This window comes from Theropithecus gelada, chromosome 4 (assembly GCF_003255815.1).
Source record: "Theropithecus gelada isolate Dixy chromosome 4, Tgel_1.0, whole genome shotgun sequence".
Taxonomy (NCBI): Eukaryota; Metazoa; Chordata; class Mammalia; order Primates; family Cercopithecidae; genus Theropithecus; species Theropithecus gelada.
In genome coordinates this window covers 103,805,276-104,093,633 of record NC_037671.1, presented here as the reverse complement: position 1 = coordinate 104,093,633, position 288,358 = coordinate 103,805,276, and the positions used below count along the sequence as shown (strand labels likewise).

The 288,358-nt window shown below is 38.7% G+C and overlaps 1 protein-coding gene and 1 pseudogene across 11 annotated transcripts; one reads left to right on the top strand and one right to left on the bottom strand.

The window, feature by feature from the left end:
* Nucleotides 1–47,070: 47,070 nt before the first annotated feature.
* HACE1 (HECT domain and ankyrin repeat containing E3 ubiquitin protein ligase 1) lies at nucleotides 47,071–175,917 on the top strand. Of its 11 annotated transcripts, none has more exons than XM_025383896.1 (24): nucleotides 47,071–47,413; nucleotides 54,910–54,964; nucleotides 56,321–56,410; nucleotides 58,048–58,152; nucleotides 63,810–63,885; nucleotides 75,089–75,220; nucleotides 96,962–97,044; nucleotides 105,086–105,182; nucleotides 105,356–105,457; nucleotides 106,408–106,514; nucleotides 112,830–112,980; nucleotides 119,280–119,614; nucleotides 120,121–120,189; nucleotides 120,427–120,514; nucleotides 127,324–127,435; nucleotides 127,531–127,628; nucleotides 127,810–127,897; nucleotides 132,211–132,360; nucleotides 132,889–133,085; nucleotides 159,101–159,232; nucleotides 165,036–165,134; nucleotides 165,415–165,485; nucleotides 173,619–173,732; nucleotides 174,270–175,917. In XM_025383896.1, exons 1-24 carry the CDS (start codon nucleotides 47,338–47,340, stop codon nucleotides 174,370–174,372), a joined length of 2,730 nt encoding a protein of 909 aa, XP_025239681.1. In that variant the 5' UTR covers nucleotides 47,071–47,337; the 3' UTR covers nucleotides 174,373–175,917. The 11 variants fall into 11 exon arrangements, with proteins under 11 accessions (XP_025239681.1, XP_025239684.1, XP_025239683.1 ...); XM_025383899.1 differs by lacking the exon at nucleotides 75,089–75,220 and adding an exon at nucleotides 47,548–47,605 and having other exon boundaries at nucleotides 174,270–175,565; XM_025383897.1 differs by lacking the exon at nucleotides 47,071–47,413 and adding an exon at nucleotides 47,421–47,605.
* Nucleotides 137,407–137,477, bottom strand: LOC112623935 (annotated as a pseudogene).
* Nucleotides 175,918–288,358: the final 112,441 nt, after the last annotated feature.

Below are 288,358 nucleotides of genomic sequence, written 5' to 3'. Positions count from 1 at the left end.
TGGGCTCTAAGGCCTAGATGGGGGCCTCAGGATTCTACCTGGTGTCCCTATCCTACCAGTGTCCCTATCCTACTGTGGCTGAGCTGGTATTCAAGTTGCAAAACAAAGTCCTCTTTACTCTTCCCTCTTTTTCCTCAAGTAGAAGAAGGAGTCTCCCAGTGCTGTGAGCTGTGCTGCCTGAGGTTTTGGGAGGTATGGCTCAAGCACTTGCTTGGCTGCCCTGACTAGTATCTCACTGAGCCATGTACCCCACAAGTTCAATGGCTCCCAGCCCACAACAGCACCAGAACATGCTTAGAAATTGCAGTCCTTGTAGCCTAGACTGCCTTTCAAGTTTATTTAGGATCGTAGAGCACTTTAGCCCACATTGGTGAGGCTTGCCAGAACTCAGGTTCTGATTGCTGGGATGGGCAGTTCCCCTCTAGTTAAAATTGGTCTAAATGCTCCCTCCATGGGCACTGCTTGAGTTCTGCCCAGTGTTGCTTTCTGCTGTGCCAGGGCAGCTCTAAGTTCCAATGCAAAATCCCACAATCACTGTGCTTTCCTTCTCCCAAATGCACAGATTCTCTCTTCATGCCATGCAACTGCTACTGGAGAATGGGGGAGAGGTGGCATCAGCAGTTTAAGACTGTCTTTCCTACCCTCTTCAATGCCTCCTTCAGTGATATAAAGTTAAACCAGGTACTGTGAATGCTCATCTAATTTTTGGTTCTTATGAATATGGTTTTTTTGTGTGTGTGGATAGTTGTTTAATTTGGTGTTCCTGCAGGGAGGATAATCAGTGGAGGCTTCTATTCAGTCATCTTGCTCTGCCTCTCCATGTTTCTATTACTAAAAGCTTCATGTTCTTTTTTTTCTCCCCCAGCTCAATTATAAATATATTATCTACCTGTTAAAAATAATAATAATTTAAAAATAAGGTTGATAGTAAAGTATCTATGGTGATAGGCAGTGAAAGCAGTGCTTACAGAAAAATTTATAGCATATATATTAAAAAGAAGATTAAAATTAACCATCGAACTTTCTATCTTAGGACACTAGAAAAATAAGAGCAAATGATATCCAAAGTAAGCAGGGAAAAAATTTAGAGCAGAAATCACAGAAATTGAAAATAGGAAACAGAGAAAATCAGCAAAACCAAAATATGTTTCTTGTATTTATTTATTTATTTTTAATTTTTATTTTACTTTTTTTGAGATGGAGTCTCACTCTGTCGCCAGGCTGGAGTGCAGTGCCAAGATCTCTGCTCTCTACAACCTCTGACTCCCCGGTTCAAGTAATCCACCTGCCTTGGCCTCTCAAAGTGCTGGGATTACAGGTGTGAGCCACCGTGCCTGGCCAGGATTTTTCTTTTAAAAGATCAATAAAAAAAACAAAAAATAAAAAAAAAAAAAAAAAAAAAGTGAGAAAGAGGAAAAAAGAAAGAGAACACAAATTAGTAATGTCAGAAATGAAAAAAGGGCATCACCACAGATCCCATGGATGTTAAAAGATAATAAAGGATTATTATAAACAACTCTATGCCACTAATTTAGATGAAACAGACCAATTCCTTGAAAGATACAATCTGCCAAAACTCACACAAGAAAAAAATGGACAATTTGAATAAGTCTATATCTGTTAAACAAATTGAATCAATGGCCAGGCACGGTGGCTCACGCCTGTAATCCCAGCACTTTAGGAGGCCGAGGCAGGCGGATCATGAGGTCAGGAGATCGAGACCATCCTGGCTAACATGGTGAAATCCCATATCTACTGAAAATACAAAAAATTAGCCAGGTATGGTGGCGGGCGCCTGTAGTCCCAGCTACTCGGGAGGCTGAGTCAGGAGAATGGCATGAACCCAGGAGGCGGAGCTTGCAGTGAGCTGAGATCATGCCACTGCACTCCAGCCTGGGTGACAGAGCGAGACTCTGTCTCAAGAAAAAGAAATTGAATCAATAATAGCCTTTCAAAACAGAAAGCACTAGGCCCAGATGGGTTCACCTATGAATTTTACCAAACATTTAAGGAAGATATTATGCCAATTATCTTCAGTCTCTTTCAGAGGACAGAAACAGAGGGAATACTGTCTGACTCATTCTGTGAATCCAGGATTACACAAGGATTTTCTTGTAATACCATACAAAGGTATTACAAGAAAACTACAGACCAATATCCTCTCATAAGTATAAATGCAAAAACCCTTAACAAAATATTAGCAAATGGAATCCAGCAATGTATAAGAGTTATACACATGACCAACTGTGATTTATTCCAGGTGTTAAGGCTGATTCAACATTTTCAGAATGCATTAATGTAATACATCACATCAAAAGACTTTTAAAAAGAAAAATTATACCAGGTACGGAGGTTCACACCTGTAATCCCAGCACTTTGGGAGGCCAAGGTGGGTGGATCACCTGAGGTCAGGAGTTCCAGACCAGCCTGGCTAACCTGGTGAAACCCCATCTCTACTAAGAATACAAAAGTCAGCTGGGCATGGTGGCGGGCACCTGTAATCCCAGCTATTCGGGAGGCTGAGGCAGGAGAATCACTTGAACCCGGGAGGGGTAGGTTGCAGTGAGCTGAGATTGCACCATTGCACTCCAGCCTGGGCGACAGAGCGAGTCTCCACCTCAAAAAAAAAAAAGGAAAAAAAAAGAGAAACATTATATGATTATATAAATAAATGTAGAAAGCATTTGACAAATTCAGCAACCACTGATAATAAAAACTCTTGGCCGGGCACAGTGGCTCACACCTGTAATCCCAGCACTTTGGGAGACCAAGGCGGGTGGATCAACTGAGGTCAGGAGTTCGAGACCAGCCTGGCCAACATAATGAAACCCTGTCTCTACTAAAAATACAAAAATTAGCAGGGCATGGTGGTGGGCGCCTGTAATCCCAGCTACTCAGGAGGCTGAGGCAGGAGAATGACTTGAACCCAGGAGGCGGAGGTTGCAGTGAGCCGAGGTGGTGTCATTGCACATTCCAGCCTGGGCAACAAGAACGAAACTCTGTCTCAAAAAAAAAAAAACACGTCTCAGTAAATAGGAATACAAGTGAGTGTCCTTAACTTGATAAAGAATAGCTATAAAATCTACAGCTAACATCATACCTAATAGTGAGAAACTCAAAGCTTTCCCATTAAGATCATAAACAAGATGAGGATGTCCTCTCTCACCACTCCTTTTCAATATTTTGCAGTATTTTACTGGAAGTACTAGTTAATTCAATACAACAAGAAAATTAAGTAAAAGGTATGCAGATTGGGAAGAAATAACTAAAACTGTCTTTGTTTGCAGTTGATATGATCATCTATGTAGAAAATTCAAAAGAATAGACCAAAAAAGCTCCTTGAACTAACAAGCAATCACAGCAAGTTTGCAGGATTCAAAGTTAATATCAAAAGTCAACCACTTTTCTACATGCCAACAATGAACAAGTGGAATTCAAAATTAAACACAAATACCATTTATATTAGCATTAATGTACATTATTAGCATGGTGAAATTAAATACTTAGGTATAAATCTAACAAAATATGTAAAAGATCTTTATGAGGAAAACTACAAAATTCTGAAGAATGAAATCAAAGAACTAAATAAATGGAGAAATATCTGATGTCCATGGTTAGGAAGACACAATATTTTCAATATCCCAGTTTCCCCCAACTAAATTTATAGATTCAATACAATCCCAATCAAAATAATAGCAAGTTATTTTGTGTATATTGACAAAGTTATTTTAAATTTTATTTATTAATTTGTTTGCTTGCTTATTTGAGATAGGGTCTCACTAGGCTGGAGTGAAGTGGTGCAATCATGGCTCACTGCAGCCTTGACCCCCCAGGTTCAAGCGATCCCTCCACCCACCCTCCCACATAGCTGGGTCTACAGGCTCGTGCAACCATGCCTGGCTAAGTTTTTTATTTTTTGTAGAGATAGGGATTAGCTGTGTTGCACAGACTGGGTTCGAACTCCTAGACTCAAGCAATCTGCCTATCTTGGCCTCCCAAAGTGCTGGGATTACAGGCATTAGCCACCACACCCAGTTGATTTTAAATTTTACACAGAAAGGCAAAAAAGCCAGAATAACCAACACAATATTAAAGAAGAACAAAGTTGGAGGATTGAAACTACCTGACTTCAAGACTTTCCATAAAGCTACTGTTATCAAGATAGTGTGGTACTGGTGAAAAAAATAAAGAAATAGATGATCCATGAGGAAAAACATGAATCCAGACACAGATCTTCCACCCTTTACAAAATTTAACTAAAAATGGATCATAGAGGCTGGACACAGTGGCTCATGCCTGTAATCCCAGCACTTTGGGAGGCTGAGGTGGGCGGATCACCTGAGGTCAGGAGTTTGAGACCAGCCTGACCAATATGGTGAAATCCTGTCTCTACTAAAAGTATAAAAACTAGCCGGGCATGGGGGCGGGCACCTGTAATTCCAGCTACTTGGGGGGCTGAGGCAGGAGAACTGCTTGAACCTGGGAGGTGGAGGCTGCAGTGAGCTGTGATCACGCCACTGCACTCCAGCCAGGGTGACAAGAGAGAAACTCCATCTAAAAAGAAAAAGGATCATAATGGATCATAGACCTAAATATAAAAGGCAATTTTTTAAAACTCCTATAAGATAGCATAAGAGAAAATCTAGATGAACTAGGATACGGCAATGACTTTTTAGGGACAACGCTGAAGACATGATCCATGAAAGAACTAATTGATTAGCTGGACTTAGTTAACAATCAAAACTTCTGCCCCAAAAATACAATGTCAAGAGATTGAGAAGATAAGCCATAGATGGGGAGAAAATATTTGCATAGACACATCTGACAAAGCGTTGCTATCCAAAATATACAAACACTTCTTAAAACTCAACAGTAAGAGAAAAAATAACCCAATTTAAAAAATTGGGTGGCCAGGGGTGGTGGCTCTTGCCTATAATCCCAGCATGTTGGGAGGCTGAGGCAGACAGATCACTTGAGGTCAGGAGTTCAAGATCAGCTTGGCCAAGATAGTGAAACCCTGTCTCTACTAAAAACAGAAAAATTATCTAGCGCATGCCTGTAATCCCAGCTACTTGGGAGGCTGAGGCAGGAGAATCGCTTGAACCCAGGAGGCAGAGGTTGCAGTGAGCCGAGGTTACGCCACTGCACTCTAGCCTGGGTAACAGAGTAAGACTCTGTCTTTAAAAAATAAAAAGTGGGCTGGGCGCGGTGGCTCATGCCTGTAATCCCATCACTTTGGGAGGCCGAGGCAGGAGGCCCAGCTACAGGTGCCCACCACCTGAGGTAGGAGAATGGCATAAACCCAGGAGGCAGAGCTTGCCGTGAGCCAAGATTGCACCACTGCACTCCAGCCTGGGTGACAGAGGGAGACTCCGTCTCAAAAAAAAAAAAAAAGCCAAAGACCTGAAGAGAGACTTCACCAAAACATACATATAGATGGCAAATAAGCATATGAAAAGATGCTCCACATCACATGTCATCTGAGAAATGAAAAATAAAACAACAATAAGAGATACTACCATGTTCCTATTATAATGACCAAAATCTGGAACACTGACACCACCAAATGCTAGTGAGAATGTGGAGCAACAGGAATTCTCATTCATTGCTGGTGGGAATGCGAAATGGTACAGTCACTTTAGAAGACTATTTGGCTGTTTCTTACAAAACTAAACATATTCTTACCATATTGTCCAGAAATCATGCTTCTTGGCATTTACCTAAAGGAGTTGAAAACTTATATGCACCCACATTTACTGCATTTTTTATTCATAATTACCAAAACTTGGAAGCAACCAACATATTCTTTAGTAGGTGAATGGATAAATAAACTGTAGTTTTGTAGACAATGGAATATTACTAAACACTAAGATTAAATGAGTTACCAAGCCATGAAAAGACATGGAGGGTCTTTAAATGCATATTACTAAGTGAAAGAAGCCAATCTGAAAATGTTGATATATAATTCCAACTATACATCATAGAATGTATGATGTATGTATGTCTATATGGATGAATGAATGGATGGATGATTCCAACTATAGGGCATTCTAGAAAAGGCAAAACTCGAGACACTAAAAAGATCAGTGGTTGGCAGGGGTTAATGAGGGAGGAAAGGTTGAATAGGTGGAGCACAGAAAATTTTAGGACCGTGAAAATACTGTGTTTGATACAAATGATGGATACATGACATTAAGCATTTTTCCAAGGCATAGAATGTAAAATACAAGAGCTAAGCCTGATGTAAACTATGGACTTTGGGTGATTATCATGTGTCAACACAGTTTCATCAGTTGTGACAAATATGTCATTCTGTGGTGGATATTGATAATGGAGGAGTCTATGCATTTGTAGGGTGAGGGGACATATGGGAAATCTCTATACCTTCATCTTTTTTATTTTTCTCGTGTTTTTTTTTTTTTTTTTTTGAGATGGAGTTTCCCTCAGTTACCCAGGCTGGAGTGCAATGACGCAGCCTCGGCTTACTGCAACCTCTGCCTCTCGGATTCAAGTGATTGTCCTGCCTCAGCCTCCCAAGTAGCTGGGATTACAGGCACCTGCCATCATGCCCATATCAAAACATTGTATTTTTGATAGAGACAAGGTTTTACCATGTTGGTCAGGCTGGTCTTGAACTCCTGACCTCATATGATCCACCCACCTCAGCCTCCCAAAGTGCTGGGATTACAGGTGTGAGCCATCGCACTGGGCCTATACCTTCATCTTAATTTTGTTGTGAAACCAAAAGTGCTCTAAAAATAGTCTTTTTTAAAAAGATGGCAAGAAATTTAAAAATATATTATCTATGATATTGGTTCATAGAACAGTGGGGTTTTTTTTTTTCTTTTTTCTTTTTTTTAGAGACAGGATCTCTGTTGCCCAGACTGGAGTGCAGTGGTGCAATCATGGCTCAGTGAAGCTTCTACCTCCTTGACTCAAGTGATTTGCCTGCCTCAGCCTCCCAAGTAGCTGGGACCACAGGCATGAGCCACTGCACCCAGCAGAACAGTATTTTTTTTTAAACAATTCACTCTGCTATAGTGATAGTCTGTCTTCAAAGTAAACCTGTGGGGCACTTAGCCATACGATAAATAGTTTATTCAGAGTGGTGTGGAGATACTCAAGTTTCCTACTCTCAGATTTCTGCAGGTTTCCCTAAGGGCTTGAAACACAGCCACACTTAGTTGAATTGTGACATGGAAGGGGTTTAGATAATAATTAGTGCATTATGAGGAAACTGCCTGGTTCAAATTACAGTATCCGTGTGTGTGAGTGTCAATAATGTAACCATCATTTCATTGAAATACCTGTCAGTTTGTTTCAAGTGCTTATGATGGATGCCTGTGATCTACTGGGCTGAAATAGTTTTCATTGATAATTGGGAAAATCAGAGCATACTCATAAAGCAAAAATACCTCCAGCATCCTCAAATGTTTGAAAATTTCTAAAGTAAATCAATTAACTCAATAATAACCTCTAGCCTCCCTTTCCTTCAGTATTTTTCAATTTTATATTGATATTGAATCCAATTTTCAGTACATTTCAATACAATTAGTGCCTGTCCTCTGTCTATGTACTTGCTCTAATGTATTTATCTTCATTTGGGATAATGTTCATTACTGCTACTTCTTCAATTGTAATTCTATCCAATTTTATTTGCAAAGTATTGCCATAGCTATTCTACATTTAAATTTCCAGTGTACTAAATTTTTATTTGCAGTAATATTAAAGTTGATTTTTTTAAAACTTGAATCTTAAGCCAGGTACGGTGATGTGTGCATGTAGCCCCAACTACTGAAGAGGCTGAGGTGGGTGGATCCCTTGAATCCAGGATTTCAAAGCCAGCCTGGGCAATATAGCAAGAGCTCATTTCTTAAAAAAAAATTTTTTTAACCTTTGATCTTAAAACTATTGAAATGAAATAAGTTTACTGAAAAACATTAGAACATGATGGAGTATATAAAGTAATAAGTAGAATTCACAGGGTTAAGGGTTTGTTTTGGTATGTGCTTTTTCCAAAGCATTACCCTACCAGAAGTCATTTTGTAGTGTTGTAGGACTACAAGGTAATAAGGCACCCACTGTGATCCCCTGTTTTGAAGATGAAAGGCTGAAAGCCTGGAGAGGCAACAAGAAAGGCAAAGACAAGCCACTTGGAGCCCATTCCCCCCAGTGCAGCTGGTCAGTTGTAATAGACTTTGTGATGACTAGCTACCATATTAAACATTCTCTAATCTGACTCCTTAATCACAATGAGAGCTCTAGAGGGGAAAAGACAAGGGATTCTATATTAGGATCCACATTTGCTGCAAAGGAGCAAAAATGATTAGATGGAGAAAAGATAAGTTGGCCCACTCAATGAAAAAGAAAGAAAAAAAAGGGAAAGCTAAAGGTTTAGAAAAAGAAAGTGGCTAACAAATCATGGGATGTCACACTAACCTGATTTTTCACAAAACTGTATAACTCATTCTGAAGCTAAAGAATAAACCAACACCTAAGGACATCCCACTGAATAGGAAAGATACAAATGATACTTTTCATAATTTGGCATAACTGGGCAGTGGTAGATGTTTTTAACATAAAGTCCTAATACCATGATTACCTATAACCCCAGACATGTTACCTAATCCTCTTAGGTAATGAGGGGACTAAATAATAAAAAGCATTAAAATGAAACCTCTAGCTCATATTATAAGGTAAGAATTAAAATGGTCCCCCCCCCCAAAAAAAAAAAAAAACCGTTAAGATGATTCTATGGAAAAATAGCGAGATATGGCTGAGTGCGGTGGTTCACGCCTGTAATCCCAGCACTTTGGGAGGCCGAGGTGGGTGGATCACGAGGTCAGGAGTTCAAGACTAGCCTGGCCAAGATAGTGAAACCCCATCTCTACTAAAACTACAAAAATTAGCCAGGCGTGGTGGTGGGAGCCTGTAATCCCAGCTACTTAGGAGGCTGAGGCAGGAGAATTGCTTGAACCTGGGAGGTGGAGGTTGCAGTGAGCCGAGATTATGCCACTGCACTCCAGCCTGGGCAACAGAGTGAGACTCCATCTCAAAAAAATAAAAAATAAAAATAGAAAGATAATTATATCTTGATATTTTTTGACAAAAACCAAGAAACACCCACATAGGACTTATACAGAAGTGCTGAAACAAAACCAGAATGGAATAAAGGATGCAATTTGCAGGTGAAGCGCACTCTTGGGAAGAAGAAGATTTTACATAATTGCTTTGATTCTCAAGTAGATTAAAGAACACATGGGCTCTACAAAAACAGGAAAAAATGTCCAATAACCCTAACTCTATCTCTAATTATCCACATAACCTTTACTAAAACAAATGAACAAAAAATGCACTTTAATAATTTTTTTCATTATCTTTCAGGGATAAATAAAAATAAATGTTCATCCTATGTAGGAAAGGACTAGTGATATATATTGAATCTTTTTAAACACAGAATTAAACTTACATAACTGGCAAATGGTAAGAGAGAAGAATGTAAATCCTGTAACTATTAAAGAAGAATCTTAGTGTATAATGACAATCATTTAACTGTAATAATCTAGGATAAAATTCTCAGAGCATGCAAACAAAAATTGCAAGTTGGAAAGCTGGGAGCCATATTCCCTGTCATAAAACACACAATAGAATAGAATAGAAATACTAATTCAGTGATGTGATTTTACTATAATTTTATTTTTAAATATGAGTAAAATATGAACAAAACCACTTTCATTTTCTAAAACTAAGTTCAGGTGGTACTAGAAAGTGGGGCTTCTTAGCTTCAGGGTGTTACAGAACCTCAGCTATGGAAGAAATCTCTGAGGCTATCTATGAAAATATTTAATGGATTAACACATTCTATTGTTTCATTTCAGACTGATCAAAATAATGCCAGTCAGCTGAGCCAAGTGTATACATTCCTCACTCAGCCCCAGACAGCTTCATAATGGTTCATTAAGCAGCTGATTAGACTTGTATTACTCTCAGTCACAGGCTCACAGATCCTACCCAATGGACACACCTTTGGCATGATCCTTGCTCATGGTGTATCTCACTTCATTTTGCTATTCAGAGGCAGCTCAAGAGAGATTTTTGTGTCCTAGAAAAAAAAAAAAGTATTTTAAGCAGCCTTGTCCATGCACTGATTTTGATTTGTTTTGTTGAATATGTTCAAGAGAGTAGTGCCAGGGAATTTAGCGATTCCATAGCTTAAACTTAAAAGGAGAAAGTCAAGTCAATTGTTGGGTAGGTGGCAAGGAGGTACCTAGAGAGCATACTTCGGAACTATAACATGTGGCTCTTTTGTTTTTTTTTTTGTTTTGTTTTTTGTTTTTTTTTTTTTTGAGACGGAGTCTCGCGCTGTGTCACCCAGGCTGGAGTGCAGTGGGGCGATCTCGGCTCACTGCAAGCTCCGCCTCCCAGGTTCACGCCATTCTCCTGCCTCAGCCTCCGAGTAGCTGGGACTACAGGCGCCCGCCACCGCGCCCGGCTAGTTTTTTGTATTTTTTGTAGAGACGGGGTTTCACCATGTTAGCCAGGATGGTCTCGATCTCCTGACCTCGTGATCCACCCGCCTCGGCCTCCCAAAGTGCTGGGATTACAGGCTTGAGCCACCGCGCCCGGCCTATGTGGCTCTTTTGTGAAGAGGAGTATCTTGCTCTCATGACCTGAAGAAAATCCTGAATACATAGATTCAAGTCCACTTATTCAGCTCTTGAGATGATAGGGTATTACCTATGGAAAATCCTTGTATGTAGAATTTTGCTTTGGTCCTGTGTTGTCAAAGTACCAATTTGTGGAGCTCCAGGGCTTGCAAAATGGTCATTTTAAATGAGATTTTAACTGAGTTTATTATTTTTTAAATATATTATATATTTCAAGCAAACATTTTGTATTATTTATTTCTTTATTTATCATTATTATTATTTTGAGACCGAGTCTTGCTCTGTCACCAGGCTGGACTGCAGTGGCGCGATCTTGGCTTACTGCAACCTCTGCTTCCTGGGTTCATGCCATTCTCCTGCCTCAGCCTCCCAAGTAGCTGGGTCTACAGGCACCCACCACCACGCCTGGCTAATTTTTTGTATTTTTAGTAGAGACGGGGTTTCACCATGTTGGTCAGGATGGTCTCAATCTCTTGACCTAGTGATCTGCCCGCCTTGGCCTCCCAAAGTGCTGGGATTACAGACATGAGCCACTGCGCCTGGCCTTGCACTTATTTTCTAATGATCTTTTATTATAAATCATAATCTTAAGAATAAGGAAAAAATTAAACCATCGGAGTATTTGGCTGGATTGCAATTCATAAGTGCTGACATCTACTGGTTGTTACTATTCTTTGATAAAGTACTATTCAGGTAGTACATATTATGATGCTGGCTACATCATAATACTTGATTTAAAAGTATTTACTTCAAAATTTAGGTCATACTATTTCTCTTTATAAAACTGATGCATTTGAAATACTTTGGTTAAGAAGAATCATTCTGAAACTCTGGAATTAAACACAGTTTTCAAACTTTTTTCCCCTGCAAGTATGCAATTCACAAGTACAGTACTTTTCCATGATCACATCCTGCTGCATGCAATGGTTTTCAACAAGGGCCTGGAAGAGAGATGAGAATTCCTAAGAGATGAGTAAGAAGTTTTCCAAACCCCTTGAAACTTACTATTTTTAAGTTTTTCTTTTGTGTCTGCTTAGGAAGGCAGATAGAATCACTGGATAGTCATGATGCTTAAATTCATTGGGATTTCCTGGAAGCTTAGCTTTGGTACAATTTGATAATCACAAAGAGCATTTAGAATGAAAAGATACAGGCCGGGCATAGTGGCTTACACCTGTAACCCCAATACCTTGGGATGCTGAGGGAGGATTGCTTGAGCCCTGAAGTTTGAGACCAGCCTGGGCAACAAAGTGAAGTGAAGCCCTGTCTCTGAGAGAAAAGAAAAGAGAAAAGAATTAGCCAAGTGTGGTGGTGTGTGTGCCTGTGATCCCAGCTACATGGGAGGCTGTCAGGAGGATCACTTGATCTGAAGAGGTTGAGGCTGCAGTGAACCATGAGCCAAGGTTGTGTCATTGCATTCTAGCCTGAGTGACAGAGCAAGAACCCAAAAAAGAATGAAAACATACTTATAGGCATATGCCATTCCTAGCCTTGCCCTAGGGACATAAGATGAATTCGTGTAAACCTTATTGTTGACCAATTTTAAGGTAAGAAAAACAAATGTCATGAAATAATTGCAATTTATTATGACAGGCAGAATGGTGAACTATGGTAAGGAAATGTAAAACATACAGGAAGAAATTGGATGGATGAAGAAAAAAACTTCACATAGGAGCGATCTCTAAACCAGGTCTTGAAGATGATGAATTACCAAGGTGACAAAAGATAGGCATTCTGGACAGTCACTTATTCATTAGCCACTCAATAAGTATTTATTGAGCACCTACCATATGCTTAATGGGGTACAGAATGTGCAAAGGCTGGAGATATAAATGATATTTTAGAGCATGTTATCGCTAGAGCGGCAAATAGAAGAAATTGGGGAAGCAGTAGGAAGTGAAGCTATGCAGTGGAGAAAGACAAATTTGATATCAAATCTAGTATCTACCACACTTACTTGCTATATAACTTAAGAAAGTAACATAGGCTGACAAAATATTGTTTACCCCATCTGTACAATGCAAGACTGTTTCACAAGTTATTGTGAAAGTTAAATGAGCTAATATATGTTAAAGTTCCTTGTGTGGATTGAAGACTAAAATGTTAGTCGTATCCATCAGCTTTTGCTACTTGATAAACAACCACAAAAATATTTGTGGTATGATTTTCTTGCTCATTGATTTGCAGGCCAACTGCAGAGCTAGGCTAGGGTTGGCTAGGCTGGAGGATTCTGCTTTAGGTTGTGGGTCTAGCCCACTTATCTCATTCTGGGCTCAGACTGTAGGGACAGAGACTACCAGGGTATGTTTTCTCATGGTAATGGCAGAAGCAAAAGGTCTAATCATGCAAGTTCCTTTCAAGTCTTCGCTCATGTCACATCCCTAACATCCCATTGGTCAAAGCAACCACATGATCGATTGAGTTCAAAGTCAAAGGGCCAGGAGGCGCTCTGTGCCTCCCTAGAGCCATCACATGGTGTAGACTTATACAGTGCTACCAAGGGGAATGAGATTTTGGAATGATTTATTTTGTAATGTGTCTTTTATCACAACAGCTTTATGTATCATCCTAAGGAGCTTGGACTTCATTCCATAGGCAATGGGGAAAGACCTGACCAAATCTGTGATTTTAGAAAGCTGGTTCTCCTGATACCATGAAAGGCAGAATTGACAGGGAAAGAGACTAGAAGCAAAAAGATCAGTTGCAGTAATTTATTAGTCTATAGATGACAAAAGTCTGAACTGGAAATGTCCCCTGCCCACCATATATGCATAGATGCAGGAGACTCTATTAAAAAAAGAGGAGATAGCCTGGGCGTGGTGGCTTATGCCTGTACTCCTAGCATTTTGGGAGGCTGAGGTGGGTGGATCACCTGAGGTCAGGAATTCCAGACCAGCCTGGTCAACATGATGGAACCCCATCTCTACTAAAAATACAAAAATTAGCTGAGCATGGTGGTGAGTGTCCATAATCCCAGCTACTCAGGAGGCTGAGGCAGGAGAATCACTTGAACCCACAAGGCAGGGGTTGCAGTGAGCCGAGATCATGCCACTTCACTCCAGCCTGTGTGAAAGAGCGAAACTCCATCTCAAAAAATAAAAAGTAAAAATAAATAAATGAAAATAAAAATAAAAAAGAAGAGATAGCAATACAATAAAGTTTTGGGTCTGAATCCTTAAGGATTTATTAGTTTTATTTTATTTGCTTTGTGTTTTAAAATTATTGAATGTATCTGATCAGAACAGTTCTTCCTAAGACTTGATAAACTAAACATAAACCTAAATCACATAAACCAATTTCTTTGTCTTACAAATGTAAAAACTGAAGCTCTAGCAGAGGCCTGCTAGAGGTGGCTCATATTGGCTTGTGAGTGCCAATTGTTAAATTTCAGGAGTCTTATGAGCCAGTTGATTTGCACAGCCATCATTAAAAATTCAGTTACATAAATTTATGATGAAATAAGTTCTACTAAAACTAAAAGTAATTGCTTCTGCTTCCAATAACAGAAACTGGATTTACTTGCCCACCTCCAAAAAATCAGAAACTCAGATAAAACATAAGAAAGAACAGTTTTCTAGACCCTGAATATCTGATAACAAAAGACAGTGATCCCTAAGAGATGAGAAATAAATGAGACAAGCCTGGTAACTGCCCAAGCTTAATGCCTTGAGAAGGGTTTCAGGCCATGGAGCAAAGAGGGAGAACCCAGACAGAGTCCAGAACTCTGAGAATTGAGGAGATAAAGCTGAGAGCCCATGAAGACCAACACAAGAGTTCTCAGGACAAAGCACCACAGAGGAAAGATTTGCGCTGAGAAAGAACCTCCAAGCTCTGCAAAAAGCTGCCCTGGAGTATTTAGCAGGGCACTGATCAGCATATACATATAAAGAAATTACTTGAGGCTGGCAAAATAACTATCTGAAAGGATTAGAGGGAATAGTATTCTATACCCACAGGGACTGAAATAGTGCCAGTCATCACCAGCCAGACAGGAAAAAATTCATAATTTGGGTAGAATTTTCAGAAGGGTCTTGCCTCAGTAGTGGAGAATAATTAACCCTAAACTAAATGCTGCTTTGGCCCCACCGTTAAAAAATCTTAAAATGGAGACCCAAAAGAACAAACTGTTTTCAAGTAAACTATGTCTCAGAAAAAGCTCAAGAAAGTTTATAGGAATGAAAACAAACGCAACATTCAACAAGGTAAAATATATAGTATTCAGTCTAAGACTATGAGGAATATAAAGCAGACAAATAAGAAAAATCAGTCAATTAAAACTAACTCAGAACACATATAGAGTTTACAACTAGCAGAAAAAGATAGGAAAACAGTTATTTTAGGCCAGGCGTGGTGGCTCACGCCTGTAATCCCAGCACTTTGGGAGGCCGAGGCGGGCGCATCACCTGAGGTTGGGAGTTCAAGACCAGCCTGACCAACATGGAGAAACCCCATCTCTACTAAAAATACAAAATTAGTTGGGCATGGTGGTGCATGCCTGAAACCCCAGCTACTCAGGAGGTTGAGGCAGGCTGATATCGCGCCTGCCTCGTGCTTGAACCCATGAGACGGAGGTTGTGGTGGGCTGATACCGCACCATTGCACTCCAGCCTGGGCAATAAGAGCAAAGCTCTGTCTCAAAAACAAACAAACAAAAACAGTTATTTTAACTATGTTAAGCACCAACATAGAAGGTATAAAAATACCCAAATAGAATTTCTAGATATGAGAAATGCAGTGTCTGAGATGAAAAAAATACACTAGATTGGATTAATAATTAATTAGACATTGAAGAAGAAAAGACTGATGAACTTGACAACGTAGCAATAGAAACTATCGACAATGAAACCCAAAGAGTAAAATAAGTTTTTTTTTTCTTTTTTGTGACAGATTCTCACTTTGTCACACAGGCTGGAGTATGGCAGCGTGAGCACAGCTCCCTACATCTTCAAACTCCTGGACTCAAGTGATCCTCCTGCCTCAGCCTCCCAGATGGCTGGGATTGCAGGTGCACACCACCACATCAGGATAATTTTTAAAATTTTTGTAGAGACAGGGGTCTGGCTATGTTGCCCAGGCTAGTTTCAAATTCCTGGCCTTAAGCGATCCTCCCACCTCGGCCTCCCAAAGAGCTGCGATTATAGGGTATGAGCCACTGTGCCTGGCCTGGATTTTGTTTTTTTATGGAAAGAACATTGGTGAATTTTGGGATTGTAACAGCCCAAATATCTATCAATAGATGGATGGGTAAACAAATTATCAAATTATTTCCATGGGTGTAGATGGGTATATATCTTATTTGCTTGACCAATGATAAAATATAAAATTAATTATATATAAGTTTTAAATTCCATTAAACTATTAAATAGTATACCAATGTGTTTAGTTCATATTCTTTCTGATAATGGAACTGAATCTAGTATTTCTATTTTTGTGGGTCTCAGGTAAAGATTGATATGGGTAGGCCCTGTGCAGTGGCTCAGTCCTGTAATCCCAGCACTTTGGGAGGCCAAGGCAGGAGGATCACGAGGTCGGAGAATCACGAGGTCAGGAGATCGAGACTATCCTGGCTAACACGGTGAAACTCCATCTCTACTAAAAAAAATACAAAAAATTAGCTGGGCGTGGTGGCAGGCGCCTGTAGTCCCAGCTACTGGGGAGGCTGAGGCAGGAGAGTGGCATGATCCCGGGAGGCAGAGCTTGCAGTGAGCCAAGATGGCACCACTACACTTCAGCCTGGGCAACAGAGTGAGACTCCATCTCAAAAAAAAAAAAAAAAAAGGATTGAGATGGTACATTTGAAAGGCAGGGAGAAGGCCAGGCGTGGTGGCTCATGCCTGTAATCCCAGCACTTTGGGAGGCAGAAGGGGGCGGAGCATATGGAGTCAGGAGTTCAAGACCAGCCTGACCAACATGGTGAAACCCCATCTCTACTAAAAAGACAAAAAAATTAGCTGGGCCTGGTGGCGCATGCCTGTTAATCCCTCTACTCCAGAGGCTGAGAACGGAGAATTGCTTGAACCCGGGAGGTGGAGGTTGCAGTGGGCTGAGATGGCGCCATTGCATTCCAGTTTGGGGAACAAGAGTAGAAAGAGAGAAAGGGAGGATGGGAGAGAGGAAGAGAGAGAGGAAGGAAGGAAGGGAGGGAGTGAGGGAGGGAGGGAAAGAAAGAAAGGAAGGGAGAATGCAACATGAAGAACCCTCTTTTCCTTGTTTTAGATAACTTTAGTGTTAACTAAGATACAGATACTAGCATCTGAAATCAATTTTATAAAAGGAGAAAAATGAGGTGCTGAGGGGTTAAATGTCTTCACACAGCCCCTTAAGACAAAAATGAACTGAGTCTGTGTCCTTCGATTCCTGGATCAACAAACCCTCTATCTTGACTGCTTAACTTATGACCTTGCATTATCCATTCGAATCACAAAATCCAATCTCTTGATAAATGTTATGGATGAACTTTTTTTTCTTTTTTCTTTTTTTTTTTTTTTTTTTGAGACAGGGTCTCATTCTGTTGCCTAGGCTGGAGTGCAGTGACACAATCTCAGCTTACTGCAGTCTAGACCTCCAGGGCTCAAGCGATCCTCCGACCTTAGCCTCCCAAAGTGCTGGGATTACAGGCGTCAGCACTGAGCCCAGCTGGAATAACATATTTATGTTACTTTTGGCATTTATTCATGACTGCAGTCCGTGCAGTTGATGGAGATTTTCATGTTCGGAGCCTTTTTACAAAAGGTATTATTGGGGAAATTATGAAAGCCTTACAAGATGATAGAGAATCTTTTGACAAATCATAAACTTCTAGAAATGTAGTTTTGTGAAAGAGTATGTTTTTGCATCTCTTGTAGTTCTCTAGAGACAGAAGACTGGCAAAAATATGAAAATTTAAAACGCTGAAGATTTAAAACATACTTGAATTTCTAAAGCTACAGAAGCAACTGAATAATTTAGTCCAGTCAGGGGTTTTATAGGGCTCACTTCTAATATTAGACAAATCAGTTCACTCATCTCTAGCTGACCTATTTGTTCATCCATCCAAGTCATTACCCTAATCTCTCTATAGCTTCTGTGTTCTGTAAGGTAATTAGCACATATGGGATCCATTCATAGCAGGCAGTGTTACTTCCTTGACAATAAGTTTAATCCAAATATATACATTCATAAAAAAAAACTTTCTTCCCCAAAAGGAATAGCTGATTGATTACAGGCAACGGGTAAGGTATACCTTGGTGATGATGGTCAGACAAATGCAGAGCCCCTTTCACTCCAGACATGAGTACTGCTCTATAAGTGACCTTTTGGTTACATCACCGGGTATGTCCAGTACCTTATGGAGGTGTACCCAGATGGCTGTTCCCACTTATCCATTATACTATATTAGCACCCTTATATATCTTTTGAAATTATATATGAGACCAGGCATGGTGGCTCATGCGCCTGTAATCCCAGCACTTTGAGGGGCCGAGGTGTGTGGATAACTTGAGCCTGGGAGTTTGAGACCAGCTTGGACAACATGGTGAAACCCTGTTTCTACAAAAAAAAAAAAAAAAAAAAAGCCAGGCATAGTGACACAGGCCTGTAGCTGTAGGAACTATAATCTACAGGAAATATATGTGTTTATATATGATTTTATATATATACATATTTTCTATATCTTTAACATACACAAACACATATATTTTACATATTTCACATATATAAAAACAGATGTGTATTTTACAACATAATATAGAAGGAAAGTTTTCTTCTCTTGGATTGTTGCTTACATAGCTCTCATGTCAGGAAATAAGATCAAGAAGGATGGTGAATACTCCACTTGACTTTGTCAGCAGTCTATTAGTTTACTCCTACAAACATCATTGCCTATATGGAAAGGACAAATCATACTCTTCTAAGGGACAAAATAATTTTAGTTGTCAAATAAACCAATATATAGATGGTGTGGCCATACCATTCCTTCGAGAAAAGGAGTATCATATCTTCTTTAGAAGGTTATTTCTATTTCCCTGAATTCAGTGATGTATCCTCACCCCAGTACTTCCTTTGGGCCAAGCTACTTTAATCTTCCCCTAATCTTTTTCCTTGCAAGGGTTGGCAAACTATGCCCTGTGGATCAAATCTGGTTTGTGGTCTGTTTTTCGACAGACCATAAACTGAGAATGCTTTTTTACATTTTAAAATAGTAGTTTAAAAGAATTTTTAAAAGGATAATATGTGACAGAGAAGAATATGTAGCCCACAAAGCCTGTTTAGTATCTGGCCCTTTACAGGAAAAGTTTGCTGATCTCTATTCTAGGAGTTGACTCAAAGCCCCTAATCATAGCATCTACAGAAGAAAAATGGTCTAGGCTTGCCTCCTATTATTCCTAGAAATTAGGCAAGACCTGAATATGATTTTAGAAGAAGTATATTTTTCAGTATATCACTAACCAGCAAATGATACTCTTATCCAGGAAGATATTCTATAACCAACAAAACACAAATTTGAGGAACACATGGAGCATCAAAGAAGTTTGAGGACATCCACATAGTTATGTCATACCAATTCCATCATAGAGGTAGATAAAGAGACTTTTGCTAGTACCAGAAGATATTTGCATCCATGATAATTGTGCCAGTTATGCAGCAAAATGAAGTGGGTATATGGTCCTTGGCTACTTCTGCTTGCTAATTTGCCAGACTCTTGTACTTCTGTTTACCATCTCTTCCCACTAGATTGGCAGCATTGTTAATCTCTGAGAAAGGATTCTCTGATGTTAAGAATCTTATCTACAGTACTCTTGGTTTGTTTCTACTAAGGAGACTGTCCTTTCTGTAAAATATTTAGAAAGAAGGTGCAAAGATTCTCTTCTTACCCTAAGTAATTTTATTCTTGAATAGAAAAACTTTTCTCTATACACCATGCTTACTTGTTCTTTCTTCCAACTGTGTTGGCACCCCTTTATCCATTTTGGATAAAATCAAGACAAAAGTTTCTCTCAACATATATGCACATGTATACACACACACACACACACACACATTTGTAGTTTTCTCCCTAAACTAGGTTCATATAAAGCCATTTTTTGGTCTTGAGAGATTTTTTTAAATGTTAAAGGGAAAGAACTAAGATGAGGGTGAGAATAATCATGTCAGCACTCATCAATTTTCCCTTTCCCAACCACCTCACTCTTACTCTCATTCAGTTTTCTTTATCATCTCTGGGTTAGTGCAAAAGAATTGGTAGTGAATTAAGATATCTGCTTCCAAATGTCAATATCATGAGGGCTCCAGAGGACATAGGCCACAAGTATAATCAATAGCATCTATTCAATCCTGTTATGCCTGTGAGCACTGCAAATCTGTTAGCTCTTATCTGTCCACACCAGGATTACTGCTTAACATCATGATCTCCCTATTATTGACATGCATTGAGTGCTTGTGGATTTGAATCACTTTAAATGGAATTAAATTCAGATCAAAGGGCAGGAAGACCTTACTCTGGTTGCACTGTTGTGTGGACCTGCTTGCCTGCTGCTGCACTTGAAAGTGCTGTTTCTAGTCTTTAAGTCTGAATGCCTTCCTTTTTGTTTTATTCAGCCTTAGCTTCTATCCCAGTCCTTCCTTTTGTTCTCAGATTTGATTTTTCTTTTCCTCGAGTGTGACCCTGGATATCAATTTTTGGATTTTATGAGCTTTATCATGCCTCTGCCTGAGTTTTGTGGATGCAACACTGGCCTCTACAATTGGCCTCTGAACCTTGCCTGTGTCTTGCTCAAGTTGTTACCAGAATGCTAGGGGTTCGGCCTGGGTCCTGCTGCTTATCACACAAAGAACCAATGACTGAGACAATAAGTATTGCCAGGGAAGAAGGCTTTAATCAGGTGCTGCAGCCAGTGATATTGGAGATCAGTCTCAAATCCATCTCCCTGACCAACTAAAATTAGGGGTTTATGTAGCAGGGAAGAAATGTAACAATGTGTTGGAAAACAGGAACTAGGGAGGGGTAAGGAAACAAAATGAGCAGTCTGGCATCTCATTGTCTAGTTGCTGTGATCTGGTCAGTTTCAGTTCTCCAGTACTTTTTGAGAGGTCTGGGGGTCCTTTCTGAGGAAGCAACTCAGATAAACAAATGTAAGTTTCAAGCTTTAATATCAGAAGGGTCAATTTCTATGTTTCTTTAAAATAATTTTTAGGCCCGTGAGGTGGTGCATGCCTGTAATTCCAGTACTTTGGGAGGCCAAGTCCGGCGGATCACCAGGTCCAGAGTTCATCTTGCCAACATGGTGAAACCCCGTCTCTACTAAAAATACAAAAGTTAGCTGGGTGTGGTGGCACATGCCTGTAGCCCCAGCCACTCGGGAGGCTGAGGCAGGAGAATCACTTGAACCCGGGAGAGACAGGTTGCAGTGAGCCGAGATCGTGCAGCACGAGACTCTGTCTCAAAAAAAAAAAAAGAAAGAAAGAAATAATTTTCAATGTGTCTATTGAATGAGTTTCACAGACACTACAGATACACAGTAACAGACTGAGCAAATTATGCACAGGGGAGTGATAAGAGAGGTGAGGGCCCTGCATTACTGTCCATGGTCCTGAATTTGCTATAACACTGCAGTGGTGTTGGCTTTTCTGATCTGCCTACACTCCAATCATCTTGTTTTCCAGGCTGGTTCATGTTCCTGGCCTCTGAGTTCTACTGTGCCACACATTGAGCAAGAACACTATTTTAAGTTGTAAAGCACTTCAGGAAGATACTATGTGAAGACACTGTAATAGTGAACTGGGCCTGCATCTGCCACTTGAGTTATTTTCATTTGACCAAAAGACGCTTAGAATGCAAAGAAAAATTTTAAGTGTGGACACAACTTTTAAGTCTTTTTTCCAAATTTTATTTTCTGATCCTATCTATTTTATTCAATTCTTTAACTATCTGTCAATGCACCCTGACAGCTTTATATATATGACTATCATTGTAATTCTTTGCCCAGGAATTTTATATTTTTGAATTGTTACAGGGACAGAGAAAATCTTAGGAGACTTGGATTTTAAATAAGTTTGCCACAGATGATTGAAAACGCCTGGTAAATAACCCCATTATTAATGGAAGGAGAATTTTCTTCTTTTCCCTCTTTTTCTTTCTTTCTTTTTTTTTTTTTCTTTTTTCTTTTTTTTTTTTTTTGAGACAGAGTTTCATTCTTGTGGCCCAGACTGGAATGCAATGGCACGATCTCAGCTTACTGCAACCTCCACCTCCCAGGTTCAAGCGATTCCCCTGCTTCAGCCTCCCGAGTGGCTGGGATTACAGGCACCTGCCACCACATCCAGCTAAATTTTTTGCATTTTAAGTAGAGATGGGGTATCCTCAGGTTGGCCAGGGTGGTCTCAAACTCCTGACTTCAGGTGATCCACCTGCCTCAGCCTCCCAAAGTGCTGGGACTACAGGCACGAGCCACTGCTCCCAGCCTGTGTGTATCAATTTTAGAGAACCTGGACAATTTTTCCTGAGGAGCTGAGTCGACTTCTACCAGTAAGAGCCTCAGTGGAGAGAAGACCTGAGGTGGATAGCTCCTACCTGCAGGAAGGTTGTCCCAACGAGTGCACAGCTCTCAGAGGATAGGAGACCTAGAGTGGGGTAGCTCTTCTCCTCAGGCAGGTCATTCCATCGTCTGCCTGAGTCTGGCTGAGTTCGGGGGTTTTTATGGTCTTCAGACGAGAGGAAGTGCATGCTGATTGGTCCCTGGGCGGCCATGGGCAGGCCTGGTAAAAGCATCATAAGTTCCCACTCTGGTCTGCAGAACTAGCAGCCTGGCCCCCAGGCCACAGGCCATCCCTGGCTTGAAGGTGGGGTTTCACCGGGACTCGCGCCTGCCTCCTGCTGCCGTTTATGGTGCCCAGGCTGTTTGTGCTGACGGGCACCTGCAGACCTGTGTTGAGCTGCCCTCAGCCCCACCTTGGCCTCCCTCTTCTGCGTGTCAGTGCCCAAAATCTGAAGGGCTCTGAGGCAGCAGGTGGCTGGTGTGTCACTGCCACTCGGAAGGCAGCTCACCCAGCCGGGTCGTGACAGCACCGGGGCTCAGCCACAACCTTGCTCCAAAATCGGAGCAGGCACCGGGAGTGGGGCGAGGCCAGGCAGCGGGAGCAGGCACTGTGGAACCTGCGGGGGCAGCAGGGATACTTGGGTCCACAGCTGCAGCTGGTTGGTTGCAACTGTGCCCAGGAGCATGGGGCTCCTGCCCCACCAACTCGGAATGGGTAGGGTCTCCCATCTGTTCCCGGCTCCTGCCGGCTCCATAAAGCGTGCAGCTCCATAAAGTGTGCAGCCCGGGGCACGCCTTCCCCGCTGTAGCCGGCGTCTTTGCAGCAGCAACTCCAAATGGGCCGCTGCTGCCATCAGAATAGGCTACACCCCCTAAATCCTCCGGGAGTAGCATGAGTTGAGTCTTGAAAAAAGAGTAGGAGTTGTGCACATATGTGAGGGTGCAGGGACATTCCAGGGAGAGGCAATAACAGCACATGCATAGATGTGACGTGTGAGAGAGGATTATAAATTTAGAGAACAAGTATTTGTTTCACTATGAGAATGATGGGCTCATATAGTAGAATATCGGAAGAAGATGAAGCTGAAAGAAGAGTGGATCAAAATCATGTTGTGTGCCATTCCAATCATCTGAATTCTGTTCTTAATGTGATGAAGACCATTACTCACAAAGTAGGAGAACAACATGATCTGAAGACAATTACTAACAAAGTAGGAAAACAATAAGATCAAATATTAGAAAGACATCTGTGTGAGAGCAGTGTGGAAGATTGATTGCAGGGGATGAGGGCTGGCTCAGGGGAACAAAGTAGGATACAATAGCAATTATCCAAGGAGAAAATGATAAAGGCCAATTGTGGTCATAGTAATGGGGACAGAGATAAAAAATAGATAAAATAAATGCTTAGGGGGGCCAATGGAAGCAAGAGAACTGTGAGACCTATTGTATGTAGGGGTGAACAATGCAATGCTGATGCCATGATTTCTGGCTTATGCATTTGGATGGATGTAGATAAAGACTGAGATAAGGAATACAGATAGAGTAGCAAAAATAACAAAAGGAACATTTGTTATTTTTGTGGCTACTCGGCATCTTAAATCCCTCCTTTTTTTTTTTTTTTTTTTTCTTTTTGTTTTTGGCCTGCTCTCCATAGTATATATAAGTCTTAGCTATAGTCAGAGTTCATTTCCCACTGTAGAAACTAAAAAGACCGTCCTACTCTCCTGGCCTCCTATGCAGGTAGGGCACAAGCATGTGTCCTAAGCCTAACCAATCAAATGCTCTAGTCTCAGAGTTTACACTGAAAAGCAATGATATAAAGGATGGGTTATCTAATCCCTTCTTATGATGGCAGTAGCAGTAGTAGAAGTTCGGCTATAGCACCCAGGATTGCTGCCAGCAGGTAATAGCTAATAGCTGCCTTGTGGCTCTGGTAGCTGGCATTCGTTGTCAGTCCCATCAGACACTTGCTGTGGAGTAATCCTCATTGTAACCCTAGCTGCTGTCCAAGTTTCCTGGGACATGACTGGTTCTCCTGCCTGGCTGTCTAGGCTTCCCTGTAACTCTTCTTCAGCTTAAGTCAAAGTAAGTTTCCATTGCATGCAATGAAGTCGTTAACAGATACTAGAAAACTTGGAGAGTAAATGATATGGGGCTACAGAGAAAATATTTTTGTTTTTGCACAATGAGGGCACAGCAAATATCACTGAAGCTTGATTCTAACAAACTTGAAAAGTAATTTATGGCTAATTAAATAGAGAATTCTGTGGGATGACACAGTAAGAATGACACCAGATGCTAGTATCTTGATGTTGGACTTTCCAGCCTTCAGAACTGTGAGAAATACATTTCTTTTCTCTTTTTTTTTTTTTAGCAAAAGTCCAGAATTTTATTAATTCTCCCTGGGCCCGCCCCCACCCCCATGAGATGCTTGCAAGGTCACCAGGCCTCAGGGCCAGGGTCTGAAGTGCCACAGGAGCTGCTCCTGGTCCTCCAGGTCCTTCTGCACCTTCTTGCACATGTAGAAGATGGGGCAGTCCCGGCTGGTGCGGATGACATCCTCGTGCAGGCCGTACATTTCTTTTCTTTGTAAATCACCCAGTCTGTAGTATTCTGTTATAGCAACACAAAATGGACTGAAACTGAGATTAAGAATTTGGGGTGGTAATAAACTAGAAGAAATAAGATCAAAGTTGTGCTAAGAAAAAAGTTGTACTGGTTGAGGACTGATAGTTGGGGAGAAACGGGAGCAAAGAACTGAGAGTTCAACAGCTGGGGAATACGTATCCTTAAGGACAGGTTCTAATCCAGTAACCACGAAATTAGACAATGAACACTTTTCCTCTTGAACCTCATTCACACCAACAAATACTTGTGTTCCTGCAGTTGCCAGGTACTATGTTACATTTTGAAGACATAGCCGTGAACAAAAATAAACAAATGTCCTGCTCTCAAAGATCATACATTTCAGTGGGAGGTGACAGATATACAACTATATGTGTCAAGTAGAGATAAATATAATTGGAAAAAATAAAACAGGATGAAAGGTCCAGAAAATGACAGGAGGAGTCAGATGGAAGAAAGAGTACTATTAATTTATATAGGATAGTGGTCCAGAAACATCTATCATTGAGACAGAAAGTAGGCCAGGTGCGGTAGCTCACGCTTGTAATCCCAGCACTTTGGAAGGCTGAGGCAGGAGGATCACTTGAGGTCAGGAGTTCAAGGTCAGCCTGGCCAACGTGGTGAAACCCTGTCTCTACTAAAAATATGAAAAAAACGTAGCCAGGCATCATGGCGGGCGCCTGTAATCCCAGCTTGGGAGACCAAGGGAGGAGAATCGCTTGAACCCAGGAGAGGGAGGTTGCCGTGAACCGAGATTATGCCACAGCACTCCAGCCTGGGCAACAGAGGGAGTCTCCATCTCAAAAAAATAATAATAATAATAAAAGGCTGGGTGCAGTGGCTCACGCCTGTAATCACAGCACTTTGGGAGGCCAAGGTGGGTGGATCACGAGGTCAGGAGATCGAGACCATCCTGGCTAACATGGTGAAACTCTGTCTCTACTAAAAACACAAAAAAATAGCTGGGTATGGTGGTGGATGCCTGTCGTCCCAGCTACTCTGGAGGCTGAGGCAGGAGAATGGCATGAACCTAGGAGGCGGAGCTTGCAGTGAGCTGAGATTACACCTCTGCACTCCAGCCTGGGCAACAGAGTGAGACTCCATCTCAAAAAAAAAGGTAAAATGGAAGTTGCCAGGGGCTAGAGGTAGGGGGAAGTGAAGGAGTTGGTATGTAATAGGTAAATTTCAATTTTGCAGGATGAAAGAAACTCTGGAGATGAATGGTGGTGATGGTTGTATAACAAGTGTGTATGTGCTTAATACCACTTATCTGCACACTTAAAATGGTTAAATTAAGGTGGTCAGTTTTATGTTATGTAAATTTTGACACAATTTTTTAAAAAGAGAGAAAGAAAGATCTCTCTGATAAGGAGATATCTGAGCAGAAGCCTGAGGGAAGTGAGAAAATAAGCTGTATGAACATCTGGCGCAAAGCAAGAAGAGATTGACAGGATAATAGTAGCTCTCAGCACCGTTTGGGAGCATAGAATGAACCCCAACTGAAAGCTTCAGAAAAATGAAAAAAAAAAAAAAAAAAAAACCACTTGTTCACAACTTTTTTGATACCTCTGTTCCAATTAAACATCAGGGGTGTGATTTGAGTTCCTCCAATGTCATTATTCTCTTGTCTGTGCTGGGAGACATCCTCTCTGCGTGCAGGACAGAAAAGAAACTTATCTGCCATTTAAAGTCTGATAAGAGAAGAGAATGAGTCTGTTTTCTGGGATCTGTGCTCATCACCCAGGCTGGCTGCTGATGGGATTCTCTCTCTTATTCAGCACACATATGTGTTCTTGTAGCCTGGGCTACTAAGGCAAACAGTAAACTCAGGTATATGAGAGCTGAGAGGACACCTTGAAGAATGCAAAGTTAATGTATCTTTGACCTTAATCTTATTTTGTTTCCTAGTCAGAAGTCTCAGGGCTGTTTGTGCTGGGGACAATGAACACATTTAACATATGTTGGCTGCTTTTTTTGTAGTACACGAGCCACAATACTTACATTCAATGTTGTATGTGTAAATATGGGGGAGATGGTGGAGAAAAAAGGAAGAGGATTACACCATTAACAGAAAGGAATACCCAAGTTAACCAGTAGACACGTGTATTTTGTTTTGTTTTCTTGAGACAAAGCCTTGCTCTGTCACCCAAGCTGGAGTGCAGTGGGGCAATCCCGGCTCACTGCAACCTCTGCCTCCTGGGTTCAAGTGATTCTCCTGCCTCAGCCTCCCGAGTAGCTGGGACTACAGGTGTGCGCCACCATGCCTGGCTAATTTTTGTATTTTTAGTAGAGACAGGGTTTCACTATGTTGGCCAGGCTGGTTTCGAACTCCTGACCTCATGATCCGCCCACCTCGGCCTCCTAAAGTGCTGGGATTACAGGTGTGAGCCATTGTGCCTGGCTGACACGTGAATTTTGTGATTCCGTTTGGGTCAATATGACTACTAAAAATTGCACCAAGTCCTGTTTCTCACCGAGTATGCTTTCCACTGAAGACAGTCCAAACATTCAGCAACCAAACAACTTCAGAAGGAGCCTCATGCTTCCAAAGAATGTGGAGCAACACAAGTAACCAGTTCAGTTCAGCTCCTTTAACCTTAGCCTTGCTTGGGTTCTGACCCTTGTATGTGGCTCATGGACCAACCAGAGATATGAGCAGAATTTAAACACAAATTGGGGCTCTCCTGCACTGGCTCATCCTTTCCAGAGTATCCCTACTAACTTTCTAGCAGCTGAGCTTGACTGTAATCTGTTTTCTGATTCTTCAAGCTGGTAAGGCAGTGATTTTCTACTTTAGTTTTAGCTCTCATTGCCGATTGGAACCTGCTTCAGTTCCTTCAAGAGCAGGAAACTCACTTTTTGATATCTTCTTCCAAATGTTGACTCCCTTTCAATTTCTTCCTGGTTTATTCCCTTTCTAGTGCCTTTGGGTAGCTCTTTTTTTATATATATTTTCCAGCATTTTCTGTAGGAGTGTTGGTTTGGTGGGAGCTAGATAGCCAAACTCCTTACTTGGTTTTGACTCTTTGATTCATCACTGTAGATACTCCCTTGCACCTATTTTTGAACTTCTTTGCCCCTCTCCTCCCTCACCATTCTCACCAGCAATACCTGAGGCTTGATTAAATACAACTTTCCACCCACTCTGAAATTATACCCAAGCAGCTGAATTTGATAAAAATACAACCCTATGCTGACTAGTCTCACATTAAATGTATGTCCTAACAGAACTAGTACACTTCCTTAGCTTATTCCTGCTCTTATTCTCCTAAGCAACTATCTCCATACTGTCTTCTCTTTCTACTAACCCCAACATCTGTTTACTGCGCTCCAATTTCAGCTTGCTATTTATTTAATGATATAATAGAAGTAATAAGAGAATATCTGGATGTTCCCATTATCACATCTACTAGCTCCTGTTTACTGTGCTCTACTTTCAGCTTGCTATTTATTCAATGATATAATAGAAGTAATAAGAAGAAAATAGTTGCCTGTTCCCAACATCACATCTACTAACTGTCTGCTCCTATACTGATGAATTTTGCACCCCCTCCCTCCTGTTACATATGGTATATGTTCATGTTCCTAACTGAGGCCTCTCTTAAGCACTGGGTTCCATCCTCACTTCCCTATTCACAAAGGGTAACTGTCCTTTCTCTGGTATTATCCCCTTTTTTCCCTCTAAATTTATTATTTCTATCAGTATACAAGCATGTTATAATATTGTCCAACTTAAAAAAAACTACCTGCCACTGCCTCCTCCCCACATTGAGCCTACCTGCTATCCCCATTTCTCTAGTACCTTTTAAAATAAAACTAATTGGATTGGGCACGGTTGCTCATGCCTGTAATCCAGCACTTTGGGAGGCCACAGCAGGCAGATTATTTGGGCCCAGGAGTTCGACATCAGCCTGCAACATAGTGAAACCCTGTGTCTACAAAAAATACAAAAATTACCCAGGCATGGTGGTGCATCCCTGTAGTCTCAGGTACTTGGGAGGGACAGGTAGGACCACCTAAACACGGGGAGATTGAGGTTGCTGTGAGCCAAGATCATGACACTGCACTCCAGTCTGGGCAACAGAGGAGACCCTGTCTCAAGTAAAATAAAATAAAACTAATTGTGAAAGAATTATTTATTCTGGGCCGGGCACAGTGGCTCATGCCTATAATCCCAGAACTTTGGGAGGCCAAGGCAGGCAGAACACCAGGTCAAGAGATCGAGACCATCTTGGCCAACATGGTGAAACCTTGTCTGTACTAAAATACAAAAAATTAGCCAAGCGTGGTGGTGTGCGCATGTAGTCCCAGCTACTTGGGAGGCTGAGGCAGGAGAATCACTTGAACCCAGGAGGCAGAGGTTGCAGTGAGCTGAGATTGCTCCACTGCACTCCAGCCTGGTGACAGAGCAAGACTCCGTCTCAAAAAAAAAAAAAGAATTATTTATTCTCTCTGTCACTACTTCACCTCTCACCCTGTCTTTCTATTTTAAAAGTCATTAGGCAATACTTTTTAAAAAATTAATTAATTATTATTATTTATTTTTCAGACGAAGTTTTGCTCTTTTGCCCAGGCTGGAGGGCAATGGTGCAATCTCGGCTCATTGCAACTTCCGCCTCCTGGGTTCAAGCGATTCTCCTGCCTCAGCCTCCCAAGTAACTGAAATTATAGGCCACCACACCTGGCTAATTTTTCTATTTTTAGTAGAGACGGGGTTTCACCATGTTGACCAGGCTGGTCTTGAACTCCTGACCTCAGGTGATCCACCTGCCTCGGCCTCCCAAAGTGCTGGGATTACAGGCGTGAGCCACTGCACCCGACCCCGGCAATACATTTATGTAAGTTCACAATTCAGAAGCTAAAAGAGTGCACACAGTGTTTCTGTCTCTCAAGCAATTCATCTTTCAATCTAGAGACAACTAATGTCAGTCAGCAGTTGTACAGGCATATACAAGCAAATATGTAGTCTTATCCTTATTTTCTTTTCTCTCTCTCTCTTTTTTTTTTTTTGAGACAGAGTCTTGCTCTGTTGCCCAGGCTGGAGTGCAGTGGCCCAATCTCAGCTCACTGCAACCTCCACCTCCCAGGTTCAAGTGATTCTCCTGCCTCAGCCTCCCGAGTAGCTGGGATTACAGGCGCATGCCACCATGCCTGGCTAATTTTTTGTATTTTAGTAGAGACGGGGTTTCACCGTGTTGCCCATGCTGGTCTTGAACTCCTGACCTCATGATTCACCTGCCTCGGCCTCCCAAAGTGTTAGGATTATAGGCGTGAGCCACCGTGCCTGGCCCTTATTTTCTTGTAATGTTAACATATTCTAAATTATCTTCTGCACCTTGATTTTTTTCTCACTTAATCCATCTTGGAAATTATTTTGGATCGGTGAAGAGTTCTATGTCATATAAAGAAATAGCTTCCTCATTGTTTTTATGACACATGGAAGCATATTATATAGCACTATTTAACTAGTTACAGTACATTTGAGTAGCTAAAATTATTTATTTTTATTTGTCTGTTTTCTCTACTACAATGTAAACCCAGGAGGAAAGGGATATTGTCTTTTTTTTTTTGTGAAACAAGGTCTCACTCTGTCACCCAGGCTGGAGTGCAGTGGTACTATCATGGCTCACTGCAGCTTTGACCTCTTAGGCTCAAGTGACTCTTTTGCTTCAGCCTCCCGAGTAGCTGGGACAAGAAGTGCCACCTTGCCTGGCTAGTTTTTTAATATTTTTTTTGTATACATGGGTTTTTGCCATGTTCCCCGGGTTGGTCTCGAACTCCTGGGCTCAAGCAATTTGCACGCCTCAGTCTCTCAAAGTGCTGGGATTACAAGCATGAGCCACCATGCCCAGCCATCTGTCTTATTTAATACTATATTCTCAATAACTAGAACAGTGTCTGGAATGAAATACACAATAAATATGCGTTCAGTGAATAAAAATGTACACGTCTTAACTGTTATTGTGGTATCTTTTCACCTCTTTCCCATCTGTACCACCAGCTCTGATTTGTTATTTTCTTGTGGACAAGGACAGTACCTTATATGCATCAGAATCTCCTTTGGCCTGAAACATAGGCTTTGCACCTGTTTCATTCGTTGACTACGTGGTAATAAAGCGGCATCAACAGGATGAAACCCCGTTTCTTTTAGTCTCGCAGTCCGATTATATCTTCCAAAAATATTTAAAGTTATAATCGATATGAATATAAAAAGCTGTTCAGAAATAGAATAACAATGCAGTAGCCCTAAGCCCATGCGCTAGCCTAGTAGCACTTCTCTGAGAATCAGGGTATATGCAGTACATGGCCTTATGGTTCCTGAGTGAGAATCAGACCTCTTCCCACCCTCAATGCTCCTGGGTACATTTCCTTCCAGAAACAGGGCAGTCAGCATCATAGAATCCTCTAACAGAAAGCTCTTCCAAGCAGCACTAGATCTGAGCACAGGAGTGCAGCTGATTATTACTCCTGCTGTTGCACAGGCATTTGATCTAGAGCATCCACTTCTCCATTCATCTGTCCTCCTATCCCCATCCTCACCTAAACTCTCCCCACAGTGACTCAGGAAGTATAATTGGATCTATTGTGTTGAAATTCAGGGAGAGAGAATCTAAAGATTCTGTATAGATTATTTAGGAAGATGAGAGAAAAATCACTTATCTTTAGTTCTCAACCAGGAAAGTACCATGAAGCATCAAAGCTTTGCTAAATTCTACTTATAAATCTGTGTAATTGCAGTACCAGGCATACATGTTACAAGTAGTTATAGAGAAAAGAGATCCAGCTATCTCTGTTGTCTTTCTACATGGATTTGCATAGGAAGTTGAGCCCCCGCCTTTGTAAATGCTGTAGGCATAGTAAGTCCTAGGTGAAATTTTAAAGAGCAAGTGTCCTAAATGTTGAAATGTCGGGGTTAAACTCAAAGTGTAGGATTAGGCAGGGAGCAGGTTAAGGAACAGAAGTTAATGATTAATTATGGTAGAGCTGAGATTAGGATAAGGATTTTGGAATAGTGAGATATATCTAGCTGAAACAAAGCTGTTAAGGAAATTTCTCCATTTTTGATCACCTGAAATTTACCACCTCCAAGGCTCAGAGTGGGGAGGCTGATCAAGTAGTCTTGACCTTGTCTGAAATGGCCAATTTGGATCAAGACAGTTGTGGGGAAGCACAGCCTTCTATAGTGGCTGTTGCAGAGGAAGAGGAGACAGCAACTTCTGTTATATCAGCTTATTTTTTCCTAAAAGCAACAAGTGCTAAGATATTCAATTAATTGAGACTTTTTGGGAGCTAAAAATGAAGGATTCAGGGAATAAATGCAAGGCTAGAAGGATATATAAAAGAAGCAAAAAATATTAGCAGATGATTTCAAAATGATAGATATCATGGATGTGCCAAATATGTCAAGGCTGGGTGAGATGGCTCATGCCTGTGATCCCAGAACTTTGGGAGGCCAAGGTGGGAGGATCACTTGAGGCCAGGAGTTTGAGACCAGCCTTCACAGCACAGTGAGACCCTCACCTCTACAAAAATAAATAAATAAATTAATTAATTAATTAAAAATTAAAAATTAGCTGGGTTTGAGAGCCCATGTCAGTAATCCTAGTTGTTCGAGAGAATGAGGCAGGAGGATCGCTCGAGCCCAGCAGTTCAAGGTTACAGTGAGCTATGATTGTGCCACTGCACTCCAGCCTGGGTGACAGAGTGAGACCCTGTCTTAAAAAAAGGAAAAAGAAGAAGAATGTGCCAAATATGGATGTTATTTTCTAGACACAGACTTTTAGAATTGAATAAATAAGTGCATATCCTCTGCATTAGCCAAATTATTTTACAAGTCTAGGCTCCCACCCTTTGAGGAATTGCATCTCTCATGCATACGTTTCCTAAGAGAGGAGCTTATTTAAATAGTTTGATCTTGCACTCTGGTTCAAGAATGGGTAATGATGAAAAGATATGCACACACCTGTAATCCCAGCACTTTGGGAGGCCAAAGCAGGCAGATTACGAGGTCAAGAGATCGAGATCATCCTGGCTAACATGGTGAAACCCTGTCTCTGTCAAAAATACAAAAACTAGTTGGATGTGGTGGTGCGTGCCTGTAATCCCAGCCACTTGGGAGGCTGAGGCAGGAGAATCGCTTGAACCCAAGAGTCAGAGGTTGCAGTGAGCTGAGATCGTGCCACTGCACTCCACCCTGGGCAACAGAGCAAGACTCTATCAAGAAAGAAAGAGAGAAAGAGAGAGAGGAAGGAAGGAAGGAAGGAAGGAAGGAAGGAAGGAAGGAAGGAAGGAAGGAAGGAAGGAAGGAAGGAAAGAAGGAAAGAAGGAAAGAAAAAGAAGGAAAGAAGGAAAGAAAGAAAGAAAGAGAAAGAAAGAGAGCAGGGAGGGAGGGAGGGAAGGAAGGAAGGAAGGAAGGAAAAGAAAAGATCTACAATGAGAGACTGTGTTTGTCACCATGAAATAAAAAATGAAATAAGGGAAATAAGACAGATTATGTTATTCTCATTTAGCAAATGACAAAAATGGAAGCTTCCAGGGATTAAGGAAGTTTTTCCATAGTACAAGGTTAGTAGGGGCAGAACCAGGAATTCTAACCCAGGTTGTTTTCCTCTGAAACCAGAAGGGTTCAATTAATTGGCAATTATAAGACTGAAAAGGTTTGTTGAAAATAGACAATGCCAGACTTTGAATAGCATTCTCAGGAGTTTAGATTTTTAAATGTTGGAGAAAAGGGGACAGCTGCAGAGATTCTGAGGTGGGAAATGAAATGTTTCAAGTTGTTCTATAGGAAGATAACTCTGACACAGACCAGAGAGTTGTGAAGGTTACCCCTGCCCTTGGCATTTGTGAGCCATCTTACTATATTAATAAATTCCTTATTTAACATAAGCTAGCTGAAATTGCATTCCTGTCAGTTAAAGCTGAAAAAAATCCTGTTTAATAAATCTCAGTTTGCAGAGGAGGAAACTTAAAACCAGAGAGTATAAATGAAACAGTTTTTTGGTGTCAAGGTCAGCACTAGACTGTCCATGTCCCCACTCCTCTAAACCGCTGTACCCTGGGCAGTTAGACCTTTCACTTTTTCACTGCACTATTTGTCTTGAAGAAAAAGTGAACAAATCAATTCTTCATGGGCAATTGAAAGTGATGATTTTATGTAAATTAATTCCATACTAATAGATGTGGAAAACCAGTACTCAGATGACAGATGCATTTATTAAATGAATCTAGTATAGAACCATCCCATGCTTCAGATCAGACTTGACAAGGCTCGTCAGAATTCTGCTACCTAATGATTTGGAGTTAGAAACCTAGCATGTTGGCCAGGTGCGGTGGCTCACACCTGTAATCCCAAGACTTTGGGAGGCTGAGACGGGCAGATCACGAGGTCAGGAGATCGAGACCATCCTGGCTAACATGGTGAAACCCCGTCTCTACTGAAAATACAAAAAATTAGCCGGAAGTGGTGGTGGGCGCCTGTAGTCCCAGCTACTCAGGAGGCTGAGGCAGGAGAATGGTGTGAACTCGGGAGGCGGAGCTTGCAGTGAGCCGAGATCGCACCACTGCACTCCAGCCTGGGCGACAGAGCAAGACTCCATCTCAAAAAAAAGAAACATAACATGTTCACATAAATAGTGAAATACACAGTAACACACATTCATGAATAAGTCTACTGCACCAAAGTAGAGGAAAGACAGAATCAAACATATATAATACTAATTTCAATGCCTATAACCTAGCTTATGAGAAATGGATGACTTCAAGTTAAAATAATTGTCTTTCTCCATAAAAATCTGTTAAAAAGTGTCTTAACAACTTTTGAACTAACCTTTCTCCCTCAAAAGAACCACTCTACTCCTGTTACTGACTTTGGAGTCATCCCAAATCACTCTAACCCATTTATCCCATTGATCATCTGGATTCCAGATTCTGCATCCTGCCAATCTACAGTATCCTCATATACGTCTTTCTTTTTCACCCTCACCTTAATACAGTGTCTTGTATCCACTCGCTTGTATAATTGCAATAGCCTCTTAACTCATCCAGCTGTTGCCACTCTCTCCCACTGCCACCTAATTATGTTGCTCCTCACTGCTTATAGAACTGGCTTCAAGCTGCTAAGCATGTCATTCAAGGCTAACTGAAATCTGACTAATATGTTAGCCTTAATTCCCCAATTACCCATAAGCCTCAGCTAAATCAGCTATTAATGCTCAACAAGTATCAGCTGTTATTATTTGTTGTTAATCAGATTGTCCTGCTTGTTTCTATTCCCCATGTATAAATGTGACCTCTTTCAGGCATGAAATCTCCCTGATTCTACTCCCTCACTACACTGAAGTGATGATTCTCTTTCTCACCTCCTCAGGGATTTTGGTACAACTTGAAGGACTCTGCACAGTTTGCTGTGTATTATTGTCATATTTGTCTATGTCTTAACTCTCTTTTTAGAAGTTGAACTTCTTGAGCATAAGAAAAAAAAGTCTTTATTCTGGGGGTGCATGTGAAGGTTTTTATTCTTTAGTGTACTTCTACCTTGCATTTTGCACATAAATGTATGTATTGAATTTGAAACTAAGTTACTGATGATGGAATGAACTCACTAACACCTTTTATCTAATTTAAACGGAATGTTTAAAGAAGGCAGCATTTCACTGAAATAAAAAAAAAAAACTCGATACAAATTAAAATATTTTTAAATACACAAGCTAAAATGATCCTTCCTTCCTTCCTTCCTTCCTTCCTTCCTTCCTTCCTTCCTTCCTTCTTTCCTTCCTTCCTTCCTGCCTTCCTTCCTTCCTTCCTTCCTTCCTTATTTTTCTCTTTCTTTCAACTGAGTCTGTCTTTGTCCCCCACGCCGGAGTGCAGTGGCCCAATCTCAGCTCACTGCAATCTCTGCCTCCTGGGTTCAAGTGATTATCCTGCCTCAGCCCTTGAGGAGCTGGGATCACAGGCGCATGCTACATGCTTGGCTAATTTTTGTATTTTTAGTAGAGACAGGGTTTCACCATGTTGGCCAGGCTGGTCTCAAACTCCTGACCTCACGTGATCCACCCGCTATGGCCTCCCAAAGTGCTAGGATTACAGGCATGAGCCACTGAGCCCTGCCCATACTGTTTTTCTTGACACTATTACTTTTTTTGTAGGAAACATGATCTTTCATGCTGCTCTCTGAAATGATTACTAAGGTCATTGAACTTACTACAAAATTCAGAAAACACTTTCATAGGACTAATTACTGATTTCGTTTCATTTATTATGAAGTCACAGACTTCTACAAATGTTTTAATGGTTTAAAATGTTTAACGTCTCAGTATGAGTTGCATTTTGGATGTTGTCTGTCTATTGATACCCTAATGCCTCACTTTGGGAAACATAGGGCTACTTTTAATATTAGCATAAAACATGAAACTTTTGCAATAGGTATATGAAAATTTGAAAGATCAAACTTATTTAGGCATAGCCAAAAGCTTCTACTTTATGCAATCACAATTTATGACTTGATTCATGGAAATCTCAAAATTTACATTTCTCCTGAGAACTAATACACTTTAAATCCTAACATAAGATGCATGTAGGCTTGCAATAATCTACTCCTGAGGAAGTTCTGGTGGCTTGCAATTTATAGCCATGAGGACCAGCTGCTGTTAGTTATCATGTACTTCTTCCCATTGTTTTTGTTTGTTTGTTTGTTTGTTTTTTGAGATGGAGTCTCGCTCCATTGCCCAGGCTGGAGTGCAGTGGCATAGTCTCAGCTCACTGCAAGCTCCGCCTCCCCGGTTCACGCCATTCTCCTGCCTCAGCCTCTCGAGTAGCTGGGACTACAGGCGCCTGCCACCATGCCTGGCTTTTTATATTTTTTAGCAGAGATGGAGTTTCACTGTGTTATCCAGGATGGTCTCGATTTCCTGATGTCGTGATCCTCCCGCCTCCGCCTCCCAAAGTGCTGGGATTACAGGCGTGAGCCACCACGCCCGGCTCCTATTGTTGATATACAGGGAAGAAGATTGACATCTATCATGCTCTAAATACATAGAGTTAGATATGGATTTTTAATTTATTTGTCCTCAGTATTTGTAGCATGTTTTCTCAGGACTCGAGAAAACAGAACATTTTAGTGCAGTGAGATTTCTCCAGTATGAAATCTCTCCTACATATTAAGCAATATATGAATTCTGCAAGGGTGAACATCTTCCATTCTATCCCTGTATATTATTTCATCATGGTCTCAGAGAAGAAACTTTTGCATTGATAAAATATGCACTTATTAACTTTGCGTGTCATGAGAGGTATTCAGATGTCTTTCTGTTCAGAGACTACATTTACTGAGTACTGTAGCATGAACATCTCCCATTTACTAAGTTGTTTTTGAGTGACAGGAATCCTTTTTTTGCAAATTCTTTATGAGATACGTGTTTTCTGAATATTTTCTCCCCTAGAGAATTTACCTATTAATTTTCATAATGGTATATTTTGCTAAGAAGAAGTTTTTAAGATGAATATAAAGTTTTTGCTTTTATGCTTTTTTACTTTCTGTGTCCTATAAGAAGTCTTTGACTTCTCCCAGATCATGAAAATAGCATCCTATGCTTTATTCTAGAAGCTTTATAGTTAGGTCTTATGTTCTGATTTATGATCCTTTTTGAATTAATTTGTGTGTGATGTGATGTAGGAATTGAGGTGTTTTCTTCTCCCAAATGAATATACGACTACTCCAGAATCATTTTCTCTCGGTAGGTCTTCCAGTACAATGTTGTATAGAAGTAATGAAAACAGATATTGTTGCCTTATTCCTGGTTTTAGAAGGAAAGCAATCGATATTTTACCACAAATACAATGCACAGAGAGACAGGGGATTGAGAGAGAGAGAGAGAGAGAGAGAGAAAGAGAGAGGGAGATTGAGGTTCTGGTCCTCGGAAGAGTAAGAAAGCTTTTTTTTTTTTTTGAGACGGAGTCTCGCGCTGTGTCACCCAGGCTGGAGTGCAGTGGCGCGATCTCGGCTCACTGCAAGCTCCGCCTCCCAGGTTCAGGCCATTCTCCTGCCTCAGCCTCCAAGTAGCTGGGACTACAGGCGCCCGCCACCACGCCCGGCTAGTTTTTTGTATTTTTAGTAGAGACGAGGTTTCACCATGTTAGCCAGGATGGTCTCGATCTCCTGACCTCGTGATCCACCCGCCTCGGTCTCCCAAAGTGCTGGGATTACAGGCTTGAGCCACCGCGCCCGGCCTATTGTTTTTTTTTTTTTTTTTTTTGAGACGGAGTCTTGCTCTGTCGCCCAGGCTGGAGTGCTGTGGCCGGATCTCAGCTCACTGCAAGCTCCGCCTCCCGGGTTCCCGCCATTCTCCTGCCTCAGCCTCCGAGTAGCTGGGACTACAGGCGCCCGCCACCTCGCCCGGCTAGTTTTTTGTGTTTTTTAGTAGAGACGGGGTTTCACCGTGTTAGCCAGGATGGTCTCGATCTCCTGACCTCGTGATCCGCCCGTCTCGGCCTCCCAAAGTGCTGGGATTACAGGCTTGAGCCACCGCGCCCGGCCAAGAAAGCTTTTTTCCAGAAGGTTCTCAGCAACTTCTCCCCATTTCTCATTGATCTGAATTCTGAACTATAGTGGCCTGGGATGAGATTACACCTTAGCCACATGCCCCTACAGTCAGGGTTAGAGTCAGCATATGGGCAGTGCAGAAGTGTAGACACCTGAATGAAACTAGGACTTATAAACATATGTAAAGAGGGTTAGGGAAGAGGAGAGTTATTTTATAGAATAAAAGAGGCTTTGCAATCATAACAACAAAATGTGATATGTGAGTGTTATTTGGATTCTGATTCAAATAAACCAGTTGTTAAAAATGTCTAAGACAATTGGGAAAATTTGAACATTCTCTGGATATCTGACAATATCATTATGTCTTTTTAAGTATTTTATGTGTAATGATAGTATTATTATAGTTATTTTTTGGACTCATCTTACAGAGATACATAAGAAATGGTAATAAATGAAATGCTATGATGTTTGGGAATTACATTAAAGTAAGCCAGTGTGAGAGTATTGGGATATGGGCAAAATAAGATTGGTTGGGTGATGAATATATCAGATTTCATTTTTGCTATTTTGTTTACTTTTTTTTTTTTTTGAGACGGAGTCTTGCTCTGTTGCCCAGGCTGGAGTGCAGTGGCACGTTCTCGGCTAACTGCAAGCTCCGCCTCCCGGGTTCATGCCATTCTCCTGCCTCAGCCTCCAGAGTAGCTGGGACTATAGGTGCCCACCATCACGTCCAGCTAATTTTTTGTATTTTTAGTAGAGACAGGGTTTCACCATGTTAGCCAGGATGGTCTTGATCTCCTGACCTCGTGGTTCGCCCACCTCGGCCTCCCAAAGTGCTGGGATTACAGGTATGAGCCACCGCGCCGGACCTTGTTTACTTTTACTTAGAAAATTCCTTAATACAATTTAAAAGCCCCTACTTAAAAAAATGAAAAATAGGGATTGTCACCAAAAATAGGGAGACGATGTTTTGGAGGCAACAGCAATTCCCACTCTATTAATCCTTTTATATCACTGTTTCTGATTATTTAAAATTATTTTATTTATTTTTACATATTCGAATAAGCAATGAATTTACAGAGGTAAAAATTAGAAAGATCTCAAAAGATACACAGGAAGAAGTCTCCCTCTCATGCTGGGCCCTTGTTACTTCGTTTTCCGTCCCCATAGCTGCCCTCTCCATTTCCCTTGTAATCAGTGCTATCCTTTTATCATATACACCATTTTTAGCTGCTGCAAAATATTGCATATATAAACATACCACAACTTATTGAGCAATTTTCTTATTGTTAAACTTTTATGTTGTTCTTATATAGAGAGCTTTCTGTATTTTAGATCTTACACTATCAATAATTTCTCCTTCTCGGAAATATTCAATTGATTAAAATATCCTTGGCTGGGCGAGGTGACTCACGCCTGTAATCCTAGCACTTTGGGAGTCCAAGGTGGGCAGATCACCTGAGGTCAGGAGTTGGAGATGACCCTGGGCCAACATGGTGAAACCTTGTCTCTACTCAACATACCAAAATTAGCTGAGTGTAGTGGCACATGCTTGTACTCCCAGCTGCTCAGGAGGCTGCGGCAGGAGAATGGCGTGAACCTGGGAGGCAGAGCTTGCAGTGAGCCAAGATTGCACCACTGCACTCCAGCCTGGGTGACAGGGCGAGACTCCATCTCAAAAAAAAAAAAATCCTCAATTACTTGGTAACTTGAAAAAAAAAAAACCCAAAACTTTCAACCCCAGTCCCACTCCAGCTACCTTTCTATTGCTCTTTTTACTCCACAGCCTGGTCCAACATATCAATATTTTAGCAGGACAGACTGCCTGAATCATTGAGTCGTTCAGGAAGCGAACTCCCTTTGGGAGGTCAACCTGCAGGGATTAGTCTTGAACAAGTTGATGCTTCTTTTCTACTTTATATTTTCTCTTTAGTTTCCAATCACTATCTGTAGAGTTATATCTCTAAATGTATATTGTAAGCCCAGAATAGCCATGTATGTCAAGTCATCTACTTGATAGCTCCACTTCAGTACCTCAAAGGCACCTCAAACTCTCCATGACACAATCTCCTTTTCCAAACCTGGTTCTATTCAGTGTTCTCTTTTCCCAGGAATGGTGCTGTCCTACATACAATTGCATAAGCCATTTTCTGTTTCCCATTTCCTATATGCAATCCATCATTAGGTGTTATTGATTTTATTACAAAAACATTTCTCAATGTTATTACGAAAACATTTCTCTCTACTGACATAACCACTATGCTATCCAAAAGACAATCATCTTTTGGACTAAATAGTAAGTAGCCCACAAACTATTTTTTCCTTATCTATTCAACTGTCAATCTAATTCATTCTTCATCCTTCAGGTGGAGTAAACGTTTTCCTTCCCAACACAAATCTGATCATATTATTTCCACTTGCTTAAGATCCTTTAATACCTTTCCACTGTTCTTATGCCAAAGGCCCTATTATGGCCAGCAAAGCCCCCCATGGACTGCTTCCTCTCTCACCATTTCATAGTGTACTCCCTTTTACTCCTTGACTTTCAATGACATAACCAAAATACAACTTTCTTTACGTTTCTTGAACATTTCATGCACCATAGGATCTTTGCAAATTCCCTTCTCTCCATTGACCTTTTTTATTTTTTTTTGAGACAGAGTCTTGCTCTGTCACCCAGGCTGTAGTGCAGTGGTGCAATCTTGGCTCACTCCAACCTCTGCCTACTAGGTTCAAGCGATTCTCCTGCCCCAGTCTCCTGAGTAGCTGGAGTTATAGGCACGTGCAACCACGTCCGGCGAATTTTTGTATTTTTAGTAGAAACAGGATTTCACTATGTTAGCTAGGCTGGTCTTGAACTGTTGATCTGAAGTGATCCACCTGCCTCAGGCTCCCAACGTGCTGGGATTATAGGCACGAGCCACTGCACCTGGCCTCTTTTTTTTTTTTTTAAGACAGGGTCTCACTCTGTCACCCATGCTGGAGTGCAGTGGCACAAACATGGCTCACTGCAATCTCATTCTCCTAGGCTTGAGTGATCCTCCTGCCTCAGCCTCTGGAGTAGCTGGGACTACAGGGGCATGCTACTATGCCTGGCTAATTTTTAAATTTTTTTGTGGAGACAGGGTCTCGCTCTGTTGCTCAGGCTGGTATTAAACTCCCAGACTCAAGCGATCCTCTTGCCTCAGCCTCCCAAAGTGCTGGGGTTACAGATGTGAGCTACTGCGCCCCACCAAGAATATTCTTTATCACCCTATCTCCTTTGCCTGGATACCTTCTATTCATCTTTTGATTCTTAGGTGAAGTGTCTGTTTTTTTGAAATCCTTTCTAGATGTTCTTAGTCTTTCACAGCATGGTTTTTCCAGCCTTTCAGAACACTTATCTCTATTTATAATTATATATCCATGAGCATAATTATATGAAAAACATTATTTAAAAAATATGTCTATTCCCCTCCTACAGACAGTATGTTTTTTTGTGTACTAGGAATTTAATAATAGTTCTGTATAAATAAATACTATATTTATCTATACATCTTTGTTTTTATTTCAGGTTGTTTCTTTGGACTATATGCCCAGAGGTGAAATGAATGAATCAAAAGGTACACAACAATAATTATTTTTTTTTTTGAGACAGAGTGTCTGGGTCTGTCGCCCAGACTGGAGTGCAGTGGCGCGATCTCAGCTCACTGCAACCTCTACCTCCCAGGTTCAAGCAATTCTCCTGCCTCAGGCTCCTGAGTAGCTGGGATTGCAGGCATGTGCCAGCCAATTTTTGGTAGAGATGGGGTTTCACCATGTTGGTCAGGCCGGTCTCCAACTCCTGACCTCGTGATCCACCCGCCTTGGCCTCCCAAAGTGTTGGGATTACAGGTATGAGCCACCGTAATCAGCCTGCACACATTTCTAATGGCTTTTAGTACATAGACAGTTAGATGTGTTGATAGTCAATGATGTGTTCTCCCCTAAAGAACCCATTAATGAATCAAAGATAATCTGGGAAAGTTTTAGGTTGTAATTTCAGTGAGTTTTTTTTTTCGCCTTCTTTTGTTTCAGCATTTTGATCTGTGACTTGAATCTCTATATAGAGAAGGAGCTTGTCAAGTCTGCACATGATATACAGCACAGAAGATACCAGACAAGTGATTAATAGATGCAGGACCCAACAATATCTTTTCAGGTTATACTAGTGACCTCAGGCCGGGTGTGGTGGCTCACGCCTGTAATCCCAGCACTTTGGGAGGCTGAGGTGGGTGGATCACCAGAGGCCAGGAGTTTGAGACCAGCCTGGCCAACACCGTGAAACCCCGTCTCTACTAAAAATACAAAAAATAGCCGGGCATGGTGGTGCTCACCTGTAGTCCCAGCTACTTGGAGGCTGAGACACAAGAATTGCTTGAACCTGGGAGGTGGAGGTCGCAGCGGGGGTTTTAGTGAGTGGAGATCACACCACTGTGCTCCAGCCTGGGCAACAGAGCAAGACTCAATCTCAAAACAACAACAACAACAACAACAACAACAACAACAAAACCTAATTAAGATGAAATCCAGCAGGACAAATGTAGGATCCTTCACTTTGATTAAGAAATTCTGTAGCATGAGTACTGGACAAGAGTGTAGTTTAGTGAGACCTGTGGCTGCCTCTCATTGTTAACTCCAGAGTCCCTTCTACTGGCTTATGTGTCCCCTGCATTTCCTGCCTCTACTTCCAGACCTACAGTCTGCTTTGTTTTTCTTTGATAGCTTCGTTTGTCCACTCCATTTCTTGGGATTTTCATCCTACCCTACCCTGGCTTTGGCCATAGTCTTCCTAGTTGCCACCTCATTGACACTACTCTGAAGAAGGGCACTCGGATGCACTGTATTTTTGTAACTGTAAAATATGTGCTTTAAAAGGATGTGTATTCCCCCTTCATTAGTAGTGAAATGAATGTTCACCCATGCCCTTTAATGAGACTTGTAGTCGAAGTTTTTGAATCTTCTGTATCTTTACCTTTTCCTGCTAGCTTTATTCATTTCAGAGCGAAGGGTGTGAAAAATCTAGCACCATGATGTGGAACTTAGGCTTGTAATTCTGTCAAGTGTAGCTTTTTTTTAGTCTGTGTTTTTAGGTATAGGTTCAGGACTAGTATAAACTTTCTGGTGAATCTCTTTGACTCTAATGTTTTTACCTTTAAAATTTATTTTGCTGATATTAATATTTTCATGATAGTTAACTTTCTGCATCAACTTGGAGGGTGTTTTTGGAAGAGATGTACATTTAAATTGGTAAACTTTGGTTAAAGCAGATTGCTCTCCATAATATGGGTGGGCTTCATCCAATCAGCTGAAGGCCTGAATAGAAGAAACAGCAAGAGGGAATTTTTTAGCAGATTGCCTCCAGACTTCATCTGCCTTACTAGCTGCCCTGGCCTTTGACTGGAACTGCATCATCAGGTCTCCTGGGTATTGAGCCCGCTGGTCCAAACTGTAGATTTTGGATTTGCTAGCTTCCATAATCATGTGAGTCAATTCCTGATAATAGATCTCTCTCTCTCTCTCTCTCTCTCTCTATATATATATATATATATACACACACACATTCTACTGGTTCTGTTTCTCTAGAGAACCCTGATATATTGTTATATCACATTTATTTGGCTAATATTTTCTATGGTATCCTTTTTTCCATTTCCTTTTGGAAATGATGGTCCCTTAGAAACAGCAAATAGCTGTTTTGTTTGATCTTTTCAGATGTAAGAAATAAATCAGATCAAGTACAAATTGTGATCCAGGAGATTTTGAATCAGTGGTGAGAAGCTTGCCTTACTGCAGTTCCAGTACAGCTTATAAAGCATAAAGATGAAGTACTTTGATCTTTTTTCATGATTGGCTGTTATACGTTAATTTTTTGGGGGCACTATTTAAGCTGATTTGTCTATAGCTGATTGGCTTAGTTTCACTGACTCATGCTCACAAGGATGTAAACCTTGTGTTTTGTGTTTATTATTACAGATGGTATTTTGGGGAAATGAGGATGATGAGTTTTGGTTTGTGGTTATACACAGTTGGACTTGGGTATATCTAAACTGTGGCCTCCATTTTTATTTTTCTTTAATACACTATCTAAGACCTCTGTGTTTTAGAGTAAACATTGAGCTTACTCTGTTTATATTTTCTGTGACCATGGGTATATTTAGATTTATTTCTACCGTTACTTCATGTTTTGTTTTTATGACTATTTTTCTTTGCTTCCCACCCATTTCCTGCCTTTTGTTGAACAGATTGTTTTTCTCTTCTCCTTTCCTTAAAGCTTGGGAATCTTCAATAAAACCAATTACCAGGAAGAAAAAAATACCAGATGTACAAAAAAGAAAGTTAAAACTGTCTGAACCCAGAATAACCTGTATTATGATTAGTGAAAAACTCTACGTTTTTGTTAATGGAACTTATGATACAAAGCATCCTTTTGAAATCTCTGCTTGATGTTTTTGGTGTTGGTGACAGGCGACAAAATCTTCTACTCTTTAGCTAATAATCATCTATAAGAAGTTGTTTAGCTGTTTTGATGTTCTCCTGGGCAGCTTTCTTCTTGATGTGATAAGTTGCCCTGTCTAACACGGTAACCACAAGGCACATACAGCTATTTAACTTAATTAATTTCATTAATTGTACTTTAATACAAATTTAAAATTCAGTTGCACCAGCCACATTTCAAGCACCCTATAACCCCATTTGGTTAGTGGATGCTATTTTGGACATTGTAGATTACAGAGTATTTCTATCATTGTAGAAAGTTCTATTGGACAGGAGGTGATAAGCTGATAGTAGTGCTGCAGCTTTATATATTTTGAAGCAGAGCTATTTGGGAGACTGCATCATATTACAGAATTTGGAACTGACAATTTACATCAGCATTCTGTGATGTTCTTCCATTATCTTCTGCTCCTGTGGTGAAGAGTGACCAGCATGAGGTGCAATGCCCACCATGGAGGCTGCTGGGGGCTCCTGCCCCTGCCCACAAACTCCAGGCTTGGTCCTCACAGGACAGTGGAGCTTTATATAGAGCAACAGCCTAGACAGCAATGGTGATAACAGCAGCTGAGGGGCTGACTTCTGTACAGCAGTGGGAATCCTGACTTTCTGAATAGTGTAAGAGGCCAAGCAAGACTGGAACATTTTTAGTTGAAGCCAGATTGCAAACGGTTGAGCCTGGGCTAGACTGGTATTTCTTTCTTCCTTTCCTTTTTTTTTTGAAACAGGGTCTTGCTCTGTCAGCCAGGCTGGAGTACAATGGCAAGATCTCAGCTCACTGCAGCCTCCACCTCTCGGGTTCAAGCGATTCTCCTGCCTAAGCCTCCCGAGTAGCTGGGATTACAGAGGTGCTCCACCACACCTGGCTAAATTTTATATATATGTATTTTTTAGTAGAGACGAGGTTTCACCATGAAGACCAGGCTGGTCTCAAATTCCTGACCTCAAGTGTTCCGCCTGCCTTGGCCTCACAAAGTGCTGGGATTATAGGCATGAGCCACCGTGTCCAGCCTCTGGTATTCTTTTGAAACTTTGAGCTCTACCACCTTGTTGCCAGACTGATTTAGGTGTCATCTGATTAGGTGAAGACTACAGAGGTCTTTCCCGAGCCTGTGGCACCACTGGCACAAATGGTCACTAGCTGGAACTGATTTAGGACGGCACTGGCAGGGAAAACACAAGCCAACCACCACCTGCCCCTTCATATCCTGAATGGGCAGGTGAGACTCTCTCTCTCTTGGCCAGCCAACATACATCATCAACGTACATGTGCCCATTCATTACAGGAACAGCTTTGCCTCTTTGAGGAAAGAGGAGCTGAAAAAGACAAGCCTTTTGCTTCTCCCTCACTCCAGCATCATCTTGGCACTGGTAATATATCCAAGATATTCATAGTCAGTGGCGTTAGCCAGGCTCATATTTACCGCTTTGATTGGGTTAATTTTTTTTCAAGTTCCAACTTCTGTTGTTTCAATTATCAAGTGTTCAACTTCTGTGCACAGCTTATGAATATGATTTTTCGCCACTGAGTTCATTTCTTACACAATGTAGGTATCCAAGTTTTTTGTAACTTACAAAGTCACATCCTTTGGATTTCCCACTAGGCTCTGTCATCACATTGACATTTTAGCATTGTACCAAATAAATGAAAAAATTTTTTCAGGTTGTCATCATCCACATCTTCCCCAGAGCTTTAACTTTGTGCCAGGTGCCTTGTTAAGTACAGGGATCAACACAGTTCCAAATTAAATGTCCCTGCCCTCGTAAAGTCGCCAGGCAGGAAAAACAACTAATTAAGCTATTGTCAAGTTATTTACAATGACGACAAAAGCATATTGTGCTTTTGAATTTGTTTGATTTTATTACTCTTTAAATTTGACATACGAAAATACCATACTTAAACAGTTCATGTACCTGGAACAAAGGCACTAATACAGTACTAGAGAGGTGGTGACGGATTTAAGAACAATTATGCCAATTTCCAATCTGTTTTACAGTAAAGTTACAGAATTGGAGGAAGCTGCTCCTGTACAACTTTGGAGGGTAGGAGGAGCAGGGCGTGACAATGCCTTTCCAGGGACTTAGGAATACGCTCAGTCGCTGCGTGGCTTCCCGCACACTCAGCCGCGCGCCCGCGTGGGCGTGGCCGGGGCGCCCCCAGCGTGACTCCGCCCAGGGCGCTCGGTTCCGCGAGCTGGAAACTACAGTTCCCAGAAAGCCGCGCGAGCCCAGGAGGGACGCGGCGGCGGTGGCAGCAGGAAAGGCGCGAGCCGAGGCGGCGGCGGGTGTCCCCTGGGTGGTCGGCCCCGCAGCAGCCGGGCCCCCGGACGCAGGACGTGGCCCCAGGTAGCCCTTGCACCTCAGTGCTGTAGCCAGGGCAAGCCCGCGCCTCCGCCTGCTGGACTGGCCCGGGCGAGATGTAGGGCGCTGGGCGCGGAGGCCGCCGGTGCGGCGGAGGATCGCGGAGGGCGCGCCGAGGATGGAGAGAGCGATGGAGCAACTCAACCGCCTTACGCGCTCTCTGCGCCGCGCGCGCACCGTGGAGTTGCCCGAGGGTGAGCGGGGTAGTGGGGCCGGGCTGTCCGCGGGGCGGGGGGCGGCCGGGGGAGGGGGCAGGAGCTCCGGACGCGTCAAGGTCGGGTGGAAAAACTAACCGAAAGCTGAGAAAACGCCCACTTTTACTTTCCAGAGCTGAGAGGCGGCCCCGGGCCCTGGACTCCCCTGGCCCGCCGCTCCCACCCCGGCAGGTGGGAGTTTGCGGGAGGAAACTGGGTTGGTGGGGGTTCCGCTGCCGGGAGGAGCGAGACAAAGGTCTCTCAACGTCTGTCGATTAGGGGTCTTGGCAAAGAGGCAGGAATACCAGCCAAAGACCCGAGACCCGGAGTCAGAAAATATCATAATTGCGGGTCATTTCACTGTCGCCGGGGATGGAGATGATGCAAAGATAATGTTTAAGCTGCATTGGGGGGCCAGGCGGGCTTTTATTTTTGTTATTTTTAAAAATGTGGGGCACAGCCTTGTTTTGATAACAGTAAGACAAAGGGTTGTCAACCATCAAACAGGTACTCTTAAAAGTACTGTGTGTGTAAACACAATACATTTTTCTTTAATATGCATGCCTGACTTCATTTATTCATCAGACTGGTATTGAGTGGGCTAGCTGGGAACTAGGACGCATCTGCAAATAGGGATAAGGCATGGTCCCTGAAGTTCAGGACTTTTAGTTCAGCGTTCCAGGGTTCCTTCAGAACAGGTAAAACTCTACTAATAACGAGAGAAAATAAACAGTTTTGTTTACAGCGTCAGGAATTCAGACGTTTAAATGGTGATGGGAGATAGCGGTGCTGCTTCTAAGAAGCTTTTGGCTCTTTATGCCCAAGTGAGAGAAGGGTTGGGAGGAGGTTATAGCTGGTGAATAGCTTTTTTCTTAATTGTAGTAGTTTATCTTATTTTTTCAAAACTCTCTTTGAATTGCTGCTGGGTGATTTGTAGGATAGGGAAGGGGACCTTGGCAACGGTCATGAAAGAAATGTGGGATTGGGGACTTCGGCGATAAGTTTCTTTCTTTTATAGAGATGAAGCCTCACTATGTTCCCCAGGCTGGTCTTGAACTCCTGGGCTCGAGCGATCCGCACCCTGCTCCGCCCCCCCACAAAGTGTTGGGATTACAGATGTGAGCCACCGCGCCTGGCCTGGGGATAATCTTCTTGAGAAAATGGTCTCTAGTTTCTATTTAGAATTCAGATTTTGATAACTAGATTCAAGCTTCAATTTTTTCTTTATTTCCTTTCCAAATTCCACATTTGAATCCATTTCTTCAGTGCTACTCTTACTTATTTTTCGTAGTCAAATTATTGGTATAGGTTGATGAAGACTACATGTATAATTTATATTGTATAGTTTGAATCTCGATATTTTTTACATAAATGTGATTTAGAAGACTCTGATAATGTTACTTGGTTTTAAAAGTAACGTAGTTTCATTGTAGAAAATTTGGAAAATAAAAATAGAAAAATGTCATTCCACCACCCAATTATAAGCAGTGTTACCATTGTTACTTCTTTCTCTTTCTCTCCGTAACAAGTTAACGTCATATTGCATATAGCCTTTTATTTTGTGTTTAGAAAACATCCCAAATGTTTTCTTTTTTTTTTTTTGAGACAGAGTCTCGCTCTGTTGCCCAGGCTGGAGTGCAGTGGCCCAATCTCGACTCACTGCAACAAGCTCCGCCTTCGGGGTTCACGCTATTCTTCCGCCTCAGCCTTCCGAGTAGCTGGGACTACAGGCGCCCATCACCACGCCCGGCTAATTTTTTGTATTTTTAGTAGAGGCGGGGGTTTCACCGTGTTGGCTAGGATGGTCTCGATCTCCTGACCTCGTGATCAGCCCGCCTCAGCCTCCCAAAGTGCTGGGATTACAGGCGTGAGCCTCCGTGACTGGCCCCCAATTTTTTTTTATATTCTTCAATATGCTTAATGACTTCGGAATTTCCTAAGACGCACGTAACAAATGTTGAATCTAAATACTGTTTTTAAACTGATTTTATGAGAAACAGCTTTATATTTAAGACGTAGTCTGTCTCTAAATACTTCCTTAGGGTTAATTCTCTCAAGAAGAATGTCTACAATACATTTCTAAAGCTCAACGTATCATTTTCTCAACTTACTTCTTGGAAAGTTCCACCAGCAGTCTAAGAGTGCCCAGAAACTAGAGTTTGATAAGTAAAAGTAAAACTTTCCCACATATAGGCAAAAATGGCATCTTGTTTGCATTTGCTTTTCTTTGATTATAATGAATTTGTTCATTTTGTTACTTGAATTTAATTTATCTTTGTCTCTAATTTCTGATGAGTATTTGAATTCTCTGAGCTTGGCTCTTTCAAGTATATCATACATATAGGAATATATATGTATGATATACATATCATTTCTACTGATACAAATCCACATTTGTGCTTACATTTTTGTGCTTACATTTTAAGGACTGAATGGAAAAGAAACTCTGAGATGTCTCTAAATTTAAAAAATAATCAGTTTTTGTTTTGTTAGAATTCAATAATCAATAAGCATCTAATTATAACAAACTATTAAGCTTGTAAACTTTTTAGTCAGCTTGTACTCTAAAGTTAACTTTGTTGCAAAGGTTGAAACTATAGATGTTTGATAAACTGAGTTGGATGCTATGTTTCCTTGATAAAAACCTGAGTATTACCCTAAGTAATGGAGTACAGGTAGTTGAGTCACTCTAGGCAGGCCTAACACAGAAATATTCTTGAGAGAAAAAGAGGTGAAGAGTAAGAAATTACTTTAGGGATATGGATTCTTAGTAGTGTTTAAAAGGTGGAGGCCGGGTGCAGTGGCTCACGCCTGTAATCCCAGCACTTTGGGAGGCCGAGGTGGGTGGATCACCTGAGGTCAGGAGTGTGAGACCAGCTGGCTAACATGGTGAAACCTCGGCTCTGCTAAAAATATAAAAAATTAGCTGGACGTGGTGGCGGGTGACTATAATCCCAGCTACTCGGGAGGCTGAGGCAGAATTGCTTGAACCTGGGAGGTGGAGGTTGCAGTGAGCTGAGATCGCACCACTGCACTCCAGCCTAGACATCAGGAGTAAAACTGAGCCTCAAAAAAAAATAAAAATAAATAAATAAATAAAAATAAATAAATAAAAGGAAGGTGTATGTTGTTAGTGTATGTAAAGTTTAAACTACTATATAGTGAATGCAGTTTGTTTAATAAAATAATACAATTTGAGCCCATTTTAGCATATGTGGTTAGGATAATTGTGTTTAAAAAAATTACTCCCATGTGATGGTTTGAAGAGAAATTGTATATAATTAATTGCTCTGAGCACTTTTTTTGGTAACAGTTGGGTTTTGAAACTGTAGTGATAAAAATGGCAAACATGTCTAATAAAGTGAGAGATTAAAGTTTTCTTGTCACCCTGAAGACTTTAATTATATACCTAATCCTGAAGGTGCCTTCAAGAATAGAGAAGGAAGTATCTGGCAACAAATTTTATTCTGTCCTTTCTTAGTATAGTATTTCTTGGATAGTCTCCTTCTAGCACCACAGTTGTGGTTAGATTTATTTCTTCATACTTACCTGTTAATGTATGTGACCTATTTTTTCTTTGGGTTAGATGTGACTTAAATAAGATGTAAGTCTAATTTTTATCTAAAAAATAAAAACCTTACAAATACAACCATTGTGAACCTTATTATGCTCACTAATGCTCACTTAAAATTATGCACTATCTTGATTTAAAATTTATCTTGATTTAAGTTTAAACCCACAAATAACAGTGTTTTTTGTGACTTTATTATGGAGTGACTTAATGGAAATTCTCATGGTTTAGAAATTCAGATTTTTATTGGGACATGTATTATTATATGAACGATAAAGAATGTTGTCATGCCAAGGGAGGCTTAGTGTAGTATTTTCAACTCCTGGTGGTGACTCATTGGTAGTTTCTGAGAGCAATTAGTGGGTTGTAATCAGCATTTAAAAAAAGAAATATAAGATGATAAAACAGAGTCTATTTTACATATTAAGAATAGTATTCTGGCCAGGCGCAGTGGCTCACGCCTGTAATCCCAGCACTTTGGGAGGCCTAGATGGGTAGATCATGAGGTCAAGAGATCAAGACAATCCTGGCCAACATGGTGAAACGCTGTCTCTACTAAAAATACAAAAATAAAAAATAAAAATAAAAATTAGCTGGGCGTAGTGGCATGAGCCTGTAATTCCAGCTACTTGGGAGGCTGAGGCAGGAGAATCCCTTGAACCTGGGAGGTGGAGGTTGCAGTGAGCTGAGATTGCGTCACTGCACTCCAGCCTGGAGACAGAGCAAGACTCCATCTCCAAAAAAAAAAAGAATAGTATTCTATTGTGGACCTTCTGGTTATGTGGTGTATACTGGGTGCATTGTAGGATATATTATCTTTTTATTTTTTATTTTTATTTTTTATTTTTTTTCCAAGACGGAATCTTGCTCTGTTGCTCAGGCTGGAGTGCAGTGGCACGATCTTGGCTCATTGCAAGCTCTGCCGCCTGGGTTCACGCCATTTTCCTGGCTCAGCCTCTTGAGAGCTGGGACTACAGGTGCCCACCACCATACCTGGCTAATTTTTGTAGTTTTAGTAGAGATGGGGTTTCACTGTGTTAGCCAGGATGGTCTCGATCTCCTGACCTCATGATCTGCCCACCTCGGCCTCCCAAAGTGCTGGGATTAGAGGCATGAGCCACTGCGCCTGGCCAGGACATATTATTTGTAGAGGCTCTGGAGTCAGCCATTTAATGCCACTGTTACACAACTTGTTACTTAACTAGTACTTCAGTTTTCTCGTTTGTAAAATGAGGATAATAGTACCTACTTCATAGGGTGGTTGTGAGGAGAAAAGCAATGATATATGCAAAGTGTTTAGAAAAGTGCCTTTAAGATAATGGTTCTTAAATGTTAGTTATTAATAAGATTTAGTATTTTACTTTTATAGTGAAAAAGTTGTTGCATCTGCATACTGAACTTGTGAATGTTGACAAGGACTAAATTGCTTTTCATGTGTACACTCACAGTAAAATAATGAACAAATATGTGAAGGAATATTGATAACTTTTTTCCATTGCCCCTATAAACAGCTCAGTTTATATTTCTAAACATATGAATGATGTTTTTCAAACACAATTATAATACCATTACTAGAGCCAATACAATTAACAGTAATTTTGTATTATCTTGAAATAAAATACCAAGTCCATATACAGTTTGTCCTCGTCTCAAAAATTGTCTCAAAAATGTCCTTTTACAGTTGTTTTTTTTTAAATCACTATCCAGATAAGGGCCACATATTACATATGGTTGATGTGTCTCTTAAGGCTCTTAATCTATGACAGTTCCTCCTTTTTAAAAAAGTGTTTTTTAAAGTAATTTTAAACTTACAGAAAACTTGCATGAATAGCACAGAGTTCCTCCCATGTAACTTTCACTCACCTTTCCCTAAGGTTAACATCTTGTACAACCATAGTACAGTTGTCAAAAATAAGAAATTAACATTTGTATATACTATTAACTATACTACAGAGTTTATTAAAATTTCTCCAGCTTTCCCACTAATGTCGTTTAAGGATCCAATTCAGGATACCACATTGCCTTTAGTTATGTTTCTTTAGTGTCCTCCAAACTGTGATAGTACTTTAGTTTTTCTTTGTGTTTAATGGTCCTGAGACTTTTAAAGAGGACCGATCAGGTGTTTTGTGGAGTTCCCTTTAATTTGGGCTTATCTGACATTTTCTCATGATTAGATTGAAGTTATGCATTTTTGGCAAGAACAGTAGTCCACCCTTATCTGCAAGCGTTGCTTTCCGAGGTTTCAGTTGCGAGAGGCACAGCACAATATTTTGAGAGAGAGGGAGAGAGACCACATTCACATAACTTTCATTACAGTATAGTGTTATAATTGTCCTATTTTATTATTTATTGTTGTTAATCTCTTACTGTGCCCACTTTATAAATTAAACTTTATCATGTACGGAAAAAAATCATATACATAGGGTTTGTTACTATCCACGGTTTTAGGCATTGACTCCGGGTCTTGGAATATAGCCGCTGTGGATAAGGGAGGACTGCTGTACTACACAAGTGATGTGTCCTCAGTGGCTCCTCTCCGGAACTATATGATATTGAATACATATTATTTTTGGTGATGTTACCCTTTGTCAGTTGATTAAGATAGTATCTGCTGGGTTCTTCACTATAAATTTTCTTTTTCCTTTGTAATTAGTCAATATTTTTGAGAGGTACTCGATACTATGTACATATCCTGTTTCTCCTTAAACTTTAACCTATTAACTGAGCATCAGCATTAACTTTTAAATGACTGAGTGGGGGTTATCAGGGTTTCGTCTTTGTAAATTTATTAAAAAACATAAACCTCCAAAATACATTGAATTGAGAAATGACCCTTAGTACTATATAAAAATCAATTCAAAACACTAGCTAAAATGTACGTAGGTATAATATGGCATCATAGATCTTGATTTTTAACCTTTTCTTTTGGGTCATGTTTTTGTGAACTTATTGTGTAAAGGGTCTCTCTTAGTCTGTTTTCTGCTGATATAACAATACCACAGACTGGATAATTTGTAAAGAAAACAAATATATTTCTCACAGTTCTGGAAGCTGGGAAGTCCAACAGCGTGGCACCAGCATCAAGTAAGAGTCATCCCATGGTGGAAGGCAGAAGGGTGAGAGAGGAAGGGCTAGAGGGAAGGGGACTGAACTTCACTATAACTAACCCACTCCTGGATTAAACAGAATTAATCCATTCATGAAAGAGGAGCCCTCATGGCTCAATTGCCTCACCAAAACCTCACCTCTTCACACTGCCGTAATAGCAACCACATTTCCAACACATGAACTTTTGGCAGATGCATTCAAACCATAGCACGTACGAGTAAAAATGTTGTAAGTAAAGTGATAAGTACAATGAAGACTTCAGTGCTCTTTCATAAAAGCTTCTAAACTAATTTCTTTTGTAATAATATTGACAAGAAGCCAGTATTGTGTATATTTAAGGTTTTATAATTATTTTAGCATATATATTTAATATTCATATATATTTAAATTTCCCCCAAAGTACATGTAAGTATGATAAAACATGATGCCTGTAAATACCTCTTTGGAAGTAAAATAAATTTCAATTGTTAAAGCTACAGAAAGGTTTTTGGATGATGATGCACGGGCTACCATACTACACTTAGAGAATTGTTTTTTGGTGGATAATGGGACAAAACCTTCTGAAGAATCAGTCTTTAATTTTCCTTAGAAGCTAAGCTCTTCTGTGATGATGTAAAAGGGATAAGCAGTGGAGGGGGATGAAAGATTCTGCACTATCATAAATTCTGAAATACCTGTAGTATTCTGCATTATTCTTTCCTCCTTCTTCCTCTCCTTTTTGCTTTTTGTATAGAGTTAGAAAAATTCTAAACTAATCTTAAGTATCACCTTGGACAAAGTAGGGGATAAATGAACTCTTTCTGGTTTTTTTACTCAGATAATGAAACTGCTGTTTATACATTAATGCCAATGGTTATGGCTGATCAACACAGGTGAGTGCTTGTTTCAAAAATTTTTGCTTTTTAAGAAGCATACATTGTTCTAAATGTGTACTGCATTCCCACGCGCGTGGCGCGCGCGCGCGCACACACACACACACACACACACACACACACACACACACACACACACACACACACACACACACACACACAGAGTTTGGGCATAGATGTTATCCTGGGGCAAGTTATTTAACTTTTCTGTTATAATTTTGTGTGTGGAAATAAGGAATATGATTTTCCAAGATCTATATGAGCTGTAAAATTTTATGGTGAGAGATTTTCTTAATGAATATTGAGATATTAAGTATTTGGTTGATCACTGACATAGAAAAATACATTGTGATGATTTCTTTTGGAGGTCACTACTGATCTTTATAGCAAAAGATTACGGCTGAGGGACAACTTAGTTCCCTTATGTGCTACTTACTTTTATGTTCCTTTTATTGATGTAGTGTTGACACGCTCTTACAGGGCTATATATGAAATACAATTTTTTGGGTTTGTGAGGGGGTCTTTAGACTTACACCAGTCAGCTCTGCCATGGCTAGCCACTGGATTTTTTGATATAGTAAGAATGTAAAGATAAACTATTTTGAAACAAGTTAAAAATTTTTTAAAAAATTTCCTACCTGGTATAGTTAAAAAATGTTTTTTGTCTGATTTTCTTTATTTGGTCAAAATTAATATAGCTAGGCTCAACTTTTGGCAAGGGGAGGAGCCAGGCCTACACCGTTTGTTTCTCAAGAATCTAAGGAAAGCTAAAGCCAACTTACTCTGTTGTGTATCCTAAGAGCAGGTAACATAGGACTATCCAAGTGGCAGATGAGGAAACCTTCAGCACCAGCTTATTGGCCAAGGCATTTGGTTTTTGGATGATACTGTGCTGGCTAACATACTAAGAGAATAGTGCAGTATTTTGTGGTAGGTGTGAGACAAAACCTGAAGAATCAGTAAGAGTAGCTAGGCTGGGCGGGGTGGCTCACGCCTGTAATCCCAGCACTTTGGGAGGCTGAGGCGGGCGGATCACGAGTTCAAGAGATAGAGACCATCCTGGCCAACTTGATGAAACCCCCTCTCTACTAAAAATACAAAAATTAGCCAGGCGTAGTGGCACGCGCCGGTAGTCCCGGCTACTCGGGAGGCTGGGGCAGGAGAATTGGTTGAACCAGGGAGGTAGAGGTTGCAGTGAGCCAAGATCTCGCCACTGTACTCCAGCCTGGTGACAGAGCAAGACTCTGTCTCAAAAAACACACAGGCAAACAGAGTAGCTAAAGAGCTGTTAACTTGATTTATTATGTTTTTAAAAACTTTTTTTACACATTGATTCCTCTTTTTATTTTTGCACAGGTCTGTTTCTGAACTACTATCAAATTCAAAATTTGATGTCAATTATGCATTCGGACGTGTGAAAAGAAGCTTGCTTCACATTGCAGCAAAGTAAGACTAAAGATATTTTGAGTTAAACTCTGATCTAGAGCAAGGATCAGTAAGCTTTGAACAGTGTTGTCACATAATATTTGTGGGGAGAGATGAGAACAGACAGCTGAGTGTTGTTTATCCTATTTGAGGGCGTGGTGTGCTATCTGTTCTCTCTCTAAACTGTTAACTTTGGGATTGTGTGTAAATCTCATGTCCTTCTTGCCTTAGCTTGTTTTATACCAGATCACAGTAGGTTAGACATGGAGATTGTCTTTCCTGGATATACTTAATGGTGCAGTTCACCAAAATTGTCTTTTTATCCCAGCAATATGATATTTTATATGCGTCTGCAGATGAAGTAATTGGCTTTATATTTTTTACATAGGTGGGAGAATGATTTTTATCTACAGTCTCCTAGTATGTAATCAATCAGTTAACTAACTGGTACCTATCCTCTTTTCAGGATTTAGGTAGGTATGTTGAAATTAATTGTTCATGAATAATTTGGCTTATGAAAGGCCAGAAAGTTGAAAGTACCATATGGTTTCTTTGAAGTATTTGAATTTCTCAAATACTTTATAATTTTCATAGTAGAATGGACCATCTTGAAAATAGAGAATGTTTACTATTCGTGTCAGAAGTTAAATCAAATTACAAATTACAGGTAAAAATAATGTGTTTAAAAGGCCATGCACAGGGGCTCACACCTGTAATCCCACACTTTTGGGAGGCCGAGGTGGGTAGATCACTTTAGGTCAGGAGTTCGAGACCAGCCTGGCCAACGTGGTGAAACCCCATCTCTACTAAAAATACAAAACATAGCCAGGTGTGCTGGCATGCACCTGTCATCCCAGCTAGTTGGGAGGCTGAGGCAAGAGAATTGCTTGAACCCTGGAGGCTAGGGTTGCAGTGAGCCGAGATCGTGCCACTGCTCTCCAGCCTGGGTGACACAGCAAGACTCTGTCGCAAAAAAAAAAAAAAAGAAAAGAAAAAAAATGGCCGGGCGTGGTGGCTCACGCCTGTCGATCTTGAGGTCAGGGGATCGAGACCATCCTGGCTAACATGGTGAAACCCCGTCTCTACTAAAAATACAAAAAAAATTAGCTAGGAGCCTGTAGTCCCAGTTACTCGGGAGGCTGAGGCAGGAAAATGGTGTGAACCTGGGAGGTGGAGCTTGCAGTGAGCCGAGATCGAGCCACTGCACTCCAGCCTGGGTGACAGAGCGAGACTCTGTATCAAGAAAGAAAAAAAAATGTGTTTAAGGCTGGGCATGGTGGCTCACACCGGTGAACCCAGCACTTTGGGAGGCCGAGGTAGGAGGATTGCTTGAGTTCAGGAGTTTGAAATTAGCTTGGGCAACATAATGAGGCCTCTTCTCTAAGGGAAAAAAAAAAAAATTACCAAATTGTGGTGGCTCATGCTTGTAAGTCCCAGTTACTTGGGAGGCTGAGGTGGGAGGATTGCTTGAGCCGAGGAGGTCAAGGCTGCAGTGAACTGTGATGGCGCCACTGCACTTCAGCATGGGCGACAGAGTGAGACTGTCTGAAAAACAAAAAGAAAATTGTGTGTAATAGAATATTTTGTTTTTTAATTAAAGTATATTAAGTATGGCTGTATGTTGAATGTATCTGAATTGTCTTTTAATATTGTTTTAGTTGTGGATCGGTGGAATGCTTGGTTTTGCTGTTAAAGAAAGGAGCAAATCCTAACTATCAAGATATTTCAGGCTGTACACCCCTTCATCTGGCAGCAAGAAATGGGTAACTATTTAGTTTTCTTAAGTGGTTTAAGTTGTATTATCAGTTATTCAAGTCACTTTGCCTTGGTTTGATGATTCATCCCGCACCCCCAATATTTACCTTGGGAAAAACTGCAATAATGATGTGTATATTTTATTTTCTATAATTTTTTTTGTCTCTCGAAGATATTATTGATGATACTGTTCTTCTTGATAGTGGATCTTGGGTCATTATATTCAGTTTTAAAATAGCTATCATATTTAGTAATTCATTAGATTGCTCCCTGATTTTCTTCTTGGAAATATATGTGGAAGTTCATTATTACTTGTATTATAGTGACATTGTATTTTCTGAAAAGCATAATTTTCGTCTCTATTTTAGTGTGCTTTTTTTCTGCTAATCTTTTGCCACTCCTAACTCTGTGGCTCATTTTGCAAATTGCTTGTTTAGTTAATTTTATTAATGGAATTGTACACAGACTTAATATATTGTACACAGTTTATTTGTAATTGTTCCTGGATAAGCTGTACCAGAGTAATCTTCCTAGATACTAGGGTAGTTTACTCCTTTTAGTGCTAACATTAGTTTTTATTTAGTCTGAGAAATCAGACAAAAATGATTGGAATTATGTTTAAAACGAAAATAAGTAGTTTTTGATTCAGGACTTGAAGAACTTATATTTTATAAACTTTCTTTTTTTTTTTTTTTTTTTTTGAGATGGAGTCTCACTCTGTCGCCAGGCTGGAGTGCAGTGGTGCAATCTCGGCTCACTGCAACCTCTATCTCCTAGGTTCAAGCGATTCTCCTGCCTCAGTCTCCTGAGTAGCTGGGATTACAGGCACCCGCCACCACGCCCAGCTAATTTTTGTATTTTTAGTAGAGATGGGGTTTCACCATGTTGGCCAGGATGGTCTCGATCTCCTGACCTCAGGTGATCCGCCCACTTCGGCCTCCCAAAGTGCTGGGATTACAGGCATGAGCCACTGCATCCAGCTGAAACCCTTTCAAACACTGTAAAACTTCTTTATGGAGTCCAGGCCTGTATAATCCCAGCCTTTTGGGAGGCCAGGGCGGGCAGATCATCTGAGGTCAGGAGTTTGAGACCAGTCTGACCAACTTTTGAGTTGAGACAGTGGTGAAACCCTGTCTCTACTAAAAAATACAAAATTAGCCAGACTTGGTGGCGCATGCCTGTAATCTTAGCTACTTAGGAGGCCGAGGCATGAAAATTGCTTGAGCCTGGAGGCTGAGGCATGAGAATCGCTTAAGTGCCCGGGAGAGCTAGGTTGCAGTGAGTGGAGATTGTGCCATTGCATTCCAGCCTGGACAACAGAGGGAAACTCTGTCTCAAAACAACAACAACAAAAAACCCAAAAAAACTTCTCTGTGGACACGGTGTACAAATACATGGTGTCTTTTTTTTCTTTTTTAAATTACTCTTGGAGATATTTTTGTTTCGTATTCTTAACTGTGCTTCTAGATATTTGAGTTGACTGCCTAATAAGATGGATATGGGAGCTAAAATTGTCCATTACATCAATCTGAGGCCAAATTTTTGCATATAAAGATTAAAATAGAACAAAAAAGGCAGCTATAGTGATGCCTAGGTTGGACAGGGGAAAGGCGTAGTCTGTTGACCCTTTCTGATCTGCCGTATTTCCTGATTTAGCATGTGAGCCAGTTTAATTGTCCACTGTTCTCATAGGTAACAATGTGCTGATTAAACAGTTGTTTTTATTTTTTATTTTTTTTTTTTTTGAGGCGGAGTCTTCACTCTGTCCCCCAGGCTGGAGTGCAGTGGCACCATCTCGGCTCACTGCAAGCTCCGCCTCCCGGGTTCGCGCCATTCTCCTGCCTCAGCCTCCCGAGTAGCTGGGACTACAGGCGCCCGCCACCGCGCCCGGCTAATTTTTTTTGTATTTTAGTAGAGACGGGGTTTCACCTTGTTAGCCAGGATGGTCTCGATCTCCTGACCTCGTGATCCGCCCGCCTCGGCCTCCCAAAGTGCAGGGATTACAGGCGTGAGCCACCGCGCCCGGCTAAACAGTTGTTTTTATAATTAGCCATGTTAGGTATCTTGTAGTGTGTCACACCCAAGGTCATAGAGTAAATCATTCATTCCCTTGCTGAATTGATCTCAGGTCTAGGTACATTATCCCAAGTGTTGATAGGTATTGATAAAGGTCTTGAAAAGGTTACATGTAGAAAAATATCTTAGTACTGTGTTTCAACAACTGTGTTAATGAAAGGAGAGATTAGTGCAGAGCAGGGATAAAAACTCTGCTGTCATTTCAGTGAGTCTTAAGACTTCAGTGTGAGGAGCAAGAAATAGGTCTTAGACTTGAAAGACAGGATGTTCTTGGTCTGCTGAAAAGAATTTTCATGTACCGTTTTTCAGAAACAAAGTGGCATAGAGAAAATATAGTTTTGATCACTCTGTCAACAGTGATTGAAGACCATTACATTTTAAAAGTGAAGGAATATGGCAGATATTAAATGATTCACATAGCCATTCAGCAAGAAGAAAAGGAATAAAAAGAATTGATGACCCTCTCTTTAATTTGGATGCCTTTCTGTTTCTATAAAGATGACTCTTGACATTCGATACTTAAATATTTTGGTTTTTATTATTTATTGAGTGGAAGCCTTGTACAACTTAGAGGTGCTCAATGTTTGCTAAGTGACTTGAGTACTTCCTGTAGTAGCTGATGTTTTCAGAAATAGCTTTTTACTATAATTTCTTTATGAGTTCACATTTATCCATACTGAAGTAGAAGTCGTAGTAGAGTTCTTCCCATTTTGTTGGTCCATCTGCGTTTTGGGGCCAGCTTTTTGTTTTGTTCCCTCAGCTGTCATCAGATGGCTGCTGTATTTCTCTTGACCTGCTTTAGCATTTTTCTCTTTGCCATTAGTGCTGTATTGGATTGTCCTCCTTTCCAAAAGAAGCCCCATTAAGCTTCCACAGAGCACTTGGGTGACTGGTCCCTGTGTAATTTTGGTTGCCATAAGCTCCCTATAATTGGTGCAATATCTGAGCAGGAATATAGTTGCTTCTTTGTACAGGGGGATTCAGCATTGTTCATGCTTATGTGAGAATGTTAAAAGGAGAGGCTTTGAAATTATTATGTATTCTTAGGTTGTGTTTTAGTCAGATTTGAAAGAAGACTTTATTTTTTAGGTGATTATGAGCTCATAAAGGGTAGGGCCCATTTGTTACATAATATTTTAGTTCTGTTAGCAAAATAGCCACTTATTTATTGGATTGATTTGACTTATTCAGATCCTGGAAAATAGTAATAATGATTGTTCAATAAGAAAGATAGGATATATTTCTCTCCTATATTCCCTGTACCTTTTGCAATTCATTTTTGGGAGGAAAAGCGTTATAGATTACTGCTTTTCTTCAACAACCCCTACAATAAACCCTTTTTTGGGCCTATTTCCCTGGCCCATTCCTACCTATTGATTTATTTTGGCATTATTGGCTTAGGCCAGTGGTCCATAATAGGCTTCTGAAAGGTTTTAGAAATCTACCCATATGGGTATAGACACACGAACACACATTTAAACAATGCATTTATTTTAATGGGACTATCTGGTCTGTGGTCTCATGAGTATTGAATATTTATTTCTTAAGGTTTTCCTAACAGTGTGTTAGATAAAGGAACTTTGTAAATGTTTGATCTTAAAAGTTTACCCAGAGCTCTATTTTCTTCAGTTTCTTTGATTATAATGCTAATTTTAAGTGACATTTAACTTCATTACAAGTACAAAAATCAAAGCAAGTAACTTGTCAGTTCTTTTTTAAAAGTTTTATTCAGTCAATGAGAATTTTAACTATTGATTTACAAGATTGAATATTAATAATCAAAGTTTTATTGAGAGCTACTATGAGGCTGGCTATCCTTAGTACTGAGTTGATTAAAGAAATATGATACAATCCATGGTATGAAGATGTTTATGATCTAGTTGAATAAATGGTAATATATTCATATATACTATATACTCTGCCATTCAAAGTAATGGCAAAAACCACCATTACTTTTGCACCAACCTCATATTATGTTACTACTATATTTATTATATAATATGTATACAATACATATGTATTATATATACACACTATAGTGTATATATTACTGTTTACTCACTGGACTATTTACCAGTGAACTGTACATTTAAAAATGGTTTTGATAGGGGCCAGGCGTGGTGGCTCACGCCTGTAATCCCAGCACTTTGGGAGGCCGAGGTAGGCGGATTGTCTGAGGTCAGGAGTTCAAGACCAGCCTGGCCAGCATGGTGAAACCCAGTCTCTACTAAAAATATGAAAAATTAGCTGGGCGTGGTGGCGGGTGCCTGTAATCCCAGCTACTCAGGAGGCTAAGGCAGGAGAATTGCTTGAATCCAGGAGGCGGAGGTTGCAGTGAGCTGAAATTGTGCCATTGCACTCTAGCTTGGGCAACAAAAGCGAAACTCTGTCTCAAAAAAAAAAAAAAGGTTGTGATGAAGGCTGGGTGCAGTGGCTCATGCCTGTAATTCGCACTTTGGGAGGCTGAGGGGGTGGATCACCTGATGTCAGGAGTTCAAGACCAGCTTGGCCAACATGGTGAAACCCCGGCTTTACTAAAAGATACAAAAATTAGTCAGGCTTGGTGGCAGGCACCTGTAATCCCAGCTACTCAGGAAGCTGGGACAGGAGAATTGCTTGAACTCGGGAGGCGGAGGTTGCAGTGAGCCGAGATGGCGTCACTGCACTCCAGCCTGGGCAACACAGAGCGAAACTCTGTCTCAAAAAAAAAAAAAAAAAAAGTTTATGATGGGCCGGTCACAGTGGCTCATGTCTGTAATCCCCGCACTTTGGGAGGCCAAGAGGGATGGATCACGAGGTCAAGAGATCAAGACCATCCGGGCCAACATGGTGAAACCCTGTTTCTACTAAAAATACAAAATTAGCTGGGCATGGTGGCACGTGCCTGAAATCCCAGCTGCTCGGAAGGCTGAGGCAGGAGAATCACTTGAAGCCGGGAGGCGGAGGTTGCCGTGAGCCAAGATCCGCCGCTGCACTTCAGCCTGGTGACAGAGCAAGACACTGTCTCAAAAAAAACAAGTTATAATGGCAAATTTTATATGTATTTTACCACAGTACAAATAACTGAAAAAAAAATAAAGAGTCTCTGCATCCCCCTCCTCATCCCCCGGTGAGTAGAGGGATACATAGACGTGCATTTCATCGATATTCTGAGTATGATTTTATAAGATCTTAGTGTTATCTTTTAAATATTTTGCTGACAAGAATGTAGGATACAATGTTGAGACATCATTTTTCTCTATTCATTCCCCTTCCATTAGACTTGTATTTTGTTTCTGATGAATATTACTGTTTTATGGACTTAGTCAATACTAGAAATTTCTCTACAGTTTGAATGTTGATTTGTCCCAATGATATGAAAACCTGACTGTGTCATTGTTTTCTCCTGTAATCTTTGAATCATAGAAGCAGTTTTGTATTTTGCCTCAAGTAGTGTTTGTTTAAATATTGCAGATATCACTTGATATTACAGATAAAGGTGTTATGATGTTCTCAGCTGTTATTGATTATAGTTAATATTTCAGTAAATTAATTATCATTTGCATGTGTTTTTTAGTACCAGTTATCCATGACTCTTTTTCCTTTTCAGGCAGAAGAAATGTATGAGTAAATTATTAGAATATAGTGCTGATGTCAACATTTGTAATAATGAAGGCCTTACAGCAGTAAGTGCTATCAATTTCATCTGATGCTTTAAAAGTACGTTTTAGAAAATGATATTGAATGTGAGAGTTTGGCAAAGTGTAGCACAAGTGTTTCTGCAAGTTACTTTTTTTTGAGACAGAGTCTTGCTCTGTCACTCAGGCTGGAGTGCGGTGGTGTAATCTCTGCTCACTGCAATCTCCGCCTCCTGGTTCAAGCGATTCTTGTGCCTCAGCCACCCAAGTATCTGGGATTACAGGTGTGCGCCACCATGCCCAGCTAATTTTTTTAGTAGAGATGGGGTTTCGCCATGTTGGCCAGGCTAGTTTCTTACTTCTGGCCTCAAGTGATTCACCTGTCTTGGCCTCCCAAAGTGCTGGGATTATAGGTGTGAGCCACCACACCTGGACTGTGTTACTTCTTTATAGGGATTAAGAAGGTGTAGAATGATTTGAGATAAAGTTTTTAGCAATATTAAGATAAGTTATGGCTCACTGTATTTCTCTCTTCTCCTTTTTAAGTTTATAACTTTCATTTATTTTGAAGTTTATTCCCCTAGCCTTTGTTACTGACTTTTAAGGGACTTCTTAGGAGCATCTCTGCTGAGGTGTGTTATGTGTTCATTATTGGAGAGCTGTTTTTCATTATGTTCTTTTAAGTACTTTTAATATGTTCATTGTAGAATTAGATAGCTAGTCAGAAAGGAAGAAAAAAGGTAACAGAGGGAATGAGCACTTCCTATATTCCTTACGTTCTGAGATAATCACGGTTAAAAAAAAAAAAAAAAACTTTTGTATTTTTAGTAGAGACGGGGTTTCACCGTGTTGGCCAGGCTGGTCTTGAACTCCTGACCTCAGGTGATCCACCCGCCGGCCTCCCAAAGTGCTGGGATTACAGGCGTAAGCCACTGTGCCCAGCCAGTAAAACCTTTTTTTAGAGAGAGGGTCTCACTGTCACCCAGGCTGCACTGTAGCAGCATGATCATAGCTCACTGCAACCTCAAACTCTTGGGCTCAAGAAATCATCCAGCATTATCCTTCCAAGTAGCTGGGACTATAAGTGTGTGTCACTGCCCTTGGCTAGTATATTTTGTATTTTTTTGTAGAGGTGGGGTCCTGCTTTGATGCCCAGGCTGGTCTTGAACTCTTGGCCTCAAGCAATCCTTTCACTTCTGCATCCCAATGATAAAGTCACTGTTAACATTTTGTTCTATTATTAGACTTATATTTTATATAAAGTAGTATTGGCCATTTTGCCATACCACTTTCTTTGGAAAAATAAGTTTATATATTTTTGAATCACATGGAGGTGGTATGGGATATTGCTGAAGAGATTGTTGAAGTCCCAAAGTTTTAACCAAATTGTCATTATTTAATGGAGCATTATTAATTTTAGAAGTAGAGATAACAGGCTGGGCGCGGTGGCTCGTGCCTGTAATCCCAGCACTTTGGGAGGCCAAGGCAGGCGGATCACGAGGTCAGAAGATCCAGACCATCCTGGCTAACACGGCGAAACTCTGTCTCTACTAAAAATACAAAAAATTAGCCAGGTGTGGTGGCACATGCCTGTAGTCCCAGCTACTCAGGAAGCTGAGGCAGGAGAATGACGAGAACCTGGGAGGCGGAGCTTGCAGTGAGCCGAGATCGTGCCACTGCACTCCAGCCTGAGCGACAGAGCGAGACTCTGTCTCAAAAAAATAAATAAATAAGAAAGAAGTAGAGATAACATAGAATTATGTTGCTGTTGAGCAGTTGTTTTGAAATTATGGCAGAAAATGTTAAGTTTTATTTATTATACATTCCTTTGATAGTATTTATATTTTGAATCTTTTAATTTGTGAATAGAGAATAATATTGAATGTTTACTTGCCTTGCTGATTTTCAAGGCCTTTATGATTAAAAATTGGGGGATGAGGTATAGAAAAACAACTTTCCTAAGATTTTGAATGGCTTATTATAGAATAAACTCAATCACGATTATTATATGGAGTCTACAATTCCTATAAAAATTCAGATTTTGTTATATATTAATAATATAATACAACCTATTCTGTAAGGAAAGACTGTATTCTGAATATCTGTAGGATGCTTAGTGACATGGTAGGTACAACAGAGCGTTATGAAACCCTAGAAATAACATGTATCTTTCCTTAGGACACTAACCAGTTTAGGCATGATGGTTCAGTGTTAATATAATCTGTTTTAATTGCGTAAGATTTTATCTGTTAATTTCTTCCCTTCTTTCCTGTACTTTAAGGGAGGTGGAATAGAAAATTTGTAAAAATAAAATTTTTATTTAACAAAATTATTCATGTACGTATTTAAAGAATCAAATATTCTACATGGCTTGCAGAAAACAGTCTCTTGGCCTTCCTCCCCAACCTCCAAACTTCCCACTCCCTAAACAACTTCTCTCAGCTATTTTTTTTTTTTTTTTTGAAACACAGTCTCGCTGTCTCCCAGGCTGGAGTGCAATGGCAAAATCCCGGCTCACTGCAGCTTCCACCTCACGGGTTCAAGTGATTCTCCTGCCTCAGCCTCCCGAGTAGCTGGGATTATAGGCACCACTACCATGCCCAGCTAATTTTTTTTTTTTTTTTAAACGGAGTTTCACTCTTGTTGCCCAGGCTGAAGTGCAATGGTGCTATCTTGGCTCTCTACAACCTCCGCCTACCAGGTTCAAGAGATTCTCCTGCCTCAGCCTCCCGAGTAGCTGGGATTACAGGCATGTGCCACCATGCCTGGCTAATTTTGTATTTTTAGTAGAGATGGGGTTTCTCCATGTTGGTCAGACTGGTCTTGAACTCCTGACCTCAGGTGATCGCCTGCTTCAGCCTCCCAAAATGCTGGGATTACAGGTGTGAGCCACCACGCCAAGCTAATTTTGTATTTTTAGTAGAGACAGGTTTTCTCCATGTTGGTCAGGCTAGTGTTGAACTCCCGACGACAGGTGATCCATCCCCTTTTGGCCACCTGAAGTGCTGGGATTACAGGTGTGAGCCCCTGCGCCCAGCCTCTCTCAGCTATTTTAGTGGATTTTAAAATGTTGTCTCTGTATATTTAAATAGCATGCTAAATGCTACTTCTTGGTTTTTTGGTTTTAGGCATCACCTGTTGATTTTCTGGAAGATGAGGCGATTGTTCTCTTTTTCAGCCCCTCCTCCCACCCTGTCATGTATAAGCACTTTACCTTTGTATCCCTCCAATAAAATTATTGTAATTTTAGTTAGATCATTTTTGTGTGTTTTTATATTTTTGACTACACAAAAACTATTAATAGTTAAGCCAAATAGTTGGTTATAGTTGCTTTCCTTTCTTGCATGACATTTTATTTTCCTGTAGTTAATGATTGTCTTTTTTAAAAAATTAAGATAATAGTAGATTCACATGCAGTGCTAAGAAATAATAGAGAGAGAGAGAGATGCCCTGCACTTTTTGCCTAGTTTCCTCCAGTGGTAACATTTTGCAAAATTATAGTATAATATTACAATAAGGACATGGACATTGATACAATCCATCTTATTGAGATTTCCTCAGTTTTATTTTATTTTATTTTTTTGAGACAGAATCTCACTCTGTTGCCCAGGCTGGAGTGCAGTGGTGCAATCTCGGCTCACTGCAACCTCCGCCTCCTGCGTTCAAACAATTCTCCTGCCTCGGTCTCCCAAGTAGCTGGGACCACAGGCGTGTGTCACCATGCCCGGCTAATTTTTGCACTTTTACTAGAGATGGGGTTTCACCATGTTGGTCAAGTTGGTCTTGAGCTCCTGACCTCAGGTGATCTACCTGCCTTGGTCTTCCAAAATGCTGGGATTACAGGTGTGAGCCTCCGTGCTTGGCCTTCTTCAGTTTTAATTGTATGTGTGTGTATGTTTATGTATTTTAAGTTCTATTCATTTTTATTACCTGTGTAGGCTACCTGTGTAGTTTTATTACCTGTACATGGTATATTTTCACCACCATAGTCAATATTCTAAACATTTCTAACACCACAGAGATATGTCATGTTGCCCTTTTGTAACCATACCTTTCCCTTTGTCCTTCATATCCCATGGCTAACCTATAGCAACCATTACTTTGTTTTCCATTAGTCATTTCAGGAATGTTACAGAGATGGAATTATATTGTGTGGAACCTTTGAGGATTGGGTTTTTTTTTGTCATGTTCCCTGGAGACTTACCTAGGTTATACTTATCAATAGTTTGTTCCTTTATAATGCTGAATAGTATTCCATCTAGTAGTGGATATACCACCATTTGTTTGACTATTTACTTGTTAAAAGACATTTGGGTCACTTCTGGTTTGGGGCTATTATGAGTAAAGCTGTTAAAAACATTAGGGTACACATTTTTGTGTGGACATAAGTTTTCGTTTTTCTGGGATAAATGTCCAGGAATGCAGTTGTTTTCCATAGTGGCTATACAAATTCACATTCACACCAACAGTGTATGACAGTTCCTGTTTCTTGACATCGTCACCAACATTTCTTATTGCCTGTCTTTTGGATATAAACCATTTTAACAGGAGTGAGATGATACCTCATTGTAGTTTCTTTGATGATCAGTGATGTTGAGCACCTTTTTATATACCTGTTTTCCATTTGTATGTCTTCTTTTGAGAAGTGTCTACTCAGATCTTTCATTCTTTTTTTAATTGAATTTTTTTTTATTACTATAGAGTTGTTTGAATTCGTTATATATTCTGGTTATTAATCCCTTGTCAGATGGATAGTTTGCAGTTATTTTCTCCCATTTTGTGGATTGTTTCTTTACTTTGTTGGTTGTTTCCTTTCCTGTGCAGAAGCATTTTAACTTGAAGTGATCCTGTTTGTCCATTTTTGCTTTGGTTACTTTTGCTTTTACTCAAAACCAGATTTACTCCAGAAATTTGCTCAAGGGGTATTACTCAAGAAAGCTTTGCCCAAACCAATGTCCTGGAGAGTTTCCCCAGTGTTTTATTTTAGTAGTTTCATGTCTTAGATTTAAGTTTTTAGTTCATTTTTATTTGATTTTTGTATATGGCAAGAGATACAGGGGCTAGTTTCATTTTTTGTTTATGGATATCCAGTTTTCCCAGCACCATTTATTGAAGGGATGGTCCCTACTCCCAGTGTGTGTTCTTGGCACCTTGTAGAAAATGAGTTCACTGTAGATGCATGGATTTGTTTCTGGGTTATCTCTTCTGTTCCGTTGGTCTGTGTGTCTGTTTTTGTACCAGTACCATGCTGTTTTGGTTACTATAGCTCTGTAGTATAATTTGAAGTCAGGTAATGATATTCCTCCAGTCTTTATCTTTTTACTCACAATGGCTTTTGTTCTAGATCTTTTGTGATTCCATATAAATTTTGGAATTATCTTTTCTGTTTCTGTGAAGAATGTCATTGGTATTTTGATAGAGAATACATTGAATCCATAGATTGCTTTGAGTAGTATGGACATTTTGACAGTATTGATTCTTCCAACCCTTAGGAATATTTTTTCATTTTTTGTGTGTGCCTTCTTCAGTTTCTTGCATCTTTTTTTAATAGTTTTCTTTTAGATGTCTTTCACTTCTTTGGTTAAGCTGATTCCTAGGTATTTTATTTTATTTGTAGCTGTCATAAATGGGATTACTTTCTTTACTTCTTTTTCAGGTTGTTTGCTGCTGACATCGGAATGCTACTGATTTTTGTATGTTGGTTTCATATTTTGCAGCTTACCTGTTTACCAGTGCTAACAGTTTTTTGGTGGAGTCTAAGTTTTTCCAATACAAGATCATATCATCTGCAGACAAAAATTATTTGACATCTTTCTTTCTAATTTGAATGTCTTTTGTTTCTTTCTTTTCCCTGATTGCTCTAGCTAGGTCTTCTAGTACTGTTTTTAGTAATGGTGTTAAGAGCAAAAGTTAAATCTTCTGAAGAGCAAAAGTTTTAAATTTTGAAGTCAAATTGATCAATTTTTCACATTATGGGTCATGCTTTTGGTATCAAGAACTCTTTGCCTAGCCCTCGATCCTAAAGATTTTCTCCTATCTTTTTTTCTAAAAGTTTTATGTTTCTGTGTTTCACATTTAAGTCTATTATCTCTTTCGAGTTACTGTTTGCATAAGATATGAGGCTTAGGTCAAGGCTTCCTTTTTTTTTTTCCGCCTGTGAATGTCCAGTACTAGCACTGTTTGTTGAAAAGGCTGTCCTTTCTGCATGAATGTGGTTTTGCATCTATCTCAAAAATCAGTTGGGCATATTTGTGTGGATCCACTTGTGGACTTTCTATTCGTTCCACTGATCTGTGTGTCTCTACTAATCTCTCTGCTAATACCACACTGTCTTGATTACTGTAGCTGTAAGTCTTTTTTTTTTTTTGAGATGGAGTCTCGCTCTTTCGCCCAGGCTAGAGTGCAGTGGCACGATATCGGCTCACTGCAAGCTCTGCCTCCAGGGTTCACGCCATTCTCCTGCCTCAGGCTCCTGAGTAGCTGGCACTACAGGCGCCCGCCACCTTGCCCAGCTACTTTTTGTATTTTTAGTAGAGACGGGGTTTCACCGTGTTAGCCAGGATGGTCTCGATCTCCTGACTTCGTGATCCACCTGCCTCGGCCTCCCAAAGTGCTGGGATTACAGGCTTGAGCCACTGCTCCCAGCCTGTAGCTGTAAGTCTTAATAACAGGTAGAATAATTCCTCTCACTTTATTTTTCTTTATCAGGATTGTGTTAGCCATTCTGATTCCTTTGCCTTTCCATATAAATTTTACAATAAACTCGTCTACGTCAACAAAAAAACCTTGCTGGAATTTTGATTGGAGTTGCTTTAAACTGATAGATCAATTTGGGGAGAATTGTTATCTTTACTATGTTGATTGAGTCTTTTAATCCATAAACACAGTATGTCTCCACACTTACTTAGGTCTTTGATTTTTTCCATTAGAATTTTGTACAGCACAGTCTGGGGATTTTGTGCATGTTTTCGTAAGCATATAACTATTTCATTTTCTTTGGCATAATTGTAAATGGCATTGTGTTTTTAATTTGAGTTTATGCATGTTCAGATGGAAATGCAATTGGTTTTTATGTGTTAATTATGTGTCTTGCAATCTTGCTGAACTCGCTTATTAGTTCTAGGCGATTTTGGGCAAATTGCTTGGGATTTTCTACATAGACAGTCATGTTGTCGGCATGTAGAGACAGTTTTTTGTTTGTTTATTCATTTAGACAGAGTCTCATTCTGTCACGCAGGCTACAGTCCAGTGGCACGATCTTGGCTCACTGCAACCTCCGCCTCCTGGATTCAAGCAATTCTCCTGCCTTAGCCACCCGAGTGGCTAGGATTACAGGTGTGCGCCACCACGCCCAGCTGATTTTTGTATTTTTATTTTTTTAATTTTTTAATTTTTTTTTTTTTTTGAGATGGAGTCTCGCTCTGTCGCCCAGGCTGGAGTGCAGTGGCCGGATCTCAGCTCACTGCAAGCTCCACCTCCTGGGTTTACGCCATTCTCCTGCCTCAGCCTCCGAGTAGCTGGGATTACAGGTGCCCGCCACCTCGCCCGGCTAGTTTTGTGTATTTTTTAGTAGAGACGGGGTTTCGCCAGGTTAGCCAGGATGGTCTCGATCTCCTGACCTTGTGATCCACCCGTCTCGGCCTCCCAAAGTGCTGGGATTACAGGCTTGAGCCACCGCGCCCGGCTGATTTTTGTATTTTTAATAGAGACGGGGTTACACCATGTTGGCCAGGCTGGTCTTGATCTCCAGACCTCAGGTGATTCACCTGCCTCGGCCTCCCAAAGTGCTGAGATTACAAGCATGAGCCACCGCGCCAGGCCTTTATTTCTTTCTTTTCCAGTTTGTATGTCTTTGATACCTGTTTTGTGCCCTACTGCTTTATTAAAGTTTTCTTATAACTTATTACTAATTCATTACCAAAGTCTCTCTCAGCTTTATAAATATCCTCTTAATAGTATGCAGTACCTTTCATGTCCTTGATTATGTCTTGAAGGAGTCTCTTAAGGAGACTTCTGTGCTCTCTTGGCTGGGTTGGTTGGTACCTAGGTCTGCTGCACAGTTGTTTGGAATGTCTCATCATCATCCTGGGGATTCCTTTTGCTTTTTTCTTGCTTTGGGTTCTCTGTTATATGGGTCTCATATCCATCTTTTCTGGTAACTATTCTGTCATTCTGATAGAGCACAACCCTGACAGTTTCCTGAGAAAAAGTATGCATGGGAGATGTGTTGCCATCTTGCATGTTTGATATGACTCAAGTCTTTGAGTCTGATTATGTGATTGACAGTTTAGCTGACAATCTAGACGAGACATCATTTTTCCTTAGAATTTTGAAAGCATTGCTTTGTTGTCTTCTTACTTTGTTTTGAAGTTTAGTACTATTTTGATTCTTGATTGTTTATATGAAATCTGTTTTGATTTTTCTCTCTAGAAACTTACAGAATCTACTTTGTCCATGGTGTTCTAAAATCCTGTGATTATTATATCTTGGATTGGCTTTATTTTATCCATTTAGCTGGATAATATTGAGACCCTGTCAGCCTGGAAACTCATGTAATGGGAACTTATGAGAAATATTCGTAAATTGTTACTTTTATGATTTCTTTTTCTGTCTTTTCTCAGTTTTATTTTTTCCCCAACTCCTGTTATTTAAACGTTAGACCTATTCACAGTAGCCCTTTAATATTCCTACTTTTTCTCATTTCTTCATTTCTTTTATCTTTTTACTTTTAGGGAGACTTCCTCAATATTTTTTTCTTTTTTTTTTTTTAATTTATTTATTATTATTATACTTTAAGTTGTAGGGTACATGTGCATAACGTGCAGGTTTGTTACATATGTATACTTGTGCCATGTTGGTGTGCTGCACCCATCAACTCGTCATTTACATCAGGTATAACTAAAGTTTCTTTTGAGTTTGCACGTCTCTATCATAGTATTAATTTCCAAGAGTTTTTTTTTTTTCCTTGTTTCTTTGAAAAAATAGTATCCTTTACTCATTTCAAGGACGCAATCAGTATGTTCTCTCTCTGACAGTATTAAATATAGTTTTTTCTTGAATATTCATGGTTCCTTTTTCCCCCTACTTTTTGCTTTAAAAAATTTTTGTATTTTGTCTTTCAAATTAGATGCATTTATCAAATGTTTGGTGGAAATGGAAAAAGCTATTTGAAGACTGTCAGCATGAGTGAGGTTTGTTCACTAGGGCCTTCAGTGTAGGATGTTCTCCTTGGACATTTGCCTCTTGGACCTTTCCAGTGTCGATCTCTTTAGGCATTTACTCTTGAGCTGGTCATACTCCTCAGAGAAGACTCTTCCAACTGCCCTGAAGATGTTAACAGTCTGTGTGCTGGATAGAGAAGAATGCTTTGTAAAATCAATATTCAGTATTTAAACTTGCACTTAATCTCCCCTTCTTAATGTGGTATTCCTGGTTCAATGTGCCTGGTGTCTCTTACCTAGAGACTGTTTTCAAGCCTCTTGCATTCTATCTGATTGAGGAGGGGCCATTACTGGCCTTGCACAGTTGGGGAGGGTTAGAGATATGAGGCTCTAAATCTTGTTAGATGAACTTTCAACCTCTTTTCAAAAGGTGCATGGTGCTTACTATTGATTCTTGAGCCTTTTGGGAGTCCTGTAATGTGAATCACATTTTTTTGGGGAGGTTTCTCTAATACTGGTGTAACATTCCGACAAGTCAGCAAGTATAATCTGACAAGATAAAAAGCATCATCTATTTTCTTTGCTTCCAAAACTTGCTGTTCTCTCCTCTGTATCTTTATGGATCTAGTCTTTAAGGAAATACTCTTTACTGTCATTTCTGTGGGGTTTAGGGAAGAAGTAGAGACTGATGCATGGATTAAACCTACCATTTTAAAACAGGGATTTCATGATTTTCTTCTTAATGAAAAAAAAAATCATGTGAAAAATTAATGGATAGCATAGTCCAAAGTTTTAACATTGATTATCTTTGAGTGGTAGACTTATAGGTGTTTTATATATATTTTTATCCTCCTTTTTTTATTTATGCAAGATACATGTGTTACTTGTAAAATATAGGAAGTAAGGGAGATAGCATTGCAATGTTAATTACTTTTTAACTTAACGTTTGCTTCTGGGAAAGGAACAATATCTAATACCTTTTCTCCAGAGACAAGCTATGCATAGAGTCCAGGATTATCTGAGAAGCAGAGTATTTGATGATTGGAAGCTTAGTATACTTACTATTTTGAACCATTGTGAGTTATTTTAAAACAATTTTTTTTTTTTTTTGAGACAGGTTCTCACTCTGTCACCTAGGTAGGAGTGCAGTGGCACAATCATAGCTCATTGTAGCCTCAAACTCCTGGGCTCAAGGGGTCCTCCCACCTTAGCATCCTGAGAAACTAGGACCATAGGTGTATGCCACATGCCCAGCTAATTTTTTTTTTTTTTTTTTTGAGACGGAGTCTTGCTCTGTTGCCAGGCTGGAGTGCAGTGGCACGATCTCAGCTCACCACAACTGCCGCCTCCTGGGTTCAAGCGATTCCCCTGCCTCAACCTCCCAAATAGCTGGGATTACAGGCATACGCCAACATGCCCAGCTAATTTTTTATATTTTAGTAGAGACAAGGTTTCACCATGTTGGCCAAGATGGTCTTGATTTCCTGACCTCGTGATCCGCCTGCCTCGGCCTCCCAAAGTGCCGGGATTACAGGTGTGAGCTACCGTGCCCGGCTGCCCAGCTAATTTTTAAATTTTTTATAGAAGCAGGTTCTTGCTACATTGCCCAGGCTGATCTTGAACTCATTTTATTCAAGCAATCCTCCTGCCTCAACTTCCCAAAATGCTGAGATTACAAACATGAGTCACCACTTCCAGCCGCATTGGGTTCTTGATTTTGAAATCTGTGGTAATGTAATCTGCATCTTGATACAGAAATTTTCCTCATATAAAACCTAGTTTTCAGCTATTTAGGAGGCTGAGGCAGGAGGATCACTTGAGCTTAGGAGTTTGAGTCCAACCTGAACAACATAGCAAGACCCCAACTCTAAAAAGAACCCCAAACCCATAAATAAAACTTAAACAAATTAAAAAAAGGAAAAAAATTACATGGACTTAAAATACCTTTAGTTTTAAACCATTACATGGACTTAAAATGCCTTTAGATTTGCATGAGCAAGTCACGTTCAGCTAAGAAATAACATTATTTATCTGCTGTTTTTATATAAAACACTACTACACAAACGTTAAGTAACTAAATGGCTTCACAGATACACTGGCTGGCTGTGAATGGGCGGACAGAACTACTCCATGACCTTGTGCAGCATGTCAGTGATGTTGATGTTGAGGATGCCATGGGGCAGACAGCACTGCATGTTGCCTGCCAGAACGGTCACAAGACGGTAAGTTCAGCCATGAGGACTTTAAGCTGCATGTGTTTGTTTTTTAAAATTGAACTCATGAAAAGTTTTTCACTGTGCATGTTTGGGAACATGAAGCATAATAGCAAAATCTTATTTTCTGCATCTTATGGACTTTTTCTTTTTTGAGACAGGGTCTCACTTTGTTGCCCAGGCTGGAGTGCAGTGGTGGTATCCTAGGTCACTGCGGCCTTAAACTCCTGTGCTCAAGTGATCCTCCCACCTCAGCCTCCCGAGTAGCTGGGATTACATGTGTGAACCACTGCACCTGGACCATATGGACTTCTGATAAATATATTGTGTATGGTTAGAAGAAATAGAAAATAGTGCTTTTGGGCTGGGAGCCGTGGCTCACAGCTGTAATCCCAGCACTTTGGAAGGCTGAGATGGGTGGATCGCTTGAGCTCAGGAGTTCAGCCTGGGCAACATGGCGAAACCCCATCTCTACTAAAAATACAAAAAAATTTAGCTGGGTATGGTGGCATGCACCAGTAGTCTCAGCTATTCCAGAGGCTGAAGTGGGAGAATTGCTTGAGCGCAGGAGTCAGCGGTTGCAATGAGCCAAGACTGTGCCACTATGCTCCAGCCTGGGTGACAGAGTGAGAGCCTGTCTCAAACAACAACAACAACAAAAACAGGAAAATAGTGCTTTTATATGTGCTCAAAATATTTGTAATTTGCATTTTGATTTTATTTCCAATTCATAGGCTTTAATAACCGAATATACTAAATTTTTTAATGTCATGTATTGACACTTAATTTCAACATTTATAATGTTCATTCTATTCTCAGTTTTAGCAAATAAAACTTCATATTTTATTTTATCTTTTGCCATTAAGCCTCAATTTTGAGGATTAGATAGTGAGGAAAGTGAGCAATGACACTGGTTAAATAGTATGAGTCAGGTTATCCTATTTTTCTACTTGCATTGTGTGTGGTCCAAGTAACAGTTGTTTTCTTTCTTTCTTTTACTTTTTAAAATTATTTATTTATTTATTTATTTATTTTTTGAGATGGTGTCTCGCTCTGTCACCCAGGCTGGAGTGCAGTGGTGCGATCTCGGCTCACTGCAAGCTCCACCTCCCGGGTTCACAGCATTCTCTTGCTTCAGACTCCCGAGTGGCTGGGACTACAGGCATGTGCCACCACGCCCCGCTAATTTTTTGTATTTTTAGCAGAGATGGGGTTTCATCATGTTAGCCAGGATGGTCTCAATCTCCTGACCTCATGATTCACCTGCCTCGGCCTCCCAAAGTGCTGGGATTACAGGCGTCAGCCACTGTGCCTGGCCTCTTTCTTTCTTTTTCTTTTTTTTTGAGACAGAGTCTCACTCTGTCACCCAGGCTGGAGTGCAGTGGCACGATCTCAGCTTAGTGCAACCTCTACCTCCCAGGTTTAAATGATTCTTGTGCCTCCCAAGTAGCTGGGATTATAGGTGTGCGCCACCACACCCAGCAACTTTTTGTATTTTTAGTAGAGATGGGGTTTTGCTGTGGTGGCCAGGCTGGTCTTGAATTCCTGGTCTCAAGTGATCTGCCTGCCTCAGCCTCCCAAAATGCTGGGATTACAGGTGTGAGCCACCGTGCCTGGCTATTTTCCTTCTTACTCTAGGTTTCTAAAATCATGCATTTGTTTTAGGACAGTGCTCGCCTGTTATTCCTGTGTCCTGACATTTGGCTTTTGAAATTGCTATTTCTCTCTCATTAAGAGACTTTACTGCCTTATATAAAGATTGAAAGTTAAGATTTTAGATTGAGTTTCTGCTTTGCTATAATTTTCTACCCTGTTTATGTTTTTAATTTTTTTTTTTTTTTAACATTTAACATTATTGGTAATAGAATGTACAGGTGTGTGCCAGTAGTCTCAGCTACTTGGGAGGCTGAGGTGGAGAGGTCACGATTAGGTAGAGAGATCCCTTTAGCCCAGGAGTTGTGGGTCATAGTGCGCTATGCTGGTTGGATGTCCACACTAAGTTTGGTATGAATATGGTGACCTCTCAGGATGCCAGATTGCCAGAGAGGTGAACCAGACCAGGTCAGAAACAGCAAGTCAAAACCCCCATGCTGGTCAGTTTGTGGGATCATGTCAGTGAATTGCCACTGCACCTCATCTCTTCAAAAAAAAAAAAAAGCATGTAATTTATTTTCTTGCTGACCATAATAACAACGAAACCAACTCAAAGCAAAGTCTGTACCAGTAGCTACAAGGATACAAAGTTTGTTTATTTATTTTTGTTGCAAACTTTCCGAGTCTTATCTCTTGTTGGGAGAAGGGAGAATTCCTAGTGGAATCTGGACTTTCATCTCTTCAAACACTTTTTCCTTAACCTGATTTCAGGATGTATGATCACAATTCACAGAATATTGGACTTCTTCAAGATAGTAGACAAAGGTTGACATTGTCTTATGTTTAATATGGTGTTGAAAAAGTGGAGGGATATAGGATCCTTTTTCTGTTTCCTGGAATTTTTTCTGAACAGTATTGTTCATTTGTATTTTTTGTCTTTTATCATCTGAAAACCAATGCAGTGTTTTCAGGTATATTCTTCTCATTAGTTTTTACTACTTAGAGTCAACATTATTAAATTTAAAAAGTATTCTATATGGAAAAAAAAGATGTGAAATGTCCTAATCTTGAATGACTCCGGTTTTTAAGGCATTATTGCGTATTAGAGAATGAGTCTAGCCAATAGCTCTCAGAGGACAGAAGAGCACCTACTTTAATATAAACACCCTTTGCTATAACGGATGAGCAGAGTGTCATTTACTAAGACTTGCATACCCTACCTGTTGCCCAGGAACTTGGATAGGAAAATACTGGGATTCAGATTAGAAAAAGATCTGTAAAAGCTAATTTTAGCTGCTTTGAACCAGTACAGAAGCAAGAATTACTAAGAAAACCTTGTTCAAGACCTGTGCATTACAGGCTGCATTAAAAATTTAGAATTGCCTTCTGAAGTTACTGAAAATTAGGTGGTATAAGTATAATATACTCCATATGGTTTACAACCTAAAGCAAATGTGGTAAAGTAATGGAGAATTCCTCATAGTCAGATGCCTTTGAACAATTATATTCTGAGAAGATTTATAGGGAGTCTGACTTCATTGTGGTGATGAGTTTCACAGAATGAGATTTTGCAGACAGAGTAGAGGAGGAAGGGTAGAAAAAGTCATGTTGACTTGTGGTTGGTTGTAATGGCCAACGGGATTAATAATAGTTGGTCAATTATAGTTACCTGCAATGATCATATACAGGTAAAGGGAATGCTTAGGACTGATTATTTTCGGAATCGTTATCTACGATGATCATATAAATGTAAAGGGAATGCTTAGCACTGATTATTTTCTCAATCATTGTATGTATCTTTATTCCTTTTTCAATTAGGACAAAAGGGAATCTTGAAAAATTAGTCTATTTCTTTGCCTCCTGGCTGAACTATAGTTCTACAAATCTGTGTTCATAGTTGTGCTAATACTGCCTATTTCAGAATTACTCATATATTTCTGGGACACATTCACATCTCAGTGTATAAGCATTAATTGTTTTATCTTGAGTTTGATGTGATTTACTGGGCTATGAAATATGATGTTATTATAGGATAAGGGTTACTGATTTATTAAAAACTATTTGTATATCTTTCCATAAGTTGAACACTGAGTGTATAATTCTTTGTCAGGTATCCTAGTGACTCAGTGGCAAGTCAGTATGGCCTTTTTGTTGTCTCAGTAGCCACTTCTTCCATAAATTCTTTAAAAAGTCTTCAGAACTGATGTTCATGTAGACCTATACCAGTGCTTGTAAGTTTCAATATTTTATTTTTAAGCTTAGGAGCTTACATAATTCTGATTATATATATTTTATAGAATAAAATAGAAAACTTTAAATGGGGAAGAAACTCCATTAAGAAATAAAGTACATCAGCTGTTTTCACAGAGGCATGGGTGATAAATCCTCTGAAATTCGCCTTCTCATCTCATTTTAGAGTAAATCTGAGGAGTGCATGAAAACATTTTGAGCAACTAGCTAAGCACCCTTAAACTTTGTAGATTATATAGCTAAATGCTATATTCTTGCTTCGGTGACAAGAAGTGCTTTTTAAAATTTATATTACATTTTTTAAGAATAAAAGATTTGGAAGAAAGATTCATTTTTGTCATAACTAAGAAATTGAGTAATCTTAATTATGATTTCATATAGATGCAGCTTTGCATTAGCGGTAAACATGATAAAGGTCTCATTTTCCTCTTGTTGGAAGGAAGTGGTTTGGGCGGTTGAAGAGTGCACTCTGTTTTTTGTCATTGTAGCATAATAGCACCGTGATTTTAAACTACTTCTATCCCTATTTAATAATGATCAGATGAAAGGAATCATAACAACTTCTTAATAATTTTATTTTTATGTAACTTTTCTTAGATCAACTGTTAAACTCCATTCTTAGCTGTATAATATCAGAATTCTGGTATGTCTTTGGATACTAATTTCAAAAAATCATTTCAAAGTTTGGTTATTCAACTGGAGATGATGTAATTTTACTGGTGATATAATTAAGGAAACTGTTGTGAACACTTTGGAAGGCATTTAACAGCAGTAATAACTACTGCTCTTATGATTGTTATTAATATGCATGGTGTGATTCTGTAAAAGTACACAGATCAGTATCTAGACCCTTTATTCATTTATGCTTATACAAGAAGCTGGGCCTTGTTGATTTTTAATTTCAGTTTTAGAAAGTTGAGTAAAACCTAACACTGTTCTCTGTAGGTATAATTTATTAATACTCTTTGGACCATAAATTAAACCTAGTTTTTGGTAACTTTTTCTTTAAGATTTATAAATGTGTTGAATTACCAAAAATGATTAACTACAGTCTTCTCAGAATAACGTGGATTTAGAAACCGTAGAGAACTGTCAAATAGTTCAGTCTAAAATTCTGTAAGTTAGATTACATGGCAGGATTAGTTAGGGACTAATTTGTAATTTATTTAAAAATAAATTTCATTTTTATCAGAATAAACCTTATTAAGTTTTTGTAACTAAATACAAAGCTTCACAAACAATAGGAAATGATAGTTGAACCCTTAGTATAATAGACTATATTAGATAGAACTGACTGCATTTTTTAACTAAAATCATAGATTTGTTAAGAAACAGTGCTCAACCCTACATTCAGTCAGCTCTCTTGGTGTCTTTAGCCAGCTTCCAAGTTTTTCATCCATTACTGGACAGCCGTGCAAACTTAATTGAAAACATTTTCCAGACATTAATTGGATTCAGCCTTGAGGCATAAAGGTAGGTAGCCTAACATTTCAGAGTATATTTCTAGAGTCAGAGTAATTGTATTTATTCTAATGCTAGAATTCTCCTTTAATCATTTCTAAGAAGTTGAAGCAAATAGTAGAAAGTTCTCTTACCACTGTTACTTTTATAACACAAGTGGATGATAATGATTTTTACTGGATACATCGTAAGAGTTCAAAGTTCTTAATAGGTGAAAGTGGACAGGTTTCTAGAAAAGATGTGTGTAAACCAGTCACTGATTAGTGAGTTGGGAGTCTTACTTAGTGTATAAGCTATTTGTGCATTGCCATAACTCATGTCATCAGAATTATTTTTAATTAAAAAATTAAGTAAGGACACTTTGTTGTTTGGTCTCCTTTTAGCTAGTGATAATACCACAACTTTGATTTTTACTTAGAGTTTTATTATTGAATATCTATTCCTTTTTACTTTGATCAGTGTTTTGAGAGTTGACATTGATAAAATAGGGCTGCCCTGGATTTCTTGCTTTGTAATTTATCAGTGTATTGGGCACAGGTGGTCTTGGTTAGTCACTGCCTTCAATTAAATGACTTGAGATTGACCTACACATTAGGTTTGTACGTTCGTTTTACTCAGGATATTGTTTTATCACTTGAAAGGTTATGAAGTCTGTTGAAATATGTCATTTCTTCTTAAGGCTCTCTTGAAGGCCATATGAAAATCCCCTATGCTTTTCTTTTTCGGTTCCTCCACAATAGTTTCTTATTCTGTAAGGAGGAGGGAATCCCATTCTAGATAATCAATGACTAGAATAGTTTTTTTGGTGGGTAGAGAAGGGGCAGAATTGGGCCGGGAATTTGCAATTCTAAATTTTTTAAAAAGTGTGCTTTGTCGATCCAATTTTGGGCATATAGTTCTTAAAATTATGTATATTAATGTAGTGTAGCTCTTAAAATTATATTAATTTGAAAAATACATAGGTAATCAGCTATCAGTCACAAATTTATGTTGGCATGCTTTTACATGTTTATGTTTAGTAAATTGTAAGCTACTGCACTTAATTTTAGCAAGTAAATGAGAAGCCATATAATTTTAAAAATAGAAGCTGTGACCATCATTGTAAATCACAATTGTTAGGTTTTTTGGACTTCATGGCTTATAGATTAGTGCAGTTTTCACAAAAGTATTTGTGGGATTTTAGGGGCAAGAAATTTGCTAAAATGAATTGAATCCAAATCATAGAAAATCCTGATTTATTTTTCTGGATAGCACTGACATTACAAATTTTGTTTATTTATATCTTGTCACTTTATCTTCCCTTTCCACTATGTACTTCATGAAGGCAGGTTTTTTTGTCTGTTTTGTTCATTGTTTGAACTCGAGTATCTAGAGTAGGGCATAGCACATAATTTAGAGCAGTGGTCCCTAACCTTTTTGGCACTAGGGACCAGTTTCGTGGAAGACAAGTTTTCCACAGTTAGAAGTCGGGGGGATGGTTTCGGGATGAAACTGTTCTACTTCAGATGGAACTTACGCCTAAATCTTTCATGGGCAGCTCACAATAGAGTTCATGCACCTATGAGAATCAAATGTTACTGCTGATCAGACAGGAGGCAGAGCTCAGACAGTGATGTTCACGTGCCTGCCACTCACCTCCTGCTGTGTGGCCTGGTTCCTAACAGCCTGGGGATTGGGGACCCCTGATTTAGAGTAGTGTGTAACACACTATCTAGAGGAGGGCATAGTACATAATGGGTATAGATTTTTGTTGAAAGATGGTAGAAACTGGTGGACAGTGTCCAGGTTCTTGGCATTTTGAACAAAGAATTGGACAAAGTGCACAAACAAGTAAAGAATGAAGCATCAAAAGCAGGTATTTATTGAAAACAAGTACACTCCACAGGGTGGGAATTGGCCCGAGCAGCTGCTCAAGGGTTTGGATACAGAATCTTCTGGGGTCTAAATACCCTATATACATTTCCCATTGGCCACTTGGCATTCACCTCATGTAAATGAAATGGTGGCCTGCAATCAATCAGAGGTCACACCCCTATGCAAACATCTGATTGGTTGTGGGAAGCAACTCATCAGAGGCTAAAGTGAAGTTAGGAAGTTGCACTTCTGTGCAATTGAAGACTTGGCCCTCAGTCTGATTGGTTGCACATAGCTACCTTCAGTTAGTCTGACTGGTTGCTATGTGCAGCCAATCAGAGGTTGGTTGCTATGTGCAACCAATCAGAGGCTGAAGTGAAGTTACAGAGTTACACTCCTATGCAAACATCTGATTGGTTGCTTTTTGCAACCTATTAGTGGTACTTTCAATTTCCCATCTGCCTCGCAAAAGAGGTGGGGGTTTGAAAAAGGGAGTAGTCTCTGGTCCTTTTGTTACTTAAGCGTGGAAAGTTAGGGTTTTCCTTTCAATTTATTTCTGGAAAGTCAAGGTGAAATGGCCTTAGGTTCCCTGCCTCCAGACCCTATTCTTCTGCCTCAAAACCACTCAGATGCAGTATCATTTTGATCAATATATTCTGCCATTTTCTTTGCATTTCTAAATGTCACTTTTTTCCTTTTATATCTTTAAGTGGAGTATATATTGATAGTGCTGATTCTTACAAGAGGTTGTATCCATTTGTATCTATTGCTGAAAATATCTCCTTTTGAGAATCCTTAGGGATTTTAAAAGTTTAATCTAGAATTTATTCTCTTGAATTATGTTGTGCCTTATGCTTTGATACAATTTAAAACTCTCAGGTAGTGTTGTTTCTTCAAGAACTTTTATGTATTTATTTTAACTTAATAAATGCTCAGAGTACATTTTCTTCTACCTAAGTTTTAACCTTTGGGCACACATGAACAGTTTTCACATAGTTGAAAACATTGATTATCTTGTAGCACTTTGAAAGAGTGTATGTGGAGTCTTGAAACTCCGTTGTTAAATTCCAGTTGTTAAGACCAGGCAATAAATACCTCATTACAGTTCTATATACCTATTTGTCATTCATGATATCTCAATATCGTATGTGTGTGTTGTCAACAAGAAAATAATTTGTTATTGTGGTTAGACCTTTTGCTTTACCACTGAAATATTGTTTCTCTGGATTATTTGAGAATGAGAATCCATTTTGCACACTAGTGTATGTCCAATTAAGGAGTAGTAAGAGACTCAGGAGGGCTCACCCTCCGAACAAGTCTCAGTAGAAACAGCCAGAATAGTAATAGGATGGGTTAGATAAGTGTTAACAGCCTCTGTCCCCTCGCCTGACACTAATTAGACCTTCCTTATTCTCCTTACTACTCATCACTGTGCAGTCTGCTAATTGTTGAGGTGAGTACATTTTAAGTTCCTTCTGTACTTGAATTATCTTTACTTGCTGTCCTCAGAGAAATGACTGGAGAGTTTTTTAAAACTGTGATTCAGATTGTCTGTGACTTTCTAGCAGCTTTTCTTATTATGCCATTTAATCAATAATTGACTGAATTTTGCATTTTCCTTTCCCTTCCTGTTTAGAGCTTTTTCAAAAAGAAAACAGCAAGCAAACATCTTTTTTTTGTTAAGTCACAAAGATAGATGACTTTGCACTCATTTCAGTGCTGCAAGGCATTTTTTTTTTTTTTTTTTTTTTTTTTTTGAGACGGAGTCTCGCTCTGTCGCCCAGGCTGGAGTGCAGTGGCCGGATCTCAGCTCACTGCAAGCTCCGCCTCACGGGTTCACGCCTTCTCCTGCCTCAGCCTCCTGAGTAGCTGGGATTACAGGCGCCCGCCACCTCGCCCGGCTAGTTTTTTTGTATTTTGTAGTAGAGACAGGGTTTCACCGTGTTGGCCAGGATGGTCTCGATCTCCTGACCTCGTGATCCGCCCGTCTCGGCCTCCCAAAGTGCTGGGATTACAGGCTTGAGCCACCGCGCCCGGCAAGGCAATTTTTTATTCTTTCAAATTCCTTTATACATTTTTATCCTTATTCTAAGGGAAGTAGGTTTTTCTGTTTTTTGATTTTTATTTTTTATTGGGGGATTGGAGGAACATTTTATCTGCAAGTGCAGCTATTGAAAACTTTACTAAAAATATGTTTCTTTTAATAGTTGCATATTTTGAGGATCTTAATTGGGCTTTTTTTTAAAAAAATAGAAAAGTAGAAAGATTTATGAATGGAAAATAAAATACTGGAACAAGTAACTTCCAATTTGTTTTATTTTTTTTTTTTTTGAGACAGAGTCTCTCTCTGTTGCCTAGGCTGGAGCAATGGCATGATCTTGGCTCACTGCAACCTCTGCCTCCCGGGTTCAAGCGATTCTCCTGCGTCAGCCTCTGAAGTAGCTGGGATCACAGGCACCCGCCACCATGCCCAGCTAATTTTTGTATTTTTGATAGCAACGGTGTTTCACTATGTTGGCCAGGCTGGTCTTGAACTCCTGACCTCAGGTGATCCACCTGGCCTCCCAAAGTGCTAGGATTGTAGGTGTGAATCATCGCGCCCAGCCTCCAATATTTTAATCAAGTGTTTCTCTCTCTCAAAAAAAATTAATGTCTTTGTAGGATATATTAAAAGTCATGGCAAGAACCACAATTACTTTTTTCACCAACCACATACAAGGTTTATATTGTAAATCACGCTTTTTTTCTAAGACTTGCTTCGAATTTATCTCACCAGTTTGTTGAGAACAGTAGAGGAATATGTTAGTCTAATGGCTAAATTGTTTTTATACTGTAAGCTCTACAGTATAAATAGAAATACAGAAGCACTATAAAAAATATATGGTTAAAAATACCATTACTTTTTTTTTTTGGAGACAGAGTACAGGCTGGAGTGCAGTGATGCGATCTCCGCTCATTGCAACCTCTGCCTCCTGGGTTCAAGCAATTCTTCTGCCTCAGCCTCCTAAGTAGCTGGGATTACAGATATGCACCATCACGCCAGGCTAATTTTTGTGTTTTTAGTAGAGACAAGGTTTCACCATGTTGGCCAGGCTGGTCTTGAACTTCCGACCTCAAGTGATCCGACTGCCTCAGCTTCCCAAAGTGCTAGGATTACAGGTGTGAGCCACCACGCTCGGCCTACTTTTTTATTTTGTATTTATTTAGAGATAGGGTTTCACTCTGTTGAACTGGATGGAGTGTAGTGGTGCGATCATAGCTCACTGTAACCTTGAGCTCCTGGGCTCAAGTGATTCTTCTGCCTCAGCCTCCCAGATAGCTAGGGCTACAAGCACACACCACCACACCTGGCTAATTTTTTTTTTTTTTTTGAGACAGGCTGGAGTGCAGTGGTGCGGTCTCAGCTCACTTCAAGCTCTGCCTCCTGTGTTCACGCCATTCTCCTGGCTCAGCCTCCCGAGTAGCTGGGACTAGAGGCGCCTGCCACCACACCTGGATAAATTTTGTATTTTTTTTTAGTAGAGACGGGGTTTCACCGTGTTAGCCAGGATGGTATTGATCTCCTGACCTTGTGATCCGCCCGCCTCAGCCTCCCAAACTGCTGGGATTACAGGCGTGAGCCACCATGCGTGGCCCACGCCTGGATAATTTTTTTAAAAATTTATAACTTTCTTTTTTAGAGATGGTGGTCTCACTATGTTGCCCAGATTGGTCTTGAACTCCTGGCCTCAAGCAGTCCTCCCACTTTGGCCTCCCAAAGCCTTGTGATTACAGGCATAAAAATAGCATTACTTTAAAACCATACACAAGTAGCTGTCTAGGTACTTAAGCTTTATTCTGTAATAGTTATTTGGTAGGGAGTTACTAGATTATCTGTGATTAATGTAGTTTATGAAGATATGTCAGATTAGGCATAATACTATTTAGTAATCTGAATTCAGAAGAATTATAATGCCTATGTTTTGATCAGTGGAGTAGTGATTATGAACATGGACTTGGGTTTGAATCCCTGCTTCACTGTTTGTGTGTTGGAGTACAGATTACATGACCTCTTTGACACTCAGTTTTGTGCTTATAAAAGTGAAGAGAATATCACCTTTCTCACAAGATGCATTAAATGAAATGATAAATGCTTATTAGCACACTGTCTGGGTACATATTAGTGTTATTTACATTATATCATTACATAGTTTTTAACATTATAATTTATATAAATGTATATTTTGTTAAAATTCCTTTATTACAGTTTCTGGATTGCTAGGTTTTAATTGCGTATTGATATATATTTTCAGTGTATTGGCTTTCATCTCTTCTGAGCCAGATGAGAGTTGAAGACTTATTTTCTATAATTTCTTTTTTTTTTTTTTTTTAACTTTTAAGTTCAGGGGTACAAGTACAGGTTTGATACATAGGCAAAGTTGTGTCATGGGGCTTTGTTGTAGAGATTATTTCATCACGTAGGTATTAAGCCTAGTATACATTAGTTATTTTGCCTCATCCTTTCCCTCCTCCCACCCTCTACCCCTTTGAAAGGCCTCAGTGTATATTGTTCCCCTCTATATCCATGTGTTCTCATCATTGAGCTCCCACTTATTAGAGAGAACATACGGTATTTGGTTTTCTGTTCCTGTGTTAGTTTGCGAAAGATAATGACCTGCAGCTCCATTCATGTCCCTGAAAAGGACATTGTCACATTCTTTTTTTATGGCTGCATAGTATTCTATGGTATATGTGTACCTCATTTTCTTGATCCAGTCTACCATCAGTGGGCATTTAGGTTGATTCCATGTCTTTGCTATTGTGAATAGTGCAGCAGTGAACAAATGTGTGCATATGTCTTTATAAAAGAATGATTTATATTTCTTTTGGGTTTATACCTAGTAATGGGATTGCTGGGTCAAACGGTATTTCTGTCCTTAGGTCTTTGAGGAATCACCACACTGTCCTCTACAATGGCTGAAGTAATTTACTCCCACCAACAGTGTATAAGCCTTCCTTTTTCTCTACAACCTTGCCAGCATCTGTTGTTTTTTGACTTTTTTTTTTTTTTTTTGAGATGGAGTCTCGCTCTGTCCCCCAGGCTGGAGTGCAGTGGTGCCATCTTGGCTCACTGCAAGCTCCGCCTCCCGGGTTCACGCCATTTTCCTGTCTCAGCCTCCCAATTAGCTGGGACTACAGGCGCCCACCACCATGCCCGGCTAATTTTTTTTGTATGTTTTGGTAGAGATGGGGTTTCACCGTGTTAGCTGGGATGGTCTCGATCTCCTGACCTCGTGATCCGCCGGCCTCGGCCTCCCAAAGTGCTGGGATTACAGGCGTGAGCCACCACGCTCAGCCGTTTTTTGACTTTTTAATAATACCCATTCTTACTGGTGTGAGATGGTATCTCATTGTGGTTTTGATTTGCATTTCTCTAATCCGTGACGTTGAGCTTTTCTTTCATGTGATTTTTGGCCACATATATGTCTTCTTTTGAGAAGTGTTTGTTCATGTCCTTTGCCCACTTTTTAATGGGGTTGTTGTTTTTTGTAAATTTAAATTCCTTGTGGATGCTGGATATTAGACTTTTGTCAGATGCATAGTTTGCAGAAATTTTCTCTTGTTCTATAGGTTTTCTGTTTATTCTGATGATAGTTTTCTTCGCTATGCAGAAACTCTTTAGTTTAATTAGATCCCAACTTTTCAGTTTTTGCTTTTGTTCCAATTGCTTTTGGCATCTTTGTCAGGAAATCTTTGCCCATGCCTAAGTCCTGAATGGTATTGCCTACATTGTTTTCCAGGGTTTTATGGTTTTGAGTTTTGCTTTTTTTTTTTTTTTTTTGAGACAGAGTCTCGCTCTGTTGCCTAGACTGGAGTGCAGTGGCATGATCTTGGCTCACTGCAACCTCCACCTCCCGGATTCAAGTGATTCTTCTGCCCCAGCCTCCTGAGTAGCTGGGATTACAGGTGCGTGCCACCACGCCTGGCTAATTTTTGTACTGTTAGTAGAGACGGGGTTTCACCATGTTGATCAGGCTGGTCTCGAACTTTTGACTTCATGATCTACCTGCCTCTGCTTTCCAAAGTGCTGGGATTATAGGCGTGAGCCACTGTACCTGGCCTGGGTTTTACATTTAAGTCTTTAATCCATCTTGAGTTAATTTTTGTGTATGATGTAAGGAAGGGGTTCAGTTTCAGTTGTTTAACTATAGCTAACCAGTTATTCCAACACCATTTATTGAATAGGGAATTCCTTTCCCCATTGCTTGTTTTTGTCAGGTTTAGTGGAAGATCAGATAGTTGTCAGGGTGCGGTCTTATTTGTGGGTTTTCTGTTCTGTTTCATTGGTTTATGTGTCTGTTTTTGTACCAGTACCATGCTGTTTTGCTTACTATATATCCTTGTAGTATAGTTTAAAGTTGGGTAGTGTGATGCCTCCAACTTTTCTTTCTGCTTAGGATTGCCTTGTCTATTTGGGCTCTTTTTTGGTTTCATATGAATTTTAAAATAGTTTTCTCTAGTTCTGTGAAGTACATCAATTGTGGTTTAATAGGAATAGCATTGAATCTATATAAATTGCTTTGGGCAGTACAGCTATTTTACTGATAATGATTCTTCCTGTCTGGGAGCCTGGGATGTTTTTCCATTTGTTTGTATCATCTCTGATCAGTGGTTTGTAGTTCTCCTTGTAGAGATCTTTCACCTCCCTAGTCAGTTGTATTCCTAGTTATTTTATTCTTTTTGTGGCAGTTGTGAATGGGAGTTCATTCCTGACTTGCCCTCAGCTTGACTCTTAGTGTATAGGAATGCTAGTGATTTTTCCACATTGATTTTGTGTTCTGAGGCTTTGTTGAGGTTGTTAATTGGCCTAAGTAGCTTTTGGGCTGAGACTGTGGGGTTTTTTAAATCTAGTGTTATGTCATCTGCAAACAGGGATAGTTTGACTTCTTTTCTTCCTATTTGTTTGGCCTTTTGTTTTTTTCTCTTGCTGATTGCCCTGGCCAGAACTTCCAATACTACATTGAATAGGAGTGGTGAGAGACAGCATCCTTGTCTTATGTTGGTTTTCAAGGTAATGCTTCCAGCTTTTGCCCATTAATTATGACACTGGCTGTGAGTTTGTCATAGATGGTTCGTGTTATTTTGAGCTATGTTCCTTAAATACCTAGTTTATTGAAAGTTTAAAAAAAAAAAAAAAACACAAATGGATGTTAAATTTTATCAAAAGCCTTTTCTGCATCCGTTGAGATACGTGGTTTTTGTCTTTATTTCTGCTTATGTGCTGAATCACATTTATTGATTTGTGTATGTTGAACCAACCTTGCATCCTTGGGTTGAAGCCTACTTGATTATGGTGTTTAAGCTTTTTGATGTGCTGCTGGATTCTGCTTGCCAGTGTTTTTGTTAGGGATTTTTGCATCAGTTTCATCAAGGCTATTGGTCTGACATTTTCTTTTTTTTGTTGTATCTCTGCCAGGTTTTGGTATCAGGATAATGCTGACTTCATAGAATGAGTTAGGGAGTAGTCCCTTCTCAATTTTTTGGACTAGTTTGAATGGGAATGGTAGCAGCTTTTCTTTGTATATCTGGTGGAATTCAGCTGTGAATTCTTCTGGTCCTGGGGTTTTTTTTAGTTGGCAGGCTTATTTTCTATAATTTCTATAACAGTAGGGAACACTGTTGCTACTCTCCATCTTACTTCTATTTTGGGACCTTACAGACACCGCTTCTAGGTCAATGATCAGAGGAAAGCCATGATTAGAAGGCCCACATAGTCCTCTTATAAAATAGTGACCGAAATACTTGTTTTTCTTATATTTATAAGCTATACTTGACTACTCGTTTTCAGTTTAGAGGAATTACATAGATAATAATGTAGTTTTATATAACTTTTTATTACATAGATTATAGAATTAATGTTGAGATAGAAGTAAATTTAAATAGACATGTGAATACTATGTCTTAAAAATATTTTATTAGTATTAAAGTCTTCTAATAAGGATGCTAGTCCTTTGAACCACCCTTCCTCTTTGTGAAGTCATGATCACCAGAGGCAACAATTTTCAACTTTTTAAACTTTTCCTTTAGTACATATTTCCAAATGATAAGCTTCCGTGACTCTTTCTTAGTTTATGACTTTTAGATATTATTTAATCATTTCTTGTTATGGTAAATGATTTATAAGTTTTGATTAGACAATATTGGTTATATATAGTTAAAGTATTATTTACTGCTCAGTCAGTAATACTGTAATAACGTTCTTTTTTGAGGATGACTATTTTTCTTGAATAATTGGCTTTGCTCAATTTTCTTTGTATGGATCAGCATTTCTTCATCTATATGCTCCTATAAAATATCTCTTCATACTCTCTTCTACAAAGACAGATTCATTAGATAGTTTGTCAGTAACATCTTTTTTTCTCCTCCATATATTAGTTCATTTTCACCTGATATAAAGAAGTACCTGAGTCTGGGTAATTGAAGAAGAAAAGAGTTTTAATTGACTCACAGTTCTGCAGGCTTAACAGGAAGCATGACTGGAAGGCCTCAGGAAACTTACAATCATGGTGGAAGATGAAGGGGAATCAGGCAGCTTCTTCACATGGCAGCAGGAGAGAGAGAGTGTGAGGGGGGCGTGCCACACACTTTTAAACCTACAGATCTTGTGAGAACTCATTCACTATCACAAGAGCAGCAAGGGAGAAATCCGCCCCCATGATCCAGTCACCTCCCACCAGGCCCCTCTTCCAGTTTGACATGAGATTTAGCGGGGACACAAATCCAAACCATATCATTCCACCCCTAACCCCTCCCAAATCTCATGTTCTTCTCACGTTGGAAAATACAATTTCCCTTCTCAGCAGTCCTCCAGTCTTAACTCGTTTCAGCATTAAGTCAGAAGTCCACAGTTCAAAGTCTCATCTGAGACAGATAAGTCCCTTCTGCCTATAAGCCTGTAAAATCAAAAACAAATTAGTTACTTCCAAGATACAGTGAGGGTACAGGCATTGAGTGAATGCTCCAAGTGGGAGAAATTGGCCAAAACACCGAGGCTATAGGCCCCATGCAAGTGTGAAACCTAGCAGGGCTGTTGTTAAAGCTCCAAAATAATTTCCTTTGATTCCGTGTCTCATATCTGGGGCACACTGATGCATGGGTTGGGATCCTGAGGCCTTGGGTAGCTCCGCCCCTGTGACTCAGCAGGGTACAGCCCCCTAGATTTCTTTCACAGGCTGACGTTGAGTACCTGAGGCTTTTTCAGGTGCACAGTGCAAGCTGTCAGTGGGTCTCCTATTCTTGGGTCTAGAGGGTGGTGGCCCTCTTCTCACAGCTCTACTAGGCAGTGCTCCGGTGGGGACTCAGTGTGAGGGGTTCTAACTCCACATTTCCCGTCTGCACTGCCCTAGTAGAGGTTCTCCATGAGGGCTCTACTCCTGTAGCAGACTTTTGCCTGGACAGCCTGGCATTTCCATACATCCTGTGAAATCTAGGCAGAGGTTCCAAAACATCGTCTCTTGCCTTCTGTGCACACCTGCAGGCCCAACACCACATGGAAGCTTTAAGGCTTGGGCTTGCACCCTCTAAAGCAGTGACCTGAACTGTACCTTGGCCCCCTTTAGCCATGGCTGGAGCTGGCACTGGAGCATTTAGGATGCAGAGCACTAAGTCCCGAGGCTGCACAGAGCAGTGGGGCCCTGGGTCTGGCCTGTGAAGCCATTTTTCCCTCCTAGGCCTCCAGGCCTCTGATGTGTGGGGCTGCAGTGAAGGTCTGTGACATGCCCTGGAGATGTTTTTCCTGTTGTCTTGGTTATTAACTTTCAACTCCTTGTTACTTATGTACACTTCTGCACCTGGCTTGAATTTCTCCCCAGAAAATGGGTTTTTCTTTTCTACTGCCTGGTCAGGCTGCTCATTTTCCAAACCTTTATGCTCTTTTTTTTTTTTTTTTGAGTTGTGTTTTGCTCTTGTTGCCCAGGCTGGAGTGCAATGTGGTGATCTTGGCTCACTGCAATCTCTGCCTCCTGGGTTCAAGCAATTCTCCTGCTTCAGCCTCCTGAGTAGCTGGGATTACAGGAACCTGCCACCATGTCTGGCTGATTTTTGTATTTAGAGTAGAGATGGGGTTTCACCATGTTGGCCAAGCGGGTCTCAAACTCCTGACTTCAGGTGATCCGCCCACCTCGGTCTCCCAAAGTGCTGGGATTACAGGCGTGAGCCACAGTGCCTGGCCTTCTGTTTCCCTTTTAAACATATTCCAATTTCAAACCATCTCTTTGTGAATGTGTATAAGTGAATGCTTTCAGAATAAGCTAGGTCACATCTTGAATGCTTTGCTGGTTAGAAATTTCTTCCACCAGAGTCTGGGCATGCTGAGTCACACCTGTAATCCCAGCACTTTAGGAGGCCAAGGTAGGTGGATCACTTGAGGTGAGGTCTTCAAGACCAGCCTGTCCAACAGGGTGAGACCCCATCTCTACTAAAAACAGAAAAAATTAGTGGGGCGTGGTGGTGCACACCTATAATCCCAGCTACTTGGGAGGCGGGAGAATTGCTGGAACCTGAGAGGTTGCAGTGAGCCGAGATCATGCCATTACACTCCAGCCTGGGAGACAGAGTGAGACTTCGTCTCAAAAAAAAAAAGGGGGAAATTTCTTCCACCAGATACCCTAATTCATCTGTCTCAAGTTTAAAGTTTCACAGATCTCTAGGGCAGGGGCAAAATGCTTCCACTCCCTTTTTGCTAAAGCATAGCAAGAGTGACCTTTATTCCAGTTGCCCATAAGTTCCTTATCTCTCTCTGAGATCACCTCAGCCTGGACGTCATTGTCCGTATCACTATCAGCAGTTTGATCAAAACCATTCAACAAGTCTCTAGGAAGTTCCAAACTTTCCCACATCTTACTGTTTTCTTCAGAGCCCTCCAAACTGTTCCAACCTCTGCCCCTTACCCAGTTCCAAAGTTGATTCCACATTTTCAAGTGTCTTTATAGGAGTGTCCCACTCCTGGTACCAATTTTCTATATTAGTCAGTTTTTCACCCTGCTATAAAGAACTACTAGAGACTGAGTAATTTGTGAAGAAAAGACATTTAATTGACTCAGAGTTCTGCTGGCTTAACAGGAAGCATGACTATGAGACCTCAGGAAACTTACAATCATGGTGGAAGGCAGAGGGGGAAGCAAGCACCTTCTTCACATGGTGGCAGGAGAGAGAGAGAAAGAGTGTGAGGGGGGATGTACCACACACTTTTAAACCATGAGATCTCATGAGAGCAGCAAGGGGGAAATCTGTCCCCATGCTCCAGTCACCTCTCACCAGGTCCCTTCGTCCAATTCAACGGGAGATTTTGGCAGGGACACAAATCCAAACCATATCACCCTCTAAACCTAGAAATAATCTTAGTGTCTCTCCCATGTTTGAGCTCCATATTCTAGATTCCATGTCTTCTATTTTGGTTTATTCTCTTTCTTTGGAGGAGGATATACTTCAGTAGCTTCTTGAGAAAAGGTGCATTGAAGGTAATTTAAAAAATAAAAGTTAAACGTTTTTATTTATAAGCATCTATTTGAATAATAGTGTAGTTGGCTGTAGAATTCTGCATATAGAGTAATATATCTTACAATTTTGAAGGCTTTTTACATTTTAGATTTCTGTGTTGCTGTTGAGAAGTTTAATGCCCACATGATTTTTGTTTATCTCTGGAATCTTCTATCCCTGATGTTATCATGAAATTTCACTTTGACATGCCTTGTTGAAGGTCTTTTAATTTGATAGACTAGACATTTGTTGAGCCTTTTAAACCTGGTACGTGATGTCTTTCAGTTCTGGGAACCTTTTTTATATTATTTCTTGGTTATTCCCCTTTGATCCCTCACCCCCTTTTTTTTCTTTATTCTCATTTTCTGCAGTATGTCTCCCTTGATTGATTCACAAATTTTCTCATCTTTCCTATTTTCTATTTTGTCTTTTTATTCTACTTTGTAGAATTCCTGAACATTTTCTTTTTAAACTTCTGTTGAATTTTTACTTATTGCATTGTATTTTTGATTTCTCATTCCCTGAATATTTTCTACCCAACTTCCTTTTCTCATTCCATGGCATAATTTCTTTTCTGTTTGAGGTTGTCAGTTACTTTTCTAATTTCTATTGTTTTCTTTGGTTCCCTTTACTGTCTTTGTTATTCTGAGTTCCATTTTTTGGTTTGTTGTAATTTTTGTTTTTCAGGTTAGAGGCCTGCTTCAGTTGTATTTTAAATATTGTCTGTTCATTCGTGTATAATGGTGAGGCACTCAAATGTTGACTGGAAACGTTGTGTACATGAGTTGAGTTTGTTGACTACTTGGTTTGACTGTATACCAAGGTTTCTCAGTCTCAATACTATTGGTATTTTGGATCTGATAATTCTTTGTTGTGGGGGCTGTCATCTGCGTTTTAGGATTTTTAGCTGCATCTCTGACCTCTACCCACTAGCTGCCAATAGCAGTTTCCCTTCCGCGGTCATAAAAATAAAAAAGTTGCCTCATGTTTCCAGAGGGAAATTTTAACCTTGGTTGGGGACGACTGCTATAGACCCATTGTTCCGAATTGGGCTGCTTCTTTATTTTTAATTTTTATTTCTTTTTAGACATAGGGTCTTGCTTTACAGATAGTGTCTTGCATGCAGCACCATGCTTGGCTAATTTTAAAATTTTGTTGTGGAAATGGGATCTCTCTAAATTGCCCAGGCTGGTCTTGAACTCCTGGCCTCAAATGATCTTTCCACCTTGGTTTTCCAAAGTCTTAGAATTACAGGCATGAGCCACTGTGTCTGGCTGAACTGAGCTGTTTCACTGGGGACTGTCTAATGCCAGTATCTGTAAGATTCTTTTCTGATGCCAGTATTGAGAGGAAGCTTTTAATTCCTTCTACCTGAGGTTTTTAAGCCTGCCTGCTGGATTTCTGGGAGCCTAGTTGGAACGTGGAGGCTGGAGGTTTTCACTTAATTTGTTGTTTTCACGATGGCTCCTCATCTTTGCTCCACCTGTGTTTCTTGGCTCCCATTCCAGAGACTCTCTGTTCACTTTGTGCAGAGAGTAAACTTCCCATCTTCTGAGACAATTTAAAGAGGGATAGTAACTAACTGGATGGGATGGGAAGAAAGGTCCTAAGGGAGAGTCTGTTTCTTTTATTGTCTTTCAACTATTCCTCCTATTTTTAGCTCTACATAACCATTCCTATGTTCCAAGGTACCTGGTACTTCCAATTTCCTCTATTCCTTTTTTTTTTTTCTTAATGTGTGTGTTCTGGAGGAAGAATTTAGTTGCTTATTGTTGGAATCTCCATTTGTGGGCAGTTAGACTTCAGCTTTCTTTGATCTGCTAAGTGAGTTACTATTTCTCCATTTGCTTGCTGTATTTCCAAAACTTACTGACTCATCCAGTATGCTGTTGTTTTCTTTCTTGTTCTTCTTCCTTTAGGTGTTTAGTTTTATTGTTTTACGGACATTGTGCTTTGTTTAAAAGCAGCAAAAAAGATGAACAGATATGTTCAATCCAGAAGTAATAAATGTCTAATTTCAAACTATTTTATTAAGGGGCCCTGCTCTGTTGTCCGGGCTGGAGTGCAGTGGTGTAATATAGTTCATAGTAGCCTTGAGCTCCTGGGCTCAAACGATCCTCCCGCCTCAGCCTCCTGAGTAGCTAGGCCTACTACTATGATATGCTACCATGACTAGCTCATTTTTTAATGTTTTTGTAAAAATGGGGTCTCACTATATAGAATAAACTGGTCTCAAACTACTGGCCTCAAGCCACCTATTGCCTCATGTTTTATGTTTTTACATTTTCTTCCTTTTTGCAGGAAAAACTCAAATTAGAATTTTAGGAATAAAACCATATAAGTTTTTTTTTAAAAAGGTTTTCAACTGGGCCCTATCCTGTCCTTAATCAACAGATATGTATTTTTAAGATTTTATATTAGCGTACTCTTTTAGTATGAGTCAAATGATTGGAGGAGTAGAACTTAGGGGACTAAGTATGTATTAATGGCAATCAGTGAAATTGAACCTGTATATGCTACTGTTAATAGCAAAAGGGTTTCTTAGCTTTTAAAAATTTTGTATTTTAATAATTATTCTCTTGACTTTGGGAAAGTTTTACTCTGGTACTTATTTTTTTAGAGGTGAAGAATTCTGGTATTTAAAGCAATTTAAATTTAAATGTCTAAAGCAGTAGGGTCCAATTCACTAGCCACATGTGACTATTTAGATTCAAATGAGCTATAATTAAATACAATTAAAATTTTAGTTTCTTAGCTGTACTAGCCACATTTCAAGTACTTGGTAGCCATATGTGACTACTGACTACTTTTGATACAGTGCTGCTCTAAAGACTTCCAGATTAGCACAGTTTCTATTACATTGAGAATTCCACATGTATTGTGTTGTGCCTGAGAAACTTAGAGCTTACAAAAAGTTGAATTTGCTCAGCCGTAGGAATTGTCACATGTCCAGTCAGTTCCTATGTAAAGCTTCAAGCTGTGGAAAGAACTTTCCTTATATGGACTAAAATTGTGGTAATTGTCTTTTGTTTCATTCCTCTGGCTTTACTTTTAATTATTTTTTTTCCCCCTCAGACAGTGCAATGCTTGCTAGACAGTGGTGCTGATATTAACAGGCCAAATGTATCAGGAGCAACTCCATTGTACTTTGCTTGCAGGTATGATATTTTATATTTCCAGATGCTGTGTATACTCGTGTATATATATGTATATAAAGAAATATATTTCCAGATGTATGTATACTCTATTTCTAGACACACATATTTCTGTGTATTTTCTAAAGCTCTCGTTTTCCCACAAATATTGTGCTCTCTTTTAAGATTAAGTATAATCTCTCTTTTAAGATGAAGTGTTATGTTTCTATTACTTAACTGCATGAGGAAAAGTATTTTCTGTTATATTTAATTGCCATTGCTTTTATGTTATATGTGGGAGCTTTTGATTTGCTTGATTACTTCAATTTTAGACTAAGTACTTATTAACAAAAGACAAATTGGTAACCTGGTAATTCCCATAGTTTACTGTACTCTGTAACCAGGTCATTTCCAATGGGATAAGCTGTTGGAATATATCTTGATCCAAAGCCATGTCTTTATTTCTCTGTATCTATAACCAAAAAAATATCTTGAGTCAGTCTTGTTAGATGTTGTTATACATTAAGTTATTTTCGTATTTCTGTATTGGTTCATTTTCTTGACGTGTGCATTTCGTTCACTTATTCATTCATGTATTCATCAAATGTTTAGTTAGCACTCACTGTGTCATGCATTGTTGTAGGTGTGTAAAACAGTAATAAACTCTAGTCCCTAAGGAGCTAATAGTATAATTATACACATGCTGTCACACCCACACACATATATAAAAATATATACACACCTATCTATTATGTATTATGTAAATGTAGTTTGCAGTTAGCATCAGTTCACAGAACACTATAGTGATTCTTCTTTTTGATTTAAATTGTATGAATTGTAATATTTATTTCGGCCTTTATATCCCGATATAGAGCTCTCCAGAAAGCTCCTCTCTTCTTCTTTTTTTCTGTTTTATATCATTTTATTGGAAGTTGGTTTTAGGTTGAAAGACCTGCATTTTTTCTTGTTTAGCTTCTTTTTTGGGGTCTCTCATGTTCCTTTGATGAGACCGATTCAGATCATCTGTTTAACAACCCTGTATTAGAATTCAGGGGCTTTTGGGTTTCTAGATTTGCAGATCTTTCTGATTCCAGCCACTTTCTTAACATTATATTTATGATTTGGTTGCTTGGCTAGAAAACCAGTTCCTTCCATAGTGTCCTGAATTTATGAATAATACCATCATTTGATCCCCTGTAATCATATCCTATCTTGAAGGGTTATCTTTAGATCAGACCTTTTTTTGAAGCTCCAGATTTGAATGTCCATCTCCCTGATTAACATCATCACTTAGAAGTACCACAGAATCTCAGATATTAACATGTCAAAATATAGCTTCAGATTTTCCTCCTCAAACCTTTCCTCCAGTTTTTCCTCATCTTAATCAATAGAAACCTTATCCTCTCAGTTGTTTAAATTAGAAATAATTAGGTTATTTTTTATTTCTCTCTCTCTCTTTGTGAACTTGGAATTTATTAGTAAGTTCAGTAAATTCTACCTTCAGAATATGTTTGGAATCTCAACTTCTAACTCAACCAAAACCACCTTAATGTTGTTACCTTTTGCTTAGAGTACTTCAGTAATCTCTACACTGGTCTCCCTGATTCCTATGTTGTTTCCCTCCAGTCTCTTCTTTCCTCAGCAAAGTGATCTTTAAAAAAATGCTGGCTTCGTAAAATGAGTTAGGGAGGATTCCCTCTTTTTCTATTGATTGGAATAGTTTCAGAAGGAATGGTACTAGCCATTCAGAGGAATGGTACCAGCTCCTCTTTGTACCTCTGGTAGAATTCGGCTGTGAATCCATCTATTCTGACTTTTTTTGGTTGGTAGGCTATTAATTATTGCCTCAATTTCAGAGCCTGTTATTGGTGTATTCAGAGATTCAGCTTCTTCCTGGTTTAGTCTTGGGAAGGTATATGTGTCCAGGAATTTATTCATTTCTTCTAGATTTTCTAGTTTATTTGCGTAGGGGTGTTTATAGTATTCTCTGATGGTAGTTTGTATTTCTGTAGGATAGGTGGTGATACCCCCTTTATCATTTTTTGCTGTGTCTATTTGATTCTTCTCTCTCTTCTTTATTAGTCTTGCTAGCAGTCTAGCTATTTTGTTGCTCTGTTAAAAACAGCTCCTGGATTCATTGTTTTTCTGTGTCTCTGTCTCCTTCAGTTCTGCTCAGATCTTAGTTATTTCTTGCCCTCTGCTAACTTTTGAATTTGTTTGCTGTTGCTTCTCTAGATCTTTTAATTGTAATGTTAGGGTGTTGTTGATTTTTGATCTTTCTGCTTTCTCTTGTGGGCATTTAGTGCTATAAATTTCCCTCTGCATGTTGCTTTAAATGTGTCCCAGAGATTCTGGTACATTGTGTCTTTGTTCTCATTGGTTTCAAAGAACATCTTTATTTCTGCCTTAATTTCGTTATTTACCCAGTAGTCATTCAGGAACAGGCTGTTCAGTTTCCATATAGTTGTACGGTTTTGAGTGAGTTTCTTAATCCTGAGTTCTAATTTGATTGCACTGTGCTCTGAGAGACAGTGTGTGATTTCTGTTCTTTTACGTTTGCTGAGGAGTGCTTTACTTCCAATTATGTGATCAATTTTAGAATAAGTGCAATGTGGTGCTGAGAATAATGTATATTCTGTTGATTTGGAATGGAAAGTTCTGTAGATGTCTATTAGGTGTGCTTGGTGCAGAGCTGAGTTAAAGTCCTGGATATCCTTGTTAGCCTTCTGTTGTGTTGATCTGTCTATTATTTACAGTGAGGTGTTTAAGTCTCCCATTATTATTGTGTGGGAGTCTAAGTCTCTTTGTATGTCTCTAAGGACTTGGTTTATGAATCTGGGTGCTCCTGTATTGGGTGCTTATATGTTTAGGATAGTTAGCTCTTCTTGTTGAATTGATCCCTTTACCATTATGTAATGGCCTTGTCTCTTTTGATCTTTGTTGGTTTAAAGTCTGTTTTATCCAGGATTGCAACCCCTGCTTTTTTTTTTTTTTGCTTTCCATTTGCTTGGTAGATCTTCTTCCATCCCTCTTTTTTGAGCCTATGTGTGTCTCTGCATGTGAGATGGGTCTCCTGAATACAGCACACTGATGTGTCTTGACCCTTTATCCAGTTTGCCAGTATGTCTTTTAATTGGGGCATTTAGCCCATTTACATTTAAGGTTAATATTGTTTTGTGTGAATTTGATCCTGTCATTATGTTAGCTGATTATTTTGCTTATTAATTGATGCAGTTTTTTCATAGCATTGATGGTCTTTACAGTTTGGCATGTTTTTGCCATGGCTGGTACTGGTTGTTCCTTTCCATGTTTAGTGCTTCCTTCAGGAGGAGCTCTTGTAAGGCACGTCTGGTGGTGACAAAATCTCTCAGCATTTGCATGTCTGTAAAGGATTTTATTTCTCCACTTATGAAGCTTAATTTGGCTTGATATGAAATTCTGAGTTGAAAATTATTTTCTTTAAGAATGTTGAATATTAGCTCCCACTCTCTTCTGACTTGTAGGGTTTCTGCTGAGAGATCCTCTGTTAGTCTGATGGACTTGCCTTTGTGGGTAACCCGACCTTTCTCTCTGGCTGCCCTTAATATTTTTTCCTTCATTTCAGCCTTGGTGAATCTGACAATTATGTGTCTTGGAGTTGCTCTTCTCGAGGAGTATCTTTGTGGTGTTCTCTGTGTTTCCTGAATTTGAATGTTGGCCTGTCTTGCTAGATTGGGGAAGTTCTCCTGGATAATATCCTGAAGAGTGTTTTCCAATTTGGCTTCATTCTCCCCACCACTTTCAGGTACAACAATCAGACATAGATTTGGTCTTTTCACATAGTCCCATATTTCTTGGAGGTTTTGTTCATTTCTTTTTACTCTTTTTTTCTCTAATCTTGTCTTCTCGCTTTATTTCATTAATTTGGTCTTCATTCACTGATATCCTTTCTTACACTTGATCAAATTGGCTATTGAAGCTTGTGCATGCGTTACAGAGTTCTCCAGCCATGGTTTTCAGCTCCATCAGGTCATTTAAGGTCTTCTCTACACTGTTTATTCTAGTTAGCCATTAATGTAACCTTTTTTCAAGGTTTTTAGTTTCCTTGTGATGGGTTAGAACATCTTTCTTTAGCTTGGAGAAGTAGTTATTACCAACCTTCTGAAGCCTACTTCCGTCAACTCGTCAAAGTCATTCTCCATCCATCTTTGTTCCGTTGCTGGCGAGGAGCTGCGATCCATTGGAGGAGAAGAGGCACTCTGGTTTTTAGAATTTTCAGCTTTTCTGCTCTGGTTTCTCCCCATCTTTGTGGTTTTGTCTACCTTTGGTCTTTGATGTTGGTGACCTACAGATGAAGTTTTGGTGTGGATGTCCTTTTTGTTGTTGTTGATACTATTCCTTTCTGTTTGTTAGTTTTCCTTCTGACAGTCAGACCCCTCAGCTGCAGGTCTGTCGGAGTTTGCTGGAGGTCCATTCCAGACCCTGTTTGCCTGGGTATCACCAGCGGAGGTTGCAGAATAGCAAATATCGGTGCCTGTTCCTTCCTCTGGAAGCTTCGTCGCAGAGGGGCACCCGCCTGTATGAGGTGTCTGTTGGCCCCTACTAGGAGGTGTCTCCCAGTTAGGCTACACAGGGGTCAGGGACCCACTTGAGGAGGCAGTCTGTCCATTCTCAGAACTCAGACACCATGCTGGGAGAACCACTGCTCTCTTCCGAGCTGTCAGACAGCGACATTTAAGTCTGCAGAAGTTGTCTGCTGCCTTTTATTCAGCTATGCCCTGCCCACAGAGGTGGAGTCTATAGAGGCAGTAGGCCTTGCTGAGCTGCAGTGGGCTCCACCTAGTTCGAGCTTCCTGGTAGCTTTGTTTACCTACTCAAGCCTCAGTAATGGTGGATGCCCCTACCCCTGCCAGGCTGCATGCAGCCTGGCAGGTCAATCTCAGACTGCTGCGTTAGCAGTGAGCAAGGCTCTGTGGGCATGGGACCCGCCGAGCCAGGCATGGGACGGAATCTCCTAGTGTGTTGTTTGCTAAGACCTTGGGAAAAGTGCAGCATTTTGGCAGGAGTGTCCCGTTTTTCCAGGTAGTCTGTCACGGCTTCCCTTGGCTAGGAAAGGGAAATCCCCCGACCCCTTGGGCTTCCCAGGTGAGGTGATGCCCCGCTCTGCTTCGGCTCACCCTCCGTGGGCTGCACCTGCTGTCCAACCAGTCCCATTGAGATCAACCAGGTACCTCATTTGGAAATGCAGAAATCACCTATCTTCTGTGTCGATCACTCTGGGAGCTGCAGACCGGAGCTGTTCATATTCGGCCATCTTGGAACGGGAGTCTTGAGACTAAACTGTTTACTTTTACAGGTCACAAAACGTAAAGGACAATCTCTGTTTATCTTGCTAGAGCAGCATGATATCGATGAAGGATTTTGGAGTCAGACTGATACAGATTCAAATTCTGGTCTGCCATGTAACTGTTCATCTTGAGCAACTCCATTATATTCTTGAGCCATGGTTTTCTCATCTGAAAATTGGGTGAATACTGTTAAAATAAAAATCTTAGAAAAAATAAGTTTTAAGTTTATTTAAATGAAAAACAATTCATGAATCAGGCAGCACTCAGAATCAGAAGCGGGTGAGAGAGCTCTTCCCAGCAGTTTCTAAGTAATGAGCTTTTATAGGCTGAATATGGAAGCAAAGTAGAGAAATCACGTGACTGGCTACCCTTATGTATGTATTTGCCTAATTTGGTCATGGTGTGAAGAATTGGCTGTCTAATTTCTTGAAACCGCTCTTTGTTGCAAAATACATACTCCCAAGTTAAGCTGAAGTTTGTTACAGAGGAACTCAGAAGTATAGTGACAGTCTCAGGCTAATGGCCTCCTGTTTGCTTAATTTAAGGAGGCTTGTAACAGTGTCAGCACTAAGTCAGACTTTGGACAGAGGACTGAGCATAATGCTTGTTACCTAGTGTATCCTAAATAAATTGTGTTTCAGGTCTCTTGTTATTTTCTATAGTGCTGTGTTGTCTTTAATACTTATTTGTCAAATGAACGGTGTCTGAAGTTAAAGCCTATAATACAAGTCATTGAATGTATCGAGTACATGTTATAAGACAACTGCCATGCTTGGTGCTATGGAACAGGTCTACTGTCAAGAAGTTTACAATTTAATTGGAAAAAATTGGACACATGGATGTTAAAGAACTGTAAAAGAGATATCATTAAAATTGAACTCAGCAGTTTTATAAGATGGATTCCTCAGAACCTTGGCTACTAGCAAAAGTATCACTATATCCCTAAATAAATTAAGCTCAAGTTAGTTGCTTTTCACTTGGCCTCTATTTTTAGGTATGTGAAAGAAAGGAACAGTGTAAATTAAACATTAATCACCGTTAGCTATTGTTTATAACATCTTGACCAACACTTTGAGCTGAATGACAAGTGATGCTTGATGAAGACTTCTTGCTTGATGCTGGTAAAGCTGATTATTGTTCCTTTCAAAGGGATTGCTGATTTACTTTTTTGATTTTTCTAGAATAAATTAGATATTATTCTTAAGTTCTGGCTTATTGGTATTAAGGAAGATAATCAGTGTAATAATAAAGTATCAAGAGAGTGATAGACCTATAATAACTGTTGCAGGGTTTTCTGGCACTAGATTCATAGTAGGATACTATTAAGTTTTTTTTAAAAACACTTTAATTCCAATTGGCTATAAATTATTCTTCATACAGTGCCATTTTGTGAAAGAGAATTTTAAGTTTCTGAGAAATCTGTTTAGTGTTTTTCTTTGTGAAATCACATGCCTCTTTAGGTAATGTTATTGTGGAAAGACTATTGGTCTAGAAGCCCAGGTGCCTGAGTTCTAGTTTCACCTGTGCTTTGATTACTTGTTTTTCTCATATACAGAGTACTTTTTGGATTCATGCTCTTCCAAACTGTACAACTTATTTGGACCTACCTTTCTCTTTTCCTTTTCCCTTCCCTTCCCCTCCCCTCCCCTCCCCTCCCCTCCCTCCCTTCCCTTTTCTTTTTTTTTCTTTCTTTTCTTGACAGGGTTTCGCTCTTGTTACCCAGGCTGGAGTACAGTGGGGCATTCTTGGCTCACTGCAATCTCCGCCTCCTGGGTTCAAGTGATTCTCCTGCCTTAGCCTCCCAAGTAGCTGGGATTACAGGCACCTGCCACCACGCCCAGCTAATTTTGAATTTTTAATAGAGACGGGGTTTCACCGTGTTGGCCAGGCTGGTCTGGAACTCCTGACCTCAGGTGATCCACCTACCCTGACCTCCCAAAGTGCTGGGATTACAGGCGTGAGTCACCATGCCTGGCCCTGGGCATTTCTTAAGAATCAGCCGTTAACATTAATTTCCCTGGAGTGATAGTTACCAATTCTATTTCTACAAGAGAGAGCAATCAGGGAATGAGGCATGTGGATAGGAGAGTTCATTCTAGGACAGATTGAGTACCCATCTGCAGAAGCCAAACTGAGTGGGTTGGTAAAATGAAGGTCAAAAGCTAGATAGTATTTTTGTCTAATAACCCCACTTCATGTTCCCTTTTTCCCCAGATTCTCTTCCATTGGTTTTACTTTTCTCCTTCCTTTGTTTTAATTTTTTTTTTTTTTTTGACAACGTATTACAAGTGTGCCATAAAATGTACTCTTGTTTTCACTCTTGAGGTTCTTTTGGATTAAGAAGCTTAGAGACTTGGATGTGTGTAGTAGGAAGAAGGTGAGGCTAAAGTTGCAAATGGTCAAGTTAAGGTGGAGAGAGAGATTAGGAAGTGAATGTAAGAAAAAAATAAAGCAGAAGGCTCAGTAGTAGTTACTTATCCCCAAAATATTATGCCTATTTTAGGAAATGTGACACAAATTCAATTCTAAAATTTAATAGGCCACTTTCTGGTCTACATAGTGAAAGCATGGCTTAACTTTGAGAGAAGTTTTTCTGATTGTGAGCATGTGTTTCACATCCTCTTGTCTTAATTTTTAAAATTGTTAGTCTTTATTGACTCATAATAAATGACTATCCATAATTCGTAGAGAAAGACTTAAAAAGATTGTCTTTTTAACTTGTTTCTCTTTCTACACAGTCATGGTCAGAGAGATACAGCACAGATTCTACTACTACGAGGGGCCAAATATCTGCCAGATAAAAATGGAGTAACTCCTCTGGATTTATGTGTGCAGGTATGTTTTTAATTTATATTCTGAGCCCCTTATCTTTATAATAGAAACTGGAGTGGTAACAATTATAATTTTTTTCAATGAAAGGGTAGGTGCAAAGATTTTTATTGTGTGAAGAATATAAACTTTAAAAGGGACTGTTTTTAAACCTGGATAATTTTAAGTCTTGTTTTTAGGGTGGATATGGAGAGACTTGTGAAGTGTTAATTCAGTATCACCCGAGGCTTTTTCAGACTATTATTCAAATGACACAGAATGAAGACCTCCGAGAAAACATGGTAATGTATTTGTGCTAGTAGCTTGTAAATGAAGACACTTTATTTCTGCTTAGCATATATGACATTTTGCAAATGTGCTTAGCTTAGTAATTTTGCTTATTGTCACAAATATCTTAATAATTAGCTTATCTGCATTATAGGATAAGTATGAGTTAGATAATAATTAATACAGTTTTTGCTAATATTTGGCCATATAAATCTTCTGCCCTATGGGTCTTTGGTCTCTCCTTAAGATAACTAGAATAGGCTGGGTGTGGTATCACGCCTGTAATTCCAGCATTTTGGGAGGCTGAGGTGGGTGGATTGCTTGAGCCCATGAGTTTGAGACTAGCTTGTGCAACAAAGACACAGTCTCTTAAAAAAAAAATTACAAAAATTAGCTAAATGTAGTGGCATGCGTCTGTAGTCCGAGCTGCTTGGGAGGCTGAGCTGGGAGGAGGGATTGAGCCTAGGAGGTTGAGCCTGCAGTGAGCCGAGATCATGTCCCTGCCCACTACGGTCTAGCCTGGGTGATACAGTGATGCTGTGTCTTTAAAAAAAAAAAAAAAAATGTTCCCATGGCAAGAGGAAAAGACTGTGGAGGAATATCATTATGATTGGTAATCACTAGTTTACTCAGCTATGTGTTTGTGATAGTTTAAGTCTCAGAAAAATTGCTCTAAATTTCTCTTTTATTTTAGAAGTTTAGAATTAAATTTCCAAAACTATACTTGGTGTTTTTAAAATTCTATCTATATTTACTATTGTTTTGTAACTGGGTGATTTTCAACAAAGATTTTATTGTGTATCATTATATCTCTATATTAGCTTTTAAATGTATGCAAGGCAGAATAACTAAAGGACTTGATTTAGACTAATTGGCTTTAAGATAATTAATAAGTACTTAATTGTTTAATAAGATTTAATGGATTACCATGTAATCACATTTTTTTTATTTATAAAAAATTTAGTTACGGCAAGTTCTGGAGCATTTGTCTCAGCAAAGTGAAAGTCAGTACCTAAAGATTCTAACAAGCCTTGCTGAAGTTGCTACAACAAATGGTCATAAACTGCTTAGGTAAGTGTTTCGCAATAAGAGGAAATCAATAGGTAGCAGTGTCTGTTGGCTTCACCTCCTAAGTAGTTTATTCTGTGGGATGCCTTTTGTCAGTGATAACGATGTTATAAAAATTTGCTGACTTCTGGTTTGTTTTGTTTGAAAGGACCAGGGTAATCAACTATTGCTAAAGAGATTTTAGTCTCTCTGAAGAGAGTGAATTTGGGCATATGTGTCTAGAATTTTGTGAAATGATTACTTACCTAGACATGTAAGTAAATGTACATGAAGAAGAATCGAGAAAGTTCAGGAATCTTGACCACTAATGAATAAAATAAAAGTAGGTACAAGCTACTGTTTAACCTTTCAGTGTACTCTCATGACCCCCTCATAAAGTTTTTTTCTCTGAACTGTCCCCCTCAGTTAAGTTCTTTATTGTTTCTAAAAGATCCTGTGGTTTTAATGGCTCATCACTAAGTTCATGGAGTTAATGCCTTATATTACTTGAATTCATATATGAAGTGTTTTTCTGTAGCTACACTTCTTTCTATGTGGCTGGCTACCCCAATTAGGAATAAGCAGCCACTGAGAAATGATTATTCCCTTATTATTTCTTAGCCTGCAGATTTGACCCCTTTCTAATTTGGATGCTTTCCCCTTCATATTATTCATTTTACTGATTACTTCCACTCCTAGTAGATTGACAGGTCATGATCTTCTCCCATCTCTGTAGTTGCAACTGAAATTTTTTCCACCCAACACCATGCTACTTCTTTAAATCAGCTGTATTATTAAATTTATTATTCTAGCCATTTGTTTCAGTCTTCTTTGGGACTTTTCATGTATTTCAGATCAGAATCACGTTCTGTACTGTTTACTTAAAAGGCCCTTTGCTAGGTTCCTTATACTTCGTGATTCCAAGATCACCTTCTTATATTCTTTTAACCATTTAGTCTTTTTTCAGCAGTTCTACTCAATATACCATTTATTCATTTTAAAAATTATTCTATTTCTACCATTGAGACTACTCATAGACTCTGTCTATAACAGTCATTGAATTCTAGCTTTCCGTAATGCTTTTACTTAGTTATTCCCAGTAATCCGTGTATTTCATGGAACCCTTGTAAGATTCAGATATACTAACTAAAAGCATGGGCTTGGAGTCAGCCAGACTCAGACTTACATCCAGACATCATCATTTACTGTGTTACCTTAGCAACTAACTTTTCCCTTCAACATCCACCCATCCATCGAATATATATATACACATATATATGTGTATGTATATATGTATATATACACACACACATACATATATAATTATTATTTTTTTATACAGAGTCTCACTCTGTTGCCCAGGCTGAAGTACAGTGGCACAATCTTGGCTCACTGCAACCTCCGCCTCCCAGATTCAAGCAATTCTCCTGCCCCAGCCTCCCAAGTAGCTGGGATTACAGGCACGCACCACCACGCCCGGCTAATTTTTTGTATTTTTAATAGAGATGGGGTTTCACCATGTTGCCCAGGCTGGTCTTGAACTCCTGAGCTCAGGCAGTCTGCTCGCCTCAGCCTCCCAAAGTGCTGGGATTACTGGTGTGAGCCAATGCACCCAGCCAAATACGTATTTTTGAGGGCCTACCATCCATTAGGCCATCTGTGAGGTGATCATGAATAAAACAGACAAGATCTCTATGTTGAAATTACAGTCTAGTCAGGATTTTACTGGATTTTATTCCATTTTGTTGGAAACTGGTAATAAATATCTTAATGAGTTGTGAGAGTGAAATAAGATAATTCTGTAAAATGCAAAGTAAGGGGTCCGGTATATAGTAGAGGTGATGATAGTTATTATTTTAAGTACCCCTATAATACCATTTAACCTGTTTTCCTACATTAGAAAACTTGTTTTTTCTACTTAAATATTTGTCAGATTGTATATACTTCCACAGTAATTAGAAAGCATTTATGTTTTTATGTGTCTATGTTTTTAAGTTTACCTTCATCACTTATTAAGCAGGTACGAAGCTAAGGAACATTCAAATATATTATTTCACTTAAACCTTACAATAACTTTGTAATTTAGATGTTATCTCCACTTTACGTGTAAACAAATTGAGGTTAAATGATTTGCCAAGCTAATAAATAAACCTGGATATATATCCTCAGTAGTAAGTAGCAGATTCTAGGTTCTAATCTAGCTTCTAAAAATGACAGGGGTGGTTAGTGGGACAGGAGAAACAGGGTAGGAAAAAGGAATCCATGGCCAAAACAATAGTAGTTTTTAAAAAATTACTCTGCTACACTGTGCTGTCTCACCACTTACAGTGCTGCCTTCCAAATGCTTTATAGAATCTTATTTTTATGGCCATTTTTGGCCTGTAAATATCTCATTGTTGGGATTGGTAGTGAGTATTGGTTATTAGTTAGAATTTATTGTACTGTTAAATGGTAATTCTTAAGATGATTTCAAATACAAATTGCTTCCCCCTGCTGATTTATGTTTAATGGTATTTTTGTAGAGTATCTCATTTGTGTTCATTTATTTGTGAATCATTTTATGTTTCTTAACCCATTATGTGAAGTAATGTTGACCCTTGTTTTAATAGAAGTTTTCCTTAAGAAAATAACTGATTCAAATATATGTTAATTATTGACAACTCAGGTGTTATCCAGCACACTTTTGGAAAAATTGGTAGCCTGTTATCTAACTGATTTCAGGAATATTTGCTAAAGATAATAAACATTTACTGAGGCGTTTGCACATAATGTTATGTTTATATTGAAATGAAATTTTATCTTTCTGTGTATTTATGATTGAAAGTAAAGGTAGTTAACGATGTGGAAATGAACAGAGAAATCATAACTATACGCTAAGTAAGACCCTGAATAAGAATATACTCATATAAACCAAAGGCAAGAATTTTACAATGATAAGGGTTTGAGTTAGGAAATTAATTTCTTTCTTTTTTTTTTTTTTTTGAGATGAAGTCTCGCTCTGTCATCCAGGCTGGAGTGCAGTGGCATGATCTCGGCTCACTGCGAGCCCCGCCTTCCGGGTTCATGTCATCCTCCTGCCTCAGCCTCCCAAGTAGCTGGGACTACATGCGCCCGCCACCACACCTGGCTAATTTTTTGTATTTTTAGTAGAGACGGAGTTTCACCGTGTTAGCCAGGATGGTCTCGATCTCGTGATCTTGTGATCCGTCCGCCTTGGCCTCCCAAAGTGCTGGGATTACAGGCATGAGCCACTGCCTCTGGCCGGAAATTAATTTTTAAACTTTAAAATTGAGGCATGGCAGCTTTGAAACAAATGACCATTTTATGATCAACTGGAGAAGGGTATATGAAGTTTAGGGATACTTCACTGGTGGGAAAGTGAGAAAATGATATTTTTTACACCAGTGATTCATCTTAGAAGAAGTTTCAGTTGAGTAAAGTAATACAAAATTGTTAGACTGTATTTATAATTAATAATAACCAGATTCCATGGTTTAAGAAAATATATTTTACCTTAAAGTAAGATAACTCTTGATGTATTCCCTAAGATATTTAAAACAAATATTTGTGTATGTGGTACTTTTGCAGAAGAAAATTAAATTTGGCCGGGTGCGGTGGCTCACGCCTGTAGTCCCAGCTCTTTGGGAGGCTGAGGTGGGCGGATCACGAGGTCAGGAGGTCGAGACCATCTTGGGTAACATGGTGAAACCCTGTCTCTACTAAAAATACAAAAAATTAGCCGGGCGTGGTGGTGGGCGCCTGTAGTGCCAGCTACTCGGGAGGCTGAGACAGGAGAATGGTGTGAACCCAGGAGGCGGAGCTTGTAGTGAGCCGAGACTGAGCCACTGCACTCCAGCCTGGGTGGCAGAGTGAGACTCCCTCTCAAAAAAAAAAAAAAGAGAAAATCGAATTCACACCTCTCTTACAGAATTTGAGAGTCTGGAACACTTTTGCTAGAGCTGGAATACAGTAAAAGAAGGAGATGGTTACAACCAAACTACATTTCTATTTTATTAGTGTCAACAGACTTATGATATGCAATTAGAATCACTATTTCATAAAGACAAATATGTAAAAGTCAGTGCAAGCTAAATTAATCACTCTATACACATTTGATTCAAAATTATTGAAGCAAAAAAGGCTGTGCTAATGTGCTATAGCTATAGTGACAGCAATAGCTATTGATGTTTTACGAACACTGGTAACTGAAAGTTAATTTTTATTGACTTTTAAAACAATTTAATGAGTCTTACAATGAGAAAAAAACATGGCTAATGAAGTGAAAATGTCAAGAAATTTTGGTTCATGTAACCATGGTTGAAAATGCCCTCCAATTTGGTACTTATCAAACAAATACTTGAAAGTGGACATTTGTCATTACCATCTTACTAATACTATTTAAAAAAAAATATTGAAGAATACCTACAGATATCATAAATGAAGATTTCAATGAACTGGGTAAAATATATATATAAGGGAAGAGAGAGTAAGTTTTTGATAATTAAATTATACAAATGTGGCTTACTGCCATGGTTACTACTTGAGACCATCACTATGACAGTTACTACTGTTACTACTTGAGACCGTCATTATGAGACTGAACAAAGTAGGATGAACACAGAAATCAAAACTTGAGACAAAATAAACTGTATATATATATTACATATATATAATATATAATATATATAACATATATATAAAATATATATATATTTTTTAATTTTTTTATTTTTTGAGAGGTGTCTCATTCTGTTGCCCAGGCTGGAGGGTAGTAGTGCGATCTTGGCTCACTGCAAGCTCTGCCTCCTGGGTTCTCGCTATTCTCCTGCCTCAGCTTCCCGAGTAGCTGGGGCTACAGGCACCCACCACCAAGCCCAGCTAATTTTCTGTATTTTTAGTAGAGATGGGGTTTCACCATGCTAGCCAGGATGGTCTCAATCTCCTGACCTCATGATCTGCCCACCTTGGCCTCCCAAAGTGCTGGGATTACAGGTGTGAGCCACCGCGCCCAGCCAAAAGAAATTATTTTAAAGGAAGGGGCCAGGGAAAGAAGAAGAGAGCTCCCTGCTTCTAGTGAGCAAAGGCAGCAACAACCTTGAGCTTCTACAGCCCTTGGTACTTACTGGGTAGAAGGAGCAGGGAGGAGGAGCTAATAATTGGTCAGCTGCTTGATTCACAAGTTCATATTATTGCTTAACAGGCTTCAGATGTACCTAATCACAAGAAGGTCGTGACTGCCCTCAGCATTCCTTCTGGGTGGCAGACGCAGTTTGTCAGTTTGCCAACATCCGGCATTTATGAGAAGAGTTTGCTGCTTACTCATATAGCCTCCAGTGGTATACTGAGTTGATCACAATCCTCACTCTTTCGGCCTCCAACATACAAAGATAAATCCTGCCGTTCTGCCCAGAAGTTCATGCAACTCTTTGCTTTGCTCCAACATTTGTGATACAAGATAACTGATGTTAGAGATTTCAAAATAAAACCACCATCAACCAAAAAAAATATTTTGTTTAAAGATATATTATTAGATTCAGTACAAATTTAGCCTACCTCCTACAGTTTTTCTGTGGAAAGGTAATGATTGGTATTCATAATGTTGAGCAATCACAATACTGTGGGATTCTGAAGGGCTTTCTGATTAGTAAAAGTGAGTTTATGTTAATTTAATATGATTTAGTGTTAACTGAATTTTAGTCTTTTTTCATGGTAGGCGAATATTTCCTATATTTATGTAGAGTCATAAGGCAGCCTATTATATAGAGAACAAACCTAATGCAAATAGCAACTTTAAAATTATTCAATTTATGAATGTTCTATATGTGAATAATTGGTTACTATTCTGGGGTGGGAAGGGGATATGGGATTACGGATATAGTGGCGGAGAGTTCAGTTTAGCTTCTTCGTTAAAACAGTTGTGGGTTGGCCTAAGAATATGATGATTTATACCTTTGCTTCTCTGTGAAAATACAGTCAGACTTCTAAAGTATAAATTTAATTTACAAATATACTTTTGAAAGTAAAAAGTTTAGGGGTTGCCTTGAAGTTGTTGCCACAAGAAACCAACTATTCTAAAGGAGTGATTTTCTTCATATTTTATGCTTTGATTATTGCTTATATTCTGGGTGCTTAAGAAATAGTAATTAATTTATATGCAATTTAAATAATGTAACTTCCTGTTAAACCATTCTGCCTCCTATCATGATAGGAAAGGAATTTTACTCCAGTTATTATAATATGAAACAGATGGTCAGTGGGATGAAAGTGTTTTAAAATAAGTATTTTAAGATGTAATTTGTCTTACTCCATCTAATCTCATATTTTAATTTTTATTTTCAGCCTATCTAGCAATTATGATGCTCAAATGAAGAGCCTTTTAAGGATCGTGAGAATGTTTTGTCATGTCTTTCGAATTGGTCCATCCTCCCCCAGTAATGGAATTGATATGGGCTACAATGGGAATAAAACTCCAAGAAGCCAGGTGTTCAAGGTGAGAAAAGTATATGGCATTGTTAGGAAGATAGACGTGGAAGAGATGAATTTGACAAAGCATGCATTCATTAATCAGAAACCTCATGAACAGGTTGTAAGTTTGGTTTATACCCATATCACTTCTAAAATTAGGCACACCTTTCTCCTCTCAACTTAGTCTACTCAACAGCAAGTTGGTGAGCTTTCTGTATTTTTCTTACAAATAAAATGTTTTATTCCATTGGTGTTTTATTCTAAGGGTAGAAATAGTGTTTAAAATTAATTTTATTAAATTATAGGTTTTTAATGTAATATGCAGCCAGCATGCTTTTGAAAGAAATTTATTTCTTATTAGTGAGGAAATAAAATGCACAGTTTTTATTTAGATTTTAATATGATATGTGTGTTAGGTGTATCTGTATGTGTTTTTATAGTAAGGTTCTTTCATTTACTGGATTTGCTAACAGTTAATTCCTGAGATAACTGCAAGGAAGAGTTGTTGAGATAATTTTCTTAAAACATTTTGTATTGCTTCAGCTGCCTTTCTAAGCACATACGGGTGAAGTCCTTGGAAGATTCGTGTAAAACCCAAGGGAGTGTTGTTACTCATGTTAAATTATAATTTTATGAAGTAAACAAAATAAATATGACTATAATTGCTCTTGTTAATTGTTTTTGGGTGACATTTTAAAATAACAGATTTTAGAAAAATATGTAATTTAATAACTTCATGTTTTTGATTTATTCATGTATTTATTTTTTGAAATGGAGCCTCACTCTGTTGCCTAGGCTGCAGTGCAGTAGCACAATCATGGTTGACTACAGCCTCAACCTGCCTGGGCTCAGGTGATGATCCCACCTCAACCTGCCCAGTAACTGGGACTAGAAGTGCATGCCACCATACCTGGCTAATTTTTGTATTTTTTAGTAGAGATGGGGTTTTGCCGTGTTGCCCAGGCTGGTCTCGAACTCCTGGGCTCAAGCTCTCTGTCTGCCTCTGCCTCCCAAAGTGTTGGGATTACAGGCATGGGCCACTGCACCCAGCCAACTTATGTTTCGTTAAACAATCATTTGAGTATAAAATATAGGTTATTTATCAAAAAAGTGATATAAATGTTTTTATGTGCCACTTCCTTGAAAACTAGTTAGGATTGACAGCTTTGCTCTTTGTAAAATTCAAATCTAAATTAGTGTTCTATACTAAATGATTCTTTTCTTACATGGAAAATTTTTGCAGAAAGGTAAAAATAAAGTTTGCAAGAACTTTGACACTAGTAGATTAATACTTAGAATAGATATGGTAATCATTTAGAAAGGTTATGTATAAATGTCCATCTGTTTTACTCTCTTTACAAAAAGTCAGTCTAGGAAGGGAAGTTTTCAGCTATGTATGTATGTTTGTACATTGAGTGTGTATTTTTGGTTTTTTTTTTTTTTTCCTTATTGTGCCACCTCCTGGAAGAATGAAGTTATGCATTCTTGTAATTCATGTGGCTTTTCATGTACCACTTCCTTGAACTCTAGTTAGGAGTGACGACTTACTGTCTTTGTAAGATTTTGATCTACATTATTGACCTAGTCTTCTTGTCAGGGCTGTTTTGAGCAAGCTTTACTGCTTCAAACATTCATATCACACAAAGTTGTTTTTAATGTGTTCTGACTTGGCTCACTTTGTTAGTGACGGAATCTACCCTTGATTTGACTTTGACTCATACTTTCTACTCACCTGTAATGATGAATATAAAATCAAATCAGGTATGGCTGTGGTCAGTATTATTCAAATTGAGTTAGATTTATTTAATTTTGTCTGATTTCTTTGGTTAAAGTTTCAATCTGCTACCTATTAGCTAGTATCAGAAAGTATGTGTTAAGTAGCCTCTCTATAGGTGATTTAAAAGATTTAAATATTGATTTAAATGTTAGTTTTCTACCTAATCAGTCAATACTGACATAATAGAGTAGCAAAGGATATCTCTGTTTTTCCTTTTCAACTTATGTTTAAAAAATAGAACCCAGACTTTATGTTTTGTCATATATCTGTGATGTATATAATATATAAATACTTTCTTATTTCAAGAATTTTGTTAGTGTCTTTGTTTCATTTTTTTAAGGTATACTTTCTACAGCATTGACAACTACTGTTTCTTCTCATCACTTATTTTCTCTTAAATTTTCAACTTTCATTTTGGTAAAACACTTAATTGCAAAACTCAGCTAGTTTTTAAACACATTAATGAGTATTAACTGTTAAAGAATTTATTTGTCTCTTTTCATCCAGTTTTATGAATGAAACATGGAATCTTTGGGGATTGACAAAATGATCTGCCTTCCATTTACAAGGATAAAAATAGAAACTGTACATTGTCATCCATGTGAATCAGGTCTCCTGTTCATTGTGGGGGGATTTCAAGTTGTAAAAATCTTTGCTAGTTACTGAGTTGCTGTGATGTTAGACTGGAAATACCATTTTAATTCTTACCACATTTTGTCTGAGGTAGCAATTGATCCCTAATTTCCATTTTATTAACAAGGTACTCTAATGCTACTTTATTGTTCAAATTAACTAATGGGTTTTCCATTAAGAATGAGTGGGTTTATAGGCCATGTGTTTTTAGTCGGTGAAATTGTTTAACATCCTGTTATTAGTTTTCTGATTTATTTTAGAAGTTCTTTAAGTTAGTCTTAACACATAGCCATTCTTTCAGCATTAAGAGATGTTTATCTAGTGCCTTGGTAACTTTGGAGCATTTGAAGGATAAGGTCATTTTTATTTTTGAAGCACAGTAAACATGGGGAAGACAATTTAGGCTTCCTGAGTCTTGCTGTGTTCTTTTTTTTGTGAATAGTAAGCTGTGACTTACAATTTGGAAAATTTGGTAACCAAGAAAGATTGTGAAACTTTTAACTTTAAGATCTTATCTTGTGGGTTGTGGCATTTGACATTATCAGGTTAAGAATAGTCAGACTAACAGGATATCAAGGTACTATGAATGAACATTAAATTAATAATACTTTTCTGCCAAATTTATTCCTCATTTCGGCACTTCTTGAAATTTTAAAAAATCGTTCAGTAAGCTCGAGATTGTATATTTTGAAATATGACTTAACATGCTTATAAATCATGTATGATTGTTGTATCATTGTTACTATATATAGAATATAATTCTTCGGTAAGGATCACTCAATAATAATGAATGTGAAGCGGTATTTTCACAGTACCAAGAAACCTGCTAATATTTTCAGTAGTAATTGACTCATTGTTCAGTAACAATTGGTATGTATGGTGTATCTTATTTAATGTATTTGATTATTTATGAATATAGAAAGTATCATAGATACAGTATGCAGTGGTTTATTTTTAATTTTAAAATTTATTTGAATCCTTTTTATTGGTGGCTGCTACCATAGTTAGAAATTAAAGTTATTTTCATAGCATTCTTTTTGTGATTGAAGAATGAATTTTCTGAATAGATCTTCAAAGAGAAACTTCCTAGGTAAACTCACCTCAGGGTTGGGATTTAGTTTTAGTATATGTATGATTGAAGAAATAAAAGGTAAGAAAAGAGAGAAAAGTAAAGAAAAGTCCAGTGTGGCTTACTACTTATTTTTTTTCTCATTCTTTTTTTTTTTTTTTTTTTTTTTGAGACGGAGTCTCGCTCTGTCGCCCAGGCTGGAGTGCAGTGGCGCGATCTCGGCTCACTGCAAGCTCCACCTCCCGGGTTCACGCCATTCTCCCGCCTCAGCCTCCGAGTAGCTGGGACTACAGGCGCCCGCCACCACGCCCGGCTAGTTTTTTGTATTTTTAGTAGAGACGGGGTTTCACTGTGTTAGCCAGGATGGTCTCGATCTCCTGACCTCGTGATCCACCCGCCTCGGCCTCCCAAAGTGCTGGGATTACAGGCTTGAGCCACCGCGCCCGGCCTTTTTTCTCATTCTTCTAATTATTTGCTGTGTTCCTTTATTTAAAACTCTGGCTTTTCAATATCTTTATTGTCATTTTTACACATATCCATTTTTTTCTTTGGTGTTATTTCTGTACCACTGAAAATTTGCCTTTCATTTTTTACACATTGTCAGTATTGGAAAATAGGGTTGCTGTTGGTTTAGACTCAGTGCTCATCTGCATGATCAGCCTGTGTTATTTCTTGCCTTAGGCCTTACCTCCTTTCAGTGTATTGACTTTCTAGGTTTTATCTTTTCTCATTTAGAGGCCAATTACTCTTTTTTCTTTCTGTTTCTAGCAGTTTTATATCACCACCTGTTCTTTCCATTTCAGAAATTCATTTTCTGATATAAAGCTAAATAGCTGTGCTGACATAAGTTCTTTTCATCTTCTACAGCAGGTTCAATGTTTTGCTCATAAAGAGAAACTATAGTTTCAACTTGGGTCATGATTAGAATTTTCAGTGAAGGTATCTGTCAGTATTTATGGCAGTTGGGTGCTTCTTGCCCTTCTTTAAGCAGTTCGGGGACCCCAAATCTGTCAACAGTTGTGAGTATGGAAGAGCCCTCATTATGAGTGAGAGGGGTGCTTACTTTAACTTCAAAGGAGGGTATAATTTCTCTTAAAAAAGGAAACATTGTACTTACCCACCTACCTAGTGCATAGTACAGGTTGAGTGAGTGAACTAGGTTTTTGTTGATTGTAGTAGTGGTGGTTTTGTTTGTTTTATTGTGTTTTTCTGCTTTTTGGTTGAACGTGTAAATGAAGGCCTGAGGTGATTGAATTATTTGCAAATTCAGTTAGTAAAATATTTTCAAAAGGAGGATGTTACAGAAATCTGAAGAAAGGCTGAAAATGGCAGTGAAGGTATTTGTTAGATAATAATTGGGAAGAATTTCCTGACAGAATAGGTTATTCAAACATTTTCTAAGGTTCCAAATATGTTTGTATAATCTCCTTCCATAGCAATCTTTAAAAGAAAGATGATTTCTTTCCTTGAAATATTTTAAAGGTGAGTCTTCCTGTAGCACATGGTCTAGTTTGTAGCATTCTGTAATCATGTCAGATTCAAAAAGTGAGATTAACTTGTATATTTATTTGCAGAAAGATAGCTCGTCATTCTCAATGAGAATATTTAAAATAGTATAGGATGAAGGGATTGTTTAACCACTGTAGCACTTGTAAACTATTGGAGACAGTATCTCGCTCTTTCACCCAGGCTGGAGTACAGTGACACGATCACAGCTCACTGTAGCCTTGACTTCCGAGACTCAAGCAATCCTCCCATTTCAACCTCCCAAGTAACTGTGACTACCAGTGCGTGCCCTTGTACCCAGCTAGAATAATAATAGGAAATGGTTTATTCTCTCCTTATCTTTTTTTTTCTTTAATAGAAAGCTGTTAGTCTTTACTTGGAATTAATAATTTGCTGCTCAGTGTTTTTTTTTTTTTGAGATGGGGTCTCACCCTGTCACCCAGACTGGGGTGCAGTGGTGTGATCTCAGCTCACTGCATCCTCTGCCTCCTGGGTTCAAGTGATCCTCCTGCCTCAGCCTCACGAGTAGCTGGAATTATAGGTGTGTGCCACCATGCCTGGCTAATTTTTTGTATTTTTAGTAGAGATGGGATTTCACTATGTTGGCCAGGCTGGTCTCAAACTCCTGACCTCAAGTGATCTGCCCACCTCAGCCTCCCAAAGTGCTGGGATTACAGGTGTAAGCCACCATCCTCGGTCTGCTAGTCAATATTTTAATAGAAGTTTGGTAATTGTATTTCTTGTTTTAAAAAACACTAATTATTAGAAATGGATTGTGTCTGTAAATATACATATATACATAAATGTGTCACATTTTATAATTTCTTGTCAATAATTATCAAAATTCCAGGAATTATATGTAACGAAAAGAGCACAGTAAAAAAGCTGTTCATTAGGTTCTTTAGGGATTCTCATTTTTTAATTGAAAAAAGACATTTGTTTAATTGAAAGTCGTTGACATTGATCATATTAATACAGAAAATGTTAAGACTGATTATTAATAATAATAATTGTGCTTTTAAAACTAAATATTTGAAAATTAAAAGAAGAAAGATTGCTTGTGAATTTTTTGTTAGTTTTTCCTTTTTATTCCGAGGAATACATACATACAAACTAAATTATTACCATAAATGAAGCAATTGTCATTTATATAGCATTTGTATAATTTTGTTACTTACCTTTAGGCATTACCATCACATTAACTTGGGAAGATAGAAATATCTAGAGTAAATTTTCTCTTTTATAATATTTGTCTAGGTATGTGGGTTTTTTTTGTTTTTTTTTTTTTGATCCTATAGTTAAGAATGATGTTTAAAAAACACTTTTGTTTTTCTCTCAGCCTCTGGAATTGCTTTGGCACTCATTAGATGAATGGCTAGTTTTAATAGCCACAGAATTGATGAAAAACAAAAGAAACTCAACAGAGATCACTTCTATTTTACTGAAACAAAAAGGCCAAGATCAAGATGCTGCTTCCATTCCTCCATTTGAACCCCCAGGACCTGGGAGCTATGAAAATCTGTCCAGTGGCACAAGGGAATCTAAACCAGATGCTCTTGCAGGGAGACAGGAAGCGAGTGCAGATTGTCAGGATGTTATTTCTATGACAGCCAACCGGCTAAGTGCTGTCATTCAAGCTTTTTACATGTGCTGTTCTTGTCAGATGCCTCCAGGGTAAGAAAGGTTTGGCTTATTATTATTTTTTCTCTGATAGGTGATGAAAAGCAGTGATATTTTTGTAATTTCAAAAACAACAAATAATAATTTATTGATTTAAAGTTTTCTTTTTGTTTTAAGATACTCATACTAATCTAGATCTAGTAGGGAATATTTAAATTTTAAACAAGCAATATATATTATTACTTTGTAAAGTGGTGAATGTCACCTTGTATAGGATCTCTTAATTATGTATTTGAAATGTGTAGAGCAGAAATGCACCAAATTTCAAGATTTTTAAAAAGTCACTTGTTGATATTGTCTGCTGATGAGAAATTAGAATCATTTTACAAATTGGCTAGGCATACTTCAGTTTCCTAAACTTACAAAGAAGATCCAAAACCAAATTGTTTTTTTTTTTTTTGCTTTAGAAGCCAGTCCAGTTCAATATATATTTATCAAGAGTACTCTATTTTATCACAAACTTTTGCCTATGCATTCTGATTGATATTTACCCCCCACAGAATGACTTCACCTCGTTTCATTGAATTTGTCTGCAAACATGATGAAGTTTTAAAATGCTTTGTTAATAGGTAAGTTTTCTGGGGTTTGTGGACTACCCTGGAGCCTTTCCTCTACTTACAGTTTCATCTAAACAGAAAAAATACTATTTCTCTTACCATTCAAAATATGCTCAATAACAAATGAAAGTTTAATAGATGTGGATTATTATATTTTTCTTCTGTTTCAGTATCAGTGTATCTGAATTTGCATTTCACTTAATTCTACTCATTCTTCCTGTCCATTTAAACAAAATATTTTTCTTTTAGAAATCCCAAAATTATATTTGACCACTTTCACTTTCTCCTTGAATGTCCTGAGTTGATGTCAAGATTCATGCATATCATAAAAGCACAGGTAGAAATTTTTCTTCATCTTTTTATTCTATCTAATGAAATTAATTTCTAAAATTCTAATATTGTTTAGTGGAGTAATTATTACACTTCAGACATTCTATTGTAAGAGGAATGATTGCATGTTACTTTAATATGAGAAGTAAGTTTTCTTCAAGAAATACGTATAGAGTGCCTATTATTTGCAGAGGTCTGTACAAAAACAACAGAACACATTGCCACATTTCCTGAAAGGAGCTTAATGAAACTCTTTAGTCCTATAAGGCTGATTGTCCTTTTGAAAAGGATTTTAGCCCCAAATACACTTGGGAAATTACATAACATATGCCCTTTGGAAATTTATAAATCACATTGGCAGCATGTTAAAAGGCTTTGAGAAGCCCTTTAGTAAAAATAGTGATTTAGCTTTGTTAATCCTCCAAACTTATTTGACCTGACCACCTTTCCCCTACCAGATGTGTATCTGTTCATTCCATATATCTCATGTTACGTGAAGCTAGCTGGAGGAAAACTTGTTTTGCTCCTTACCAGCTATGTGAACTTTGGGCACATTTCCTAACATCCTTGAGCCCTTGGTTTCTTCATCTACAAAACAGAGATAATGACAGCAGCCTCATATAACTATTGCCAAGAATAAATTGTCAAGAATGACTGTGATATATGCTCAATAAATGGTAGTTGTTTTGGAGATAGAAAACTTACTTCCTTTCTCTAAGAGGATTCTAATTCAGTCTGGCTGGGGAGATAATAAACATACGTATAAAACAGTGACTACATTACCTGGATCTTTAGGAGTTTAAGAGAGGAAGAGCTGGCTCTGGCATCTGTAGTCAAGGGAAATTTCAGAGGAGGCAGATTTTAAGTTACGTTGAGAAAGCTTGAAAAAATATGCAACATTTTGATGGGAGTAAACAAGGAGGGAGAACTTTCTAGCCAGCTTGTGGGCTGGAGCATGTAGACAGAAAAGTGTATAAAACTGCAGTATTGCAGCAGAAATTTTGTGTAGATAGGAGCATGATAGAGTTCTGGAAAGGTAGATTGGTGTCATCCAATGATGAGCCTTGATTTCCAGATCAAATAATTTTCTTGGTTTGCTAGGCTGTTAGAAGCCACTGATACCCTTGCTTTAGGAGAATGGCATAATTCCGGCAAAGTTTTAGAAAATAATTTGCCAGATATGTAGGACAGACTGTAGGCAATGGTTTGGTTAGTAGTTGTAAGATAATAAATACGATAAGTGGTTTTTAATATCTTTAGGGACACTTGTCCTTTCAGAAGTTAACCTATGAACTAATTTTTATACAATTATGCACAAGTGTATATAGGGATCTTTTGACATCTGTTTAATAATGATAATGTGAAAGAGAAGGCAGTAATAATAACTTACATTTACTGAATGCTAATTTTAGGTCAGGTGCTGTGTATTTGCCTCCATGAATTATTTTGTTTTCTTAACCATTGTGTAAGATGGCTGCTCTTTTTTTCTAAGCTGAAGTGGTTAAGTAACTTGTTTAAGTCATTCTGCTACTAAATGGGAGAACCACAATTTAAAAGTCTGTCTGGTTCTCAAGTTCAATTTCTTTCTTTTCTTTTTTCTTTTTTTTTTTTGACAACAGGGTTTCACCTGTCACTTAGGCTGGAGTGTAGTTGATCTCAGCTCACTGTAACCTCTGCCTCCCGGGCTGAAGTGATCCTCCCAGCTCAATCTTTCAAGTAGCTGGGACTACAGGTGCATACCAACACACCTGGCTAGTTTTTGTATTTTTTTCTAGAGACAGGATTTTGCCATGCTGCCCAGGCTGGCCTTGAAGTCCTGAGCTCAAGTGATCCACCTGCCTTAGCCTCCCAAAGTGTTGGGATTATGGGCATGAGCCACCACTCCTGGCCAAGTTGTTTCTTGACCTACACTATATGATACTGTTCTGGGACAAATGAGATAACAGGTGAAAGAAGGTGAGATAACAGGTAAAATCTCACTATTTTTGAGAGAGAGTCTTCTGTTTTTAATACAGGTTGGTGCAAAAGTAATTGCGGTTTTTGGCAATTTTAATTGCCAAGTTACAATTGTCAAATTAATTAAAATGGCAAAAACCACAATTACTTTTGCACCAACTTAATACTGTCTCTGATTTTACTTTCTATTCCTTCTTCCCTTCCTGGACAGTTTAGTCAGAAAGCATCTGTATTAGGTATCCACTCTGTTGACCCAGAGAGCGGGGTGTTTGTTGCCTGACTAGGGTGAGGAGAGTGTCTACATGTGTAGTGATGGCCTAGTGTGGGGTTTTGGAGTTTGGATGTGATTAAGAAGGTGTCCGTGTAGAAGAGGGTCCCAGTGTGAGTCATGCGGGTTAGAGTGGCATAAGGAGGATTTCCATATGGGAGTGGTTGCAGCTGATCAGTGCTGTCTGATGAAGCCCCAGTGGGGTGGAGGGGATCTATGCAGTGGAGGGACCATGCCAGCTATTGGAGATTGGTAACATACCAAGGGAGTGGGGTTGCAGGCTGATCAAATAAGCAAGTATGAGAGTCTAACTTCTCATTGTCGGAGAAAGGAGTTACAAAATGGAGGAAACTAGAAGGAACCTTCTGCTGAATTAGAGTTACCAGTTTGAATTTAGTTTTAAATCTGCATAGATACATGTAGCAAACCTGGCACCTAGCTCTTGGTCTCTCAGTGCCATTCTCAGTGAACCAGGGCTCCTTGGAGAAATGGCTAATTCCAGGGCTAGATCAGGGAAAGTATAAAATAAGCCTGCAACATCTTATTATGTAAGAAAGTAAGGAAGTGTTCAAAGACTGATGGGGTTATGTTAACATGACTCAGAAGACAGCTTGAATGGACTCGCACTACCAAATTTGGAAGAATTTGAACATCAAAATAAAGAATGATGGCAACATAAATAGGAACCTATGAGTCTGTACTGAAAAAATTAATGAATAAATGGAAAGTTTGATGAAGGGTAGGATGATTACACAGTCTCAAATTATCTCCTGACAGAATAATTACAAAGAGAAAAAGGATGCCTTACAGGAGAGAAGCTTGACAGTGATCAAAACAGACATAGCAGTGTGCCGGCTGATAGGATGCTCTGAGGACAACATGGCATCACTTCTGTGATATTCCTGCCAAGAATACACACCTAAAATCTAATCATGAGAAATCATCAGACTAAATACAGTTGAGGGACATTCTACAGAATTAACTGGCCTGTAATCTTTAAAACTATCAAGGTTATGAAAATTAAGAAAACATTGAAGAAATATACCAGAGTGAAGGAGACAGGACAGGACAATTAAAGGCAGTTCATGAATCATGTTGCAATAAAAGGACATTATTGGAAAATTGGCAAGACTTGAAGTGGGGTCTGATTGTAGTAATGTTATCAGATGAGTTAATTTCTGGTTTTGATGGTTGTTATCTAGTTATAGAGGAAACTTCCCTTGTTTGTAGGAAATAAACACCTAAGTGTTTATAGGGGACTGGACATTATATTGGCAACTTTCTCTCACAGCAGAGGAAAAAAAAGTACTTTGTACTCTACTGTACTTAGAAGTTTTCTGTAACTTGGAGATTGTCCTCCTCTAGAAAGTTAAAAACAGCAACTACCTCTGCTGAGGGATAGACTTCTTCTTCTGTTGGTGGTTTTCAGGTGGCCAGTACTTAAAGGGAGAAACATTTTGTCTTGCTATACAAATGCTATTAAGAGGAGCCTCTATAATCAGTCCTGTTTTGTGAATTATTTATGGAAATGCAGGTATTCTAGAAAGTTTACATACAAAAATGTGCCTTTTGGCTGTGTAGGTGTTTGTATATGTGTGTGTGTTTTGATCTTATAGATATTGTGTTAGTTTTTGAAGGTAGCAGTTTGTACCTTTTAATGTTACACTTGAATTACTTGAAAAGGGTCCATTTGTTTTTATTTCTCGGTTCACATTTCATAGATAAAGGATATAGTTTAATATCTTATAATGGGCAGTAAGTTTTCTTTTAAATAGTTATTGACAGTAATTTTAACATTGCTGTGAATGACAATAAGAACAATATCTATTTATTGAGCATTCCAGGTATTGAGTATTAGAGCATTAGTATAAATGCTTTTAGTCTATTTTTATCTTTGGTAAAATGGGGACAAAAGTCCCTTTTTCTCATAGTGTTGTGAGGGTTGTATGTGGTAATGCATTGTAAAGTGCTTCAAAAAGTACCTGGCTTATAGGTGCTTAATAAATGTTTGCTAATTTATTATTATAATTATGAGTATTATAATTATCATAATTATTTTCTTTATTTGAATTATTTAATTTAATCCTAACAGCTCTTGAAGTAGGTGTATTCTTTTCTGTGTTTTATAGATGAGAAAACTAAAGTTCTGTGAGGATTAATAATTTCCTTAAGATAAGTCTAGTAAATGACAGAGTGAGGGATTCTCAAACCATGTTTATCTGACTTCAAAGCCCATACTTAAATAATTGCTTCTGTGTAATGTTTTTTGTTTCCTCTTAAACCAAACTTTTAGAAATAGTTAGCATTAGAATTTCAAGTGCTTTATATTTCAACTTGTTAACTGAAAATGAAATATTTAATTTATATGTATAGTAATGCATATAACATATAACACCAGTGCTTTATTAAGAATGTGGAAGACTGTTAGAAGTATGGACAGAATTACACATTTAACTTTAAAAAGGTAGCATTTATCCTTTTCTTACTGAAAGCAAATATTAAAAGGCAGAAGTTCTTCTCTCATCAGTCATACTGTGTTTTTATTAAGAATTAATAACAAGTGATATTTGAATCTTTAAAAAAAAACTTATTTAATTTAGCTCAGATGAAGAAATTTATTGGTGTCCTAAAAGCTACCTGGAAGATAACTTTTTTGTGGTGTTGGATGGTATTCATCATATTGATCTCTTGAAACTCTTAGCTTTTGTGATGGTATTGCACCACCTTGGTTCTCCTTTGACTTTTCCCGCTGTCTGTATCATTTGCTAAGCAAATTCTCAGTCATGACTTGTGATCATAAACTTCTTTATTCTTGGTGTTTGTTCTCTGTGTCTTTCATCTCTTGAACCTTATACTGTCTCCAACTTCACCTTTGTTCATGGCTTTATTTTCAGTGTCTCAGCTGCATCACTGTCCAGTATCTCTTTCTAAATCCCTAATAGTTACACCCCACTATATCTTTAAACTCACGATACGTAAAATCTTACTCATTATATTTCCACCAGCACCTTCTAGGAGTGTGGGGGTAGGTTATGGGGAAAGGGCTTTTCCGCTTTAAGTTATTTCTATTAATAAGTTCTATCTTGCAGAGATCTTACCTTACTTTTTTGTTTGTTTGTTTGTTTTTGTAGAGATAAGGTCTCACTTTGTCACTCAGGCTGCAGTGACAAGGTGAGCACACTACAATTATAGCTCACTGCAGCCTTGAACTCCTGGGTTCAAGGATCCTCCCACCTCAGTCTTCTGAGTAGCCAGGACTGTAGGCGCATACCACCACGCTTGGCTAATTAAAACTTTTTTTTTTTGGTAGAGACAGGGTCTCACTGTTGCCCAGGCTGGTCTCAAACTCCTGGGCTCAAGCGATCCTCCTGCCTCGGCCTCCCAAAGTGCTGGGATTACAGGCATGATCCAGCATACCCAGCCTCTTCTCTTACTTTTAATGCTTATTCAAAGGAGTAGTAGCTCTCAGATTGACTTCATTGTTCCTCTTTGCTACCACGACCAGGGCTTCTATAGCTCATGCTTCATTGTTTAGAACTTGATATTTTATTTTTATATATATATATGTTATATTGTGTTACTCTATGTTAGTCTCATCTCTTTAACTGTATTAAACAGTTTTTAGCAAGTTCATGGAGTTTTTACTGCTCTTATGTTACTTGCAGTGTTGGTACATACTACGTACTCAATACTTTCTTATTAATCAAAAATTATAGATCACTTACAGTTTGCTTACCTGGCAGATGAACAAAAAGGAGAGATTTTCTTTGCTATTCAAGAGATCTTATTCTTCAATTTTTATTGTGGAGAATGGGAAGGGATAACAAATTCCATTCCAGTTTCTGCATATATTCTAAAGGATAGAAATAAGAATAAAGTTAGGAGTAAGAGACTGGGAGTGGTGGCTCATGCCTGTAATCCCAGCACTTTGGGAGGCTGAGATGGGTGGATCACCTGAGGTCAGGAGTTCGAAACCGGCCCGGCCAATATGGTGAAACCCCATCTCTACTAAAAATACAAAAATTAGCCAGGCATGGTGGTGAGTGCCTGTAATCCCAGCTACTTGGGAGGCTTAGGTAGGAGAATCACTTGAACTCAGGAGGCAGAGGTTGCAGTGAGCAGAGATCACGCCACTGCACTCCAGCCTGGGCAACAGAGTGAGACTTTGTCTCAAAACAACAACAACAACAGCAATAAACCAAAATAAATAAAAAAGATTAGGTGTAAGAGATTATTTTCACGAAAAATTAAATGGAACATGCAACATAATTTTTCTGGGTGTGAATAAATATGTTCAATTACATATCTGATATTAAGTTCTGCGACATAACCAAATTTATCAAGTCTTTTGTGTTGAAAATGTAGGAATTAAAAAAAATACATTTCTCTAGGTAGCCAAGCTATTTCAGCCAAGTTCTGCCTTTTTGTGAATAGTTACTGAAATGTTAAAACACATTATTCAGTAACTCCTTATTATAAATAAAGATCTAAGGATGATTATTTGTAGAAAAGGCATTTAACATACTAGTAAATCTGATAATTAGATAAACTGATATACTGCTAACATATTTTACTCTTATTTTTTGAGCTAGCCTTTTAAAGATCGCTGTGAATGGTTCTATGAACATCTGCATTCAGGACAGCCAGATTCAGACATGGTGCATAGGCCAGTGAATGAAAATGATATCCTGCTGGTTCACAGAGGTATGCTTAACAAAGAAGCTGATGTATGTGTGAACCACAAAGTGCTTGTTATTGTAAGTTTTAATATGTAAAATTAACCAATGCTACATATTTAGATTCTATTTTTAGGAGTAGCTGTGAAGTTGTGTCAAAAGCAAATTGTGCAAAGCTAAAGCAAGGGATTGCTGTACGGTTCCATGGAGAAGAAGGCATGGTGGGTATAAAAGATGATGATGTAGAAATCACTGTATGTAAAGAAAGATTGAAATGCCTTTTGAATAAAGTTTAATGTTTAGTTGATAAAGGAAGAAACTTTATATTTAAATTTTATTTAGAAAAAAATTTCCCAATATAACATATTTCTGTTGATGCTTAATTTTATTTCTTGAATTCAGGGTCAAGGTGTTGTGCGTGAATGGTTTGATATTCTGTCCAATGAGATAGTCAATCCTGATTATGCATTGTTTACCCAGTCAGCTGATGGTAAGTTGTACGGTCTAGATGACTTTTTCTGCAACTTGTCACAGTTTTCACACTATTTCAGTACATTTTATTTTTGATTTCCACAGCAGACCTGTGAGCTAGGTGGGATATTCTTATTTTATAGATGAGAAAACTGAAATTCAGAGTTTTTATCTGCATTCACACAGTTAATAAGTAGTAGAATCATAAGTGGAACCTGACTCAGTCTAACATTTTTTCCTCTTAACAGTTGGTTCCCAGATGCTTACCTCAAGGACTAGTGTTGGCCCCAAGGAGGTTTCTTATCAGTCCTTTATAAAATAAAACTAAATTTGTTCAATTTAAGGATTATCCTTTAGTCTACTTTTTTTGAGTTAAATTTTTCATTTCATTAAAATTAATGGTGCTTGTAGATGGCCTTAAACAAATACAAGTCCCTATTTGGAAAAATAAAAATTTGCTAACTCTATTTGAGTTTCCAAGTTTTAAAATATATTGGTTAGGAAAACCAAAGTCTAGAAATCATGATGTAAAGTTTCAACTCTTAATCTATTTATATATACTAACTTTATTTTCAGTCATTTTAAGAGATCAAGACCTGGCTACTATAAAGCTCTTATTTAACCATATACAACAGATAATTAACCCTCCTTGTTGAAATGGTGCTTGTGACCTATAGAGTTGTAATTTGCTATTGTAGACTAAATGGAAATAGTTATCTCATTTGTGTGAGGCATATTTGAGAGCTCTCTAACTTAATAAAGACATATTCCAAGTGAAGTTGGGATTTCAGTTTTCAAATGCTTTGCACAGTCGCTCGTTTTTCCTGAAAATCTTTTCTTTCCCCAAATGTTTACATTCTTTTATCAGGAGAGAATACTTCATTAATGGTAGCTTCTGATTGCTTCCAACCAAACTAACAGCAAATCCCTATTTGATAAGAAGGATGATTTTAAGGGAGGCATGTGGGAGTGGGCTGCAACAGAGCTAGGCTGCTGCAGGCATTCATCCCTGTGATGGGCTTCTTGGATACACTTTGAGTATTTGCAGTTGCATAGGAACATGGAACTGCCCACTTTAACTTGGTAACCTTTGATTCTTTGCTCTGAGGTGAATTTGGTGTCTTTGTGAATGACAAGTTCAATGAACCCCTGAGTTTAATTATTGAGGCCTAATCGTTGAAGCTAGATCTAGCATTATATTTTAGACTTATATTTTAGTCTTATATTTTAGACTATTTTAGACTCTTTATATCCTTTATTCTAAGTCTACTTAGCTTAATATCTGAAAAACAGATTTGGTGTGGAATCATTAGTTGAGGTACTTCCTTAATGTTATAGATTTGTAGCAGAGCAAATGTTGAAGTACATAGACCCATAAAGTTGTTGTTGTTTTTTTTTTTTCCTTTGAGACAGAATCTCACTCTGTCACCCAGGCTGGAGGGCAGTGGCGCGATCTTGGATCACTGCAGCCTTGACCTCCTGGGCTCAAGGAACTGTCTCACCTCAGCCTCCCGAGTAGCTGGTATGGCTAAGTGGGAGGATCACCTGAGCTGGGAGACCAGTCATGGTGCCTGGCTAGTTTTTGTATTTTGTAATTTCTCTATTCTTTCTGTGGAGACGAGGTTTCACGATGCTGCCCAGACTGGCCTCAAACTCCTGAGCTCATGCTATCTACCCGCCTCGGATTACAGGTGTAAGCCACTATGTCTGGCCAAACATTTTGATTTATGTCTTTTGTAAGCCATATCGGTCTCCTCTTTGGGGTCATAGTATTAATAAATTAAAATCAAGCTGAAATATTTTCACACTCTTAGGTTTAGTTGACAAAGAGAATTACATATAGGAATCAAGAATTTCTAAATGTGGCGAATGTTTGGGTAGACCCGATATCTATAATAATTTTTTTAAAAACTTGTTTTCTAATGAAATTAAGATGCTTACAGTAGTGAAATAGTATAGTTGTTATGAATTTGTCATTTGGGTTTATACATGGTGAGAATCTTGACTGCTGTTCTTTTGATATGATCTTGGGGCCAGTAAACTTAATTTTCTGCACTTTCGTGTCCTCATTTAAAAATGGTGATACCTGGCTGGGTACAGTGGCTCACGCCTGTAATCCGAGCACTTTGAGAGGCCGAGGTGGGCAGATGACAAGGTCAAGAGATTGAGACCATCCTGGTCAACATGGTAAAACGCCATCTCTAACTAAAAATACAAAAATTAACTGTGCATAGTGGCATGTGCTTGTAGTCCCAGCTACTTGGTAGGGTGAGGCAGGAGAATTGCTTGAACCCAAGAGGCGGAGGTTGTAGTGAGCCGAGGTTGCGCCACTGCATTCCAGCCTGGTGACGCGGCGAGACTCCGTCTCAAAAAAAAAAAAAAAAAAAAAAAAAAAAGATGATAACCTGTGTTTTGTAATGTGGTAAGAATTCAGTTAGCTAATATGTGAAAATGCTTTGTCGGTGCCTGGCATATAGAAAGTATAAATATTATATGCTATTATTATCATTACATGAAAATGATATTATTGTATACTAGGATTTTTCTGAGAGCATGAAAACAGTTGGGGGAGTAACAGCTATATATATGTTTTTTGAACTTAAAATTTATCATAAACTTTTAATTCTATTTAGAATTTTCAAGTTAAAAACTGTTACTCCTTTTCTGAAGATTTTCTCCCTATATGTTTCCTTTTTTTTTTTAAAAAAAAGTCTCCTTATCCTTTTTAAGTATCTAGATTTCTCAGAAAGTAATTAGAGAGGGAATTAAACACAGAGCTAGGGGAGGAAAATAGAGTCATCAAAAATCTTTGTAGCCCTAATCATTCATTGTTTTAACAGGTAAAAAATATTTGTGGTTATTCTCAGAATATTATATTTTTGGGATTATGATTATATTTGTCTTTGAAGTCTGCCTTTATCTCACAAAGCTTTGCTTTGGCTTTTAATATCAAGTCTTGCTTCATGACAGGGAATTATTCTCCAAAGGTCCTTAACGGTGAATGATGAGACTCACATGACTTATTAATACCATAGGCTTCCAAATTTGTACCTTAATATCTAAATAAACTAGTCAACAGTTTAACCTGGTGTCAGCACTGAGAAATCAAAGATCAATGAAACACAGAGTGAATTATTGTCAAAATGACTAAACATTTAACTTTCCAGCACATTTCTACCTTTTATTTTTCTTTGATGCTATTTCATTAGGTTTATCAGTTACTTCTTTTAGCCCAGGCATTTACAATAGTAGTATGTAGCATGAGCTCATTATGTCTTTGTTGAATGAATGAGTGAATTTGTAATATGAATTAGTGGCCATCACGGAAAAATAGGAAAAGAAAGTTATTTAAAGTTGAGGTTTTGGCATTAGGTTTTAACTTTTAACTAGTAGTATTTTTTTTTGAGACTTTTCTTTTTTTATGGTGGTGAAATACACATAAAATTTACCATTTATATTGTTTGAAAGTGTACAATTCAGTGGCATTTAAGTACATTTAGTGTTGTGCAACCATCGGGCACTATCTATTTTCAGAGCTTTTTCATCACCCCAAGCAGAAATTCTGTACCCATCAAGCAGTCTCTCCCATATCCCCTTTCCTCAGCCTGAGGTAACTGCTAATCTACTTTACCTATCTATAAATTTGCCTATTCTAGATGTTTTATAAAAGTGGATTCATATTCCATTGCACTGGATTTTCATTGTAATTGGTAACTATTGCCCCGCATGTTTACTTTCACCTCAGAGGTAATTGTTAGAAAGACTTGGTTACCTTGTGGACTGAGGTGATTTTCTAATCATTGTTAACAGGCATCAAGTTCGTTGACTAGGCCTGTCACTTAACAGTTGTACATTTACAATTTTTAGTTATTCTCATAGCGTTCTACTCCTGAAGAAGCAAAAAATACTTACTGCACTGGCACATACAGATGAATGGGATAATGTCTGTCCTAGCGAACAGCCTATTGCCATACTGCCTAGGAAACTGTGTATATGTGCTTGTGTGTGTGTGTGTGTGTGTGCAGTCCTCTGCTGTATTATTTCCGGAGTGTCTCTAATGATCATCCAACTAATTTCAGTCAAAAGTACTCTAAAATTTTCTCTCTGCTGTAGATTACTGTGATAAATATGTGTGAATTAATGGTTATCTATACTTACAATTCTACTTACCACCTGTTATATATTCCACAAAGAACATTTCTCTGGAAGTTTGTACACAATGTCACCTTAGCTTTGCTGAAGTTGTATGTGAATTAGTTTATCTGCATTGAAGTGATCTTTCTTCTGCATATAGATTCTTAATAATATATTATTTTGTATTTATTTCAATAGGAACAACTTTTCAGCCTAATAGCAACTCTTACGTAAATCCTGATCACTTGAACTATTTTCGGTTTGCTGGGCAGATCTTGGGATTAGCATTGAACCATAGGCAGCTGGTCAATATTTACTTCACACGATCCTTCTACAAGCACATTCTTGGTATGGCTCTATTATTATTTCTGTAGACATTTATTTATATTGTTTTCCTTTCAGTTTGAGGAAAACTAGATAAGCAGTAGCATTTTGGATAAGATAATTTTTATTTTGATTGGAGACCATCTATATATGTAAGGCATTTGAGGTTTGAAGGAGAAAAAAAATGACCTACCTTTTTTTTTTCCAAACACTTTCAGCTAAGTTAGTTTTTTTTTTCAATTTTAGTGTGTGTATGTTTATGCTAAGAATACATTTCAATATGAATATACTTAAGATAATTGGCACTTTTGAAGTTTATAATAACTTCCTGAATAGCTATTTCAAAGAAAGATTACATTGTAACAATGTGAAAGAAACACAGGCTTAATTTAACAGACTTTCAAATTCAGGAATCCATTTAAAATATGCTGTGAATAGGATTATATTATATTTTGCAGTTTTGCAGAATATCTGTAGAGGGCAGTATTTTACCATTAAATAGATAAGGGAAGGCAGAAACAGACTATAATGTTGTATGTTTGCATTTTTTAGGTATTCCTGTAAATTACCAAGATGTGGCATCCATTGATCCAGAATATGCCAAAAATTTGCAATGGATTTTAGATAATGATATAAGTGATCTGGGTCTAGAACTAACTTTTTCTGTTGAGACTGATGTATTTGGAGCAATGGAAGAGGTGCCTTTGAAACCTGGGGGTGGGAGTATTCTTGTGACACAGAATAACAAAGTGAGTATTTCAGTTTTTACCTTAACCATTGTTTGTAACTTGGCTCTGATAGTTTGCTAGTTACTCTAAATTCTTCTGGCGCTTGTAGAAAAACTACAGTATCATAACAGATAAAACATTTAAGTTAATAAAACCATCAAATGTTAGATTTTGAATTAGAAAGGATTATTTTGATAATTGTGCTAGCTGTGCTGAGGTGGTTCCTAAAAAAGTCTAGAGCACTTCAGCTGATAATATAAATTGGGCATACACATTTTGAGAAATTTGATTAGAAATGTAAACTTAAATGAAGATAATATTTGCAAAAATTGCTCTTTCATGTTTTTAAAGTGTGATATTAAATAATTCTAATAGAGAAAAGAAATGCCAGTGTTTAAGCTTTCCACATACTTTTGGGATCCAGTAATTTTGTTCGACCTTTTGATATTTTTTTGACTTTATAACTTGATTATTTATTTATTGAGATGAAGTCTCACTCTGTCGCCCAGGCTGGAGTGCAGTGGTGTGATCTCGGCTCAGTGCAACCTCTGCCTCCTGGGTTCAAGCGATTCTCCTGCCTTGGCCTCCTCAGTAGCTGGGATTATGGGGGTGCACCACCATGCCCAGATAATTTTTGTATTTTTAGTAGAGACGGGGTTTCACCATGTTGGCCAGGCTGGTCTCAAACTCCTGACCCCAGGTGATCTGTCCGCCTCAGCCTCCCAAAGTGCTGGGATTACAGGTATGAGCCACCACGCCTGGCCTTCTTTTTATTTATTATTACATCTCCTCTATACGTTTTATTTAAAAATCTTTACATGTGTTTTAAATTTCACTGTTCAAAGTCATAATATGACTTTAAGATTTAATACTGTTTGATGTTTTAATATGTTATATGGGATATTTGGAATTAGAAAATATCGTATAATTTCTAGTTCTGTTGCTTACAAGTAGCAACTTCTGGTTAAACAATGCTGAACTCCCCTTTTTTAAGCTGAATTATAATTCCAAGACATCTTCAGAATCAATTAGCTATAAGAAACAATGTTCACTGAGCCATTTTTAAAACTATAGATTTAGTAAAATGTGGATTATTTTAAAAAGGGTTATGTTTAACAATTCTTCGAATTCAGTTTTCTGTAGAGTTGGGATAATAGTACCTCCCATACAGAATTGTTATTAGCATTTTGTAAAATGGAAAACACAACACAAAAATTAGTTGTATTGGGTAGTTTTCTATAAAAATAGGTTCTTAGTTTCAGATATATAAAGGGAATTAGAAACTTATTAGCAAGCTATGTAATTTTACCTTTTGAAACTTAAGATAGTATAGTATACAAAAAAAATGAGATTGAATTCTTGGAAATAAAGTCAGGAGCTGAGTTCTTTCACATTCATACTTAGAAATTTTAAATTCTACTCTCTCATTTTACATGAAATGACACTAGGCCTAAAGAATTAGTGGCAAAACTGGGGCCAAAACCCAAGCCTCCTAATTTCAAGTCTAACGTTCTTCATACTGTATGCAAAATTAGTTGTGTCGAGGAAGAACTTACTTGATTTTTAATGTAAATCATGTTAAGCTGTAGAAGATTACAATAGTAAAACACTTAAATTAATTTTTAAACCTATATGATTTGCCAGTGAATGAAAATATTTTTAGAATCTTTTTTTAGATTGTTCACCTTGTAGCATGTTTATTTTTTTATTTTACACTGGAGACCTACCCTCCGTTAAGGGTAATGAAGTCACAGAATCTTTATTAAGCAAATGATTGTCTTTGATAAGAGAACTATAAACATGATTCTTACCTGTGAATACTATATCTGGGTGAGATTTGTCACTCCTTTCAGTTATATTTTATATGACAAAGTAGAAAGATCCAGTAACAATGATATTCCAGTGCTTTGGGAGGCAGAGGGATTGCTTGTGGCCAGGAGTTCCAGACAAGCCTGGGCAACATAGTGAGACCTTGTCTCTACAAAAAATAAAAAAAATTAGCCAGGCTTAGTTTTATGTGACTACAGTCCTAGCTATTCTGAAGGCTGAGGTGGGAGGATCACTTGAGCCCTGGAGCTCGAGGCTACAATGAGCCAAGATGACACCACTGCCCTCCAGCCTGAGTAACAGAGCAAGATCCTGTCTCTTAAAAAAGAAAAAAAATGTTTGTATGAGGTATATCTATATTTGTACTTGCATCTCCTAGCAGCACCCCCTCTTACTGTGACATGATTTTTGTTTAGATTTTTAAAATATTGTTAATTTTTTATATTTGTGTATTTTAATGAAATCTAGAAAGAAGGAAAATATTGACTAAATAAGAATAAGAATATGCTCACATTCCTCAATGTGAGCCTTCACATTCCTCAATATACCCTTCATTGTGCATCTCACCAGAGGCGGGAATACTATTTTAATATTAAAGAGCTTGAAACTTTAGTTTCTCAGTTTAATACTTTATATATTTACATTTTGTTTAATTGCTTGTGATTAGAGGCTAACTTTTTTAAATAATTAGGAGTGTTAATAGCAGGGTCTTGATTATTAATGTTATACATTCTCAGCTTTCATTTTTTTTGGTATAAACATTTCTTGCAATAAATTGAGCCTCTTTTTTCTAATGTTACCAGTATAGTAATTGTGTATCAAATTATTGAGGTTTCAACATATAGTGCTTATTTAATAAGCAACCTGATTCATATAAAACTCTTAAAAATCTTTAGAAACACATCACATTTTACCTTGCTTAAAATTGTTAAGATATTCAATTTAAAAAATGTTACTTTAAAATTTTCAAACCCTGTTTCTTAGAAATACTATTGATTTTTGGTTCTTTTTTTTTTTTTTTTTGCTTATACATTCTGTTATGAACTTTTCTGTTTCTTTAGAGTCAGCTTTTTACTTTATAGGTAGAAAGTTTTTTCGTCATGTTTAGAGTTCAACTTTTGTAATTTTGAACTATTGAACCTTAAATGACTTGCTAAACTTGTTAGAGGGCCTGTGTAAACTGATCTCCACGTGGGGGAGGCACTTATTCCCAAGTTTTATTAAAAGACTTTGGTGATTATAAAGTGAAACTAAATAGATGAAAATACCTTTAATTTAAAAAGCAATATGTTAAATAAATACAAGTAATATAGGCAGATGTATATATATATTAGTTCCACATTTGAAATAGAATCTCTTAGTTAGAATATGGCCTCTTTTGCTCATATTTTCAATTCTAGTGTTTAAAATTGAAGCTATACGGGTTTAAATGTTAGCTTCACTTTTATAATATTAGTCATAAAGTTCTTCCAGACTGGGAGGAAAAAAAAAGAAGATAGGAGTAAGATGGAATGGGGCAGGATATCAGGGAATGGATGAAGTGGTATGGAAGTTGAATTACAGAGGTGAAACATTAAGTAGTCAAGTAGGAGTAAGGATGGGAAAAAGGAAATGCTCTGGGCTTACAGGAAGGCACAGAGGTGACAGAGCATGCTGTGTTTGGGAAACCACAAGTAGATCAGAGTTGTGGAGCTTAGCTTAGATTGTAAAGTAAGCAAGTAGAAAAAGATGATGTGGGGAAGGGAGAAAGTGGCCAAATTCTGAAAGACTTTGCATCCACAAGTAGTACTTTGAAAATTATTCTGAAGTCTGTGGAGATGATTGCAGATGTTAAAGAGGGAAGTGACATGATCAAATTTCAGTTAAAAAAAAAAGAAAGAAACAACCAAACTCAGCTTTGAGTGTGAAGAATGGGTTGAAATGGGGTGGTACTGGAGTCAGGACAACTGAGAGGAGGCTGTGGCATTTTGGTTTGGGGAAGCATGCATGAGGAATTATGTAAGGCAAGTGGCAGTGAAGATGGAGAAAATGGGATAGCTTTTAAGCTTTTGAGGATAATAGAATTTATAGAACTTGGTAATCGGGAAGATGAGAAAGAGGAAGGACTCAAGGATAACTGTCACTGTTGTGGATTGGGCCACCTAATGTCTGATAGTGTTGTCATCCTACTCTTCATCAACTTCATTATCATTAGTTCTGTTTTTTAGTGATAATAATTACTACTTATTGAGTACTTTGTGTGTTTCATATATCTGAACCATGTTCTTTGTGTTTCTCATTTCTTGTAACAGCCTCTTGAGATAGCTATTTCTCTCTATTTAGTGTGGAAACAGCCTTAATATTAAAACATTTGACATTTATTAGGTTTTTATAATGTGCTAGGCACTGTTTGATGTGCCTTATGGGTATTATACTTAACTCTGTGAGGTGGAGATACCCCTTTCTACATGTGAGGAAACAGAAGCGTATAGGAGCTAAGTAGCTTTCTCCATGCAGTCTGCAAATTTCAAGCCTGCTTGTGCAGGGGCCATCCTAGTCTTCTCTGTATGGTTCCAATATTAGCATATGTGCTGCTGAGGCAAGCACTCAAGCCTGCTTGTAACTACAACACTGCTTTTCTTTAGAAATTAAATAACTGCCCAAGGGCACAAAACTTGTAACTGATGTTTTCTTATTTTAAATGGATGTCTGTAAGACAGTGTAACTGCTAGGTTTCTCATTTACTAAGGCAGTGAATATGAGCAAAGTAGCAAATACAAATTTAGTATGTTTTGTCGATTTCATTTTAATATGGTTTTATTGCTAGTCTTATATGATTAAATTTTTAATGCTAGCTTTGCATGATTTATTTAACATACACTTTTAATGCACATACAAGCACAAAATACAGACTTTTATCCATAGATTATTGACTTAAAGTGGATTCTTTATATGCATCTTTAGAAAAGTATACAGGTTGAGCATCCATAATTCAGAGTACCCCAGAGTCTGAAACTTCTTGAGGACTGACATGAAGCCATAAGTGGTAAATCCCATACTTGATCTCGTATGACCGGGGGCACTCAGAACACAAGCATACAACATACAGTTCTTTCAGCATCCCCAAAGGGAAAAAGACCCTCCCAGCCCCCTTGTGCTGCATATATATTTTTCCTTCAACACACCGAGATTCCCTCATGCAAGCATGCCCACAAGGGTAATAAAATGACACACGTGCAGGATGGATATGCCAAGCGCTGGTTCCCCACAGTGCCCCATGTGGGGCCAAGTCCTGTGTGCATTTGTGCATTACTCACATATTTTATTTTATTTTGCTTATATTCTGTTCTGTGGTGCAGAGATATTGTTGGGAATGTCAAAAAGGCCTGCAGATACCCCTGTGGGTAACAGTGACAGGAAAAAGAGGGAGCATTTGTCTTTATCCATAGCACAGAAAGTCAAGCTGTTGGAGAAACTGGACAGCGATATAAATGTGAAATGTCCTACAGAAGAGTATGGTGTTGGAATGACCACACTATATGACTTGAAGAAACAAAAGAATAAACTATTGAAGTTTTGTGCCAAACTTGATGAAAAGAAGTTAATGAAAAATAGAATAACACTGCATAAAGCTAAAACTGAAGATCTCAATTACGTATTTAAAGAGTGGATTTGTCAGCATAACAGTAAACAAATGCCACTTAATGGTATGCCGATCATAAAACAAGCAAAGATCTATCATAATGAAGTGCAAATTGAAGGGAACTGTGACTTTTCAACAGGCTGGTTGCAGAAATTTAAGAAAAGACATGATATTCATTTTTTAAAGATTTGTGGCAATAGAGCTTCTGCTGATCACAAAACAGGGGTGAAATTCATTGAGGAATTTGCCATGGTCATTGCTGATGAAAATCTGATGCCAGAACAAGTCTATATTGCTGTTAAAATATCACTGTTTTGTTGTTGTTGACTCAGAAGGACACTGACTACAGCTAATGAGACAGCCCCTACGGTGATTAAGGCTACCAAGGACAGAATAAATGTGCAGGGATGTGCTAGTGCAACCTGCAAATGTTTAAGTGTAAATTTGCTGTGATAGGAAAAAGCTTGTGTTCTCAATCTCTTCAAGGAATAAATTTCTTACCAGTCCATTATTATGCTAGCAAAAAGGCATGGATCACCAGGGAAAATACTTTATACCAGTGGCTTGTGTTTACTGCAGGGAAGCTGGACTGCATGATGACTGCAAGACTTTGTTATTCCCAAACAACTGCTCTGCTCATCATCCAGCTGAAATTCGCATCAAAAATAATGTTTTTGCCATGTACTTTCCCTCAAATGTGACTTCATTAATTCAGCCATGTGACTGAATCAGTCACATTAGATCAATGAAAAACAAATATAACATTTTATTGCATAGACTGCTAGCATCAGTGAACAGAATTGTAATTATGCAAGGTTTTCAAAGGGAGTTTAATATGAAGGATGTTGTATATGCTGTTGCCAGTGCTTGGAACACAGTGAGTAAAGACACAATTGTGCATGCCTGGCATAATCTCTGGCCTGCAACTATGTTCAGTGATGTTGATGAGCAAAGGTGTGACTTTGAAGGATTCTGTATGTCAAGTGAAAGAAACGATGTCTGACCACCCTACATATCCAAAAAAATATACCTTCAGAGTTTGTTAGTGAGCAGAAAGAAGTGGATATTGAACAAGTTTGTAACACTGGTTATGAGGCTCCAATTGCTCATTCATTGATGATGAAATAACCAAAATTGTTCTGAATGAAGGTGGTGGTGATAATAGTGATGATGAAGATAATGTTAAAACTGAAGAAGTGCCTATAGTTGACATGGTGAAAATACGGCATTCACAACAACAAGAAATCATGTTAGTTTATAAAATCAAAGAGAGGTTTCTAAGGCAAACACCATTGTTTTTTTTTTTTTTTTTTTTTTTTTTTTTTTTTTTTTTTTTTTTTTTTGAGACGGAGTCTCGCTCTGTCGCCCAGGCTGGAGTGCAGTGGCCGGATCTCAGCTCACTGCAAGCTCCGCCTCCCGGGTTCACGCCATTCTCTGGCCTCAGCCTCCCGAGTAGCTGGGACTACAGGCGCTGCCACCTCGCCCGGCTATTTTTTGTATTTCTTAGTAGAGACGGGGTTTCACCGTGTTAGCCAGGATGGTCTCGATCTCCTGACCTCGTGATCCGCCCATCTCGGCCTCCCAAAGTGCTGGGATTACAGGCTTGAGCCACCGCGCCCGGCCGGCAAACACCATTGTTAATGAGGCAGATAACCCTAGAGGAAACATTTAAAAATTCATACAGCAGAATGACTCCTCATTCCTAGAAGACCCACTTGCTGTTCTCTCAATTGCTTCTTCTCACCTTAAAACATAAAATAGTGTACAGACCGGGCACAGTGGCTCACACCTGTAATCCCAGCACTTTGGGAGGCCGAGGTGAGTGGATCACCTGAGGTCGAGTTTGAGACCAGTCTGACCAACATGGTGAATCTCCGTCTCTACTAAAAATACAAAAATTAGCTGGGCATGGTAATGCATGCTTGTAATCCCAGCTTCTCGGAAGGCTGAGGCAGGAGAATTGCTTGAACCCAGGAGGCAAAGGTTGCAGTGAACCGAGATCACAGCGCCACTGCACTCCAGCCTGGGCAACACAGTGAGACTCTGTCTCAAAAATAAAAAGTAAATAAGCGGTGTACAGTACTTTTTTTTTCTCCAAGATAAAGTCTTGCTGTGTCACCCAGGCTGGAGTGCGGTGGTGTGATCTCTACTCACTGCAACCTTTGCCTCCTGGGTTCAAGCAGTTCTGCCTCAGCCTCTCAAGTAGCTAGGATTATAGGCGCCCACCACCACACCTGGCTAATTTTTGTGTTTTTAATAGGAATGAGTTTTCACCATCTAGGCCAGGCTGGTCTCGATATCCTGACCTCAAGTGATCCTCCCACCTCAGCCTCCCAAAGTGCTGGGATTACAGGCATGAGCCACTGAGCCTGACCTACAGTACCTTCTAATCAAAACAAAGCATTCCAAGTGGAGACGGAAAGCCTGCTGTTTTTTGTTGCTTCTGTTTAACAGCTGGCACAGATATTCTGGTGATGCCTCTGTGCTGCTTTAGCTACCCTGAACATGTGATGTTTTTCACTGTATTAATGGTATGCTTTTTTTATTTTTTATTTATTTTTTTAACCATTAAGTAGTTAGGTGTGAGTAAGTATAAGAAAATGGTTGCTTATTGGTAGCAGGTAAATTCGGTCAGGAATGATGGTAATGTCAAACAACCACAGATTGTGTCCACATGGGTGGCTGAGATAGTGATGCCTTTACTTTCTGATGGTTCAATGAAACAAATTCATGTAATTTAGACTTGGGTGTCGTTCCCAAGATAACTCATTTTGTATATACAGATATTCCAAAATCCAAAACACTTTGAAATCTGAAATGCTTATGGTCCCAAGCATTTTGGATAAGGGATACTCAATCTGTACTATGAGATTTGTTCTTTTACTACTCTGAAACTTTTAAAACAGATAGTGTAAGTCTACAGTTTTTCATGTTGAGTATACGTGTGTGTTATTAGGTGGATTTGAATGATTTTTTGGTATCTTCCGGTCAACAATGAAAACACATTTTCCTTGCATTTTAGATAGTATATTCTAGAAATTCACTTTAAAAATCACCAAATCTATAAAATGGTAACCTGATCAGTATTTTCTTTTTTATTTGCTAGGAAATTTTTTATTTCTTATTTGACTGATTCTTTTTTTTTTTTTGACGGAGTCTTGCTCTGTCGCCCAGGCTGGAATCTGTCATTGGTGTGATCTCGGCTCACTGCAAGCTCCGCCTCCCAGGTTCATGCCATTCTCCTGCCTCAGGCTCCTGAGTAGCTGGGACTACAGGTGCCTGCCACCACGCCTAGCTAATTTTTTGTATTTTTAGTAGAGATGAGGTTTCACTGTGTTAGCCAGGATGGTCTTGATCTCCTGACCTCGTGATCCGCCCGCCTCGGCCTCCCAAAGTGCTGGGATGACAGGCATGAGCCACCACACCTGGCCTTTTTAAAAAAATTATACTTTAAGTTCTGGGTTACAGGTGCAGAATGTGCAGGTTTGTTACATAGGTATACACGTGCCATGGTGGTTTGCTGCACCCATCAGACCCTCACCTACTTTAGGTATTTCTCGTAATGTTATCTCTCCCCTAGCCCCCCACCCCCAGCAGGCCTTGGTGTGTGATGTTCCCCTCCCTGTGTCCATGTGTTCGCATTGTTCAACTCCCACTTATGAGTGAGAACATGCGGTATTTGATTTTCTGTCCTTGTGATAGTTTGCTGAGAATGATGGTTTCCAGCTTCATCCGTGTTCCTGCAAAGGACATGAACTCATTTTTTATGGCTGCATACTATTCCATGGTGTATATGTGCCACATTTTCTTAATCCAGTCTATCATTGATGGACATTTGGGTTGGTTCCAAGTATTTGCTATTGTGAACAGTGTCGCAGTAAACATAAGTGTGTATGTGTCTTTATAATGGCATGATTTATAATCCTTTGGGTGTATGCCCAGTAATGGGATTGCTGGGTCAAATGGTATTTCTAGTTCTAGATCCTTGAGGAATCGCCACACTGTCTTCCACAATGGTTGAACTAATTTATACTCCCACCAAAGTGTAAAAGTGTTCCTGTTTTTCCACAGCGTCTCCAGCATCTGTTGTTTCCTGACTTTTTAATGTTTGCCATTCTAATTGGTGTGAGATGGTATCTCATTGTGGTTTTGATTTGCATTTCTCTGATGACCAGTGATGATGAGCATTTTTTCATGTCTGTTGACTGCGTAAATGTCTTCTTTTGAGAAGTGTCTGTTCATATCCTTTGCCCATTTTTTATTGGGGTTGTTTTTTTCTCGTAAATTTGTTTAAGTTCTTTGTAGAGTCTGAATATTAACCCTTTGTCAGATGGATAGATTGCAAAAATTTTCTCCCATTCTGTAGGTTGCCTGTTCACTCTGATGGTAGTTTCTTTTGCAGTGCAGAAGTTCTTTAATTAGATCCCATTTGTCAATTTTGGCTTTTGTTGCCATTGCTTTTGGTGTTTTAGACATGAAGTCTTTGCCCATGCCTATGTCCTGAATGGTATTGACTAGGTTTTCTTGTAGAATTTTATGGTCCTAGGTCTTACGTTTAAGTCTTTGATCTATCTTGAGTTGATTTTTGTATAAGGTGTAAGTAACGGGTCCAGTTTCAGTTGTCTGCATATGGCTAGCCAGTTTTCCCCAAACCATTTATTAAAAAGGGAATCTTTTCCATTGCTTGTGTGTGTCAGGTTTGTCAAAGATCAGATGGTATTAGATGTGTGGTGTTACTTCTGAGGCATCTGTTCTGTTCCATTGGTCTATATATGTGTTTTGGTACCAGTACCTTTCTGTTTTGGTTACCGTAGCCTTGTAGTATAATTTGAAGTCTAGTAGCGTGATGCCTCCAGCTTTGTTCTTCTTGCCCAGGATTGTCTTGGCTATGCGGGCTCTTTTTTGGTTCCATGTGAAGTTTAAAGTAGTTTTTTCCAGTTCCGTGAAAAAAGTGAATGGTAGCTTGATGGAGATAGCATTGAATCTATAAATTACTTTGGGCAGTAAGGCCATTTTTACAATATTGATTCTTCCTATCCATGAGCATTGAATGTTTTTCCATTTGTTTGTGTCCTCTCTTACTTCCTTAAAGCAGCAGTTTGTAGTTCTCCTTGAAGAAGTTCTTCACATCCCTTGTAAGTTGTATTCCTAGGTATTTTATTCTCTTAATAGCAATTGTGAATGGGAGTTCACTCATGATTTGGCTCTCTGTTTGTCTGTTACTGGTGTATAGGAATGCTTCTGATTTTTACACATTGATTTTGTATCCTGAGACTTTGCTGAAGTTGCTTATCAGCTTAAGGAGATTTTGGGCTGAGACAATGGGGTTTTCTAAATATACAATCATGTCATCTGCAAACAGAGACAATTTGATTTCCTCTCTTCCTATTTGAATACCCTTTATTGCTTTCTCTTGCCTGATTGCCCTGGCCAGAATTTCCAATACTATGTTGAATTGGAGTGGTGAGTGATGGCATCCTTGTCTTGTGTGAGTTTTCAAAGGGAATGCTTCCTGTTTTTCCCTATTCAGTATGATATTGGCTGTGGGTTTGTCATAAATAGCTCTTACTATTTTGAGATACATTCCATCAATTCTTAGTTTATTGAGAGTTTTTAGCATGAAAGGCTGTTGAATTTTGTCGAAGGCCTTTTCCGCATCTATTGAGATAATCGTGGCTTTTGCCGTTGGTTCTGTTTATGTGGATTACGTTTATTGATTTGTGTGTGTTGAATCAGCCTTGCATCCCAGGGATGAAGCTGACTTGATCGTGGTGGATAAACTTTTTGATGTGCTGCTGGATTTGGTTTGCCAGTATTTTATTGAGTATTTTTGCATTGATTTTCATCAGGGATATTGGTCTGAAATTCTCTTTTGTTGTGTCTCTGCCAGGTTTGGTGTCAGGATGATGCTGGCCTCATAAAATGAGTTGGGGGGATTCCCTCTTTTTCTATTGATTGGAATAGTTTCAGAAGGAATGGTACCAGCTCCTCTTTGTACCTCTGGTAGAATTCGGCTGTGAATCCGTCTGGTCCTGGACTTTTTTTTGATTGGTAGGCTATTAATTATTGTCTCAATTTCAGAACCTGTTATTGATGTATTCAGAGATTCAACTTCTTCCTGGTTTAGTCTTGGGAGGGTGTATGTGTCTAGGAATTTATCCATTTCTTCTAGATTTTCTGGTTTATTTGCATAGAGATGTTTATAGTATTCTCTGATGGTAGTTTGTATTTGTGTAGGATTGTTGGTGATATCCCCTTTATAATTTTATTGCATGTATTTTATTCTTCTGTTTTTCTTCTTTATTAGTCTTGCTAGTGGTCTGTTTATTTTGTCGATCTTTTCAAAAAACCAGCTCCTGGATTTATTGATTTTTTTGAAGGGTTTTTCGTATTCCTATCTCCTTCAATCCTGCTCTGATTTTAGTTATTTTTTGTATTCTGCTAGCTTTTGGATTTGTTTGCTCTTGCTTCTCTAGTTCTTTTAATTGTGATGTTAGGGTGTTGATTTTAGATCTCGCCTGCTTTCTCTTGTGGGCGTTTAGTGCTATAAATTTCCCTCTACACACTGCTTTAAATGTGTCCCAGAGATTCTGGGACGTTGTGTCTTTGTTCTCATTGGTTTCAACGAACATTTTTATTTCTAACTTACTTTCATTATTTACCCCATAGTCATTCAGGAGCAGGTTGTTCAGTTTCCATGTATTTGTGCGGTTTTGAGTGAGTTTCTTAATCCTGTGTTCTAATTTGATTGCACTGTGCTCTGAAAGACAGTTTATTGTGTTTTCTGTTGTTTTACATTTCCTGAGGAGTGTTTTACTTTCAATTATGTGGTCAGTTTTAGAAAAAGTGCAGTGTGGTGCTGAGAAGAATGTATATTCTGTTGATTTAGGGTGGAGAGTTCTGTAGATGTTTATTAGGTCTGCTTGGTACAGAGCTAAGTTCAAGTCCTGGATAACCTTGTTAACCTTCTGTCTCGATCTGTCTAATATTGACAGTTGGGTGTTAAAGTCTCCCATTATTATTGTGTGGGAATCTAAGTCTCTTTGTATGTCTCTAAGGACTTGCTTTATGAATCTGGGTGCTCCTGTATTGGGTACATATATATTTAGGATATTTAGCTCTTCTTGTTGCATTCATCCCTTTACCATTATGTAATGCCCTTCCTTGTCTGTTTTGATCTTCTTTGGTCTAATGTCTGTTTTATCAGAGATCAGGATTACAACCCCTGCTTTTTTTTTTTTTTTTTTGCTTTCTATTTGCTTGGTATATCTTCCCCCATCCCTCTTTTTTGAGCCTTCGTGTCTTTGCAGGTGAGATGGGTCTCCTGAATACAGCACGCTGATGTGTCTTGACTCTTTATCCAATTTGCCCGTCTGTGTCTTTTAATTGGGGCATTTAGCCCATTTACGTTTAAGTTGTATTGTTATGTGTGAATTTGATCCTGTCATTATGAAGCTAGCTGGTTATTTCACCTGTTAATTGATGCAGATTCTTCATAGCGTCGATGGTTTTCACAGTTTGGCTTGTTTTTGCAGTGACTGGTACCAGTTGTTACTTTCCATGTTTAGTGCTTCCTTCAGGAGCTCTTGCAAGTCAGGCCTGGTGGTGACGGAGTCTCTCAGCATTTGCTTGTCTGTAAAGGATTTTATTTCTCTTTCACTTATGAAGCTTAGTTTGGCTGGATATGAAATGCTGGGTTGAAAATTCTTTTCTTTAAGAATACTGAATATTGGACCCCACTCTCTTCTGCTTTGTAGGGTTTCTGCAGAGAGATCCACTGTTAGTCTTTGTGGGTAACCTGACCTTTCTCTCTGGCTGCCCTTAACATTTTTTCCTTCATTTCAACCTTGGTGGATCTGACAATTAATGTCTTGGGGTTGCTCTTCTCGAGGAGTATCTTTGTGGTGGTCTCTGTATTTCCTGAATTTGAATGTTGGCCTGCCTTGCTAGGTTGGGGTTCTCCTAGATAATATCCTGAAGAGTGTTTTCTTTTTTTTTTAAATTATACTTTAAATTCTAGGGTACATGTGTGCAACATGCAGGTTTGTTTACATATGTATACTTGTGCTGCACCCATTAACTCGTTATTTACATTAGGTATATCTCCTAATGCTATCCCTCTCCTCTCCCCGCACCCCACGACAAGCCCCAGTGTGTGATGTTCCCCTTCCTGTGTCCAAGTGTTCTCATTGTTCAGTTCCCACCTGTGAGTGAGAACATGCGGTGTTTGGTTTTCTGTTCTTGCGATAGTTTGCTGAGAATGATGGTTTTAGTTTGCTGAGAATGATGGTTTCCAGCTGCATCCATGTCCCTACAAAGGACACAAACTTATCCTTTTTTATGGCTGCATAGTATTCCATGGTGTATATGTGCCACATTTTCTTAATCCAGTCTGTCATTGATGGACATTTGGGTTGGTTCCAAGTCTTTGCTATTGTGAATAGTACTGCAATAAACATACGTGTCCATGTGTCTTTACAGCAGCATGATTTATAATCCTTTGGGTATATACCCAGTAATGGGATGGCTGGGTCAAATGGTATTTCTAGTTCTATATCCTTGAGGAATCACCACACTGTCTTCCACAATGGTTCAACTAGTTTACAGTCCCACCAACAATATAAAAGTGTTCCTATGTCTCCATATCCTCTCCAGCACCTGTTGTTTCCTGACTTTTTAATGGTTGTCATTCTAACTGGTGTGAGATGGTATCGCATTATGGTTTTGATTTGCATTTCTCTGATAGCGAGTGATGATGAGCATTTTTTCATGTGTCTGTTGGCTGCATAAATGTCTTCTTTTGAGAAGTATGTGTTCATATCCTTTGCCCACTTTTTGATGGGGTTGTTTTTTTCTTGTAAATTTGTTTGAGTTCTTTGTGGGTTCTGGATATTAGCCTTTTGTCAGACGGGTAGATTGCAAAAATTTTCTCCCATTCTATACGTTGCCTGTTCACGAAGAGTGTTTTCTAACTTGGTTCCATTCTCCCGGTCACTTTCAGGCGCACCACTCCAACATATACTTGGTCTTTTCACATAGTCCTGTATTTCTTGGAGGCTTTGTTAGTTTCTTTTCTTTTTTTCTCTAATCTTGTCTTTTCACTTTATTTCATTAATTTGATCTTCAATCCCTGATATCTTTTCTTGGACTTGATCGAATCGGCTATTGAAGCTTGTGTATGCTTTACAAAGTTCTCATACTGTGGTTTTCAGCTCCATCAGGTCATTTAAGCTCTTCTCTACACTGGTTATTCTAGTTAGCCATTCATTTAGCCTTTTTTTCAAGGTTTTTAGCTTCCTTGTGATAGGTTAGAACATGCTCCTTTAACTTGGAGAAGTTTGTTATTACCGACCTTCTGAAGCCTACTTCTACCAGTTCATCAAACTCATTCTCTATCCAGTTTTGTTCCGTTGCTGGCTAGGGGTTGTGTTCCTTTGGAGGCAAGGAGGTGTTCTGGTTTTTGGAATTTTCAGCCTTTCTGCTCTGGTTTCTCCCTGTCTTTGTGGTTTTATCTTCCTTTGGTCTTTGATGTTGGTGACCTATGAATGGGGTTTTGGTGTAGATGTCCTTTTTGTTGATGTTGTTGCTCTTCCTGTTTGTTAGTGTTCATTCTAACAGACAGGCCCCTTAGCTGCAGGTCTGTCGGAGTTTGCTGGAGGTCTACTGCAGACCCTGTTTGCCTGGGTATCACTTGCGGAGACTGCAGAACAGCAAATATCGCTGCCTGTTCCTTCCTCTGGAAGCCTCGCCACAGAGGGGCACCCGCCTGTGTGAGGTGTCCAGTCAGGCTACACAGGAGTCAGGGACCCACTTGAGGAGGCAGTCTGTCCATTCTCAGAGCTCAGATGCCATGCTGTGGGAACCACTGCTCTCTTCAGAGCTGTCAGGCAGGGATGCTTAAGTCTGGAGTAGCTGTCTGCTGCTTTTTGTTCAAATATGTCCTGTCCCCAGAAGTGGAATCTAGAGAGGCAGTAGGCCTTGCTGAGCTGTGATGGGCTCCGCCCAGTTCGAGCTTCCCTGCCTCTTTGTTAATACTGTGAGCATAGAACCTCCTACTCAAGCCTCAGCAATGGCGGACACCCCTTTCCCCACCAAGCTCCAGTGACCCAGGTCGATCTCAGACTGCTGTGCTGGCAGCAAGCAAGGCTCCATGGGCATGGGACTCTCTGAGCCAGGCACAGGAGGGAATCTCCTGGTCTGCTGATTGCGAAGACCGCGGGGAAAACGGATTATTTGGGCAGGAGTGTACCATTCCTCCAGGTACAGTTAGTCACAAGTTCCCTTGGCTAGGAAAGGGAAATCCCCTGACGCCTTGCGCTTCCTGGATGAGGTGACACCCTGCCCTGCTTTGTCTCGCCCTCCGTGGGCTGCACCCACTGTCCAACCAGTCCCAATGAATTGAACCACTCACCTCAATTGGAAATGCAGACATCACCCATCTTCTGTGTCAGTCTCGCTGGGAGCTGTAGACCAGAGCTGTTCCTACTTGGCCATCTTGTAAGCGACTCTTCGATCACTATTTTCAGTGACTGAATTTGTTCTAATGAAACTGAAGTAATCAGATTTTTATCAGACGATCAATTCTTATAACTACTTTGTGACTTCAATAATAAGTGTATACTGATAAAGAATAAATTGTTGAAAAATGTTACATCTTTAAAAAGTGCCTCTCCTTTTTCTTGTATCTATGTACAATTATGTCATGTAAAAGAAACATGACATAATTTTGAGTTCCCATTGGAGGAATTTTTTTTGTTTTTTGGAGATGGAGTCTCGCTCTGTCACCCAGGCTGGAGTGCAGTGGCACGATCTCAGCTCACTGCAACCTCCACCTCCCGGGTTCAAGTGATTCTCCTGCCTCAGCCTCCTGAGTAGCTGGAATTATAGGCGCATGCCACCACACCCAGCTAATTTTTGTATTTTAGTAGACACGGGGTTTTACCATGTTGGCCAGGCTGGTCTCAAACTCCTGACCTCAGGTGATCTGCCTGCCTCGGCCTCCCAAAGTGCTGCAATTACAGGCATGAGTCACCACATCCAGCCTTGATTCTAGTATTTTATGCCTTAAAAACTCAGGTGGGAGCAAATATGATTTTCCTAGGATATGCCATCTGTTAGAGATGAAAGATACCCTACCGCCAACTGTTATCAGCTCTTTATCTTTTAAAAATGTTTATTTTTAATTGTAAGTGGACAAATTATAGTTGTATTTATGGGGCAAAAGTGATTTTGTGTCTTAGGAGTACAGTGTGGATTAATTAAATCAAGCTAATTAACATATTCATCACCTCAACTGTAGTGGACCCTTGGTATCCCTGGGAGTTTGGTTCCAGAATTCTGTTTATCAAAATCCACGGATGCTCAAGTCCCTTTTAGAATGTGGTGTGGTATTTGCATGTAATCTACATACATCCTTCTAATACCTAATACAATATAAATGCTGTGTAAATAGTTGTTATAATATATCGTTTATGGAATAATGACAAGGCAGAAGGTCTGTACATGTTCAGTGCAAATGTAACCATCCATTTTTTTCCCCTGAATATTCCTGTCTTGAATTTGGTTGAATCCATAGATGCAGAACCCACGGATACAGAGGGCTGACATTAATCATGTTTTTTGATGTTGAGAATATATAAACTTTTAATTATCTTAGAATGAAGTGAGATGATAGGCTTGGTTTATATTTAATGTTTAATCATGCAACTCTTTGTGCCAGTGTTTTATGGACTAATTGTCATCTACATGTGCACACTCTTTCCTTTTAAAAGCATATATGCAATACTTGGGATAGTTATGCAAAGGCCTAAAGTCGCTTGGGTACGTTCATAAGCAGTGGAAGTGTAGCTCATGTATTTCTTTTTTTTTATTTTCTTCAACTTCTATTTTAAGTTCAGGGGGTACATGTGCAGGATGTGCAGGTTTGTCACCTAGTTAAACGTGTTCCATGGTGGTGTGCTGCACAGATCAACCCATCACCTAGGTATTAAGCCCAGCATCCATTAGCTATTCTTCTGGATGTTCTGCTGACCCCCATTCTCCCACTCTGACAGGCCCCACTGTGTGTTGTTCCCTCCCATGTGTCCATGTGTTCTCATCATTAAGCTCCCACTTCTGTAAGTGAGAACATGTGGTATTTGGTTTTCTGTTCCTGCATTAAGTTTGCTGGGGATAATGGCTTCCAGTTCTGTGTCCCTGCAGAGGACATGATCTGGTTCCTTTTTATGACTGCATAGTATTCCATGGTGTATATGTACTACATTTTCTTTATCCAATCAGTCTATCATTGATGGGCTTTTAAGTTGATTCTATGTCTTTGCTATTGTGAATAGTGCTGGAGTGAACATACACGAACATGTATCTCCACAGTAGAATGATTTGTATTCATTTGCGTATATACCCAGTAATGGGATTGTTAGGTCAAATGCTATTTCTGCCTCTAGGTCTTTGAGGAATCCCCATACTGTCTTCCATAGTGATTGAACTGATTAATTTACATTCTCACCAACAGTGTAAAAGGGTTCCCTTTTCTCTGCAACCTTGCCAGCATCTGTTGTTTTTTGACTTTTTAATAGTAGCCATTCTGACTGGCATGAGATGGTATCATTGTGGTTTTGATTTGTATTTCTCATGATCAATGATGTTAAACTTTTTTCCATATGTTTGCTGGCCACATGGCCACTTCTTTTGAGAAGTGTCTGTTTATGTCATCTGCTCACTTTTTAATGGGGTTGTTTTTTTTCTTGTAAATTTCAGTTCCTTGTAGACTCTGATATTAGACCTTTGTCAGATGAATAGATTGCAAAAATGTTCTGCCATTCTGTAGGTTGTCTGTTCACTCTGATAGTTACTTTTGCTGTACAGAAGCTCTTTAGTTTAAATAGGTGCCATTTGTCAATTTTTGCTTTTGTTGCAATTGCTTTTAGTGTATTCATCATGAAATCTTTGCCTGTGCCTATGTCCTGAATGGAATTGCCTAGATTTACTTCTAGGGTTTTTATAGTTTGGAGTTTTACATTTAAGTCTTTAATCCATCTTGAGATATGGTGTAAGGAAGGGGTTCGGTTTCAATTTTCTGCACTCAGCCAGCACTCAGCACCATTTGTTAAACAGGGAGTCTTTTCTCATTGCTTTTGTTGAGTTTGTCAAAGATCACATGGTGGTTGTAGGTGTGTGATCTTATTTCTGAGTTCTCTATTCTGTTCCTTGGTCTATGTGACTGTATCCTTGTATAGTTTGAAATCTGGTAGCACGATGCCTCCAACTTTGTTCTTTTTGCTTAGGATTGCCTTAGCTATTTGGGCTCTTTTTTGGTTCCATATGAATTTTAATGTAGTAATTTCTAATTCTGTGAAAAATGCCAATTGTAATTTAATGGGAATAGCATTGAATCTATAAATTACTTTGGGCAGTATGGCCATTTTCACAGTCTTGATTCTTCCTATCCATGAACATGGAATGTTTCTCCATTTGTTTGTGTCCTCTGTGATTTCTTTTGAGTAGTGGTTTATAGTTCTCCTTGAAGAGGTCCTCATTTTCCTTATTAAGCTGTATTCCTAGGTATTTTATTCTTTTGGTAGCAGTTGTGAATGGGAGTTCATTCATGATTTGGCTGTCTGCTTGCCTGTTGTTGGTGTATAGGGATGCTAGCAATTTTTGCACATTGATTTTATATCCTGAGACTTTGCTGAAGTTACTTATCGCTTAAGAAGCTTTTTGGCCTAGATGATGAGGTTTTCTAGCTATAGGATCATGTCATCTGCAAATAAAGATAATTCAGCTTCCCCTCTTCCTATTTGAATACCTTTATTTCTTTCTTTTGCTTGATTGCTCTGGTCAGAATTTTTAATACTTTGTTGGATAGGAGTGATGAGAGAGGGCATCCTTGTCTAGTGCTGGTTTTCAAGGAGACTCCTTTCAGCTTTTACCCATTCAGTATGATGTTGATTATGGGTTTGTCATAGATGTCTCTTACTATTTTGAAGTATGTTCCTTCAATGTCTAGTTTATTGAGAGTTTCTAACATGAAAGGATGTTGAATTTTATTGAAGGCCTTTTCTGTGTGTATTGAGATAATCATGTGGTTTTTGTCTTTAGTTCTGTTTATGTGATGAATCACATTTATTGATTTGCATATGTTGAACCAACCTTGCATTCTGGTGATGAAGCAGACTTGATCATGGTGGATAATCTTTTTGATGTGCTGCTGGATTTGATTTGCCAGTACTTTATTGAGGATTTTTTGCATTGATGTTCATCAGGGATATTGGCCTGAAGTTTTCTTTTTTTGTTGTGTCTCTGCCAGGTTTTGGTATCAGGATGATGCTGGCCTCATAAAATGAGTTAGGGAGGAGTCCCTTTTTTTTCCCCCAGTTTTTTGGAATAATTTCAGTAGAAATGGTACCAGCTCTTTTTTGTACATCTGGTGGAATTCAGCTGTGAATCCAGCTGGTCCTGGGCTTTTTTTTAGTTGGTAGGCTATTTATTACTGCGTCATTTCAGAACTCATTATTTTTGATCTATTCAGAGATTCAGTTTCTTCTTGGTTCAGTCTTGGGAGGGTATGTGTCCTCCCAAGGTATGTGTCCAGGAGTTTATCCATTTCTTCTAGATTTTCTGGTTTATGTGCATACAAGTATTTACAGTATTCTCTGATGGTTGTTTGTTTATTTATTTATTTATTTTGAGATGGAGTCTTGCTCTGTTGTTCGGTCTGGAGTGCAGTGGCGTGACCTCAGCTCACGACAACCTCTGCCTGCCAGGTTCAAACAATTCTCCTGCCTCAGCCTCACGAGTAGCTGAGACTACAGGCATGCACCACCATGCCTGGCTAATTTTTTTGTGCTTTTAGTAAAGAAGAGGTTTCACCATGCTGGCCTGGCTGTTCTAGAACTCTTGACCTTGTGATCCACCCGCCTTAGCCTCCCAAAGTGCTGGGATTACAGGTGTGAGCCACTGTGCCTGGCCAGTTTATATTTCTTTGGGGTCAGTGGTGATATCTACCTTATAATTTCTAATTGTGTTTATCTCATTCTTTTCACTTTTCTTCATTAGTTTAGCTAGAGGTCTATCTTATTTTATTAATGTTTTCAAAAAATCAGCTCCTGGATTCATTGAATTTTTTGAAGGGTTGTTTTGTGTCTCTGTCTTCTTCAGTTCACCTCTGATCTTGGTTATTGTCTTCTGCCAGCATTGGGGTCTGTTTGCTCTTGGCTCTCTAGTTCTTTAGTTGAGATGTCAGGTAGTTAACTTGAGATCTTTCTAGCTTTTTGATATGGGCATTTAGTGCTATAAATTTCCCTCTTAACACTGCTTTAGCTGCATCCCAGAGATTCTGGCACATTGTCTCTTTGTTCTCATTAGTTTCAGATAACTTCTTGGTTTCTCCCATAATTTTGTTGTTTACCCAAGAGTCACTCAGGAGCAGGTTGTTCAATTTCTATGTAGTTGTGTGGTTTTGAGTGAATTTCTTAATCGTGAGTTCTAATTTGATTGTGCTGTGGTCTGAGAGACTGTTTGTTATGATTTCATTTCTTTTGCATTTGCCAAGGAAAGTTTTACTTCTGATTATGTGATCGATTTCAGAATAAGTGTCATGTGGTGATGAGAAGAATGTATATTCTGTTGAATTTGGGTGGGAAGTTCTGTAGATATCTATCAGGTCCAGTTGATATGGAGCTGAGTTCAGGTCCAGAATATATTTGTTAAATTTCTGTCTTGATGATCTAATATTGTTAGTGGGGTGTTAAAGTCTCTCACTATTATTGTGTGGGAGTCTAAGTCTCTTTGCAGTTCTCTAAGCACTTGTTTTATGAATTTGGGTGCTTCTGTGTTGGGTGCGTATATATTTATGATAGCTCTTCTTGTTGATTGAACCTTTTACCATTATGTAATGCCCTTGTCTTTTTTTTAATCTTTGTTGGTTTAAAGTCTCTTTTGTCAGAATCTAGGGTTGCAACTCCTGCTTTTTTCTGTTATCCATTTGCTTGGTAAATTTCCCTCCATCCCTTTGTTTAGAGCTTGTGTGTGTCTTGAGGATAGCATACTGATGGGTCTTGGCTCTTCATCCAGCTTGCCATTCTTGGTCTTTTAATTGGGGCATTTAACCCATTTACATTTAACGTTAGTATTGTTATGTATGAATTTGATCCTGTCTTGATGATGCTAGCTGGTTATTTTGCTGGCTTGGTTTATGTGATTGCTTCATAGTGTCACTGGTCTGTGTACTTCAGTGTGTTTTTGTAGTGGCTGGTAACAATTTTTCCTTTCCATATTTAGTTCTTTTTTCAGGAGCTCTTGTAAGGCAGGACTGGTAGTAACAAATTCCCTCACCTTTCACTTGTCTGAAAAGGAACTGATTTCTCCTTTGTTTATAAAGCTTAGTTTGGTCAGATATGAAATTCTCAGTTGGAGATTCTTTTCTTTAAGAATGTTGAATATTGGCCACCAGTCTCTTCTGGCTTGCAGGGTTTTTGCTGAGAGGTTTGCTGTTAGTCTGATGGATTTCCCTTTGTAGGTGACCTGGCCTTTGTCTCTGGCTGCCCTTAACAGCTTTTCTTTCATTTGGACCTTGGGGATCTGGTGGCCTTGGGGAATCTGATGGGAAGACATCTGATTATATGTCTTGAGGTTGATCTTTTTGTGGAGTATCTTACTGGGGTTCTCTGCATTTCCTGAATTTGAATATTGACCTGTCCTGATAACCTGGGGAAGTTCTTCTATATGATATTCTGAAGTATGTTTTCCAACTGGGTTCCATTCTCCTTATCTCTTTCAGATACCCCAATCAGTTGTAGGTTTGGTCTCTTTACATAATCCCATATTTCTTGGAGGTTTTATTCATTCCTTTTTGTTCCTTTTTCTCTATTGTTGTCTGCCTGTCTTATTTTGGAAAGATAGTCTTCAAGCTCTGAGGTTCTTTCCTCCGCTTGGTCTGTTCTGCTGTTGATACTTGTAATTTTGTTGTGAAGTTCTCAAGTTGTGTTTTTCAGCTCCATCAGGTCTGTTACGTTCCTCTCTGAACTGACTGTTGTGGCTACCAGCTCCCGTATTGTTTTATCATGATTCTTAGCTTCTTTGCATTGGGTTAAAGCATGCTCCTTTAGCTCAGTGTAGTTTATTATTACCCACCTTCTGAAGCCTATTTCTGTCAATTCAGCCATCTCAGCCTCAGACCAGTTCTGTGCTTTTGCTGGAGAGGCGTTGCGGTCATTTGGAGGAGAAGAGGCACTCTGGCTTTTTGAGTTTTCAGCATTTTTGTGTTGATTCTTTCTAATCTTTTTGGCCTTAATCTACCTTTGTTCTTTGAGGTTGCTGACCTTTAACTGAGGTTTTTGTGGAGTCTTTTTGTTGATGATGTTGTTTTCTGTTCATTTGTTTTTCTTTTAGTAGTCTGGCCACTTTACTGTATGTCGGGCTGCTGTGGTTTGCTGGGGGTCCTCTCCAGACCCCAGTTGCCTTGGTTTCTCCCATACCTGGAGGTATCAGCAGAGAAGGCCATGAAGCAGCAAAGATGGCAGGCAGGTCCTTCCTCTGGAAGCTCTGTCCCAGGGGGTAGGTACTTACCTGTTGTTGGCCTGCATGCACCTATAAGAGGTAGCTGGAGACCCCTGTTGGGAGATCTCCACAAGTCACAAGGAATGGGATCAGGGACTTGCCAAAAGAAGCAGTCTGGCTGCTTTTTGGTAGAGCGTATGTGCTGCATTAAAGGGGACACTACCTTTTCTGTACCGCCTGTATTCTCCAAAGCCGGCAGACTGGAGCAGCTGAGTTGACTGAACCCCAGACATGGCAGTCACCCCTCGCCCCCGGAGCTTGGTCCCAGTGAGATGCCAAAGCTCTGCCCTTAGAACCCTTAGCCAGTGTATTTCTATACGACATGAACACTTGAAATGTTAATGGGTAACAGTAGTGGGTGTTTATAGTAATATTCGTATTGTCAAGATAATATTAATTTGTTTTATTCTGTTTGAAGATGTACTGTTTAGCGAGGCAGGGAAACATTTTAGAAGCAGTTTGACTTAGATTTTTCCATTAAACACAGCTATCTTTCAACTATTTGAAAAACTCTTATATTACTGAAAAATTAAGGGTTTATGATAGCTAGGATTTCATTATTTTATTGAAAAATAATTTAGTTCAACTGCCATTCACATTTAAATTACTTAATTAGCATGAAGACTGGGATGTGAAGGAACTGATTTTCACAAATTGATATCAATAGCTATGAACTGGGTTACTGAAATACATGTGGAAAATAACAAATACTAAAAGAAATGGAAGGAAAAGTGTGATGAAAGTATATTTGTAAAAATTAATTTAAAAATAGACTGTAGAAGGAAATAATAGGAATTAATTGGTAAAAAAAAGAATATATATTATTCTGATAGATATGGAATGCAATTAAAATAGGTAACGTTCACATGAGCAATTCATAAATCTTTTATTTGTATGCTTCATGACTTGTTAAGGTCTTCCACAGAGATTATTGAGTCGCACTTTAAGATTGTAAAGCCAGAACCTCTTGGGAAAAAGTCTTTTTAGGGAAGAGTAGGGTCTTTCCTGGCATCTTAAAAAACACAGATGCATAATTAATTATATGAATGGGGCAGAAAACTTTTAGTACATCCAGTGAACAATGTTAGTGAGAGTAGACATAAACTAAAATATAATCATGTGCTAATGCAGATATCACTGCTATAATCACTATAAAATATTTTATATATGTTATTTCTCGGGTTGGACTCTAGAAATTTAGTGTATGTTTCTGTTTGACTGTTGGGTACACATTTCTGTCTCCCTCTCTATAATAACTGCCTGTATGTGACTTGTAGCTGATTAATTCCTATGTAATAGAGAAAAACTTGCACCTTTGGTTGGTGGGAAGTGGGATTTGGGGTGAGACTAGATTGAATAGCAGAGATGGTAGCTTTCCTTGTGTTAAATTGTACAAGGAGCCACACAGGGTTTCGGGAGAGCTGTGAGGAGTCTACTGTGACACTTTTGTAGCTCTGAGGGCTGTGAAGAGTTCATAGCTAGCAGTCATACAGAACTTGCTGGCTCAGTGCCTTTTTTTTTTGGTCTTTTTTCCCCATTTTTTGTTTGATTGGGTTTTTTGTTTGTTTGTTTGTTTCTGAACAGAGCGTCAGATGAGTGCCAAAAAAAGAATAAAGGAAGAGGGCTAAAACAGACTTTCTTCCCTGTTAGGGTCTTAATTCCTGGTAGGTGGGAGCTATATACCTGCTACAGCATATTGTTTTTAACTCACAAAGTTTCACTTATACGGATTTAAAAACTGTATAAATGATAACATCTCATAGTTTGTATATGTATACACACACATACTCTTTCTCTCTGTATATAATTCATTTTGTTCTAAGCCAAAATACAGTTTTTAAATTACCAGTTAACTTCTTAAATTTTTTTTCTTTAAGAGACAGGATCTTGCCCTGTTGCCTGGGTTGGAGTGTGGTGGCACGGTCATAGTTCACTGCATACTTGAACTCCTGGACTCAAGCAATGTTTCCACCTCAGCCTCCCCTAGTAACTGGGAATACAGGCATGTGCCACCATGCCCTCTGCTCATTACCAGTTACATTTTAAGTAACAATATTTTCTATGGTTATGATGTATATTAAAATAAAATGAGTGAATACATAGCTTACCTTAACTCAGAATTAAATTGGCTATGCTACAAAGAGCCATTTTATCAAGTTCTAAGTATGTGTTAAGTGAATTTGATGATGGTGTGCATTCATTCATGACATACTTTTTGAATACTTTCAAAGTGGCAGCCACTTTTTAGGAGTTGGTATATATCCGGGTAAAACAAAGCCCCTGTGTGCAGAGAGATTACATTCTAATGAGACATTTCAATGAGAATGACCTAGAAGTATAAACACACTGAGGCCCGGACAAGTTTGTGTTTTGGAAATAGCCAGAAGGCCGGTGAAACTAGAATAAGTGAATGAATGAACTAGGGGGAGAATGAAAGAAGTGAGATCAGAGAGCAAAGCTGAGGCCAGATCATTTGGGGCCTTAGAGACTAGGAAAGGAATTTGGATGTTACTCCAGATGTCACGAGAAGTCATTATAGGGTTTTAAGCAAGAGAGTTGCCTGATCTGAGTTATTTACATATACATACACACACACACATACATATCTGTGTGTATATATACATATATATTTTTTAAAATCACTCTGGCTAAGATGTAGAGAAGCATCAGTACAGGGGCAAAAATGGAAACAGGGACACCAGATGTTGCAGTAATTCAGATGAGAAGTAATGATAGCTTGGACCAGGGTACCGAAATGAAGGTAGTGAGACAAGGTCAGATTGAAAATAGTTTTTTAAAGGTAAATCTGATAGTATCAGCTGAAATAGGGTGTGAGAGAAGTCATGGATGATTGATTCCCTAGAATTTTTGCCTGAACAGCTTAGTGAATGGTGGCTTGCTGATTTGCTGAGATGTATGAGTGTTGGTGTCAGTTTTATTTTAAATCTTTACCTCTTAAATAAGAAATGTATTAACATTAAGTATGTAAAATATTTTTTAAAAGTCGTTATGAAAACTTCTTTTTCAATAGGCGGAGTACGTCCAGCTTGTTACTGAACTTCGAATGACAAGAGCCATTCAGCCTCAGATCAATGCCTTTTTACAGGGCTTTCATATGTTCATTCCACCCTCCCTTATACAGCTTTTTGATGAATATGAATTGGTAAGGAAAAATATCAGTTCTTATGTTGTAACACAACAACACAAAACTCTAGTGATGTAATTCAGAAATAATTGTGGAGTACGATAATGAATGAAATAATGTATAAATGAGAAAAAATTGTTTAATGTCCATTTTTAGAGATTTGATATAAAATTTATGGATGTGCCTTCTCTTAAGCTTAATAACCAGATAAGCAACTCCTTAATGTGAAGTGAGGTGAGGTGGTGACAAACTAAAATGGAATATATTCCTATTTCTTCTATATGGGAGATGTTGAAGGCCAGTCTTCCTATATGTGCAGTATTCTACATTATTTCTGAATTTTTTATTTGATCACATGACATAAAGGGTGCTGATACTACTTAAACTTCTAAAGAGAATTAAGAAGGTTTTTCTTATTGTATAGTATTTTCTTCTCCAGTTTCTTATATTGCCATATATATAATTTTATAATTCTTTATTTGAAACCTATGGAGTCCATCGTCTTTGCTGTCCTGTAGTCCCTAATGAATGTTTTGTTTTGCTACTTTAATTTGCCTTTATTGTACTGTGATCCAACAGGATTTCTAATTTTATATGATTTATGTCGCATTTTTCTCCATTTTCTTTTTCTCTTTAGTTTTGGTAATTTGGAGAATTATTTTTAAACTCTTTGAGTTGTCTAAATCTAAATAAAGCACAGTATTTTAAATAGAATATAGCTGCTTTCTTATCTAAAAAAATATAATTTGGAATAGTAAGTCCCAGATCAGTGGAAATATTTTATTTAGTTTTTATTCTGTCTCAGAAAATTAGTTTTACCTTATACCTTTCATTTTAGTATATGGATACAGATACTGATATATACCTTTAATTTTACATATGTATCAGTATTTTAAATTTATCATTCATAGTATATGTTAGCAGTGAACAAAATTTGCTAATTAATTTTGAAGTCCATTTTGATTTAGTTTCATTAAATGTAAGTTTTGAGGTTTTTTTGATTGTTTTTTAGCTGTACAGTTAATGACTTCAGTTAGCGTAGATTCATCTAGTTTTTATGTAACAGTAGAAGTTATTTTCAGCATTTAAAAATGGAGGACTATTTGAGCTATTATATTATTAGACCTGACTGAAATCTGACTTTTCCTGTACTGTGCTTGGATTAAATTAGCCTTTTGAAATTCAAAACAGAGAATTAATTATTTGCTGGACCTTTATGTATGTAAAAAACAAATAGCAACAACAAAAATAATTGATGAAAACTTTGCCTTATAATTTACTGAAATCAGTAAGTTTATAAAACTTTGAATTATAATATACATGCAGAAAAGGACACACCTCATAAATGTATAGCTTGATAAATTTTAACAAACTGAACATACCCATGAAACTAACACCCAGATGAAGAAACAGAAATCCTAGCACCCCATATGTCACTCTGTCATCCCCCTCCGGTCATTCTCCCACTTTAACAGTAACCATTCTCTTGACTTCTGAAATCATAGATGAGATTTGCCTATTTTAGAACTATGTAGATAGAATTTATCTGGCTTTCTTAGCTCAACTTTTTGTGTGTGGGAATCATACATATTGTTGCATGCAGTTGGTAATTTGTTCATTTTTATTGCTGAATAGCATTTCAGTTTCCTTTAGTCTTTTCTATTCTTGAACATTTAGTGGGTACTTTTCAGTTTCAGGCTCTTTCAAGTACTGCTGCTACAAACATGCCTTTAGGAAAACCTAAGTATGCATTCTGTAGGTTATATGCATTGGAGTGGAATTGCTGGGACACAGGCTGTGCATGTATCCCATTTCAGTAGATGTGAGCAGATAGTTTCCCAAGTGATGCATCAATTTACACTCCCATTAGTAGGTGTGAGAGTTCTGGGTGTTCTGCATTCTCACTAGCATTTGATAATTTTCCATCTTTTTCATTTCCTTACTGGTAATTCAGTAGTGGTCTTTCCTTGAGATTTTAATTTGTGTTTATGTGATAGCTAATGAAGTTACACACCTTTTATGATTACAGCCATTTGTGTACTCTGTTTTCAAAGTGTCTATTTAAGTAATTTGTCCATTTTTCTATTGTGTTTTCTGTTTTATTTTTTCTTTTTACTGACTTGTAGGACTCTTTATGTATTCTTTCATAAGAGTCTTTTGTCAGATATATGTATTATGAATATTTTCTACTCAGGTCTTTTCAGTGAATAAAAATTTTGGGGTTTAACATAATTCAGTTTATCAGTTGTTTTTTTTTTTTTAATGGAAGAAACTTTTTGTGTCTTGTTTAAGAAACTGTTTCTTTCCCCAAGGCTGTGAAGATATTGTTCTGTGTTTTCTTTTAAAAGCTTTATTCCTTTATCTTTCACATTTAGGTCTGTTACTGGTAAGTTTTTAATTGTGGCTCTTACATTAAAATTTAGATCAGGATTCCTAGTTTGTCTTGGACTCTGACTTTACTAAGTTGAGCTGATTCACATTTGGGAAGAGCAACATTGTAGGCATGGTCTTGATTTATGCAGTGGTAATAATTATTATTAAGCGTTTAGTATTTGCCAAGTATTTTATATGTATTAATTTAAAAAACCCACAAAAAATCTCTTGAGGTGAGTACGATTGCCCCCATTTTACATATGAGAAAACTAGGCCAAAGAAGATACGGAACTTGTTCATGGTCATAGAGCATGTGTTAGTGGTAGGCTATGAACCCATGTTCCCTGACCTCAGATCTCATCAGTGTTGCCAGTCTGCTTCTTGGTGGCATGAGTAATCAGAGGGACTTGGCTTCAGAACCTTTTGTGTGACTTTGTGTCTTTCATAGGGGAGCGCTATGCTACACTGAGAACGGAAACTTGTAAAAAAATTTGGTGCAAACGTCTAAGCTAGATGTGCATCTGAGTTAAAAGATTCAGGTTAAATTCTAGAGTTTTAGTGAGGAGAAGGTATCGAATAGCTCCAATGTACTGAACTGGAGGTATAGTCATCCATTGTAGATAGAAGGCAGTCGTAAGTCAAGAGATGAGTATGGGCTGTTCTTCCATACTGTGCTGCTTGTGAATTTATCCATGAAAGAACCAGAATATAAAAACATTGAGTCATGTGATGCTGGGTAAGCTGATGGCTATGAATACTTGCATGATTCAGTTTCTAACTATTAGTATGAGTTATATAACTTACAGTTCCAACAGATGAATTCAGTTATTTTGTTGTATTAAAAAGATTGATTGGGACTTAAAATGTTTATTATATGTACTTTTTATTCTGGAATTCTCATTTCATCTATTTGTTTTTGGTCAATTTAGTAACTTTTTTTGCCCAGTTCTTAGGTGGAATAATAAAGATCCTTTCGTTGTCGTCTTCAAAAAAAAAATTGTAACAATGTGATATTCATGAAGTGCTTCAAATTTCTTGAGAGAATGTAGTATTAGTCATTTTTATTCATAATTATGAATAATGAAAGCATACTTAATATTATTAAAAGCTTATCTTCAGCCTAGAAGGGAAAAGGATTAAACTCATGAACTGTAAGACATGCGTAAAGCCTATCCCACTCCCTTTTAGCAAACCTGTATCAGAGTCCTGCCAGGGAACAGAATTTCTCCAGATGGTTCAAATATTGAAACTTTAACAAAGGGACTATTACACAGGTATGGGCAGTGTTAAGAATAAACAAGGTCTAGTGAGACATCCACAGACTGGAAACAGGGAAAGCCTTTATCGTCCCTAGGACTGAAGAGACAGGTAGAGGAATTACGGTGAAGAGCCCCGTGGGAGCCTGAACTACCAAGGAGGGCCCACCTGGTGGTAGCCATACTTGAGGAGCCATAGCTACTGCAAAGAGGTGCTGCAACAGTGGGGGAGCAGAGAGTACCCTCACCTCCAAACTAACTGCCTGTGTTTCCCTGGCTCCAAACCCAATCCAAAGCCAGATGGCAAGAGAACCAGCAGGCAAAGCAGCCAGTCTACAGTGCAAAGGAAGCTAGAGAATGTATTTGGGGGTGGTCAATGTAGACTAACTAGACTGTCTTCATCTAGGAAGAGGATTCTATAATACTGTTACTAAGAGGACTAAAACACATCCTATACTAGCAGTTCTAAAACTTTTCGGTCTTAGGACCCCTTGCAACAAAAGAGTTTTTGTTTATGTGGGTTATGTCAATCTATATTTACTGTACTTGAAATTAAAACAGAAATGTAAAATATTTTATTCACATAAAATAATCCATTATTATGTTAACATAGAGAACATTTGAAAAACTAAAATTGCATTTTCTAGAACAAAACAGAAATAATGGGAAGACTGGTACTATTTTACAGTTTTGCAAATTTCTTTAATGTCTAGCTTAATAGAAGACAAATGGGCCCTTATAACTGCTTTTGTGTATAATCTGTTTTGATATGTTGTTTGGTTGAAATATATGAAGAAAATCCAACCTCATACAGATAAGTTGGAAAAGGGAGAACCTCATGGACCCACAGAAAAATCTCGGAAACCCTCAAGAGTTCTCACATGTTGCCTTGTATCTATCTTATTTAAGGTACAAGGTCAGCTATATGTTATGAGTATTTACTATAGGAAACGTGATTTTGAATCACATGGTATCTACATCCCTCTAATAAGAAATCCTGGCTGGGTGCGGTGGTTCACACCTGTAGTCCCAGCACTTTTGGGAGGCTGAGGTGGGCGGATCACAAGGTCAGGAGATTGAGACCATCCTGGCTAACATGGTGAAACTCCGTCTCTACTAAATATACAAAAAAATTAGCCGGGCGTGGTGGTGGGCACCTGTAGTCCCAGCTACTTGGGAGGCTGAGGCAGGAGAATGGTGTGAACCCGGGAGGTGGAGCTAGCAGTGAACCAAGATCGCAGTGCCACTGCACTCCATCCTGGGCAACAGAGCAAGACTCCATCTCAAAAAAAAAAAAAAAAAAAAGGCAATCCTGATGGATGTTCTGGCTCATCAGTGTAAAGTGTAGGCCAATCATTGCCTCCCCTGTCTATGTAAGCATATCTAACTGTGAAATAGGGACTGATTCAGAGAAGTGGACAGGCTCTTTTCATGTCCTCTTTTCCCTTGGAAAACAAAAAGGCAAATACTTTGCTGTTCTTAATTTCATTTTTACTTACATGATTGAGATTTTGTGTCTTTGATTATCTTCCTGTATGAAAGAAACTTATCAAGTCATTAGGAAAATTGCTTTTTTTTTTTTTTTTTTGACTTTGGAGAAAATTGACTTTAAAGGATCCAAATTATTCCAGAATAGAATTCCTAAAAGGCCTAAATATTTTTTAAAAATCATAACTATTTTTATATTACCTCCTTTTTCCTCATGATAAGGATTTCTTGATGCTTTTCCCCTTGTTTAGTCAAGTATTTATTCAGGTCTTTGTTGTCACTTCCATGTTGAGAATACTGTCCCCTTACAGAAGTTAATAAATTTGCAAAGAATTGTAAAAATATAAAGTAAATCAAAGATAATGTTCATAAAACTTTTGCACGTAAAAAAAAAAAAAAAAAACTTTTGCACGCATAAACTGTTGTTGCATATGTTCACACATAAACATATAAACTATAATCTCTTATGTTTTAATGAAGTTTTGTCAATGTGGAAACATCTCCACATCTTACAATATTTGAGATTATCAGCGTCAAGGATTTTGTCTCATGTAATGCTTGTTATTGATGACATGCAGGAACTGTCACTAAAATGTATCAGTTTCATGTGAGATTAGTTTCTAATTAAGGCAAATTTACCATTTAAATGTAATAACTTTTTTCCCTAAAGAAAATTATTGAAATATTTTTCTTCTTCCCCCAAGGAGCTACTGCTTTCTGGCATGCCAGAAATTGATGTGAGTGATTGGATAAAAAATACAGAATACACAAGTGGCTATGAAAGAGAAGATCCAGTTATTCAGGTAAAATTTCTCTAGAGCTTAGAATGAAGTTAAGTTTTGCCGTTTAATTTTGTAAGCTTTTCAGCACTATTGAATGAAAACTTACATTAATTAACAAAGTGAAGTATTTCCCCAAATTATTCTTGTGGGAACAGTGCATATGAAAGCTTTGCATGAAATCATTTTTGGTAAATGACTTTCATAGAATAAAATGTGCTTTATGAATATTACATATTTCTCTGGTATTGAGAAGTCTGCAGTTGCTCTGAAATATGAGCTAAGTTTTTTTTGTTGTTGTTAGTGGTTCTGGGAAGTTGTAGAAGACATTACTCAAGAGGAGAGAGTTCTTCTCTTGCAGTTTGTTACTGGCAGGTAAGCAGTATTTTTATGATAATATGGAAATAATTTAATGTATTCTGCTTTTAATGGCTTAGAGATAACTAAAATGAGGAGTTATTACTCTGAATTGTCAGTAACTTACCACCCTTTCCACTGTTTTAGATATTAAAGATTTATTTTGGTATTAAAGATAAGACATTTATAGTAGTGATCAATCATGTTTATTTGATATATTAAAAAGGATCGCCAATTAGGACTATTAGTATATTGCACTTTATAATTTGGAAATCTTTTTGCTCTGCAGGTCGGTCAAGGATAGTAGCCAAATGTTTAATATTTGTATATTGCTGGTTTGGTTTAATAGTAAGGCAGTTCAGTTTATCCTGGGTAACTCATACACATACTCTATGTTACCCATACACAACAGTTTTTCTGTAATTCAAAGTAAACTTTAAAGTGTCAAGATTCATGGCCTAAAAAATAATTTGTGGTACCACACTTCTATGAAAAGTTCACTTTTGAAACCAGTTAAATATAATAGATATTAGAAAACTAGATGATTTAACCATCTTTTAGCTTATATTTCTGAAAGATGTAAAAAAAAGTCTGATTTTCATTTTGGATAACAGAATTTTATCTTCTATTTATGAAAATGTAGTTTAGTTTTTTTCATTATAAATGTACATATTTCTCCTAGGAAAGTTACAAAACAAAGTTAGAATAAGAAAAACCACAGTCCATCAGCCGTAACCACTATAAACAATTTGATATATTTACTTCTTTGTTTTTTTTGCATATTTAAAAACCATAATTGTGAATATATATCTATATAAAATATATATATATAATTTTTTTTTTTTTTTTTGAGACAGAGTCTCACTCTGTCCCTCAGGCTGGAGTGCAGTGGCTTGATCTTGGCTCACTGCAACTTCCACCCCCTGGGTTCAAGCGATTCTGCTGCCTCAGCCTCCCAAGTAGTTGGGAGTACAGGCGCCTGCCAACACGCACGGCTAATTTTTGTATTTTTTTATTTTTAGTAGAGATGAGGTTTCACCATCTTGGCCAGGCTGGTCTTAAACTCCTGACCTCATGATCCACCTATCTTGGCCTCTCAAAGTGCTGAGATTACAGGCGTGAGCCACCATGCCTGGCCTATAATTTTTAAAATCTATATTTTTTTTATTTTAAAAGTAATGTTTAATCATTGTAGAAACTTTAGACAATGGAGAAAATAGGAGAAAATTAAAATCCTTAATGTTAAGTGATCCCACTATTCAGAGATAACTACAATTAACATTTTGCTTTTTTTTTTAGTCTTCTTACTGTATAGTTAGAAAAATAGTTGGAGCCACACTGTAGATCTAATTTTAAAGAATAAATGAATAGTCTGGGTACGGTACTTCTCTTGCAGTTTAGTTTGTTACTGGCAAGTAAGCAGTATTTTTATGATAATATGGAAATAATTTAATATATTCTGTTTTTATGGCTTAGAGATAACTAAAATGAGGAGTTATTACTCTGAATTGTCAATAACTTACCACCCTTTCCACTGTTTTAGGTATTAAAGATTTATTTTGGTATTAAAGATAAGACATTTATAGTAGTGCCTGTAATCCTAGCACTTTGAGAGGCTGAGGCGGGCAGGTCACTTGAGCTCAGGCGTTTGAGACCAACCTAGGCTACATGGCGAAACCCTGTCTCTACAAAAATACAAAAATTAGCCAGGCATGGTGGCACATGCCTGTAGTCCCAGCTACTCAGGAGTCTGAGGTGGGAGGATCACTTGAGCCTGGGAGGTGGAGATTGCAGTGAGCTGAGATTGCGCCACTGCACTCTAGCCAGGGTGACAGAGTGAGATCCTGTCTCAAAAAAAATAATAAAAAATAAATAAGAAATAAATAAGACATAACAATTAACAGGTTATAGACTAAAAATATAAAAGAAAAACTTGTTTTTTTGGTTTTGTTTTTTGCCTCTGAATGCCAAGAAGTACTCAGAGACTTGAATAACTTAATAGAAAGGATGAAAAAATCATTATATTTTTTATGTAAGAAAGTTGACAATTTGACAATTCAGATAGGAGAAAAAAACCCACCTCCAATCTATTCCTAAAAATAATCACTGATAACATTTTTGTTATTCTTCTAGAATTTTTAACATATATAATTTTTACTTTTAAAACCATTGTTATTTTATAACTTTTTGAATTTAGCAATATGTTACTAAATTGTTCAATTTATAGATCTATGTAATTTTTAGTGGCTTTCTAGTTTTCTTTTTAGGGACTTCCTTTAATTGATTCTTTATTGCTAAATTTTCCTATTTATGGAATAATGCTGTACAAATAAGGAATTTTTGTGCTTCTGTCCTAGTGGGACAGTCTGATTATAGAAGATAAATTCTTAGAAGGGAAATTTTTTTGTATGAGAATATATAAATTTTTATAATCTTGATACATATTCATTTATCTTCTAGAAGGGTATTGATGTCAGTAGAGAATGAGAGAGCTTACTCCTTTTATCAGCACAGGGTATAGTCATTTTTACTTTCTTTCTTTTTTTTTTTTTTTTTTTTTTTTTTAAAGACAGAGTCTGGCTCTGTCGCCCAGGCTGGAGTGCAGTGGCACAATCTCGGCTCACTGCAAGCTCCACCTCCTGGGTTCACACCATTCTCTTGCCTCAACCTCCTGAGTAGCTGGAACTACAGGTGCCTGCCACCACACCCGCTAATGTTTGTATTTTTAGTAGAGATAGGGTTTCACCTTGTTAGCCAGGATAGTCTCAATCTCCTGACCTCATGGTCCACCCACCTCGGCCTCTCGAAGTGCTGGGATTACAGGTGTGAGACACCGTGCCCGGCCCATTTTTACTTTCATATAATTTCTTTTATGTAATTTTTGTGTGTGTGGTATGAATTACCTGACTTTATTCTTTGTTATTCCACAATCACTTTAAAAATTCAGTTTTAAGTGTTGTTTATATATTAGGGGTATTAACTCTGCAAATAGTTTTCTTGGTTTATCAAAGTTAAATATACAGATTTCCATGTAATTTAAATTTATAACTTGTAAGTTTTAAATTACCGTATTGCCAAGGTGATTATCGTTACTTTCCTTTGTGGTTTTATAAATCGTTCCCTACTTCTAAGATTTTATATATATGTTTATATAAATTTTTTAATGTAAGTTTTACAATTTCTGTTTTTACATTCCAGTTTTTAAGCCATCTGAACCTTATTTTGGTTTATGTTGTCAAGTATATTTTTCTAAATGGTTTATACTTCAACACTATCTAGTGAATTATTATGTTTTCCCCATGATTTGGTCAGTATGAGTCTTTAAGATGCAGAAATCAGTTACTCAAGTTTTTTAGTACTAAGTTGTTTCTTAGGTGGCTGCTCCTGTAGAGTAAAACACTAGAATTAGTAATATACAAGGCTTCTTCACTTTAAATAGTACAGTCATTGCTAGCAATGCTGAAAAGAGGTGTGCTATTCATTATTTAGTTATGAAGTGTGGCAAATCCACACTTGAATGGAGGTGAAAGATGTGGGTGAAGAGTAGAAGCCAAGGAAGCTCAGGGGAAACAACGCGGAGCTAGCTTCACCCCTTGGACGGAAGAATCCACCTTTCAACATTGAGTCTAATTAGAGCTCTGTATTTTGAGTTCAAACTGAGAAAGTTTTAAGCTTTTTAAAATTTTAAATTTTACCTCGAACTCCCAGTCAGTAGTATAGGTATAGTACTTGTCGTTCAAAACCAAAAGTGTAAATTTTTTTCTTTTTTAATTTTTGGAAAATTCTGATTCTGTATTAGTTTTATTTAGATACTGACGTATCTTTCTACAGGTCTGTAGTATAATTTAGTGCAACCTTACTGAAAGATCAAATGTGTTCCAATTGTTGAACCAAGAATTAATACAAAAAGTGATTTTTAAATATTTTTATAGTATTGACATTAATATTTCATAGCTCTATAAGGCCATCTTTAATGTTTTACTGTTTCATTATCCCTTAATCCCTTAAGAATCAGACTTGATGATTTCTTTTTTTTTTTTTTTTTGAGAAAGAGTCTTGCTCTGTTTCTTAGGCTGGAGTGCTGTGGCACAATCTCAGCTCAGTGCAACCCCCGCCTCCCAGGTTCAAGTGATTCTCCTGCCTCAGCCCTCCCGAGTAGCTGGGATTATAGGCACCTACCACCACGCCTGGCTAGTTTTGTATTTTTAGTAGACATGGAGTTTCACCATGTTGGCCAGGCTGGTCTCGATCTCCTGACCTCAAGTGATCCACCTGCCTCGGCCTCCCAAAGTGCTGGGATTACAGCTGCGAGCCTCTGTGTCCGGCTGATTTCTTTTCTTTTCTTTTTTTTCTTTCTTTCTTTTTTTTTTTTGAGATGAAGTCTTGCTCTATTGCCCAGGCTGGAGTGTAGTAGCTTGATCTCAGCTCACTGCAACTTCCACCTTCTGGGTTCAAGTGACTCTCCTTCCTTAGCCTCCAATTACAGGTGCACACACCACTTTGCCTGGCTAATTTTTGTATTTTTAGTAGTGACGGGGTTTCACCATGTAGGCCAGGCTGGTCTCTAACTACTGATCTCAAGTGATCCACCAGCCTCAACCTCTCAAAGTGGTGGGATTACAGGCGTGAGCCACCGCGCCCGGCCAATTACTTTTTAAATAAAATAGAAGTATGCCATTTTTGTTTACTGTAATTTATACTGTATAATCTAAGTGTCATAATATTCAACCAAAGACTTTATTTTTCTCATACATACTTACGCCTGATGAATTATTATCTTAACATGATCAGATCTAATTATATAAGTAGGGGGCCAGCCATATTTATTCATAGTGTAGGAAAAGAGGAGTAAGGTTTCAGGAATGGCTCATGAATAACAGCTTATAGAATAATTTTAATTAAGATGTTAAAACTAGAGGATCTTCTGAATTTTTAGCTTACTGTTCAAAATTTACTTGTGTGAAGGACATTAGATTGATCATACTTATATTGAAATACTGTGCTATAATTTGTATAAAAATCAATGTCAACATTTATTTTCTCATCTTGATAAAATAGTTACATTTAATTTGAAATTCTACAACACAGGATATTCAGAACGGCTTGATTTTTATCCCTTTTTATGTTTGGTCACCTTGTTAATTTTTTGGGCAAAAGTTAAATATATAAATTAACTAATGTTGAATTTTATTTCAACTTACAAAGAGATATAGCCAGATGTTCTTTATATATTCTCTTGCTATTAGTAGGAATTGTTTATGCATTAGTGTCTTATAAGCAAGATTCAGGCATACTTTTAATATTGCCTTAGTTTACTAAGGTAAGCTCAAGAATTTCATCAGTAAACCAAACCAGACGACTTCCCAGATAGAAGAGAAAATTGCTGTTTTTAGGGATTCTTTCATATTGGATTGTTAAACATTTTTTTCCCTGAGGATGTATACATATCATCAGTGATTTCAAATAGACAATCCTGGTACATTTTTTCAACTTTGTGTGTGTGTGTGTGTGTGCGCGCACGTGTGTGTAAATGCATATCATAAAATCATTTAAACAATTTTTAAGTGTGCACTTTTGTGGCATTAAGTATTCACATTAATGTGTGACTATCACCACCGTCCATCTCCTGAATTTTTTCATCTTTCCCAACTGAAACTCTGTACTCATTAAACACTAACTCCCCATCCTCCTTCCCTACCCACCTCTAACAACCACCTATTTTATGTCTATGAATTTGACTACTCTAAGAACTTCATATAAGTGGAATCATACAATATTTGTCTTTTTGTGATTGCTTTATTTCACTTAGCATAAAGTCTTCAAGATTCATCCATTTTGTAGCACATGTCAAAATTTCCTTCATTTTTAAGGCTAAATAATACCCCCTTGTATATATACACCACACTTTGCTTATCCAGCCATCTGTTGATGGAGACTCGGGTTGCTTCTACCATTTGGCTATTGTGAATAATGCTGCTATGAACATGGATGCACAGATACTTTTTTGAGTCTGTGCTTTCAGTTCTTTTGGATATATACCCAGAAGTGGAATTGCCTGATTGTATGGTAATTCTGTATTGTAATTCTGTTAATTTTGTTGAGGAACCTACATGTTGTTTTCCACAGAGGCTGATCATTTTACATTCCCAGCAGCAATTTCTCCACATCCTTGCTAATACTTGTGACTTTCTGTATTTTGTTTTTTTGATGTTTTGCCGATAGTCATCTTAATGAGTGTGAAGTGGTTTTGATTGGCATTGCCCTAGTAAATAGTGATGTTGAGCATCTTCATGTGCTTATTGGGCATTTGTTTATCTTTTTTTGGAGAAATGTCTATTTCAATTCTTTGCACATTTTTAATCAGGCTGTTTTGGTTTTTTTTGTTTGTTTTGGTTTTTTGCTATGGGAATTCTTTATATGTTCTCAATATCAATTTGGTGTCATATTCAATAAATCATTGCCAAATCCGGTGTTATGAAGCTTTTCCCTTATATTTTCTTCTAAGAGTTTTGTAGTATTAGCTCTTACATTGAGGTCTTCAATCCATTTTGAGTTAGTTTTTAAGTTACTTAGTGTAAAGTAAGGGTCCAACTTCATTTTCGTTGTAGTGAATATTCAGTTTTCCCAACACACTTCGTTGAAAAGACTCTTTTCCCCTTTGAATGTTGTTGGCACTCTAGTTGAAAATCATTTCATTATGTATGTGAGGGGTTATTTCTGGCCTCTATTCTCTTCTACTGGTTCATGTGTCTCTTTTCTTGGCAGTATCACACTATTTTGATTACCACAGCTTTGTAATAAGTTTTGAAATCAGGATATGTGAGTCTGCCACCTTTGTTGTTTTTTTCCTAGACTGTTTAGGCTATTTGAGGTTCAACTTTTTTTTTTAAGTGAACTAAACTGTGCTTTATTTTATAAATCATTTTTTTTTTTTTTTTTTGAGACCGGAGTCTCGCTCTGTCACCCAGGCTGGAGTGCAGTGGCCAGATCTCAGCTCACTGCAAGCTCCGCCTCCCGGGTTTACGCCATTCTCCTGCCTCAGCCTCCCGAGTAGCTGGGACTACAGGCGCCTGCCACCTCGCCCGGCTAAGTTTTTTTGTATTTTTAGTAGAGACGGGGTTTCACCGTGTTAGCCAGGATGGTCTCGATCTCCTGACCTCGTGATCCGCCCGTCTCGGCCTCCCAAAGTGCTGGGATTACAGGCTTGAGCCACCGCGGCCGGCCTATAAATCATATTTTTAAGAAAGTATTTTAAATTTTATTCAGATGTTTGCAAGTATGTATTTAGTAATCTATACACTAAGTGTTCCTTTGTCATTATTCTTATTTATCCAAAAAGCACTGTAGCACCTCATTTTAAAAGCAATAGAATGTTTTTTAGTATCGGTTTAATCATGATACATACACAGGCTAACTTTAGAAGAAATATTAATTTTATTTTCGATGTATATATAACTTGAGAAGTTGTAATTACATCCTCTACAGTCATGTACCCAAGATTAAATTTTCTACTGATGTGTTATGCATTGTATGTTAACCTTCCTGTGGTCTCTTTATGTTTGGTGATGTTTGAAAAATATGTTTGATATTCTGAATATCAAATCAAAGAGGAATATAAAGAATTTTTCAGTTTTTCCACTATGAAAAACAAAACAAAACACCTTTAGGGCCTAGATATTTTTCACAAACAAGGAAATCATTTGGATTACATGTCAGAGCATTTATTGCTTGAATTAATCAAATATTAATCTATTAACAATTTAATGAATGTCTACTCCAGGCATTTTGCTAGCCCCAGGGATATAGATGTAAATATGACTTGTTTGGGCTCTCAAGCCCCACTTCAGTAGAGAGCCACATGAAAGCAAATAATTGTAAATGTAGCATGCTAAATGCAATATTGAGGTATGTGCTGTGGCCAGTTGCAAGCATAGTGTAGCTATGGAAATGTGGAGAGGTGTCTCCATGGAAGGTTGCTAACTAATCACAAAGCAATTTACAGTAATGAGTTGGGGTTTTGTAGACTAAAAAATGTCATGTTGTCATTGTCCTAGAGTTGGATATATTTCTACCCTAACTTAGAACTTGAAATTGATCTGTCACAAATATCTTTCTTTCATGATTACAATGTATTAAGATATAAACTCTTAGTTCCAGGGTCCCACATGGTGGGTTTGCTAATATCATGGGTGGAAGTGGATTGCAAAACTTTACAATCGCTGCTGTGCCATATACTCCAAATCTTTTACCAACTTCAAGCACATGGTATGTTGAATTGGTTTATTTAAATGCTTTACAAATTGTTTTGATTAATTTTGAATGATCAGAGGTCTAACTGTTGCTGCATTGAGAGGAAAACCTCAGCTGTGATCTCACTCCAGGATTTTGGAATCATTGATAACAAATTATGTAGTTTTTGTGCCCCTGTTTTTGGGAGGGAAAATGTTTGAGGAAACCCTAATTCCCTACAATTTAATTGACTATAGTTCAAGTATCACCAAAGTTACACTATCATAAGTAGCACTGAGTTACACACCATCACTTCAAACTAAATTGCCCTATTGCTTATTTATTTTAAGCTGAAAAGAACTTATTTTCTTCCACTGCATTTGCATGCTGAAAGAAACTGCAGTGCAGCAGATTTTTTCTTCTTTTTAAATACCACTTTAGGGTTTTTCAATTTGAATGCAAATTTGAGAGGATGGTTTTATGTTAATTTTGAGTAGTGTTTTCACTTCTAGACAAAACAATCAGAAATTTTATAGATTTCCTGTTTAATGGTGGTGTATTTTTCTTTTAAAGCATCAACATGCTCAAGTTACCTGAATACCCAAGTAAGGAAATACTCAAGGACAGACTTCTTGTGGCACTACATTGTGGCAGCTATGGTTACACAATGGCATAATGAAGTCTGGAAAACTCATCTGACTACTGATGCACAATTCAGAATGGCAGAAGTAATTTGGGAAAATGTCAACAAAAAAGCAGCCTAAATGCAACCCATAGGCAGGGCTGATGCTTCAAATTTATAAAAGATCATCAGGTTTTCTGTTTCTGTCTTTTCCCTTTTATGTTTTCTCTGTTTGTGATACAATTAGAAAATATAAAATCACAGTAGATTTTATTTTTTAAAATGCTAATTGAAAGTAGTAGAGACTGTCCTTTTTCGTAATTAATTTTATCCAAGATTGTATTAAGGCAAAATCTGATTCTACATTCCACCTCTGCTGTGTAACTGTCTTGTTAAAAGGAGGTTTTCTCCTAATTTCTGATACATTATATGAGGTCATCCAGCTGGTATGTTCTTTTGCATGTAAAGTACCATTTATATTTTAGAAAACTATTGTATAGAATGGATTAATTTAGATTGTCTATAAAGCCACAAATATGTATTTTCCCACAGTGTATTCTATATTACAATGATTTTTTTAGCATTTTAATATTTTAATATACATTGTAAAATTTAGACTAACAGTTGATGAAATGACATCTAGTTTATATATTAAAGCTTACACTATATTGTATGAATTATTTGCATCTTTCAGTGGCCAGTTTTCCATATGTACATATTATGTCCCAATGTTTTTCTTATGCCTTATTTTAATTTATAATGAAGGTAAAATTAAAATGTATTTTACTACATTTCTTTTCATTACTTTTATCTGTGAGCGTTGACACATCTGAAAAAGTAATCTGGTGTGCAAATTATAATTTAAATAGTTAATTTTTTTACTTCTTAAATTTGCTTTTCGTCATTAAATTGTCAAGTTCAAGTGATATGTGCCTAATATCACTTGGGTGTTGGGTTTTTGAATTTTTGGGTAATCAGTTTTATTTTGAAAAGACAGACTTAAATAGTTACAGCATATGTTTGAACAGGAAGTAGGAACATGCATACACGAAGAAATGCTAACGGAAGGATTTGTAATGTTTAGGATCTTCCCTTGGAAACTAAAAATAGTATATTAATGACATTACTGTTTGTAGAATGACATATGCAAATTTTCTCATAAGCAGCCATTATGTTTGTCAGTAACGTTTGAGAGACATGTAAATTGAAAGTTTTGCTAAATTATAAAGCTCCTTTAATACATTGGTTTTGGTTCTCTTGTCTTTTCTAAATGTTAACAAAATATATCTTAACAGATTACATGAATTTAGGAATTATTTAAAAATTACCATTAGCTCTAAAATTAAGATTCAGATGCTTTATTTATAGTAACTGAAGCTAATAATGTTTTATGTTTTGATTTTTTGAAATTTAATTGTAGAAGTCACTGCCTTCTGAGTTTTCCAATAGATAACCACTTTTAATACTATATTGCTTATAATACTAATGTTTACAGATATGTTTCTGTTTATAACCATACAATACATTGGCTCTGTCATATTAGTTTTTTTGCAAGTAGTTATGTAAAAGAGATAGATAATAAAATATTAAATAACTGAGTGTGGTGGCTTATGTCTGTAATCTCAGCGTTTTGAGAGACTGAGGTGGGAGAATTGCTTAAACCCAGGAGTTCAAGACCAGCCTAGACAACATAAGAAGGCCCATCTCTATGAAAAATAAAAATAAGCTGCGCATGGTGGCATGTGCCTGTGGTCGGAAGGCTAGGTGCGAGATAGCTTGAGCCCAGGAGGTCAAGGCTGTGATGAGCCCTGATTGTGTGACTGCACTCCAGCCTGTGAGACTTTGTCTCAAAAAAAAAAAATATATATATATATGTATATATACACACACACACACACACACATATATATAAGAGTATTTTAACCATGAATTTGAATAGTTTAAAATATAGATCTGGTTATTTCAGGATTTATTTTTTCACATTTTTGAGAGTGTAGTTAATATAAAGAGATATTACAAAGATTAAAAATACTATTTGGAGGTAGCATCTTTCTAATTTACTCCATTCTCACAATTTCTTCTATATATGTAGATGGATATGTTGAATGCAAGGTAGTATAGAAAAGTGGTTAGATTTTTACCTTTGGGAAAACCAAGATTATATTAATAGGAAAATGACTCAATTCTTAAAACATGGTAGTTTCATATAAGGAAGAAAACAGAAAACACTCAAAAAGAACATAATATAGGGAATGTACAGGAAACTGATTAATGAAAATATCTGGGCAGAGTAGATTAAGTTATCCAAATAGTTTGAGAGGATAGTTATTAACCACATAGTTAATAAAATCCATTTTCGAGTTAACCCCAAAACAAAATGTAATAGAAGGAAATCCCAGCTTGGAAATAATCTGCTGAACACAGCCTCTACTGTTCAGGCAGTCTTCTGCGTATTGGGGAAACGCAAGCTTTAAAGGGTAGGTCACAAGTTGGAGGCCCAGTAGATGATTCCTACTCACATGTTTTGTTTGTCATACTGTCTGTAAAATTTTGAATGAGTTATCAATATTTTACAAAACCTGAAGATTTCATGCAGAAGTCAGGAGTTTTGGGTCCTTTTGAGCAATGAGGCAATTTGACAATACTGGGTGCATGGGTGCGTATTCCTACAAAGCATTTTTAGTACTCTGGAATTGAGTAAATGCTGCTGCTTTGAATAACTAAATGCCCTATCCAGCTTGCCATTTCCTCTTCTCTCTCTCTGCCTTCTATTTTCTCCCGTTTTTTTTTGTTGTTGTTGTTTGTTTGTTTTTTTGTTGTTTTGTTTTACTCTGTTGCCCAGGCTGGAGTGCAGTGACATGATTTTGGCTCACTGCAACCTCCACCTCCTAGGTTCAAGTGATTCTCGCTCCTCAGCCTCCCAAGTAGCTGGGATTTTAGGCATGCACCATCACACCCGACTAATTTTTGTTTTTTAGTAAAGACGGGGTTTCAGCTTGTTGGTCCGGCTGGTCTTGAACCCCTAAGGACCTCAAGTGATCCGCCGCCTCAGCCTCCCAAAGTGCTGGGATTATGCCACCACGCCCGACCAGTTTGCCATTTTCTTAGCCCAGCATGCTTCACAACTCTATGTTATCTTCCTGGCCATTGAAAGCATTGGAGTCTGCTTTAAAGAATCTATCTTTATCAGAAGTGTTCCCTTGGATTGTAAATTGCTACAGATTGTTTGGAAGACAATTTGGTAGCACCACCAGATTTTTTCAATGTACGCAGAGTCTTTGACACAAAAATTCTAAGAATTTATATCTTAGGGATCCACTTGTTCATGTATATAAGAATATTTGTCCAATAATACTGAAGCCTTGTTTATGATAGAGGAAAACAGAATAACTTCAGTGTCTATCGGTAGGGGGCCGACTAATAATGTGTCACAATCATAGAGTAGAATACTAATTAGTATGTTCAAAGGATGAAATGGATCAATACATACTGATATGTAAATGTTTCTAAGGTATGAGTGAAATAAAGTATATAGGAGAATGACGTGAAATAAAATATATATGGGATTATGGGCAACAAAAATTTCTCAGGAGGTGAATAAGAGGCTTGCTGTATCTGGGAATGAGTTGTATAGTGGGATGGACTTTTCCCGCTTCATAACTTTTTCCCCCTGTTTTCTAAATCATATACCTGTGTTATTTTCTGTATTTTTTTTTATATATATATATATATAAACATTCACTATCTTTAATCCAGAAAAGAAGTATCATTAATAGGTTTTTTGAATCTATAAAGTGCCATAAACAGTATTTTATGTAGTGATAAACAGTATTTTCATAATCACAAAACTTACAATTTTGTTTAATGTGTTTAATTTAAAACGTTTAAACTCTTTGTAAACAGTTAAAAAAAAAAAAAAAAAAAAGGAATGCTCTCTTGCCCACAAAGTTGTTTCCACATTGCCTGATAATTAGCACTGTTTTTAGCTCTCTATAATTCTACCAATTAGAGATTTATGACTTCTCTCCCTTAACTTTTTTAAATAACAAAAGGAGTACTTCATACGGGAACATCTGCAAAGCACAGATTAGTGTACTAACTGGTAAAAAGCAATAAATTATAATTCTACTACCCAACAAATGTGTTATTTTTCTTCTATAGCAATTCATTTTTTACACAGTTGAGTTCATAAAGAATATACCACTTAGTATCTTCTTTATTAGCATTTTGTTTTCAACATTTTTCATGTCATTAAAACTTTTTTAATTAAAAAAATGCTTTATCTAGAGATGGAGGTCTCTCTATATGTTGCCCAGACTGGACTCGAACTCCTGGGCTCAAGTGATCCTCCCACGTCAGCCTTCCTAGTGGTTGGGACTGCAGCTGCATGCTACTGTGCCTGGCTTGTTTGTAAACATTTTGTGGAATGGTGGCATAATGTTCTGTTGTATGGATGCATTGTAATTTACTTGACCATGTCTCTAAAATTAACATTTAGATTTCTAATATTGTTGCTTTTATAAATAACAGGTAGCCTCTCTAAAAACTGCTTATAGTCTAGGAGGGATAATATTGTCTGGGTTATTTGTTGAAATGTCCATCAATTGCTCTGTGGTCATAGAATTACTACTTGAAGGCTCAAGAAAGGGATGTTAGAAGGAGGGACCCTTTGGTAGTGGGACAGCAGCACAGTTAGGGCTAAGTGCCCTACCAGAGTGTAAGAAGTTATTAAGGGAGCCAAAGCTGTGTGATGAATGTAAATTATTTTAATCATTGCCTACCTCCAGTCTCCTACCCAAGAACAGGGGAGGAAACTCATCTTCTTTATGACACAAGCCCCATTCACAGGACTCAGCACTTGAGCCCTTGCTATTATAATATATTGTATAGTTCAGCAATGTCAAGGATCATTTATGCTCTTGTGAGCTGAACTAGGAACTTAGCTTCACTTATAATGTTTCCAAAACTTAGACTTACAAGCTTTTGGGGTGCAACCCTTTTGTCAGTTGGAGAGTGTGTAATAACTTTCTTTATGAATAGGCGCTTAGCTAATAATGAAAATACGAGGCCAGGTGCAGTGGCTCACGCCTGTAATCCTGGCATTTTGGGAGAGCAAGGCAGGAGGATTGCTGAAGGCCAGGAGTTCGAGACCAGCTTGGGCAACATAGACCCCCGTCTATAAAAAATATAGATAAAAATTTGGTTATTTTTACCACAATGTAAGGTACATCAGTGTGTATCAGTAGTCAAGATTTTTTCATGTGAAACATGTTTCTCTGTTCTCCTGCACTTCCGCAGTTCTTAGGCAACAAAATTCACTTTTAAGGTTAACAATAGCAACAGAAATTCCAATGTTATGATTTGTTTTAAGCTATTTTAATGTGAGCAGATTTCTGTTAGAATGTCCTTGTTAAAAGTCTTAGGTACTGAGCTTTTGTAACCTGCTTACTGGTCTGGTGTAAATTGGCACATTCTTATTTCTTCAATTTATAATTAGTCCCTTCATTTTACAGGTGAGAAAATTGGAGACCCGGAGAGGTGGTGACTTGTGCAAGGTTTCCGGGATACTTGTTAACCAAATGAGAATTTAAAACTTAGACTTTCTGATTCTTAGTCCAGTAGGGTTTCTGTTATTCCATGCTGTCTTTTAATGACATAACTGCATTATAAAAAGACTTTTAGAGAAACACCTGCAGCCTATTAATAGTCATGTATGACAAGCCTGTTGAGAAACTATAACTTAATAAGCTGATACTTAAGAGTGATTAATAGGACTGTATTTCTTCTCTCTCACTGTGCCACAACAAGCTAGGGTGGGTATTTTATCATCGCAAAATGAGAAAGAACAGATGTATTGTCAGATCATAGATCATGGGTAGTCATTAACTTTTATTATCTTTATAAAAATGTTCAATTTCAAGCATACTTGGTGCTTCAAAATATATTGTGCATCTAATGTTGCAAAACCATTAAACTATAAACTGAGAATCTAATGACTGTTACTATATGTAGTACTTGTGCGAGTGAATCGAGTCTGTTTGACTGAAACGGAGGAAAGTGGTCCTGAGTGGTTGCTGGATATATAGTTAGTGCAGAAAACTTTTCAAATCAACAAATTCCATTTAGTGCCTCGCATGTACTTAACCCTGGTTTAGGGACTGTGACCCAGTCTCTACCCTTAAAGGAAATAAAATTCACTTGGGTAGGTGAAAAGTGTATTTGAAAGTTTTAAAAACTGTGCAGCATAGCACATGTTTAGGTGTTTAAAATCCAGCTACAGAAACATTGGTGCGGGGGAAGAAGGGCTTGATGTAAACTCTGTGTCCAGTGCAGCTTCAGATATCTGGCTTAAATGAATTACTCCATTATTCTTTAGAGAAAAATAAGTTGATCAACCTGCTGATTGAGCAAATAACTGAAAAGGATAAAAAATGATAACGATAGTAAAATAAGGCTAATGCGTGGCAGTCATTCATAAAATTGTTCTCAAATTTTTTATTGGTGAATTATTAGCTTGCTCACTTCTAGCTTCTGGTCATTCCTTGAGAATTCGATATCCTAGTGGTTTTCATGATTTGGAGACTTATGTGTTCATATTAGCAATCATATTTGGAGATGGCTCTACATTTTTCTCAGAAGATGGGAAAAATCTTGTTTTTTGAAAGAAGCTTATTGTAGGAGTGGGGAGGAGTAATTAAGATGGTGTGTGTACAGTATTCCTTTATATAATATTTCCGTTTTCCTAATATCTAGGAATAGAGAAAAAATAAATTGGTATTCAAATTCCGAGGTTCTATATACAGTGGCCTCTGCATCTTCACTTGGATGTTTTTTAGGAATCTCAAACTTTAAACATGTCCAGAGAGGCGCTCTTGTTTCCATGTGGTCAGCTGTCCTCTGTCACCCCATCCCAATCTTTCCCGTCTCAGCAAATGGGTACCACTTAATTGCTCTAGCCAAAAACCGAGATCATGACATCTTCTCTTCCTCTCATCTAGTACGTCCAACCCATCACCAAGTCTTATTGAACTTACCTGCCTAGTATATATTTTAAATTAGCCAACCTTTATTACCCTTGTCCAGGCCACCCACCTTCAGTTCCTCAGACTGCAATAGTCTAACACAAAAGAGGGCAGTGGAGCAGCATCACTAGGAGCACAGACTGAGGGGCTAGACTCCCTGGATGTGAACTCCAGCTTTGACACTATTAGCTGTTGTCAAGGGCTCAGCTGAGCTGGGAGAGAGATGAGCTGTTAGGTGTTGCAGTAGCCAATTAAGGCAAGCCAAAAATGAAAGAATTAAGTCTTAAATCACTGTGATGGGATAAGCAAGAGGCTAAAACAGGAGAAGGCACCGACTTCCTTTTCCATTTGCCCCAAGGAGCTGTGCACTGGTTGAGGGTTAGGTAGATAAGTACAGACGTGGGCTCATCTCATTGCTGAAGGAGCCCCTGTAGTTTTATGGACTCTGGGGTTGAGGACAGTGAATGACAAGTTGGGTAGGAGGGTGAAGGGGGAGAGCTGGGAGTTGAAAACTACTGTGGACTGAGTCAAAGTGGGGAAACGTGTTTTCAAGCCTCCCCCACCCTCAGTCCCCTCCCCTCCCCTTTTGTTTGAGACGGAGTCCCACTCTGTTGCCCAGGCTGGAGTGCATTGGGGCGATCTCAGCTCACTGAAAGCTCCGCCTCCCGGGTTCGAGAGTTTCTCCTGCCTTGGCATCTCCAGTGGCTGGGATTACAGGCGCGTGCCACCACACTTGGCTAATTTTTTATTTTTAGTAGAGACGAGGTTCAAACTCCTGACCTCCGGTGATCTGCCTCATTGGCCTCCCAAAGTGCTGGGATTACAGGCGTGAACCACCGCGCCCAGCCCAAGATTTCCCCTTCTTAAGAAGGCTTTGACGGAGAAGATCTTTGCCCAAGGCCTCAGATAAAGAGACTTAGGAATGAAGGTGCCTGGGCTAGTAATGCAAATATGTTTGTATAAGAGCATCGCTGGGCCTGGTGCGGTGGCTCACGCCTGTAATCCCAGCACTTTGGGAGGCCGAGGCAGGCGGATCACCTGAGGTCAGGAGTTCTAGACGAGTCTGGCTAACATGGTGAAACCCCATTTCTACTAAAAAAAAAAAATTAGCTGGGCGTGGTGGCACGCGCTTGTAATCCCAGCTACTCAGGAGGCTGAGGCAGGAGAATCGTTTGAACCCGGGAGGCGGAGGTTGCAGTGAGCCGAGATCTCGCCATTGCACTCCAGCCTGGGCAACAAGAGTGAAACTCCGTCTCCGGGGGAGGGGGAGCGGGGAGAAGAGCGTGGCTGCCCAGGAATTTCTGAGTTTGACTGCAGCTCCCTCCAAAGACTGCAATGTATTTGCTGTGCACCAATTCCATATCCGCAGGTTCCACAGGGCCCAGGGCAGAACTTGAGTATTCACAGATTTTGGTATCCTTGGGGGTCCTGGAATCAATCCCCTACAGATACCGAGTGTAACAGAATACTATTCAGCAATAAAAACATACAGGCAACAACATAAAAGAACCTCAAAAGCAAGACACAAAAGACGACATACTGTATGACGTTTTATAAAAGGCCAAATTACTGGAACAAAAACCAGATCAGTTGTCATCAGGGGCTCAAGATTAGGGGAGTACTTTACAAAAGGACACAGGGGACTTTTTAGAATGATGAAAATGTTCTGTGTCTGGATTGTAGTACTGGTCACATGGCTGTGTGCATTTGTAAAAAGACATCAAACTAAACTTTAAAAAGGTAAAGGTGGTCGGGGCGGTGGCTCACGCCTGTAATCCCAACACTCTGGGAGGCTGAGGCGGGCAGATCACGAGGTTAGGAGATCGAGACCATCCGGGCTAACACAGTGAAACCCCGTCTCTACTAAAAAAAAATACAAAAAATTCGGGCGTCGTGGTGGGCGCCTGTAGTCCCAGCTACTCGGGAGGCTGAGGCAGGAGAATGGTGTGAACCAGGGAGGCGGAGTTTGCAGTGAGCCGAGATCGCGCCACTGCACTCCAGCCTGGGCAACAGAGTGAGACTCTGTCTCAAAAAAAAAAAAAAAAAAAAAAAGATAAAGTTTATTTCTGGCCGGGTGCGGTGGCTCACGCCTGTAATCTCAGCACTTTGGGAGGCTGAGGCGGGCGGGTCATGAGGTCAGGAGATCAAAGCCATCCTGGCTAACATGGTGAAACCCTGTCTCTACTAAAAATACAAAGAATTAGCTGAGTGTGGTGGCGCATGCCTGTAGTCCCAGCTACTTGGGAGGCTGAGGCAGGAGAATGGTGTGAACCAGGGAGGCAGGGCTTGCGGTGAGCTCAGATCACCCCACTGCACTCCAGCCTGGGCAACAGAGTGAGACTCTGTAAAAAAAAAAAAAAAAAAAAAAGAAAGAAAGAAAAAGAAAAATCTATCTGCTCAATTCACAGAAAAGGCCTGGAAGTTTCAGAGGTATACAGAGGGAAAATGTGAGCCATAAGCTAGAAAAGAAAGTTTGTTATTTCTGTGCATAAAATATTAACACCTTGTTAACGAAATTATTAAGTAAAGCAATCTCTTTAAGAAATGAGACCTACACACATATAATCAATTGATTTTAAACATGTTCATTACCTCCCAAAGTTTCCTGCCATCTCTTTATTAGTACTTTTATTTTTTGTGGTAAGAACACTTATCCTAAGTTCTACCCTCTATTCAAATATAAGTATACATAGGATACTGTTAGCTATGGACACTGCGTTGTCTGGTAGATCTCCAGAACTTATTTATCTTGCATAACTGAAACTTTGTACCTTTTGACCATGATTTCCACCTACCCCTCACCCCTGTGTTAGTGCTTTTTTTGTCCTATGTCAGAAATCTTTTTAAAAAAACATTTAGTCATGAAGATGTTTTCCAATATTATCTTCTAAAACGTTTTTGGTTTTCCCATTTAGATCTATAATCCACCTGGAATAGGTATTTTTATATCTTTTGTGAGGTAGGATCATGTTTCCTGTCTATTGATTGATCGATCTGTCATCTATTTAGTGTCCATCTGTGCATGGGGCTGCTTCTATTGTGCTGCATTGGTCTATTGTCCTTGCACAGTCTCTTAATTACCATAGCTACATACGTAAGTCTAGACATCTAGTAGTACAGATACTCTTGTCTTCTTTTTCTTTTTGGGATCTTCTTGACTTTTTGCGTTTCTATAGAAATTTTAGAATCAGCTTGCAAAATTTTACAAATGATCCTCTTTTACAGTGAGACTTACAAAACATTTAACAAACAGCCAATTCAAGTATTCTATAAAAGAGGAGATGTAGAAAAGTGCTGACTCATTTTATGAGGCTAGGGCAATTCTGATTCAAATTTCAATAGGATAATTTTTTAAAACTACACGCTTATTATACTTATGGATATGCATATGAAAATTCTAGTGAAATATTGGCTAATTGAATCCAAGAATGATGAATTAGGTTTGAGTTCAGAAGTATATGATGGTTCAGCATTGGAGAATCAGTGTAGTCTGTTATTAATACATTTTTGGAATAGGGAGAAAAATCCTATGATTACATCAGTTGCTGTAGAAATAAACACTTGATAAAACTTCAGCCCCTCTTGTTAATAAAAACTATAATAAAATTCAAAATGTAAAGGCATTTCCTTGATTTTATAAAGACAATATATCACAAATTCTCCATCAAATATCATGTTAATGGGGAAACTGCCCTTCTCATTAAGATCTCATTAAGATTGTTACTAATTGACATAATACTGAAGGCTTGACCAATGCTATGATGTGAGAAAAAGAATTAAGAGTTATCAGGATTGGAAACGAAGAGATGAAATTGATTCTTTGCAGATGTTATGATTTTATGTATATAAGAAATATGTGGAATAAGCAGACTGTTAGAACTGTTGGGAGATAAGAATGATAGCTTTCATCTTTATCAGCAGTAACCAAGCAGAAAATGTAATTGGAAATTAGATACTACCTAAAATAAGGGCAAAAGCTGTAAAGTTTCTAAGAAATAACCTCTCAAAGAATGCAAAAGAATATATACAGATAAAACCTTGAAACTACTTAAAGGAATTATGACATGAGAGTGGGGAAAAACATAAATAAGACTCCAAAAGCACAAACCTTAGGGTGAAAATTGATTACTACAAAATTATGAGGTTTTTTTTTTTTTTCCCCTCACTTGAAGGATATCACAAAGTTAACAGAAGATGGAAGATTGGGAAAGTTATCCATAATGTCTAAGTCCAAACATACAGAATATATAAACAAATCTTGCATAGGGATAAGACAGGAAACTCGATAGGCAAATGGACAAAGGATATGGCTAGGCATTTTATAGAAAGATAAGTCTGACTGGCTAACAAGTATACGAAAAGATGCAACTCAAAAAAGGCAAGTTTAAAATAAAAATTAGATTCCATATCAGAATAGCACATACAGTATTAGAAAATAGAAAATACTAAATTTTTGTGAGGATATAGCACAATGAGAACTCTTGAACCAGCTTTCTAGAGTGTTAACTGGTAGGGCCATTCAGAAAAGAATCCTGAAAAAGTTTAGTGAAATTCAGTATCTATGTACCTATGACCCAGCATCTCATGCTTCATATTTCCCAGAGAAATTTTACACATGTTCACAGGCGGACACTATTATTTGTTTATTGTGGCCTTATTTATGGTTAACATTTAGATTGCCTCCAGTTTTTACTATTAAGACAATATTGCTGGCCGGGCGCAGTGGCTCATGCCTGTAATCCCAGTACTTTGGGAGGCTGAGGTGGGTGGATAATCTGAGGTCAGGAGTTCAAGACCAGCCTGACCAACATGGAGAAACCCCATCTTTACTAAAAATACAAAATTAGCCAGGTGTAGTGGCGCATGCCTGTAGTCTCAGCTACTCGGGAGGCTGAGGCAGTAGAATCGCTTGAACCCGGGAGGTGGATGTTGCAGTGAGCCGAGATCGCGCCATTGCACTCCAGCCTGGGCAACAAGAGCGAAACTCTGTCTCAACAAACAAATAAACAAACAAACCACACACACACACACACAAAAAAAAACAATATTGCTTTGAATATTCTTGTACATCTGTATACATGCCCAAGTTTTTCTGGTGGAATTGCTGAGTCATAGTTAATGTACATCTCCAACTTTAATAGCTGATTCCAATTGTTTTCCAAAGGGGTGATACTCTTTAGCAGTGTCTAAGAGATGTGGTTTTGCTAGATTCTTGCCAGCACTTGAGACTGTCAGATTTACAAAATCTTGCCAATACAGTTGGTGTCAAATGGCATCACTGTATATTTTAATTTTAATTTTCCCAATTACTAAAAAGTTAAGCAGCATTTTTATAATTTACTGGCCATTTGTGCTTCATTCTATGTGTGCTTTGTGGCAAAAAATATAACCTGTATGATATCAATCCTTTAAAATTAGTTGAATTTCGTTTCATGGCCCCGAATGTGTTCAAATTTTTTTTTTTTTTTTCCCTCGAGGCAGAGTCTTGCTCTGTTGCCCAGGCTGGAGTGCAGTGGCATGATCTTCGCTCACTGCAACATCTGCCTCCCGGGTTCCAGCAATTCTCCTGTCTCAGCCTCCTGAGTAGCTGGGATTACAGATGGCCACCACCACAACCAGCTAACTTTTGTATTTTTAGTAGAGACAGGGTCTCACCATGTTAGCCAGGCTGGTCTCGAACTCCTGACCTTGTGATCTGTCTGCCTTGGCCTCCCAAAGTGTGGGGATTACAGGCGTAAGTCACTGTGCCCGGCCAAACGTGTTCAATTTTTATAAATTACTATTTCAGCTTGAAATGCTTCTCTACTCTTTGAGTAAAATGTTCTATATATGTCAACAGGTAAAGTTTGTTAACTGTATTGTTCAAATCTTCTATATCCTTACTGATGTTTTTCTACTTTATTGAGTGAGCTTTCAACCACTGAGGCATGTTAAAATCTTCAGTTTTACTGGTATGTATATATTTTTGCTTGTAATTCTTTTAAGTTTTACTTTATATAGCTGCAAGCTGTATTATTTAGAACTTAGTTTGGAATTTTTATATCTGGATGGTGAATTTAACCTTTTTTCATTATTTAGTTTCATTGTCTTTTGCCTTAAAGTCTATTTTGTGTGATATTAATACAGTAATATCAGCTGTACTTTGTTCATATTTTATATATATATATATATATTTTTAAACAACTTTTAATTTAGGTTCAGGGATACATGTGTGGGTTTGTTATATAGATAAACTCATGGCATAGGGGTCTGTTGTACAGATTATTTCATTACCCAGGTGCTAAGCCTAGTACCCAATAGTTATTTTCTTCTGATTCTCTCTAAAATATGTATCTATTTTCATCCTTCTAGTTTCAACCATTTGTTAGCCTTATGTCACAGGCTTCTTTTTAACATACCTCAATGGTGGATTTAAATTTTTTATTCAATCTGATAATTTTAACTTTTAAATAGGTTTATTTTCCCATTTGGATTTATTTATTGTACATTTATATTTATTTCCACATCTTAATTTATGTTTCTTAATTTGCTCTACTTTTGTATGTTTTTTCTTTAGCAATTTAGGATTTGTCAATCTGATGATTTGAGGCATTCAATCTGGAAAATTCATCCATTACTTCTTTGAATATTGTTTCCTCAAAATTTCCCTATTCTGTCCTTCAGGAATTTCAATTTGACTTTTGTAGATATTTGCACTCTACCACATTTTTCATATTTTACATATGCTTATGTCTCTGTTCTGCATTATGCAAAATATTTTTATTTATCTTCCAGTTCATTAATTCTTTCTTATACTGTATCTATTCTTTTGTTTAACCACCCTTTGAATTTTTAATGAAAATTATTTTTTATTTCTAGAAGTTCTATTTGGTTATTTTTTCCAGATACTTCTCTTCATGTTTTATAGTCTCTTGTTCCTTATTCATATTTTAAATTCTCAAGCAGGTAGTTTCTTGAAGTAATCCCAGGGAACAGGAGTAGGGGACTGGAGAAAGTGAAACAAGGAAGAAGAGAAAGGCAACATGAGAGTGCCTTAGATGTTGTCCACTATGAGCAAGTGGAGCTTAATTTCATCAGGACCTTTTGAAGAGCTGACATCTCGGAATTGTCCACCAAGAATGTAAGATGGGACTTATGGATTAGCTTTCATATCCCATCAATCAAAGATTGCCCCAGGTATGACAACGTCCTTGTGCTTCCAGATAATACATGTATGAGTGCCAAATTATTTCTGAAGGCTTCCTAACTGATAGCAGAGAAGTGCAGGGATAGAGCAAGAAATAAGTGCAAAGCACTACCAGGTTATGCCTGTCATTCTCTATTGTATAATTGCACTACTTGATGTCTTTTGGGGTTTGATTCTTATGATTATCATTCCTATTGGCTCTACACTTATGGTGCTTTGTTTATTTGTGTTTTTTATTAGAGCTTATTCTGCTCTAAGCTTTTATTCTTTGCTAGTTTATCTGTGGGAATTGTTTGATGATTGATTTTAAGTTTGACTCCTTTATAGTAAATTTGCTTTTTGATTCTGCCAGGTGTCTGTCAACCTAATAATGGACAGAGAGAGATTCTCCAAAGACAATGAGTTTATTTGGGAATGTACAGAGGATTTCCAAATTTGGGGTATGTGGACTATGGGGACCAGAGTCATATCCAAAGTGGTTAAGGCAAGGGGAAGGTTTTAAAGGTAGAAGAGAGAAATACACATAATTTGTTTTTGTTTTGAAAGAAAGAGAACATTGGTTACTGGGGCTTATTTCAGGAGTGGAAGTCAGTTCATTAGTGGAGACAGTGTGTCAGGTAAGTGTTCTTTTGCATCCCACTATCTGTCCTTGTGACACAAGTAGCAAGCTGCAATTTTGAAAGTCCTTGGCAAAAGTTTTTGTTACAGGCGTATGTGCATGAGAGCCCTCACTCAGTCGTATCATAGGCTCGCGTATATGAGCCTCTCTTTCCTTAACCTCCTATTATATTTGGGTTTGACACAAGCTATTCCATCTTGATGTCGACAACTTTCACACATCTGAGTGCATTTCCAACAAAGAACCATTGTAAACCACATTCTTAACCTGAAATTCTGGGGGGAGTTTGGATTAGAAACCCAAATGAAAGTCTGTTTTGTTGTTATGAATTCTTTACATTGAGGTCTCTTATTAGACTCCCCGGCTTGGGCAGGCCCTAGACTTTGCCTTGTATCCCCATATCCTATGACCTTATGAAAAACAAAAGCCAGGGTCATCAAGGATCAGTGCATATCATTAGAGTGAAAACTGACTTTGGTGTTCAGCATGCCTCTCTGGGTCCACATTTCCATGTAATTTTAGGCATCTCAGTGTCCCTTACCTTGTTGCCAGCTTATCAGCACATTTTAAAAAGTTTTTTTCTTTTAATTTTATGCATCAATTTTGGGTGTTTTTAGTGGAAGGGTCAATCAAAGTAGGTTGTAATACTGCCTGAAATGAAAATATTCATTATTGTATTGTCAGAAAACTAATGGCATTCCTCATAATTCAGAAAGCCATCTCAAATTCATTATTAGCATCACACTATCGTCAGAGCACAGGTTGGCTAATCAGTTTGCCTAGGATGGAAACTTGGCTCTAATATTTACTAGCTGTGCAGTCACAGGTAAGTTAATCAGTCTCCCATTGTCTTGGTTTTCTCAGCAGAAAAATAGTACCTACTTCATAGGCTTGTGATGAACATTTAATACATTAATATATGTAAAGCACCCAGATTCATGGAAAATATTAAGTGCTCAATATATATTAGGTAGTATAATAATAATTATAATAATAATCATTATTATTTTTTGAGATGGAGTCTTGCTCTGTCGCCCAGGCTGGAGTGCAGTGGCCGGATCTCAGCTCACTGCAAGCTCCGCCTCCCGGGTTCACACCATTCTCCTGCCTCAGCCTCCCGAGTAGCTGGGACTACAGGCGCCCGCCACCATGCCTGGCTAATTTTTTGTATTTTTAGTAGAGATGGGATTTCACCGTGTTAGCAAGGATGGTCTTGATCTCCTGACCTCATGATCCACCCGCCTTGGCCTCCCAAAGTGCTGGGATTACAGGCGTGAGCCACCGTGCCAGGCCATTAGCTAGTGTAATTCTTCTTCTTTCAAGGTTACCTTTGAGCCAATCTACTCTTTCATTGCTCTTTGATTGAATTAAGTGGGTATTATTATTTCTCTTAAAACAATCCTCCAAGTGTTAGTAAGAGGAGGTCATTCTCAAATAACACCTAACCCATCTCTTAGGGAGAATTTTCAACCCTGCCCCCAACCAGACACCACTCAGCAAGCTGCTTCCCCATTTGCTGTCTTGGTTTCCTTATCTAATGGTTTGATAGGGTTGTCTGTGGGAGCAGAGGGACCCCAGCAGCATGACCCCAGTCAGGAACAGGACTCTCAACACTGCTATCCCACTCTATCCCCTTACCCGTTCCCCACCTCATTGTCCTAGCCTGTTTTGTGCTGCTATAACAATACCTGAGTCTGGATAATTTTTTTTTTTTTTTTTTTGAGATGCAGTCTTGCTCTGTCGCCCAGGCCGGAGTGCAGTGGCACGATCTCGGCTCACTTCAAGCTCTGCCTCCCAGGTTCACGCCATTCTCCCACCTCAGCCTCCCAAATAGCTGGGACTACAGGTGCCTACCACCATGCCCAGCTAATCTTTTGTATTTTTAGTAGAGACGGGGTTTCACTGTGTTAGCCAGGATGGTCTCGATCTCCTGACCTCGTGATCCTCCCGTCTCGGCCTCCCAAAGTGCTGGGATTACAGGCTTGAGCCACCGCGCCCGGCCGAGTCTGGATAATTTATAAAGAATATAAATTTATTTCTCACAGTTACAGCGGCAGGGAGATCAAGATCAAGGTGCTGGCAAGTTTGATGTCTGGTAAGGTCCTGGTCTCAGCTTCCAAGGTGACACCTTGAATGCTGTGTTCTCCACCAGTGGAGAAATGCTGTTCCTTACATGGCAGAAGAGCAGAAGGGGATGAACTCACCCTCAAAAGCCTTTTTTTTTTTTTTTTTTCTTGAGACTGAGTCTTGCTGTGTTGCCCAGGCTAGGGTGCAGTGGCATGATCTCGGCTCACTGCAACCTCTGCCTCCCGGGTTCAAGCAATTCTCTAGCTAATTTTTGTATTTTTAGTACAGACAGGATTTCACCATCTTGGCCAGGCTGGTTTTGAACTCCTGACCTCATGATCCACCTGCCTTGGCCTCCCAAAGTGCTAGGATTACAGGTGAGAGCCACCGCGCCCAGCCAAAAGCCCTTTTATTGCAGCATTAATTCACTCACGAAGGCAGAGCCCTCATGACTTAAACATTAGACCTCCAACCCTCAACACTGTTGCATAGCTGATTAAGTTTCCAATACGTGTTTTAGAGGGGACAAACTTCAAACTGTAGTACCCAGTAACACTAACAATAGAACAGAAACTCTAATAATATGATTTAAAGCATTGGAAAGACCTTGAAACCTGAAACCATCAGATCAAAGTTTGAGTCTTAGTTCTGTCACTTACTAATAAGGTAAATGATGTAACTATCTACCCACCTCTCAGTGTTGCTGTGAAAATTAAACAAGGTAAAGTTCTTAAAGTTCTTGGTAACTGCAAAGCCCTACATTAATACAGGTATTATTAAGAGGTTGGAGACCATGTTTAAAAGATAGGAGGTGAGGCTGGGCATGGTAGTTCACATCTGTAATCTCAGCATTTTGGGAGGATGGGGCAGGAGGATCACCTGAGGTCAGGAGTTTGAGACCAGGCTCAGCAACATAGCAAGACCCCAGTCTCTACAAAAAAAATAAGTAAATTAGCCAGGGGTGGTGGCCCATGCCAATCATCTTATCTATGCAAGAAGCCTCAGGAGGATTGCTTGAACCCAGGAGTTTGAGGCTGCTGTAAACTGTGCTCGCACCACAGCACTCCAGCCTGGGCAACACAGTGAGACCCTGCTTCAAGATGAATACATAAATAAAAAGCTAGGAGGTCATTAAAAAAAACCACCACAACCCTTTATTTTCATCTAGAAGAATCAAGCATATTGTTGATCAGTGCTTGTGAGGACAGTGGGTTATGCAACATGAAGCCTAGTTGCTGTAACATCATTAAACATGAATTGACATCACCACACACAAGAGTGTGCTCCTCCACCAGACTAAATGCAGTGATCATTAACTTACGCGCAAGAGGCTAGAGTGTGTGTGTCAACACAGAGTTCAGCTGTATGTACTTATTCCACTAAGTACTTGTGACACGCTATGTCAAGAGTTCAGTGGCTGAGTTTCACATAGGGCAGCGTGACTCATTGGGATTATTAGGATCCTCCTGGAATAACTTCCCTGAGTTGATTGTCTTTGACAGATCAGTTTGCTTAGATTAAAAAGCAATTGCTGCTGTCTAGTCAAATTTAAACACTTTGGCTGGAAGAAGCTGAACTCTCACTCTGTCTAGTCTATAGAAACACCTTAATGTGAAAATTACATCGAATGTAGTGAAGAAAAAAACTGAGTTAGCAAGACTTCAGGGTATGGTTTTGTAATAACATAAGGACGCGTAAGTGCCAAACACAAGTGACCCCAGGCATATGTGAAGGAGGCAGGAGTACATTGCTTTTAATAGCAACTTGATCTGTGCCCAATGTACTGCTAAGTCAATAACAATGTTTGAGGCACCGCTCTGCTCTACGTTCATGTAACATTGACCAGGAGTAGAATCTGGACAGAAAAGATTTGTCTTCTGGGAAGAACAATGAAAGGTATTTGTCTTCTGGGAAGAACAATGAAAGGAGATGGTATAAATCTAGCCATCTCCCTCTTTCCTCTTTCTGAATGGACTCGGGAAGTTGATAGAAGAAACAATAGCATCAAGGGGAATGAAATAGCAGTATGCTAAAATCCAATTCCTGTTTTTAAAAAGCTGAGTGGAACATCCAGTTTAAGTGAAATTTAAGCCTAATGCCTGAAATTACATTCCCAGCCTGCATGAGCTGTAGATGAAATGGAAGCTGAGATGACATTAAGCTGACATCCAACTTATCTGTGGTGGATCAGCAAATAAATAGAGTTTTGAAACTAGTTGAGCAAGATTTCATACATAGCCTCACTTTCATCACAGCCTTCTTTTATGTTTATGTTTCTTGATCTCTTTGACTGTGGAGGCTAACTGGGATGTTCAAAGTGGAGAAGATGAGAAGCTGGGTTTGTTAGGCTCCTCTCCTCTTAGTATTAGATCCCCCAAGAGTGTAATCCTTACATCCAAGGCTACAGAAAGCATTGGTTATACAGAATTTTAATTGTAGTAAATATGGTGTCCATTACCCTCACAACAAAGAGCATTGTTACCCTTTCCATCTGTTAGTATATTCATGGAGTTATGCAACCATCATGATTATCTAAGTCTAGAACATTTTAATCATCAGGAAGAAACCCAGGTATCCATTAGTAGTCACTCTCATCCCCCTTTCCCCAGTCTTAGGCAACAACTAATCTACTTTCTGCCTCCATAGATGTGCTTATTGTGTACATTTCATTTGAGTGGAATAACATAAGATATGCCCTTTTGATACAAGTCTCTTTTACTTAGCATAATGTTCTTATAACTCATCCATGTTTAGCAATGTAGCAGTACTTCATTTCTGTTGCTGAATAATTATACATTAATTGTATGAATTACAGAACATTTTATTTATCTACTTACCAGCTAATAAAAATTTGTATTATTTGGCTACTATGGATAATAGTGCAATGAACACTCATATACATGTTTTTGTGTAGAAGTTTGTTTTCATTTCTCTTGGGTATATACCTAAGAATGTAACTGTTGGTCATATATTAGTAGTAACTCTGTATTTAACTTTTTTGAGCCATGACCAACTGTTTTCCAAAGGGCTAGAGCATTTTACATGTATGAGGGTTCCAATTTCTTCACATTTTTGTCAGCACTTATTATTATCTGTCTTTTTGATTATAGCTATCCTAGTGGGCATGAAATGTTATCTCACAGTGGATTTGATTTGCATTTCTCTCGTGGCTGATGAGGTTGGTTGTGTTAGTCCATTTGCATTGCTATAAAGAAATACCTGAGACTGGATAATTTATAAAGAAAAGAGGTTTATTTGGCTCAAGGTTCTGCAGGCTGTACATGAAGCATAGTGCCGGCATCTACTTCTGGTGAGGGCCTCAGGAAACTTACAATCGTGGAAGAAGGTAAAGGAGAGCCAGTGTGTCACATGGCAAGAGACAGAGCAAGCAGGGGGTTGGGGTTTGGGGTGGGAAGGTGCCATGCTCTTGTAAGCAACCAGATCTCATGTGAACGCATCACTACTCATTACTGCAAGGAGGATACAAAGCCATTCATGACAAATCCACCCTCAAGACCCAATACCACATGTCAGGCCCCACCTCCAACACTGGGGATCACATTTCAACATGAGATTTGGAGGGGACAAATATCCAGACTATATCATTGGATGAACATCTTTTCATATACTTGGTGGCCATTTTACATCTTTTTTTTTTTTGGAGAAATTTCTATTCAAATCCTTTGTCCGTTTTAAAGCTGAGTCGTTTTTATTATTGAGTTGAAAGAGCTCTTTATATATCTTCAATACCAGTTCTTTTATCAGATACATGATTTGCAAGTATTTTCTATCATTCTGTGGTTGTCTTTTCACTATCTTGAAGATATTGGTTTTAGCATAAAAGCTTTAAAATTTGGTGTAGTCCAATTTATCTATATTTTCTTCTGTTGCTTATGCTTTTGGCATTATATCTAAGAAAACATTGTCAACCAAGGACAGAGATTTATATCTAAGTGTTCTTCTGAATTTTATAGTTTTAGCTCTTACATCTAGGCCTATAATTGACTTTGAGTTAATTTTTGTGTGTGGTTTAAGGAAGGAGTACAACTTCTTTTGCTTTTCATGTGGATATCCACTTGTCCCAGGACCATTTGTTGAATAGACTATTCTTTCCCCATAGAATCATCTTGACACCTTTGTTGAAAAATCAATTGGCCATAGATGTATGAGTTTATTTCTGGACTCTCAATTCTATTCCATTGATCTATATTCTTATCCGATTCCAGTCTTGTACTGTCTTGATTACTGTAGCCTTGTGGAAAATTTTGAAATCAGGAAGTGTGAGTTCATCAAAGTTGCTTTTCTTTGTGGAGTTTGTTTTGACTATTCTAGGTCCCTTGCATTTTTATATGAATTTTAGCATTATCTTGTCAATTTTTGCCAAAAATCTACTTGAGATTTGACATGGATTGCATTGAATTTGTAGATAAATTTGAGGACTATTGCCATCTTAACTAGAAACCCACAAATACAGGATGTCTTTCCATTTATTTAGATCTTCTTTATTTTAACAATGTTTTGTGGTTTTCAGTGTACAAGTGTTGCATTTCTTTTGTTAAGTTTATTCTTAAGTACTTTATTCTTTTTGATGCTATTTTAAATGGAATTTTTCCTTAATTTTACTTTCAGAATGCTTATTGCTAGTATATAAAAATTAATACAACCGATTTTTGTATGTTGATCTCAAGTCTTGCAAACTTATTGAACTCATTTGTTATTTCCAATAACTTTTTATGAATTCCTTAGGATTTTATCTACACAAGATCATATTATCTGTGAAGAGAGATAGTTTACTTCTTCTTTTCCAATACGAATGTCTTATTTATTTTTCTTGCCTAATTGCCCTGGCTAGAACCTCCACTATGATGTTGAATAGAAGGGGTGAGAGTGGACATCCTATTCTTGGATGGAAATCCTCATCGATTCTTGCTCTTAGGGGGAAAGCATTCAGTCTTTCATCATTAAGTGTGATATTAACTGTAGGTTTTCATAAATGCTGTTTTTTAAGTTGAGGGAGATACCTCCCGCCATGGGTTGAATGTGTCCCCTCCCAAATTCATGTTTAAACTTAATTTCCATTGTAATAGTATTAAGAGATGAAGCCTTTTGGAAAGTGGTTAAGTCATGAGGGCCTTGCCCTCATCAATGGATTAGTGCCTTATAAAAGGGTAGGGGGGATCTAGCTCAGCAGACCTTTTTGCCGTTCTACCTTCTACCATTTGAGGATACAGCGTTCACCTCTTCTGCCATGCCAGGATGCAGCAAGGAGGTCTTCAGCAGACACCGAATGCAGCCTTCCCAGCCGCTAGAACTGTGAGAAATAAATTTTTATTGTTTATAAATTGCCCAGTCTGTGGCACTTTATTATAGCAGCATAAATGGACTAAGACACCTTCTATTCCCAGTTTGCTAAGTGGTTTTATCCAGAAGGGGTGTTGGACTTTGTTAGATACAATACTTTTACTGTGTCTATTGAAATGATCATGAGGTCTGTGTCATTTATTCTATTTATATGGTTTATTACACTGATTTTTGTTTGCAAACAAACTCTGTTAACTTGCATTACTTGGATAAATCCCACTTGGTCATGGTGTATGATCCTTTTTATATGTTGCTGGGTAAGTTTGCTAGTATTTTGTAGATTTTCTAACTTATATTTACAAGGAAACTTGGCTTATAGTTTTCCTTTTTGTGATGCTTTTGCCTGGTTCTGGTATCATAATAATACTGGCCTCATATAATGAGTTGGGAAGTGTTCCCTCTTGTTCTAGTTTTTTAGAAAACTGCAAAGAATTGGTATTGTTTAAATGAATGGTAGAATTCACTAAGAGAAGCTATCTGGTCCTGAGATTTTCTTCGTGGAAAAATTAAAATTAGTGACTTAAGCTTTTTACTGTTATAGATTTACTCAGATTTTCTATTTCTTCTTGAGTCTTGTTTTGTGTTTGCATTTTCTAGGAATTTTTCCATTTCATCTAAGTTGTCTAATTTAGTGGTATATGGTTTTTCGTAGTATTCCTTTGTAAAACTTTTTATTTCTGTAAGATTGATAGTGATCTTTCCTTTTTTCCTGATTTTGGTAATTTGAGTCTTTGTTTTCTTTGTCAGTCTACACAAAGGTTACAGTAGTAATTTATCTGTAGGACTTTTATGTGTAGAGTTTGCTTTAATACAGGAATTAAACAAAAATTCCTGAAGGCATTTCTTCTGATTTCTTGGTCTCCCCAGAATGTAACTTCCCCCTTTTCTCTCTACCATGCTCATAAGGATTGCTTACTCCTTCCTTTTATCCCCCAGTTATGGCCATCCTCTTCTTTGTCCTTTAAGACACAATTTTGATCCCACATTCCAACATCTAATCAAACCAAGGGGTCCAATGAAGTACATTTCACTGTCTGTGTGTGTTTCTTTGGTGTCTTTGCCGAATCTCGTGTAAAACTACTGACTCCAGCCTTTCTATTTTAAATTATCACAATTCAGAAATTCACTTTACTTCATAGAAGTATTCTACGTTTCATGCTTGGGAAGTCGATTTTGTTCATGCCATTTGAATTCAAAGTTTAACAACGAACTTGCTGCATCATATTTAGACACTCAGGATTTTGTTCCTGGAAGGATTTTAGAGATTATCCAGGATTAAGCAGCAGCCACTCAGTACCAGTCAGTTGTTGCCAGATGGGAATGAGAACCTACTGTGACTAGATCTTCTCATTAAAACAAACAAACATAAATCTGCGTATTTGTGGGAAACCTCCAAATTTTTAAGTGAAAGCAATGAATTAAAAACTCTTAAAACTCTGCTAACGTCAAGGAGCCTGTTCTTTTAGTTTATTTGTATCCTGCTTTGTCTGCTAACGTCAAGAACCCTGTTCTTTTAGTTTATTTGTATCCTGCTTTGCTAACGTCAAGGACCCTGTTCTTTTAGTTTATTTGCATCCTGCTTTGTCTTCAGCATGCAGTGGAGCGGTGATGTTGCTGAAGAGTTTAGCTGAAGGAACTCTAGGAGATTATAGGTCTTGCTGTATCTTAAGAATGACATAAACAAAAAAAAAAAGTTATTATCTTCAGCCTTTTAACATAAATATAGACTATCTGGAACCAGATGGGTATTAAGAAGCTATGTGAGTGAACTGTCTTCCATCCTTAAACTTTTACACTTGATTAGCCAGTCATTTATGAAGTTGGATCTTCAAAGACAGTTTATATTAGCCCTGGGAGTAGTCCCTTCTACTTAGCTAGAAATTGAAGTGATACTTTAAAATTAAGCATCTGTTCTCCTATTCAGCTCAAGTTTTAAGGACTGGTGCCTTCTGGAAGTGGGGTGCCCATAAAGAAGCATCCTGGGCAATTTGACATTCAAAGAAAATGGCCTGGAAAACACGCCCACGAGGATTCCAGCACCAGTATTCAAGGCAAAGCTGTCAACATGTTTAAAGCCATCCTGGGAAGTGACTAAAGGCACTCACATTTTTAAAACTGAAAATGAGTGCTATTTGTTTTGGAGATAGAGATAGAATATCCCTTTTGATCTTTTTCTTTTTCTCACTGGCTGATCTCAGGATTTGGTTTCTCTATTCAGAAAAAGAGCGTGGTTGAACATTTGCTCTCTTAAGAGTTTTGAGCCCTTTACAGCTGACTGGCATAGTCCATAGTTTCCTGATACCTTTCTTAAGATTTCCTTCCTGAGGAAACTGTGTCTCACAGAGGAGGAATGACGCCTTTGACCACATCCTGCTGTTCTTGTGGCTGAGCAGTTTTTTTTCAGATCTCAGGGAAAGGCAAGGTGAAGTCACCTCCTAACACTTCTCTTTTTTCCCTATAGACGTTTAGAACTAGAAGCCTTTGAGCCAGCACAACTGTGCGTGTAAATACGTTTTGCCAAGTAAGGAGATCCATTTAAACAGGGCCCATTTAACGGGGAAAATGAAAATCTTGAACATTCAGCCTGGGAGATGACTGATGCTGGAGCACGCCAATAAGTGTAGTATAAAAATCTCTCTATTGAAAAACCGAAGTGCTTTTACATCCTTGTCTGTGACTTCTGTTTTTAATTCATTTAGGCAATGTTGATTTTTTTCCCTCTTAATGAATAGCAATTGAGCTGTACATTTTACATACCAGTAAGTGACTATGAGATGCTTTTGAAAATTAGCCACTAGCAAGTACATTTCACATCTGAAGCAACATTTTGGCAGATGAACTCAGCTTAAAATTGGGACTGCCGTGAACAGTTAATTCCATGTGGAACGCCACCAAACCTTTAGGCATTAAACGGAGCATGGTGTAAATCCTCGATGTGTACATTGCACTTGATGAGATGGCTGGCCATCCTAATAAAAAGTGAGTCCAGAGGCTAGACATCTGGTATGGTTGTTTTTGCAAAATAGTTTGTCACACTGCAGCATATAGAAAAATAATAATTGTCATTCTCTTTGCCACCATTCCTCCCAGGACTGTGTTTTTGTCTGCTCTCCTGTCAGAATTATGTTAAACAGTAAAAATAAAAAATATGCTCCATAGTTTTCCAAACTTATCTTTCTCAGTTGGTTGCTCTTAAGGAATGTGACTTACGACCTCTACTTTTGGATGCTGCAGTTTCTTTCTTTCTCACACATATAAGTAAGATCTGCTGAAAGGGTAAAGGAGGAGGATGTATGTTTTTCAAATGCTGACTTTCTTTTACTACCTGCTTGTATCTATGTCAAAGAACATGTTGTATTTCCTCCTTTTCTGAAAGTCACTTACTCTGCTTCATTTTGCTTTCCAGTTCTGGTTAATATTTATTATTTTGAAGTCTTAGTTTTATTTTTGTAAACATTGAGATCTGTGGCTTCAAATTATTATTCATTTACCCATTATAAGTATCTTTTTTTTTTTTTTAAAGACAGTCTAGCTCTGTCGCCAGGCTGGATGATAGTGGTGCAATCTTGGCTCACTGCCACCTCTGCCTCTCGGGTTCAAGTGATTCTTGTGCCTCAGCCTCCCGAGTAGCTGGGATTACAGGTGTGCGCCACCATGCCCAGGTAATTTTTGTATTTTTCGTAGAGACAGGGCTTTGCCATGTTCGCTAGGCTGGTCTCGAACTCCTGGCCATGAGTGATCTGCCTGCCTGGGCCTCCCAAAGTGCTGGGACTACAAGCATGAGCCACTGGGCCCAGCCCATTATAAATATCTTTTAAGTGTTTAATTTACTGGAGCATCAAAATACTTAAATTGGTGAAGCTAGTATGGCTTGTTTACCATGCATTCTAACTTTGAGATGTTCTGAATGTGAAGTTAAGTAGAATGTAATGATTTGACCCATATATCTCACCTCTTCAGTCCAAGGTCTGTAGGTTAGAAGTTAGAATGGGAAAGGGGTAGTGGTGTTTTTTCACCTCTCTTCTGTCTGGAAAACTTCTAACCCTTTCCCTTTGTACATTTGTCAAATCCTACTTGTCCTTCAAGCATCTTGATACACTGGTAGCATTAATTATGTATTCTACAACTCCTTACACTTGAGGCACAATGAAAAGCTTCTTTCATGCAATGTTTCTTTAAATATAGGAAGTTTTAAATGGACATTTGGGGCTGTGCTTTCAATTACACTTTGAAAAGACTTTCCCCAAATTGCTACTGTCAAAGACAACCCTATGTTAAAAAAGAGAGGACAGAGCAATTTATATCAATGAAAAAAATATCTACACTTTATTGAAATCACTGTATTGTTCACCAACAAAAAGGTAGACTGTATTCTGAAGGCTTCTTCTAGAGACTGAGCTGCCATTTGGCTGAATTGCCCTGGCCTCACTGGGAGTGAATCTCTGCCCCTACAATGAAATCTCTTCCTTACTTACAAGTAAGTAATACTTACGAGTATGTACTGTGGTTGTAAGTGTTTGTTCTTTCCTAATAAATCTAGCCCAAAGACATTGCTTTCCTGTAAATTTGCCTCCACAGAAGTGCTCGTAAACAGAATCTGCCTCCACTACCTGTGGTAGACCCAGGTTCGACCATTTTGTAGAGTAAGCATATGCACTAAGAATCAATATGTGTTTTATTAGCACCAAGAGACTCATTGGATTGATTTTTTTTCTCTTTTTACCTTTATGGGCAATCGCTATAAAAAGGTAAATTAAAAAGTTAACCATCTGCTACCTGACTTTTCATTTAAAATCTTTTATTTGATTACTCTTTCCAGGTAATCAATGCTTTCTACTTTGCTATTATACTAGGTAGTGAATGAAGGTGGTTTTAATTTATAGCTTTTATTTATCTTACAGTATTGTCAGAGTCACAATCTTTATGCGTCCTATTAGTAGTCTGGAAAATATTTCTTACTACATCGAAACAGAACAGAATTCAATTTAGAAATATAATTTCCTGCCATGGAGACACTTGATAACAGGGGGGAGATTAATGGAGCCCAGTGACAGAAACTTGATTTAAAGCAGGAGATTAATACTGCTTTATCAGCCTACACTGCAAGTGAATTGGCTCCTAAAGAAAAAAAAATCTGTTTGAAGTTGCTGAGTTGTCTGCCTGTCGGCTGGAAAAAGGTCCCTGGACATCTATTTTGTTATTGCCGAGTATTTGCTGCAAGCTTGTCCATTTGACAACATAGGAACAAACCTGCACACAACACCAGTCTTGCTTATTTTACAGTAGTAACATGTTTCTTATTATTCCTTTTGATCCCACAGGAAGCTTGGATGCTGTGGAGGTCAGCCTCTGACTTAAGGGGATTATATTCAGTAAATCATGTCAAAATTAACGAATAGAATTGCGCTGACACTTCAGTGTGGTTGGATTTAGGTAAAATGTTTAAATGGTATTTTTAATTGCAAAGCTCCTGCCCCTAAGTCCCATTAAAAATATTTTTTTTTTTCTATCCTTGACAGAAGTCATTAATTTCCTTTCCCAACTAGAAAAGTACGAATCTTCCGGAAGAACCTCAAGTAAATCTGAAGATTACCTTAATAGATTGAAACGCTCACTATATATGTTCTGAAACAAAATTTGGAGCTTAGAGAACTGTTAGAAATAAGTGCTAAAGGAAGTGGGTCCAAATTTTGAGTTTGATTCCTGGGAAATGAAAGCGTTTATATTGCTGGAATTAAATTTTCAAACTTGCACTTGAGCTATGTGAGTTTTTAACTTGATATTTGTCTGGAAAATAAAAAAGACATAGAAGGAGTTCGTCACCCAGCGGCTTCACAATAACGACCGTGTGTCTTTCAAAAGCTAGACATTTTAAATTAATAGCTAAGCTAGAAGTTTTAAATTCATAGCTTAGTTACCTTATTACTGAGGGAAAGAGAAATGTTTAACAACTTCTGCTTGGTTTTACTGACTTTGAAATTTTGTAGAAATGAACGGAAAATGTTTTTCATTAACTTTATTAAGTTCTGTAATGGACTATTTTGCCAGAAGTCAGAATATCTAGATTTTGTTCTAGGACACTTAACAACTTTTTGGGTTCTTATGGTCATTTTTAAACCACTTTCTATTTCCAAGAGAGCTGACGGGTAATAATAATACTTACCTTCCCACATCACACAGTTATTGAGAATATCAAATGAAATGATTTCTGCAAAATATTTAGACATAGAAAGGGCTATAGGAATATAAACAGTGTTATCTAAAATATCATTAGTATGTATAAACTACTTTAAATATGTTGCATTTGGGATTTTCTTAGGGGAAGATGCATAATTTCACAGACATCTACCTTAATTTTATGTTGATGTGACTGAGACCATTAGTAGTTATTGGAATTGATCCACTGAAGGTTGCTTACATTTTTAAAAATACCTGGAGAATAACCTGTAGTGCATTTCTCCTTAGAACCAAGTATGTGGAATAACTGAAATAAGAGAAATGTGGCGTCCATTTCATTTGCTCGCTGTGAGCTCGCAGTACATGGAAAGCAGGAATGGTATGACTGAATAATACTGAAAATGACCAGCCTGGTGGACATGAGTTCTAAGGACTCCAGGCCAGATTCTTTGGGTGCTGCCCTGTCTGATGTCACCTGTGTGATCTCTTTAGGCTTCAATAGCTTGTCCACTTCGTTTGGTGCTTGAAGAAACACATAAGCCTGCAGGGAACATTAGGCCCTGTTAAAACTATTTTCCTGGCTTGCAGGCACATACCAAACTCCCAGGTAAAGCACATTAAAGTGGCTAAACATTCACTCAGAGGGGAAGGAGTTGCTTTCAGGAATTTAAAATTATTTCTAAGCCTTAGAATTCAGCAGAGGACGACTAAAACCGTTTTTAATTTCAATGAACATGCATATGCTTTTCTTTCCTCTTGTTTCACTGATCCAGAGGGACCCTCAGCGAATATGCCCCTTTGACCTTTTCCTAGTCATGCAATTACCCTCATCCTGCTTTTTCTCTTTTGCACTTCCTTTCCCAAATGGCCTTTCTTTGGTGGCGTGGTTTAAATTGTGCAGCGCCTACTTCAGACATGGCCGCCTGGATTAACTTTAATCCTCCACTCTGACTTGGCTGGGACCTGACCATCAAGGACACTGCCCTCTTGGGAGCCAGTGTGGGTTTTGCCTGAGGTTCACAGTAACCCCAAATATTTACAAACATTGTGTTTTCCATCCTTGGGAATGCAGTATGGAAGATTTTACTTTCTCTTTTGTTTTTCTTTTTTAACTCCCTCTTCTCTGTGCTGAGTGACATTTGGGAACAAGAGAACCAGGTATGAAGATTACCAACTGCAACAGCTCAGCAGTGGTTATGAGTTTGGGCTGGCAAGTCAGGCCCAGGAGACACAATAGGCTTTAACCTAACACCACTTTTATTCAGCTTTCTGGAAGGAAACAAGGCAGGAGACACAGCAAAAAGATTCAGGATTGTCATCATGGGGAGGTGCACCAGCTACATTAGTGACAGCTTTCTTTTTTTTTTTTTTTTCTGTCTTTTCTCCCACACATGGCCAAGGTGTGACGGCCAAGGTGTGTGGGGTAACCTTGTCACAGAGAGGCCAGCCCCCTTGCCCCACCAATGTTGTGTATGGTTTTCATCAACCCCGAGGTCTGCATGCCAGCTTGCAGATCCCTCGACTTGGGTTTTTTTTTTTTTCACACAATAAGGAGGGAGAGACCCTCATTTATCTCAACTCTACTGTTTCCAAGGAAACAGGGCCATGCAAGCTGAGGTCATTCTCAAGCAGGCCTGCCTTAGCCGAGGCCTGATGTTAACCCTTTATTTATACTCACGCCTACTGCTGTAGAAATGGTAGCATCACCATGTACAATGCTAATGCTCAGCTTCCATGTGCTAGTAGAATGTCTTTAATATCAACTTTATCGCTATCTCTTTTCTAGGGCAATAAATGGAAAGGAAAAGGCTGAGATAGAGATCCATTCATCTATCCCTTCATCCAACCATTCAGCTCTCCAGTTACTGACTGTATGTTACATGCCTCACCTGAGTGTAGGGACTGAGGATGAAAAAATGGGCAGGATGCAGACCTGACCACTGAATGCTTCATAATCAGCAGGGCAACCTCTCTGCATGCGGGTTACTGTACTGCCAATCTCCAAGTTCCATACAAAACAGAGTGCTGTGAGAGCACAGAGAAGAAAGCAACTCATTTTTTGGCCAGCATTTTGTATCTTATAGACTTTATTCAGCATTTCCTTAACATGTCCATATAGAATAGAAACTGATCTCCACAATGGTAACTCTGGGATATTGCAAGATCCTAGGGTGCCCTCCAAATCACTGAAAAAAGACTTTAGAGTTATCTGTATTTTATTATATTCTAGGCCATAAATATTAAAATAAATTTTGTATTCCCTCCAAGAACATTAACATAGTATTATGTGTCTAGGAAATAAATGATAAAGGTTTGTTGAGTTAAGTCTAAATAATACCGCTAGGGGCATTTCCTGATATTCAAGACATGTAGTTATGGACAAATAAATAAGATATACTTCAAATTCAAACTTTTGGAGGTTATATCTTCCAAGAGTTCATATCTACTGAGAAAAGATAACATTATTAAAAAAATATGTTAAGGCTGGGGGCAGTGGCTCACACCTGTAATCCTAGTACTTTGGAAGGCCGAGGTGGGAGAATTGCTTGAGGTCAGGAGTTCAAGACCAGCCTGGACAACATAGCAAGACTCCATCTCTACAAAAACAAACAAATAAAAACACGTTAGATAAGTCCATTAATTGTTCTTCTGTAATAGGCTATGGGAGAGTAGTACTGAGGCATGTTACATTTCCAACTTTGAAACAGACGTCAAGGGCGTAACCGCTCCCTTCTACAACACGGTTCTTGATGCCATCATCAGATGCAGTTCTAAGCTGAGGAAGCCATTGATCTGATCCAGTCATTCTGATTTCATTACATAGGATACTTGTTTGTGACATTCACATATATTTTTTCCTTTTATTATTTTCTCTGAATACAATACAAATTCATGAGTCTTTTGCCAGCTTTGGGGAGAATCCAAGTTTAATGTTAGCTGATAATATGATTAATATCCATGTTTAGTTTCAACAAAGAAAGGAGGATAAAATTAAAGAAATCAGCCAGAATGTAGACCAAAAATAATTTAAATAAAATTTAAAATACCCTAAATTTAGGGTTATGCATTTCCAGAATCCAAGAGCTCATGAACCCATGGGAGTGTTAAGGGACTCCAACTAATCTGGAAAACAGTTTTTCATTGCCTGTGGAGTGGAAAGTAGGCATAACATAAGGAATAGTGCTATCATAACAAGACCAACAGCCTCATATGACCATTTAAACTATATGCAGTATAACTTCATTAACAATAGATCATTTTAAAGAATGCTATTAATAGTTGCTTGCTTTTCATAATAATAATTACTCTTACTGAAGACCTTCTGTCTGTTAGGCATGGAGACAAATTTTTTTGAGACATTATTTGTAGGTTTTATATGACCCTGGAATTGAATTATTATCATCAACATTTACAGAGACAAAAGCTACCCCTAAGAGAAGTTAAATGACTTTTCTAATACTACATCTATCTTGCTGTAAAGCTCACTCTCTGGCCAGGTGTGGTGGCTCATGTCTGTAATCTCAGCACTTTGGGAGGTCAAAGCAGGGGGACGGGGGTGGGGGGGATCACCTGAGATCAGGAGTTCAAGACCAGCCTGATCAACATGGTGGAACCCTGTCTCTCCTAGGGTGTGGTGGCAGGTGCTTGTAATCCCAGCTACTCTGGAGGCTGAGGCAGGAGAATTGCTTTAACTCAGGAGATGGAAGTTGCAGCGAGCCGAGATCATGCCGTTGTGCTCCAGCCTGTACGACATGAGTGAAACTCCGTCTCAAAGAAAAAATAAACATAAAAAATAAAATAAATAAATAAAGCTCACTCTCTGTCCTCCAGACCAGTCCTTATTCCTCTGAGGTAGTTCCCTAGGACCTAACTTAGGAATATTCCTTTTATTGGATTCCTGGGAACTGAGGCTCACTTAACTTTGCTGTGTGACATACATTCATGATGGTGGCAGCAATAACAGGATATTCTGAATTTGATCACAAGAAGTGACAACTTTGTTCTCTTCTCTTCTAGCAGCTGGAGGCATTTAGAGGGCTTTTCTGATGGCCACTGAAGGAGAGAGAGCCCTCAGATGTCAGGGGACTTCCCAGTAGAGAAAGATACTGAGTCGAACTACAAGGGTGGATGGCAAGTGTCAACATGTGGATGAACTATGGCTTTTGATTCCCTTTTTTGGTGAGCTAGTTTCAGACTGCTGGGTTCTGTACAGGCAACTTCTAAGTAAACTAGAACTGACAGATAATAAACATATAGCTAGGGCTGTAGCAACAGAAATCAATGCATTTCAAGTTCCACATAAGAGAAAGCAGTCAAGGTGTTTCAAGCCCTTTTAGAGTGATGAATGCAATTTACACAATAAGCGAGAAAACATGATTGGGACTAGATGGTGTAAGATCCCATCTAGGAAAAGGAAAAGAAGTGTCTGATGGGGTGATGTTGTTAACCTTAGAAACCGCTGGCAAAATCAGCTCTGACAGTTATCAGAAAGACAAACACACACGAAACTTTGTGAATATAAGCCACAGAAATGGAAAAATTCGGGGTGTGTGTTGATCCACATCACGCTTATGAAAGATAGGGCCCAGCCTGGAACGTGCAGTTGACTGCATTTGTTTTAAGCGAGTCTACCTTTCTTGCCTGATAGACTTGGAACCAAATGACATCCATGTCTAGAGACACATAAAGACATTTTATGCGAGTAGGGGGCAAGTGGACCCTGTATGTTTCCAGAGAGCTTTTGCCATGTCACTGCCAAATCTTAGACTAGTAGCCAATCAGAATGGCACAGTCCTCTGATGGAAGGCCTTATGGGGTACAAAATAAACACACTGAAGTTGTTTTTTATAATGACATCTCTTACAAAATAGGCCTCATGTATCCCCCGAACTGTAATGTACTGCAATCATCTAATAACAGAGTGATGGGAGTTGAGGGAGATGTCCCCCTATGCCCTCCAAAGACCAAACTCCCAACGTGGGGGTAAATCCTTCCCTTTCCTCTTCTGCAGAGGGAGCTTTTCAAGGAGGCAATAGCGTGTCCCTTGGGCTGAGCCTGGGCTTAGTAGAGAGACTCTGTGTGTAATTTGGGATCAGCATCCCTGCTCTGCTCTTCTGTGACCTTGGGCAAATTTCCTCACCTCTCTGAAGGAGAGTATCATCTGTTGTCAATGGGGATCATGTGATCCCCTCCTTCAGAGCATGACTGTGAGTATTCAGTGGGGTAATGCGTATGGAACACGCAGCAGAGCCTGCACACAGTCAGCGCTCAATAGATGTTACCTTTATAAAGCTACGTCATTATTCTAAGCTTCCCTTCCTAACTTTTAAACTGGGCATAATACAAGCCCCCCGCCCCTGACCATGGAGCTGTATGTGAGATTCAAGCTAGTGTAGGTGGGGAGTCTGGCTCACGATCAGCCCTTGATGAATGGTGGTCGTTATTCCTTGGCCCTGTAAACCCTATCAGAGGTTAGACATGCAAAAGGAAGCCGGGTGCCATGGCTCATGCCTGTAATCCCAGCACTTTGGGAGGCCAAGGCGGGTGGATCACTTGAGGTCAGTAGTTAGAGATTATGTTAGAGACGGTGAAACACGGTCTCTACTAAAAATACAAAAATTAGACAGGCATGGTGGTGGGCACCTGTAATCCCAGCTACTCGGGAGGCAAGGTTGCAGTGAGCCAAGATTGCACCACTGCACTCCAGCCTGGGCAACAGAGCGAGACTCCATCTCAAAAAAAGAATTGCAAAAGGATTCAGCAGTCTGAAGGTTGATCCCAGGACACACACAAACTGAATGAAGATGAATTAGGTGAATAAAGTTCTGTCTCTCTTCACTCTTTACCTCATTCAATTAGGCTCCTCACGTTGATGCACCACTGGTTCATCTGGCTTCAGGTTCAGGCTCCATCCCAGGAGTGACTTGTCAAGACGTGCTTGTTTCCTGGGTCCCAGGGCTATGTGCTCTCCTCAATTATCTCGCGTTCTTGCTTAATAGCTAATAGCTGGAGAAAAATGGTCTAAAGAAGTGTTTCCACCTGTCCCTACTTGCGCCTGTCTTGTTTACTGCACATAAAAGATTAAGAACTCATGGTTTAAAAAATCAAATCTGGTCTGACATAGTCCCGTGTTCCAAATCACTATTGTTTTGTAAAAAATCAGCCTAAAACTTTAAGGCTTAGAACATTGACAACCGATTTATTATCCTGCTGATCAGGACTTGAGAAGGGTTCAGGTGGGCAGGTCTGGCTCTGGGTTTCTCACATGCTTGCAGTCAAACTGTGGCTGGAGTCTCAGTACTTCTCCATCTGGGCTCTTTGAGTGCGAGTGCTCGCAGGCGGGCTTTAGCTCTCCGGCAGGAGTGTTCCAGAGACCCAGGAGGAAGCTGCATCACCATTTATGTATGACACAGCCTCCGAAGCAGGACTGATTATATACTTCGTGGGCCTAAGGCAAGGTGAAAACGTGGGCCCCTTGTTCAAAAATTCTTAAGAAGCTCGAGTGCAACAGCAGAGCATTAAACCAAGTGCAGGGCTCTTCTGACCATGGGGCCTCTATGATTTCATAGGTCTCATGCCTATGAAAGTCACATGGTGTCACTCTAAACATACTTTATTGGTTTGCCAGTCACTAAAGTCAGATTTGAGGGGGAAGGGATTCAGAACCTACATTTTAAAAAAATTAATTTTTGTTGATACATAGTAGGTATATACATTTATAGGGTACACAAGATATTTTGAGACAGATATACAATGTGTAATAATCACATCAGGGTAAATGGGGTATCCATTACCTCAAGCATTTATCCTTTGTATTACAAACAGTTCAATTGTTTACTTATTTCAAGTGTGAAATTAAGTTATTTTTTACTATTGTCACCCTGATGTGCTATTAAATACTAGATCTTTTTTATTCTATTTTTTTAATCCATTAACCATCCCCACTTCCCCCTCTTCCCACCACCCTATTACCCTTCCCAGCCTCTGGTAACCATCATTCTACTCCCTATCTCCATGCATTGAATTATTTTACTTTTTAGCTCCCAAAAATAAATGAGAAAATGTGAAGTTCATCTCTCTCTGTTTGACTTTTTTTTTTTTTTTTTGAGATGGAGTCTTGCTTTGTTGCCCAGGCTGGAGTGCAGTGGCTCGATCTTCGCTCACTGCAAGCTCCGCCTCCCGGATTTACGCCATTCTCCTGCCTCAGCCTCCCGGGTAGCTGGGACTACAGGCGCCCGCCACCGCACCCGGCTAGTTTTTCGTATTTTTTAGTAGAGACGGGGTTTCAGCATGTTAACCAGGATGGTCTCGATCTCCTGACCTTGTGATCTGCCGTCTTGGCCTCCCAAAGTGCTGGGATTACAGGCTTGAGCCACCGCGCCCGGCCTCTCTGTTTGTCTTACTCCACTCAACATAATGACCTCCAGTTCCATCCATGTTGTTGCAAATGATAGAATCTCTTTTTATTTATTTATTCATTTTTTGTGGCTGAATAGTGCTCCTTTGTGTATATGGAACACTTTCTCCCCATCCATTCATTTGTTGATGGACATTTAGGTTACTTCCAAATCTTGGCTATTGTAAACGGAGCTGCTACAAACATGGGTGTGCAGATAATCTCTTTGATATACTGATTTCCTTTCTCTTGGGTATATAGCTAGCAGTGGGATTGCTGGATCAGATGGTAGCCCTATCTTTAGTTTGCAGAACCTCCAAATTGTTCTCTATAGTGCTTGTGCTAATTTACAATCCCACCAACAGAGTATGAAGAGAACTCGCCTTTTGCAGACAGGAGTATCGAATAATTTACAGAGATGTATTATAATCTTCACATCCAGTTTCCTGTGATGCCGCTTCTCTTTTACTTTTCTGTCTTTTGCTGATCATTCTCTGTTTTACATTAATTCTTGCTGCCTGTGGCTCATCGTTTCCTCATACAGTCGGCCCTCCATATCTGCAGGTTCTATATCCTCAGATTCCACATCCTCTGATACAACCAACTACTGATGGAAAGTATTTTGGAAAGAAAAAAACCGATATAACAATAAAAATAATACAAATCAAAAACAATATAATATAACAACTATTTTCATGGCCTTTACATTGTTCCAGGTATTATAAGTAATTTAGAGAACATGCATAGATGATATGCAAACACTATGCCATTTTATACCAGGGATTTGAGCATCTGTGGATTTCAATATCCTTGGCGGTTCCTGGATCCAATCCCTCGAGAAGACAGAGGGATGACTTTATTAGCGTCCTTAGTACTAATCTGCACATTTTTTTTTTTTCAGTTTTCATATTCAATTCATTAAATAGCAAGCCTTTAACAACTTTATGGAAATATGACTTTCTAATTTCCTTGACAAAATGCTTCCCACCTACCTGGAAAAGGCTTGTCAGAGTTTTCTGCCTTTCACTGAGCGCTCTGCTCCATGGCCAGCTGCCTCTGGGCTGTGTCCCTTTGTGTTTAACATCTGCCAGTATAGAGGGAGAGGTTGAATTCATTGAATTACTCAAAGAGAAAGAATAACTTCTTTATTGGGGTTCAAACTGAAAAGAAAAAATGTATGCGTTCTGCCCCCACCCCAGCGTGCACGCACACACACACACACACACACACACACCACCCTTTGGACAGATGTGTGAACAGTGCTCTCTACTTGGACACATTGAGCATCTTTGTCTGCTGCAGCTGAGGGGTCTATTTAATCTTCATTGTCATATGGCCTTCATTAAGATTTTCCAGATTATTTTCTTCCACCCAGGTCACTGAGTTTCTAACTTCTTAAAAATTAATTAGATATTAACTAGCTTGTTTATGTCACTTTAAGTTTGCATGGCATTAAATTCTTAGAAATTAATTAGATGTTAACTAGCACGTTTATGTCACTTTAAGTTTATACAATACTTTCAGCTATATTACCCAATTGCAACCTCAAATGAAACCACTGTCTTGTTTGTCCCTATTGATAGTTGAGAAACTCGAGGTTCAAAAGTGTAAGTGCCCTTTTCAAGATCACACAGCTTTTAAGACGTGGAACTGGGAGCTAAAGCATGTCTTCTAACTCCAAGTACCTACTGTGCATATGCACTGTATCATGCTAGTGCTACTGAATTTCAGTGCAAACTTCTTCATTATTTGTGTCAACAAGGCTCAGTGGTGCTGACAATGGATAGTCTGCCCGAATATTTCAAGGCCTTGCTTAACATTTTTTCTTTCTTAATTTTTTGATAGATAATATGTGAACATGATAAAAAATTTAAAAAATACAAGTTTTCCTCCATCCTTGATCCTAAAATATACATATATAGCTGTATACATATATGCCTAATACACATGCAAATGGTAGAATACTGTATGTTTTGTTCTACACCTTGATTTGTTTCACATAATGGTATAACTTGGAGTTCATTCAGCACACCTAGAGCTATCTCACTCCTGTTAATGACTGTAGAATCTTTTTCTTTCTTTCTTCCCTTCCTCTTCCCTACCTCCTTTCCTCCCTCCCTCCCTTCCTTCCTTTTCTTCTTCCCTTCCTAGCTTCCTCCTTTCTTTCATTCCCTTCCTTCCCCTCCTTCTCCCCCTTCCCCTCTTCCTCCTCTAATTTTTAAGAAGTTACAAATTCAGTGGCCTGGGTGGAAGAAATAATCTGGAAAATCTTAATGAAGGCCATATGACAATGAAGATTAAATAGACCCCTCAGCTTTCCCTTCCTCCCTCCCCTACCTCTCTTTTCCTTTCTTTTCTTTTCTTTTAAGACAGGGTCTTGTTCTGTCACCCAGGATGGAGTGTACTGGTGTGATCATAGCTCACCGCCCCCTCAAATTCCTGTGCTCAAGAGATCCTCTCGCCTTGGCCTCCTAAAGTGCTGGGACTACAGGCATGCACCACCTCGCCTGGCTACTCTTTAAATATTTTGTAGAGATGGGGTCTTATTTTTCTGCCCATGCTGGTCTTGAACGCCGCATCAGGCTCCCAAAGTTCTGGGATTACAGGCCACCATGCCTGACCAAGATTATTTCATTGCATGTATGTGCTATCACTTACTTAATCAGTCTCCAACTGAAGGATATTTGATTTGTATTATTTTATATTATCAAAAAATATTGCATTAATTTCCCTTTTTTGTATACATGTGAAAATATTTTTATTAGATATACTAGGATCAGAATATGTATATATAAAGGTTTCACAGATATTTAATTTTGATGTAAGTAGAATTTGTGGGTCAAAAATATGTACATTTATATTTTTGACAGATACTCCCAAATTTCCTTGTATAAAGATTGTTCTAATCACCTTCTCACCAACATTGTATAAGAGCCCTTGTTTCACTTTTCTAATATGTAATCACATTTTTGTTTTTCACCAATGTGATAGTTAAAAATGGTATCTTATAGTGTTTTTTGAGTTTCACTTATTTTGAGTAAGGTTGACTACTTTCTAATGTGCTGGAAAGCCATTTGTATTTCATTTTTGTGAGTTACTGTCTTTACCCATATTTTCTTATTGATTTGTTGGAATATTTTTATACATTGCAAATAATTTTTGCTGTTTGTTATATGTAAGCTGGAGAAAGAACATTTTCAGGCAGAAGAAATGGCAAATGAAAATATCTTGAGGCATACAAGAAGAAAAGAAGTAACCACAGGGTTATTTTTCTCCATGCTGTGGTTTCTTTACATGTAGACATTAAAAATATTGTATAGTCAAATTCATTTTTTTAATATTACAGCAGATTCTACATAGTTTCAAGACCACCTGATTTTGAGGTTGTAAAAATTTATCCCATGTTTCCTTTTAGCAATTTTAATGGCTTCATTTTGTACGTTGAAATCTATCTATCCATCAATAATTTATTTTTTGTGAAAGGTCAAAAGTCAAAATGTGTTTCCCTCAGATGGCTATTCAGTTGTTCTGACAGTTATTGGACAATCCATCTTTTACCTACTGATTTGAAATGACACTTTGATCATATCTTAAATTCCTGCATGTATTTGAGTCCATTCCAGGACTCCCTGTTGTGCCCTATTGTTCTGTTCTTCCAGGCATAATATCATATTGTTTTAATTAGTATAGCTTTATAATATCTTTTGCTCTCTACTTGGACTTACCTTCTCATTACTCACTTTTCTCAGAATATTCTTGACTGTTCATTTTTCCATATTAACCTTAGAGCTCATTTTTCCATGTTAACCTTAGAATCAGCTGGTTTCATTCTAAATATTCCTGTTGGTGCCTTTATGGAGATAACTTTGAATGGACATGTTTAATTTAATATTGAGTCTTACTAGTTATTCCTCTGAATTTTAAGATGAGTTTTTTTGAAGTCAACAACTATATGAGGACAAGCATTAATACTATTCTCATTTTACAGAGGCAACAGAAATCTTCTGAGAGGTTGAAAACATTTCTTATTCCTCAAGTTCACAAAACTGACAAGCCTTGGAAAGGGCCTAGGCCCAGATGGTCTCCCTTATACGCTTGATCTTCCATCTACTCAGTCTCATCTAGCCCTTATGACAGGGAGAGGCAGCTCCTGGAAACCAATGACACATCTGTTGTGGCATGCAGTCAGACAAACCAGCACGGGGTGGCAAAACAGCATGGGCTTTGTGCCTAGCAAGATCCCAGTTTCCTTCATGACTTTGTTATTTCCTATCTGTGAGACCTTGCAGAAACTCTTTCTTAGACAGTACTTGATTTGCAGAGGATTAGGAGACTACGCCCTACCTAATACTTGGCACTTGGAGGCACTCAGTCAATGGTATGTTCCCCAGATCCCTTCAGAAAGGTGTTAAATTCTTTTCCCATGTGACACGGATCTTAGTGATCCCTTTGTAATGTTAAACTTACCAGACTGGTGATTTTCCCTTACGGATGAAGTTTCAGGCTACATAATAAGGGGATAATCTTTAGGCCACATAGGGAAAGGGGCTCTGCTTAGGGTGGCATGTGGCCTTGCTCTCCACAGCTTCCCCACGCAGCTGTGCTAAGGCCTCTTGTCTGCCCCTTTAGGATCCTTTTTGGGGGTCTTCATTGGAGGCTTTCCCCTGCTCCCCCACCCTTTCTCTAGGGATAATTTTTAATAGAAAACAGCCATTTAAAATGAATCCACTTAGAATAGGGACCAAAACTTTATAGTAAATAGGGAAAAATGTCTAAATTGGTTATTGGTTATCTTGGAAAATAAATCTAAAAATTATAAAAAGTTCTCTTTCTGGGATAAAATTAACACAATAATTACACGTTTAGAGTGAACAGAGAATGAATCATGACTGATTCATTTTTGGTATAAAATGTTTCAAAGATAATTGTATGATTATATATATTTATATCACATTTTTGCATCACAAGGAAAAAGTTGAGCACTTCATTAGTTTTCCTAAGGGTCTCTCTTCATCAGGAAGAATTTCAGTAACACTGGCTTTGCTGGATTGAAGAGTTCCGTCTCTGCAGGAGGCTCATTTGTCAATGGCTTTGATCGTAATTCCAGCGGCTCTCACCCATAACTTTGGTCAACTTTATGAATTCATTCACCTTTTGCAAGTTTGGCAATTGCACATTGCAATTGCGTCGCATGAATTTGTACCGATTTTTAAAATGAAGTTCGTGGCATGTGAGAGCCAGTGTAGTAAACTGAAATAATTGTCCCCCAGTCATGTCCATGTTCTAGTTCCTGGAACTGGTGAATGTTACCTTATAGACAAAGGGGACTTTGCAGATACGATTAAATTAATAATCTTGAGATCTTAAGGATCTTATCCTGGATTATCTAGGTGGGTCTGATGTAACACAAAGGTTCTTAGAAGAGGGGGACAGGAGATCAGAATGAATAATAGGAGATGTGTTCATAAAAGCAAGAGATTGAAATGAGAGATCAGAAGAGGCTGGAATTTCCCATCAGCCAGGAAAAGCCCACAGCCTCTAGAAGTTAGAAGAAACAAGGAACAGATTTTCTCCTGGAACTTTCAGAAAGAACAAACTCTGCCAATCCCTTCATCTTAGGCCTAGAATTCTTTCCAGACTTCTGACCTTCAGAACTGTAAGAGAATAAATTTGTGTGGCCTTAAACCACTGACTAAGTTTGTCTAATTTGTCTCAGCAACAATGTGAAACTAATGCTGTCAAATAGTAACCAAAGTTCTGATGAGAGCACAGGAGTGAATAAATCTTGTCACGAGGAGTGTCAGTCCAAACTGAATACTTTAATGACTTTGTCTTCTTCATATAGCCTATTGTGATGTATGTGTCTGTAGGTGTACACGTGTGTGTGTGTGTGTGTGTCTGTGTGTGTGTACAAAGGAAAAGTAATATTCAAAGGGCAATTGGTATAAACTTTTCCTTTCTTCTGTCTTGTCAGGAGTGAGGATTCTTCCTCGCAGAATGCCTGTATCCAGTTAGGGAAATGGTTGAAGACAAAAACTGAAGAAGCCACGGAAGACTGGTGATTGCACTTAAGAAACAGCCTGAAACTACGTGAGGTCTGAAGGAAGATGCTGACAGGTTAGTGAGACGTCCAGCCAAGTGATGCTAGAATATTTTCAGAGACAGAGAATGAGAATAGGTGCAGCTGCACCAAGAGGGAGGACTCGGGGGGGGGGGGGGGGGGGGAGCAGAGAGAAGTCAGGAGGATTTCAGAAAGTTTTACTGTGTGTTGTGTATTGTAACTTATACCTCTGCTGCTGCCCAGCCAGCCCCCCCTTCATGGAAATCTTTAATAACGATCCAGGGTTAGGCTTTTGTTTATTTTTAAAAATAGCTCTGGAGTGCAGCTGGTCCTAAAGTAGGAGGAGGCACGATTTTATCTGGATGGCATGTTATGAAAAACTTTTATTATTTCTTACCAGAGGCTTCTCAGCCTGGTCTCTCTGACCTATAATCTAGGCTGGGACCCAGAATGCCTGCAGCTCTGGTCTTTAGCATTTTGAGTAAAGCCTTCTTGTTGGCTGTCTTCTTACAGGCTGCCTTCATGGCAATTTGTTCTTTCTGAGCAGCTGCTTTGTGGGAAAGGCCTTCGAGAGAGAAGCCTTTTGAACCTCAGCTTTATGCTTCTGTTTCTCATTTTCTCTGCATTTCTGAACTTGTAACAAACATCTGTCATTTTGGAACTCCTTTCTCTGGCTACAATCTTTTTGGTTTATCTTGTAACTGACTGTTTTGGATGGATACTTCTTTCTGGGGCAGCTTCTATCCTGTTTGATGAGCACCGTGTGGAGATTTGCGAGTAAAGTCAATGAACTGTGTATGTTTGCACACCAAAAGCTCACATCATTATACTACTTCATACACCATCAACCAAGGTTCAGTTCTGATCAATAATAATGATAATTGCAACCAGTCTCCCAGCAGGTAGCCCACAGGAAATGCAGACACCCCGGCCAGCTTCCATATAGTGTTTGGTGACTTCCAGCCTGAAGCGCTGGAGGCTTCTGTGCAGTTTCAGTTAGATGTCTCCTTTACTGTGTCCCTGCCTTGGCCCCAGAGAGAATTAAATATGCTTTTCGACTTTGAAATATCCTCTGCATGTTATTGGGCTTGTGGGTTCTGCTTGAAATTATCCTAAAATGTGCTATGTGATTTGAGTGGTTTAATTTTATTACTACTTTTTCCCCAATTGAAGTTCGGCTGAATGATTAACAGTTGGCTAGAGAGGTCATTCAGGAGGCACAACTCACTGGGAATTCCACTGCAGATCCTCACGTGTTCAGCTTCCCATTCCAGCAACGACTTCCTCCCTGGAAAGAGGGGCTCTGTCCATGTATTTATGATCTGAGCGGATCAAGTCAGGGAGAACATAATGGGATTTATTTTTCTCTGGGGTCTGAAAGTCCTGCACTGCAGTGTCCATATGGACCATCTTGCCTTGCCAGTGCTCCATGAAATGTGGCTGAGTCCAAAGAACTGGGGCCTCCAACTGGCCCATGTACCAGGAGGCAGGCACGTGGTGTGGCTGGTGTATGGAAGTTTTATGACTTTGAGAGTATAATTAAGGCCTGAGTGATGACTGCAGAAAACTAATAGCTCTGGAAGCGCAAAATAAGAAAGGAGTCTTTAGCATAAACGAAAAGCAAGGACTTGTTTCAGGAAATTTTTGACAAAGGTGAAACAAATGGACAAGCCTGAGTTACTTTTTTTTTTTTTTTTTTTTTTAAATAGATTTGGTGAGCAGAGGAATCTGTCACCCAACAGAATCATTTACTAAGCAAAGATGAAAATTCTTAGATAAATATCTATGTTTTGCCTGGTAGCTGGCATGCGAGGATTATTTTGACAGAAAGTAAATAGCAGGGTAATATGTGTGACTTGAGAGAAAAAAATTTGGGTCAACTCATGTTACTCTGTGAAAAGATCCAATCAATTTCACTCCCATTGCCAGAGGAAGAGGTTATGGAGCCACACTGGGTAAGGCTCACAAATTACTCTACAATCAAGAAGTAAATAATATCTAAACCCTACAAATGGAATTTTTATTAAGAAATTCATCTCTGCTTACCTCAGGGTTTATACAATCTTTTAGAGCTTGTAGAGAAAGGCAATATATCTCAATGTGCAAAACCAGATTGATTGGGGTGAGGAATTTTAATTCTTAGGGTCAGGAATATGCCTCACCTTTTAAAACAGGCTTAATGAGAAAGGAGCAGACAAATGTTGCTTTAAAAGCGATTCTAATTCTTCTTGTGTTGTCTTTTATCTATATTACCACTCCTGTTGCTAGTTTCATGTAGTTTACAAATTGGGATTAATGGCTTTTTTTTTGCATAAGAGTTTCAAGGTCACGATTTCATAAATTGAGTAAATAAATAAATCCCTCTCTATCATTGACTTTCTGTGTACTTAACATCTATATATTTGTTACTTTCTGCATTCGTAAGATGCCAGTACTGCTATTAATAAAATCTGTATTTCCTGTACCAGGGCTTGTTGTTTAATCAAAAAATATAAGTGGCAAGGCTTACCATAACATTTGTCAAAGATGAACAAGTGAAAATGTTTATTCTGCTTTGCGCTGCCCATTGTCAGATTCTCTTCTATAAGAATGGATGATAAAAATAACAGCTACAGTTTGAGAAATTATGTGAAAGGTATTTTGCTTGTAGGTGCTCATTTAAGAAAGGTATTATTATTCCTATTCTATGGTGAAGGAAACTGAGATTGAGAGAGTTTAAGGAACTTGTCTGTGTAATTAAGGGTGGTTTCAGAGCCAAATTTTGAATGCTGGGCTGTGTTGACTCTGAAAGCCTGTCTCTTTCTACAATTTCCCATCATATTTCAAAAACTATATCCCTTTTGACCTATGATTTAGGTCATATATCCCTTTACAGCTCTGCCCTTGACCTCTTCCCTGACCTCTACGAGTTACAGAGGTCTGTGTCATGGAGCATTGTTGAGCAAGACTTTCTGATGTGGTATCAGTCAGGGTAGGCTGGATTATGCTGTGGTATAAGCAACCCTCCTATCTCAGTGGTTTGAGATAGCAGAGACTTATTGCCTGTCATGTGTCCAAACTACATGTCCAACTTGGAAGTGTCTCTGATTCAGGATTTCCCCAGGATCAGGCTGTTGGAGCCTCCAACATATGGTACATTGCTGGACCCTGTGACAGGGTGAGGGAACAGGGTCAATCAGGCATGGGCTCTTCAAGGCTTCTGACGGGAAGTGACACATGGACTTCCTCTCTCATGTCCTTGTCCAGAGCATTTCACTTGGCCCCACCTAACTTCACAGGGGCAGGCATGGTACTACTGTATCTCCAGAAGGGAGGGAACAAGCAATGTCAGTGAATGGCACACTACTATGTATATCCAAAATAAAGCTATGTTGATCTTAAAATAAATACATGGTAGCTTTAAAAAATTGCAATACATAATAGTTACAATTTAAAGAGTTCCCTAGACCCATTCCTAAGGACCAGAAAAGACATGACTGCTCCAGAGATTGTTCTAATTCGGTAACCTACATTAATGACTTCCTTATAGCAGAACTGAGAGGTGACATGTTTTCCTTCTCTAAAAAGGTACTATTTATAACGATTTGTTTGTTAGCTGGATTTTAAGGAAGAGATAGTGGTAGATTTAAAAGTAACCAGCACAGATGTGTTGCAAAAATAATTGAAAGGACAGAAAAATTTTCCTAGTTCATCTGGGCTTCTCCCCAAGGGTTCCCATTTATATAATCCATATAAGACTGAAAACTGGAATTTAGTGTTTTAATTCAAATGAGATAAATCGCTAGGTACCTTCTTCTAGATTGTTTTTGTAAAATAAGAAGGTGTAAATTAACTCTCAGGTGTCAATTTGAACGAGCCCATGAGGCAAATGACAGGAAGATTGGTTAGAGAAATTTCCCCAGCAGAGAGGACTACGTTGGTTGGGGCTTGGAGGCAAGAGAAACCTTAGCTGTCCTAAATAAAAATTCTATGCAGTGATTGCAATTAATAGTCCATCACGTGAAAATAGAATGAAATCACCTGGAACTCTGTCCTGTAGTTGAGTTCAGAATTTGTGATTTTTAACTTTGGCATTTTAATTTTGTGCTGCTTTCAACAAAAGCTAAGCATAGCAATTCCACAAAGGCATAATATAACTACTGGAGCTCTTAGCTTCTACCTTGCAGTGTCTGGCAATGCTCTTGCATGCTCTGTGAAAGATGCAATCACACAATCAAAGTAATATTTTCCCTGAGGTTCCCTGGGGCAGACTGGTTCTGCAATTTTCCAGTAATTGTTTTAGAAGGACAGCCTGGATTTGGTTTTACTATTAGATCTTTCCCCCTGGATTCTCCACACTGTGGGTCCTGGCTTCTCTGTTACCAGTCTCACTAAGTACCAGAGATTGGGGTGGAATGGTATGTACCATTAATTACCCAGTGGGATTTGGTGCTTCTCTGAATGGACTCCCTAATCCACAAATCCCCACTATCTGTGCAGGCTGGAACATAAGTATCTTCCCGAAGTAGGTGATAAGGTTAAATAATTCTTGGGCATCTGGATTCTGTGGTATGAGGAGTGAGTTGCTCTTTAAGATTAATATACTTTCTTTTGAGTTCACATCCCCAGAAATAACTAAGGTTTGTGCTTATAGACCTTTTTTTCCCTTTTATTTATCAGCCTCCATAGCAAACCTTGAAGTTGATAAGCCACATACCATTGCTGTGATTACTATTTTTTCTTTCCATTTCATAGGTAAGAAAATAAATGGAGGCTCTGGGTGTTTGGCCAAGTCAAAAAGCTACAAAATGCTAGAATCTGGCTTTTCAGACTCCAAGTCCTGTGCTCTTTTCTTATATAATGCTTGTTAGTATTCTGGCCATGAAGTTTAATAACACGGGAATAATAATAAGAATCCAGTGTCCCCTCCCTTCATTGTCCCCAGAGTTACCAGTGGTTACAACAGACCCGGACTTCCTGTGAGGCGCCGCTGGTGGTCTGGTGCCCTCTGCTGGTGAAGCCGCCTGGCTTTCTTGTTGCTTGGTTTCCTCTGGATTTTTATCTCCATCTTCCTGGCGCAACATCTTTCAGCAGAGTGTGCCGTTCTTATACGAAGGTAAGAAGCCATTCTGCTGGGCACCTTACTTGAAGAAACACTCAGAGAGAATCAAAGAAAGCAGGACTTGGCATTTCTTCGACAGTATACCCCTGTGTGTGAACGCTCCCTTTTTCCTGCCATCCGCCGAGGGGGAACTTTCAAGTACTCAGTTCCCAATGTGGCCCTTGCCCCGCTCAGCTCTGGCATTCTTTTAATTCCCTTTGAAAGAGAGTGTACATTCTTCTCCAGAACACACAAGAGGAGGCAGCCAAGAAGAAGAGAAGTCTGGGAGCCCTGGAAGAAGTTAGGCAGGAGCGCCTCATCCTCAGGGAGCCAAGATGGAGACGACCCATGACTCGACCCTAGAAAGGCAGGTCAGCTTCTGCAGGGTGGTAGTGAGCGCAGGCTCATGGTGGAAAGAGGCAGGTCTTCTTGGACTGGGGCCAAGTCCAACAGATCAGCTGAGACGACAAGTCAGGCAAGTAGAAATTGAGTCGAAGTGCTTAAGCCAGAGACAGATGAGTGACTCAACTGGTTAAGATTTGGTTGGTAAAAGGCTAGGGTTCTCACATGCTCCCTTGAAATTTTTGTTCCATAGTCTTCTCTGGGAAAATAGAAAATAAATTGTGCGGTGGCCCTGCTGCTGTCAAAAGGAGTTGTCAATTTGCATCAGTTGTCAGTTTGCATAGTTTATAATACACTGTCTAGAGGTTGTTATTAATAATTAGGATTTTCACTCTGATGAGTCATGGAGCAATTTATGTAAATTATAACACACAACATTATCTGGAACAAGTATCAGAAGAAAGGTGGCAAATTACCTGTATCAGTGGTTCTTAAAGTGTGGTCCCTGGACCACCATCATCATCATCATCTGGGAACACATTAGAAATGCAAATTCTTAGGCCCCATGCCAGACCCATTGAATCAGAAACTCTGGAGGTGGGCCTAGCAATCTGCGGTTTAACAAGCCCTCCAGGCGATTCTGATGCACACTCAAATGTGAACAGCACTGCCTTAGATTATAGTATAAGTGATGAATACTAGATCATTTTCACTAAGGAAGGCCTATAAATGTGATGGTTGGAGGGAAAGGAGGCAGGAATATGAGGCAACAATTTGAAAGACACATGTCTGCTATGTACTGAATAGTAAAGATTGCTTGAAGTTTGACCGTGAGATAAATTGAGCTAATAACAATACCATATAGCTTAAAGTTAAATTGCCACGATCACAAAAGGACAAGGTGGAGAGTCTGAAAGAAATGATGATAACTGGGATTGATCAGGTCCATTCTGTGATTGTTCTAGGGCATTGCTGTGAGGCTGCCCTGTGTTCTGACACTGTGACCTTCTTTGATAGAAATGCAGGAAAATTATATCTTCTTGAAAAGGTCAAGACCAAAACGATTTCCTAGAAATTAATTTTCTTAGGGGGAAAAAGGAATTGACAATGTCATGTGAAAATTTTATTGAAAAATGTTTATTCAATTTAGGTAATAGTAAATGATAAAGCATCAGAAATGTCTTCTTTGATCTTTTATTAAAAGTATGATTCATAAGACTTCAATGAAAAAAGATACAAAAGGCCCATAAGCATTATTCTCATCTTCACCATCTAGTTATTTCTTTCTTGAAAAAACAGCATTTCTTTAACATAGTGTGAGATAATAGAGGGCTTCTGGAGAATTTAGTCCTTATGGCTGAGATTCCTGAAATTGCCAAATAAGTCACTGATTGTCATTTTGTGTGAAAGAGATGAAGAAAAACCTGTTCTCAATTACTGGGCAGCTGGTATGTTTTAATTGTTTGCTTTTTACAAGCAGTAAAATAGAAGGAGTATTCCTTAAGTATCCTTATATGCTATTAATGCAGTGCTTCTCACACGCATTGTGCATCATGATCCCCAGGGAACTTGTTAAAAATGCAGATTGGTCGCCTTTTGAGGTTTTGATTTAGTAGGGATATGATTTTTAACAAGCATCCAAATGATTTTGGTGTAGGTGGTTTGAGGACCACACTTTTAAAAACCCTGCCCAGAGCCTACCCATAATTTATGTGCTCATTATTTGAGCGTATCTGAAAGTGACTGACAATTTATAAAATGCCAGTTTAGTGTAGATAAAGACTTAACAGTGAGCAACAGCTGCTTATTCCAATAGAGCCTTGTTGTTTGGCATTGGGGGAAAATGAGCATTATACATAAGATAATGTTTTAAAATTAATACATTATTTGTTTAGAGCAGTTTTAGGTTTACAGGAATTTGAGCAGATAGCACAGAGAGTTCCCACATATTTCCTCTCACCTACGTCTCAGTTTCCCTGGGTACACTTGTTACTGTTGTACACTAACACTTGTTAGTTTTGAACTGATACTGATACCTTATTATTAAATGAAGTTCAGAGTTTAGGGTTCACTCTTTGTGCTGTATATTCTATGGGTTTTGAGAAATGTATAATGCTCTGTATCCACCATTACAGTGCCCTACAGAATAGTTCCAGTGCCCTCAGAATCCCCTGTGCTCCACCTATTCATCTCTTACCCACTTCCCCGTTCCAAACTTTTGGCAACTATTGGTCTTTTCATTGTCGCTATCCTTTTGGCTATTTCAGAGTGTCTTCTTGTTGGGGTTCCATCAGGTTGGTGGGAAAAATATTAAAGATATAGTAATAGTCAAAAACTCTCTTGGAAGGCCTGAGAGTTTTTGACTATTACTATAACTATCTTTAAAGGCCTGAGAGTTTTTGACTATTACTATAACTATATTTAGTATGTTTCCCACCAGCCTGATTGAAACCCAACATCTTCTATAGTTGAATCATATAGTATAGTATATGTATAGTATGGTAGCCTTTTCAGGTGGTTTCTTTTCACTAGGTAACATGAGTTTAAGATTGCTTTATGTCTTTAAGTGGCTTGATAGCTCGTTTCTTTTACTGCTGAATAATACTCCATTATATGGATATACCACAGTTTGTTTATCCATTTACCTTTTGAAGGACATCTTAGTTGATTTCAGTTTTTTTGCAATTATGAGTAAAGCTACTATAAACATTTGTGGGCAGGTTTTTGTGTGGACTTGAGTTTTCAACTTATTTGGGTAAATATCTAGTTGTGCAATTGCTGAATAGTATGGATAAGTTAAGCTTTGTTAAGAAACTGCGAAGCTATCTTCTGAAGCGGCTGTACCATTTTGCATTCCCACTATCAATGCATGAGATGTTGTTCCACATCCTTGCCAGCATTTGATATTGTTAGCTTTTTTTGGGTTTTCACCATTCTAATAGGTATGTGGTAGTATCCCACTGTTATTTTTTATTTTACATTTTTACTTTTCTTTTTGAGACAGAATCTTACTTTGTCACCCAGGCTGGAGTGCAGTGGTGTGATCTTGGCTCACTGCAACCTCCGCCTCCCGAGTTCTAGATTCTTCTGCCTCAGCCCCACGAGTAGTTGGGATTACAGGCACCTGCCACTGCGCCCAGCCAATTTTTGTGGAGACGGGGTTTCACTATCTTGGCCAGCCTGGTCTTGAACTCCTGACCTCATGATCTACCCATCTCGGCCTCCCAAAGTGCTGGGGTTACAGGAGTGAGCCACCGCGCCCGGCCTATCCCACTATTATTTTAATTTACAATTCCCTAGTAATATATGTTGAATATCTTTGCATATATTTATTTACCATCTGTATATCTTTTTTAGTGAGGTGTCTGTTCAGATATTTTGACCATTTTGTAATTAAGTTGTTTGTTTTCTTATTGAGTATTGAGTTCTTTGTGGATTTTGAATACAAGTCTCTTATCGGATATGGTTTGCAAATATTTTCTCTCAATCTGTGGCTTGCTTTTCATTCTCTCAATAGTTTCTTTTGTAGAGCAGAGTTTTTAATCTTCATGAAGCCCAACTTACCAATTTTTTATTTCATTGATTATGCTTTTGGTGTTGTATCTAAAAAATTATTACCATACAAAATGTCATCTAGATTTTCTCCAATTTTTATTTCTAGGAGTTTTATAGTTTTGCATTTTACATTTAGCTCTATGATCCATTCTGAGTTAATTTTTGTGAGGGTGTAAGGTCTTTGTCTGGCTTCATTTTTTTTTATACATGTGGATGTCCAGTTGTTACAGCACCATTTATTGAAAAGACTATCCTTTCTCCATTGAATTATCTTTTGCTATTTAGTTTAATATCAGTTGACTATATTTGGGTGGGTCTATTTTTGGGGTCTCTGTTCTGTTCCCATGATCTATTTGTCTGTTCTTATACAAATACCACACTGTTTTGATTATTGTAGCTTTACAGTAAGTCACAGAGTCAGGTAATGTCAGCCCTCCAACTTTGTTCTTTTTCAGTATTGGCTTTTGTAGTCTTTTGTCTTTTCATTTAAACTTTAGTTTACATGTTTGTCGATACACAAAATCAGTTGTTGGGATTTTGATTGGGATTGTGCTGAATTTATGTTAGGAAGAACTAACATTTTAACAATACTGAGTATTCCTATCCAGATACGTTTTTTAATATGTGAAAACATTTCTCTGTAAGCTTTAAACTTTTAAATATCACAGCATTTTACCTAATACTTATAAAATATCTTTATTTCCTTAACTTTCCAAAAGTTTATGAAACAAAACTTGACCTTTTCCTTATGACTTAGGATCATCCCTGTAAGCTTTATTGCGTTAGATGTTAATACAGTTGTATCTACTGCTTATTCTTCTGTCTCTCAATTAGGTGTTTAGTTATCATTGTGGTTGTTTGGGTGTCTCTGCCACTAGCTGCACTGTGGGCTCCTTCAAGGCTAGGATCATATTTTGGCTGTTGATGCTTCCCCAGTCCAGTAGACATTTTATACTTGTTCGTTGAATGAATTGTGATTGTCTCCAACATCCGTTTATCTCTTCTTATTTTTCAGCTTCTAATCTGTTGTACTCTAGAGAAACAGAAAAACTTCATTAAGAACTGTATGTTTAAAAAGAGTCAATTAGGTTCAAAACAAAGCCCCTTGTACAATATTTGTGAGAGTTATTGTGGCTTTTAGAGAAGTACAGTGCTAGTGTGTATCTTCAAACATATAGAAAATTTGAATATCCATATGTCTTCCATCTAAAAAAAATTGCTTATGTCTTGTCATATTTTCATGTCTCCTTTGCAATATATTAATACATACATATACATGTGCTGTGCCGTGTGAAAACTAGTAATGAGTTGTAAAGTCCCATATAGTTGAAAATGCATCATCTAAGAATAAATATGGTGGAAATACTTTACTATACTTAAGAAATTAATCATAATGATGTAATATCATGTAGTAGACATTCCATATTTAATTTTTTTCAGTTGTTACAATAATATATTTTTTTGTGATCCATCCTAAATTCCCACATTGCAGTTGGCAGGTGTGTTGTGTTGTGTGGTGTGATGTGTTAGGTGGTATGATATGTTGGTTGTGCTGTGTAACCTTTCCTAAGTCCCTTAACATCCCTGGTAGTATAGATGATCTCTAGTGTTATTTTGAGTTCTAAGAGTCTGCGAGTCTATAATTATAGGCCATTTTAGTTCTATAATGTTGTGATTTTATTTATTTATTTATTTATTAGAGACAGGAACTTGCTCCGTTGCTCTGAAGTGCAATGGTTTGATAAGAGCTCACTGCAACCTCAAACTTGTGGGCTCAAGGAATCCTCCTGCCTTAGACTCACAAGTAGTTGGGACTACAGGCGGCATGGATCACCATGCCTGGTTAATATAAAAAAATGTTTTGTAGAGAACAGGTCTCGCTATATTTGCCTAGGCTGATCTCAAACTCCTGGCAAAACTCCCACCTCAGCTTCCCAGAGTGTTGGGATTACAGGCAGGAGCCACTGTGGCAGCTTTTGTGATTTATTTTATTTTATTTTTATTTTTCTTTTCTTTTTTTAAAAATTATACTTTAAGTTCTGGGATAAACGTGTAGAACGTGCAGGTTTGTTACATAGGTATACATGTGCCATGGTGGTTTGCTGCACCCATCAAATGGTTATCTACATTAGGTATTTCTCCTAATGCTATCCTTCCCCTTGCCCCCCACCCCCTGACAGGCCCCCGTGTGTGATAGTCCCCTCCCTGTGCCCATATGTTCTCATTGTTCAATTCCCACATGTAAGTGAGAACATGCAGTGTTTGGTTTTCTGTTCCTGTGTTAGTTTGCTGAGAATGATGGTTTCCAGCTTCATCCATGTCCCTGCAAAGGACATAAACTCATTCTTTTTCATGGCTGCATAGTATTCCATGGTGTATACATGCCACATTTTCTTTAGCCAATCTAACATTGATGAGCATTTGGGTTGGTTCCAAGTCTTTGCTATTGCTAATAGTACTGCAGTAAACATATGTGTGCATATGTCTTTATAGTAGAATGATTTATAATTCTTTGGGTATATACCCAGTAATGGGATTGCTGGGTCAAATGGTATTTCTAATTCTAGATCCCTGAGGAATCACCACACTGTGTTCCACAATGGTTGAACTAATTTACACTCCCACCAACAGTGTAAAAGCGTTCGTATTTCTCCACATCTTCTCCAGCATCTATTATTTCCTGACTTTTTAATGATCGCCATTCTAACTGGTATGGGATGGTATCTCATTGTAGTTTTGATTTGCATGTCTCTAATGACCAGTGATGATGAGTTTTTTTTCATATGTTTGTTGGCTGCATAAATGTCTTCTTTTGCAAAACATCTGTTTATATCCTTTGTCCACTTTTTGATGGGGTTGTTTGTTTTTTTTCTTGTGAATTTGTTTAAGTTCCTTGTGGATCCTGGATATTGGCCCTTTGTCAGATGGATAGATTGCAAAAATATTCTCCCATTCTGTAGGTTGTCTGTTCACTCTGATGATAGTTTCTTTTGCTGTGCAGAAGATCTTTAGTTTAATTAGATCATATTTGTCAATTTTGCCTTTTGTTGCCATTGCTTTTGATGTTTATTCATGAAGTCTTTGCCCATGCCTATGGCCTAGGTTTTTTTCTAGGGTTTTTCTTTTTATGGTTTTAGGTTTTACATTTAAATCTTTAATCCATCTTCAGTTAATTTTTGTATAAGGTGTAAGGAAGTGGTCCAGTTTCAGTTTTCTGCACATGCTAACCAGTTTTCCCAACACCATTTATTAAATAGGGAATCTTTTCCCCATTGCTTGTTTTTTTCAGGTTTGTCAAAGATCAGATGGTTGTAGATGTGTGGTGTTATTTCTGATGCCTCTGTTCTGTTCCATTGGTCTATATATCTGTTTTGGTACTAGTACTGTGTCCGGAATTGGTGGGTTCTTGGTCTCACTGACTTCAAGAATGAAGCCCGGTTTTGGTTTGTTTTGTTTCTCCCCCAGCCAAGAACCCGCAATGGTCCCTGGACCCTGCTGATCAGAATAGTTGTGCTCACCGATGCAGCAGCAGAAACACTAGCTTTTCCCCCAGACCACATGGAGGACCGAGGAAGGTCGGATTTAGTGGCCCTTACTGACGCATTCTCGAAAGCCTGCACCCTTGCCTGTCCACCCAGACCACATGGTGGACCGGACCAAGAAAAATCGGATTTAGTGGCCCTTACCGACGCATTCCCGAAAACTTGTACCTGTTAGAGTCCTAAGCATTCTCCTGTTAGTATTGGGGCTTTACCCCCATCCTATAAAGATGTTATACCCCAAAAATGAAGTGGAGGGCCATACCCTGAGGGAGGGAAGGGATCTCCAGGGTTGGAAGAGTGACACCTTTTGTCCTCACTTATATGAATAGGAAGGATACAATTGCTGAGGCTCCCCATATCCTAGCTTCAGGAATAGCTTTTGTTAGGCCTGTTAGTCTGAGGAGGGACTCTAAAATTCCAGATAGTCCTCCCTACAACAGGGATTTGGGCAAAAATTATGTTTTTCTGATTGGTGAGCTTGGGTGCCTAAAGAAGGTAACAGAGTCCTGGAGTTCATACTAGAAGTCATTCTTATAGGAGGAACTAGAAAAGCACCAGAGACAGGGAGCGATTTTTAGAAGCAGGACTAACCTCGGAGAAGAGAGGCAAGAAGAAGTTTGTCTGGCAGGCCTATTAGGACCCAGGAGGCAAGGGTCAGGGTAGATAGAATAGATAGGTGAGTCTTGTTTGGGCGACATGTCTTTGAGAGTTCCGCTCATGGCCACAGGGTCAACCAACTTGTTATCGGGACCCTGGAGCTGCACGGCTTTCCTCTCAGTCGACCCTCGGCTCAGCCCAGAAGTACAGGAAAAGTGGAAGCTGGTTCTAGGCAAACCAACACTCCCAACTCTGAAGAGTCGGGGGTTGTTAGAGAGCTCTTTCCCAGAAAGCCTGACACCCGTGTCTTAAGTCTGGTGGCTACGCTAGTTGCTTTTAACTGGCTGACAGGTGCCCGGTATTTAGCCCCCGATTACTAAGGAAAAATAGGACAGAATAGCAAGCGAAAGGGGTCCATTGGTGCTCACCACTCAGCGATAGTCGATGTCCCACTGCTTGACGATAGGCGAAAGTCTTACCGCGTGGCGATAGCTGATAGTCCCATCTGGGTCACCAAAATGTGTCTGGAATTGGTGGGTTCTTGGTCTCACTGACTTCAAGAATGAAGCTGCAGACCCTCGCGGTGAGTGTTACAGTTCTTAAAGATGGTGTGTCCAGAGTTTGTTCCTTCAGATGTTCAGATGTGTCTGGAGCTTCTTCCTTCTGGTGGGTTCGTGGTCTTGCTGTCAGGAGTGAAGCTGCAGACCTTCGCGGTGAGTGTTACAGCTCATAACGGCAGCGTGGACCCAAAGAGTGAGCAGCAGCAACATTTATTGCAAAGAGCAAAAGAACAAAGCTTCCACAGTGTGGACAGGGACCGGAGCGGGTTGCCACTACTGGCTCGGGCAGCCTGCTTTTATTCCCTTATCTGACCCCACCCACATCCTGCTGATTGGTCCATTTTACAGAGAGCTGATTGGTCTATTTTACAGAGAGCTGATTGGTCCGTTTTGACAGAGTGCTGATTGGTGCATTTACAATCCTTGAGCTAGACACAGAGTCACAGAGTGCTAGTTAGCTAGATACAGAGTTAGCTAGATACAGAGTACCAATTGGTGTATTTACAAACCTTGGGCTAGACACAGAGTGCTGATTGGTGTATTTACAAACCCTGAGCTAGACACAGAGTGCTGATTGGTGCACATATGATCCCCTGGCTAGATATGATATCAGCTGTGGGTTTGTGATAAATAGCTGTTAGTATTTTGAGATATGTTCTATCAATACCTAGTTTATTGAGTGTTTTTTAGCATGAAGGGGTATTGAATTTTATCAAAGGCCCTTTCTGCATCTATTGAGATAATCATGTGGTTTTTCTCATTGGTTCTGTTTACATGATGGATTACGTTTATTGATTTGCATGTGTTGAACTAGTCTTGCATCCCAGGGATGAAGCCAATTTGATCATGGTGGATAAACTTTTTTATGGGCTGCTGAATTCAGTTTGCCAGTAACTGAATTGAGGATTTTCACATTGATGTTCACAGGGATGTTGGCCTAAAAGGTTGTTGTTGTTGTATCTTTGCCAGGTTTTGGTATCAGGATGATGCTGGCCTCATAAAATGAGTTAGGGAGGGGTCTTTCTTTTTCCACCGTTTGGAATAATTTCAGAAGAAATGGTACCAGCTCCTCTTTATACCTCTGGTAGAAATTGGCTGTGAAGCCATCTGGTCCTGGGGTTTGTTTTTTGGTTGGTAGGCTATTAACTACTGCCTCAGTTTCAGAACTTATTATTGGTCTATTCAGAGATTTGACTTCTTCCCGGTTTAGTCTTGGGGGAGGGTGTATGTGTCCAGGAATTTATCCATTTCTTCTAGATTTTCTAGTTTATTTGCATAGAGGTGTTTATAGCATTCTCTGATGATAGTTTGTATTTCTGTGGGATCAGTGGTGATATCCCCTCTATTATTTTTTATTGTGTCTATTTGATTCTTCTATCTTTTCTTCTTTATTAGTCTGACTAGTGGTCTATCTATTTTGTTAATCTTTTCAAAAAATCACCTCCTGGATTCATTGATTTTTTGAAGGGTTTTTCATGTCCCTCTCTCCTTCAATTCTGCTCTGATTTCTTGTCTTCTGCTAGCTTTTGATTTTGTTTGCTCTTGCTTCTCTAGTTCTTTTAATTGTGATGTTAGGGTGTCTATTTTAGATCTTTCCAGCTCTCTGATGTGGGCATTTAGTGCTATAAATTTTCCTCTAAACACTGCCTTAGCTGTGTCCCAGAGATCCTGGTATGCTGTGTCTTTGTTCTTATTGGTTTCAAAGAACTTATTTAATTCTGCCTTAATTTTGTTATTTACCCACTAGTCATTCAGGAGCAGGTTGTTCAGTTTCCATGTAGTTGTGTGGTTCTGAGTGAGTTTCTTAATCTTGAGTTTTAATTTGGTTGCACTGCAGTCTGAGAGACTGTTTGTTATGATTTCAGTTCTTTTGCATTTGCTGAGGAGTGTTTTACTTCCAATTATGTGGTTGATTTTAGAATAAGTGCTATGTGGTGCTGAGAAGAATGTATATTCTGTTGATTTGGGGTGGAGAGTTCTGTAGATGTAGATGTCTATTAGGTCCGCTTGAGTTGAGTTCAAGTCCTGAATATCCTTGTTAATTTTCTGTTTTGTTGTTCTGTCTAATATTGACAGTGGGGTGTTAAAGTCTCCCACTATTATTGTGTGGGAGTCTATGTCTCTTTGTAAGTCTCTAAGAACTTGTTTTATGAATCTGGGTGCTCCTGTATTGGGTGCATATATATTTAAGGTAGTTAGTTCTTCTTGTTGCATTGATCCCTTTACTATTATGTAATGCCCTTTTTCTGTTTTGATCTTTGTTGGTCTAAAGTCTGTTTTATCAGAGCAGGATTGCAACCCCTGCTTTTTTTCTGCTTTCCATTTGCTTGGTAAATCTTCATCCGTCTCTTTATTTTGATTCTATGAGTGTCTTTGCACGTGAGATGGGTCTCCTGAATATAGCACACAGACGGGTCTTGACTCTATCCAATTTGCCAGTCTGTGCCTTTTAAATTAGGCATTTAGCCCATTTACATTTAAGGTTAATATTGTTATGTGTGAATCTGATCCCGTCATTATGATGCTAGCTGGTGACTTTGCCCAATAGTTGATGCAGTTTTTTCATAGTGTCAATGGTCTTTACATTTTGGTTTGTTTTGCAGTGGCTGGTACCACTTTTTCCTTTTCGTATTTAGAGCTTCCTTCAGGAGCTCTTGTAAGGCAGGCCTGGTAGTGACAAAATCAGTCAGCATTTGCTTATCTGTAAATAATTTTATTTCTCTTTCACTTATGAAACTTAATTTGGCTAGATATAAAATTCTGGGTTGAAAATTTGAAAATTCTTTTCTTTAAGAATTTTGAATATTGGCCGCCACTCTTTTCTGGCTTGCAGGGTTCCTGCAGAGAGATCCGCTGTTAGTCTAATGGGCTTCCCTTTGTGGGTAACCTGATTTTCCTCTCTGGTTGACCTCAATATTTTTTCCTTCATTTCAACCTTGGTGAATCTGACAATTATGTGTCTTGGGGTTGCTCCTCTTGAGGAGTATCTTTGTGGTGTTCTCTGTATTTCCTGAATTTGAATGTTGGCCTGTCTTGCTAGGTTGGGGAAGTTCTCCTGGGTAATACCCTGAAGAGTGTTTTCCAGCTTGGTTCCATTCTCCCCATCATTTTCAGGTATACCAGTCAAACATAGGTTTGGTTTTTTCACATAGTCCTGTATTTCTTGGAGGCTTTGTTTGTTCCTTTTCATTCTTTTTTCTCTAATCTTGTCTTCATGCTTTATTTCATTAAGTTGATCTTCAGTCTCTGATATCCTTTCTTCTGTTTGATTGATTTGACTATTGATACTTGTGTATGCTTCATGAAGTTCTTGTGCTGTGTTTTTCAGCTCCATCAGGTCATTTATATTTTTCTCTAAACTGTTTATTCTAGTTAGCAATCACTCTAGCCTTTTATCAAGGTTCTTAGATTCCTTGCATTGGGTGAGAACATGCTCCTTTAGCTTAGAGCAGTTTGTTACTACCCACCTTCTGAAGCCTACTTCTATCAATTCATCAAACTCATTCTCCGTCCAGTATTGTTCCCTTGCTGGCGAGGAGTTGTGATCCTTTGGAGGAGAAGAGGTATTCTGGTTTTTGGTATTTTCAGCCTTTTTGCACTGGTTTTTCCTCATCTTCATGGATTTATTTACCTTTGGTCTTTGCTGTTGGTGACATTCGGATGGAGTCTTTGTGTGGTCGTCCTTTTTGTTGATGTTGATGCTATTGCTTTCTGTTTGTTAGTTTTCCTTCCAACAGTCAGGCCGCTCTTCTGTAGGTCTGCTGGAGATTGCTGGGTGTCCACTCCAGACCCTGTTTGCCTGGGTATCACCAGCAGAGCCTGCAGAACAGCAAAGATTGCTGCCTGCTCCTTTGTCTGGAAACTTGGTCCTGCCAGATGCCAGTGGGAACTCTCCTGTATGACATGTCTGTCGACCCGCCCTGGGACGTGTCTCCCCATCAGGAGGCACAGGGGTCAGGGACCCACTTGAGGAGGCAGTCTGTCTCTTAGCAGAGCTCGAGCCCTGTGCTGGGAGATCCACTGCTCTCTTCAGAGCCAGCAGGCAGGAATGTTTAAGTCTGCTGAAGCTGCGCCCACAGTTACCCCTTCCCCCAGGTGCTCTGTCCCAGGGAGATGGGGGTTTTATCTATAAGCCCCTGGCTGGGGCTGCTGCCTTTCTTTCAGAGATGTCCTGCCCAGAGAGGTGGAATCTGGAGAGGCAGTCTGGCTACAGCAACTTTGTGGTGCTGCAGTGGGCTCAGTCCAAATTTCCTGGTGGCTTTGTTTACACTGTGAGGGGAAAACTGCCTATTCAAGCCTCAGTAATGATGAATTTCCCTCTGCCCACCAATCTTGAGCGTTCCAGGTTGACTTCAGACTGCTGTGCTGGCAGTGAGAATTTCAAGCCAGTGGATCTTAACTTGCTGGGCTCCGTGGGGTCAGATCTGCTGAGTCAGACCACTTGGCTCCCTGGTTTCAGGCTCCTTTCCAGGGGAGTGAATGGCTCTGTCTCGCTGGTGTTCCAGGTGCCACTGGGATATGTAAAAAAAAAAAAAAAAACAAACAACTGCAGCTAACTCAGTGTCTGCCCAAACTGTCACCCAGTTTTGTGCTTGAAACCCAGGACTCTGGTGGTGTAGGTACCCGAGGGAATCTTCTGGTCTGTGGGTTTCAAAGATCGTGGGAAAAGCATAGTAACTGGGCCAGGTTGCACCATTCCTCATGGCACAGTCCCTCATGGCTTCCCTTGGGTTGGGGAGGGAGTTCCCCAAACCCTTGCACTTTCTGGGTGAGGCGATGCGTCACCCTGCTTCTGCTTGCCTTCTGTGGGCTGCACCCACTGTCTAACCAGTCCCAGTGAGATGAGCTGGGTACCTCAGTTGGAAATGCAGAAATCACCTGCCTTCTGCATTGGTCTCTTTGGGAGCTGCAGACTGGAGCTCTTCCTATTTGGCCATCTTGCCCGGGAATCCCTGATTTATTTATTTACTTATTTATTTAGACAGAATCTCATTCTGTTGCCCAGGCTGAAGTGCAGTGGCACAATCATGGCTCACTGCAGCCTCAAGTTTTCAGGCTCAGATGGTGATCCTCCTGCCTCGGCCTCCCGGGAAGCTGGGACTACAGGTCATACCACCATGTCTAGCAACTTTTTTTTTTTTTTCCACAGAGATGGGGTCTCACCATGTTGCCAGGCTGGTCTTAAACTCCCAGGCTCAAGTGATCTGCCCACCTCAGCCTCCTGAAGTATTAGAATTACAGGCAAGAGTCACTGCTCCCAGCCTGTGATTTATTTTTTAAGGAATCATAGATGTTGAAATGTTATGCAGTAATTTGACAGGAATTGATAAACTACCAAGTAAAAGAGCAATGTATTAAATAAGATTCCAAATAACCAAACTCAGGCTTATCTCCATGGGATTTTTAAATATTTCTTTTAGGTGGAACTCAGCTATATGAAAATAAAAATATATCTATTTATTGATGTCTTTAAAGACTACAGAGAATCAAGAAGAGAATTGAGGCCACCGACCACTTATGGAAGCTTTTTCTCCAGTACACTAACCATTTTAACTACATTATGACCCTGTTGAGAAAATAAAAATTTTTTTAGGCGATTGAATTGATTCCTCATGCTAAAATAATAATAATTTTTTTTTTTTTTTTAGCTAAAAATTTTCTCTCTCTCTCTTTTTTTCTTAAAAGTCCAGCTTTTAAGTTCAGGGGTACCTGTGCAGGATGTGCAGATTTGTTATATAGGTAAATGTGTGCCATGGTGGTTTGCTGCACTGATCATCCCATCACCCGGGTATTTAGCCCAGCATTCATTAACTATTCTTCCTGATGCTCTCCCTCCTCCCACACACAACCCTCTGATAGTCCCCAGTGTGAGTTTTTCCCTGCCATGTGTCCATGTATTCTCATCATTCAGAGGAATATGGAAGGACTAGACTGGCTAAGTCTTCTGGCCTCCATCTTTCTGCATTATTGGATACTACCTGCTCTCGAACATTGGACTCCAGGTTTTCAGCTTTTGGACTCTTGGACCTACACCAGGGGTCTCAGGCCTTCAGCCACAGGTGGAAGGCTGCACTGTCGGCTTCCCTGCTTTTGAGGTTTTTGGACTCAAACTGGCTTCCTTGCTCTTCAGCTTACTGTGGAACTTCACAGCTTACTGTGGAACTTCACCTTCTGATCATATGAGTCAATATTCCTTAAGAAACTCCATTTCATACATATTTCTTTCTCTTGTCTAATTGTCCTGACTGGAACTTCCAATACTATGTTGGATAGGAGTGGTGAGAGAGGGGATCCTTGTCTTGTGCTGGTTTTCAAGGGGAGTACTTCCAGCTTTTGCCCATTCAGTATGATATTGGCTATGGGTTGTCACAGATGGCTCTTATTATTTTGAGGTATGTTCCTTCAATACCTAGTTTATTGAGAGTTGTTAACATGAAGCGATGTTGAATTTTATCAAAGGCCTTTTCTGCATGTATTGAGATAATCATGTGGTTTTTGTCTTTAGTTCTGTTTATGTGATGAATCATATTTATTGATTTGCATATGTTGAATCAGACCTTCATTCCAGGGATGAAGCCTACTTGATCGTGGTGGATAAGCTTTTTTATGTGCTGCTGGATTCGGTTTGCCAGCATATTGTTGAGGATTTCTGCATCAATGCACATCAAGGATATTGGCCTGAAGTTTTCTTTTTTTCGTTGTATCTTTGCCAGGTTTCAGAATCAGGGTGGTGCTGGCCTCATAGAATGAGTTAATGAGGAGTCCCTTCTCCTTGATTTTTTGGAATAGTTTCAGTAGGAATGGTAGCAGCTTTTCTTTGTACCTCTGGTAGAATTCAGTTGTGAATTCATCTGGTCCTGGGCTTTTTTTTGGCTGGTAGGCTGTTTATTGCTGCCTCATTTCAGAACTTGTTGTTGGCCTATCGAGGGGTATGATTTCTTTCTGCTTCAGTCTTGAGAGGGTGTATGTGTCCAGGAATTTATTAATTTCTTCTAGATTTTCTACTTTATGTGCATAGAGTTGCTTATAGTATTCTCTGATGGTTGTTTGTATTTTTGTGGGGTCAGTGGTGATATCCCCCTTATCATTTTTGATTGTGTTTGTTTGAATCTTTTCTTTTTTCTTTTATGTTGGTCTAGTTAGCAGTCTATCTATTTTATTATTTTTTTCAAAAGTCCAGCTCCTGGATTTGTTAATTTTTTGATGGGGTTTTCATGTCCTTACCTCCTTCAATTCAGCTCTGATCTTGGCTATTTCTTGTCTTCTGTTAGCTTTGGCATTTGTTTGCTCTTGGTTCTCTAGTTCTTTTAATTGTGATGTTAGGTTGTTCATTTGAGATCTTTCTAACTTTTTGATGTGGGCATTTAGTACTATAAATTTCCCTGTTAATGTTGCTTTAGCTGTGTCCCAGATTCTGGTACATTGTATCTTTGTTCTCATTAGTTTCAAATAACTTACTGATTTCTGCCTCAATTTTATTATTTACCTAAAAGTCATTCAGGAGCAGGTTGTTCAATTTCCATGTGGTTGTGTGGTTTTGAGTGAATTTCTTAATCTTGAGTTCTAATTTGCTTGCTGTGGTCTGAGAACTGTTATGATTTCAGTTCTTTTGCATTTGCTGAGAAGTGTTTTACTTCTGATTATGTGATCAATTTTAGAATAAATGACATTTAGTGATAAGAAGAATATATATTCTGTTGAATTTGGGTAGAGAGTTCTGTAGATATCTATCAGGTCCACTTGATCCAGCACTGAGTTCAGGTCCAGATTATCTTTGTTAATTTTCCGTCTCAATGATCTGTCTAATATTGTCAGTGGGGTGTTAAAATCTCCCACTATCATTGTGTGGGAGTCTAAGTCTCTGTAGGTCTCTAAGCCCTTGTTTTATGAATCTGGGTGCTCCTGTGTTGGGTAAATACATATTTATGATAGTTAGCTCTTCTTATTGAACTGAGCCCTTTATCACTTTGTAATGTCCTTTGTCTTTTTTGATCTTCGTTGGTTTAAAGTCTGTTTGGTCAGAAACTAGGATTGCAACCCCTGCTTTTTTTGTTTTTGGTTTGCTTGGTAAACTTTCCTCCTTTTCTTTATTTTGAGCCCATGTGTGCCTTTGCATGTGAGATGGGTTGCTTGAAGACAACATACCAATGGGCCTTGACTCTTTATCCAGCTTGCCATCCTGTGTCTTTTTTTATATTTTATTTTATTATTTCAATAGTTTCTCAGGAAGAGGTGGTGTTTGTTTTACATGAATAAGTTTTTAGTGGTGATTTTTGAGATTTTGGTGTTCTTATCACTTGAGCATGGTACACTGCACTTAATGTGTAGTCTTTTATCCCTGACCCCCTCCCACACTTCCTCCTGAGTCCCCAGAGTCCATTATATTATTCTTATGCCTTTGCTTTCTCATAGCTTAGGTTCCACTTACAAGTGAGAACATAGGATGTTTGGTTTTCCACTTTTGAGTTACTTCAGTTAGAATAATGGTCTCCACCCCCATCCAGGTTGCTGTTAATGCCATTATTTAATTCCTTTTTATGTCTGAGTAGAATTCCATGATGAATATATGCCACATTCTGTATCCACTCATTGGTTGAAGGGCATTAAAGCTGGTTCCATAGTTTTGCAATTGCAAATTGTGCTGCTATAAATATGCATGTACAAGTTTCTTTTTCATATAATGATTTATTTTCCTCTGGGTAGATACCCAGTAGTGGGATTGCTGGATCAAATCATAGTCCTACTTTTAATTCTTTAAGGAACCTCCATACTCTTTTCCACAGTGGTTGTACTAGTTTACATCCCCACCAGCAGTGTAAAAGTGTTCTCTTTTCACCACATTCATGCCAATAGTTGTTATTTTTTGATTTTCTAATTATGGCCATTCTTGCAAGAGTAAGGTGGTATTACATTGTGATTTTGATTTGCATTTCCCTGATAATTAGTGATGTTGCATATTTTTTCATATGTTTGTTTGCCATTTGTATATCTTCTTTTGTGAATTGTCTGTTCTTGTCTTAGTCCACTTTTTGATGGGATTTTCTGTTTTTTATTCTTGCTGATTTGTTTGAGTTCCTTGAGATTCTAGATATTAGTCCTTGTTTGGATGCATAGTTTGTGAATATTTTCTTGCATTCTTTGGGTTGTCTGTTTACTCCACTGATTATTTCTTTTGCTGTGTAGAAGCTTTTTAGATTAATTAAGTCCCATCTATTATATTTATCTTAGTTTCTGTTGCATTTGCTTTTGGGTTCTTGGTCATAAACTCTGCCTAAATCAGTGTCTACAAGAGTTTTCCTGATGTTATCTTCTAGAATTGTTATGGTTTCAGGTCTTAGATGTAAGTTTTTGATCCATCTCAAGTTGATGTTTTTATAAGATGAGAGATGAGAATCCAGTTTCATTCTTCTCTGTGCTTGCCAATTATCCCAGCACCATTTGTTGAGTAGGGTGCCCTTTTCCCACTTTATGGTTTTTGTTTGCTTTCTTAAAGATCAGTTGGCTGTATTTGGCTCTATTTCTGTGTTCTCTAATCTGTTCCATTGGTCTACGGGCCTGTTTTCATACCAGTGCCATGCTGTTTTGATAAATATAGCCTTGTAGTATAGTTTGAAGTCTGGTAATGTGATGCCTCCAGATTTGTACTTTTTTCTCAGTCTTGTTTTGGATATGTGGGCTCTTTTTTTGTTCTATATGAATTTTAGGGTTGATTTTTCTAGTTCTGTGAAGAACAATGATGTTATTTTGATGAAAATTGCATTGAAATTATAGATTGCTTTTGGCAATATGGTCATTTCCCCAAGTGATTCTACCCATCCATGAGCATGAACATGGGATGTGTTTCCATTTGTTTGTGTCTTCTATGATTTCTTTCAGCAGTGTTTTGTAGTTCTCGTAGAGGTCTTTCACCTCCTTGGTTAGGTGTATTCCTAAGTATTTTATTATTATTATTTTTTGCAGCTGTTGTAAAAGGGGTTGAGTTCTTAATTTGATTCTCAGCTTGGTCACTGTTAGAGTATAGCAATACTACTGGTTTGTGTACATTGATTTTGTATCTTCAAACTTTACTGAATTTATTTTTCAGATCTAGGAGCTTTTTGGATGAGTCTTTAGGGTTTTCTAGGTATACAATCATATTACCAGTGGCAGAGGACGGTTTGACTTCCTTTTTACTGATTTAATGCCTTTGTTTCTTTCTGTTGTTGATTGCTCTGGCTAGGACTTCCAGTACTATGTTGAATGGAAGTGGTGAAAGTGGGTATCCTTGGCTTGTTTCAGTTCTCAGGGGGAATGCTGTCAACTTTTCCCCTTTCAGTATAATGTTGGCTGTGTGTTTGTCATAGATGGCTTTTATTACTTCAAGGTATGTCCCTTCTATGCCAATTTAACTGAGGGTTTTAATCATAAAGATGCTGGATTTTGTCAAATGCTTTTCCTGCATATATTAAGATGATAATGTAATCTTTGTTTTTAATTGTTTATGTGGTGTATCACATTTATTGACTTGGATATGTTAAACCAACCCTGAGTCCCTGTTTGACCATGGTGAATTACCTTTTTGATATGATTTTGGATTTGGTTAGCTAGTATTTTGTTGAGGATTTTTCCGTCTGTGTTCATCAGGGAAATTGGCCTATAATTTTCTTTTATTTGTTATGTCCTTTCTTCGTTTTGGTATTATGGTAATACAGGCTTCATAGAATAATTTAGGGAGGATTCTCTATTTCTCTATCTTTTGGAATAGTATTAGTAGGATTGGAACAAATGCTTCTTTGAATGTCTGGTAGAATTCAGCTTTGAATCCACCTGGTCCTGGATATTTTTTTGTTGGCAATTTAAAAATTACTGCTTCAATCTTGCTGCTTGTCATTGGTCTGTTCAGGGTTTCTGTTGCTTCCTGGTTTAATCTAGAAGGGTTGTATATTTCCATGAATTTATCTGTCTCCTCTAGGTTTTCTCGTTTGTGCACATAAAGGTGTTTGTAGTAGCTTTGAATGATCTTTTGTATTTCTGTGGTATTGGTTGTAATATCTCCTGTTTCATTTCTAATTGAGGTTAATTGGACCTTTTCTCTTCTTTTTTTTTTTTGGTTAATCTTACTAATGGTCTACTGATATGTTTATCTTTTCAAAGAATCAGCTTTTTGTTTCATTTATCTTCTATGTATTTCTTCCAATTTCATTTAGTTGTGCTCTGGCCTTGGTTATTTCTTTTCTTCTGCTGGGTTTGGATTTTATTTGTTCTTATTTCTCTAGTTCCTTGAGGTTGGAGCTCAGATTGTCTGTTTGTGCTCTTTAAGACTTTTTGATGTAGGCATTTAATGCTATGAGCTTTCCTTTTAGTATTGCTTTTACTGTATCCCAGTGGTTTTGGTAGGTTGTGTCACTATTAGCATTCATCTCAAATAATTTTTAAATTTCCATCTTGATTTCACTGTTGACCCAAAGTTCATTCAGGAGCAGATTATTTAATTTCCATGTATTTGTATAGTCTTGAGGATTCCTTTTGGAGTTCATTTCCAATTTTATTCCACTATGATTTGAGAGAGTATTTGATAAAATTTTGATTTTTAAAAATTTATTGCCTTGTTTTGTGGCCTATCATATGGTCTGTCTTGGCGAGTATCCCATGTGCTGATGAAAAGAATGTATATTCTGCAGTTGTTGGATAGATTGTTCTATAAATATCTGTTAAGTCCATTTGTTCTAGGGGATAGTTTAAATTCATAGTTTCTTTGTTGACTTTCTGTTTTGATGACCTCTCAAGTGCTGTCAGTGAAGTATTGAGGTCCGCCACTATTATTGTTGTGCTGTCTATCTTATTTCTTAGTTCTAATAGTAATTGTTTTATGAATTTGGGAGCTCCACTACTAGTTATATGTATATTTAGGATTGTGATATTTTCCTGTTGGACTACTCCTTTTATCATTATATAACATCCCTCTTTGTCTTTTTAAACTGTTGTTGCTTTGAAGTCTGTTTAGTCTGACATAAGAATAGCTACATCTGCTCACTTTTGGTTTACATTTGCATAGACTATCTTTTCTATCTTTTTTCACCCCTTTATCTTAAATTTATGTGTGTCCTTATGTGTTAGGTAAGTCTCTTGAAGAATGCAGATACTTGGTTGGTGGGTTTTTATCCATTCTGCCATTCTGTATCTTTTAAGTGGAGCATTTAGGTCATTTACATTCAATATTAGTATTGAGGTGTGAGGTACTGTTCTATTCATCATGCTAGTTGTTGTTGTCTTTTTTTAATCTTGTGTTGTTGTTTTATAGGCCCTGTGAGATTTATGCTTTGAGTAGGTTTGAATTTGGTGTATTTCAAGATTTTGTTTCGATATTTAAAACCCCTTTTAGCATTTCTTGTAGTGCTGGCTTGGTAGTAACGAATTCTGTCAGCATTCGTTTGTCTGAAAAAGATTTTTATCTCTCCTTCATTTATGAAGCTTAGTTTCATTGGATAGAAAATTCTTGGCTGGTAATTATTTTGTTTCAGGAGGCTAAAAATAGGACCCCAATCCTTTCTGGCTTGTAGGGTTTCTGCTGAGAAATCTGCTGTTAATCTGATAGGTTTTCCTTTATAGGTTACCTGTTGCATTTGCCCCACAGTTCTTAAGATTCTTTTATTCATCTTGACTTTAGATAACCTGATGATTATGTGCCTAGGTGATGATCTTTTTGCAATGAATTTCCTGAGGGTTCTTTGAGCATTTTGTATTTGGATGTCTGGATCTCTAGCCAGATCAGAAAATTTTTCCTTGAATATTCCCTCAAATATTTTTTCCAAACTTTTATATTTCTCTTCTTCCTCAGGAACACCAATTATTCTTGTGTTTGGTAACTTAACATAATCCCAAATTTCTTGGAGGCTTTGTTCATTTTTTAAAATTCTTTTTTCTTTGTCTTTGTCAGGTTGGGTTAATTCAAAAGCCTTGTCTTTGAGCTAGGAAGTTCTTGTTTGATTCTATTAACTTTCCAGTGTATTTTGCATTTCTCTAAGTTTGTCTTTCATTTCCAGAACTTGCAGTTGTCTTCTTTATGACATCTATTTCTCTGGAGACTTTTTAATGCATATCTTGTATTGTTTTTAAATTTTCTTTAAGTTGTTTTTCATCTTTCTCTGGTACCTCCTTGAATAGCTTAATAGTCAACCTTCTGAATCTTATCTGGCAATTCAGAGATTTTTTTCTTGGTTTGGATCCATTGCTGGAGAGCTAGTATGATCTTTTGCAGAGTCACAGAATCTTGTTTTCTCATATTACCAGAATTACTTTTCTGGTTCCATCTCATTTGGGTAGACTGTTTCAGTAGAAAGATATGGAACTCAAGGGCTACTGTTCAGATTCTTTTGTCCTACAGAGTGATCCTTTGATGGGGTGCTCTCCCCCTTACCCCAGAGATAAGGCTTCCTGAGAGCCAGACTGCAGTGAGGGAGTTTGCTATTGCCCTTCTGGGTCTAGCCATTCATCGGGGCTACCAGGCTCCAGGCTGGTGCCAGGGCATGTATGCAAAGAATCCTGTGATATGATCTGTCTTTAGGTTGTTCAGCCATGGATACCAGCACCTGCTCCAGTGGAGGTTGTAAGGGAGTGAAGTGGAATCTGTGGAAGTCCTCGGTTGTAGTTTTGTTTAGTGCACTGGTTTTCTTGAATGCTGGTTATGCTAGCAGTGAAGTTGTCACATGGACAGATTCAGGACCTCTGGTTAGTCAGGATGTTGCAGATGATGGAATTAGCTGTTGTTTTCTCCTTTGGAGCAGGGTTGTCCTGTTATGAGTTGCTGTAATGGCCTGAGTTTGTTGACCTCCAGCCAGGAGTTGATGCTTTCAGGACAACACCAGCTGCAGTAGTTGAAGGGCGATATATTCTTGCCCTACATTAACCAGGTTAAATACTTGGGTTTCTCAGGTGATGGGTGGGGCCATAGAGCTCCCAAGACTTTATGTCTTTTGTCTTTGGCTACCAGGGTTGGTAGCAAAAACCCATAGTGGGGGCAGAGTTAGGCAGGTCTGAGCTCTGACTCTCCTTGGGTGGGGCTTGCTGTGGCTACTGTGGGGGTAGGAGGCGGTTCTCCGGCCAGTAGAGTTATGTTTCCAGGGGATTATGGCTGGCTCTGCTATGTCATGCAGGTCACCAGGGAAGTAAGGGAAAGCTGGCAGTGAGAGGCCTCACTCAGCTGCCATGAAGCCAGCAAGGCGTCTCAGTCCCACCATGCCCTATGAACAGCACAAAGTTCATACCCAGGCAGCTGGTCAGCACGGCTGAGATCTTGCCCTAGGTTATAAGCCTCCCGGCTGAGAAAGGAAGCAGAGCTCTCAGCCCCCACCCCTCTCCACCTGCCTGCACCTTTGGCTGTGGCTTCTGTGCTCATATCTGCACTTCCTGTTTGCCTCCTGAGTCCTGCTCAGAAAAATTCATGCTTAGTTGAAGTTATTATAAAGTTCAGCTAGAAGCTTCCTTCACCCTGTGGCCCCTCCCCAGTTCTACTGGTGGCCTTTCCTGAGGGTTGCCTGTGAGATAAGGCAAGGGATGGCTTCGCTGGGTTCGAGCTGGGGACCAGGACTGCCTGCAGGGCTCTTGCCACTGCTTCTTCTACTTTTATATTTTGCTTGGCTCCCTAAATCCATGTCAGCTCTAGGTAAGGTTAAATTCTTCTCTTGTGGTCTGGATTTTTAGGTTCCCCAGTGGGGACTGTGTTTGGAAGCAAATGTTTTCCCTCTCATACTTTGGGAACTCACAGTTTTTTGCATAATGAAGTTTGCAGCAGCAAGTCACTGCTTTCAAAGGGGCCGTGAATTTTTTCCGTTTCTCTGGTATGTTCCTGCAGTGTTTCTTGGAGCAAAAGTTCACAGTGCGAGTCTCCACATGACCCTCCACAGTTCTATCTGTCCAAGTGGGAGCTGCAGGTTAGTCCTGTCTCCTATCTGCCATTTTTCTGGCTGTGATTTCTTCCATTCTGTGTCTTTTTATTGGGGGATTAAACCCGTTTAGATTTAAGATTATAATTGTTATGTGTGGATTTGATCCTGTCATCACAATGCTAATTGGTTATTTTGCAAACTTTTTTATGTGGTTGCTTCATGGTATCACTGGTCTGTGTACTTCATTGTCTTTTTGTAGTGGTTGGGAATGGTTTTTCCTTTCCATATTTAGTGCTTCCTTCAGGAGCTCTTGTAAGGCAGGTCTAGTGGTAATGAATTCCCTCTAGACAAGCATTTGCTTGTCTGAAAAGGATCTTATTTCTCCTTCACTTATGAAGCTTAGTTTGGCCAGATATGAAATTCTAGGTTGGAAAATCTTTTCTTTAAGAATGTTGAATATTGGTCCTCAATCTCTTCTGGCTTGTAGGGTTTCTGCTAAGAGGTCCACTGTTAGTCTGATGGACTCCCCTTTGTGGGTGACCTGGCCTTTCTCTGTGGCTGCCCTTAACAGTTATTCTTTCATTTTGACCTTGGAGAATGTGATGATTATGTGTCTTGGGAATGATATTGTGGTGCATCTTACTGGGGTTCTCTGCATTTCCTAAATTTGAATGTTGGCCTGTTTTGCTAGGTTGGGGAAGTTACCCTGGATGATATCCTGAAGTATGTTTTACAACTTGGTTCTGTTCTCCCTGTCTCTTTTAGGTACTCCAATCAGTCATAGTTTCAGTCTCTTTACATGATCCCATATTTCTTGCAAGTTTTGTTCATTTCTTTTCATTCTTTTTTTTTTTTTTTTTTTGAGACAGAGTCTCGCTCTGTCACCCAGGCTGGAATGCAGTGGCATGATCTCGGCTCACTGCAAGCTCCACCTCCTGGGTTCCCACCATTCTCCTGCCTCAGCCTCCTGAGTAGCTGGGACTACAGGTGCCTGCCACTACGCCCGGCTAATTTTTTTCGTATTTTTAGTAGAGATGGGGTTTCACCATGTTAGCCAGTTTGCTCTCGATCTCCTGATCTCGTGATCCACCCACCTCAGCCTCCCAAAGTGCTGGGATTACAGGCATGAGCCACAACTCCTAGCCTCTTTTCATTCTTTTTTTGCCTATTGTTGTCTGCCTGTCTTATTTCAGAAAGATAGTCTTCAAGCTCTGAGGTTCTTTCCTCTGCTTGGTCTATTCTGCTATTAATACTTGTGATTGCATTGAAAAGTTCTTGTAGTATGTTTTTCAGCTCTATCAGGTCAGTTCTTTTCCTGTCTAAACTGGCATTTGACTGTCAGCTCCTGCATTGTTTATCTTAATTCTTAGCTTCTTTGCATTGGGTTACATCGTGTTCCTTTAGCTCAGGAAAGTTCATTTTTATCCACATTCCGAAGCCTACTTCTGTCATTTCAGCCTAGTTCTGAGCCCTTGCTGGAGAGGTATTGCAGTCATTTGGGGGAAAGGGAGCAGTCTGGCTTTTTGAATTTTCAGATTTTTGAGTTGATTCTTTTGTGGCCTTATCATCTAGCTTTGATCTTTGAAGTTGCTGACCTTTGGATGGAGTTTTTTTTTTTATTTATTTTGGGTGTGTGTGTGTGTGTGTGTTTTGTTGTTGTTTTTCTCTGTTTGTTTGCTTTTCTTTTAACAGTCTGGCCACTCTTCTGTAGGGCTGCTGTGGTTTGCTGGGAGTCCGTTGCAAACTGTAGTCACCTTGGTTTTTCCCACACCTGGAGGTATCACCAGTGAAGGTTGTGAAATAGCAAATATGGCAGCCTGCCACTTCCTCTGGAAGCTCTGTCCCAGGGGGGTACTGACCTGTTGCTGGCCCACACACACCTGTAGGAGGTATCTGGAGACCCTGGTTGGGAGGTCTCACCCAGTCAGGAGGAACTGGATTAGGGACCTGCCCAAAGATGCAGTCTGGCTGCTTTTTTATAGAGCAACTGTGCTGTTTTCAGGGTCCGTTCAGACCCTGATTAGTTTGGGCTCTCCAAGGCCCACAGGGTGGACTGGCTAAGATGCTCAAACAGCTAAGGTGGTGGCCTGCCCTGCTTTCTGGGCATTCCATCCCAGGGAGAAATTAGACCTCTGTCGGCCATAGAACATGGGTGGAGGTGGCTGGAGGTCCCAACTGGGAGGACCTGCCCTCTGAGGAGGAGTGGATCAGAGTCCCACTCAAAGAAGCAGTCTGGCCACACCTTAACAAAACAGCTGGGGAACTGCCTCAGCTGTCATGTTGGGGAACTGCCTCTGCCTCTGTTGGCTTGGACTCTCCAAAGCCTGCAGACTGGAAAGTCTGAGTCCTCCAAACAACCAAGGTGGCAGCCTGCTCCTCCTCCTGCACTCTGTCCCAGGGAGAGATCAGAGCTCTGACAATAGAATACTGGTGGGGCGGTGGCTGGAGGTCAGGGCTGGGAGGTCCTGCCCAGTGAGGAGAAATGAACCCGGGTCCCACTTAAAGAAGCAGTCTGGTCATGTTCTGGCAAAGTAGTGGTTCTGCTGAACTTGGTTTGCTCATATTTTTTGTTGTAGTTGTTTTGTTTTTTGGGGACAGGGTCTCACTCTGTCACCCAGGCTAGAGTGCAGTGGTGTGATCATGACTCACTCCAGGCTCAGGCAACCTTTTTCTCTCAGCCTCCTGAGTAGCTGGGACTACAGGCACACACCATCACACCCAGCTAATTTTTCTATTTTTTGTAGAGACGGGGTTTAGCCACGTTGCCCAGGCTGATCTCAAAATCCTGGGCTCAAGCAATCCTCCTGCCTTGGCCTCCCAAAGGGCTGGGATTATAGGCATGAGCCACTGTGCCTAGTCAGTTTGCTATTTTGTTGAGAATTTTTGCACTGATGTTCATCAAAGATATTGGCCTGAAGTTTTCTTGTTTTGTTGTGTCTCTGCCAGATTTTGGTATCAGGATGATGCTGGCCTCATATCATGAGTTAGGAAGGAGTGCCTCCTCCTCAGTTTTTTGAAATAGTTTCAGTAGGAATGATACCAGCTCTTCCTTATACAACTGGTAGAATTTGGCTGTGAATCTATCTGATCCTGGGCTTTTTCTGGTTTTTATGACTGCTTATGTACCCTCCACCTGGACCCTCCAGATGTTTACATTTTGCATAGCTACAGTACATTTATCAAAAGTCATTCAAATTGTCCTTAAAGAAAATAGTTTCTTTTTTAACTTAAGGAATAGCTCCATTCAGTTTCATATTAGGCTGTCTGCTAATCTTGTACTTTAGAGATCTCATGCCCACTTTCTAGCCTGTGTAAGACTGTTCTTTATCATATCTTCATAGTTATCTCTAAAAGTTCTAATCTCATCTCCCAAATTCTTCATTACAAGGAGCTAGAAAGACACTAAAAACATGAGAGGGTGGGTTCTGAATAATTTGCTTTTGGATTAAGCTTAAGGTTTTGTTCTGGAGAACTCCCCTTAGAGCATAACACAGGGACAAAAAAATTAGTAAGGCACTTGTGTGACAAAATTGGCTCTAAACTTCAGAAATGAATGTTGACATCTCAGCTTTTTCACAGTTTGAATTTTTAAAAATAGCTATTGCCCAGGGATGCTTAAGAGATTATGGCCTTTACTTTCTCATTTAGGAGCTAAAAAGTCCTTAGAATAATTTATATTCAAACTGCTTATTTTTGTTACTTTTGACAGGAATATGTAATGTTTAAATAGTGTTGGGTAGTGGTGTCCCCTAAACTCCCTGCAACTATACTATACTGTTATATATTTCATACATAAGCATTTCATTTTTATTTTAATATGATCCAGACTAAATAAGTCTAACGTCCTCAAGCAAAACATTTAAAGTCTAATTGCAATTAACCTTGACTTGTGTTATGATTTGTAATTAACACAGGCCTTTCAATTACTCTAGTTGATTTTATGAATTCTGACACTTGTCTTGATAAAGTTCACACAGAGAGACATTTGGAAGTGGTATTGATGAAAAGATGGCAGAAAATGTAGAAATTTTGGTAGGAAGTTATATAAATTCAATGTCATTCCTTTTTATTTTTATGTATACAATTTAATCATTTCAAAATTTAATAGAATATTTTTATATGAAGTTCACCATTATGTTCATCTTCCTTAGGGGATTAGTGAAATTTAGGGAATAATGTTAACTCAAAGCTAAGAAATTAAACTGTGAAAGCCAAACAGTCAGGCTTCGAGGAGTTGCTGTAATGAAAGTTTACGAAAAAAAAAATTGAGATAAGAATTAGAAAGCTTCCACCTATAACTCATTTTTTTTCTTTCTCTTTATTTTAAATAGGGGAAAAGGATCTTTGGTTAAAATTAATGTGTTTGGCTATCAAAAAACACCACTGATTTTTCTATGGCCTTAAAAATATAATTTGTTCCCTATAGGTATAGTAATCACATATCTTTGATAAGGACACTTTCTTATAGTAGATTCCCAAGGTAAAATATAAAACATGAAGATAAATTTATGTCTACCACTGAGGAAAACTAACCTCTACCTATAAAAAAAAAGTCAGTAACAATGAAATTATGTTAAGAATATTTAAAATGTTGGCTGGGTGGAAGAAGAAAGGGGTAACAGAGAGAACTAATCTATATGTACCAGTTTGAATGAGTTTAGCTTAGTGACAGAAAACCCTGACTCAAAATAACTTCAGCAATGAGGAAGATTTGTTATCTAACGCAACAGGAAGTCTGAATGTGGAACAGCCCCAGATTGATTCAGTTGCTCATTACTAGCAGACCCCTAAATTCTTCGCATCTTTCTGTTTTGCCATGCTAGACCTGTTGACTTAGTTTCCCCACATGGTTGCAAGATGGCTGCCACAGCTCTGGGAATCATATGGGCACAATGACATCAGCAGCAGAGGATATTGATCTTCAATTATCCTTTTTTTTCTGTTAATAAGAAGAGCCTTTTTTATATCTCCTATACAGTATCCAGAATTAAATCACATGCCCACATCCGAACAAATCCTTGGCAGTAGGAACAGGAAATCAGGGCATGGGAAGTGTGCCCCCCATCCCTGAGCACCAGCATATATGGAAGAGTGGGGACAGCCAAACAGCACGGGCACTCTTAGCAAGGGGGAAGAGAGAACTTTTTGGGTTAGTAGTGTCTCTTCTATTATTGGTAACTTCATTTTTCCCATCTCTAACAAAACGAATATTTGATATGAAGGAATTAGGAAGAACTATCAAATGAATTGGCCATATATGGGCCTACAGGTTAATGTTCTCAAATGAACTCAGCTTAAAGACATTGATGGAAAGAAAGAAATGGGAACTGATTCAGTCAGTGATTTTTAAAAGTTCAGCTGTGCTCTGAGGCTGAAGCACATCAGTGCTATGACCCACAAAAGAGTGGTTAACCTTGTTCATCTCAAAATCTTTCTTTAGTTATCTCTAGAAGACATTTTCTATTTTAAGCTGCAAAGCCTTCTGCAAAATATCTGGCCATGGAGTTTATGAAAAGGACTCAGAAAAAATGATGTGTTTGGTCTTATCTTAATAATACATACTATCCTGAGGCTCATTTGAAGTTGGTAAATAGAAATATGTATTTCCAAAAGAGATTTTGGTATATATACCTATATGAGAAATGTGGAAATTTTAAATACTTCTGAAGTGTAAAAATATAGCTCATTACTTATCAAAGTATATTGATGACAGGAAATGTGACTGATGCTTTTTACCCTTTACTTTGAAACTATATTGCATGGCTTGGCCCATACTTCTTGTTCTTCCACTTAATATAACAGTAACATAAATAATCTGATAGGACTCTTGACTTCACTGCCCATTCATGTATAATGAATCACATAATTTTGCTTAATTGCTTTTCCATCCCCACTAGACTCTAAGCTCTAATGATAGTTTCTGAATTTTTATATAGATGGGCTTGGGGACAGCAATCCATTTGAAGGGGAGGGGTGTGTACAGGCTTGAAGTTTTGTTTTCCCAATGCTAAAATAATTATGAAAAATCAAAATAATGGTAGAGAGGGTAGGTATGGGGTTAGTTGAGATTGGGGTTTAAAGTACCCCTCAAACTACACCTTAGCTTATGGTGAGCTCTTGAAAGGCAGGGTCTATGTCAGCCTTGTTATCCCCAGTGCCAAGCAGTGTGATTCAGCTGTATTCTCTAAACACTTGCCGAATGACAGAATTACCAGAATCCATTCATATTTGCCGAAAGCAGACACTTAGTAACTTGCTACATGAAGAAGTGAGTGCTAATCTTTGTTTTCCTAATTGTAAACTTCCTAAAAGAGGAATGACAGATATTTTTTTCAACTTGAGAGACTCAATTGTGTAGACAGTCCCATTCCCCCCCTTTCTGGCATAAGCTTCATGCAGTTTGTTGTTGTTGTTGTTGTTTTGTTTTTTTTTGAATCAATTTCCTCTCTGATTTTTTTATTTTTATTTTTTTTTGAGATGGAGTCTTGCTTTGTTGCCCAGGCTGGAGTGCAGTGGCATGATCTCTGCTCACTGCAACCTCAGCCTACCAAGTTCAAGCGATTCTCCTGCCTCAGCCTCCCGAGTAGCTTGGATTACAGGTGCATGTTACCACGCCTGGCTCATTTTTGTATTTTGAATACAGACGGGGTTTCACCATGTTGGCCAGGCTGGTCTCAAACTCCTAAGCTCAGGTGATCTACCCACCTTGGCCTCCCAAAGGGCTGGGATTACAGACATGAGCCACCACACCTGGCCTTCTCTCTGAATTTGAGGTCATTGTTTTGCTATCTTCTAGCATTTAGTGCAACTGATATGTATATAAATATATATGGTCTGTCTTCGAAATTGTCTTTGGTCAAAGGAGCTACCTGTGAATTCAAATAAAGATCTGTCAGAGCTGACATAGTCGATGGAGACAAGAGTCTTCATAATGCAAGTTCAAAATCACAGGATAGAACAAGCAATAGAGTTTAGTGGTTGTGAACATGACCTTTGGAGTCAGACAGACCTAGCTTTGGGCCTTAGTGTCCCTACTTCTTACTAACTATGTTACCTTAGGAAATTACTTAATCTGTAAGTCTTAATGTCCTCATGCATAAAATGTAGGAGATAATAGTATCTATATCATAATCATTGTGACAATTCAATGGGAGTGCTCAATAAGCCTTTAGCACATAAAAAACCCGCAGTAAAATGTAGCCATTATTCGTTGTTACTGTTATAATTAATAATAAGAATACTTACATAAATATCTTGATTAGAATTTATGAAGCAGCCCACCTATACAAGGAGCACATTTCTTTTTAAATTCTAAAAATGCATGTGAACATTGAAGTAAAAATTCAGGCAGTATGAATGTGAATAAAATAAAAAGACTTTGTTGCCCTACAAACTTAACCAGAGGAAGCCACTAAAACTTGTTTTAAGATTAATTTTTATGCAAAGTATGTGCCAACATTCATTGAGATGATTTATCAACTTTAAGCATCAAGTGTTTTTATGGCTAGTGTCAGTTGACTTCATGCCATAAAAACTGGTGAATGTTACCTGCTTATACATATTCTTCTTTACCCTCACCCATACCCATTAGGGCTATTATATTTTAGCTTTTCAGTTGATTACTTTTGTAGCTTTAAATTATTTACATAAGTCCTATTTATTTGTCTGTCAAACATTAGGCAAAATCCTCTATCCCCACTATACTAAGAGGAAATTAGCACTTCTGTTCTTTCCAATTCCCCTTCCCCTACACCCAACTCCCAACTATCGTCAGCTATGTTATTACTTTTCTATTGTCAAGATATGTCAGAGTTATATTCTGTCTGGTAATTCTATTTATATCTTCTCTCTTTTATGGGTTGATGCTGAAAATGGAAAATCAATAAATAATTTTTATAATGTTATGATTATATAAATATTCTCTGCAGTACCAAATTATGTATGATTGAACCTATAGAGAAGACAAAATCTTAATGTGGCAAAGCTTGTGTTGTTCAAAGAAACCATTCTAAGTATAAAACCCAAATAGATTTTAATATTTAAAAATCTTATCAATTTTTCAAAATCATGCCACTGTTTCTTTGGTCAACAAACTTTTCTGCATTTGTTTGTTTCTCCTGTTATTTCTAATTCTTTTTCTTTTCTTTTTTTTTTTTAAACATGAGAAAGGCATCATATCTTAAGGGTGTTTAGCTGCTTAATCACAATATTTCTTTAATGTATGCTAACCATATTAGGTACATATTAGGGCACAGGGGAAATAAGTTTGTCAGTAATTTTATGTCTGAAAATATCTATCTTCCCCCCACATTTTGTAGGATGCCTTAGTATTGGATTTCAGATTTAAAATTAATTCCTCTGAATTTGAGGCTATTGCTGGCTATCTTATAGTGTTGAGTGCAATAGATAATGGATCTGATGCCATTGTGGTTCTCATTCCTGTGTAAGAAACCTGTTTTTTGTTGGTTTGTTTTATCCCAAGGAAGGACTTTTGGAACTTTTGCTTTGTCTTTGGGATTTTTAATTTCCCAAGGATTTGTTCATGTCTTCTGTGTGGTTCTCTCTGGGACTATCAGTATGAGGGCCCAGGTCTTTCTTCAGTTCTGGGAGATATTCTTCAGTTATTTATTTTATTATTTCATCTCCATTTCTTTTTCTGGTCTTTCTTCTCAGAACTTTTATTTGATGAAAGTGTGTTATTGAAGATTTATCTCCTATGTTTCAACTTTTATTTCATATTTTTGGTATCTTTTTTTTTTTGATTCTGCAATATGTATATATTCGTTAAACATATTTTTACTTTTCAAGAGCACTTTGTTTTCTCTTTCCTTAGTGTTTTGGAGGGTGTGCTATCATCTATCATCTCAAATATCACTGGGAATATTAAGTAGTCTTCTTTCATATTGGGTAGATTGCTTTCCTTGCTCACGTTGGTCCTTCTCTTTTGGATTGTTGAGGCTCCACAGACACTGTTAATGCTTGATCGTTCAGATTCATGGATAAAGAGCAAAGTTGATCAGTATAGGTAGCCGATGTGAGTTTTCTTTATCACTGTGATGAGACACTGATTTTAAAAAAATCTTAAATTAAAAATTTTTTTCAGAGACAAGGATTTGCTCTGTTGCCAAGGCTGGAGTGCAGTGGTGCAATCATAGCTCACTGTAACTTCAGACTCCTGGGCTCAAGCATCCTCTTGTTTCAGCCTTCCAAGTAGTTGGGGCTACAGACATGTGCCACCATGTCTGACTAATTTTTATTTTACTTTATTGTGGAGATGGGGTCTTGCTATATTGCGCAGGCTGGTCTCAGATGCCTGGCCTCCAGTTATCCTCCTGCCTCAAGCTCCCAAAATGTTGAGATTACATATATGAGCCACCACACCTGGCCAAAAAAATCTTTCTGTAATTAAAAAATTAATGTGAACCAAGATAAGAAAACTAAAAGTAAAAAGGATATATAATAAAAAGTAAATTTTTGTCTTATCCAAAATTACCAATTTGTCAGAAATCCAATAAACCACTGTTACTAGTTTCCTTTGTCTTCTAGAATATCTCTAAGTAAATAGAGAAATATACATTTTCTTGTCTGTCTGCCTGCCTATCTATCTATAGCTATCTATCTGTCTGTCTATCTTTCCATCTATCTGTCTATCTATCTATCTATCTATCTATCTATCTATCTATCTATCTATCCATCCATCCATCCAAGTACGTACACATTTCGCAAAAAGTGGTAACATGCTGTATATATATTTTAATTTTTTTGTAAAACAGTTTATCTTGCAGAGCATTTTGTTTGTGGCTATATTATTCTTTATCATGGTTGCAGAGTTTTACGCTGAGTGGATGTGCTAGAATTTATTGAACCATTCTCCTATTGGAGAGAAACTAGATCCCATCTAATCTTTTATATTACAGACGTTACTGCACCAAATATCCTTATACAGACTTGTTGGCATTTATTTGTACATATATTTGAAAGAGAAATATCTGGGTCACAGGGTATGCATATTTGAAGAATAGGTTAGAAAACCTGCAATTCATATTATATTTAACTTCTTGAATATGTAATGCACATTTATTGGACAAAAACCCTGAATGTACAAAAGAATATAGTAAAAATTAAATATCCTTTTTAACCCTTCTTTGACTATTTGCCCCCTCTGCTGCTCTTCTCAGTCTCAACTATTGTTATTATGTGTGTGAGTCTGTGTGTGTGTATGTGTGTGTGTGTGTGTCTATGTCTGTGTATTTCCTTTTTGGGTTAAATTCTTATAGCTGAGTGAAAGCCTTGGGAGGTGTTCCTTTTTAAAAGTGAGTACATATTTTCTGTGAAGGGTTTTCAAATTTGACTACTTTTAAATTGAGCTGTTTGAGCCCTCCCAGGAGTGTGCCATGAGATGGGTCCTGAGAGTTCCTCCTATGCCTCCTTCCTTCACTGCAGCTGACCGAGCCCCACATTCTATCTGTATGCCAAGGATTTTTCCAGGAACACACTTTATCCTTACCAGTATCAGAACAGAGAAGATACTTATGATTTTATAATCTCTACTTCTTCCTTCTAGTGTTGGAATCCATGGCACATGACAATAATAAAGAAATGACGCTTGGCTTCTTTGGTCCTCTCTTCAGCATTATAGAAGGTAAATAGTGCAGTTAGGTTTTTGCATGACAGTATAAAGAGGCCAATGTTTGATGTTGGGCAGCTTTCTGTGCAGAACATTGTAATTGCTGAAAGCTGTTTGTCTTCCTACTTTTTCATTACTATCATTTTTGTTCAGTTCCAGTGCCTTTTACAAGCTTTCATTTCTCCGTCTTCAAATAGTCTTGGTATATCAAGTTTATAATAACACTGATCTACAGAGAGGCAGATGCCCCTTATTATAGCTCTAAAAGAGAATGATATCACCAAGGAAGCATAGCTTTTGCACTGAAATCCTCAAAGATGGGTAGTTTATTTTATTAATTTCCATTGTGAGTTTTGGTGAACAATGTGGAGGTTTACATTAGTAAATAAAGCATGACTGGGTAGTAAAATGTTATTGGGATTTTAAAATCAGAAGATCTGGGAGTGAAAACCATCTGTATTTGTGTAAAGTAGTTGAAAGAGATTTAGTTTTTATGGTATGATATGTGTGACCTTGGGAAAGTCAAAATAATATCCTTGGGCTTCGATTTCCTAATTTGCAAATGTTCACAGGATTGTTATATGGATTAAAGAGATAATATAAGCAAAGTACTTTGTCAAGTGCTATGAAGTGTTATGTAATATTATAATCATAATGTTAAAGTGAGAAATGGGCAGGCTTATTCAACTCAACAGGAATAATTTTCGTTAAAGCTTCCAACATTGCACATCATACTGGAGTTGCAGCTTCAGAAATGTTGTGTTTTTATAACTCAATAAGTGGAGAATAAGAAAGGCCGTACTCTTTTTTTCTGGATGGGGCATCTCAGTGATTCAGATTCTTCTTGGTCTTAATAAATGTTGCAAGCTGCCCATTAGGATTAGAGCATAGGGTAATGTATTGGTCTGTTCTCACACTGCTTATAAAGACATACTGGAGATTGGGCAATTTATAAAGGAAAGAGGTTTAATGGACTCACAGTTCCACATGGCTGGGGAGGTCTCACAATCATGGTGGAAAGCAAAGGAGAAGCTAAGGCACATCTTACATGGCAGCAGGCATGAGAGCTTGTGTAGGGGAACTTCCCTTTGTAAAACCATCAGATCTTGTGAGACTTAATCACTATCATGAGAGCAGCATGAGAAAGACCTGTCCCCATGATTCAGTTACCTCCCACCAGGTCCCTCCCATGACACGTGGGAATTATAGGAGCTAGAATTCAAAATAAGATTTAGGTGGGGACACAGCCAAACCATATCAGGTAGGTATACAGGTATAGAGGGAGACAAGTTCAGAAGGACTTATGAAGCCAAACTAGAAAGGTCTGGAATGCCAACCCAAAGGAGTGTGGGTCTTAATTGTTGGGTACTGCAGATCTATGGGGCTGTCACTTTGGGAGAGTGTTGTAGCATATAGAAAGATGACAGCAGATGTGGTGAGATGATAAAAAGTCCTTCAGAGGCAAAGGATCCACAAACATATCCATCTGGAAGTATAGTTCTCCTCAGTATCCATGAAGAATTGGTTCTAGGACCCCTGCAGACTCCAAAATCCACAGATGTACAAGTCGCTTGTATAAAATGGCATAATATTTGCATATAACCTACGAACATTCTTTCATATACTGTAAATCATCTCTAAATTACTTATAATACCTAATACAATGTAAATACTATGTACATAGCTGTTATACTGTAGTTTAAAATTGGTATTTTTTTAATTTTTAAAAATTATTATGTTTGATCCATGGTTGGTTGGATCTGTAGGTTCTGCATCCTAGGTACAGAGGGCTGATGATAGCTATGAAAGCAGGAGACTGTTTGGTGTGTTCCCCAGGTGGAGACATGGGTCTCCCAAAGTTCATACAAAAGACACTTTGGATTCTCCTGGCTGAATTCTCACTCACAGAAATAGATTCAGCAGCAGCAGAGCTACTTCTGTGGGTGAGAATTCAGCCAGGAGGTAGAAGCTTACCCTTGCATTCTCAGGGGATTTTATAGCCTCCTGGCCACCTGCCTGTTCAGAAGACTCTGGCTCTAGCCCCACCTGCTCAGCAGGCGCAAGAAACTATTGCCAAACAATCTCAGCACATCCCTGATTCTTTAATGGAGACACTGGGTGGTAGAGTGAGGCACCTCAGCAGACTCAGGCTGTAGGTCTCTAAGTCTATTCCTGTAGGGTGCGAGAAAGTTTGTAAGAAGGAAAACACACAATCCCAGAGTACAATGCACTGATTGAGGAGGAGGCTGGGAGCAGGGAGATTGCTGAGAACCACTGCCATGGGCCAAGCATGAAGCAGCAATGTCTTAAGTTGGAAGGTGGTAGTGGACATAGGAAGACACAGGCAGATGGCAGAAACAGTGTGAGCACGAAGACCCACTATTATCTATAAAGGAGAAACTAGAGGGAGGAGTCAAGGATTGTGTCAGGGTTTCCCACTTTAATGGGTGGGAGAATGAAAACATTATTATACAGTAATGGAAAATTGAGGGCAGTTGGACACACAGAAGTAAAGTTCGTAGGGTATGCAGAGTTAGGGAGATAGGAAACAGATTTGCAAGGTTTCCATTTAGAAGCCATAAGAAAAGTCTTGGTGGTAGGAAGTTCTTCACGTTATACTACAGTGAAATAAACATTTTACTTTCATGGAAAAGTTTATTTAAATGATCCAAGATGCAATCTGAGAGAGGAACTTCAGCAACCTGTGCTGGCTCAGCCAGTTCCCTTTCCTTCCTGTAGTCCCACCGCAAGGATATATCAGAGCACTCAACAGTACTCGTTGAATGAGTCAGTGGAGCTGCCCTGGCTGGCAGACCTAGAAAGTAGCAATTCGCGTTAGGTGGAACCCATCAATTTTGAGTAGTCACTTAGCCACCATCTATACCAGTGGTGCTCATCTTTGCTGCATGTTAAGAGTCACCTAGGCCGGGCGCGGTGGCTCAAGCCTGTAATCCCAGCACTTTGGGAGGCCGAGACGGGCGGATCACGAGGTCAGGAGATCGAGACCATCCTGGCTAACACAGTGAAACCCCGTCTCTACTAAGCAATACAAAAAACTAGTCAGGCGAGGTGGCAGGCGCCTGTAGTCCCAGCTACTCGGGAGGCTGAGGCCGGAGAATGGCGTGAACCCGGGAGGCGGAGCTTGCAGTGAGCTGAGATCCGGCCACTGCACTCCAGCCTGGGCTACAGAGCGAGACTCCGTCTCAAAAAAAAAAAAAAAAAAAAAAAAAAAAAAAAAAAAAAAAGAGTCACCTAAAGCCGGGCGCGGTGGCTCACGCCTGTAATCCCGGCACTTTGGGAGGCCGAGGCGGGTGGATCACGAGGTCAGGAGATCAAGACCATCCTGGCTAACACGGTGAAACCCCGTCTCTACTAAAAAAATACAAAAAAATTAGCCAGGTGTGGTGGCGGGTGCCTGTAGTCCCAGCTACTCGGGAGGCTGAGGCAGGAGAATGGCGTGAACCCGGGAGGCGGAGCTTGCAGTGAGCCGAGATGGCGCCACTGCACTCCAGCCTGGGTGACAGAGTGAGACTCCACCTCAAAAAAAATAAAAATAAAAATAAAAAAAATAAAAAAAATAAAAATAAAAATAAAAATAAAAAAAAGTCACCTGAGGGGCTTTTAAATAATCCTAAGGCTAGGATATAGCTCAGACCAATTAAAATCCGACCCCTTTCCCAGATGATTTTATTGTGCATTCAAGGATCAGAAACACTGCCACATCTCTTCCTTTGCCTGCAAAGTACTGTTGGTGCTTATCTTAAACAACATTGTCCTCTGAAAAGGTGCCCCCGTGGAATTCGTTTTCCAGGCCTTCTCTCCATATCAACCTCCCACACGTGTGGCTGACTGCATCACCAAGGTAGTGTAGAAAAGTGCAGGAAGTAAAGAGGAGGAAGAGGAACTGGTGAAGGAATAGTCAACGAGGGAAGAAGAGAAACAGGAAAACACCATGTCATGGAAACCAAGAGAGGGGACTTCTAGGAGTGTCAGCCACTGATGTGAAATGCTATGGCAATTTGGGGATGGTAAGGACTGAGAAGGAGCCAGAGAGGGTTGCAGTGAGTTTCAGCATGGTGGTGTGACTGGAAGCTGGACTGCAAAGCAAGTAAGGAGTAGGACTCTGAGGACACGGAGGTAGCAAGGGTAGGCAGAGGCAACAGACTGGGTGACCACGGGCCTCACAGATGTGCTTTGATTGAGGTCCACAGAGTGTTCAAAGATTTTTAAAAAATTAGTTATCAACATTTACAAATTGGGAGGTTTTATATAAACCACAACTTCCGATTTCTCTTGAAAAACTGGGAGATCTGACAACACTAGGACTTTGTTCCGTCTTGGCACCAAAAGGAATTGGTTGTCCACCTTAGGAATGACATCCTTTCTCCCCACTCATCACACAGTCTCCATGCCCGGAAGTTATCCTTTAAACCCAGTTCACTTATCTCACTTGCATGACCTCCATGGCTTCGGTAGGCAAGTGAATTTGGGACTTGGACTTGATCCAAATAGCTGTTAGGTGGTTTGTGAGAAAGGAAAAGAGAAGTCCTGATCACCTTTGTACGATGGGGGGAATAGGCAGAAGGGAAGATGGAATAAAGGAAAAGCTTCTCAAGGTTAGTCTGGAACAGGAAGGACCCACAACTGGGGAAGAAGTAGAGAATGCATGAAGACATGAAGAGATTTTGGGGAGGAGAGAATGGAAATGAAAGGCTGTTAGTAGCAGTAAAATGAGTGAATCACTGCAAGTTAGGTGGGAGATAGCACTGAGGTCTGAGCAATATGAAAAATATTTGGAACAATCAGAATAGGAACTAATGAAAAGAAAAACTTGGGGGCAGTTGGTGGGGTGGAAGGAACTGAGTACTGAAGAGAACTGAGTACATAAAGATTTCAGATGACTTATTTAGAAGCAGATTTTTCTTATTTATTTGGCGAAAGCAATTTTAAAGTAGAAAATTTTCTAGCTTTTGGAGTTATGTTATTTTTAAAACCAATCTTTTTCAAATATATAATTTCAAGAGCACTAAGGAATAAATCCCATATAAATCATTCATAGCATAATGAAGCTTAATTATCACTCAATTGTATGTTGCAAAGTTTTCTGTTTCATTATTTTTCCAATGGTAGTACAATTTTTATTAAATCATGCAAAGGAATGGTTTAAAAACACTTGTGCCAAAGTATTCAAGTGTTGTGGTTCAGTGCCAGTGTTTATGTTTGACTGACCCCTTTCAGATAACAGAAAAGCAATTCGTTTTTATTGAATGGAACAAATGTTTGTTTGTTTCTTAGAGAATTTTTTTTGTTGTTATTCAGGTCTGCTTATTTTTAGAGATGGAAGGCATTATATATAGTTGAAATGGTGTTGCATTAAAATTATCCTTCATCAATTTGTTTTACATCACTTATTTTTAATTGATGCTGGCAGCACCTGGGTTGCTCCTGGGTAAATTTGTTTTGCTGATTTAAGTATTTGGAGATTGTTACATGGAGTCTGGAGAGCATTACAAATGCTAAGTCTGTAGTCAAGGAGGCTATGGTTTATAGAAAAACAGGATGGTCAAAAATTATATTGTTTTATCGAAGACTTTATAAGTTAGGGAGAAAACTGACTTTCATAGTACAAGTTTACACATCTACTTTTTTCTTCCCCTCAGAATGGTGTTACAAAGTGTACCATTTAACTTGCTTCATAAGGAGAGAGATTTTTCTATGATTTACAAGGCAGTCTCTAAATTACATAATTTAAGGGATGTTGGGTTTGGGGATTTTGGGGGGCCAATTAGTCCATTCCATCTCTCCTCTGAGTTCTGAACCAGTTGACACAGGAAATAGACGTAGGAAATAGACACTGAGACTAGAACACAGAAATAGACATAGGAATTTTATGATGACTAAAACTGAAGAATGTGGCTTTGATATGGGCCAAAATGGGCTTCCTATTCCCCTTCCCCATAAGTTTAGTTGGTGCGATCCTCATGGGAGATGGGTTGGGTCTGCAGAGTGATATTCCTCTAGCCATCTTCTTGAAGGACTATGGCCTGACTCACACCCATTGTGCTCAGAGAACCTAAGTGAGAGGCCATTCATGGATAACAATCACGAGCCCCCAATTCACCCAACAGAGAAGAGTCGAACAATGGATGTCAGATTCTCAGCACAACACAGAAAAATTGCTCCTTCTGTGAGGAGGACCCAGGTAGTTGCAGTGTCCATGTAATCTTTCTGTTAGAGCAGAAGTTCTTAGCTTCTGAGCCAGCAGCAATGTTAGGATGTGAAACGAAGTTTCACCTTACATTCTAGGAAACTCAACTACTTACCTCCAAACTAAGTGCCACACTGCACAAAGTTTTACATTTAGACATGAATACCTTTGGGCTAAATATTACCATTTTTATCCCTGTGATTCATTTAACATGAATTAATGGAGAGAAGGGCAGTCACAGAGAAGAGAGAGAATCACCATACTGTGTGTTTGGTAGCTTTTTCACATGTTGGGAGAAGATAATGTAGCAGGAGATATGGATTGTTTGCTCTTTTCTTTCCTTCCTATTTCCCACTCTTCTACTGCTCTTCTGGCTGTATTGCTGAGGCAGGTGCAAATCCACTACCTTCTGGGTCCCCTAGCCCTAATTCAAAGCTCATTTCTGTGACCTGGTTATTGGGTCTTGTTATGGTGAGGCTTTTGATTCTTGCCCTGATTGAACAGTTGCCCATGATTTTATAAAACAAAGAGGCGAAGACACTGGAAAAAACAAACAAAACAAAACTGTGATGAAAAAGTCATTTTATCAACTTATCTGTTGCCAACATTTTATTTAATGAAACACGATCTGGTGGCTACACAAAGCACTTATTAATGATAATCAGCCAAACTCAGACTTATCCTGTGTTTCCTAGCTGGTCCCCTGGCCCCCTTCAAATCTTCTTCCACAATCCACCAGGAAAAGCTACCAAATGATATGGGAAAGCAATCATAAAGTTCAGAATAGTGGTTACTTTGGGGTAGGTGAGTGAGTGTGGGCATTTGTAGAATTTGGGGAAGTCTTATGGGGATATCAGAGGCACTGGTAGATTTTTTAAAAAATTGGGTGGTGTATTAGGCCGTTCTTGGGCTGCTATAAAGAAATACATGAGACTGGGTAATTTATAAAGAAAAGACGCTTAATTGACTCATGGTTCTGCAGGCTGTCTAGGAAACATGGCTTCTGGTGAGACTTCAGGAAGCTTTTACTTGTGGCAGAAGGTGAGGTGGGAGCTTCTATGTCACATGGCAAAATCAGGAGCAAGAGATGGTGGGAGGGAGGTGCCACACACCTTTAAATGGCCAGATCTTGTGTGAACTCAGAGGGAGAACTTTACTTGCACTAAGGGGATGGCCCAAACCATTCATTAGGAATCTGTTCCCATGATCCAAATCCCTCCCACCAGGCCCCACCTCCAACATTGGAGATTAAAATTCAGTATGAGATCTGGAGGGGACAAATGTCTAAACTATATTAGATAGTTAAGTATATACATTCATTCTACTGGTACTTTTCTACATTTCACAAGTATTATTTATATCTTTTATACATATTTTAAAATAAAAAAATTTATAATTTAAAATTATGAAAATGATTTTAGAAATAATCCAGATTGCTTTTCTTCTTGGCTCTCTGAAGCCTCTGTTCACCAGCCTCTGGAGGTATGAATTTAAAAACTTCCTTATTAATCCACATATGCCTAGCATATGAGGCTGTACCATTCAGTACTCTGGTTGCAAGTGACAGAAATCCAACTCAAATTATTTAAGCTCTCCGCCAACTCAAAGAGAAAAAGAAAAAAAGGAGAAATTGTTGACTTATGTAACAAAGAAGGACAGGTGTGTGGTTAATTTTGGATCTTGCCGCACTTAGGAGCTCAACAACAATGTTAGTTCTCTCTTTCTTTCTCTCAGCTATGTTTCTCTTTGCATGTTGGCTTTGATTTCTCTTACTATAGATGACTTAATCCATCTGGCTGGGCAAGATAGTCACATGCAACTCCAGCTCACATTGTCCTTATAACTCGGGGTCCTAGAAGTAAATAAAGGATCTTTCCTGATAGCCAGAGCCTTAGCAACATAAGTTGTGGGGTCCCATGTTCAAAAAGCAGGAAAAAAGTGTGCTAAATATACTAAACTGGAAAGTTTTTTCTTTTTTTCTGTATTCTTTTAGTTTGTCACGGTGTTTTAAAAATTTCCCATTGAATGTCTATGTAAAGAAAAATTAAAAATTTAAATTATGAACATGAATCTTATCATTTATATTGTGCAGTGCCAGTTTCCAATGCAAATATAAGAGCCTTTAATTCATATATGGAATCACTGAAATTACACAATTTATATTTGGCATATGTATTTTGTTCTTACTAGAACAGTGGAAATGATTGCAAAACTAACTTAACTGTTTATATTTCAGTTCCCGATGCACTTACATCTACCTGTTCTCTTCAGCTTACTGATGAGTAAGGAAGGACTGAAAGGGAAAGGAACTATGGGTGGCCCTATCTTTCTCTCTTCTTCTATGCCATCATTTTCAGTGAGCTTGTCTAATAAAGAGAACTAACACAAGTGAGAAAAGGATATGATAAAGTTATTTGTAGTTGTTTCTTAAAACACCATTGCTTGTCTTCTGCATTGGGAGCAAGTTCTGGTTTGAATGGAAGACATGACCCTCTTGGGGCTGTCTGCACCACCATTTATTCAGTTTTAAATATAACATACTTATTTGCACTCACCCAGCGTCTTGTGGTACTTCCATGCAAAGCGAGTCTACTGCTCTGCTGTGCTCACAGGGTGTCATAAATGCTATATTGCAAGTGAAGTGTGTATTTCCTTGCTCATGTGCATTCCCTATTGTCCCATTGGACATCACTTACAAAACATAAGATCAAAGCTGAAATTATTGAGAATTTCAAAATGGCAACAGCAGAGCAGTAAACCAAGCGGAAGACTCTTCTAAGCACAGGGGCTTTGCAACTAACAGGTCACATGCATGAAGCTGGACCTGCTGATAACGCTGATGGGGATTCTGATTGTCCCAGTTTGGGTCATGCGTCTATGCGTGATCCTATTACTTGATCTAAGTGTATATGGAGCACTCAGATTGGCCAGGCCTGGCTCACTTGCCCACAGCTGGAGCTGAAAGCAAGGTGTTATCAGCCTCCTAACTAGGAGGAGTAGGGGAGTGCTTCCTCAAAAAAGTTAACAATGGGCAGACAACATATGTTTACTGTAAGGAACCTTACATCTACCCCTTCCTGCCCTTCACTTTCATTTCCTGCCAGTATTTTAATCCTCAAACATTTCACATGATTGTTTCAGGGACTCTTTCTTGATTGTTCCTAAGACAACCGGGTTCTTGTATGACTGTGCTGTTGTACATGCTGTTCCTTCTTGGAACGTATTTCCTCATCTCCTGGAAGACTAACAATTCTCTGGCACTCAGTTCAAATTCAGTTCCTTTCTGGGGTCTCCTCTGACTTCCTCAGGCATAATAGTTACTCAGACCTTAAATACTTACAGTTAAAAAAATTTTTTTTGAGTTACAGCATTTATTGCTTCTATTTCAAAGTACCTGTTTTCTTGTCTACACCCCAGACCACCCCCCACTCCCACCACCACTGGTCTCTGGGCTCCTTGAGAGCAGGAACTGTGTCTTATCCTTTTTTAAAATCAATGCCCAGGGTAAAGCAAATGCCTGTTGCATGACAGGTACATGTCTGTTGAATAAAGAAATGAAAGAGTGTCATCAAATAGTGTTTTCAAGTTACCGTCTCTAACATTAATCCCGTACCCTAGATGAATTGCACATTTAGAATATCACTGGGAGCATCAGAGAATTTTCAGATTCTTCTTTCTCAAACACTGGACTGTCTTCTGATTAAACGGAAGTATTTCTTGGTTAAAACGCTGAAAGGAAACCAATTAAATGTACAACTCAGAGAAGTAATATTTTGAATTCAAATAAATCTCCAAGAGTCTGTTTCCTAAGATGAAGCACACTGTCTAAGGGTTGGTCCTTGGGTACTGGATGAGACGTCAGGATGTGTACTCTCTGCAGACGGGCAGAGGAGGTTGTTTCCCACCTTGCTCACTAAGCAGATCAGCCTGGGCTTTCGGGAACTCAGCAGCTACACTGTCATGAATATGAGACCCGCCATATGTCACTTTTTGTCTTGATGTTCATTCTCACATAATGTGCTTTTTTTTTTTTTTTTTTTTGTATCAGTGCCATCTAGGGGGTGTGAGAAAACACACATGAACCTGTGTTTACCTTGAGACCCTCTTTCCAGACACTGTATAGTTAGAAACTCCAGTCCAGCACGTGCCAACATGAAAGACCTGCTCCTCAAAATTCTGCCTTTGGAAAATGTTCTTTAGGAAAGGAGCAGCCATTGGAACTATGGGAGCAATTTTCTTATGTGAGAAACGGGGTTAAGCTGGGAGTCTGGAAGATCTTCTGAAACTGACTGTATAATTCCTGGGTTCTAATAGAAAGGATTAAAACATGGATCTAAGGTGTGCAAGAAGAAAGAGGCAAAAAACAGAATGACATAATAAAAATGAATTGATTAGCCATAAGATAATGGTATACGTGTGAATTAGGCTGAAGAGTGAAAACAACAAAAAGAAATATGACAATTCAGAATTGTGGAAAGGAAGAAAAAATTTTTATTGTCACAGTATCTGTTCTGCTTAGCAAAATCTTGATCTATTTCTTTCTACTGTACTTTAGGTTTAATCTTTAAATCTTGACTGTGTTCTGAGAAAATGAAACATACAGATCATTTTATACAGTTCTACTTAAAATATTGTTTTCTCTGGATAAATCACACTACTAGCTATTGTTTGCAGTTTGGCATCACATTAAAGTGCAGAAAAAGCTCCACATTTTGAACTTATTTTTCAGTGCATAATAATGGTAAAAACAAGCTGATAAAAGAAACCCTTAAATATAAACTAAACCATGGAGTTTATAATTAAAAGATTGCCGGAATTTTAAAAACATTAAAATCAAGCTGGTCTTGTCTCTGCTCCCATATCTCTAGTCCTGAATACTTTTTTTTTTGCCAGTTTATTGATTCATAAACGGTTCACGATCCATCATACCTATAAGAAAACTGTAAACCATGATTAATGCACCCTGTAAACATTCCATTTGATTGGTCAGGATACTGTACCCTCATAGAAAAATTAATCACTTAAATCAATATCAAATTGAGATATATGGTTAGGATATTTTAAAAACCGCTGCCTCTAATCATTATTTGGTGATTTTTCTAGTCCTGAAAGAAGATGAATGTTGTATCAGCTAATGACATCTGATTCAGGGCATCTTGTAAATAACAGCCCCAAGGAGAGAAAGTCCACTAAAGGATGTTGTTTTAAAGGGAAAGGAATGAATATGACAAAAAAAATTTAGAGGTGCCAAAAAAAAAATAGGCTGTAAATTGATAGTAATGAATGTAAAGTTTTCCTCTTACTTGGCAACAATAATCTATCACCTCCCAGACCCTTCTCGGATGAAAAGCCTAATTGGCCTTGGAGGTAACTTCCACTAAATGTAGTGTCAGAATAACAGGTGGTTAGAAATGTGTTAAATAGCACACTACTTCAATTGGTGCCCATTCATTTTCAAAAATTTAAAACTTACTATGAAATGAATGATTGCATACATTTGAAGAAATGCATGGCTTTTTTTTTTTTTTTTTTTTTTTTTTTGAGACGGAGTTTTGCTCTGTCGCCCAGGCTGAAGTGCAGTGGCATGATCTTGGTTCACTGCAACCTCTGCCTCTTGGGTTCAAGCAATTCTCCTGCCTCAGTCTCCTAAGCAGCTGGGACTACAGGCATGTGCCACCATGCCCGACTAATTTTGATATAGTAGAGATGGGGCTTCTCCATATTGGTTAGGCTGGTATTGAACTCCCGACCTCAAGTGATCTGCCTTCCTCAGCCTTCCAAAGTGTTGGGATTACAGGCATGAGCCACTGTGCCTGGCCTTTTTTTTTTTTTTTTCTTTTTTGTAAAATGGAGACACCCTAAATTCAAATACAATAAAAAATTCTCCATTCCTGACTTTATGCTGTTCAGAATACCTATCTGTATTCTTAAGTTGGTAATTAAAGTAAAACTCACTTTTTAACCTTTTGATACTTTATGACAATAAAAAGAATTCTTGGGTGAAAAAAAGTTGAGTTGAACCACTGAACACTCAAAGGCTTTGTGTATCCATGTGAATGTTGAGTACATACAATCAAGTAAATATTACGACATTGTCCTACTATGATTACATTTAGCATATACATGAACACCAGGCATGAGTAAACATTTTTTACTTTCAAGTTTGGCCATCATTTAGCCTGGTCTTTATGTTTTGGAATTCTATATTTCAAGTAATTCCTTCATTAATACAATAAAATGTGAGACCCTGCTGTGTATAAGACTATTCTTTTTCTAGAAAATACGTTTCAGAGGAGGATGAATTACCTAATTCCACTTGATTCTGAATGTAGAATTCTGGTTCCCAGGTATATTGATACTAACAGGAAAAAGGGTTCTGTGCTGTACTGATTTTGCAAAAATACCTGGTAAAAACTAAGGTGAGATAAACAAGTTTCTCTAACATATCACTTCTTAGAGCCTACAGTATGACTGGGGCACATTTTGACTCTCTGAGAAGGAGATAGGGTACTTAGCATTGCCCTAAGTGTTTTGAACATGAAACTCTGCACAGTGGAATCCTTGACTGCAGGATGGAGGAACGTATTACCCAAAACCAATTTTCCTATTTGTCTCCCTCAGAGGAGGGTAAAACCTGAATTGTGAGTGAGGAAAGGGACACCTGCCTATTAAGCCAGCACCCCTAGGCTGGACTCTGAAGTGTTTTCCTTACACATAGGATGATACACATGGATGATACAGATGGGTATTCCGAACAGCGCGAAGTCAGGAATAGAAGAGGCTGGGTGAGGTGGAAGGAGACCCTTCCTCCATGTTACAGTTTGAGCTGTCCTTTCAGTTTCATATAATTTATTCTGTAGTATTTACATTGTATCAATTCTTTATATTTATCTATCAATGATGATTAATACATAAAAGAAAGAATGGTGAGCACAAACCAGGGCCTGATCCTAATGGACAAGCTGATGGCCAATTCTTTGGTCTGAGGAGGTTGAGAGCTGCCCCCAGAACAGTCTTCTCTTCATTCTGTGGGACTTCCATGCACCATCTACTCAGCGCTCCCTCGGCCAACCGTATCACTCAGAAATACTTTGAACTGCTTTTCATTCATTGCTACCCATTTTTGTATCCCTTGTTAAGATCTCAAATGTTTTCCTATGTTTCTCCAGTATTATTTCTACCTCCAGTGACACTATTTGTGGCAGTGATTTGTGTCGTAGGATTATTTCTTAGTACATCTCCCACATTGGCCCCTAAAAGTGGCCCACCAAGGGCAGTGGTGGGAGCTGTTGGCCTCCGGTACAGTCAGTTAGCGGGTGCATTGTCTGCAGAAAATTTAAAAACAATAATAAAACCAGGTTGGTCTGCTTTTTATTGTCATAATGCTCCAGTGATTCTAAACAATGCCAGTATAAAAATATTCCTACCTGCAGGGGCAGATGCCCCCTCCCCACAAATGGCTCTCTATTAGAAACTTGTGTTGGAGAAATTAAGCATAATTTATATTTTATGCTTTCCCTTTACCTATGTCAAGGACAATTTAGTTTATCTTACTTGGTAAAATGGAATTATTTAAAATTAGGAATCTTAGCCACGCAAATCTAAACCCAGTTCGTCATTATGTTGTGTCTCTCCTTGATTACTTTTCTGAAGGAAAAAGAACTGATGTAATTAAAAAAAAACTAGGCTTGAAATTCATTAAATCCTAGGCTTTTTTTTTTTCTTTCAAAGAGGCAGGGCTGGCACAGTGGCTTAGCTCTGTAATCCCAACACTTTGGGAGGCTGAGGTAGGAGGATTGCTTGAGCCAGGAGTTCGAGACCAGCCTGAGTACCACGGCAATACTCTCTCTACAAAAAGTTAAAAAATTAAAAATAAAAAAAATTAGCTGGGTGTGGTGGTGTGAACCTGTAGTCCCAGCTGCTTGGGAGGCTGAAGCGGGAGGATTATTTGAGCCTGGGAGTTCGAGACTGTAGGGAGTTGTGATTGTGCCATTGCACTCCAGCTGGGTGACAGAGTGAAACCCTATCTCATATAAATTAAATAAATAAATAAAATAAAAGAGGCAGCATTATATAGTAGGATTTACTCTTGAATGCAAAGACCTTACCGATCCAGGGGATGGCATTAGATCTCTGGGTCTTAGTTTCCCTCTTTTAAAGTTAGGCTGATGTACTTAAAGGTCATTAGTGAAGGAAATAGCCAGATTCTTTAACAACATGGTCAATCCAACTGATTATGCCAAATTAAGGTAATTTTTAAATATCTGGATTGAAGGAATAATTGATTATATAGCCATTACAGCCTTGTCCATTTTCAGAAATATAAATATGTAAGGCCTACCAATTCTCAAATACTAAACTCTTGGCATTTGAAGATGGTCTGTCAGATTTCTTAAACTCTTAAATGGGAAGTGATATGGTTTGGCTGTGTCTCCACCCAAATCTCATTTTGAATTGTATTTCCCATAATCCTCACCTGTTATGGGAGGGACCTGGTGGGAGGTAATTTAATCATGGGGGCAGTTACCCTCATGCTGTTCTCATGATAGCGAGTGAATTCTCATGAGATCTGATAGTGTTATAAGTGGCTTTCCCCCTTTTGCTCGGTACTTCACCTTCCTGTGGCCATGCGAAGAAGTACATGTTGGCTTCCCCTTCTGCCATGATTGTAAGTTTCCTGAGGCCTCCCCAGCCATGCTGAACTGTGAGTCAATTAAACCTCTTTCCTTTATAAATTACCCAGTCTCGGGCATGTCTTTATTAGCAGTATGAGAAGGGACTAAAACAGGGAGAGAAGGAATTCCTTTATGACCCAGAAATTCTCTTGTAGACTTTAGGAGGTAAAAGCCCTCAGAAAGGCTTGTTGTTGGCAGGTGGCAGATGCATTATAATCAGGCTGAAATTGGGCCACCATAAAGATTTTGCTACTCTTGCTGCCTCCGTATTTTGCTGCGTTGTTTTCTTTAAAGTTTCTCCCAGATCACTTCTCTATTTTGGAACCCTCCAGAGTATACAAAAGTATTCAGAATCCATGGTGGACATCACTGAATCTTTCTAGTTTTCACCTGGGGACTGGAAGCTTTAGACATGGTTCCCAAGGATCCGTGAATGGTGGCTGCTTTTTTTTCAGTGATTGAAAAGACTGATGTTTATTCACTCATTAAAAAGGAAATTGCTTGCTTAGTTTGTGCCAACACCACTGTAGGGGCTGCAATACAACAGGGAGCAAGTTCTCTGCCTTTGAGGAACTTGCTTTCTCCTTATGGGATGGGTATAGCAAAAAACAGATGGAGCCAAGATGTGCAAAGGTAGTTTTTAGATTCATTTAGAGTCCTTACACAATAAACCATACCCGCCTCCCCACCCAAACATTGAGCATAGCAATGTAAAAGTAATGTAGTTTTAGGGGTCAAAGTCCCTATAAACATTTCCAGATGTCAGTTGTACCTTATAGTTTTGACTTAAACTGGGCAGCCTCCCTGCCTACCTTTCAGGTCACGCCAGTCCAAATTCCCTAGGTCTGGCCTTCATCACTTTCCCTAAGTCAATATGGTCAGAAGCTTTGTTTCTTGTTCTGTATCAGTGCTTCCCAAACTTGGCTATGCCTCAGAATTACATATAAAGTCACTCAAGGTACCAGTTTAAAAAATATGTATTATAAATATATATGTGTTATATATTTAAATAATATGCATATTATTAATTTTTTAGGCATGTGAATTGGAATTTCTAGGAAAGAGGGACCTGGGATCTGTATTAGCCACGGTGCTCCAGGTGATTCTGATTAATCCAGCTGGCTTTCTTTTTTCTTTTTTCTTTTTTCTTTTTTTGAGATGGAGTCTTGCTGTGTCGCCAGGCTGGAGTATAATGGCACAATCTTGGCTCACTGAAACCTCCCTCTCCCAGGTTCAAGCAGTTCTCCTGCCTCAGCCTCCCAAGTAGCTGGGACTATAGGCATGCACTACCATGCCCAGCTAATTTTTTTTGGTGTTTTTAGTAGAGACGGAGTTTCACCATGTTAGCCAGGATGGTCTCAATCTCCTGACCTCGTGATTTGCCCACCTCAGCCTCCCAAAGGGCTGGAATTACAAGTGTGAGCCACCGTGCCTGGCCGGCTTTATTTTTCAAACCAGATTTTAGGAGCCAGTCACTACCAGATTAGTTTTTTCAGTGCAAGGTTCCTCCAATATTCTCTTCTGAATGCTCAGGACTTTACTATGCTATAAGGGATGGGGTATTTGAGGAGTTCTGCCTACCCTTCTAATGCCATCTCTCGTTGCTTCATTACTGGTGCCCTCTGCTTCAGGGAAATCCACTTGTTGACTTTTTTTGGATGCCATCTGCCCTCCTGCTTTCAGAAAGTCTTCTTCATGCCTTTCCTCACATCCTCAACATCCTCTTCCGTCTTCTCTAGTCTCATCCATTTTTCAAGACCCACTCAAGTCTGACCTCTGAAATGATAACCTTGCCACCCTGCCAACCTGCATATCATTATTTTTGGATTTCCCTAACCTTTATCCTTTGGGTCACTCACTTGTCATTATATTGTAGAAATTCGTGATCATGAGTTTTAGTTCAACCTTGGGAAGGCTTGTAAGTGACGTATACACAGCATATCATTTCTAGCATATCATTAATTATAAAGGAGTAAAGAACGTTTATCAGTACTCTTTAGAAATGAGTGATTCTATTTTGTATTTCTAAAAGCATTTTATAAATTCAGCAAAGGCATGCACTATCCCTGTCTTATTCACTAGAACAGTCTATAATTATTTGTTGAACTAAGTTAGGAAAAAGCCTGTATTATTGTTTCAAAATCTTTGGGGTTGCTTTTTGTTAATTTTGTGGTGCCTGCCATCATGAGAGTTTGAAGCTTTTCTTTCCACTCTTGTGTTGTTGTTATTTCCTTTTTAGCACCCAGCAGGAGTTGAAGCTGCCCACTTGACTCTATGCCTGGTTGCTGTCCCGGAATGATGCTGTTTATCATGACTTCAGAAGGTACAGAGAGTAACCTAAATTATCCTGTTATTAAAGTAATAGATAAACCTAGAGGCTACTCCACAATGAACATTCCATTAGCTCAAAAAACCCACTGTGCTCCATAAAACTGATCTTGTTGGCTATCTGGGCTTGTTTACTGTTATGGGATTTAAGGCAACTTTGAAGATCTGACTTTGATTCACTAGAGAAATTTCTGTTTTATATTCTTTCCAAGTACACTAACTTAAATTCTTCTGATTTTAATTTTGTTCATGCCTTGTACTCTATCTTCATTGGATTTGATCTTTCTGATAACTATCAGAAATAGCCCCGGGTATATTTGAAAGCAGACATTCTATCAATTCTCACAGTAAATTGCATAAGAAAAAAAAAAAACTTGGGAAAGCAGTAGCCTACACATACCTGGGTTTAGAGGGCATCTTTTGCCGTCAACTTTGTAGTTCTAAGTATTCTTCTGTTACACACATACCTCCTGTGAATGGCAGCCAGACTTTCCTTACTTTGGTGTGCATATTTACTGGAAGCAGAAAAGCGGTTTCTTGACATATGTTGCCTGTTTGCTAAACTACACAATGACCACAGTTTGATTCTACATAGACCCTTGAGATTCAGGCTGGTTAATGCAGAGCTGAAAGCATATACCCTGATACTTTACCTGACAGCAACTGAAGGTATCATTCATTAATTTATTCAATATTTATTTGTGGGGTGTCTTTTCTTGGTCAGATACCATGGGAGGACCTATGATGCAAAGATGAACTAGATAGGTACATCTTTGTCCCAAGGAAGTTATAGTTTATCCACATAGACATGAAGCAGGGGATTGTACTAGTAATAATTTAGTTACTCTTGTGATAGTGGTATGAAGTTAAAAATCTAGTGCATAATGAGAAAATATAATAAGAAGCCCCAACCTCATTGGAGATGGTGAGTTGCAGGGAGGAGTGAGAGTGGGAAGTGTTCAGAACAGCTTCCCAGAATGGGTATTATTTACTCTAGGGGTTGAAAAATAAGTAGGAAACAGCAAGGCGGAGAGAGGAGTTAGCAGCTCCACAAATGTGAGAATAACGAATGCTTAGAAAACCTACATTGTTATGATAAAATCTCAGTTATGCTTATCTAATCCTATATTTGTTCTGCCACTGATACTAAGTGAGAAGGACTGTATGATCTGTAAAATCTGTTTAACCTGGTTAGAATAAATTGTGAAGAACAAGAGTGGTGTTAAGGAAACTTTGAAGGTCAGGAGATGAGGCAGAGATTATAAATGTTTGTAAGAAAAAACTTCCTGTTATAGATATCCCGTGAGGGTTCTAACCCATTCCAAACAATTATTTACACTAAACAAGTGAATTTTTTTTGATATATTTGTTGACATATGTGGATTATAATATAATTTAGCACTATAGATCAAATTGAACCTAATATATTATCCAACTATAACAAAATACGTAGCATTTTGGGTGTTTAATAATGTAACTATTGCATTCTCTGTATGTCTAAAATAATATAAGAAAGAAAAACAGAAAGAAGGAAAGTCAGATACAAAGGAAAGTCAGACAGAAGGAAAGAAATAAACAAGATGGGTAGATTTAACATTTTATGAAAAATGTGTTTTAAATCAAGTAACGTCATTTTTAATTCTCCCACTGAAAGTTAAATACTCATTAAGAACTGGAATCATTTTACATTGACAAGAACAATAAACATATGTTAACTGGAAAATAATGTATAATTTTCTCTATCCCTCACTTTGTAGCTACTAACCCTTTAGGTGAATCCAAAATACAGTTCCTATGTAAAATTCACTGTGTTGCCTCTCAATTATGGATGCTTTACCCGGTTTAAGGGCCGAGAGAGAGAAAAGGAAAATAGTATTGTAGTTGCAGTCAAATGTCGGCTGGAGCTAACTACTTTACTTATGTTATTGAACTTAATTATAATGGCAACTTCATTTTTTTACATGTGGGAAAACCAAAGGTCAGGGAGATTAACTAATTTGCTGAACATTTGAGCTAGAATTCAAATGCAGTCCAAAGCCCATTTTATATCTTCTAAATTAAAGAAAAAAATTTTTTCCCCCTGGAGAAAGACTGCCTGATTTTCTTTATTATTTGGGGATTAGTGGCTGTCTATAAAATTCTGGAAGGTCTCATAAAGGTAAACTTACATCTGGTGTGTGGTTCAAAGAGAATTTTCTTAACTAGACGGTAAAATGTTCCTTCAAAGGGCTGAGCATAGAAACATTGCTAATGACTTTTAGTTCATATTTCCTCTTAAATTATTTTCATTACAATTATAAATGTTTATTCTAGAAAATTAGAAATACATAAGTGCACAAAGAAAACCTCAACATGTCAAAGATAACCATTAAAAAAAGTGATAACATTTTATCCTATCCTATTTCCTTTGAATACATATTTCTAAAGATGTATTAGAGACTAAATGTAAAATTTTGTATTATCTTTCACTTAATACCATAAGACTTTTTATCTATTGCCAGAAACTGTTTATAAATATAACTTTTAATTTGTGCATATTGTTTCATTGTATAACTTAGAAATATGGGAAATACTTTATAAATCAATTCTTATGACTTATGTTTAGAACTATTAAGGGAAATATAAAGTATAATTAGATTTAATATTTTCTTTGAGTGAAACGCTTCTGAAAATAATTAACTTGTTTCAGATTAGGTCATTTGCCAAATGGGTTGAATTTGCAGCAAACCTCCTCAGTCAGGCTGTGTATCTTTCATCCATGTTTTTGGAGAAAATTTTGACTTTCAATTCTTTTTTTTTTGAACGGAGTCTCGCTCTGTCACCCAGGCTGGAGTGCAGTGGCTTGGTCTTGGCTCACTGCATGCTCTGCCTTCCGGGTTCACGCCATTCTCCTGCCTCAGCCTCCCGAGTAGCTGGGACTACAGGTGACTGCCACCACGCCCGGATAATTTTTTTTGTATTTTTTAGTAGAGACAGGGTTTCACCGTGTTAGCCAGGATGGTCTTGATCTCCTGACCTCATGATCCAACCGCCTCGGCCTCCCAAAGTGCTGGGATTACAGGTATGAGCCACTGCGCCTGGCCATGACTTTCAATTCTTTAAACTTTACTGTGATTTGGGACAAGGCATTGCTCATTTTTTTTCTGCTTCTTAAGATATATTGGGAAGCAATGCTTTTTATTTTTTGCTTTTTGCTTCCATAAAGCAAATAATTCAGCGATTATATTAACAGAAAATAAGAAGCGTATCATTTTCTTGACTTATAATCAGCAAATATTTTATCCAGGAATACCTGAAGCATTAAGATCCATTTCATATATATAGTTCTACCTATAGTCTGACATTTCCTTAACTGGCTACTGAGTAAAAGCTGGATTCTAGAATAAGACAGCCTGGTTCTACCACCTAGGCATTGTGTGAATTTGAGCAAGTTACTCAAACTCTGACCTTATCTCCTTGCTGTAATGTAAGTATAACAACCATTAGCTACCTCTGAGGAATCCTGTGAGGGTTAAATAGGTTAATACATGGAAAGGATTTTAAATAGCACCTGGTATTCCATAAGTGCACAATAAATATCAACTATTATTATTGTATGATGCCCTTATCTTTCATTTGGTAATGAAAATTTTGTTATGCTGATCTTTGGTTAAAACATACCATTTTCAGATTAAAGCCTGAGCCAGTCTGTAATGCCTTTGAGGGCACAGAATTTATATCCCTCAGATGGGCTATTCATTGTTTAGCTCAGTACCTGGTGTTGGGTGTCTATTTCTAGATGTTTCTTTCTGAGATTACTCTTAGGCGGAGTTGCTAATTTGATTATCTACAATATGATTTTAGCTTCTGGGACTCACTGTAATGGTGCAGAGACATCCCTTGGGTAATGGAGCTGATTCTCTAGCAGAACTGATTCTCCAGCAAAACTTCTGCTGGGCCCTATCTCCACCTGGGGGGAAAGGGGAAAGCATGAACTAAGGACAATGATTATGCTAGTCTGGTTGGGGTAAAGGCTTTGTTATGGGGAAGGTAGGGTATGGATTGCGACTAGATGATAGAGGACCTTGACACTGCATGGGCAAAGCCATTGGATTCTGTTCTTTACAGTATGGTGAAAAATAAGGGAAAAGGGGGCATCTTTCCGTAGGACCCAGAGTCTGAGTCCAATCTGTTTATACTCACAAGTCTCCTGATTCTTGCATTTTTAAATTTGATTCATTTCTTTCTCAGTTGCAGTATGTCGGAGGGCATTGTTTTCACATTTCTGCTAATAACCAAGTGGCCTGGTCATTGAGGAAAAAATGTGGGGGACAGATAGTTCTTCCACAGTCCTGAAGTCATCATATACAGATGGTGGCCTCTTTTGTTCCTGTAGTGTTGGCCTTGGCCCCCAATGATTTTTTGTAAAATTTCTGTTCTTTAGGAGCCCCCAAAATTGAGATTTGACTGTTACAGATGCATGATTATGTAGATGATCATTATTCAATCCTTTAACGATAGAAAATGTTATTTTTATGAGTAGTTATTTGCTAGGCTATACATACTACATACACATGCAAAACAGATGCTCTGTATTTTCTAAGTACTGTCGTCAGAATCCCTGAGAGTTGTGCCTAGCAGTAAGTGGCCATAGTAGTCTAAAAGGTTAATTATTTTATCAGCTAAAGAAGTTCTCAAGCATCTTCCAGAACAGACATGTCCATATGACAATCTTGCTGGATAATGATGGGAAACATTTGCATTAATAATATAGTGTGGGAACTGGGAGGCAACTGAAATGAGGTTAAAGGATAAGGACAAAATGCCAGAAGGATGTAGTTAATCGAAAGGCTATCTAATTTTTATTGTGTTTGCAACAAATTCTGTGGAGATTTTATAAACCACCTCAGACAGAAAATGGCAGAAATTAATTATATCCAGCTCTGTATTTTCACAATTTGTTCATGCCCTCTTTTTAGCCCTTCTACATCATGTTATAATTTCATATCATGTCAATCAAGTTATATCTGTCTTCCCCACTAGATTGCTGATCCTTTACCTTGGAGATGGACCACTTATTTTGTGGTCCCCAGCACCTGACATAAGAATGGCACATAGTAAGTGCTAAAATGCCTGATTCTTGCTGATTGAGAATCTGTACTTATGAAAGTTGATATAAAATAATAGATGTTTGCCACCAGTCAGTAGTGACAGCAGCTTAAAAGAAAACAATCCTCATTACAGAGAGTCTGCTTTAGAAACTCAGTATTCCACAGGGGCATGGTCAGCAGTGAGGGGGGCTGAAACTGACATGTGATCTATTCTCTGTGACTAAGAAGTAGATCTACTGGGTTACATCCACAAATTATGTCATGCGGCATTTTGGTGAAAAGTATGTATAAATGACATAAGAGGCTGACACAGGCTTAGGAGTGGATCAGGACTGCTCTTTCCATGGAGACTGACTGAGTTCCTTCACGAGACAGCAAAGAGGCAGCAGTTGGAGTAGAAATTGGCTGCAGCTTTGTCCCATGTCCAGAATTCCTGGGGTCCCTAGAACTACTAAATACAGGGTAGCACTCTGCTGTCCCTGGACTGGAGTTGGTCTGGGACGCCCACATGAAAATGCTCCCCCAGGAGTTCCTGCCACAGGTCGTTCCTGTCATTCCACACATACTCTCTGACTCAGACAGTCTTTGGGTCCTGCCCTGCTGCATGGCGTGAGAATAGATGTCCTGCCTACAGTTGTGCCCTGGGGGTAGGTATAGAAAACCTGTTGCAGGCAATGATAGGCAAAGGAAAGGGAACTAATCATTATAGCATGCTCTAACAGACTCAAACTGAGATTCACTGAAATTCTGTCCACCATTTCCATCTTTACCACCAGCTCTAGTCTCATCCACCATCACCCATATGTTAATGGTGCTTGCTATGTGCTTAGCTGCTGTGTGATGTTCTTGATGGAGATTGCTGCATTGAATCCAGACAGGGACCTTGTGGAGGAGAAGGACCCCATCCATACCTCTAGGATCATGGCAAAATTGGTCATTATGAGTCCAGAGAGCAAGTGTTCTATCAAAGAATAAAAAATTAGGCTGGGCGTGATGGCTTATGCCTGTAATCCCAGCACTTTGGGAGGCTGAGGCGGGTGGATCACTTGAGGCTAGGAGTTTGAGACCAGCTGGCCATCAAGGTGAAACCCTGTCTCTACTAAAAATACAAAAATTAGCATGGTGTGGTAGCACATACCTGTAATCCCAGCTACTTGGGAGGCTGAAGGACGAGAATCACTTGAACCCGGAGGCAGAGGTTGCAGTGAGCCATAATTGCACCACTGCAGTCCAGCCTGGGCCACAGAGTGAGACTCTGTCTCAAAAAAACAAAAACAAAAACAAAACAACAACCACAAAAAAAACCCCAAACCCAAAATTAATTAATTAAAAAACAATCTAGAATGGCCTACTCTTTGTACAGCTGGATGCTGATGACAGAGTGCACTCTCGAAGCTCACTTGAGGTTTAGAAAGCAATGTAGCAGTAAGGGACATTTAAGCAGGAGAAAAATCTTATGATTTATGTGTTTTCCTCTTTTCATTTAAAAAGTGCAGATGCTGATCAGGATAAAAACTACACAAGCAAACTCTGGTCCAAAATGTCATTTTACTTCAGTCTCTTTAGTGTTATACAGTGTGGTTGCAAGATATGCTGAAATGGAAATTTAATGCTACTGTATCCTGAGATGTATTTACATGGTATTTTTGTAGTCTGTGCATGCACCTTCTGCTTATTACCAAATAAGCTGTATATTCATCATTGTTGGTTCAATCTAAGACTGATATTGACATTGAAAAGATGAAGCAAGATTGTATCTCAGAGTAAAAACATGCAGGGAAGAAAATGGAAACTCAGAAGTAAATACTGATATCTGTGAATAAAGAAGCAATTTTCAGTTTGCTTTACATGATTCTTAAGGATTGTATCATGTTTATATCTGTGTATGTTATTTATCACTACAAAACTTGTGAATGCTTGTTTAATACCTTCAGATAAAGGTGCAGTTTTAGTGAGGACTTGATTCTTCCAGAAAAGCAAAGAATAATAAGAAAAAAACTCAAACAAACAAATGCATCAAATGACTGCCTGTATTGATTGCAAATAGCTTTTTTCCTCAAAAGAAGGTTTCTGGTTGTTGCAAACCTAGTATCAAAGGAGTGATTTGTTCAGAGCTGTCATTTGTGGAATTTGCCTCTAAATTGTACGCTAAAGATATGTCAGGATATGAATAGAAATATTCTCTTCCTGAGAAACACATATTCATGTTGCATGTGTGATTTGAAACATGCCTATTTGCCCCATAGGTTCTTAATTTTCCTCCATTAACCTCTTCAACTTTTTGTTTCAGATTTACAAAGAAATGAAATAGAACTGAATTTTATATGAAAATGGTGGGAATTTCTTTCTTTCTTTTTCAGAAGTGAAATATTTTTTTTTTTTCCCCAGAGAGATTTGCTGCCATCTGTATCTTTGGGCTTCACCTAGCTGATAAACAGCTCATGGATTATACAAACATCACTGCATTTCCATTACCTACCCTCGACAAATTACAGCCTGCCAATAGAACTGCCATAGCGGAGAGCAGGCATTTGGTTTTAAACTGTCTTCTTTTTCTTAAATCCTTAAAACAAGACCATGATTCTTCATATTCAGTGGAAATAGAAAATGCTCAGGCTCAATGCACACAAGGAAATTGCAACCTCGCTCTCTCCCTCCCCGCCCCCTTTCGTTTGAAAGCAACTCTTTACTGCATTGCAGTCCTGCAGAGCTCTCAGGGAGCCGGAACCACAGGCTGTGGGTGGAACTGCACGACGAGCCCAGCCGCCTCTTTTATAGGCAAACCACAGATTCTCGCTGGAGGTCATCTTTTACATTGTATTTCGATTTTATAGAGCCGCTTTCGATAAAGGGAATACAGACACATTGCTGAGATGTGTGCAGCATGACAGTTTTATAAAAAGAAAAGAAAAACCCAAAGGTTATTCAGTTACCTACCAGTCTCATTCAATGCTGCATTTTGGAAGAGGTAGTGGGACAAAGAAAAGTTCTCATTTCAATGTGTGATGGTAGATACGAGAAGCTGTTTTGGCCTGATTGATTTGGTAATTTTTCTTGAAGAAAATATTTAATAAAAGAGAATGTGTTAGCTATTCTGCTCCCTTTCTTCCTCTCAAAATTTAATTTTTATTTTTTACCTGGTCTGTTTTTGACAATGTGCATTGGTAAGATATTCTTCCACTCTGCCTGGGTTTTCAGGATTGTGGGGTGGGCTGTTTCTCCATCTGGACCCCAGAGGGAAGCCTAATCTCACATTTTCCAGGCTATTGAAGGAGGAGAGGCTCATCCTGGTCATGGGGAAGTTTCCCTGGATTGGCGTCTCCTGCACCCACGTCACCTAGGCAGCCCAGCAAACCCTTGTCACCTGGGTGAGGGTGTATGACTGCATTGGGCCCCCTTCAGTGGCACTGTGCAAAGAGGGATGAATTGCCTAGATGCTAGGACCTTAGTTAAGTCCCTTTACTCTCTGAGCCTTAGTTTCCTTGACTAAATAATTTGGATATTAAATATTAACCCACTTATCACCCAAAGGTGATTGTGAAAATTAAAAGCATGTGGGACAATGCACGAGAAATACCTTCTGTCACAGAATGATCTCATCGAATAGCATTTTTTGAGTTATTTTTGCTGTTATTTGAGGAAATGAATGTTCCTCTCCTTACTTACCCCCCTGAATATATGTGAACCTCTTGTGTAGGCTGGCTCTGCATTCTGAAATTCTTCTTTCTAGCAGGTATCAGAAGGATAAATAAAATATGTGGTTTGTTGCCTGTCCCGCCTGCTAGGTGTGAACTACAGGAGGTGAAGCACAGCATCATTTTGTTTAGCAGAACTGTTTTCTTGCAGCCCAATGCCAGCACATGCTAGGCATTCAGCAAGTATTTGTGGAATGAACTCAGAAAGTTCGTGAATCTACCTGCTGGGTATCAGGATGGCTTCTGTTTTGTTCCTCCACTTTCCCTTTCCTGTAAAGGCTGCCTTACCTTTACTACGGTAAGGGACTGGGAAGATGTACAGATATTTTGGGCAAGTTTGAGATATTGTCTGAAATAGCCTAATGATTTTGCATTTCACCAAAATATTCCCCAGTTCCACTATGGTTTGATTTTCTTAGCACCTACTTTCCTTTCAGGAAAGCAGGCCAAATGTCTGTAGTAAATCATGTGATTTTTAAAAATGCTTCAAGGAATTAAATAATTGAGTGTTTTTATACTTGTTCATTGAAACTAGACCTCTGGCTAAAAATGCTTGTTTCCTCGCTGACTTCTCATCTGAAGCTAGTTCAAGTGAAGCCTAGATTGTTTTTGACGGTTACAATTAACCTCAAGTCATGAATGTGAGAAGAAAGTGATAGAAATGTTCGTTTAATTTCTGTGCAAGCTTAGAACTTCTGGGGACCCGTGTAATAGACTGTGGTCTATAAGTGTAGGACATTTATGATTTGACGGATTTAAAAAGTAATTGTTTTCACTAATATGCGATTATGTTGAAATCTTTTTTTTTTTTTTTTTTTTTTTTTGAGACGGAGTCTGGCTCTGTCGCCCAGGCTGGAGTGCTGTGGCCGGATCTCAGCTCACTGCAAGCTCCGCCTCCCGGGTTTACGTCATTCTCCTGCCTCAGCCTCCGGAGTAGCTGGGACTACAGGCGCCCGCCACCTCGCCCGGCTAGTTTTTTGTATTTTTTTTTAGTAGAGACGGGGTTTCACCGTGTTAGCCAGGATGGTCTCGATCTCCCGACCTCGTGATCCGCCCGTCTCGGCCTCCCAAAGTGCTGGGATTACAAGCTTGAGCCACCGCGCCCGGCCTGAAATCTTAATAAAGTATACAACTTTTATGAACTGTGGAACTGCTGTAATGTTTTGAAAGCTGTTCTTTATTCTGTGTTTCACTGACCGTGTGATACTGCGGAGAGCCTTGTGAGTTTTATATTTGGATATATAAAACTCAGATAATATGTAACACTTTTTAGCTGCCTGTTTGAAGGGCTATAGAGTGAAAAAGACATGATACTTTGCCACTTTATTGCAAATGTTAAATGTAGCCAAATGAATGACATCTCCCTTGTAGCACCCAGAAACAAGGCTTGGTAGGGTAACATTCTGCGTTGAAGGATGGTTAATGGGTTGGCTAATAACCTGGGCCCCTCCAGGCACAGGGTGAACCCCACTGTTAGTGTGGTCATTCCACCCAGAGACCAGGAAGGATTTGAAGACCAGGAGAGTTTCTTTAACTCAAGTTTAAGCCAATAAAGCCATTGATTGAGAATGATTGAATGTATAATGTGGACTATGAGTTGCGTAGACTTTATTTTACTGTTGGCTTATGTGCAATCATATTAAACAAAAATAACAAATGGTATACCAGTGCACTTAGCTATTCATTCCTGGTTCTTCCTGATAAGAAATTGATGCCTCATAATTTTGTATCTCTAATGATGATGCAAATTGTTTCTCTTCTGGTCTGGTTCCAGTTTCTCCTGTTTGGTAGTTCAGCTTCTCTGCATTCTCTTCTCTCTATGGCATTCTGTTCTTTTTCCATTCATTTGTGCTGGAATCAGAATTGTCTTGTTATTAGAACTCTTTTCACTAATTGCAAAGAATTTTCATCGTCTGTATCAGCAGTTACCCTAAGTCTAGATTTGATCTCTTGTGACTTCGTCATCTGTATTGCTTCCATGGGTTACTTCCTCCAACATACTACAAAGTGTTTGTACCCATTATTATTTGAATATAACTTTTCTAACTATTTTCCCAATTCTTCATTTTCTCCACTTCCATTTGAGTCATTCCCTTGTTTACCTTTGTGCTAAAGCGGAGAGGGGTTTATGAATTCTTAGACGTTTTGGTAGGAAGGGTAATTTCTACACTGGGTTTGAGCTGACAATGGGTTTCTTCATTGGGCAGGCATATAGATACCATTACACTTTGGCATAATTATGTTTCACTGTTTATTAAAGGGTTATATAACATGTCTGCCAGTCACAAAAGCTTCAAAAATCTCATGAGTCAAGATACATACATTCATTCTGTATATAATATTTCCATGGAAATAGTGNCTCATGAGTCAAGATACATACATTCATTCTGTATATAATATTTCCATGGAAATAGTGAACATAGGTAAGTTCAATATTTTGCTTTGTCCATGAATATGGATTTTTCACAATGTGTGGTTTTTAAAATGCTTTACTATTTTGGAGAATTTTGTTCAAGAAATAACTGCTTTTGCTGCCTTTCTGTGATCAAAAATAGATGTTGATATACAGAGACTTTGAAAGGCCGTGGTCTAAATGAGAATACAAATGTTGTGCTCGTGTTAGAATCCTGACTCTCTTGCTTTAATGTGGTCTCTAGAACTATAAAATAGGCTTAATGTCAGAAGTCAATCGAGAACACATGTTCTGCTAATTGCATGTTTATGAATAGACTCTAAATTAAATGTTAGATTTTTTCCTCCAATTGCCCATCTTAAATTGAAATTCAAAGAGCAGTTTTTTAAAAAACTTTTATTTTGAAATAATTTTAGATTTACAGAAGCCTTGCAAATACAGTACAAAATTTTTGTATTCCCTTCACCCAGCTTCACCCAATGGTAGCATCTTACATAATGACGGTGTATTTATCAAACAAAGAAATTAACATTGGTACAATACTGTTAATTAAATGACAGACTTTATTTGGATTTTACAAGTTTTTCCTTCTGTAAAGGACAGGCTTTAAAATCATTTTTACTGATAGAATATAGAAAGAATCATTTTATTAAAAAATTCAATAAAATTGTACCTTTAAGAGATTTTTGAGGAGCTTCTCAGAGAATGTTAATGATGCATTTAAATAATTTTATAAGATGAAATATATAAAAATATTGACATCTTAATTTTGATGTACAGAATTGATTATTCTAACCAGTGTAATGAATACAGTATCATTTATATGAATATTTTTTCGAATGAATGCAGTTTTGCTTTTCTTAAAAATTTGGCAGTGAGGATACAAGGAAATTTCTATAGCAATTTCTCCTTTCATTCTGCAGTCTTTAAATTCAGTGACTCTCACAAGCTTTTTCTTGTAAACTTAATAAATTTTGCACATTGTGGAAAATACTGCCAGTTTTGAGAAAAGCTGAAATTATTTTTATTTTTAAGAGTACATAAAAGGAACAACCAACAATCTGATGAATAAAAAAAGATAAATTCAGTAGTTGGGAGGGCCAAGCGTGGTGGCTCACACTTGTAATCCCAGCACTTTGGAGGCTGAGGTGGGCAGATCACCTGAGGTCAGGAGTTCGAGACCAGCCTGGCCGACGTGGCGAAACCCCCATCTGTACTAAAAATACAAAAAACTTAGCCGGGCATGGTGGGCACCTGTAATCCCAGCTACTTGGGAGACTAGGAATCGCTTGAACCCAGGAAGCAGAGGTTGCAGTGAACCAAGATTGCACCACTGCACTCCAGCCTGGGCAACAAGAGCAAAACTCTGTTTCAAACAAAACAAAACAAAACAAAACAACCTTCCAAAAAACCAAAGGTCTGGGAGGAAATAATGTATTATTTAATTTCATTTTCTTCATAAAAAGTCATTATATGAGCCCTGGAACCCATCTTTTAAAAAATTGTATTTGATTGCTTAGTAGCATTATTACATATAAAAAGATCACCATCTCTGCCTCACTTTGCGCTTTGGTGCTCCTTTGTGCTTGGTACAGGCATGATACCTTGAGATCACTAACTTTTCAAATGTTCTGTTTTCATAAATACCTGAGCACTAGGCTCAGTAGAACATAAAGCAACTATGTGAAGCTTTAAAAAAAAAAAAGAAAAATGAATTTCTAACTTTAAAAATCTCCTAATGACTCAATATATGAGGGAGTTGGAGGTTTAGTGTTTGGGGCTTCTGGTAAAATTTGAGGCTTTGCTCTCACCTTTTAAATACAAAGCAAATGCTATATAGCAATGTTGATATTAAAGTGAAATTTATATATATATATGTGTGTATATACATATATTTAAAATACTTCCCAAACTTTAACCCTAGGAGAAACATGGTGATTTTCAATAAGAGAGAAATTTAAAATGTAAATGCTCAAAAGGATTTTCAGCAAGGTAAAAGTGAGGGTTATCAGTGCAAATCTAATGGGCATAGATTAAAAAGTAAATGCCTGAACTTTTATTGAATCTGGCAAAGGAAACTTTAAAATTGAAATTAGATTTCTTCTTTTGTAGATGAAATATATCAAGGAGAGGTTTACAGGAAAAGCATGTTTTTCCATTGCTTCCCACAAAGTTTCATTTGTGAAGGTAAATTTTAAACAATGGCAAGGATGATCGGTGTTGTTAGAGCCAAATTCTAATTTAGGTATTCTTACTTGGCATTCAGTGATTTCACAGCAGAGAGTTTGGCCTTAAATCTATAGCTGTTCCCGGAATGGAAGCCTATTTACAAGAACTGTTGATTATGAAAGGTTGGCTTATATATTGATTTTTATGTAGGCCAGTGTTGTGGAAAGATTTAAACAAAGAGCTGGAAGCATGGGAGTTCTCCAAGGCTTCTCTCCTTTGGATTGGCTCTGTTAGACTGGTTCCCCTCACAGTGAGGCCACGGGGCAAGGGAGGAATGCTTTCCAAGGTCTTTTAAATGTACTTTTTGTTTTTATATTTGGAAGTTCTCCATAGTACAGAACTGCCTGTTTGAATTTACAAAGGCTGATATCACTGGTGGTGCTGTGGTCAAGAAGACCTACTGTGTAATGCCTTGTTGCTGATAGCCAGTGACAGGTGCTATATAGGGGCTGTCTCTTTTGATTAGTATTGTATTTATTTTGGGATGATAGGAGCAACCTTGTACAGGTGCTGGAGAAATTCCTTAGCTTTTCAACAATAAGCAAAGAGGGTTGTCTTAGTCCATTTTCTGTTGCTTATAACAGAATACCTGAAACAGGGTAATTTATAAAGAGAAGGAATGTATTTCTTGCAGATATGGTGGCTAAGTGCAAGATCAAGGTGCGTACGTGTGGTGAGGGCCTTCTTGCTGGTAGGGACTCTGCAGAGTCCTGAGCCAGTGCAGGGCATCGCATGGAGAGGGGGCTGAGTATGCTCTTCATGTCTCTTTTCCTGTTCTTATAAAGCCACGAGTCCCACTCCCACAATAACCCATTAATCCATTAATGCATTAACCCATGAATGGACTAATCCATTCTTGAGGGCTCTATTCACCTCTTAAAGGCCCACCTCTCAACCTGTCAATACTGCCACACTGGGGATTAAGTTTCAAGGTGGATTTTAGAGGGGGCGTTGAAACCACAGCAAGCATGTTATTCACTTACATGCTTATAAGAATAGCTCCTTTTTGGTTCACCTGAACTTAAATTTATATTACGAACATGATGGTGTTTAGTCCAAAAGTAATTCAGTTTGAATTACAAACTCTTAATGATAGTAATTGATTTAATTCTCTTTCCTGGTATTAGTTGGGAGCTTATCATATTTTATTTGCTTCTATGAGTGGTAAAGTCAAGTTGGGATCTTCAGGGGACCACCAAGAAAGAGCTGCTGCTGGAGAGATTGGCTGTAATACTCTGGGGCAGTGGCAGGATGGGGATTTGGTTCCCTTCTTTAGGTGGAGAGGGTGTGGTATCCCTTGGTTGCTTGAGCTTAGCGATGCCCAAACTAACCCCAGAAAAGAAGATCATCAAGATCTGACTGGTTAAGCAAATAATTAAAATTATAGACAATAGTCAGTTTGCTAGGGTTTTACCATGTGATATTGTTATGGGATTATATTAGGAATAAAATAGAATTTAATGACCAACGATTGTTATTATTCTGTAACTTGCCACCTTTGTTCCCAGTCCCACCTTGGTCCCAACCTTCAGCAGATCCTCAAGGAAGAATGGGAGAGACAGAATTTTACCCTATCAGCAGGACCTGGGGGAAAGCATAAAACACCAAAAAGATGAAACCACAACTTGAAAGTATTTTCAAGTATATATTAGTTGTCTGTTGCACCGTAACATGTTACTCCAAAACTTAGCAGCTTAAAGCAACAAACATCTGTTATTTCACTGTATGGGTCAGGAATCCAGATGTGGCTTAGTGAGGTACACCTGCCTCAGTTTCTGTCATGAGGCTGCCATCAAAGTACTGACTGGAAATGCAGTGCTGTCTAAAGTTAAACTGAGAGAAGATCCACTTCCAAACTCACTTAAGTGGTTGTTTAATGGGATTCAGTCTGATGTGGTTTGGCTGTGTCCTCACCCATATCTCACCTTGAATTGAAATAATCCCTGTGTGTCAAGGGCGGGGCCAGGTGGAGATAATTGAATCCTGGGGGCAGTTTCCCTCATACTGTTCTTGTGATAGTGAATAAATCTCACGAGATCTGATGGTTTTATAGATGGGAGTTCCCTTGCACAAGCTCTCTTGCCTCCTGCCATGTAAGATATGTCTTTTCTTCTCCTTTGCCTTTCACCATGATTGTGAGGCCTTCCCAGCCATGTGGAACTGTGAGTCTGTTCAACCTCTTTCCTTTATAAATTACCCAGTCTTGGGTATGTCTTTATTAGCAGCGTGAGAACAGACTAATACACAGTCATTCCTCAATTTCTTGCCACATGGGCCTCTCTGGAAGGCAGCTCATAGCATGGCATCTGACTTCTCTGAGAGAAGCCACATTTTCTGTCTTTTATT

Bases quoted from the DNA above. Each gene is read 5' to 3' on its own strand.
- HACE1 (XM_025383896.1), top strand. From the start codon at position 47,338: ATGGAGAGAGCGATGGAGCAACTCAACCGCCTTACGCGCTCTCTGCGC. The intron at 63,886-75,088 runs GTAAGTGCTATC...ATGGCTTCACAG, and splicing joins ATAATGAAGGCCTTACAGCA to ATACACTGGCTGGCTGTGAA. The intron at 127,436-127,530 runs GTATGCTTAACA...CTACATATTTAG, and splicing joins TATCCTGCTGGTTCACAGAG to ATTCTATTTTTAGGAGTAGC.